Below are 288,358 nucleotides of genomic sequence, written 5' to 3'. Positions count from 1 at the left end.
GGGGCGCAGCAGGGAGACAGCTGTGAACAGGACGGCCTAGGAGGGCTGGTTGATCCTGGGGTCGCGGGAGGAGGGCGGCATGTCCATTTGCTGGCTGGCTGGCTTCCTGCCTTCCTTTCTTCCTTGGCAGATATTGGGGATGCATAGTTTTTCACAATCACGAACTATTTAGATATACTGATATTTCTATCGACCAGATATTTGTTGAAGAAATATCCATAAGTACAGGATTATCTCAAATGAGTATATGCTGTGCTGATTTGCACTGAAATTTCCAATGTGTGCCTACGTGCACCAGTGGCGAGATGTTACCGTTGATGGCTATCACGTGGTTGATCTTTTGTTCTCAGAAAAATCAGAAGACTGTGCTTGTGCTAACTCTTCTGTTTACTTAACTGAGAGTAGTTACTGAACCTACTGGAGTATCAGCTACTTGAGTACGGTGGATTAAGAGTGCTCGTATATAATCCTTAATTCCCAAAGCAAACGTATTCGTTCTAAGAGTCCGTTAGGAGAAATGAGTCCAGTAGGAGTCCATTCTGACAAATGAGAACAGTCAATATTTAAAAACAAAACAACACGCTGGTGGGACAGCAGCATTATCAGGGTCCACTGAACTTTATTCTGCATTAATTTATTTCAGAGGTCAGCAAACTATGACCTGTGGCCCAGATCTTGTCCAGGCCCCTATTTCTAAGAAAAATCCCACTAGACAGCTAAGAATACAAGAATGGTTTTACATTTTTTAACAGTTGCCAAAAAAAAAAAAAAAAACCAAAAAAAAAGGGACAAGACATTGTATGTATTTTAGGGAGAGTCTGAAATATTTACTCTCTGGCTCTTTACAGAAAAACGTTTGCCAGCCCTGGCTTATTTCATTAAGAAGTTAGGGTTCTAGGATGTTTCACGAATAACTGAATTTTCCCAGTGCCTACTACATAACATGCATTTAATAAATATTTGTTGAATTAACGTATGCCAGGAAACATGCCACAGACACTTGATATGTGTCTGTGTATGATGTAAACACTAGATTGGTAATTTCATTTCTTGACCAGTTAATATGATATTGCTGTGGGATCATAGACTCCATCGGCACTTTTTAAGTGTTTATGCAACTGCAGGCCATCTCTTTCCTTAAACCTCTGCACTGTCCTGCCTCCTGCACTCAGGATTCCCGGAACAGTGATCACCTGTCTGGGAATTAGTGAAGGTGCATAGTCATATATGTATTTGTGTACTTTTCAAAACTGAGGTCTGTGTTTTCTCCCAGATTAAAATCAGTTTTGATCAACTGCGTTTAGTTATCGGAGGACCCATTTGCTGTTGAATCTTTGGTGGGTATTCTTTATTCCTTACCTTGGGCCTCCGTACTTCCCTTCTTCTATCTAATAAATCTGCTGCATTTTTCACGTGCAGGAGGCGTTCCACGTCGCTAAAATGGCATTCAGACACTTCAAGATCCGTGTGAGGAAATCGCTGACACCATCTTACGCAGGGTGCAGTAACTTTGAGGATGCCGTCTCGGATTATATCATTTGTCATCTGGATCTCTATGATTCCCAAAGCAGTGTTAACGTAAGTGGTGGGTCTCTTAGTGGGACTGGTTTTCTGTTGCTGCTCTTTGCATGGAATACTAATAACTCAGCAATCCCTCCAGGGCTTAGTACTGCTTTTATGTGACAGAACAGCGTCCGATTTACTTTGTAGAACCCGGCATGCTTGGCGGTTTCTTAGACATTTTACGGGGGAAAAATAGTCTGACCTTTATAGTTCTCTTCTTTAGACGAGCCCTTAAGATTGGGAATAGAATACCATGGTGCTTAAGAGCCATGGCCTTGGGGAAGACAGGTGTAGATTTGCACTCCTCGTTCTGCCACTTGCTGGCTGTGTGACCTTGCACGTTTACTTAAAAACCTCTTTGTGCTTCAGTTTTCCAGTCTCTATAGCAACAATGGTCATCACCCTCATAGAGTCCTTGAGAGGATTAAATGAAAAAAAGCAAGTAATTTGCTTAGCACAAGACTTGACACAGGGTAAACACTCAATAAGGGCAAGCTATTGTTATTGCTGTTATTATAGATTATGAGCAAGTTGGCACATCTTCTACCTACCCAGAATAGAAACATGAGGAAATAATAAATAAAAGCCTCAAAGGGTGTTTTCTTTTCTTTTTTTTTTTTTTTGGGAGGGAGGGGATTCTCTTGGCCCTTTTGTAGGTCCTCTGCATCATCTTTCCTCCGTCTCTAGCAGTGAGCCTTTCTCCTTTAACACATGTACAGCTTTTGTAGTTTACGAGCTCTTTCCCACCCCCCACCAGTCATAACCTCTTTCGGATGATGGAGCTTCTTGTCACAGGTTGGTAACAAGGCAATGCCATCTCTTTGTTTTTCAGGACGTGATCCGAGCCATGAATGTCAATCCCAAGATTTCATTTCCTCCTGAAGTTGACTTTTGCCTCCTCAGTGACTTCATCCAGGAGATATGTTGCATTGCTTTTGCAATGCAGACTTTAGACCCACCCCTAGATATTGCATTTGGGGCTGATGGAGAAATTTTTAATGATTGCAAGTAAGAGACATAAGAAACAGAAGCTAAGGGATTTAAAAAAAAAAATCAATCTGTATTTCCTGGAAACAATTTAGGGCAAAGAACTCTGGGTGGGGAACTCAATAGATGTGACCTGACTTCCAGGTCCTGCCGTATACTTCTCCGTACTACAGGGCAGAGCCTTCTCCTGGGGTTTATTTTCTTTCTCAGTCAAACATGATTCAGAGGTGATATTATGATTTCCATTGAAGGTATTGGTCTTGGGCAGAACTAATGAGTACCCGAAGCCTGTCTGGAACACTTTTAAAAAGGGTGCTCTATAAATACAAGTGTGTATTACTTTTTATTTGTTTCTACTGAATTATTTAGGCCACGTTTCTCAAAGTATGGCCTATGGGTCACTCGTGTCAGAATTACTCAGATCTTGTTAAAAAGGCAGATTCCTGGATTATACTTCATGGTATTTTATGCAGTACGTCTGGGATGGGGCTCAGGAATCTGACATTTAACAAACACCTATATGTGTTCCTTATGCACACTAGCATTTGAGAATGACTACTGTAGACTTTCTGGGACCATTAGATTTCTTTTTTTTTTTAATGTTCATTTATTTTTGAGAGAGAGACAAAGTGTGAGTAGGGGAGAAGCAGAGAGAGAGGAAGACACAGAATCCAAAGCAGGCTCCGGGCTCTGAGCTGTCAGCAGAGAGCCTGACGTGGGGCTTGAACTCATGAACTGTGAGATCATGACCTGAGCCGAAGTCGGATGCTTAACCGACAGAGCCACCCAGGCGCCCCGGGACCATTAGATTTCTATCAACTTCCACATGATAAGTATTTTTTATAAATCAGAAGAAATTAAATGAACTTAAAACGTTTTACTGAAATTTTCTGGGATCCAGTGATATGGCTGGGGACTATTGGGAGGAGGCCAAGCTCCTGGTTAAGAACACTCTGAGGCTTGAGGTCTGAGGCTCTGACATCAAGCTGCCTGGGTTCAAATCCCAGTTCTACCACCAATTAGCTATATAATCCGGGGCATGGTACTTAATTTTTCTGTTCCTTAGTGCCCTCTCTGTCAAATGGGAGAAGTAATAATACCTGTTTCCTAGGGCTGGAGAAGGTTAGTTGAGCTCATTCAGATAAAGTACTTAGGACACTGCTTCGTCTGTAGTCAGCACACAGGAAATGTTAGCTCTTGGGTCTTTGTTCAGCCCGTAGAGTCATAGGGTGGTGGTGGCCCAATATCCCTACAAGCTTGTTAACGACAGAGACTGCATACCTTTCCTTTGCCTCTCCCAATCACAGTGATGGCGTTTCCAATCACCTTCTCGCTTGCCATATTTTCCTGCCATCGCCCTGTTTCTAGTTTCTTTCAGATCATTGCTCCCAACTCGTGTCCACTCTTGGAAGAGCTGGAATTAGGACGTCACACTGTAGTTGACCTTTTTGATTTCCTTAGGGAACATAGTATCGTCATCCCTCTTTCTTTCTTCTTTTCTCCTTTGGAGAATGCGTTGAACCACGCAGAAATATTCATCCACTTTACTTTGTGTAACCTGCACACTTCACAGACCTTGCGGGCCTCCGGCTTCTATGCTTTTCATCAGAGGGAACATGTTGCCCCTTGGGGCACGCTGATACCTCTGGAAAGCTCTGAAGCTAGAACTGGAGTTCCTAACAATGCCTGAGGATTTGGTTCTACTTCACGTACTTCAGAGAACAAGTGTAATCTTTTTTTTTTTTTTTTCTTTTTTAAACCCTGGCAACCTTTCACATATTCGAAAGCAATTGCTCAAGTCTTCCTTCTTCTGGCCTCATGGCTTTGGGCTTTTCCATATAAAGGGGGTTTGAGACTTCTTGACAAATAGATGGGTGTCTTTGGCCTATGCTCCATGCTCTTCTGAATATTCCTTGTCGAGTGTCCACACTGAAAGTAGTCCCCTGTTTTGAGCTCAGCAGCCTGGAGGGACCAGTACCCTTATTCTCTATTAATTCCGCTAATTTGTACTCATTTTTTTTTTCTTTTCTGTTTTTTTTTTTTAAGTTTATTTATTTTGAGAGAGACAGAGACAGTACGAGTGGGGGAAGGGCAGAGAGAGGGAGAGAGAGAAATCCCAAGAGACTTCATAGTGCCAGCGCAGAACATTGGTGTACATTTTTATTTTTTATTACGCTTAGTCAGGGTAAATTATGGATACCGACTCTGTTATTGAAGAGATGGTTGCGGGCTTTCAGAATAGGAACCGGTGATAACAAGCACCCGACCATGGACTCACATAGAACAAGTCATGTCCGACTGAACTTATTCCTTCCCTTCTCAGGATTGTAAGAGTTACAGTACAGGAAAATTCTAGAGATGGAGATCCTACAACATTGAGCTGAGCAGAGGTGGGGCTCGAACTCATGAAACTGCGAGATCGTGAGCTGAGCTGAAACCAAGAGCCAGACGCTTAACTGACTGAGCCACCCAGGCGCCCCCCCAGAAACATGTTATTTTTACTTGTACTGTGGTTAAGTCTTTCGTTTCTCCTATCTGTGCAATGATCCACTTCTTAGGCTCAATTCAGGACCTCATACGTATCCACATTACATGGTATCTTATTGAATTCAGCTTATTGTTCCTGCCTGTTGAGCTAATTTTTTATACTGTCATTTGTTTCTTCTTTCCTACCCGTCCTTAACCTTTGAGTGATTTTTCTATACTTCGTGCAATCATTGATGGAACATGTTATTTATCAAGGGATTGAGAGAGAGCACCTTCATTCAAGTTCTCATTGACTCATTAATTATCTTACTTTGGATATGGACCACTTTGTAATTCACCTCCTTAAGTCAATCATCCACCTATATTTCTCTTATGTTGCCCACGAAGACACCATGAGAAATGTTGTAGGATGCCTACCGGATCTCAGATGGTCTCCATCTCTAGCGTTTTCCTGTACTGTAGCTCTTACAATCCTGAGAAGGGAAGGAATAAGTTCAGTCGGACATGACTTGTTCTATGTGAGTCCATGGTTGGGTGCTTGTTATCACCGGTTCCTATTCTGAAAGCCCGCAACCATCTCTTCAATAACAGAATCGGTATCCATATTTACCTCGACTGAGCGTGATAACAAACAAAAATTTACACCAATGTTCATTTCTCCAGTGATGCTACATCATTGCTTAACTTCTCTTTCTTGTTCTTTTGTGTGTTTAAAACAGGTACCGTCGCAGCTATGACTCCGATTTCACTGCTCCCTTGGTCTTCTATCACGTGTGGCCTGCTCTCATGGAGAATGACTGTGTCATTATGAAGGGAGAAGCTGTCACCAAGAGAGGGGCCTTTGTACGGTGGCCTTGCATAGTGACAATTCATCCCAAGTGTTTGATTCACAAGTTCGAGAACATTTATAAACCCAGAGATTCTATAGAAGAAGTTCATAAAGAGTTGCTTGATAAGGTTTCATACAAAGGAGAGGAAAGGGACTGGCTAGGAAAGAAGAGATACTTTTCTTTGTTTCTTCCGTGATTCCTCATAATTTTCTGGCAGCAATTTCTTTGTTGCTTTCTTTATAAGATGGAACTCATCATATTTGCCGCCTCCTTAGAAATATTATGCTGTTATAGGGGCAAAGCTCTTTGAGCTCATCTTATTGGAGGCCCTCTCTCATTCTAAGCATTTGGAAGTGATCAATGAACTTTCAGGAAACAGTTGGCCAAAGTTTCACTGACAGAGATCCATTTTGGGAAATGACGAATGTACTCTGTTTTCTCTCCTTGGTATGATGTGTAGGGAAGGGGGAGGGATGGAAACAAGAAGGCAGAGGAGATGGGGAGAGAGCAGGCAATCGGTTTTGGAGGGTTGCTTCCTATATACATTGGTTGTAAGATGTCTTTAACATGGTAAAGAATTGGGCAGCCTTCAAAATGGAGTAGTAGGTGTGCAAGTGTGTGAGTGTGTGTTGTGGTGAGTGTTGGGTGGCCACAGGGGCTTGGGTATTCTGTATAGTTCCCATGTGGAGTTTTAACCCTGCCCTTCCTAGAGAGAGTTAAGTGGATTGTGAAGAGAAGCTCCTCAGTCCAGTGCAAAGCCACCGTCAGGGTGGTCTCAGTTCCTGTTCTCTTTGAACAAGAGAATAGGGAAGGGCTTCATAGCAGCTTTTCACACATACATTGGCGAACAAGAGTGGAATATTTTAAGAGAAAGGTGTTTGCAGCTTAAACATTCTACTATAGTGAATGGTATCTCAACAAAATATTTTGTGCTATGAAATGGGGGGGGGGGTGTTGATCTGACAACAACCACACAGGTCTGTGACGAACGACCTCACAGAATGTGCTCCTTGCTCCTACAACAATCACCGTTTGCTAATAAATTCCAACTGGAGATTCTCCCCAGTGATTCCAACTGGAGATTCCTCCTTAGAAAAGGAGGGAGAGGAAATAGCCGCTATTCGTGTATTCTACATCAAACAGGCATTTCAACTTCCTTCCCTTCCCAGCTTAAACTCCTAAAACAAAATATGAAGATCCTAAAAGGAAGGGCTTGGAATAAAGGAAAAGGATTTAGTTAATAGATGGGCAGCAGTGGTGGTTCATTCCTTCCATACCTTCCTCCCTCATTCGTGAATTCATCTCATTCAACAATATTCATTTTTTCAATAGTTATTTATGACCCAAGCACGGTGTTCAGGTGCTGGGGATTCAGCAGTGAACAAAAGAGGCCCAAATCCTTGCCCACGTGGGGTTTACATTCTCCCAACACTTGCAAGCTTGAATGCAGGTCTAACAATTTACTCATCAAAACAAAATTCTAGCACCAAGAATTTGAATATTGCGAAGTTCATTGTAATGGAATTTATCTGAGAAATACTCTCAAGTTATTGTCAAATATTGGGTAGCTGTAAGAAATGAAGAGTGTATCCCATGCTGATTGCTGCCCAGTAATGGGCAAGTGTAATCATAACAGCAGAACCTCTCATTCTGTGGGGTAGACATTCGTTTTAGGCCATGTAAGTTTTCACAAACTATTGACTATTTCTTTTTTTAGTGGAATTCAGTGCGACCTGTAAGTCGATGTCGAAGCAGGAGTTTAAGTCCCATCTGCCCCCGTAGCCATATTGGTTTAAGCACGGTGCGTATCTAACCATTTTTACACAAAGCATCTTAATGGTTGACACTTTTTTTTCCTCAAAAGTCACCGATGCCAGAGGTGATTGTATGCCTATAGGTAGAAAGAGAACTCGTTGCGATAATCCCAAACTAATTTTTATGCTACCTTGGGCTAAGGCGTTTATCGTTCTAGAAAGAAGGAAGTAGAGGCAGTTTTTTTCTTAATTACTTCAAAGAATAAGAGTCTTCACTTATTTCATAGTTTTTTTTTTGCTTTGGAATGAAAGTGAGCTAATAGATAAAGTCTTCTGAACAGAAGATGGGAGTGATCTGGGCACAGGTCCTTGATTTCTCTTAAACAGATTGCATGAGTTTGGAGAAATTGCTCAAATGGTCTAGATTTCAAAACTGTATGAAGGGCACTGCAGGTATTAATTTTCCACCAAACTTCAAAGTAGGAAGAATAACATTAGTCTCCTTGAGTATTAGTTCTTGGGGGGATTACTAGTACCTCTTTTTAAGAAAACAGGGGCGCCTGGGTGGCTCAGTCGGTTAAGCGTCCGACTTCGGCTGAGGTCACGATCTCGCGGTCCGCGAGTTCGAGCCCCGCATCAGGCTCTGGGCTGATGGCTCAGAGCCTGGAGCCTGCTTCCGATTCTGTGTCTCCCTCTCTCTCTGCCCCTCCGCCTTTCATGCTGTGTCTCTCTCTGTCTCAAAAATAAATAAATGTTAAAAAAAAAAAAAACAGCAGGGGTGCCTGGGTGGCTCAGTCGGTTGAGCGTCTGACTTGGGCTCAGGTCTGATCTCACTGTGAGTTCAATCCCCGCATCGAGCTCTGTACTGATAGCTTAGAGCTTGGAGCCCACTACAGATTCTGTGTCTCCCTCTCTCTCTGACCCTCTCCTGCTCACACTTTGTGTCTCTCTCTCTTAAAAATAAATAAACATTAAAAAAAATTAAAAAAAAATAACAGCAAAAACATTTCTGAAAACGAAAAACATTGTTGTGATGTATCACTGTTAACTTATTCAACAAATAATATTAAGTCAATGCCTTTTGACTATAGGGCTGGACCACGTCATGTGAACACCAGATAGGCTAACAATTTGCTGTTTCTTCAAATAGAAATTCTTTAAGTATTTGTTCAGTCTTGTTTTAGGGAGAGTGGTGGAGAAGGAGAACCAGCTCTGGCAGAACTCCACTTCTCTGAAATCTCTAGCAATGCATCTCTAGCTATAAGCTTCCACAACTCCCTCCGTAAAACAAAACCCAAAATAACTGCCATCCCACTCCATTAATAAGATCTACTTTTCTGAGTTTAGTGAGCATCTGTTACTTCAGCATGCTCTTTATCAAATACTCCTCTGTTTCTGATGGATGCTAGATTTGGAGGGGGACACAAAAATGATGAAAACACGGTCTCTTCCCTGAATGGGTTTCCATATAGGAAGATCGATATGATTTGAACAGAGTGACTGAGTGTGGTTTATGCCACAGGCCATGCAAGAGGCACGAAGGACTAGAGCCATGAGAGAAGGTAGGAAGGCTTTCTGTCCTTGATAGTGAGGAAGGGGATCATGGGGATCTGACTGGTTAAAATGGTTGGAATTTTAATGCGCTGGGACATTGAGGAGAGATATCCAGAAAAGGGAAATGGCCTGAGAATGGAAAAGGCATGTATCTGATACAGATCTTCTGCTTTTGGAGATTTCAATATCACTTACTTATCCATATTCATGAATAAGTATTTATAGTAGGTAAAAGCAAAAGGATAGTGCATTTAGTGGACTGATAAATGAAAAGGAAATCTTGAGAGTTTTATCCTGGAAGAATCACAATCCCCTTATTCTAAGAGGGCATGGCTTATCCAAGAAGGCAATATTAGACACCTATAGTGCTTATAGCCATGGCAGAGTTTTCCTCTGGATTCTCACTAGAAGACTTATTGGTGGGCAATGTCCCTCTAATAAAGCCCTTTTACATGTTTCATACACCTTCTTTCTCTTTCCTGCTTTGTGCCCAAGGAGAAGCAAGTAATTAAACTTTAGATGAGAATAAAATATATTCTTCTTCTTTTATTTTTTTAAATAGGCTCCATGCCCAATGTGGTGCTTGAACTCACGACCCTGAGATCAAGGGTTGCATGCTCTACTGACTACGCCAGCCAGGCATCCCTAAAAGATATTCTTTTCTTTTTTAATTTTTAAAAATGCTTTTATTATTTTTGAGAGAGAGAGAGAGAGACAGACAGAGCATGACCTGGGGAGGGCCAGAGAGAGAGGGAGACACAGAATCCGAAGCAGGCTCCAGGCTCTGAGCTGTCAGCCCAGAGCCCAACGCGGGGTTTGAACCCACAAACTGTGAGATCATGACCTGAGCTGAAGTCAGAGGCTTAACCGACTGAGCCACTCAGGAGCCCCTAAAATATATTCTTAACGGTGGAACTGCTGCCCCCTTTCTGTCTCTGCACCCTCCTCTCCTTACAATGACTGGATACACCTGCAAAATATAATACAAATGTTTAGAGTGGTCTAGTTTTTGGCTTATTCGAGGTCTTGATGCATCCAGAACAGCTGTCATCTTTGTTAGTGTTTATTTATCTAAAGTTTGTGAAAGTTCAGAACAAGAATGTTGCTTGTAGTCTGTTATCTCTGAGCCATAACAGGTTTGTAGGTAGAGGTGTTGGCTTTTGCTTAGTGAAAGCAAAGGTGAGTTTTGGAAAAATGATTCTTTTCTGGCTCCCCAGGGACCTTCCTTAATGGGGCAGGGTTTTGGACACATGACACGATTCATATAAAGATCTGTCAGAGAGTATTCTGTCATTTTAATTTTAATTAATTATAATGCCACTAACTATTATTTTCTGGAAAGCGCTGAATTCAGCATGGCCATTCCATGGCCACTGAGCATCCAATCTCCCAGTCTTCCACAGCCATTAATACAACAAACAAACAGACTAGGCAACTGAGCCCAGATTTCAATCAGTGACACAGTTTAAGCCAAATCGAGTGCCTGTTACTTCAGGAAATATAAGAGGAATCGCATTGCTCAACCTTAGGGGTGACATCATCGTTCTAAAGGACCTCAGAACAACTACCTAGCTGGTTTTAGGAAGAAAATTGTGAAAAAGATTCATTCTTTGAGCTCTGTCTACCGTGTAATTAACATTACTCTTTGTATTTTCCAGGTATCTCGAAGCCGGAGTCCTTCTCCAATAAGATGTGGATTGCCGAGTAAGTGGGATGGTTTAGACGGCACAAGTTTTGTGCTTTTCAGTGCTCTTTTTGGTACTCAGCGTTGTGCTGCAAAATGAATGTTTTGCCTCCTAGGGAACATCTTTGAACCCCCCCACTTCGTCCTTTTCATTTCTGGGCCCTCTTGTTGATGGTGCCCGAGCAGGTCCCATGGGTGACGCAGAAGGAACTCCCAATCGAGAGGTTTTATTGATGTAACCCCAGATTGACCACCCCAGTTTCATTTAGATCCTTCCAAGAGATATTCTGAGAAAGTGTCCATAATCACGAACTGTTTGTTTTTCTCCCTAGGGTTTTAAAACCACCAGACATGTTACCTTGCCACAGGACGTCTGCAACAGCCAACTTCCCCCGTGCCTCTGTCTCCTGTGTCTGCCTCAGAACTCACTTAAGATAATGTGAAAAGGCAATTCTGTGTATCACTCCACACAGAGAGTTAAATGTTTCGGCTTAGCGTGTTTGTAACTTTCCGATATATTGCATAATTATTTTATAGACACAAATTCCATTCATTTGATAAAAACCATTGCATAGGTGTTTAGGATCATATTCATTTGAAGCAAAGGCCATCGCAGAGGTTTAGGGATTGCCTCCTCAAATGCTAGGCTCTTTTGCAGCAACTAGACAAACGCTGAGCCTGACCTGAGCTGACAGAGTCAGTTTAGCTTATAAACAGATCGTAAATATTATAGTGGCTGGTATAGCTTTGAATCGAAAACACTACTGGGTGTTCTCATGACCTTTTGTTTGGAAGATAGCCCTCATCTCAGGCTGGGGAACTTGGAGTAGGTAGCAGCGGCTCCAGGCTACATGTAGATGGTGATGATTTCGGAGAATAGAGTTCCCCGGCTTGCTTCTCTATGCTTCTCCTGCTATTCTTGCTTCCTGCTATGAGGATACCCGGTTTGGGTTAGCTGGGTGCCAGCATCAAAGCTACTTACCTGAGAGAATGTTCTTGCTTCATAAATGTGGAGCAATGATTGGGCCAGAAGCCAGTTTTGAGATAAGTGGCAATGACCTCATGTTTATCTCGCGGGAATGCTTTATACAGTTTAACGTACATGTTCAGTACAGAAGCTCGCTGGGACGTGTGTTCTACCTACTCCACCTGGTTGGTGGCAAATTCAGACCCCCTAAGAACTGCATCTGACTAAACATGCCTAAACTCAAGGCTTAAAACTAGGGGTACCATTTATTGACTTTGAATGGAGCGAACATACCTCGCTTTCCTCCCTGTGAAGGACTGTTGAAAAATTCGAGTTCAATGTACTACTGGAATGTAGCTTTCCCAAGATAAGTGATGTTCTTTCTGCTTCTCCCTGCTGCCCCACTTGCCTGTGGCCTTAAACACGGGCTTCACAAATGACTGCTTTTACTGTGTGCCTTTTAGAGAGAAACTCTGAATTGGCCACAGCTCAGTCTCTGCATAAACCCAGTGCCTAAACCGGCACCTAATGCTTTTTAGGTGAAAACAAAACAAAACAAAACAAAACAAAAACCAAAAACCAAAACCAACAAAAACAAAGCAAAAAAACCTTCTCTGAAGCATCTTGTCCCTTTTGCTGGTAGCTAGAGATGATGGGAGAGACCTTCTCTACCTCTGTCTCTTGGGTCCAAAGATCACCCACTCATTCAGAACTGTGAGGTTAATTTTTCTCCCTCTGTGTATTTTTATGTAGTCATCACATTGAGGCAAGGAGAAGTTGGTATCCAGGTAGCTCCAGTTCTGACTTGGTTATCAGTTTGCCTTTGTGACCTTGAGCAAGTTACTTCACCTCTCTGAGCCTCAGTTTGATTGTAGAGTGAGGAGGTTGAAGAGATCAATGGTTCTCAACCCTCCTAGATTCAGTGCCCCTTTATGACAAATATTCTGATCATTCTGAGATAAAATTCAAAGTTGTTATGATCCAAATGCATACAGACTTTTAAACAATGAGTGTAGTGTCCTAACTAATACAAAGCAGAACAAAGGGAAAGCAGTTTTTAATGATAAGTATTTCAGTAAACAGGCATTGGCATTGCCATTCTAGAAGATAAGTCATCAGATGCCTACACCTGTGTAGAGTCATGAGCTACAAATTCTAGGTCAGTGTGTGCTCACACCACAGCAGTGTTGGATATGATATTCTAAAATGGTGGACAACTCTTGGTAAAGTTTTAGACGAGAAACTTAGTTATACCTTGATCCACATAGTAAGTGCATTCCTGGAAAAGTTGGTTACATTGAAACCATGCAACTATTACTTTGTGTTGTGTGTTAAAGATCATTTCTAAAATCTCACTAAGTAATGAGAATGCATTTTTAGGTGTTGAATGGGGGAACGCATACGCTGATTTGCAAAATGTTCACATGTAGCTTAGTTGATTTGCTCTGTACCCTGTCTGGCCACTTGTCATCTCTCAAGTCTCTGATGTGAACTGTAACCACACGGGGAGTAGTAGTGAAGAGTCAGGAATAACTTTTGGGAAGGATCTACAAAGCCAGAGGAGGCCGACCTATACTCATCTCATCTGGGCATTCACCTTAACCTTAGTAACTTTGAAATGTGAAAAGCTCTTACTTTGTAACTGGTAAATGTCCATGTCTATACTATTGGTTTAGCATCTAAATAATAAAATCAAGGAAAAGAGTGCTTCTGTATCTGTAAATGCTTTCTTTCCAGATCCCCATGTTCAGCGATATCCTTTGCCCATCTCCATTCCGTAAGGTCGGAACCAGGGTCACAGATTCATTTAGTAGATAATGGACTCCGCTCCTGCTCTGGGGTTGACCCTGTGAAAGCTGCAATTTTACGTTGTAGCTTAATTGCCAGTTTTAGTTAATACGATTCACAATCCCGTGTCATCATATTCAAGATTCTGTCTCTGAGTAGTGCTTGGCCATTTTAATGGAGCTTGCACTTACTTGATTTGCCCCTGCAGCAAATTCAGTCATGTGTTCAACTTACGGGTAAGGAAGCTGTGCCCCGATACGCCATGCTGCCTTCTTCCAATGCCTTTTCTTTCAGAATAACATTCTATCCTGTCTTGTTTTGTTCTGCCATGGCTATTACATCAGCTCTTTCGTTTATTGGTTCGGTCACTCACACTCATGAATATTCAGTACCTATTACTAGGGACAGAGTGGCGGACAGGGTTCTGGCCCTTGTGGAGTTCAATGTCGTGTGCAGTTGCACTCTTTGGTGATTTTCTTGTCACAGAGAGCGGATACTGATGGAAGACAGAGAAGAAAATGGGATCAGCACAGCGTATCCATTGAAGAATTCAAATACGTTAATTGGGAGGGCAAATGCCCATATATAAGAAAGTTATTGCAAGGAAGTAGGAGAAAAGTGGTGAACTGCATAAGAGGGTATCACTTGGTGTAACTTAGTTATGTCATTCACAGGTAAAGTACTCAAGCTTTCAACAAATATCTACGAAACCTATGATCCCCAGGATCATTAATAATAAAATGAGTATGGGGAGGGGAAATAACTCAAACTCATCTTATGAGTTACTCTAACACTTATGAGTTAATTCTAACACTTCCCATGACCACAGCCGTGTGTTCCACCTGCTATATTCCTAAGCAACAGGGCAATTTGCAGACCAGTCTAATTCATTTCTAGGCACCCCACGTCCTTCATGAGCTAGATTGCGGCCAACAGTGTTCTATAAAGTTTGAGTTGAGTAAGAGATTTCTTGGTGGTATGACTTTGGATAATATCATACCTATAATTAAGGGCAAAACATTATGGAGCTTTTAAGAAAACTAGTATTACAAACTGCATTAGGTCATTGAAATGTGAGCCCAGGAACCATATGGGTAAGTGACATTCGGGGTTTGCCATTGAAATACCAAAGCAGTGAAGTGTGTTGGTTTTAATACAGTGAGTGAACAGGGGCCTTGAAAATAAAGCAGGAACTAATTTTCTTACTTCAAAATGAAATGTAACGGGACATTTTATGCTTGAAACGTTGCCCACTGGGTGCCAGCATGAATATTATACTTTCCATAGTACCACTGGCAATTAGTATATCAAAATTGGGCAGCTAACTTAATTTTCTATTGGGTGGGAAACAAAAGAATATGACACATAGGTGTGTTATAGCTTTATTTCAGTAGAGTATAAGCCAAACTTGTAGTGACGCAAACAAACTAATGTATTGAAATGTGATGTGAAATATATTTTAGAAGAGATCTTTAGTAATTGGACAGTTATCAGAAGATCTTGAGTGTCATTTGATGAATCAGAACCTTTAGCAATTGATATCTGCCCTTGGAATACTGGGGCTGGAGCATTACATTTCCCTTCTACTGAGTTCCATCTTCTTAGACAAGGGAACAAGTTTTGGAGCTATGTCCTCAGAATAACACAGTTTAGGATTGGCTCAGCTGGGTGAGTCACAAGTTGAAGCAAGAATGGAAACATCATTCATTTAAGAAGACTTTGCTGATGTTGGTTAAATGATGTTCCAGGCACTGTGTTAGGCCCTGAGAATACAATGGTGAACCAGACGTTTGGTTGTGAAGAGAATGTGCTCAGCCCTCGTTGGCAGCATGTACCTATGGGATGGGTCTGTGGTCCCTCTCAAAGATGGGCAGTGACTGGTAATGATCTTTTGCTTGGGAGATAATCTTAAGTCCATGATGGTGATGGTGGGTTGCATCAGTTTTCTTTGGGAAATAATCTTAAGTCCATTGTGATGATAGTGGGTTGCATCAGTCTTCTTTGGGAGGTCATCTTGAGTCCACTGTGGTGATGGTGGGTTGCATCAGTCTTCTTTGGGAGGTCATCTTGAGTCCACTGTGGTGATGGTGGGTTGCATCAGTCTTTTGGGGAGGTCATCTTGAGTCCATTGTGGTGATGGTGGGTTGCATCAGTCTTCCATGGCACTGTCACCTAGAAGCCTAGACTTGGTACCCACTGATAGTTCATTAAGGGAGGTTTCCCCAGCATAATGTAACATATGAGGAGAATGCTCTGAGAAAATACATGTGCAGCTTACATCATGTGGCAAGTAGGGCATAAAGGACTTTGTACTCATGCTTAGAAAGGAAGCATGAATGAGAACCAGACAAGATACATTGTCAAGATTGAAGAATCTGTTTTCCACAGAAGTCATTTCCAGAACCCTCTCAGGAAGGCCTCTCTACTCACTTGCACTTTCTTGGCACATTCTTGACATTTACATTTTAGAGCTTTCCTCAGACTTAGGTCCTTGAAGGAGGCTAGAATGCCAGTGACTGGGAGCAGTAACCCAAGAGCACAAATGAGGTGTTTGATTCTTTCTTGACAGTCATGTGGATAGAGGGAGAGACAAGGGATGACGAGGGCACTGAGTCTGTGACTGGTATTGGCAGGTTATGGAATGAGAGGGGTTTTCCCTTTGTATGGGGTGGTCGAAGGCATGGAAACCAGGTTTCACCTACTCTACTGCTGTATTTGGTGTGAGTCTTACTGGCCAGTGAGGGTTCTGTCTTTCCAAAGGCAGCTTCATCTTAGAAATGGTTGCTACAGACTGGATATTTGTATCCCCCCCAAGATCATATGTTGAAACCTAATCCCCAAAATGATGGTATTTGGAGGTGGGGCCTTTGGGAGGTGATAGGTCATTTGGATGAAGCCGTCATGAATAGGATTGGTGCCCTTATAAAAGAGATCCCAGAGAGTTCCCTCACCCCTTCTGCCATGTAAGGACACAGCAAGAACATGGCTATCGATGAAGGATGAAGTGGGTCCTCACTGGGGACCAAATCTGCTGGCACTTTAATCATGGACTTGCCAGCCTCCAGAACTGCAAGAAATACGTGTTTGTTGTCTAAGGTACCCACCATGTGGTATTTTTGTTATTGCATCGTAAACGGACTAAGACAATGGTTACCTTTGATCTAAGACCCATTTGTATCCATACTATAGCCTTTTGCTACAAATCACTTGCCTTGATGTGATATCACTGACCTCTGACTTTTCTTGGTTTGATTTGAAATCGCCTGGCTGAAAATAAAAAGAGGGGAGGGGAGGAAAAATTAAAAAAAAAAACAACTTTCTGGTTTTCTTTGATTGGAAAAATAAATTTTTTCCAGATGTTTTAAGAGTGATGGCGTAATTTAATATTTATACTTTATATCAATAATTCAACAGAGAGCTAAAGGAGGCCTTTGTTTTCCCAGAAAATCCTCTGGAATACTAATAACAATACTTCATCTGACATTTACTATTAGCCAGAGGTTGTGCTAAGCACTTGGTGTTATTAAGCCTATTTACAGATGGAGAAGCTAAGGCCCTAGGTCATTAAGTAACCTAATCCCAGTAAATGTTGGAGAAGAGTTCAAACCCAGGTTTTGTCAAGTGGAACCCACCCTCTTTGCACTGAGTCTGTGGGATACTAATAAGATGTGGGGTGAAAAAAAATATCCTGTGGCCCTATCAGTTTGGAAAAATGAGTTAAAAGTGAGTTGAACAAATCTTTTCTGCCAGACCCTGAAGAGCCCTTCGTTCTCTGCTGCTTGTGGGACACTTCAGGGAGAATGTCACGTGCAGCACTCTCCACATTTATTTCACCATGGGACCTTTCTTTCATGGAGCTCTTATAATTTTTTCTTTTTAGTGTTTATTTATTATTGACAGAGAGAGACAGAGCATGAGTGGGGGAGGGTCAGAGAGAGGGAGACACAGAATCCGAAACTGGCTCCAGGCTCTGAGCTGTCAGCACAGAGCCCAACGCGGGGCTCAAACTCACGGACCGCGAGATCATGACCTTAGCCGAAGTCAGATACTCAACTGACTGAGCCACCCAGGCGCCCCTCATGGAGCTCTTATAAAGGTATTGTTCTACAAGACCCATTTCAGGAAATGCCTCCTTAGGACCTATTTATTCTTTTTGAATTACAGATGCCACTGACCATTGGGGGTTAGGCTTTATCAACTTTTACAGTAAGAGGAAGAATCTTGGTTTTATCACCTGTTATGACTTTCCCCCCAATAAATTAGTTCCCAAATAAGAGGCCTGAAATGAAAATCTCTGTCCATTATACCTCTGTTTCTCCTTTCCCTTAGTCTTATTTTCTTCACCCTTCTATGAATTGCATCCTAAAATAGAATTCCCTTGAACCCAACATCTATATCAGGGTGGTTTTTCTAGCATTTGTGGTTTTCCTTAAACCCTGACCACGTTAGACCTGCTTCTTCATTTTTGTTTTGTCTCTTATTCTCTCCTACCCTCACTCTTTTTCAGGGTTTCAGTTTTCCTAGCTAACATCCCTAATGCACATTCATTTACGCTTCTTAAAAACAGGCAGTTAAACTTTAATGCCATTATGAATCAGTGAAAGAGACAAATGAATATTCTTCAAAATTAAAACACTGAACAGCATTCCAAATAAAGATGCATATAATGCATTCATATAATTAATTCTATGAAAATGTCAAGTAATTATTTTCTCAAATTTTGAATATTTGGGATGACAGTTCTTAAAATTATACTTAAACATTCCAAATAAAGATGCATATAATGCATTCATATAATGCATTAATTCTATGAAAATGTCAAGTAATTATTTTCTAAAATTTTGAATATTTGGGATGACAGTTCTTAAAATTATACTTAAACTTCCCATAAGCCTGAGCTGTGGACATACTTGTGTCTTAGGTCGCTTCAATAAAAATGTTGACTAGTATTTACCAAATTTGTCCGATGAAGAAAACCACTGGGCATGTTCATCAGGAGACAGATTATTGGGCTCCACTCCAATCGTACTGAATCAGAATATCAGGGGCATCTGTATTTCTAATATCAGCAGACAAGTAGTCTATATCTGGCTTTAATGATCCATAAGCAAAATATTGCAGAAATAATTTATTGCATATATTATGCTGCCCTTAACTTTTTAGATGGAAAATAATGTATTAATTTAAAAGCCTCTGAGAATTTTACGTTATTTGTTATATTCTAGTAATAGGTAATTATGGAAATTTAGCACAGTCATTCTTTAAAAAAATTTTTTAATGTTTATTTTTGAGACACAGAGAGAGACAGAGTGGGAGCAGGGGAGGAGCAAGGGGTGGGGGGACACAGAATCTGAAACAGGCTCCAGGCTCTGAGCTGTCAGCACAGAGCCCTGATGCAGGGCTCGAACCCACGAACTGTGAGATCATGACCTGAGCCGAAGTCGGACACTTAAACGACTGAGCCAACCAGCCGCCCCTAGCACATTCATTCTTTATCTGCATATATACATATAAAATATGGTCAATTGTGGGCTATACAATTAGATTTTCAATAAAAGAAAAGGATGCAAAACAATAGCAATTTTATTTTTCTTCCCTACAGGTTAAATCGTCCTCCCTTGTGTTTCCTGTTTGGATAGCTTCTTTGCTGACCTGTCAGAATATGTATTTCTTCCTAAACTCATAAGTTACTCCCTTCAACCCCGTAGATCCATGTTCTCTGTGTTTAACTGAGAGAGTCATGGTTAGAATAATGAGTCCCCATCGGCCATAGTTTGCCTAGTCATGGTTGTCTGCCAAATGGAGCTAGTCACCTGGATGATTCAGACTTAGGAACATCTTTATGATTGTTCATATGAGTCTCTAGTGAAAAATCTAAAATGGAGTGAAACTGACATCTAAGTGTTAGACCTCACAGGTGGCCTACCTCCTCTGGGATTTTCCCAAACATTGACTAGAGGAGAGAAATTTGGCTCTTTCTGTTTACTTTGCAAGGTACCAAATGACCCCAAAAGAAGATTGGGAGTAAACCTGTTTCAGCTTGCATTCATGAAAACTAAAGCATGTTTTCTTCTTTTTCTTTTAGAGCCTGATGGAATCTCTCATCGAGGCAGGGTCTAAGTTGAAAAGCAAGGTCTAAATTAGCTCCAGAAAAGATATACGGATACAGAGGGGCCAAATGTAACCCCAGTTTGAATGTGCCAGGATTTGAAACGCATGGGCTAATAGTTCTAATAGAGATGCTTTGGTGGAAACGATAGATTTTTTTCTTAATGTTTTTATTGTCTGATTTCAGCTTTTCTTCGTTGAGTAGCCAAAGGTGGTAATGTAAGACAAAACAACATTGATTATTGGACACTAAAGTTGTAGAATTTCTTGAGATGATTTCTCCCTTCCTAACCAAGTTGATCCACTGTTGGAGGAAATTCTGGGGACATAAATCAATTCTAGGCTTTGGTGCTTTCTGGGTCTCTTTGGTTTATTTAGGCTTGGTGTTTTTCCCTGGGAAATGTTATGGATTTAGCCACGAGATGGCAATGTTGCTTAAGAAGTGAGATGAGACCTGACCTGGCAAATTCCTTAGATAAAATATATAACTTAATTACTAGTTTTACTGCTCTCCACAAATTTGGAGAATAACTTAAATTAATGGAGGATGGCCAGGCATTAAATACAGGGTGTGATAGAAAATGTGAGTGTTAAATAACTATATCATTATACTTAATAAAGGATTTTGCATTTAATACCCAAGTCTTGGGAAGCAATTCCTCTGACAGAACAAAATTTTTGTGTGTGTTAATTTTAAAATCCTCTTACGCAATCTAACACCATCATCTTGTCAACTTAGAGTTCTTACTGAGACATAATTCAGTTTATTAATAAATGTTTTGAACAAAGGTCTTTGCCCTTAAACTGGGAAGAGGAGAACTTGATGGCTTTTTTAATAATCTTCTAAGATTTCCAAGATTTTTCAAATTATTAGCATTTCCCATGGTTCCAAATCCCCAGGTCTTGGGTATGGAGCTCAGTTTCAGAAACCCTTAGGGTTATTCCAAGAAAATATTTTAGTTTTCACCCGGAAGATGGAATAATATGGCTAAGAAACACTTTTAAGAAATGTCAGGGATAATGTTGCCAGGATGTTTGAGAAAGCCACAATTCTGTACAAAAGCAAGAAAAATTTATAACATTAATAACTATTTTCTTTTCTTTAAAATCACCTCTCAGAAGCAGAAATGTTTCCTGTCAAAAATGAAGATTTCCAGGCACCAGGGTGGCTCAGTTGGTTAAGCGTCCCAACTTCGGCTCAGGTCGTGATCTCACGGTTCATGGGTTTGAGCCCCACATTGGGCTCTGTGCTGACAGCTCAAAGCCTGGAGCCTGCTTCCATTCTGTGCTTCCCTCTCTCTCTGCACCTCCCCTGCTCATGCTCTGTCTCCCTGTCTCTCAAAAATAAATAAACATTAAAATAAAAAGTTTTAAAAAAAGTGAAGATTTCCATTTTGGCTCCTCTAAGCCTGATTGAACTATATTTTTTCTATGTTACTTTTTAACAAGATAATTTTTCAGAAACATCGATCTTTAAATTTATGTCTTTACAGTCAGTGAATTGATAGTTAAATGTCCCTCCTGCCAATGACCACACACCTAAGTTTAAGTTAAAATATTAGTCTCCAAGCAAAAATTTACAAAACACTTCCTACTGCCCCCTTTGCACTGAGGCTTTAACCCACCTCTTAAGGGGATTGAGACTTTTGGGAAAGGGCCTCAGTCCCCGGTTTTTCTGGCATCCTCAGAGATACAACAGTCATAAGATAGTGTCACTGGGTGGCTGAGGGAGAAAGGAAACTCTTCCTGGGTGTGGTAGAGCATCCACGTTATTTGTATTTAATTTTAACAAATAGATATTGTGTGGGACTATCAGGATTGCAGAAGTCCTCCTGGGGAAGGTACCTTTCTCTTTAAAAAAAATTTTTTTTAATGTTTTTATTTATTTTTGAGACAGAGACAGAGCATGAGCAGAGAAGGGGCAGAGAGAGCGCAGGAGACACAGAATCTGAAGCAGGCTCCAGGCTCTGAGCAGTCAGCCCGATGCAGGGCTCGAACTCACACACTACGAGAACATGACCTGAGCCGAAGTCGGACGCTCAACCGACTGAGCCACCCAGGCACCCCAACTTTTCTCTCTTAACACGAACAGTGTCATAGAGCCTTTATCTCATGGCCAATCCAGAAAAGGGAAAGGAAATCTTTCAGGTGTTGAAGATGTAAGGAAAAGGGGGTGAGGATTAAAGGGGAGGTTGAAGAGATCTTTCTGCTAGTTTTGCTGGTGGAGACTCGTCTCTCAGGAAGGCAGGAGAGGTGAAGACAGACGGTCCATATTCGGTGCTACAGATTCTGCTTCTCACAATCCGAAGGAGCCCCTCATTCGGATCGCTGCTACTTCAAGTGTCCCTCTTCAAAGAACTTGGAGCAGAATGTAAATCAACACGCTGATTCCTTCATTGACAAAGTCTTGCAATTAAAAAAAAAATTGCCTTAACTAGTGTGCTTAGGGACACAGTTGATTAAATTCTGATGCAAGCTCTTTATTTCATGGTGGACCTATGATCAACAGCTTATGGACTGGCAGTCGCACTGAGGGGCCCTGTTAGACTATAGTGAGAACAGTGTTCCCTGGAATTGTGCATTAAATGAAAAAGATCATTTCTTTTGAGAGGGACAGAGCATGTGCGTGCACGGGAGGAGGGGCAGAGAGAGAAGATGAGAGAGAGAATCCCAAGCAGGCTCCTCACTGTCGGCGCAAAGCCCGAGGCGGGGCTCGAACTCCCAAACTGTGAGGTCATGACCTGAGCCCAAATCAAGAGCTGGATGCTTAACCCACTGAGCTACAGGCACCCCGAGACTCTTTTTTGATGGCTAAAATGGGATGCTTATATGAGAACTAAATTTGAAGCAACGTAGAGCAGGTGCTAAGTAAGTGTGTGGAGAACCCAAATTTCCATGGAACATCAGACATGCAGCTGTAAAAGTTAAGCTTTCTCTTGCTGAAGATGCTGGGCATCTCACCTCTCTGCATGTCTCCCTCCAGCCCTATTCCTTCCTCCCAGAGAGATGGGGCTCCTTTCCCTGGTTCCCAGGCTTTCAGTTTTCTGGCCTTCGGTCCCCAGGCATGTGTCATTGTGGACACTTCTAGGAATCCTGGGATTTTACTTGTGACAAGCCTCCAGTGAGGGTAGGACACTGTTAGCCAAGGAAAACCCGCTGTAGAGCATACGGGTTACCAGGTCAAACCTGGTTCTCCCCTGGGCTGTGGTGAAAACACATCACTGCTGTGTCTTTAGAAAGAATTAACATTTTTGAAAAGTAGTGGTTATAAATTATGCATAGGAAAGAGGACTGAATAGCACGTTGTTTTAACAGGAAAGGAAGCAGACATCTTAAAAACAGGAGTTCCCTGCTGCAATACTATCCTTCTAGTTTGAAATATTCTCCGCTATTATAATAAAAAAGCGAAACATTTATGATGCAGAGGAACTTTACCTGGAAATCTTTTCCCCTACCGCCTAAAGAGCTCCTCAGCATTAAGGACAAAACCCATGTACCTATTCCTTCTGTAATGAGATCTCTCTGCAAAAATTCACCCCATGCTATGTCTATAGAAGTGACCAGTGTGTGGGGCGCCTGGCTGGCTCAGTCGGTTAAGCGTCCCGCTTCGGCTCAGTCGGTTAAGTGTCCCACTTTGGCTCGGGTCATGATCTCGTGGTTCATGGATTCGAGTCCCGCGTCGGGCTCTGTGCTGACAGCTCAGAGCCTGGAGCCTGCTTCGGATTCTGTGTCTCCCTCAATCTCTGCCCCTCTCCCGCTCATGCTCTCTCTCTCTCTCAAAAATAAAGATTAAAAAAAAATAAAAAATAAATTAAAAAAAGAAGTGACCAGTGTAATTTCTGGTCTGGTCTGATCTGGCCTGGAGCTTTGATGATGGGAAGACAAACTCCATTTTCCTCTTTGTATAGCCGGTTCTTGCAGTAAATGGAAGTGTTTTGTCTGGTCCTAACAGAATTCAAAAGCTAAAGGCATTATCCCTTCCACTCTGCAGATGCAAAAGCTTAGTGAAATTCGAATGGTCTCAGCTCCACCCCTCCTTTCCTGTTAAAATATATGACAGCAAAGAGTCTCCAAACTTACTGTGTTAAGGGAACCTTGGAGAACATTTGCCTCAATGATGTGTTATTTTAATACCTGGTTCACGAAATCCCTTGCCTGGCTGGAATCACTTTTAATAATTAAGAACTCAATTAACTCAAATATATAAACACAGGGAATGTGCAAGCTCGTGTTTCATTGGAAGCCCAACCTCAGTGCACGGCGGACGGTTTATGGGCTCTTACCTTCTCCAGTATGAACCTGCAGGGGCTTATTACGCAGCCTCTGCATGTCTGACGGCCATATGCTTTCCTTGCTGCAACTTTAATCAAGACCAGACTTAGCTTGATGTGAAATAAGATCCGAAGGCCCTGAGAAGTCATCCTCATGAAACTTGAGCAGCTGGAACCCACAGAGTGAGAGAATGTGATTTAGAAACATCATTTCAATGCTAGATTTCCAGTGCCTCTTAAAGGAAACACAGCTCAAATCTTTGGGCCCTGGAAAAGTTGCATGGATCTTGGAGCTTCCTGTGAACCTGAACCTGGCTATATAACTAGTGTAGGAAGTGAGAGATGGATTTTTGGATGATCATATGGTTGAGTCTTCAATCAGTGGGTTCAATGGGGCTTATGGATGGTTTTCCAGTAAATTAGCATGAACGTTATTATAAGTCAAACCCGTTATAGAACAATGAACGCTATTATAAGTCAAGCCCTGTGTGTGAGCTTTTTCAAGATTTGATTTTAATTAGATCAGATCAACAGAGGTACAGTGAGGTCTCACGAGAGCTGGGGAAGCTGCAAATAAATTGTTCTTGGCACAACATGAAGTGAGGAACAGGGTCTGGAGCTTTAACAGAGTTTGTGGATGCCTGGGGAGAATAGAACACTGAGACAGAGGGCAGCTGGTTGTTTCTCCCAGGCCTTGGTGTGTGCGACCTTCTCTGTCCAAATTCGTACTCCTCATCTGGAGTGAGGAACTTCAGTATATCTAGAGAGCAGTGCCCATGATTTGTCCATTGTCCATTGTCCCTGAAAAAATGTTGTTGTTTTTTTTCCTGTCTTTGGTGGCAAAGCTGGAGCCTCACATTCATTTGCCCAGTGGAAAGAGAAGCAGCTGGAGACATTGGGTCCTTTCCTCCAGTCCTGCTACTTCCTATTTGATGACCCATATCCTTTGTCTTTCATTATTTGTCAATGGAGGTAACAATGTCTCCAGACCTACCTCAAGTGAGACTCACATGAGCCAACAGTTATGGAAGGAAGCAGAGCATGTTGACCCTCAGATTATGAAAGAATTTTAAAGTTATGGTGAAGTCATCCATGGCCTCTCCTTAATCTGACATGCAAAGAAAGTTTATGTAGTTGAATATAACTGGTAAGTTCTGCCTCAGGAACTCCTCTTATCTCTAATTCCTTTGGGGAATGGGAGTTGATCTGGCCCAATCCAATTTAAAACTTGGTCTGATTCCACGATTTAAAGTGATGCATGTTCAATCCGGTGTCTCAGGAAATAGCCTCCTGGTATTTCAGATCTCTCCCTTCTTTCCTCTACTGTTCTCCAAGATGGCACCCAAGTGTATGGGAGATAAGCTTCCACAAACATATGGTCTTGTAGGAAAGGAATCTTGTGATCTTGTGCTAGACTTTTGGCATGTGTGGCTTATGTCTAACCCTGAGGTATGGCCTAGCCCTGTCCTTTAATGTTCTGCTGGCATCTCTGCTGATGTTTGTGGGTTCTACATATGTAGCCTAGTCTTTCTCAGATAGGTCAGGGTCTAGAGGCTCTTCCCTGTCTTCCCTCATCCCTATCATCTTTTGGGGAGTCCTTCCCATGGGTCCCTCTCGTTCTTGGCCCAGGTTGTCTAGCCTGTAGTAGGGGCAGTGGGTGTATCTGTTTCCCCCAAGAAGGTGGGCATGATGGCAGACCAGCTGGTCAACCTAGCATTCATGAAACACAGAAAACAAGGGTAGCTCAGAATGGCAAAGCGAATCCCCCCTCTGCCTGAGCATTCTACATGTTGTCTCTGGGGCCATCAGAGGTGTAGGGTTGCCTTACAGAGCAGTCTCTAGTTAGGTCTAAATGGCCTGTAAAACAAGAGGTCCTCCTGACTTACCTACTATGCCTTCTCTCCCATTGGAAGGAGGGGGATGGGCACATTTCTGACCTTCTGTCTCCCCAACCACGGTCTCACCTGCCTCACCTTGTAATCCTTCTGGGCTGACGGAACACGCTTTTCTTTTACTCACTCTTCCTGTCTGCTTGGGCTTCCTTGTGTCAAACTCCTTCCGCGGGTCTCTCCTGCAGTCTTCTCTTCACTTTGCTCATGTTCTCTTTTACCAAATTAGTCTCTATTTTCTCCCAGATTAGCTAAGAAATAAATATCATATCCATTTAGCTTTTTGTGGAAGGATACACAAGAAATGTTTAATAGTGGTTACCTTTGAGGAAAATGATAGGGGTGAAAATTAAATAAAATTGAATAATTTTAGTAAAATGAATAATGGAAAAAAACAGAAGTTTTGAATTGCACAGAATAGAAAGTTAATCAAAAAATTAAACTGCTGTGGTTATATTAAATGTAGCCTTCCATACCTGTTTTCCCCACTTTCTCAGGGGAAGTCTGAGTGAGGTACTCTGCTGAAAAACTACATTTCCCAGTTTTCCTTGCTGCTAGTGTAGCCCTGTGTCTGTGATCTGCCCAATGATGTGTAAGCAGAGCTGGTGGGTGGGATTTCTGAAAAGACTCATTAAGAGGAGGTAACTAGACCTTCCTCTTCCTTTTTTCTTCCTGTCACTGTAGGATTTCCAGCAGCCTTCTCTGGAATGGGTCCTTAAAGATGGAAGTCACAGGCTGAGGACGGGGGAGTAGGACAGTGGGAGAGGCAGGGATCTTGATGACTTCATGGAGTCACAATATTGTGCTGGAGAACCTATCTCCAGACTTCTTTTACATGGGAGAATAAAGTCTCATGTGATCAATATACTTTTTTTTTCAGGTCTCAGTTTACTCACAACTGAATATAATTCCTAACTAATATGGTGGCTTAATTGTATTTGCTCTGAAAAATGATTTATGAAAATTCATCGATATTGCCATCATTCTAATTAAAATGTTTCTTGACATAGTGTCAAGAGCTGGAGATAAAAATTTCCACCAGGTCTGGGGCGCTTGGGTGGCTCAGTCAGTTAAGCATCTGAATTCGGCTCAGGTTATTATCTCACAGTTTGTGGGTTCGAACCCCACGTTGGGCTCTGTGCTAACAGCCCAGAGCTTGGAGCCTGCTTTGAATTCTGTGTCTCCCTCTCACTCAGCCTCTCCCCTGCTCACTGCCACACACACACACTCTCTCTCTCAAAAATAAATAAACATTAAAAATAAAAACAACTAAAAAAATTTCCACCAGGTCAAGATGACACAATGTCTTGTACTCCAAAGATATAATTTTAAAAGTAAAGCTCAGTAAAAGTTCAATGCAAGTTAAAGATTGTTGTTATTTATACCTCATTGGGAAACCTCAGACAGATTCCTTTTTCTGTCATAAAACTACTTATGCAAATCTTGAATCATGAAGTTCTCTAATTGCAGAGACTGCTGGGAAAATACACACACCATGGCTTACACATTCATGCTGTCTGGACACCCTGTCCCTCATTTAGGGTCAAATACCTGTGGTTTGCATTTGCCTGGGGCAGGCAAATGGAACCAGATGGGAGATTTCAGCGGGAAATTCTTGATTAAACACAAAGGTTTGGATATCATCTGGGGTCTCCTGGACCCTTATGATCTTGGTGACACTGGCCTAGGCCTCCAAAGAAAGACCTCAAATAAAGTTCAATATCTACCCAAGATTCTGCAATTCACTGTCATCTCTGGCTCTGATTTCCTGTACCTTCCCCATTATCAACATCAGTCACCAGAATGGTATATATATATATATATATATATACCAAGGATGAAGCTATAATGAAACACCACAATCACCTGAAGTCCATACTTTTCCTTAGGGTTCATTCTTGGTGTTGTACATTCTGTAGGTTTGGACAAATGTGTAATGACCTATATCCATCATTATAATGTCATACGGCGTATTTTCATTGCCCTAAAACTCTTCTGTGCTCTGCCCATTCATCTCTCCATCTCCTACCCTTGGCCAATATTGGTCTTTTTATTGTCTCCACTGTGTTGTCTTTTTCAGAATGTCATATGGTTCGAATCATACGGCAGGTGAAGCCTTTTCATATTGGCTTCTTTCACTTAGTAATATGCATTTATTTTAAAAGTAAAGCTCAGTAAAAGTCCGATGGCTTCCAAAAGGCCAATGGCTTCCATGGCTTTTCATGGCTTGATGGCTCATTTCTTTTTAGCACAGAATAATATTCCATGCCTGTATGTACTATAGTTTATCCATTCACCTTGAGGACTGGACTTTGGCTGATAGGTGGTATCCCATTGTTGTTTTAATTTGCGTTTTCTCTGACGATGTGATGAGGAACATCTTTTTGTGTGCTTATTTGCCACCTATATGTTTTCTTTGGTGAGGTGTCTGTTAAGACCTTTGCCCCATTTTAAAAATCAGGTGGCTTGTTTTCTTCTTGTTGAGTGGTAAGAGGTTAGTTGTATATTTTGGATAGTAGTCCTTTATCAGATGTGTCTTTTGCAAATGTTTTCTCTTAGTCTGTGGCTGGCTTGTCTTCTCATTCTCTTGATGGGTCTTTTGCAGAACAGAAGTTTTAAATTTTGTTTTTTATTTTTCTTAAGATTTTTTTTTTATTTTACAGAGAGAGAGTGTGAGCAGGGGAGAGGGGCAGAGGGGGAGAGAGAGAGAGAGAGAGAGAGAGAGAGAGAGAGAGAGAGAGAATCTCAAGTGGACTTCATGCTCAGGGTGGAGCCTCATGTGGGGCTCAATCACACGACCCTGGAATCATGACCTGAGGTGAAATCAAGTCAGACGGATGCTCAACCAACGGAACCATTCAGGCGCCCCTAGTTTTTTATATTAATGAAGTCCAACATATCTGCTTAAAATTCTTCATACTCTACCTCAGGACTTCCCAGGTGTTCAGCACTGTCCTGACGCAGCAAGATATCTTACTTACCATTTTATTCCAAGGCCCAAGACCCTGCAAGATTCCCAGCCAGGGTCAATAGTATCTCTTGGGGAGAGTAGAGTGAAAACTTAAATAGTAGTGGGATCCGACCGATAATGTAAATAAGCGAATACGACAAGGTCCAATACAATAGGGAGAGGTGAATACTCTAGAGAAGTACAATTTCATGCCCTAACGAAGCAGCTGCTATTTAGTTTTAGCCAATTATTGCTGTTATTGACTAACTGTGCCCCACCCTCCTCATTCATATGTTGAAGCTTTAACCTCCAATGTGATGATATTTGGAGTTGGGGCTTTTAGAAGGTGATGAGGATTAGGTAAGGACAGGACAGTGACGTCCCCACAGTGTGCTCAATGGTGTCCTTATAAGAGGTGGAAGGAGATCAAAGGTCCCTTGTTCTCCCATGTGAGGACACTGGGAGAAGGTGGCTGCCATCTGCAAGCCGGGAAGAGAGTTCTCACTAAGAACTAAGCCCGCTGGCACCTTGATCTCAGACTTCCAGCCTTTAGAATGTGAGAAGTAGTCTGTTGTTTAAACCACCCAGTCGATGGTATATCATTACAGCAGCCCAGTTGCTCTGTGACTAACACAACTGTCTAACACACTTGCTGTGCGAGAAGGCAGGCCTACAATTGCCACACCCTACAATTTTTAAAAGAAAAGCTAAAATTTTCTGGTACCCCAGTGGCTCAGCTGGTTAAGTATCTGGCTCTTGATTTCCACCCAAGGCCACGATCTCATAGTTCGTGAGATGGAGACCTGAGTGGCACTCAAGAACCCACTTGGGATTCTCTCTCCCTCTCTCTCTGCCTCTCCCCCTTGCTCTCTTTCCCTGTCTCAAAATAAATAAACATTAAAAAAAATAAAACAAAAATACAACAGTAGGTGAGCCCCCAATGAAGCAAAGCTGTAGACTGAATGCGTCCTCTGGGTCGCCACTTGCAACTTTTCCTGTGGTAGTTCAGCATTCTTACTCTTCACGCCTGAGTTTCTCAGACTCTAGCGCTTATTAGCTGTGTGTCCTTGGACCAATTAACTTAGTGTGTATGAGTGCGGTTCTTTCAGCTATACAATCAGCAAAAAAACAGCACCCTGCAGTGTTAAATGAGTTAATTTAGAAAAAGTAGCACGGTACGAGACACACAGAAAATGTTAAAATAAGCCAATTGGAAAAGGATGCATGCTTACGATTCCAACTACATGACATGCTGGAAAAGACAAAACTATGGAGATGGCAAAAAGGTGAGTGGTTTCCGGGGGTTCAGGAGGAGGGAAGGAGGGACAAATAGGTAGAGTCAAAGGGATTTTTAGGGCAGTGAAACCATTCAGTATGACACTGCGTTGGTAGATGCCTAACATCATACATTTGTCAAACAGGTAGAATGTGCACCACAGTGAACCGTCATGTGACAATGGACTTTAGCGGATGACAATCTACCTATATTAGCTCATTGACTGTAACAAGATAGCACACTAACGCAAAATGTTAATAATGGCAGAGACTGGGGGTAGGATGTGCGATCATGTGGAAGAAAATGTTAAGATGGTTTATGATTTCTGACGATGAAGAGACTATGCTAATTACGCTTGCACCGGTGAATTACTGCCGCATACCAAGTCACTCCAAACCTTAGTGGTTGAAGTCCGCGTAACTAACTCGACTGCTCACAAGTTGATGGGGTAGCCGGGAGGTTCTGATGATTTGGGCCAGGGCTGGCTGATCTCAGCGGGGCTCGCTCATGCATGTACAGTCAGCCCCAGATGAATAAGCTCCTCTTGGCTAGACTTGGTCACAAGGGGCCCTTGAACCAAGTACCACAGGTACCAGCTGGGTCACAGCCGGTACAACTGGGCTGACTGACCACAGGCCACGTGTTTTCTCATCCTCCAGCAGGCCAACTCAGGCTTGTACACATGGTGAAGTCAGGGTCAAAGTGAAGGGAAGTATGCAAGGACTTGCACACCGACGTTTCTTCTACGTGCTACTGGCCGGAGCAAGTTACAAGGCCAGCCCAGATCCAAGGCCTGGGGAAACGGACTGCACCCTTTGATGGCAGGTGCTGCAATATGGCAATGCAATCCCATCGCAAAGGGCATGGATACAGGGAGAAGAATAATTGGAACCATTTCCTGCCCCCCCCCCCCCCAAGACAATCTATCAAACTCAAGATAATGGATGTTTTCTTCTTACCCACCCCTTTGTGGTCACTCCTCATCCATGCCCCTTAGGATCTTTTCCCAGATTTCGTTGACCATATCACTGGCACATTTTCTTTCATTTCCTTGGAGGTTTGAATCGGAAAGTTAACTTGACCAGAGCCCATGCTTTTCATCCCGAGAGACCAAGGAATGCAAGAGGCACTCAGGTTGGCAACCAAATCTGCGCTGGAGAAACACGGACCCGAAAATATGGAAGATCTTGGGAAAGGGACCTATAAATCTGTCACATGCCCTGTGAGCGTGTCAACAGGCTCTAATTTTTTGTTATCAGGAGCAGTGATTTTTGTTGCTCAATTACATTGGAAAAATAAAATTTGACTCAATTTACCACAATTTACGAAGCCCCAAGACACCCACACATGACTCATAACCTTTGCAGGCGGAAATAAGAGTGGCGGCTGCCCTGGGAGTAAATACGGGACACACGGCGTGCTGCACTGGGCTGCAGACATGCAGGGACATTTGAGGAGAAATGTTCATACAAGTCATGCGCCGAGGACTTCGGGCTGCTGTTTACTTCTGCGGATAAGCAGTGCATAATTTACCGGGAAAGCATTTTTAACAATCCCAAACACCCACATCGTGGAGAAATAGGTTTGAAGAGTTTCCAGTTTTGTAGCTGAATTTACAGTCTTAGCCCTACGAAAATATTTAGAATCCTCTTCATTGACTCAGTATTTCAAATATTCCAAGGGAAGAACGCCCAAACACCATTAGCTGTTGAAGGCAAGTATGGAGTCCGCCCCTGCCCCAGGGTGTAACTGACATCCAAATGTCTGTCTTCTCTTGACCCCAGGTGTGGGAGACTCCTCTGGGTGAGGCGGACCTCTTTTTATCTTCCGGGGTTGGGGGTGCTGCATAATCCAGCCTTTCTCTCCTTATCCCACTTCTTAAGTTCTGCCAGGGAGGTGTGAACTCTCAACGAAGTTCCATTTCTCCAGTACTGCTTCAGGATGTTGCCGGAATAATACTGTCCAAAGTGTATTCCATGGAACACAAGCCCCATGACATGATTCTCAGCGAGGTGTTCCATGGTCAGATAATTATTGAGAAACGGTGTAAACCATATCCCTCTCTCAGAAAGCTGCAATGCATATTAGTGAGTAAAAGCTCTGAGGAGTTTCCCAGTAAAGAAATCTATTTATTTTTTTTAGTAATCCAGTGTTTCCCACTTGTTTAACCAGGGAATCATTTTAAGAATAATTATAATGTGGGGCGCCTGGCTGGCTCTGTTGGCTAAGCATCCGACCTCGACTCGGGTCGTGATCTCGTGGTTCGTGGGTTCGAGCCCCGCGTCGGGCTCTATGTGGACGGCTCAGAGCCTGGAGCCTGCTTCGGATTCTGTGTCTCCCTCTCTCTCTGCCCCTTCCCTGCTTGCACTCTGTCTGTCTGTCTCCCTCTCAAAAATAAATAAACATTAAAAAAAATTTTTTAAAGAATAATTATAATGATATAATAGGTGTTATCACTTAAATAACAAACATTCATTTCTCACAGATGTCCAAGATCAAGATGTCAGAAGATTCTGTGTTTGGTGGGGCCACTTTCCTGGTTCATGGATGGCCATGTTCTTCTCACTGTAGCCTCACATAGAGGGGTGAGGGAGCTCTCTGGGTCCCTTTTAACATACTTACTATTACTACTACTATTATTATTTTAATTTATTTTTTTTAATGTTCATTTTTGAGACAGAGAGAGAAAGTGTGAGCAGGGGAGGGGCAGAGAGAGAGAGAGAGAGAGAATCTGAAGCAGGCTCCAGGCTCTGCGCTGTCAGCACAGAGCCCAAAGTGGGGCTTGAACCCATAAACCGTGATGTCAAGACCTGAGCCGAAGTCGGGACACTTAACCAACTGAGCCACCCAGGTGCTCCTAACGTAATTTTTAAAGTTTTAATTTATGTGTTTTGAGAAAGACAGAAAGAGCACAAGTGGGGGAGGGGCAGAGAGAGAGAGAGAGAGAGAGAGACTCCTAAGCAGCCTCCACACTGTTCAGCTCGGATCCCAATGCGAGGCTCAAACTCATGAAACTGGGAGATCACCTCCCCAGTCAAAATCAAGAGTCCGATGCTTAAAGGACTGAGCCACCCAGGTGCCCCTGTGGTCTCTTTTTGTAAGGACACTAATTCCATTCATAGGATCCATTCATCTCCCAGAGGCCCTACCTCCTAATACCTTCCTATTTGGGGTTATGGTTTCAATATATGAATTTGGGCAGGACACAAGCATTCAGTCCATAACAACCACTTACGTCCTCGACTCATGGAGGTTTGGCCTTTCCCTTTCTTCACAAAAGTGCTTTCAGGGCGTGCCGTCCCTTCTCATTTCAGACAGGAGTCTCCAATGCCAATGTCTCTTTGCTGTGAGTAATGGTAACGTGCCTGGGTCAAAACGAAACAAAAACCCTGAATGACAACACATCCACAGCATTGAAATTGGTTCTCCTAAAGGCACATGTTTTCACTGAGCAATCAAATGGGGACAAGGAAACTCTTTTAGGCACCTGGACCTTCGTATCATTTATAGCACCTTAGCAGAAACAAACACACTGGCCGTAGCCTCTTACTAAATTTTGTGTACCTAGCCCCTGCACGCTGCCTTCAGAGAACGAGCGACTCTTCAGTGACTCTGATGATGGACCAAACTCGATCCGTGTTTTCCAAAACATGTCCCACGAGATGATTTGGCCCTGAAAATTGACAAAGCTTATTTATTTTAAGGTGTAATAGTAAAAAGGCACATTCTTTTTTTCATGATTTGATGGATATTATTGCTTAGGACATGGCTAACATTAAGACATGCACTGATTTAAAGAAAACTTTATGTCAGTGAAAGAGCAATGGAGATGTAGATGTAATGAAAATCATAAAAATGTTACATGAATGATTGGAGTTTAGGAAAACACTCAGTTTATCATATCCATTGTGAGTCGAGGCTCTGAAGCGGGGCGGAGCCTGGGAAAGAACAGAAGGGTGATGGCTGTTCCCTAAAGGAAGGAAGTGCCTACTTTTTCCCGATGACGGAAAATCATACGCTAAGCGAAACAAATGAACTGGAAACAACACTTTCTTAAATTCATTCAGTTTGTTAGAAGAACCCCTAGATGAGATAGTTTCTAAGGTTTCCTGTAAATGGAAAATTCTAGTTTTTAACTTCTTTGGTGTTGTGGGAATCAAGAATACCCACAGTGCATAAGGATAACCCAAATGAGTGTTTTTCTCCTATTTTTCATGGAAACATCTAGTAACATAAGAAAGAATTAACATGCAATCCTATCATATCATGCCTGCCAAGTCTGAAAAGGTAGCCGAAAGCATCTTTTATAAACGTGAAACTTACAGAGCTCCAAATTTATCTTCGGAGTCCCTAACCAATTCCTAATTGTCCTGCTGGTCAGTGGATGAGTGAGATATCATATTAAGTCTATAAATTCGCCGAACTGGATTGAAAGGATAAGAATCAACTCTGCACGTCAGGGCAGCATTTGGTGGTTTCTCTACACTCTTGATGTAAGATTTTGGTAATTTGGTTATATATATATATATATATATATATGAATATATTTATATATATGAATATATATATGAATATATTTATATATATGAATATATTTATATATATGAATATAAAAATGCCAAATGTAGTTTCCCTCCTAGATCTTTGAGTGAATTGATGCTTCAGGCAGATAGCTTCTTGAGGCTTCATGTGTTCACAGAACACCTTAAATTTCTCGGAAATATGAGTCTGCCTGGTAGTGAGTATCAAATATACAGTTGCTAAGGAGCAGTGTGTATATCTGGGGGGATGTTTGCTGACATTAGCCAGAAGTGATGCATGTTTTCACAAGGCAACATTGTTTTCAGCTTAGACTTTTAGTGAAAAGTGACTCTTGTCAACAAATGTGTTAACTACACCTTCCCATTTCTATAGGTGGCTGAATTGCTCCCTGCACAGTGAGCCCAGACACAATAACGTTCAGGTTAGAGGCACAATGAGGTCCGGCATCATAAAGCCATAGTAAAGATCTCCCAGAGCATATTGGAAAGAAACAAAGACTCCCTTCCTGAGAAGTGCCCAAGGGAAGAGTGAGCTCTCTCTGTCATTGGGAGTAAGGTCTCAGAAACCAGAATGGACATCCCAGTGCAGAGCACTGTGTGGTTGGAGCCAGGATTTAAAGCCAGGTCCTTGGGCTACAGAGCTCATAGCCGCCAGGCTAAACTCTTCTCACTGTCTTCCCTGGGTATACGTTGGCAATCCTTTCTATCATCTTCAGTCATGTTCCTTCCAGTGAGGTATTTATGCCACACTTTTTTTCCTTTGTTTAAAAATACTTCAGAATAAATCACCTATCGCACAGACATCTTGGTTGTGAATTATTGCCATGTCTCACAAAATGGGAATTCCTTTCTGCTTTCTTTGTTTTTATTCATAGATGCTGACTGCCAGATTTTATGACCTTCCCTGCCTGAAAAATATTAGTGTCCAGAAGCTGGTTTCCCCATTGCTGACAGAAGGCAAACTAATTAGAAGTCTGTTGAGGCAAGTTTAATGGGGCAAAATGCATTTTTAGTTCAGCCAAGGAACTGAGCCCATCTTAAGTAAAAAGTAAGAGTGTCTCCTGGGGTAACAAATACATGAATTAGGAAATCAACCTTAAACCTCCCAGATGCATTGAAGGATGCATCAATGCATCTGGATGCATCATGGATGCTCCCAGAAGAATTACAATGTGATCCTTTGGTGCAAGGCGATACCACAGACGGAATACTTCAAGGGTCAAAGAAATGGGGGCATCCTATAAATTCTGCTAAATAAAACGTCCACATTATACCCAGATAAAGTCTGAAACTGGTTGGGGAGCAAGGGTAATAGAAGCACAAAATAAGATTGGATTTACAAGTTTCTGGGGTAGAGGCTGTGTTATGGAAGCCAGGTGATTCTGAAATTTTCTTTAAGGACTCTCGCTCCTCTTCATATAGCAGACTCTGGAGTCAGGCTGTCTGGGGTCAGATTCTGGTCCCTCAATTAACTGAGTGAGTGACTAATTTCATTAACCTGTGTTTCAATTTCCCCATCTGCAAAATGAGGCAAATGATAATATTTACCTTGTGGTGGTTTTCTCAAGGCTCCAATGAGTTAATATCCATAAAGTTCTTGGAACAGCAGATAATCTTCAAATTATAGAAACTAGAATGTTTGAGGAAGAACCCGCACACAGATAATATTCTCTATTATTTTTTTAAGTTTATTTACTTATATTGAGAGACAGAGAGAGAGAGAGAGAGAGAGAATGCATGGGAAGAGCAGAAAGAGAGAGGGAGAGAGAATCCCAAGCAGGTTCTGTGCTGCCACTGCAGATCCCAATGTGGGGCTCGTTCTCATGAACAATGAGATCATGACCTGAGCCAAAATCAAGAGTTGGACACTTAACCAGATGTGCCACCCAGGCACCCCTCTATTATTATTATTATACTCTGTAACACCCATGTTACTTTTCCACTTGAATTGAGCAGGACCCTGTTACAGAATTTGGAGGTCCAGTACAAATTGAAAATGTGGGTTCCCTTGATCAGTAATTATTAAAAATTTCAAGATGCTAACAGTAGAGTATTAAGCCAAGCATTAGGCTCCTTAGAGTTGGGGGTAGGGCTGTGCCATTGCTGAGATCACATACCCATGAAGTATGTGATCTCTGGAACCAAATTATAGAAACTAGAATGTTTGAGGAAGAACCCACATACAAAACAAATTCATATAGTTTCTTACCTCTGGAAAAGTCAGTGAAATTTGTTTTCTTAAAAAGGGGATTATTTATGAAGAATAAATCCATTTGGGAACCTCAGAATTGTCCCTTCCCAAAGCTGTGTACGGGCATCTCAGCTGAAATGTTGCAGCCTCCACTAGATTCACAGAGAAAGTGAAACATAAGTGTCATAGGAGATGATGCTTCCAGGCTCCATTTTTAAATTTTTTGCCAATGAAATAAGACAAAGAAATGCTCTTTTCCCCAAATGCTCTTTAAGCATCAACAATCTTTGTTAGTGTTCACTTTTGGTTGTTGATTGCCACAAGATAATCCTGGCTTAAATTTCTCCACATCATACGTGTGTTTCCAATAAAACATTTTGAGCCACATGAAGAAAGAAACAAACAAATAGCAAATAATAACCTTGATGAGTGGATGAATAGCAAATCAAAGTTCTATTTATTTCTTGCCAAATTTGTTCAGTTTGGGGCTATGGTGAAGGTCACAAGTACTTAAAACTTATTAGACAAGGGGCGCCTGGGTGGCTCAGTTGGTTAAGCATCTGACTTTGGCTCAGGTCATGATCTTGCAGTTCATGAGGTTGAGCCCTGCATCAGACTCTGTGCTAATGGCTCAGAGCTGGAGCCTGCTTTGGATTCTGTGTCTCCCTCTTTCTCTCTGCCCCTCCCCCGCTCACACTCTGTCTCTCTCTCTCTCTCAAAATAAATAAACATTAAAAAAAATTTAAAACTTATTAGACAGATCGAGGCAATCAAGAGGAAATTGAATCCCAGATAAAAAATGGATCTGTCACTGGACCATTGTGTAACATATAAATATAAATATAAAGCAAATATATATACATATATATTATATTTAGAAAGCTCTTTACCCATTGTTTTTGAAAATTCTTTGAAGGCAACATCTGCTCACAATGAGGCAGCCATCCGTGGACAAATATTTTTCAGCTGGATTGTGTAGATTTCATCATATTATAAATGAGACTTAATCATTCCTTTATTTTTTTCAAATTTTTAATGTTTATTTATTTTTGACAGCGAGAGAGACAGAGCATGAACGAAGGAGGGGCAGAGAGAGAGAGTGAGACACAGAATCCGAAGCAGGCTCCGGGCTCTGAGCTGTCAGCACAGAGCCCGATAACGGGCTCAAACTCACGAACCGTGAGATCATGACCTGAGCTGAAGTCAGACGCTCAACCAACTGAGCCACCCAGGCGCCCCTTGAATAGTTGATTATTATCTGTTAAAAATATACCCATAAAAAATTTTAATACACATTATGAAATTATTAAGTTTTAATCCATATTATGAAGGTATTAGAAGACTAAACATTCACCAAGATACATTACAAAATTGGAACTGAAATAAGCTTTGTGAAATTCAGCAAGAGGTCTAAGAAACTAGGGAAAAAGTTCTTAAAAGAGAGTCTATATCTTTTTTTTTTTTTGAGAGAGAGAGAGCACAAGTGAGGGGGGGTGGAGGAGAGGAGAGGAGAAGGGGAGAGAGAGAAGCAGGGCTCACCCAGAGTGGGGATTGATCTCACCTGATGCCAGTCTTGAACTCAGGAACCCGGAGATCATGACCTGAATGAAGTCAGATGCTTACTCAGCCACGCAAGCACCCCGAGAGAGTCTATATCTTTGAAATTTAGTTATTTTACCTACTTTTTTGTTCTTGGTTGAGGAAGATGTGAAGTCCTTATTCTGGGTTCCTGAATAAATAAGCCTTCTCAGAGTTATGAGCAGAAATTCTCCTTTTCTTCAGCCTCCAGACAGATTTTTCAATTAAAGAATAGTAATAATGATTTTGATATAGACTTTCAAATTAATTTTTAAAAGGTCCCTGCTGTACTGGTTCCCTCATCTGTCCATTCTCTTCGACAGTTTTCTATGTTTCGTATCCCCCAGGCATGTCTTTATGCATACATGAGAACGTACGAATACAAATTCTAATCCTCACTATTTAAAACACACTTGCAAAAATAAAATTTTAATTTAATTGCAGGGGACAAAAGTCAGAATCCAAAATCAACTGACATTTCTAAAGAAACACTTGGATACAGCTCCCAGTATTCCAGAACCTCCAGACTTTTCCACTGGGCATTCACGGAAGGGAACATGAATGTCTACCCATGATGAAGGCTCTAGGAGAGTGCTGGTTCCCGCCCCCCCCCCCCATATCAGAGCATCTTGGAGATCTTTCCATATCAGTACACAGAGATATTTTCATTCTTTTTTTTTTTTACAACTGCATATATTCTATTATATGAATGTACCATGCTATATTTATTCCTAAATATTAATATTTAGTATTAATGGTATGGCTTGTTTCAATTTTCTGATATTAAAAATAATGCTATCAAAAAATTTAAAAATAAAACTAATGTTACAGTGAATAAATTGCACAGGCATTATTTTCCACACAAACATTTTTTTTTTCACTTGACTGGAATTTTTAAGAACATCTTTATTGAGATCCTGCATTTGCAACAACGTGGATAGACCGAGAAGGTATAATGCGAAGTGAAATAAGTCAACCCGAGGAAGACAAATACCGTATGATATCACTCATATGTGGAATTAAAAAAATAAAACAAACAAATAAGAAAGAGACAAACAAAAAATCAGGCTCTTCAATACAGAGACCAAACTGGTGGTTGCCACAGGGAAGTTGAGGGGGCAGATGGGTGAGTAAGGTAAAGGGGATTAAGAGGTACAAACTTCCACTTACAAAATAAACAAGCCACAGAGATGAGAATACAGCACGGAGATTACAGGTAATAATATTGGAAAAATGTTGTAAGGTGACAGATGGTGACTACACTTGATGAGCACTGAGTAATGTATAGAATTGCTGAATCATTATGTTGGACAATTGAAACTAACATAACATTGTCTGTTAATTATGCTCCACTTAAAAAAAAGGACATCTTCATTGAGATATAATTAACAATAAACTGCGACTATTTAAAGTGTATAATTTGATAAGTTTTTGCCTCTGTTTGACACTCCCATGAGATTATCATCACAATCAAGATAATGAACATATCCATTAACTCCCAAAGTGTCCTTGTGCCCTTTCATAATCTCTCTGTCCTACTCCTCCCCTGGTACCCGGCAGGTACAACACTTACCTGCTTTCTGTCATAAATTCATTTGCATTTCTAGAATTTTATATAAATGAAATCATGCAGTATATGCTTTTTTTTTTTTTGGTAGAGCTTCTTTTTTTTAATTTTTATTTATTTTTTTATTTAAAAAATTTTTAAATGTTTATTTGTTTTTGAGAGAGATAGAGACTGAGTGCAAGCGAGGGAGGGGCAGAGAAAGAGAGGAAGACACAGAATCCGAAGCAGGCTCCAGGCTCCGAGCTGTCAGCATACAGCCCGACGTGGGGCTGGAACTCACAAACCGTGAGATCATGACCTGAGCCAAAGTGGACGCTTAACGGACTGAGCCACCCAGGCGCCCCTTAGCTTCTTTTTTTTTTTTTTTTTTTTTTTTAATTTTTAAAGTTTATTTATTTTGAGACATTTATTTATTTGTGAAAGAGAGAGCAGGGGAGGGGCAGAGAGAGAGAGAAAGAGAGAGAGAGTGAGAGGAGACAGAGGATCCCAAACAGGCTCTGTGCTAACCATGGGTTCGAACTTATAAACTGAGAGATCATGACCTGAGCCGAAATCAAGAGTCGGACGCTTAGCCGACTGAGCCACCCAGGCACCCCTGTTGAGCTTCTTTTACTCAGTATAATTATTTTGAGATTCATCCATTGTGTGTATCAATAGTACATTGCTTTTTAGTGCTGATCAGTATTCCATTGTACGGGTATAACACAATTTGTTTATCTGCTCACTGCTGAACGTTTTGATTGTTTCCAGTTTGGGGTTATCACAAACAAAGCTGCTATGAACATTCGTGTACAAGTCTTTGTATGAACATATGGTTTCATTTTCTCTCGGGTAAATGCTTCGGAACAGAATGTCTGGGTCATATGGTAGGTGAATAGTAAAAATTTTAAGAAACTAGCAAACTAAGTTCAATAAGTCAGAGAAAGACAAATATTGTATGATTTCACTCACACGTGTAATTTAAGAAACACAACAGATGAACATAGGGGAAGGGAAAGAAAAATACGATAAAGACACAGAAGGAGGCAAACAACGAGAGGCTCTTACATATAGAGAACAGACTGAGGGCTGCTGGAAGGGGAGGGGCGGGTGGGTGGGTTAAATGGGTGATGGACACTGAGGAGGGCACTTGTTGAGATGAGTACTGGGTGTCATCTGTAAGAAATGAATCACTAGGTTCTACTGAAGCCAAGGCTACGCTGTACGTTAACTAACTTGAATTTAAATAATACTAAAAAAAAGAAACTGGCAAATGATTTTCTGAAGTGTTACATTATCGGACATTCCCCTGAGCAATTTGTGAGAGTTTCAGTCTCACCCTATTCTTTTTTTTTTTTTTTTTTTAATTTTTTTTTTCAACGTTTATTTATTTTTGGGACAGAGAGAGACAGAGCATGAACGGGGGAGGGGCAGAGAGAGAGGGAGACACAGAATCGGAAGCAGGCTCCGGGCTCTGAGCCGTCAGCCCAGAGCCCGAGGCGGGGCTCGAACTCACAGACCGTGAGATCATGACCTGAGCCAAAGTCGGCCGCTTAACCGACTGAGCCACCCAGGCGCCCCAGTCTCACCCTATTCTTGCCAACACTTGGTAGCGTCCGTCTCTTTTGTTCTTGCCTTTCTAGCGGGCGTTTAGTAGTAGTATCTCATTGTGATTTTAATTTGCATTTCACTAAGACCAATGATGCTGAGAATACGCTTTTCTTTCTTTCTTTTTTTTTTTTTTTTGTCATCCGCATATCTTTCTGGATGGCGTCTGAATTTTTTGCTCAGTTTCCATTTGTCTGTATTCTTACTGTTGAGTTTGAAGGATTCTTTATAAATTTTGGATACAGGTTCCTTATCAGATATATAATTTGAAAATATTTTCTCTCCATCTGTGAATTTTCTTTTCATTGTCTTTAAGAACGTGTTCCAAAGGACAGACTTTTCCAATTTTGACACAGATCAAGTTATAAATTTTTGCTCTTTCAAGGCTCATGCCTTCAATGTTTTCTAAGAAATCGTAGCCTGACCCATGGTCATAAATATTTTCTCCTGGAAAATGTACAGTTTCAGGTTTTACATTTAGGCTCTTTTAGCATCAAAAACCTCAGTTCGTGTTCACTTTTGGTTGCTGATTGCCAGAAGATGCTCCTGGCTTAAATTTCTATCCGTCATTCATGTCTTTCCTGGCTTCTCGGTCCACAGAAACCGTGCGAGATAATAATATTCTTTTTGTTTTGTTTTGTTTTGTTTTGTTTTGTTTTAAGCCACTACGTTTTGGGGTAATTTTTAATGCAGCAATAGAAACTAAAATGTTAATTAAGTTACTTGGTAAACAGTTTGATCCTCCTGGGTTTGCTTTTAAGCTTTTCTAGGCGATACCAAAGCAGCATTTAACGTAGGGCTAATTTTGTCCCACTATTGAGGCAAAGCCCTTCTGTGTACTCTACCTAATGCCCATGAATTATAAGGTTTTGCCACCCTGGCTGGTGGGAACAAGAGCTATGCTTGGCCTGGTGTGGTCTTGGGGTCTGTTCTCTAAGCCTCCCAAGTGGTTCTTTTCCTGGCTTTGGGCAGATTCCTCACATGTATGTGCTGATAGGTGTTCACCCAGAGGCTCTGGGGGACCCTCTGCAGACCCCCAGACTTCTCTGTGCTGCTCTTTTCTCTGTAGTACTTTCCCCTGAAACTCTAGACTCCTTGTCCTCCTCAGACTCACAACTCTGTCTTGTCAACACAGAGAGATTGCCAGGTTGTACCTGGGTTCCCCGTCCCTGCTCCGTGGTCTGGAAACTTCTTCCAGCTAGTAAGCTAGGGAAATTAAAAAAACTCGGTTCATTTGTTTCTCATCTCTTAGGGATACTTGTCCTTCGTTGCCTGATGTCCAATGTCTTGAAAAATTTTCTTCATAGGCTCTGTCTGGTTTTTAAATTGTCCAGGCAGGATGGTAAATCTGGTTCTGTTACTCCATGTTGGCTGGAAGTATCCCCCAGATAGACTTTGGAAGGCCAATGTTTATTGAGAATTATGTTCCGGATATGGTGCTTGATACTTTACATGATAAATCTTAGTTAATCCTCCAAAACGAAACAGAACAACACAAAAATATAAAAGGCAAACAAAGGAAAAAAAAACTATGAAATAGATCCTACTAGAATTCCTTTTCTGTAGATGAGGAAATCATGATGCAGAGACATTAAGTAGTTTCTTCAAGATCGTAAGGCGAATATATATGGTGGGATTGGGATTTGCATCCAGATCTTACTACCAAAAGCGAGCTCTTAACCAATCTCTTCCCATACCTCTTACATCTAACTCTTGCTTCTTAAAGGAAACTGAAAACTGACTTGCTTTGCCTTATGCCCACCCTCTGCACGTACTTACTCTTCTGGACTTTTCATTCTCCAATGAGTCCCACATGGAGAACTCTCCAGGCTCTATAATATTAGAGACTGACTTCAGATTTTCCTTTTGTACAGAAGAGCAGTTTATTTGGGGGCCTGACTTTTTTGTCCCTGCATGCAATGGGACAAATTTAGGCTGAGAATTTATAAAATAATACATTTCCATCATAAATGTATTAGTTTTGGTCAAATGATTACAAACTCTTTGAAATAAGAAGAGGAAGGAGAAAAAATTAGTTCTCTTTGACAGTAATGTGAGGATGTCCCTAAAGTTTGAATGGAAGGTGAAATGAGGTCTAAATTTCAAGTCTGCTCCCAGCCTTCATGCGAGAATGGGCACGAAGGCTTCTCTACTGGGAGATCTACTGATGAGTGTTCATAGTGGTTCCAGGAACCAACAAAATGCCACAGAATGGAAAGACACTCAAGCCAACACAACTGACACGGAAATAGAGAAAAATTTACTAAATACATTTTAAAGGGGAATATTAACACATAATTAAGGTGGTGATTCCAGGGAAACTTTGAGTCTGTTATATTTCTGAACTTCTCATCAAGTCGAAGAAGATTTTGACCGAGTTTTATCACTAGTGGAGACCCATGAGCCTTAATCTAGTATCTATGAATAAAACCGAAGCTCTCAGTTTTAGAATTTGAACCTTCTCCCTGCAGTTTTCCCTTTTCCCTTTCATGCTTGTTGGACTTTAATGACACAAATAAAATCTGTTTATTGTTGGGGTGCCTGGGTGGCGCAGTCGGTTGAGCGTCCGACTTCAGCCAGGTCACGATCTCGCGGTCCATGAGTTCGAGCCCCGTGTCAGGCTCTGGGCTGATGGCTCAGAGCCTGGAGCCTGTTTCCGTTTCTGTGTCTCCCTCTCTCTCTGCCCCTCCCCCGTTCATGCTCTGTCTCTCTCTGTCCCAAAAATAAATAAACGTTGAAAAAAAATTAAAAAAAAATCTGTTTATTGTTGAAAAAGTAGGAAATATAAATTAGCAAAAAGAAAAATATCACCTATAATCTTACCACTTGGTCAGCGATCACAATGAACATAGGGATGACTCTCCTACTGGCCTTTGCCTTCTTTCTGTGTAAGTAAAGTATAAATGTGCATTTGTGCGTGGATGATGATGATGATGATGATGTGTGTGTGTGTGTGTGAGATGTATAATTCTAGAATAGTTTATAATGCCATAAGTCAGAGATTCCTCCTACATCTGTAATCGTGGCACAAGTTGGGGAAACCCTATTAACTTTGTTGAATCTGGGTTGGAGGACTCCCTGCCAAGGCATGGTATGCTTTTATTAATTACCTTTTCTTCTGGAGCTAAGTCTCTCCAACTTTTTGCCTTTGCGACATCCCCAGAGACAAGATGCCTGGGCCTGTGGCTGGAGGGTCATCCTTTGCGTAACAGTCCCAAAGGTGACTCAGGCTTAAGGTCTGGGCTGGAAACAGTCAGAACAATATTTCCCAGACCCACAGCTGTGTGGGTTACAATCCCCAGAGGCCCTCTCACTGTGGCTGTGATTATGGAGCACAGTTCACTCTCCCTGGGACATGTGAGCGCTAGAAAGGCCAGATTTTTAATAAATTGAGAGTAAAGATCCTAGGGAGAGGCAGCTAGCAGAAGAGGAGGGTCTACTTTTTTTTTTTTTAACTGAAGTATAGTTAACATACAATGCTATATTAATTTCAGGTATGCAACATAGTGATCCAACAGCTCTACACATTACGCTGAGCTCTTCACAATAAGTATGGTCACCATACAGCACTATTACCATAGTATCAACTGTATTCCCATGCTGTACTTTTCATCACTGTGATTTATTTATTTTAAAAACCAGAAGCTTACTAAGAACAAACTGAGGGTTGATGGGGGGTGAGGGAGAGGGGAAAGTGGGTGATGGGCATTGAGGAGGGCACTTGTTGGGATGAGCACCGGGTATTGTATGGAACCCAATTTGACAATAAATTATATTTAAAAAAACTAGAAACTTGTAACTTTTAATCCCCTTTGCCCATTCATGCAACCCTATCCCCTTGGCAACCACCAGTTTGTTCTCTGTATTTATGATTCTGTTTGTTTGTTTGTTTGCTCATTGGTTTTGTTTTTTTATATTCCACATATAAGTGAAATCTTATGGAATTTGTCTGTCTCTGACTTCTTTCACTTTGTGTGATATTCTCTAGATCTTTCCATGTTGTCATGGATGCAAGGTCTAATTCTTTTTTTATAGTTGCATAATAGTCCATTATATATATAATATTCCATTGTATATTTATATATCGTTTTACATATATATACATATATATATATCACATCTTTTTTATCCATTCATCTATGGATAGACACTTAGTTGCTTCCATCACTTGGCTATTGTAAATAATGCTGCAATAAACATAGGGGTGCAGATATCTTTTCAAATTCGTGTTTTCATTTTCTTGGGTAAATATCCAGTAGTGGAATTATTCATCATACAGCATTTCTATTTTTAATATTTTGAGGCATTCCATACTGTTTTCCACGGTGGTTGCACCAATTTACATTCTCACCAACAGTGCATGGGGGTTCCCTTTTCTCCACATCTTCTCCAACCCTTACTATTTCTCATCTTTTTGGTTCTAACCAATCTGACAGATGTAAGGTGCTATCTCATTGTGGTTTTGATTTGAATTTCCCTGTTGACTAGTGATGTTGAGCATCTTTTCATGTGTTTGCTGGCCATCTCTATGTTGCCTTTGGAAAAATGACTATTTGGGTCCTCTGCTCATTTGTAAAGTCAGATTATTTTTTAGGAGGGTCTACTTTAGATGGTTCCACGCCATTCAGCTAATTTGCAAGCCATTGAAAAAAAAATTTTTTCTTCATTTGGTGTATTTACATGCATGAAACCGAAATTGACTGACTGATTTAAACCCCCCCCCCCGAAAAAAAAATGACTGACAAAAAAAGAACATTACTGAAAGACAACTGCCGGCAGGATGAGAGAAGGAGACTTAGAAGACAGGCAGCAAAGGAAGGTGGGTAGAGAATGATAGCCAAATCATGCCCTAGGAACAATCTGGTCCTTCTGACTTGCTTGCTATCCCACCTCTGATGTCAAAGACTAAGCCTTTTCTTAACAATTGAAGGACAAGTGCCAAGAGTATAGATGGAGGTTCAGTACCATATGTTTAAATATTTATAATTTTCAAATGAACAATCTGTTAATTTTTTTTAACGTTTATTCATTTTTGAGAGACAGAAAGAGACGAAGCATGAGTGGGGTAGGGGCAGAGAGAGGGAGACACAGAATCTGAAACAGGCTCCAGGCTCTGAGCTGTCAGCACAGAGCCCGACAAGGGGCTCGAACTCACAAACTGCGAGATCCTCACCTGAGCCGAAGTCGGATGCTCAATCCACTGAGCCACCCAGGTGCCCCAAGTGAACAATCTATTAAATAAAATATATTAAATCTTCCTTCCTTGACAAATTCATAGTCAGCTAAAAGAGCTCAAGCTTAGAATTCTTGACTCCTTAGAATTCCATGAGTGGAAATCCAGCCCTTGGCTCCTGTCCCCCACACCCTAGCACATCCTTCTTTTTTTTCCCTACTTCAGCCTGAATATCTACCAGCACCACCCACATCTCCCGCAAAAGTCTTCTCTTGATCATCCTTTGGATCTAGAAGTGTGAGTGGTCTCCTTTCAGGGGGATGGATAAGGGAAGAGGACCACAAAGGTTCTGGAAATTACCTTGGAGTCATTTGGGCATAGGATTCTGGGGAACCTGTTCATCTGGAATGCAGTCTAGAATAAGGGAGGGAGTTTAGGCTCTGAGTGGGTGTGTCCTGTTGGATAGATTCCTTGTTCCGTGGGAGAAACACAGCAAGAAGAGAGCCAGGATGGGGTCCCCTAAACTGGGGCCCAGGATAGAGCTCCATTTGCCTGAATCTAAGGGCAGTACTGCCCAGTGCCAGTGCCTGCTGCTCTGTGGACTTGATATGGCTACCCACCACCAAGGGCACAAAGTCACCTCTGTCCATGCTAGTGCTTCAGCAGAAATGTATTAAAGGCTGAATCAAGATTATACACCCCACCTTAGCCCCTGGGGATGAAGTGGAGGTGGGGAGCAATAGAAAACAGAATCTGGGGAAGCCTGGGTGACTGAGTCGGTGAAGCATCCAACTCTTGATTCCGGCTCAGGTCATGATCAAGCCCTGCATCAGGCTCAGTGCAAAGCACAAAGCCTGCACGGGATTCTCTCTCATTCTCTCTCTCTCTCTCTCTCTCTCTCAAAATAAATAAATAAACTTAAAAAAAATAAAAAACAAAAAACAAACCAGAATCAATCTACCCCTAGACTGAACGAGCCACTTTTAAACATGTTTTACTCCAAGCCCTCAATCCGGAATCTGCACAATTATTTGAGAAAAAAAATATACCTGGGTTTTGAGTGTAGAAGGTAGTCAAAAAAAAAAAAAAAAAAAAAGAAACATAATATTATCTTCTACTGGAAGTCAGTGAGGAAGCTTTTTGTTCCTGTTCATTTTATTTCTATTCCTAGGCCTGTGCTACCTTCCCACAGTCTGAGGAGTGAGATTCTATGTATCGTAGTCCCCCGTCAGTATGGTAGACACTTGTTGCTTTTGTCTTTCCAACACCCATTCCCTCTTCCTCTGTTCCATAACTTCTGTTCTTCTGGTAACAGCTTCTAGTTGGCTTGGGTGTTGTCGACCAACTCCTGGTTCCAAGGGTTGGTGTGGGACCCATTAGTCTGACCAAGCAGATCACACAGTCCTCATTCCCAGATGTTGGAATGCCTTCTGGAGCACAGCTACAGCCATTCCTAACCTGTAGATACTCAAGAAGCAGGTATTTAAGAAGGAGGAACTTTTGGATGGAAGCAGTGGGTTGTGAGAGGTGGGTCATTAGAAGATCCTCCCTGGAGCCCAGAACCTGCAGGGGCAGGCCACTCACCTTCATCACTACTTCAGAGCCAGAGCACCTGGGTTGCACCTTTGATGGCCAGAGTGCTGACGCTTCTGTGTGCTCAGATCTGTTTGGGTGGTGTTCTCAGCTCAAAGGGCATGACTCAGTGGCCCTCCTTCCTTGGTCCTCTGCTCTATGCTAGAGGCTCCCTAACGGTCAGTATCACCCTGGGATGCAACACGCTTCAGTTTGAATCCTGGTTCCATCATGTAGCTGCACACTTCAGTCACCTCCTTTGTCAAAGAGGATGCTCTTCTGCCTGGAAAGGGGAACAAGGATGACCGTTAGACCAAGGTGGTTGAGGAGGGTTCTTGATGTTCTTAGGCATTTTGTCTTCGGATGAGAGCCCCAACTCTCGCAACAAAATTGGGCTTGGCGTGGATTCGGCACGAAATGAGATTGTCAGGTAACTAGTCTGCTCCCGTTGACTGCATAAGGACGCCTCCCTCTTTGCTCTAGAGTCGCACCTTGTACACACCTTGCCAAGTTCATTGTGCGTGGTATGTGCTCAGACGATAGTTAGGGATTGACTTCTTTTTGTTCACCTGAGTTGTTTGATTCACACAAGGATGAAATTCACCCAACAAATGTGAACGGCTGTGCTTGGTGCTGCAAGGCGTGTGTGATGAGACACCCTCGCCCTGTAAAATGTGCTAGAATGAGTGAGACGTTCCTGAACGAACCAAGGCAGCACGGCTCCCCTCATCTTCATATTAGGGAAAATAGATCTGCTTACTTGTGTGGATTTATTTTAATGGAAGTCTATAATCCTCTCTGATTTTCCTTTGGCTGACATCCAGGTTGCTGCTGATGACATCCCTGCTGAGAATTTTCCTTTGATTTGTGAGTGAGCTGCACTCTGGGTTTGACATATTTTATTTCCTACTTAGTACCTGTCTGGGGTTCATGTTCTCTCTGCTCCTGCACCTCCCCTCCTGAAGTCTCAGGCTACTCTCCAGGGCCCAGGGTGGGGGTGAGGGGGGGTGCCCACACCACCTTTCTCAGCAGGGAGTGAGGCTTCTGGAAAACACCAAGTCTCAAAACCCCTGACTACATTTGGCTCAATTTTCCTCCTCCTTTGGTTTCTTTCCATATGGTAAAGTCAAGCCTTCCCCAAGGATACAGATTTTATGGGCCAAAGAAAGGAAAAGCAAATTCATTTTAAAGGAGTCTAGACTGGTACTGGTATCCTTCATTCTGGAAAAGAAAACCCCTGATTTATCCCCTCAACATGTTGTCCTTCAGGTACTTAGATAATGACAAAGCCAAGGTATATAAGCATCATTGGTTAAATATAAAAATGAATCTTTTAATTCATTTTGAGAGAGAGAGAGAGAGAGAGAGAACGAGTGGGGGAGGGTCAGAGAGAGAGGGGAACAGAGGCTCCAAAGCGGGCTCTGCACTAACAGCAGAGAGCCTGATGTGGGTCTCAAACTCACCAACCACGAGATCTTGACCTGAGCCTAAACCAAGAGCTGGGCACTTAACCGACTGAGCCACCCAGGTGCCCTAAAAATGAATCTTTCAACAAGACAATAAAATTTTAAAGGGCTGACCAAAATATATCACTGATACAGTGTTAGATACGTATTATGCTCACCCTATATTAAGTGAAACCATAAATAGCAAAATGGTATGTTCCGTACGATCCCATATTATTAAAATATGTCTGTTAATACAAAAGAATCTTTCTGTAACCATAGAGAGTTAATGGACGGTTTCGCATATTTATTTCTTCAACAAATCTGGAATTTAGGCAGAGCAGATAGTACTTTCATTTATAGTATGTATGCAAGGGGGAGGCGCACCAAGCTTATCCGTGAGGACGTATCTGACAAATAGCAGAGCTAGAACACAAGTTCAGGTCTCCTGACTACAAATCTCTTTTTATATTATCCTGGTCACACGCAATGAAAAATTACAGGGTTTCAGGTGAATCACATGTGCCATGATTTCCACATAAATATCCTACACATGTATTATAAAATAAGTGCTCAGTAAATATTTGTTGAAAGAATACACGAGCGAAAAATCAGGATGAAGCAGCTAGTGCTTTGATGTGGGACTCTGTTCTCAACCAGACCTCGACAGGGTCTATGAGGGACTGGGGCCAAAGGAAAGTGTACATAACAGTGTTTACAGAGGCGCCTCGGGGGCTTGGTCCGTTGAGCATCCGACTCTTGATTTTGGCTCAGATCATGATCCCAGGGTTGTGGGATTGAGCCCCACATTGGGTTCCATGCTCATGCTGAGCACAGAGCCCGCTTGGGCTTCTCTCTCTCTCCCTCTCTCTGCCCATCTCCTGCTGGCTCTCTCTCTCAAAATAAATAAATGAATTGAAAAAAAAAAAAAAGTTTTACAGGCTGTTCTTGGACCCTGCAGTGAACCAGGTAAGAAAGCAGCATCCTTTCTAACTCATGTGAAGGGAGATGAGCGGCTTTTACTCCCAGGGAGGCCTCTCTGGCTCTTTCCTTTCCTTCACATTGGCTGCAGGTTGAGGAGAGGGAACAGCGGCAGTGGGTAGAAAGCCTCTGTGACATTTACTTGAGTGTCGAGTAAGAGACCTGGCAGTGGTGCCTCTTCTGGCTTGGTGGGTTGCTTGCAGACAGAGGGTGTGGTCTCCATCCTGGATCCCCGAACCAAGCCCTGAGGCCAAGTCCAGGCCAAAGTCAATCCAAGCTGTTGCCTTGGGCATGGAGAGAGTTTTTAATTGCAATACCTGAGACTTTGAGGGCATCTGCCACTTATTTCTTTTGGCATTAACAGAAGAAAAGAAAACTCTTCCACTCTAGATATTGCCAAACCCAGTATCTTTCTTAAAGGAGAAAGGAAGAAAACTCTTGTGCTCTGATGGGGGCTGACAACAAAGGGATAAGGAAACACATTTCACTCTGTGTCAGGTATGTGTTCACCATTTTTTTTTTTTAATGTTTATTTATTTTTGAGAGAGACAGAGAGAGAAGATCTGAAGCAAGCTCTGCACTGACAGCGGAAAGCCTGACGAGGGCTCTAACTCATGAACCTTGAGATCCCGACCTGAGCTCAAGTTGGACGCTTAACGGACCGAGCCACCCAGGCACTCCTGTGTTTACTATTCTTGCCGCTGAAAAGTCCGAATGACTTTTCACAAACTGCAAATGAAAACATATTGTCCAAGAAGTGACCGAAGCATTCATTTATCTAAGTACAACCTTGCCATCCAATGTTATGACAAAATGGAAACTCAAGGTCAGCGCGCATCAAAGACTTGGTATTTACTGAGCTTGTATCCATCAGTGCTTACCTGGAGTGAACTGCGTAAGATGCTCTGCTCTGAGCATGTAACTTACTTGAAGGACTCTCAGAAACTTGGCCAATGTCATTCATGTTCTCTGGTTGCTATCACGTGTGGGGCAAAAGTAGAATCACCTTTTGAGCCTGGCAGGCTGAAAGCCAGGCTCCTTTGGGGTGCTGCCCTGAAGGGTCAGATCTGCTTTTAAGATTTTCTCTTTAGGGGCACCTGGGTGGCTCAGTCGGTTGAGCATCTGACTTAGGCTCAGGTCACAATCTCATGGCTTGTGAGCTCAAGCCCCGCGTCGGGCTCTGGGCTGATAGCTCGGAGCCTGGAGCCTGTTTCAGATTCTGTGTCTCCCTCTCTCTGCCCCTCCCCTGTTCACACTCTGTCTCTGTCTCTCTCAAAAATAAACATTAAAAATTTTTTTTTTAAGATTTTCTCTTTATCACGGGTTTAAAGTAATTTTATCATGATATGTCTTGGTGCAGTATTTCTTCTTGTGCGGGAGGCTCATTGAACTTCACAATGGTGGGTTTACAGTTTTTGCTTTGGATAGTGCTTTCATGCTTATTAACATTTTCTTCTGCAATGTCTAACCTACTATTAATCCCACCCAGTCTGTTTTCCATCTCAGACACATTAATTTTCACCTATAGAATTTTGATTTTCTAAAATTATCTTCCACATCTTCACTTAACATGTTCTGTCTTTCCTCTGACTTTTTGAACATATGGAATACAGGTACAATAATTGTTTAATGTCTTTGCTGATTCATTCATGCGTGTCAGTTCTGGGTCAGTTTTGATTGCTTTTCTTTTCTTCACTGTGGGTTATAGTTGCCAGCTTCTTTGTCTGCCCAATAACTTCATTAGATGCTAGACATTTTGTATTTCACCTCTTTGGGTGCTGAATACTTTTACGTTCTTAAGAACATTCTTGAGCTTTGTTTCGAGATGCAGTTCATTGGAAACAGGTTGACCTCACGGTCTTGCTTTGGGGATTTGCTAGGAGGGAACAGGGCACCATTGGTTCTAGGGCTCATTGGCTCCATGAATTATGAGTTTTCTCAATTTAGTTGGCAAGAATGGGCACAACTGCTTCCATGGGCTCTGAATACTATTCCCTGGAATTCTTTTGGCTCGTTCTTTCTTCAACCTCAGGTAGCTTCCTCAAAGACACCCACTGATCAGTACTCTGTAGAATACTTGTGGAAGCTTTTCTATATATCTCCAGACTTCTTTGTGTACCTCTATTTTCTCAGGTCCTTGGCCTTGTGTACTCCAGCTTCCTTGGTCTTTTCTGTTTCTCATCCCCGCCTCCTTACCTCAGGGATTTGCTGGGCTCCACTTGGTTTTCCCCTGACCCCGCTGCCGTCTGGAACCTCTACCAAGGGACTGATCTGGGGCAACTTTCAGGCTCACCTTATTTGTTTCTTGTCCTCAAAGGATCACTGTCTTTTGTTACGTGATCTCCGAATGCACAGTTGAAAACTGTTGTGTTAGGTATCTGTCCAGGTTTTTTGTTATTTCATGTAGGAGAATAAATCCTATCTCTTTTTTAAAAGTTTATTTATTTTGATGGGGGGGGGAAGGGCAGAGATAGAGAGTGAGGGAGACTGAGAATCCCACTGGGGGGGCTCAATCCCATGAACCGTGAGATCATGGCCTGAGCCCAAATCAAGAGTCAGACACTTAACCGACTGAGTCCCCCCAGGTGCTCTGATAAATCCAATTCTGTTACTCCATCCTAGCTAAAGGTGGGGGTCTGGCATCACTAAATTTAAAGAGCTTTTTAAATATTAGAAGTAGTAACCCTTCATCCTATATGTTGGATTTTCCCCCTCTGGATTTTGTTTTATTATTTTATTTTATTTTATTTTATTTTATTTTATTTTATTCTATGGTCTTTTTTTGGTACTGAAATCGTACATCGAATGTTATCAAATCAAATCTGGCAGGTCATATTTCATTGTTTCCGACATTGATGTTGCACTTGAAAGTCTTTCTTTAACCCCAAATTATAGTTTCAGCTGTCCCTTTTTATCATATACTAAATTCTTACATACCCTTGTGCTTTATATTTCGGTCTGTTTCTCTTATTTTATTCTATAGAAGGTATGAACATACTTTAATAATTGTAGCTGCTTCATATATAGCAGGCAAATGATGTGTTGGACAATTGCTAGAGGTCCTTCAAATCCCATTGCCACCCTCTTTTATGAGAATAAAGCTCTCAGTCTTTTTTTAAACTTTTTTTTAATGTTTATTTTTTGACAGGACAGGGAGACAGAGCATGAGTGGGGAAGGGGCAGAGAGAGAGAGGGAGACACAAAATCTGAAGCAGGCTCCAAGCTGTCGGCACAGAGCCCGACCCGGGGCTCGAACTCACGGACCGTGAGATCATGACCCTAGCCGAAGTCCGACGCGCAACCGACTAAGCCACCCAGGTGCCCCAAAGCTCTCACTCTTTAGGTGAGTGTTGTTGCCAAGAATAATGACTACGTTTCCAAGTGTCTCTGGAAGTTAAGTGTGGCTATGTGATCAATATCCGGCCAATTGAATACTAAGTGGCAGTGGTGTCAACTTCCGGGATGGGTTCTTTAAGGAAAGGAGCGTGTCCTTTTCCTCTCGCTTTCCTTTTTCCTCATGCAGACAACATTGTTGGAGCTTGAGTCGACAGTATGGATCAGAGGTGGAAGCCGTGTCTGGGGAGGGCCGAACAAGAAGATGAGAGGATCCAGGTTCTCCGACAAAAGAGGAGTTTTTGCAGCCCTATGGCACCCCCTCTGGACTCTACTTACTTGGAGAGAAATGGGCTTTTATTTTTTTTAATTTTGTTTTTGCCACTGTTGGTTTGGATTGCCTGCTGCTGAGAACTCAACTGAATCCTGAGTGATACAAAGTATAGAATTATTTTGACAAAAATAAATCATGCTGAGGTTTCAAAGGAAATTATACTATATTTGTGTATTAATTCAGGGAGCATTGACTTAACAGAATTGTCTTCCTATCCAGGAACATGCTCAGTGCTTTCATTTATGCATGCCTTCTTTTATGTTTTTAGAAGCATTAAAAAAAATCCCTCAAAGACTGTTTTTATCTTTGTTTTGCATATTGTGTGTTTCAAGTATGTTACCCTTTGAATTACAAAATGAAAAAAACACCAAGCACATTAAAGTATTACAGAACAATGCAGAAATGTAAACCCAGGGTGAGCCTAAATGAAGGAAAAGAATCTGCTTGTTAAGTTTAACTTTTTTGTTTATTTGAACATTTCATGAAAATTTCCTCTCTGCACATGATTTCCAGAAAGCATGTTGGTGGCTGCTGAAAACTCCAGCATTGCTCAAAGCAGCCTTTTAAAGTATAATTGCTTAAAAAAAAAATAATTGCTTACCAGAAATACCTAGAGATTCATTTGTACTACATGCTTCTATTTGGGTGTCTTATTTCTTAATAGGATGTCATCCTAGTTGTGTGTAATTTTTCTTGGCAGTACTGGCAGAAGATGGAATGCCCAAGGTTTCACTCGATCTTAGGCTTCATCGCTTAGAAGACACCATGGTATTTGTAATCAGAGGAACTGGGTTTGAGACTTGGAGTAAGTTCCTGATAGATGTAGGACTGTGGACGGGTCACCTACAATTTTGGAGTCCCAGTTTCCTCATGCGTAACTCGGGCTGGACAAAAATACTAGCTTATGTTTCTTTCGGTCTGAAAATGCTTCAGAAATCATAAAAGTCTATATAAATGTTAACAATAGGTCGGTTTTTTTCTAATCATAAAATAACATATTTCTCATTATCTTCAGCCATTTTAAAAAACTTTTTCAAGTACAAAGATCTCTCGTTAAGATAGAAAAAATTTCCATGCACCCTCTATGCTTGGTGGTATTTTTATTATCTTTTGATTGAAGAAATTAATGAGATAGTATGAATGCCTCAGTAACAGTTGTGAATGAATATTTTTAATCACACCAGCAGTGGAAATAGGAGTTTATGATTAATTCCTATTACCTGTTCTGTCTATGGATACTGTTGTTGAGATGCTTTTTTGCTGCAAGTAACAGGAACCTTGAAACACACTGGCCTAAACATAAAGAAATCCAATATCACATTAATTGCATGTACAGAAGTAAGACAGGATTCAAGTTTGGTTGATTCACATGCTCAAGGATGTCAGGACACAGGCTCCTTTTTTTTTTTTTTTTTTTTTTTTTTAATCCCAGTATAGTCAACATACAGTGTTATACTAGTTTTATGTATACAATTTAGTGATTAAAGAATTCTATACATTACTCAGTGCCCATCATGATAAATGCACTCTTAGTCCCCATTACCTATTTAACCCATCCCCCTACCAACCTCCTCTCTGGTAACCATCAGTTTATTCTCTACAGTTAAGAATATGTTTCTCGGTTTGTCTCTTTTTTCTTTGAATCACGTGCAAAACCTCCTCGGGTTTATATTTATTGATCTCCAGCTATGGTCTCCCCAAATGACCTCACAGCTAAGACTGAGTCTCAGTACTGCCAAGAATACGTACAAATCTGCAAACTTTCTCACAAAATGGAAAATTGTAGACCATCTGGAAACTTGATGGCTATAATTAGTAGATATAAATTCTTCTTTATGAGCTTCTGAGGCTTTATTTAGCCAAAATGCTTCAGATTGAAAAAAAGTTTTTTTTTAACATAAATAACATTTATTTCAAAATACTGTATTTATCAAAACAAAAATTTAGTGAGAATACTGCTTTGCATTTTTGTAAATCTATTTTTTTAATTGCTTAAAAACATTTTTTTTTAAATTTCTTCCTGCTCCCACCCCCTACCTCTGGAAACTATCAATCTGTTCTCTGTATCTATGAGCTTCTTTCTTTCTTTCTTTCTTTCTTTCTTTCTTGTCTGTCTTTCTCTTTCTCTCTCTTTCTTCTTTCTCTTTCTTTCTTTCTTTTCTTTCTTTCTTTCTTTCTTTCTTTCTTTCCTGTCTTTCTTTCATTCTTTCTTTCCTAATTCCACATATAAAAGAGATCATGCAATATTTGTCTTTGTCTAACTTATTTCACTTAGCATAATGCTCTCGAAGTCCATCTTATGTTTTTGCAAACGGCAAGATTTCATTCATGCACTGATAGACACTAAAATTGTTTTTTTTAATCTTGGCTGATGTAAACAATGCTGCAGTGAACATATATGAAAATTTTTTAATATAAATTTTTTTCTTGATACATCTGTCTTTCCCCATCTGGGAAAAAGGTGTTTATTTCTTGAGATTTGGTGTTATTTGAGGCTTGGATCATTTTACTAAATCTGCTTCATAGGGATTTGGGGGATTGTTATTATGTGTGGAATAATATTTTTAAAAGATGCTTTATTTTTTCAAATAAAGTCTTTGGCTGGTTGGTTTATAATATTCTTGGAGTTATTACTTTAAACTGTGAATTTCAAAAGGGATATGGCCAATGGATGGATAGGAAAAATTGAAAGCTTGATTTTCCTCAAATAAAATTGGAAAGCAGAACTCTATCGCTCATATTTTCACAAATGCCATGTGGCTGGAACCTTGGACATCTGGGATGTGGGCGGCTCAGGCTTTCTTCAGTCTCTTACTGGAAATTGAGGAGTTTTCTTGACAGCAGTAATAAATCAAACATCCCCAGGAAGCAAAGAGATAAGTGAAATGAAACATAATCTGTGAAATGTTCTCTCTGAGATTAGGATGGTTCTTGCCTTGGTGGTTTTTCTCTTTGGATCTGTTAGCGAAAGGAGTCTTCAGGAGGACGTAGGAATTGGAGATATCAAAATTACTTTTTTGTGGAGATTTAACCTGTACCTAGGTTAAGTTAACTTAGCACATTTTAAAAACTCTAGGTAGCCTAACTTGTCTTAGGCTATTATGAATCCATGGTATTTTTGACTTTATGAATTTAAATTTTTGAGCCGATTTAATGTAAATGTGCTTAGCAGGTATAATAAACATTCTAAGGGAATTTATAGTAGTTCATAGGAAATAAATATTCTGAAATATTTCATCTTGAAAAACTGAATGACGTAGTGAACTCAGATATAATCCCATAACTCTTGACACAGGAGGCCTCTAAGGTTACTATTGTTGGTACCATCAATTCATAGTCATTTTCTGTTCAGTTGGATGCCTCTAATGTATTTTAATCTGATTTTGCTGCTAATAGTAAGACACTGGCCTTGGCTAAATTTGGACTCAGTAATTTGAAAAAATATTTTAGACCAATTAAATCACATTTAAAACATAAAGTTAAATAAATAATATCTTATGACTTTCCCCCAAATTTTAGATGCAGCAATTATCTCATGAAGAGGAAAAATTGTCAGTATTCACATAAGATTATTTAGTTTCATTTGATTCCTCTAGGAAGATTTGTAAAAATAGTTGATCTTTATAAATCCAGGAGAATTTATAAAAATGATTAAGCCCAGAAACAAACTTTGCCTAATTTATCCATGGGATACAGGCGTGCTGTTTCGAAGGGACACATGCACCCCTGTGTTTATAGCAGCACTATCAACAATAGCCAAAGTACGGAAAGAGCCCAAATGTCCTTCAATGGATGAGTGGATAAAGAAGATGTGCTACATACATACAATGGAGTATTACTTGGCAATCAAAAAGAATGAAATCTTGCCATTTGCAACTACGTGGATGGAACTGGAGGGTATTATGCTAAGTTAAATTAGTTAGTCAGAGAAAGACAAAAATCATATGACTTCAGTTATATGAGGACTTTAAGAGGCAAAACAGATGAACATAAGGGAAGGGAAACAAAAATAATATAAAAACAGGGAGGGGGACAAAACAGAAGAGACTCATAAATATGGAGAACAAACTGAGGGTTTCTGGAGGGGTTGTGGGAGGGGGGGATGGGCTAAAAGGGTAAGGGGCACTAAGGAATCTACTCCTGAAATTATTGTTGCACTATATGCTAACTAATTTGGACATATATTTTAAAAAATAAAAAATAAAATAATAAAAAAAGAAACATCTAGAAAAGTAAAAAAAAAAAAAAAGAAAGAAAGAAACTTTGCCTATATGGTCGAATGATTTTCAGCAAAGGTGTGAAGGCTATTCAATGGGGGGAAAGACAGCCTTTTAACAAATGGTACTGGGAAAACTGGACACCCATATGCAAAAGAATGAAGGTGGACTCTTACCTAACCCAACAAAGGAACAGAAAATGGATCAGACCTAAACATAAGAGCTAATACTGTAAAATTTTTAGGAGAAAACATAGGGGAAAATCTTCATGATATTGAATCTGGCAATAATTTCTTGGGCATGACACCAAAAATACAGATGACAAAAGAAAAAATAGATAAGTTGGGCATCATCAAAATAAAAACCTTTCTTCATCAAATGACACTATCTAGAGTGAAAAGAGAGCCTACAGAATGGGAGAAAATGTTTGCAAGTCATATCATATATCCCACAAGGGGTTAATAGCCAGAATACATAAAAGCTCCTACAACACAACTAGAACCCAATTAAAAAGGGGGCAAAGGATTTGAGTAGATAGTTTTCCAAAGAAGTTATACAAATGGTCCATAAGTGTATGAACAGATGCTCAACATCACTATAATTAGGGACATTCAAGTAAAAAATCACAATGAGATAGCACTTCTCACACAACAAGATGGCTATTAGAAAAACAATAGAGGGGGTCCTGGGTGGCTCAATTGGTTAAGCATCCGACTTAGGCTCAGGTCATGATCTCACAGTTCATGGGTTCAAGCTCCGTGTGAGGCTCTGTGCTGATGGCTCGGAGCCTGGAGCCTGCTTCGAATGCTGTGTCTCCTTCTCTCTCTGCCCCTCCCCGATTTGTGCATGGGCGCTCTCTAGCTCTCTCTCAAAAGTAAATAAACATTAAAGAAAATATTTAAAAAATAAAAACAATGGAAAATAAGTGTTGGTGAGGATGTGGAGGAACCAGAACGCTTGCACATTGCTGGTGGAAATGTGAAATGTTGTAGCTGCTGTGGAAAACAGTATGGTGGTCCCTCAAAAAATTAACCAGAACTGCCGTGATGCAGCAATTCCACGTCTGGAGAGAATAGAAAAGCAGGGACTTGAACAGATGCTTATGTACCACACAGTTCAGAGCAGCATTATTCACAATCTCCAAAAGGTGGAAACAACCCAAACGTCCAATGATGGATGAGCGGGTAAACAAACTGTGCTGTAAACATACGCTGGAACGTTACTCGGCCTTAAAAAGAAACGAAATTCTGACACATGTTACAACGTGGATGAATCTTGAAGACATTATGCTCAGTGAATAAAACCAGACACAAAAGGACAAATATTGTAGAATTCCACTTACGTGCAGTAACTACCATGGTCAAATTCACAAAGACAGAAAACAGGATAGCGGTGTGCAGGGGAGGGGGATGGGAGCGAATGGGGAGTTATTATTTAAAGAGTACAGAGTTTCAGTTTGGAATAATGAAATGATTTGGAAACGGATAGTAGTCATGGTTGCCCAACGATGTGAATGTTCCTAATGCCACCCAACCATACAACTAAAGATGATTAAATGGTGAATTTTATGTTCCATATATTTTGCTGCCCCAAATCCCCCAAACAAAACAAAACAAAAACCAAAAAGGATATGACGGACTATGGTAATGAACTAGAAGTTTTTGTGAGGGTTTTCTGCTGCCAAAAGGTGGAGCTTTGGAGTAGGTGATCCTTTGTTTAGCAGAGCACATCGACGGGGGGTATCTGGATTGCAAAATCAGACCCAGAGAATAGTTGTGCATTTGTACGTGTGTGCGAACGCACACCATGGTAGGTAAGTAATGGCTCTATGTCAGAAAGTAAACACTGTTTAGGAGGTTAGGTTGGGAACTAGAGTTGAGAGAAGGGTCTCAGGTTGGTGGCGGAAGCCAAGAAATTGGTAGCAAGCTGTACTCCAAAGGAGAGAGCATGACCAGAGGGGGAAAAAATCTCTATCCCAGGGTATGACTAAGGAATGTCTAATACAGAGTTTTAATTGTTGCCTTTTACAATGCTGGGTTGTAAATCCCCTCTTTATGTCCCCAACTTTTAGCCAAAACATGTGATGCACAATACCCTTGGCCTAGTGATTCTTTAGGGGGAATGGGGATTGGGAAGTGTTCAGCAGGGCACAAACTAGGCCAATGAAATAAGGCGAGATCTGTACAGCTGCATGTGATGGTCAGAAAGAAGGATGCAGCCTAGACCGGTCAAGAGAATGAGAATCTCCCTCTGCTCTCCAATAACCCCTGGAGGAGACTGGAGGGAGATTTCCCACAACATCGGGAATGGGGGCTCCAGAGCCATTTCACTTAGATGTTAAAGGGTAATAGCCCCAGAAACCACGAGAATTTAGGGACACCAGCGTTACAAATGGAATCAAGCTCATTGTGTAAATTCAAACAGTTTTTGTGGCTTTGCTGGAGTAATTCTTTTTTTGTCTTAGTCCTTTGACATTTTCTTCCCTAGCCAATAAAGTTTTGTGGTAAAGATATTTAAATTGATAATTTACTACAGTCGCATGCTAAGGTTGCGGCCATATGCTGCTTATCATAGGAAGCACAAATGATCAAAGTCGAACAGAACAATTTGGTATTTAGCATGTTCCACAAAACTGTCTTGTTATAACTTTTTTTCATTAACAATGGTGAGGAAAATAAACTGACGTCAGCTGTGGCCATTGCCAAAGTAGACATTTGCTTTCTGTTAGCTTCAGCCCTCCTCTCCAGGGCTTACTGTATCTCACGATGGGCTCCCAGAGCTACGTCTGCTTTATGTAGGGCTTCCAGAGATAAGGATGGGAGAATCTCCCCCTCAGAGCTCAGTGTCCCATTAGAGCTCATTCTCTTCCTCTTCTTGTGGAACATCTGGAAGCCTCAATCAGAGGTCGTCGAGCTGGTCCCACCCTGAGGTACAGATTTTAAGAACGGCAGTGTGTGCAATACCAGCGGGCTTGGGCTTACAAGGTCTACACGTTGGAAAAAGCAATTGGTGCGTTCATCTCCAGACATGGCCCATCTGTGCTCCTGAGAGGAAACAATGGTCCTCAGTGAAGGCAAGTGGAGAAGGGATATATAGCTCATGTGCCTGTTCACCCTCATGGAGTGGTGATTGGTCCAATGAGATCTCTCGGGGTCCCAAATGGCCAACCAAAGTTGGCTTCTGGCAGTCACTTATATGCAGAAGAGGAGAGTGGAATTTAGTGTGGGTAAGGAGAAAAACAACATGAGATGATTGCAATGTTGCTAAGAATCTGAGAGATCAATAGGCCTCTGGTACAGAAAGAAGGCTTCACCTCTAGGAGGGCAGAACAGCCATCAGTTAAGAAAGCCCTACCTGCGTTACTAATGCATGTCCATGTATGTGTACCGTGACAATATGCATGGCTGTGCGTGCGTGGGAGAGGGGGTTGCAAGTTCTCAGGATCTATTCCTCTTTCCCAATTTTTTTTTTATTGAGGTAAAATTCACATAACATAAAATTAGCCCTTTAAAAGGACACAACTCAGGGGCGCTTGGGCAACTCAGTCAGTTAAGCGTCAGTTGGTTAAGTGCCTCTTGATTTTGGCTCAAGTCATGATCTCACAGTTCATGGGATCGAGCCCTGTGTTGAGCTCCATGTTGACAGCATGGAGCTGCTTGGGATTCTCCCTGTCTCTCTCTCTCTCTCTCTCTCTCTCTGTCAAAATAAATAAATAAACTTAAAAAAAACAAACCTTTAAAAGCATACAACTCATTAGCATTTAGTACATTCACAAGGTTGTGCAACTGCCACTCTATCTAGTTCCAAAACATTTCATCATCATAAAAGGACACCCTGTACTCATTAGGCAATCCTCCCATATCTCCCTTCTTCTAAGCTTCCGACAACCACAAATCTGCTTTCTGTCTCTATGGCTTTACCCATTTTGGATATAGCATATAAATGGAGTCCTACAGCATGTGAGATTTTTGTGTCTAGATTCTTTCACTTAGAATAGTATTTTTGAGGTTCTTTCATGTTGTAGTATTTATCAATATTTCGTTCCCTTTTGTGGCTGAATACTATTCCACTGTATGGCTATACCACATTTTGTTTACCTGTTCATCAGCTGGTAGACATTTCAATAGTTTTCACCCTTTGGCTGTTTTTATTTATTTTATTTAATTTTTTTAAATTAAGTTTTAATTTTAATTCCAGTATAGTTAACGTACAGGGTTATATTAGTTTTAGGTGTACAATACAGTGATTCAACACTTCCATACAGCACCCAGTGCTCATCACAAGTGTATTCCTTAACCCCCATCACCTATTTTGCCCATTCCCCACCCGCCTCCCCTCTGGTAATGACTGTTTGGCTATCTTTTAATAATGCTGCCATAAACATTTGCATACAAGTTTTTGTTTGAAGTTCCCTCCCCATTTTATACTGTGCCTTTCTCAGCGTGTTAGAGAGAAAAAAATTGCAAACATTAAATAAAACATGATCACACATGCAATCAGATATATAAGTTGTGGTGGTCATGTTTATTCTATAACCACTGATATGAGCATTACAAGCTCAAAATAAAGATACATTATAACTACACGTGCTGGATAACTATGAAGGCTGAAAAAAAGTAATAAAAATTGTATATTCCACCTGACAGGAAGTGTCCTTGAATTTCTGTTTATATTTTTAAAAAATATTTATTTATTTATTTTGAGAGAGAGAGAGAGAGAGGGAGAGAGAGAGAGAGCGCACATGAGCAGGGGAGGTGCCCCATGAATTTCTGTTTATCTTTAAAAATTGAAGTTGGGAATAGCAGACAATGCATTATGGGTATGGTTGATGTCAGGAAGATTTTATAGATCACCAAACAATAAACTTACATTGAAAGTAGAGGCCTTGGCCCTACATGTCAACAAACACATTGCACATTTATATATGTATTAATTTTTGTATTTATGTGTTATGCATTTATGTATTGGTACAAATACATACAATTGAAATAGTACAGTTATATGTATCAAGTTGAAATAAAGTGTTTAAGAGTTAGAAAAAAGATAACTCATGACATCTTTCAGGTTATGCCCACCCCCCTTCCTTCCTGGCTATAGACTGGCTGCTTGACAATGAGATTCTGTAATGGGAATAGGTTGAGGTGGAAGAGAGGTGAGAATGGGGAAGGAAGGGAAGGACTGGGGTGGGTAGGCTCCTTTGGCGTGTCTAGAAGCCAGAGGCCCGGAAGGTGGGACATCCAGCCCCACCTGGGGAGGGGGAATGGGGAATGGGGTCTCCCGTTCCCCTCACCCAAGCAGGGATATGTTGCCAGACATGCTCAGAGTTAGGATCCTTCTCGGGGAGGCATGGAGGTTCTTTCCCTCCAGAGCTGCTCTGATTAGGCAGGAGCTACAGCTGAAGGTCAAGTGCAGACCCGGTGGCTCTCTGTGCTGGCTGAGAGAGTTAGTGGAAGCAGGGATTTCCCCCATCATCTCAACCACGGGTGCACCGACCTTGACCTCCAAACTATGTAAAAAGGGAAAGCAAATGTAATATGCCTCCTATGGAGGCATTACTTCCACATCTCCTTTGTGGCAGGCGACCTTTTCTATCTGAGAAAGGCTCACCCGCAGAGAAGACCGTAGTGAGCTTGTAAGATCTGACTTTGTTGTTTTGTCTACAGCAGGTGCGGGTAATACAGGAGCACCCCTTATTCCCCAACAGCAGAACCCCTATTTTTTTTTCCTCAGGATCTAAGGAGGCTACTGGATTTCTAGTCCCTTGTAGGTGGGAGGCTCAGTCAACAGCCAGCCCTGAATACCAGCTACCCATGTATGGAGGGTAAGCCGAGCATCCCTGCCCAGGATGCTGTTCAGGAAATGGGGTTCTGTGTGCACTTGGACCTCTTCCAAGTAGTCCTATGTCTTACTCCAACAAGTTTATCACTTTGGTGACATTTGTAAGAAAATATGAGATCTGGCATGTACAAACTGGTAAGACATTCAATTCTAGAGCAGAATTAAGGGAAAACTCTTGCTTCCCAAGGCCAAACATAATATGAGCCAAATAAAACTTTTAAATCTAGCCTTTTAGCAAAAGTCCGTAATTTTTCTTTTCCCTAAATCTTTTTTTTTTTTTTTCTGGACAAGCCTCATCTGGAAGTCACCAAAGTCAAGAGACAAACAGCAAGAAGTGTTTATTAAACCATCTGTAATTCTTAAAACCTGGAAACGTCTCTGAGCAATAGTAACAGAGATATTGGTGAACGTAACTTCTTGGGATTGGTTGCAAGTTTTCACTGTCCCTAGACAAATGAATGTTTGATATCATATGGTTTGGTATTACAGAAAGCATCCTAATTACCAGATCTGGAGGGTTATGCACAACTTGTTAGAAGCCTAAAGGCTTCAGGGTCTCCTTCCTTCCTTCCTTTTTTCCTTCCTTTTTTCCTTCCTTCCTTCCTTCCTTCCTTCCTTCCTTCCTTCCCTCCTTCCTTCCTTCCTTTTAAAGACTTTATTTTTTTAAACTAATCTCTCCACCCAACATGGGGCTCAAACTTACTATCCTGAGATCAAGAGTCGCATGCTCTACTCACTGAACCAGTCAGGGTTTGCTTTTTGACTTGAGGATAGAAACTGCACTGTTCCTAAGATGTCTGTGTGTGTCTATCTGTGTGGCATTTCCCTTACTGAGTCTGGCTCAAGGAAGGGTACATCAGTCCTTTCCAGAATCCTACCCAAGGGACAACCAGTTGCTTATGGCTGCAAGTGTCCTTGGATTTGCAGTCATTTCAAATGTAGGTCATGGAAACAGCATAGGACCTCCAGTCAAAAGACCGGGCTCAGGATCCTGGCTCTGCCATTGGCAGCTGAATGACCCTGGACAAGACATCTAACCTCCTCCGGCCTCTTTGCCTCATCTATAAGAAGGGCATCTGTACTCGGGTGATAGTCTCCAGGGTCTCTGCTGTCTCTAACAGCCATGACCATTTGTTTTGGTCAAGGCTGTGGCATATCTACAGACAGCTGGCTTTAGAGACCCAGTTTATCAACAGCATCTGCACAATTTACCACTTCCTTAAGTTAGTATTTTTCAGATGCTTGCTGCTCTATGGAATCTACAGCACTTTCCAGCTGAATGGGTGGGCTTTTTACCCGTTCCCTTATGGAGCAGAAAGCCTGGCTAAAATATTGAAAGCGAGAACGAGTGGTATGAGACAACTATATTTATTTTAGAAAATTTCCTGCTTTCGGCCACAGAAGAGCCTACTCCACTGCCTTCCCTCTGGCCCACATTTTAGACACATTGACCCAGAATGAAGCAATAAAAAGCACACGCTGCTTTTTCTGGCTTCATGCTGGCTGAGGGAAGGGAAAGGCAGCTTCTTTCCACGAGGTATTTCCTTGCACCTTCTGACAATGTCTCTTTCAGCTACCACAACCCCAAAGGCCATCTCAGGAACTGGAATTGAGAGAGGCTGGAAAGGAATCCAAAGCTAAGTCAATCTGGAGGGATGGCAATGGGCCCGTAGGCCGGCGTCTGTCTGGGAACCAGGAGCATCTGTGACAACACCAGTCACGGAAAGAAAAGAAGCAATTGTTTGAGGTCTCTGAGGTCACAGGTTTGGGGCACTCTCGCTGAAAGTTTGACCTTTCTTCAAGGAGAGGCTAGGAAGAGAAGAGGGTGTGCTTGCTGAATGATGGCTGCCTTCCCAGGATAACAGTGGCGCTGGGTCAGAGGGGAGAGTGGTTGCTTTGCTTTTTTGAAGACCTGCTGGGTTTGTCTGTGGTCCATTCAGGTCTGTGGAACCCTCTTGCCCTTCCTGTTTTGCCTGGATTGCCTGTATCTCTCTTCCTGTATCTTTCCCTTGGTTTGGCCCTGGGACAGCACTTGGCTTTTACAACTGGACAACAGAATTACTCCATTTTCCTCCTGTCTCAGGGGACAAAAGTCACTGAGATGTCTTTGTGGGGTCAGAAATGCCGCACAATACCCAAACGCTCTGGTTTCTGGTGATGGTTTGTTCTTTGTTTCTCAGCAGAAGCTTCTCTGTCCAGCCTGTAAGAAGAGTGTCTCTAGGAGAGTATCGCTTTGTGAAATGTTTGAGACGAGTCCAGTGTTCACAGATATGAGCTTTTATGGTTTTGGGGGTTTCTTCCCATGAGTTTTTAGCATGCCTTGTAGCTTGTGGCTCTTCCATCATTATTATTTTATTTTCACTCTAATGAGAATTCTAATATTGCTAAATGAATACTTCTTTCTGATTCAGTCTTGAGCACAGATATCTTAACAAGATTGAAATTTGAAACAGAAAAGTCTAATTAGACGAATGTTCAATAAATTTTCTTTTTGTCTCAAGCTAGACCTTTCCTAATATTTCTCCAATACTTATTTATGGAATCCTTCAAGCTTTTTCTGGGATATACACACCTTTGGGGACATTTGTCCACCTATGATGTCAAGATTAGGTCAGATTCAAGCAACATTTGTTATATTGATACGGTTTCGTAAATTTTTAAAATGTAATTTATTGTCAAGTTAGCTAATGTACAATGTATACAGTGTGCTCTTAGATTCCCATGATTCACAGCTTACATACAACACCCAGGGCTCATCCCAACAAGTGCCCTCCTCAACTCCCATCACCCATTTTTCCTGTCTCCCCCGCCCCCCACCCCCGCCATCAACCCTCAGTTTCTTCTCTGTATTTAAGAGTCTCTTATGGTTTGCCTCCCTCTCTGAAACTATTTTTTCCACTTCCCTTCCCCCATGGTCTTCTGTTAAGTTTCTCAAATTCCACATATGAGTGAAAACATGATATCTGTCTTTCTCTGGCTAACTTATTTCACTTAGCATGGTACCCTCCAGTTCCATCCACGTTGTTGCAAATGGCAGGATTTCATTCTTTCTCATTGCCAAGTAGTATTCCATTGTGTGTGTGTATGTGTGTGTGTGTGTGTGTGTGTGTGTGTGTGTGTATATATATATATATATATATATAAGGAATAGTTTTATCCTGTGTGTATGTATACACACACACACACACACACACACACGTGTATATATACATATACACATACACACCACATCTTCTTTATCCATTCATCAGTTGATGGATATTTGGGCTCTTTCCATAGTTTGTCTATTGTTGATAGTGCTCCTCTAAACACTGGGGTACATGTACCCCTATGAATCAGCACTCCTATATCCTTTGGATAAATTCTTAGCAGTGCTATTGCTGGGTCATAGGGTAGTTCCATTTTTAATTTTTTGAGGAACCTCCACACTGTTTTCCAGAGTGGCTGCACCAGTCAGGTTTTCATGAATAAACTTTTGAGCCCTCAGAAAGCTTGGATAGATCAACACTTTTCAGGGGCAACATAGAATATAAAGACATATCTTGTTTGGAAAAAAAATCTGCCTGGCAAAACCACCACAAACAAAGTCAGAAGACCAAAGAAAAACTGTATTTACAATGCACAATCAACCTCCAGTAGAAAATTGGGCAAAGCATAGTAACAGATAATTCACAGAGAAAAAAATTTTATATCACTCTTAAAATATGAAAGGATCCAACCTTTACTTGTGACAGAAATGCCACTTACAACTAGAATGAGATATAGCTTTCACCGACCAGATTGGGGAAGATATGAATTTTGATAACACACTGCTGTTAGCATAGCAAGAGAACTGGATAGTGGGAGTGTAAATTGATATAATCTCTAACAAAATTAGATTAGCAATATTTATAAATAGCATACAAATCCTTCGACTCAACAATTTCCTTTTCTGGGAATTTATTCTAAGATATAGTTGCACATGTGTGAAATTATGTGTGCACAAATATGTTCATGCAGCCTTGTTTTAATAGTAAGAGACTGGCAATGGTGTAACCATACAGGCCAAAAGGGACTGTAACTAGGGCACCTGTGTGGCTCAGTTGGTTAAGCATCTGACTTGGGCTCAGGTCATGATCTCACCGTTTGTGAGTTGGAGTCCCATGTCGGGCTCTGTGCTGACAGCTCAGAGCCTGGAGCCTGCTTAGGATTCTGTGTCTCCCTCTCTTTCTCTGCCCCTCCCCTGCTCGCACTCTGTGCGTGTGTCTCTGTCTCAAAAATAAAAACATGAAAAAAATTTTTTTAAAAAAGGACTGTAATTTTTGTACACCTATACAACTGTTATGCAGCCAGTAAATAAAATGAGGCAGGCATGTTTGTATTGAAATGGAGAAATTTCAGGATACATTGTGAAGCATAAAAAGCCAAGTAGAGATCAACATGTAGAGCAAACCACATTAAAATAAAAAAATATAAAATACATATTAAAGAACTATATATAAACATATATATCTACTTGACCTATATTCTATCGATGGATGTACATGTAAATGTGTGCAGGTGTGTGTATTTGTACAAGTATAGACTATCCCTGAATAGACACACAAGAGGTGGGTGATAGAGGAAAGAGAAAATGGGGGAAGACGGATGGCTTCCCATTATTTGTTTATCTTAAATTTTGTACCATAAACAGGTGTTCCCATTTAAAACTATCGACCAAATTAATTTTTAAAGGGATAAAATATTACTTTCTCTTTCAATAATCTGAAGTTCTTACATTTCTCTTGTGGCCTCTAGAAGCAGGCACCCCTGTCTCTCAAGCACAATTACTTGACAAGCTGAGGAAGTTTCCAACTGATTTGTGGGTCACTGTCCCTCCATTTTTCCTTCCTAGAGTAAAGGGCCTTTCAAAGTTTATTTACCCGAAACCCTAGAGTGAATCTGGAAAAATTCCTAAGCTCTTTCTCTGCATCTGCACCTAATCTTTTGTGCCAGGTTCTCTTCTAGATAGCTAAGTTTCTCTTGCCTTCAGCAAAAATCAAGACCGCCTTGGCTTTCTCTCCTCTTTTCAGCTGAATAATTATCCTAGGCCAGATATTGTACACATCTCTTTACTTCCATTATTTTTCATCATTACAACAATCCTATTACACCTCCATTTTATAGATGAAGAAACGGAGCCCAAAGAGTTGAAGTTATTCGCCCCAAATCACACAGTCGACAAGTGGCTTTTCACTCTATGGAGAGATGAAACAAACAAGCGAACAAACAAACTTTGACAGTATGAGAATAATTAACTTCCTCCACTTGGAATGAAGCAGTAGAATGTGTAATACAGGTTGTCAGGTTGCAGATGTTTGAGGAATTGCTTAGAAATGGCTGGGCTCTAGTGTTTTTACTTCTCCTAGAAGGGAAACATAAAATGGTTTGCTGAGAACAATCAGGTGGAAAATTAATGTGACCTAAAAACACTGAGCTGCATGTGCTGGGGAAGATCTGGAACTCTTCTCTAGAGTGTTGACTCAGCCAGGGTTCAATCAGAGAAGCAGACATATATGTGTGTATATGACTATGCGTATGTGTATATATACTTTCTGTGTCTCATATTTATGTGTGAGATATATCTTTGTGTTTGATTGTGAGCTTGAAGTTCACAGGGCAGGTAGTTGGAACGGGGGAAGTGGATGTCAAGTGGGAAGAATAGGGACAGACTGCAGTCCATGAAGACTGACTGGAACCTGTTAGTTCTCATTGGTTCCACCTTAATGAGGTGGTGTCTCATAGGAGAAATTAGTGCCCTTCATCAAATGGCTAAACACACGGGCCCAGGAGCAGATAAGGCTGCAGGAGGACCCAGGGGAAGAGGGTGTTGCTGTAGGTCCAGGTGCTGCCTGGTCAGTGCGGGCGACAGCGCACGGCATCATGAGTGATACAACAGCGCCTGTGCTTCCCAGCACAGGAACCAAGATGGCCACCACTTTGCTTTTGCTTTCCAAGTCTCACCCAAAAATATCTCTTAAGGCTCGTTCTAACCAGAAACATATAGGAAAGGCAGTTCTGTGCAATGTAATTCAGGCAAGCTGACATACCACAGAGACCCTACGAGTATGCTGCAGGAAGGCAGGCAGCAGTCTCTGGGCTCAGGTCTCTCAGACATGCATCTTGAGAGACCACTTCCATTCCTGGCCTCCTTTAGCCTCTGGGTTTCTTCTCATCTTCTCTCCTTGCTTCTAGGGCAGAGAAGAAAGAAAGAGAAAGCTCAGAAGCCTTCACTTTCGAACCCCATCTCCCCCGTCATCATTTTTTGAAAGTAGGACACAAAAACAAAATGGTATTTTCTTAAAATGAAAAAACTAAAAACAAAAAATGAATTTCTGGTGCTTTTTGCCCCCTCAGGAGGAATGGAAGTATGGGGGAAGTTGTTTTTCTCCTGTGATAATCTCTAAAGCTTTGAGTAGCTCTGCACCATGCCCTTTGTCACAAAAGAGACTGGCAGTGCCCTCTTGTAACACAATGGCCTTCCTGCTAGTGATCAAGCCCACACCCACAGTCTTGAGAATGTTCAATTAATTCTTTACTTCAGGTTCATGAATTATCATCCTGTTCACAGCCAGATGGGAACTGGGCCTGGTTTTGGTTGTCTGTCAGCCTCCCCCATGTTCTATCAGATCCTAGATTTTTCTTATATGCTGTGTGACCATCCCCCCGGGCAGCAGAGAACACCTCTTCTGGAATCTCTCCCTTCCCTTCTTTTCCCTTCCTCTACTATAACTTCTCTATTTTATTCCACTGTTTCTTCCTTCACTACATATAGCCCCTACCCAAAGTTATCAGTTATTCTTTCCCTCTTGTTGGGAAGAAGGTTCAAATCTTCAGCTGGGAGACAGGAAAGGCAGAGGCCATCAGGGTGGGCTGGGCTCTGAGTAGAGAATTTAGACCCTTTGGATTCGAAGATTAAACTCCTGCTTACCTACCTCATATACCTCTTTTTGCAACTTAGACTTCATTTCAACACCCCCTCCCCACCTTCTATGTCTTTAGCTCCTTTCTGACTCTGAGCTGGGGTGTAGGTACTTATCAGGAGTGCCCTGCTAACAGCTCAGGGTCTATTACTAGGCTCTGCCCCAACCCTTCTCTCTAAACCTGTGGAATCCTAAGTTTCTGTGATTAATTTCATGTGTCCCCTTGATGTGCCAAGGGATGCCGAGGTAGCTGGTTGAACACTGGTCCTGCGTAGTGAGGGTGTTTCCAAAACAGATTAGCATTTGAGTTTGTGGGCTGGCCCTGTACGATATGGGTGGATTTCATCCAACCCACTGAGGACCGGAATAGAATAAAAAGGTGAAGGAAGGTTGGGTTGTCTCTCTGTCTGATTTTTCAATCTGGGACATTGGTCTCCTTCTGCCCTCAGAACTGCCTGTTCTCAAGCCTTCAGACTTGGACTGGAATCTATACCATTGGGACTTCTCAGCCTCCATAATAGTGTGAGCCAACACATTATAATAAATCTCTTTACATGTATGTCTCTACATCCTATTTATTTTGGTTCTCTGGAGAACTGTGACTAATATAGTGTCTGTCCCATTGCCTGATGGTGGATCTGGGCTCTTGGCCTAGTCTTTTTGGACTGTCCCTTCACTTAGATGGTTTGGCTATTTCATTCCCCCTGAACTTAGGTCATCCTCAGTCTTGTACTCTAGGTTCATAGATCAGTCCTGTCCCATCTTGTGCTCAGACCAATAAACAAACTGTAACCCCAGGTGGGGCTCAACCATCAAATTTACTTTCTGGGAAGACAGTTCAGATATTAGGCTGGGTCTGGAGCTTTTGAAGGACTACTGCAGATTCAGCTTTGGGGCAAAAAGGGAGGTGGGTATGGGGCAGAAGGAAGGTTGTTTTGTTTTGTTTTGTTTTGTTTTGTTTTGTTTTTAAAGAGAGAGAGAGAGAGAGAGAGAGAGAGAGAGAGAGAAGGAGAGGGGCAGAGAGAGAGAATCCCAAGCAGGCTTTGCATTGTCAGTACAGAGCTGGATGTGGGGCTTGAACTCATGAACCATGAGATCATGACCCGAGCCAAAGTCAGACGCTTAACTGACTGAGCTACTTAGGCACCCCAGGAGGGTTTCTTTTTTCTTTTTTCTTAATGCCAAGAAGGCTCTAACATAGGTGTCCTTGATGGAATCTTCCAACTTCGAGTCAATAATTATGTAGCGAAGCTAGGAAGGATGACTGGGTGGCCCAAGTGGGCAGATAGCTGCGATTATGAGAATATGCATTGACCTGATGGCAAAAAGATAAAGGGACAATTTTTTTTTTTCTAGAAAAGGAGGCTAGGTTTTGTTCTCTTCCCTGGGCTACAATAATTGGGAAGGACTTTAGTTATGTAACTCAAATCCAGGAAGGAGCTAGGACTCCAGTCATGTCCTGGCGTGTAAAGTCTTTCTATGTTTTTGTTGATAGGTGGTTAAGAAGTCATTTTGCTTGTGCTAAAGAACTTCATATTTGACTTTTGAAGGGCTCTACTTCTGAGCAAATGAGCAACTTCTTTTATGTGTTAGGTCAAAACCATCCTTCCAGTTTTTGTTAATTTTCTTAGGTATGGATAACTGTAGTGTGGTTATGTACACACGTGTCCTTATTATTGGAGATGCATTTTAAAAATAGGAGTGAAGTATGATATCTGCAGCTTACTTTAAAGCATTTCAGAAAAAATATGTTTATATATAGCAGATAAAACAAATAGACAAAGTGTTAATTGTTGATTCTACGAAGTAGGTATAGAGGTGTTCATTTTACTATTCTCTCAACTTTTCACTATATTTGAAATACTAAAGGATTTGGGAGGGAAAATCAGACTTCTAGTAATTTCTTTTTTTAATTTTGTTTTTAATGTCTGTTTTTGAGAGAGACAGATAGAGCATGAGTGGGGAAGGGCAGAGAGAGAGAGGGAGACACAGAATCTGAAGCAGGCTCCAGGCTCTGAGCTGTCACTACAGATCCCAACGTGAGGCTTGAACTCACTAACCATAAGATCATGACCTAAGCCCAAGTCAGAAGCTCAACTGACTGAGCCACCCAGGTGCCCCTAGTAATTTCTACCCTTAGTCTTTATTGTCTTGTCTGGACCAACATGAAATTGGTTTAATCCTCTCTTCTTGTGACACCCTTCTATATGTTTGAGGACATCTTGTACAAAGAGGCACTCACCAACTGGGGAAAACACCGATGAGTGGAAACCTCATTCCCTCTGACCATCTGGTTCCATATTTGTAACTTCTATAGTGAGGATCTGTGTCACCTGACCATCCTGAAACCTCAGGCATCCCCCAGAACTTTTCTGTTGAAATGTGGGGCAATGAACTTAGGGTGGAATGTGGTGGGGAAAGAGCCACAAAATCTGGGCAACGATTAACAGCAGAAGTTAATAAAGCTCACGGACTCTGTAGAAACATGGCAATTAGTAGCTGTAATGGTTAGATGCATAGATTCTGGAATCAGACTGTCTGGGGAGGGGTGTGTGGTTTCCAGATCCATCACTCTTCGGCTTTATGACCTGAGCAAATTACTAATTTGTATGTGCCTCATTTCCCTCATCTGAAAACTAGGGGTTAGAAGTAGAATCTATCTCCTTTGGTGATTGTATAAAATTAACAAGTTGGTCCATGTACTGAAAATAATGCCTGGCACTATCAGCTCTCAATAAATGCTATTATTATTATTATCATTATTATTATTACTATTACTTCTTTGTTCTCAAGTTATTTGGAGATTTTTATGTTCTTTTTGCCTGGCAAAAAGGCTGCCTGGCACTAGCAGCTCTCAATAAATGTTAGTTGTTTTATTATTCTCATTCTCGTTCTCATTCTCATTCTCATTCTTATTCTTCTTGTTTTGCTCTCAACTTATTTAGAGATTTTTGTGTTCTTTTTGCCATTAAATTAATTCAGCAAATCATGATTGAACATCTGCTACTATATATATCTGATGATGGAGGTCCAGAGAGAAGTGAGATTCTGTTATGCCCTGAAGTAGGTTACAGGTAATAAATACGACACAAAGCCAGTGGCCTCCAGGCCAGATGGGAGGGAGGCATCAGATCTCCATTGAGGACAAGTTCAGCCCATTGTCTTGATCGCAGCTTTTTGAGAATCAAAGAACTTCTAGGTCTAGGAGACTGCACTTCCCTTGGAAAAGAATAAAGGGCTCCCTTAGACTAAAGACGATGGTGCAGGAAGATAATATTTTTGAAAATTTTTTTAAGAAAAAGAAAATTAACTTCAGCCTGATCTGCTGTAAAACCCAAAGAATAAGAACATGATTCATGTCATCATTTTTAAGGTCTCATATTTTACCGATTAATTTTCAAGGTAAATTAAAATCGTGACTATTCAGGAGAGGCAAATGAAAGCAAAATTAATGTGAACCAAGGCGTAGCTAGTTAAGTATGGTACAGATAAGGGAATGTTTAAGAGAAAAATGTTTAGTTTTGCAAAACATTGTCTTTTTGACAAGTGTTCATGGTTTGTATATGAAATAGTTTAAATCACATATCACACCAGCAACAAAACGTTCTTGAACTCATTTCATCTATTTCTAATGGTCCCTATTTCTTTCTTCTTTTCCTTTCTTCTCTTCTCTTCTCTTCTCTTCCTTTTCTTTTCTCTTCTTTTCTTTTCTTTTCTTTTCTTTTCTTTTCTTTTCTTTTTTTTGTCCCTCTAGGGGAGCTAAGTGAGTCATATCAAATAATTCTAATAAGAAAAGAATTGGAGAGTCTCTCAAGACACACGAGGTTGCATTATGACTGCTGGCATAATGGATTCCCATCTTCAGCAATGAGAAAGCAAACAGTTTTTGGAGTGGGTGCCAAGAGCAGGGAAGGGGCTACAAGATCACGTGACAAGACATTTTCCACATTTGGCTTTTTGTTAAGTGTCCAAACTAATTTTTCTGTACTAATTTGTGGTTGTTTCCATTTCTTTATGCCTCAGTGGTTGGTGAGTGCCTCATTGGTGCAATATGCCTTCCAGCCTTTAAAGGAGTGTCACAAGAATTCCTGTTGAGTTCTCCAGGGTGTTTTCCTAAAGAAAAATAGTTGAGCTGAGTCTAGAAGCATTTGCATAAACGTGTTTGGAATATGGGCCTACATTACCTTATTTGTTATGGTTTTATTCTGAAAGGAAAATAGATGGTGTACATTTTTCAGCTCTCTTTCTCTCAAGATGCTAACAGTTTCTTACACCTGAATTTCCTGACAATATATTAATTCTAAACAAAAGATCAGATGAAGTCTGGAAGTTCCAGAGAGGTTTGTACACAGGTCAGTTCTGTCGCAGTTTAACTAGTTCAGGAAGAGCTGTTGACTACCGACTGTTTTTTAGTCTTTTTTCACTGCCTGATGCCTTTGACCCTTAAAGGTACCAGCTTTAGGAACAACTTGTAAAAACACTTTAGATCATGAGAGGTCATCATCTGTAGATTTTGTGTTCTAGGGTTTGAACGTTCAGGAACAGGGGATCACTTGATGTTGCCATAAATCTCCTTCTTAGCAAATTAGAAGGAACATTTCCTTCGCATAGAAATGCGGTATTTTAAGGTCTCTTACAATAAGCTGAAAGCTTTATCTTATCCCTAACTTCCTGTTTGTGTACTGTGAATATTTTCAGCATTTGTGTGAAATTTATGAAGCAACAAAAGTTTAAGAGGTGGTATAGGGTAGGGAATCTATTCTGCACCCAAGGAGTTGAAAGCTGTGACCCATTGTAATGGTGGACATTACTCAGATTTCATTTAGGAGTAAGACTGTTGACTCACAGTTATTTATTTGTTTGGTTTTTAAAAATTTATTTATTTATTTATTTTGAGAGACAGAGGGAGAGAGAGAGAGGAAATGAGCAGGGGAAGGGCAGAGAGAGAGAGAAATCCAAGCAGGATCCACATTCCCTGCTCCACACTAAGCCCAATGCAGTGCTCAATCTTATGACCGTGAGACCGTGACCTGAGCCAAAATCACGAGTTGGATGCTTAACTGACTGAGCCACCCAGGCACCCTGACTCACATCTATTTAGCAACATCTGGCAAATAATGTTCCTTGAAGGAATGGACTAGGATGTAGTTTAGTTCTTGTTGTTCTTGTCCTATTTTATTCATTCAGCTAATAATTATTGGCTGTTCTCTGAGTCCCAAGCACTTGCAAGGCAATTTCATTCTTTTATGCTTTGTTGGCATGGACTGCTGTTGTTGTTGTTTTTTTTTAATGTTTATTTATTTTTGATAGAGAGAGAGCATGAGCGGGGGAAGGGCAGGGAGAGAGAGAGAGACACACACACACAGAATCTGAAGCAGCCTCCAGGCTCTGAGCTGTTAGCACAGAGCCCAACGAGGGGCTCGAACTCACAGACCACGAGATCATGACCTGAGCCCAAGTTGGATGCTCAACCGAATGAGACACCCAGGCGCCCCTGCTGTTTCTCTTCTTTGCCTTTCTAACCCCTGCTCATTCTGCAAATTCAGTTTAAGCAACACCGCCTCAAGGGACCCTCTCCTGACTTCCTATGTGAGTTACACCGTGCTCCCCAGGCTTCCCTTGAGCTCCTTGCATCCTTCTAACATCGCCTTATATCATAGTTGCTGATTTCTTTGTAGCTGCACCCCTGGCTTCCAAAAGGCTGTAAGATCTTGGAGGAAAGGTCTGTTTTGGTTTAGGTTTGTGCCCCCAGCCCTTGGCAGAGTGTCTGGCACATGGTAGAAGCCCAAAGAATGGTTGGGGAAGGAATGAAAGCATGCGTCCTGCCTTCCCTACCCTTGGGTGAGTCTGAAGAAAGATGAACTAGATTTGAGATCTTTTTGCATAATTAAATTACACTGTCAAAATAATTTTTAAAGCTGAAAGGAAATTCGGAGATCAGCTACAGGAAATTGAGGCCTAGAGAGGTGAAGAGAGTTGGCCAAGGTCGTGCAGCTGTGTAGGTCTCCTGCTGGCCAGTCCTAGCCCAAATATGGAGAAGCTTAGTCGTTATTTCCTCTTAAAAATTACCCTGGAATCCAGGCAAAAAGGATTTAGCAATCTAAAAATGCTAATGAGGGGATGGCAAATTAAAACTACTTAGAGAAATAAATCTAACAGCAATTATAGCAATTACAGTCACCTGTCCCTTCCCCCCCCCCCCCCCCCCCCCCCCCGCCCAGCCCCTTATTTGCTGGGAATACGTCCCAAGGCCTCCAGTGGATGACTGGAACCTTATATATGCTATGGGTTCCCCCCTCTCCCCATATCTTATATGTTTTTTTATATGTTTTCTTATATGTTTTTTTTTTATTGTACTGTACTCGCTCTTCTTCCCGTGATAATGGGAGATGATACAATATGTTACAATGCGTATCTGATGAGATGAAATGAGTGATGTAGGCATTATGATGTAGTGTTGGGCTACTATTGACCTTCTGACGATATGTCAGAAGGACGTCTGCTCTTAGATGGCAGTTGACCACAGGTAACAGAAACCATGGAAAGTGATACCATGGGGAGGGTGGTGCTGCTATATCCAGACCCTCTGGGAACGCCAAGAGCCGGCAGCTGAGAGGGCTCCCAACTGATTTCCATTGACAGGGCCACTGGCCTTCAACTCAGTGTTTCCTGGTCAAACTAACGAGGTTGGCTGTGTGAACAGGACAAATTTAGCAACCATCTCTGCAACCCAGATTGGGTTGAAAAGACAATTGCCAAGTTCAAAAACAGTAAGAGTGTTCATATTCCTAAGTTTAGGTCAAACAGAAGATTTGAAGCGTTTCTTGCTTTTAATGTTAAGCAACGATGGATGTAAAGAGGAAGATTTTTACTTGTAATTTCAGAAAGCAATTTAGCCTATTTCTAGAAGAAGCCCATGAAGAATAAAAGTCAGATTTTTGGATGTGCGTTGAAGTTCAACTTCAAGTTGACTAATGAATGGTTAAGCATTAGGAGAGCTTTGTGAATATTTAGCAGAAAGATGACAAACTGGTACCAGTGATCCAGAATTGACCTGCGGATGTGTTTTGTTTGGATGGCCCAGTGTTTTACCATTTCAAAAATTGTCAACATTTAAAAATGAGATTTCAGGGGTGCCCAGTGGCTCAGTTGGTTGTGTCCGGCTTCAGCTCAGGTCATGATCTCACAGTCCGTGAGTTCGAGCCCTGTGTCGGGCTCTATGCTGACAGCTCAGAGCCTGGATCCTGCTTCGATTCCTCTGTCTCCCTCTCTCTCTCTCTCTTTCTGACCCTCCCCCACTCATGCTCTGTTTCTTTCTCTCTCACAAGTAAATAAACATTAAAAAAAATGAGATTTCACATAGAAAAAATTCTGGATTTCTGCCTTCTTTTAGAAAGTGGGAAAACTCAGTAAATTTAGATATACTTCTGTATTAGGTTCCTATGGTTGTCGTAACAAATCACCGCAAACTTGGTGGCTTAATGCGTCAGAAATGTACTCTCTCACAGTTCTGGAGGCCAGAAATCCCAAATCAAGGTGTTGGCAGGTCCACACTCTCTCCAAAGGCTGAAGAGGAGAATCCATCCTTGCCTCTTCCAGCTTCTGGTGCAGCCAGGCTGTTCTTGACTTCTGGTGACACACACATTCTGTCTGTATCTTCCTACCATCTCCTGTTTGTGTCAAATTTCCCTCGGCCTTGCTGTAATGAGAACACCTGTCATTGGATTTAGGCCCACCCAGGTAATCCAGTATGCTCTTATTTCAAGACCTTTCATTTCATTACAAGAGCAAAGACTCTTTTTCCAAATAAAGTCATATGCAGAAGTTCTGGGGATTAAGACATGGTCATATTATTTGGGGGGCAAACATTCAACCCAATACAACTTTCCACATGGGCATTCCCTGAAGCCGAGCGGTGGCTGGGCACTGGTGTTCAGTTTGCCTCAGTCCCTACTTGTCCCCATTGCCTGAGAAGTTTGAATTTGTAAATCTTAGTTTGGGGTTTGGTGAGAGAATTAAGAATCATCATGTGAGTTCACATGGGATACAACTCTGACAAGATGGCCATGGTTCCTAAACAGTGACCGTGCACTAGAGTCACTTCAGGAACGTTAAAAGGTAGGTGTCTGATTTTGCTTCTGGAGAGTCTGGTCCGGTAGGTTTAGAGTGTGGCACTGGAATTTTCCATCTCCTTCTTTGCACTCCTAGGGCAAAGCTGCTCTTGGAAGCCATGGCGGAGCATCATAGCCTGGTTGTGTTCCTGGGACACATGAACTTGTGGATTTTGCCAAACTCCAAGGAAAAACAAGCTAAAGACATTTGACAGACTCTCTTGATCTAGCTCTGCTTCCTCTGCCACTTTAGCTGTTGTCCTTGTTCCTTTTCATCTTTCATGGTATACAGCTCTATAATTAACAATTAATTTTGAACAAAGTGAAGAAATAATGATGCAAATTGTATAGGATCAATATAGACCATATCATTGCGTGCTACTCAGCTTATTTATTTTCTTTTTAATTATACTCTATATCATTGCAGAAAAATTTTAAGTTGCCTTGCCTTCATTTTTCCAGGGAGACAAGTGGTAACCTTGAGGGGGGATGAAGTTGCGGTGGTTTAGGACATTAAAGAAAGAACAGTCTGTGAATGGACAGGCATGAGAAAACAGTGCTTATAAAGGAAAATGCAACTGGCTCAGAATTACTGAGTATAAAGTGAGAGAGGACAGTGGTGGTGAGAGAAGATGAGCAGACACGGGGACCGTGTTATGAAGGGCCTTGAATGCCAATCTGGTGAGTAGACTTTATCCTTGAGGCATACTGAGTGCTCCATGCCCCTTTTGGTATCGTGAGCAAAGAGATCACATGATCCTGCTGGGACAGCTATTTGTGGGCAAGGCGATGGCTGTGTTGAGGGAGGTTCCAATTCTGAGAACAGGGAGGCGAGTTGGGGGGCTATCATAAGAACACAGGAGAGAAATGTTAAAGATATAAATTAGAGCTAAAGCAGGGTTGTGAAGGAGGAGTAGGGGATCCAATCTATAAGGTTAGTGATTGACTAGTTTTGGGGAACAAGATTTCAACCCAGGATGTGGAAGATAAAGAATTTAGTGGAAGAATAGAGGCCATGGGAAGAAAACTCAGTGTGAAAGAGAGATAATGCCTTTAGTTTTAGATGCACTGAAAGACGTTGGTGGGATATTCGTATAGTTATGGTTGGCCTTGGGGTTTTTAGATATTGAACAAATAAGATCCTTCTCTTTCCCGTCCAAGTTCAGAACCATCTGAGAGCTAGAAATAAAATAAAGTCAAGCAAATAAGAACCAACATATCCGTTTTATTACTGAATTGGAGGACATGAAATGACATGACTTTAGATCTGTGGTCACAATGACTTCATGACCAGGTCACAGCCCTTCTCAAGGGAGGGAGGTTTTCCTATAAAACTTATAACATGAAGGGCCTTTAGTTCCTCCTGCAGTAAAGAGGTTTCCAAAAAGGAGGAAGGTGCTGACCTGAGGCTGCAAAGATCATTCTCCCAAACTTTCTGTGACAGGCAGAGAAATGGCCGCCAAGGATGTCCGTACCCTAAGCTCAGAATCTGTGAGGAGGATACCTTTACAAAAAGGACTTTGCAAATGTGATATTAAGGTTAAGGAGGTTTTGAGATTATCCTAGGTGATCTGGGTGCACCCATTCTAATCACCTAAGTCCTTAAAAGCAGAGAACCTTTCCTGGGGCTGTGGTCAGAGAGTGATGTGAGGACACTAAAGGGTCAGAGAGGTGCAGCGCTGCCGGCTTTGAAGATGGAGGAAGGGGGCTGTGACACAGTGAGAGCAGGTGGCCTCTGGAAGATGAAAAGGCAAGGAAATGGTATCCCGAGAGCCTCCAGAGGGAACACGGTCCTGCTGCCATTTTGAGGTTAGCTCAGTGAAACTCCTATCAGACTTCTGACCTCGAGAACTGCAAATAATACATTGGTATTGTTCAAGCCACTAGGTTTGTGATAGTTTGCTACATCAGCAAGAGCAAACAAATACACTCTTGGGGCAGATTGTTTCGCGTCTTCTCTTACTGGAGGGTTGTGTCGCGGACAGGTCCTTGCCCTCCTCGTGCTGTATTCCTGCTGTTCCCCTAGAGAGATACGTAGTTTGCTTCCTGCTTCAGACTCAGGTCTCTGCCCAAATGTCGCCTTATCAGATAATCCCCCAGTAAACCCCTTAACCTTAAAACAAAACAAACCAGAAACAAAGCAAAAACAAATCCCATCATTCTCTTTACCTTTATTTTCCTTCATAGTACTTGTCACCTAACTGACACATTACACATTTAGTTGTGTGCTGTCTTCCTACTAAAATTTAAGCTTTTTTTTTTTAAAGTATATTTATTTATTTTGAGAGAGAGAGAGAGAAAGAGCAGGGGAGGGGCAGGGAGAGAGAGAGAGAGAGAGAGAGAGAGGATCCCAAGCAGGCTCAGCACTGTCAGCACAGAGCCTGATGTAGGGCTTGAACTCATGAACTCTGAGATCATGACCTGAGCCAAAACAAGAGTGCTTCACCAACTGAGCCACCCAGAAGCCCCTAGAATTTAAGCTTTGTGGGCACAGGGTCTTTTCTTTTTTGTTCCCAGCTATATCTCCAATGCCTAGAACAATGCTTGACATGCAGTAGGTCATCAAGAGCTATTTATTGGGTGAATGAATGAAGGGGTGGATAAGTGAAAACTTACCATGTCCCCTGGGGCCTCTTGTGTTCACGTACTTCTCTTTGATGAGATTTCCTGGAATTCTTCCCATCAATTCTCTTCTAACCTGTTGAATGAAGGGGCCCTGCCTAAGCCACCATCCAGGTAGAGGGTGTCCAGTTGGAATCTTGTGCTCAACTATTTTCCTGCTGTCCTTCCTTCCAGTCCTTCACATGGACTTCGGGTGAGGGTGTGTCCGTGGTTTCTGCATTTCACACTCATATATCCTGGGTGCCGTCTGTGACTCAGCTCATTCCCTATTGGTGCCTTTGTTTTTTCACTTTGTATCCATTCTAGATTTCTCTCCCTCTGGGCCAGCATATCAGGCCTAGGCTGCTTTCCTGGTGGAACGATCTAGACTTTCACCCCTGAGGGATCTGAGTGCTGGTTACCTTGCCCTTGCAGGCTGTGATTGCTATAATTTGATGTTCATAGTTATCACTGGACAGGAAAGGACCAAGACCTACCCCCTGCACTGCCACCTCCCCCACAGTGGGTTCCCCCAAGGTCTTGTCCTCTCCTGCCTCCACTATGAAAAAATAACCTTAGCTTCTCCCAGGTTGTCTCCCTCCGACAATAAAGTAGCTCCTTTTTTTTTTCTTTTTTGCCTGGGGCTTAATATCAGAATCACAAAAGAACCAGGTGGCAGTTGTAAATTCAAGTTGAGTGAAACATTTATTATATCTTTTGGTGGAAGGCATCCCCTACCTCTTCCTGGAGATCATGATCCTATGGAACCTAAGTGGAAACACAAATCTTCAGAGCAGTTGACTGGGAATACTGATGCCCCTGCCACCCACGGTTCCCAGCATGCGGCTTCCAGCTGTTGGGGACACAGCATCATGGATGGCCTTTCTTTTCCAATAATGGATTACATTTGGGAAGACAGTGTCCTAACTCCACAAGGTGTTGTCCTCTCGCTGGGACCCTAGCTGAGCCTTTGGCAGACCATTTCAAAGTTCTCTTAGGGCAACCAAGAGATGCCGCATGATGTGCTGTATGGTGGGAGCCATGAATTCCATGGTTATGAGCCCATTAAAAATAACTTTTTGGGGGCGGGGGGGCGCGCCTGGGTGGCTCGGTTGGTTGAGTGTCCAACTCTTGATTTCAGCTCAGGTCATGATCTCATGGTTCATGAGATCAAGCCCCACATAGGACTCTGTGCACACACATGGTGTGCACTGTGCTTGGGATTCTCTCTCTCTCTTTCTCTCTCAAAATAAAAAAACTTAAAAAAGAAAAAAACTACTTTTTTGTTAAATCACAAAGTGGGCCCCTTGGTCTGAAGGATATTACATGAAACCTGTGCTGGTAATTTGGACATTCTGTGAGCGCCTGGGGAGAGGCACTGGAGTTAAGATGGGAAAACCCATACCCAGAATAAGCATAAATTCCAGTAATTTTGAATCACCGCCCCCTCCATCCTCGTCTGCTGTAGTCAACTTGACATTGGATGTGTGGCTGCTTTCCTCAAACAGAGCTCCACATCCGTCTGCTACTGGTAGGTTGGATGGCCAGTGGTGGCAGGAGCTAGGTCAGCTTCAGTGAGAAGGAAGCCATGCCATTGACACATGAGTGGCCTTCAGCCCTGACCCCATTGCTCCTTCGTGGTGCTGGAGAGAGCCTGCAGACAGAAAAGCGGAGAGAGGTGGTGCTTGAGGTAGGCAGCTCTCAGTGTGCCAGGAATTAGTCCACTGGAGCTGAAGGGGATCTCCAAGGCGGGCCAGGGGGCTATGGGGTCAGCCATCAGGAGCCGCTGCTACCCTGGCAGCTTAGGAGGAATGACTGCGGGCTGGCCTTCCCAGGATCCTTCGTGTGCTCAGGGCTCCTCCTTCTTTGTGTTGTTCCTTTTCATGGAATCCCGATGGACACTTACATGTTAGAGAGTTTCTCTCTAGTCTTCTCTCAGGGAAGTCTGGGCGTGCGTGCGTGTGTGTAGAAAATAAAGACCCCATAATATTAAAAAGAGCTATATCTGCATGATCAGATTATAGGTGACTTTTTTATTTTTGATTTTGAATACATTTATAATTTTTAATAAGATATATTATTTTTATAATCAGAAGTAAACAATTACTTTAAAAATGAGGCAAAATCCACCTTTATGTTTCCAATATAAATTTTGATCCATTTGTCCTCAGCTTGCCCGATATTTTCAGTCGCTTGACACAGGGGAATTAATTGTAAAATAAAGCTTTTCAAGCAAACATGAGACATGAATGGAGGATTACTGAACCTGCTGCCATGCCAGAAGACAGCCACTAGGTCACATTATTAACCACAGTCTGTTTTTTTAGAGTGGGTTTCAGAGTGAAGAGAGACATAGTGGAGTTGTATGTATTGGAGTATTTATTGTGAAGAAATCTGGGAGGTCCTGTGAGTTTGAAATGTAATTACTCAAAAATTTCTGCAGGAGAAGACTGCTGTTCCAAGTGAACTGAAGGAGGCTCAGCGTTTTTGTGTCACTCCATTTGAGTACGTGTGTGTGTGTGCGCACGCACATGAACTTCATCTTTGATGGAATCTAAATGTGCTTTTAGTTCTTGAGTGAAAAATATATTTATCATATCTATACACATATTATATTTATTTTTAATGTTTAAAAAAGTTTAATGTTTATTTGTTTTTGAGAGAGAGAGACACAGAGTGCGGGCAGGGGACCGGCAGAGAGAGAGGGAGACACAGACTCCGAAGCAGGCTCCAAGCTCTGAGCTGGCAGCACAGAGCCTGATGCGGGGCTCGAACTCACAAACCATGAGATCAAGACCTGAGCCAAAGTTGGACGCCTAACCGACTGAGTCACCCAGGGGCCCCTAAATTTTTTTTTAATGTTGACTTATTTTTGAGAGAGAGAGAGAGAGAGAGTGCGTGTATGCCTGAGTAGGGGAGGGGCAGAGAGAGAGGGAGACAGAAGATCGGAAGCAGACTCTGGGCTGACAGCAGAGTCCGATGTGGGGCTTGAACTCACAAACTGAGAGATCATGAACTGAGCCAAGGTGGGACACTTAACGGACTAAGTCACCCAGGCGCCTCTACATACACTATACTTATTATGTATATTAAATATATTTTATCTCTTGAGATAACTACCCGTATTTTATTTCAAATTCAAAATTTGATTATCCTGTACTTTTGAACATTTTTGTAGCATGCCTTACAAATTTAGAAAAAATATAAAGAGACAGTCAGTTCAAATTCATAAGAATCAGGACTAATATTTGAAACTGTGAACACTGTAGGATTTAATAGCACAGAAGTTAATAATACTTTGCTTAAAAGAATGCCTGATTTAATAAAATGATAAAATAATTGGTAAATGATGTGTGTTGTGCAGGTAAACGGGTAGTGCTATTTGACCTTGAGAATGTTTAGAGACAGCGTTTAGAGTAAATTAAAAAAAAAATTCTGGCTTGTGTGCTTTATTAATTTGCGTAGCAGAAAAAGAAAGTACGAAGGTTCTCATAGAAACAGAATGCTGGAGTACACCTGAGAAGAAAGCACTGCCTCCATTTTATAGCTGAAGTAGATGTCTAGAGGTGAAGTGACCTGTCCAGACTCACAGAGAGGGGACAGCAGATCTGTTGATAAATCTGTTACTAGAGTGGCGTGCTAGCATCGTTTCATTTCAGGCAAAGTAAAAAGGAAAAGAAACGTTTACTGAGCATCTACTGCGGGCTTTTACACATGCTTTCCAAGATAACCCTCGCAGAAGTCTTCTGCAGTAGAAACCAAGATTTAGGAAGGCAGAGTGTCTTGCCCAAGGTCACATGGCTGACAAGTATTGGAGCTGTGATCCCTAACCAGGACTATCTCAATCAATGATACTTAAGAGGTTATTAAGTGGAAGAGAGACGTATATTCACGATGGCAGAGTAAACTCCTCCCAAAGTCCACGCCTTAATAAAAGCAACACAATCAATGGCAAAAATTTTCAAAATGACCTTTTTGAAAACTCTGGAAATTAATCAAAAGTATGCACACGTTTCGGGGTGCCTGGCTGGCTCAGTTGACTGAGCGTCTGACTCTTGATTTCAGCTCAGGTCGTGATCCCAGGGTCTTAGGATTGAGCCCTGTGTCAGGGTCGGTGCTGAGCTGAGTGTGGAGCCTGCTTGAGATTGTCTCTCTCTCCCTCTGCCCCTCTCTCCCACTCTCATTCTCTCTTTCTCTATAATAAAAAATAAAAAAAATAAAAATTAAAAAATAAATGTTCGCACACATCTAAGGAGTGTTTACTTGAGAGGAAAGGCTGCCTCTTGATAAGGATGCAAGTTTTGTGGCATTTTAACTATTCCTAGTCTTATCCTCCTCTCCACAGCTCCATGGTAGCCTTGAAAACCAGCAGCCTTACAACCACAGTAGCTGTGAAAAGAAGCAACTTAGTACCTTTTGAAGAGGGTAGATGAGTTTGGAGCTCCCCCTAAAATCCCATATCCAGAGCTTTATCATGATTTGACCTATCTGGTACCTGCCTGAAAACCTTATTTACAGAGCTTGTCTTCATTGAAATTCACTAAGACCTTGCTCAGTGGGAAATTCCTTTCCCCAGGACGTTTGTTGAAAATAATTATTGGCGACCATCCAGCATCACAACCACTGGAGGCAGTGATAGTAGGTGGGACTTTCCAAAAGGAAATCTCAAGAATGAGAGGTCAATAGAGGACTTTGGAAAGCTCCAACATACAGTTGGGAGTCTAGAAGGTAGTCACCTTCTAAACCAGACCAGACCATGTCCAGGAAATGGAAGGCTCTAATCTCTAGTCTTTGGCTAGTTTTGAGGTTCTGTATACAGGAGTAGTAAAGACTAAGGCAGAATTGTAAACTGTCACAACACACACACACAGAACCCTTCAGAAAAGTGTGGGAAAACTCATGGGTTCAAGGCATTTAAGGAAACCTCCATTCACTCATTAGCTGACCACTAAGCTGAACAAGAAGGTGCATCAGTAGCTGCAAATAGAGGAATACAGATTTAACAGAATTAGTTAGGACAGTGACTAAGCAAACAAACAGCAACAACAACAATGAAAAGCAACAACAGATCCTAAGGAGGAGAGCAATCTTTTGGGGGCAGACCTTCACATTTTATTATTTAAGATATCCAGTTTCCAACAAAAAATTATAAAACATGCAAAGAAACAAGAAAGTACGGTTCATACCTGGAAGACAAAAGGAGAGAGATCTGGAAAGCAGCAAGAGAAAAATGGTTCACCACACACAAGGACTCCTCAGCAAGTTAACAGATGTAATGTCATCAAAAGCCATGGAGGCCAGGAGGCAGTGGATGACATCTTCAACGTGCTGGAAGAATGAAGAATGTAACCAAGAATCCTACATCCAACAACACTATCCTATGAAAGCAAAGATGGGATGCAGCCATTTTGCAAGAGAGCTTGGTGATTTCATACAAAGCGAAACAAAGTCTTAACATACATTTAAGCGATTGTGCTCCTTGATATTTATTCAACTGGTCTGAAAAATTACGCCTTACAAAAACTTACGAAACCCTGCATGCAAATATTTACAATAAACAACTTTATTCGTAATTGCCCAAACTGCAAGCAGCTAAGGTGTCCTTCAATAGGTGAGGGGATGAACCATCTATGATATATCCATATAATGGGATATGATTCAGTTATTAAAAAAAAAAAAAAAGAGAGGCCACAAAAAAGACATGGATGAACTTAAGGGAATATTGCTGAGAGAAATTAGTCTGAAAAGGCTGTCTACTGTATGATCCCAATTATGTTACATTTTGGAAAAAAATAAACTATAGAGACAGTAAAAAGATCCATGGTTGCCACATGTCTGGGGAGATGGGAAGGGATGAACAGAGGAAGTGCAGGTGATTTTGAGGGCATTGAACCTATTCTTTGTGATACTATAATTGGGTGACATATGACATTATCAAAACCCACAGGACTTTATAACACAAAGAGCAGACTTTGATGTATGTAAATTAAAAAAAAAATGATTCAGGGGGTCAGGAGATCCAATAAAGAATGTAGACTCTGATAAGAGAATATAACTATATTACAAATGTATGAAAAAACTATGGGAAGAGCTTGGAGGAGAAAGCTGAATAACTTTGGAAATGAGTAGAATTTGTAAGACCAAAGGCAAAAGAAACTGTCCATGAGCGCTGTACTCTAATTGATAAAGTCTTTCCCAGGGAGGTACAGGTTAACAATTCTAAAACCACTGTACGTGTATACTGGAATTGAACAATTAAATGAATATATGGTGGATAGTGTGAGTCAGGCTTCTCACTGTAGAGGTGGGAATTTCCAGATAAGCAAGTGGAGGTGGCTAGAATGGCCCATACGGGAATGGATTAGACGTGTATTTGTATGGATTCAGGTTAACTTAATATAGATACATGTATACGCACAGGTTAGAATCCACCACATATTCTCTTGCTCCCTCAGCTGAGAGGACCAGAAGCAACAACACCCCAGTAGCAATGAGCATCCTTAGCAATTAGCACCCAGATCTTGGTTTCTAATATCATTCTCCAATAAAAGTCAGGGCTCCCTGGAGAAATGGCTAATTCCAGGACTTAGCAGGAAAGATACAAGAAGAGCATCTTGTAATGCCAGAAAAAGGAAGTGCTGAAAACAAAAAAACAAAAACCCACCCCCTACGTTGATTATGGCAAGTCAAAGGGACACAGGGGCCAGTTATAAGCCCTCGAATAGCCAAAGCAGGAACAATTTGGACAATAAAATAAATAAAGTAGGATTGGATTATAACTCAAAGTATAAAATAAATATTCATGTCCATTTTGATATAAGTGAATAATTGAATAAATAAATAAATGGGAGAGAATAGACAGACTTCCTTTGCAGAGGAATTCCAAATAATTTATGTGGATATTCTGCCCTCAGTGAAACAGCATAAATCCCTATTTCTTTAAGTGTGGATTGCACATAGGGCTTCTTTCTGAAGAATATAGAAGAAAAGGGTGGGAAAAGAGTAATTTTACAATGGAGAAACCTGAAAAACACTACCTCAGCCAGATGATTAAGGCCAATATTAACTGTGGTAAGCCATGTTGATAAGTATCTACCCTTGTTATGTGATGAGAATGGAATTCTACCTCTGTGGTCTTCCTCCCGCAAACCCACAACCCCGGTCTAATCATCAGAAACACATCAGGCAAACCCCAATAGAGGGAAAATGCAAAATCTTTCACCAGTACTTTTCAAAATTGTTGAGGTCATCCAGCACAAGGAGAACTGAGCCAAACCTGACTTCTAACTAAGTCAAAGTCACAGCCAACAGAAGCCTAAAGAGACATGACAATGAAATGTAATGTGTTATCTTGGATGGGGCCCTGGAACATAAAAAGGAGCCTAAATGTCCATCAACTGATGAATGGGTAAAGAAAATGTGGTTTATATATACAATGGAATACTACTTGGCAATGAGAAAGAATGAAATCTGGCCATTTGCAGCAACATGGATGGAACTGGAGGGTATTATGCTAAGTGAAATAAGTCAGGCAGAGAAAAGACAGATACCATATGTTTTCACTCATATGTGGATCCTGAGAAACTTAACAGAAGACCATGAGAGAGAGGAAGGGAAAAAAAAAGTTACAGACAGGGAGGGAGGCAAACCATAAGAGACTATTAAATACTGAGAACAAACTGAGGGTTGATGGAGGGTGGGGGAGAGGGGAAAGTGGGTGATGGGCATTGAGGAGGGCACTTGTTGGGATGAGCATTGGTTGTTGTATGGAAACCAATGTGACAGTAAACTGTATTTTTTTAAAGGACATTATGTAAAAACTAAGGAAATCTTAATAAATTATGCACTTTGATTAATAATGTGTCAATACTGGTTTGTTCACTGTAATCAAGATACCATATTAAACACATTAGTAATAGAGGAAACTGCATCTGGGGTATATGAGAACTCTGTACTACCTTCTCAAATTTTCTATAAATGTGAAACTGTTCTTAAAAAAAATACACAAAACTGAAAGAATTCATAGATATGAGATCTATAAGAGATACTAAAGGGAATCTTTGGGGCTAAAATGAAAGGGCACTACACAGTAACTTGAAGCCACCTGAGGAAATAAAGAACACTGGAAAAGTAACTACATTGGTGAGTATAAAAGACAGTATATATGCATTTTTGTTCAAATCCTTTTCTTATCTGATTTAAAAGATAATTGCATAAGGCAACAACTATCGATCTGTGTTGATGGGCTTGTAATGTATAAAGATGTTTTGTACGGCAAATATCACAAAGGACGGCAAATATCACAAAGGACGAGGTGGGTGTTGCAGCTATATTGGAGCAAAGTTTTTGTGTATCAGGGAAATTATTGGTTCTAATCCAAAGTAGGCTATTTTAAAGCTAAAATATTAATTTTAATCTTCAGGACAACCAATGAGGAAAAAAACTAAACACACACACACACACACACACACACATATGAAAATAAACAACAAGGGAATTAAAACAGTATAATAGAAAATATTTATTTAACCACCAAGAAGTCAGCTTTAAAAAAAAATAAAGGAGCAATGACAACAAAAAGACAATATATAGACAACATATAGCAAAATCAGAGACATAAATCCTACCTTATCAGTAATTACATTACATGTAAATTTATTGAGTACTCCAATCCAATGGCAAAAGTTTCAGAATGGGTAAAGAAACTGGACACAAAAGAATGAAGCTGGACCCATATTTAACATTATAGTCTAAAATTAACTCAAAAGAGACCATTAACATAAATGTAAGAGTGAAAACTAAAACTCTTAGAAGAAAATAGAGGAGTAGCATATTCATGACTTATGGTTAGCCCTTGGTTTCTTAGAGATGACACTAAAAGCACAAAACAACAAAAGGAAAAATAAGTAAATAAATTGAACTTAATCAAAATTTGAAAAACTTTTGTATTTTAAAGAACACCATTAAGAAAGTAAAGAAGGAACCCACAGAATGGAAGAAAACAGTTGCAAACCACAATCTAATAAGGGACTTGTCAACTCAACAATAACAAAACAAAACAAAATTTTGGAATAGGCTAAAGATATGAATAGACATTTATCCAAAGAAGATATATGGATGGCTAATTAATACATGAAAAAAATGCTCAACAGCATTAGTTATTAGGGAAACACAAATCAAAACCACAATGAAGTAGTTCTTCTTACCCAGGAGGATAGCTAAAATAAAAAACAATAGGGGCACATGGCAAGATTTCATTCTTTTTGATTGAAAAAGAACAATCTCCATTGTATATATATACCACATCTTCTTTATCCATTCATCTCTCGATGGACATTTGGGCTCTTTTCATACTTTGGCTATTGTTGATAGTGCTGCTGTAACTGGAAGGTATTATGCTAAGTGAAATTAGTCAGTCAGTGAAAGACAAAAATCATATGACTTCACTCATATGAGGACTTTAAGAGACAAAACAGATGAACATAAGGTGAGGGAAACAAAAATCATATAAAAACAGGGAGGGGGACAAAACAGAAAGTCTCATAAATATGGAGAACAAGCTGAGGGTTACGGGAGGGGACGTGGGAGGGGCGATGGGCTAAATGGGTAAGGGGCATGAAGGAATCTACTCCTGAAATCATTGTTGCACTATATGCTAACTAATTTGGATGTAAATTTAAAAAAAATAAAAAATTAAAAAAAAAACACAGTAGGGGCATCTGGGTGGCTCAGTCAGTTGAATGCCTGACTCTTGATTTTAGCTCAGGTCATGATCTCACAGTCCTGAGATTGAGCCCTGCAGCAGACTCTACACTGAGTGTGGAGCCTACTTAAAATATTTTTTAAGCTTGTTTATTTTTTGAGAGACACAGAGACAGCATGCAGGGTGGGACAGAGAGAGAGAGAGAGAGAGAGAGAATCACAAGCAGGCTTCTCACTGTCAGCATGGAGCCTGATGTGGGGCTCGAACTCACAAACCATGAGATCATGACCTGAACTGAAACCAAGAGTTGGATGCTTAACCGACTGAGCCACCTGGAAGCCCCATGGAGCCTACTTAAGATTCTCTCTCTTTCTCTCCCTCTGCCCCTCTCTCCCTTTTGCGTGCATGCTCTCTCTCTCTCTCTCTCTCTCTCTCTCAAAACAAAAACAAAACAAAAACAAGAAAAGCAAGTGTTAGTGAGGATATGGAGAAATTGAAACCCTCATTCATTGCTGGTGGGATTGTAAAATGGTGCAACCACTTTGAAAAACAATTTGGCAGTTCCTTCCTCAAAATGTTAAACACAGAGTTACTATATTATTGGGCAATTCTGTTCCTATGCATACACTCAAGAGAAATAAAACTGAGTCTAAACAAAACCAGTACATGAATGTTCCTAGCAGCATTATTCACATTAGCCTCAAGTGGAAACAACCCAAATGTCCATCGATTGAACATAAAGATGGAAAGTAGATTAGTTCTTGGTAGGGCTTAGGGAAAGGGGGGAAAGAGTTCATTAGTGACTGCTAATGGATCTGGGTTTCTTTTGGGGGTCGATGAAAATGTTCTTATAGTAAGGTAATGATGATGATTGTAGAATTCTGCGAATATACAAAAATCACTGACTTGTATACTTTAAAAGGATAATTTTTATCTGGGGGCGGTTTTATATGCCAAAACAATGTGATTTGCTCTCTAATTGTTAAGCTGCCAAGTTGAACATATAAAATCATTGAAGCATATGAGATAAATGTTATCAAGGAATTAGAGCATTCCAATGTATGTTTGAAAAAATGTGTCAATGCCTTTCTGACTTTCCCTCAGCCTATCTTGCTTTATAGCTGACCTCTTCCCTTTCTAAACACATTTGCTTATATTTTTGAAATTTATGAGGATTCTGTTCTGCTTCCTATCTACATCCCATGTAGTCATGTCTTTTCAGGAAAATTCTTCGGGCAAAGTGACCTTTTCCGCATTCCCCCTTCCTCACGCTCACAATTCTATTGCCCCTTAGAAATCAACACCATCCCAATTCGGCATTTCCCAGCAGTGTCTGAGTTCATCAGTTGACATTTGGGCCTAGAGTAAGCTTGAAGAGATGCCAAAGGTCCAATTAAAATCATGGCATTAACAAGGATGGGTTTTCCTAAGGACTTCAGACTTGATTGACAAAGTTTTGCTCTAGGAAATGATTGTGTGGTGATGAGCCAGCATAATACTTGCATGATTAAGGGAATTTAAAGAAAAGCTGAGGTTGAAAAAAACCTATGGGTTTTTCTCTCCCTACTCCCGATCCTAGAAAATTACATAGAAATAAATAAGGTCTAGTACACTTTAAACACTTTATAAAGAAAATAGATTTTCCAAGCAGAACATAATACCATCTATAGTTTTATAAAAACATATTGTTGGAATTCGACTATTTGTTAGAGTCCAAAGAAAGATTCAAATGTCTCACTAGATTTAAATTGAATTATACTTGTAAAGCATGGAATACCAACTTTGTGGGCTGAATTCTTATAAATATCTACCGGGGTTTTCAGTAAGGAAAAGGAATGTAATCTCCTATGATCACATACATTGAGGGGTGAATAAACAATGGAAGGGATCCAGCAGACGTGAGGATTCTGAAATGCTAAGAACCCCAGATAATGATCAACATGTGGAATGCACACCTGCTGGAGAATGGAGTTATGCTGAGGTCACGTCCACCCATCCTGGGCACAGTTGGACTTTCTGACATGACACAGCTTGGGATTGAACTCATCTGTGGCCCAATGACCGTGGAAACTCACCATCAGGGCATGTCTTTTTACAAGCTCGTCAAATTTTGGAGAAAAAAGTTTTCCTCTACTTGGAGCTATCAGTCTTATTGCAGAATACGATGTGTTTTGTTTAACTCAAGGGATAATGGTTTATGGACTTATAGTAATATCTCAAGAAAGTCTTCAGTATCAAACAGACTTTGTGGGACCTCAAACTATGACCTGAGGAAAAATATTCAACAGTAGGAGCAGGTTTATGAGTTACTAATGTTTATATGTTAACATATGTCATGTTACATGTTCATGATGATGGTGATATCTACACAGAGTGCTTTAGAATTTACAAGAGTTCTTATAGACATAATTTTACTTTTCCATACAGCTAGCCTGTGAGGTATTCAGGGCAGATATTTTTTTATCTTCATTTTATACATGGGACAACTGAGGCTCAGAGGAGTTGAATTCTCTGCTTGTCATTTACAGATCGAGGGCTGGACCCAGGTTTCTTGACTCCAGTTTCAGAACATTTTTCACAACCACATACTCAATCTGGGCTGCACATCAGAATCATCTGGATAGAACTTAAAAAAAAATCCTAATGCCCTGGCTGAACCCCAAACCAGTGAAGTCAGAATAGCTTGGCATGAGACTCAGGCCACGGTATTTGATGCAGCTCCTCAGATAATACCAACGTACAGCCAAATTTGACAACCATGTTCCCTAACATCATGTCTCCTCCTTAAGGGAAATGTGGCATTTAGAAGCTTGAATGTATAAAGGCCAAAATGTGATACAACAAAGATTTTAAGAAATTCATTTGTTTTATTCAACAATTATTTACTGAGAATCTTCTAAGTGCCTGGAGGCACTATTCTAGGAAATACCACAGTGAACAGGACAAAATTCCTGGCAGTCTGGTTACCTCACTGGCATTATTATCACCTTGGTGAGACAGAGTAACCTTCTCTCATGGTGCTGAATCTTTTTCACTCTTGGACCACTAATTTGACCCTGATGCTCATCACGTTCTTCCTGTGTGAGGTTGTAAAGCTCTCTGACAGCAGAGGGCTATGTGAACACTAAGAAGTCTTCCACTGTGTGGAGATGCATGTGAAAAATTCCCTCAGAGCTCAGTGTGAAGAAAAATGTCTTCTGCTCTGGGAATGCAAGCTGGTGCAGCCACTCTGGAAAACAGCATGGAGGTTCCTCAAAAAACTAAAAGTAGAACTACCCTACGACCCAGCAATTGCACTACTAGGCATTTATCCATGGGATACAGGTGTGCTGTTTCAAAGGGACACATGCACCCCCATGTTTATAGCCGTACTATCAACAATAGCCAAAGTATGGAAAGAGCCCAATGTCCATCGATGGGTGAATGGATAAAGAAGATGTGGTATATATATAAACAATGGAATATTACTTGGCAATCAAAAAGAATGAACTTTTGCCATTTGCAACTATGTGGATGGAACTGGAGGGTATGATGCTAAGTGAAATTAGTCAGAGAAAGACAAAAATCATATGACTTCACTCATATGAGGACTTTAAGAGACAAAACAGATGAACATAAGGGAAGGGAAACAAAAATACTATAAAAACGGGGAAGGACAAAACAGAAAAGACTCACAAATATGGAGGACAAACTGAGGGTTACTGGAGGGGTTGTGGGAGGAGGGAGGGGCTAAATGGGTAAGAGGCACTAAGGAATCTACTCCTGAAGTCATTGTTGCACTATATGCTAACTAATTTGGATGTAAATTTAAAAAACTAAAATAAAATTAAAAAAATTTTTTTTTCAACGTTTATTTATTTTTGGGACAGAGAGAGACAGAGCATGAACGGGGGAGGGGCAGAGAGAGAGGGAGACACAGAATCGGAAGCAGGCTCCAGGCTCTGAGCCATCAGCCCAGAGCCTGACGCGGGGCTCGAACTCACGGACTGCGAGATCCTGACCTGGCTGAAGTCGGACGCCCAACCGACTGCGCCACCCAGGCGCCCCTAAAATAAAATTTTAAAAAAATGTCTTCTGCTCCCCAATAGGTTGCCTTCTGTCATAATCAGGGGAGCCATGTAATGCATCATGTCTACTTTTTGACTCAGCTCCTAAGAGGCTCAGAACTATGTTTTATGGGTGTCTGGTTAGTTTCCTTCACTGCATCTCTTCTGGTATGTTTCTCTCTGTATCAGTCAGACCTCCTGGCCCTTACGTAAGGTCACTGTGGAGAAACGAAAGAAGATCTGGGGAGAGCTAAGGGAAACCAACAAGTTATGGTGGAATGTTCTGAGGCCAGCTGTCTTGTCCGGGGGCTGGCAAACCCTTCCAGCCCGGGCCTGGAGAAGAAATGAGAGGCAGCCGTTGCTGGAACATGGAAGGATCTTGCCACTGGAAGAGAGGGCTGGCAGCCGGAGCTCTGGCTCTTGGTGGAGGGCATGTAGCCACTGGCAATCCAAGGCCCTTCAGAGAAGGATGCTGGAGCAAATATACCAACACCTTTCTCTTTTTGCCCTACAATCCCTTGCCAGGCATGGTCATTGGCAAAAACATCCAGAAATCAGTAGGCACAGGAGCCCGCCTGATAAACTCCATGGAGGTCAGTGTCCCAGGACACAGAGCAGCGTAAAGGGGGGAATCTGGAAGGGCGAGCAGAGACTATCAGTGGCCCATCTTTACTAGAAATGAGCTTTACACTTTCAGTGGCTTTTATTAAAGCTGTGCCTTTTGTCATTTGCTACTTATTACCTCATGTTATTTTTCTAATTTAAAACTAGGCTGAGTATAAAAAAGATAAATGGGTGCAACAAGTTTAGAAATGGCTGTAAAACCCTAAAATAACACCATTTGTTGTGGTCAAAGACACATAAGGGAAATATAAGGCCATAGTCAGATTTCAGGAATTCTTGAGGGAAATAAACCAACGCTGTCATCTTTATGATTGAATCATCTTCCCTTGTATCTCACGGTTGTAGGCTCCATCCACATATCTTAGGATAAACCAGAGGGCTGATTGTTTCCTGACAGATCTATATATTGCTTCTTTAGGGATTTGACTGGAGTAAATTCTCTTGTCATGTTTTTTTTTTTTTTTTAATTCAGTTACAAAAGTCCAGGATCCCATATGCCATTTCTTTTCCTTCCTTTCTTTTTTGTTTTCACATGTTTTTTTGGTTTAAGGTTTTTGAAAATGACAGAAAGCGTACGAAGAAAGTAAGTCCGCAACCCCTCCACCTAGAGATAATCACTATAAACACTTGGGTTTATTTTCTCTATGTCTCTACGTTGACTGATGGGTTTCTATTACTACCCCCACCATGACAGCCCTTACTGAGGGCTTGGCGCTGTTCTGAGCACTGTACCAGATGAAGTAGAAAGCCTTAGGATCTTTATTTCACAGATGAGGAAACTGAGGCAGACAAAGGTTATAGCATTTGCCCAGGGTCACATGACAAGTAAGTTGCAAGACTGGGATTTGAGCCAGGACACTCACACGCCAAGTCACGAAATGCAGTGATGGAACATCTGTTACAAACAGGAGCTGCAGAAGGAAAAAACCAGGGTAGGACCATAAAATAAAATCAGAAACGGACTGAAAATTCCAAGCCATAAAAACCTTTATGCTGGCCTCTGGCACTCTACAAAGTTTTCTCTAAGTTTGTATGCTACCACGACCAAAATCGGAGTCTGATCAATTACAAACTTCTCAGGGTGTGTGAGATTAAAAGCAGATCAACTCATCAACAGAAATACTGCTATTGTTGATATTATGACCAGGCAAAAGTAATCTTATAAATACTAGGCCATTGTATAATGTGACAAATGATGCTATTTGTTCATTTATCACTTCCTTATCATTAAGCACCTACTCTGGGTCAGACATTGTTCTGGGTGCTAGCAAGATACTAGTTAATACGTTTTTGTGTTAGCGATCTTATATTGTAGGGGAAGAAACTGACGATAAGCAAGTGAGTACATGAAAAATATATCATTTTAAGTAGAGGGAGAGGATTGGGGGTGGCAGACATCCCAACTGGGGAAAATGTTGAAGTTTGTGGTCCATGTCTTGTAGCAATCCCTCAATAAAGACCAAGTGGAATTCAGGAAAGGCGGTCACGTGGGAGACCAGATCAATCTATGGAGGCAGATTCTAGATTTTAAGGAAAAAATATATGAACTTCTTATCTGTAATTAATTACCTGTAAATATAGTTTTGAAATGTTGTTCATCCAGGGACTGGTGAGTATCGGGTACTGGTGAGGTTTTTCACTAAGGAGCATTGGGAGTTAAATACGGACCAGTGGTTCTCAAACGTGAACTTACATCAGAATCTCAGGAAGGCTTATTAAAACCTAGATTATCAGCCCACCCTGAGAATCTTAGGTTTGGAGGGTCTGGGGTGGGACCCAATAATTTGCATCTGAGTTCCCAGGCATTACTGCTTCGGGCACTACTTTTTGAGAACCACGAAACGGACCCTTGGGTTTTAAGAGACAATTTGGGTGGTAACCATGGTGGAGATTGTGTGTTGAAATACGGAGGGTAGGGTTAAATCCTCTTTGAAGGACTGAGTAGTCTAATCTAACTCACCGTTTCAGAAAGCCATTCCATTATTTATATAGAAGTGAGCTGAAGAAGTGGCTTGTCCCCAAGTAAGGCCGGGCTTTCGCTTGGGGAAATTGTTTTCAAAGGACTACAAATCACAGACAAATGGGCACTTGAAGCTTCAAATTCTATTCCATTAGCCTGGCCAAATCTGTTTCAGCTAGGAAAACGGTCAGGAAGGTGCAAACAGAACCCCTGTCTCCTACCTAAACTTTATCCTGGTAAAAATACATCCCAATCATTTTATATTTTATATTAGAAAGTTATATTTTGTAGTGTCAAAAAAAAACCCTTAAAATATACGTGAGACTTTTCTAAACTGATAAAATGCTCTTGTAAACATCATCTTAATAAAGAACATTCCATTATGTGATTGTATGTAATTTATTGGACCATTTACCTTTTGGAGATTCCTACTGTGTTTTGTTCCTACAAATAATGGCATAATGAATACCTGTGCGCAGAGATCTTTGTCCACGTTCTAATTATCCTAGATCACTCGAAGTGGCATTGCTGAGTCAAAATGAACACTTCTAATACACTTGAGGCATATTTCCATTTGTCATTTCTCATTAAGAGGTATTTAAATGTGAGCGGTGTTGTAAGGACAGCGTGACTGGCTTTCTTCTTTGCCATTTAAATAGTCTTCTTGTTCTAAAAACAACAAAACAAAAGCATGTGATTCATCTCGAAGGAAAAGAAATTTCACATCAAAGTCTTGAAAGAAAATTTATGAAAGTCTCTTTGAAGAGCCAGCAAATGGGAAACTGCTACACAACACACAGCATAATTTCCTAAACACTGTCTTTAAACATTTCTCTCGCCTCCGAGTTGCAGAGGCAATAATCATAAGATTATCATAGTGGCTGCTTCCCCCTCAAAATCCCTTGTCTCTCTTTTCTCTCCAACCCCAGCTGATCTCTCTCACCCTGTGCTTCCACTTTCCAGACCCAGATCCAGGCCAGGCTCATGTAAATAAACGTCAGCTCTGGTTTTTCTAGAGTCAATTTCTAACCGTAGCCCTGGTGAGTGAAATGAAGGCCCAGAAATGGATTGAACAAGGAACTCTCTTCAGGAGCTTTGGTTGGGGTCACGGGAGCCTTGTGAACATCGCAGGAGTGCACTGCTGGTTGGCTTTGGCCAAAAGTCCCCACTTAATTGAAGTATTGGCCGCCGCCTTTGGAAGGCTGAACAGCCAAAGTTTGCTTCTTTCGTATTGTTTCTGGCCTTTCTGCACTTGGTTGGCCTCAATAATTGTGTCAGCAGTTAAGTTCCAGTCACATCTATCATATCTAATCATTGTAACAAAAGTCAAGGATAGGAACAAAGCATGTCAGTCATATCTATTAGCATTTGAATACTCACTTTTAAATATAGGAAAGCATTGTGGGGGTAAAAATCGCTTCCTGTGTTTTATCTGTTGAAATTCTATTATTTCTTTGAAGCATGTATACACTTACTAATTTCAAGAGTGTAATATTGCAATAATTACTAATTATTGTAAAATCTGTTAACTTTATGCACGAGAACAATAAGAATTTTCAAACAGCTAAATAGGTAAATTGATTCACTGTCAGTATGAACATTGAGAGAATCTATTAGCTAAATAACTTGAGGAAGAACTTTACATCCTTTTCTAGCCAACAAGTGTCTAAAAAAGTTAATAATATAAGGCCAAATAATAGAACTCAGTTTTATTCCTAATTAGAATTTTTGTGGAATCATTTGGTATACTAGCTTTCGTAACGTTAAGCAAACTCTTAAATAAATTATTTAATTTTGAGTGATTTAACCTCGCCATCTTTCAAAAAAAAAATACCTTTTCTGGGTGGGGGGAGGACGCCTGGGTGGTTCAGTCGATGGAGTATCCAACTTCGGCTCAGGTCACCATCTTGCAGTTTGAGTGTTCGAGCCCCACATCGGGCTCTGCTGTGGGTGCAGAGCCCGCTTGAGATCCTCTGTCTCCCTCTCTCTCTCTGTCCCTCCCCCGCTCACTCTGTCTCTCTCAAAATAAACAAACTTTAAAAAAATTCATTTTTAAGAGTTTCCGTGAATGAATTAAAAGCAGAATGCCAACCTGTCCATCTCAAAGTTTTCTAAAGAGGAAAACCTTCATAATCAAGTAGAGCAGCATCCATAGTAAATTCTAGCTGATCTGGCTATCAGAAATGTAGACTACAATGAAAACAAGAAAGCACTGGAGAAAAATGAGGTATCTAATAAACCCTTCCTTTCTCTCCCACCATCAGTTTAGAGTGAATGACTAGCACAGCAAACGTGAAGTCAAGTCCCGGGAGCAATCAAGCAAGTGACAAAGCTAAAAAATCAGTGCTCTGAATCTCGATGGTAACTTTGTGAAATTTAGCTAATAAAGGTTAAATAATAATAGTGATAATAGTAATAATAATAATAATAATTTTGACTTATTGTGGTTAGCCCAGAAGCATGTTCTCTGATTAGGATATTTGGCTTTGGATGAATATTGGTTTGTTTGTTTTTTTTTAAATCCAGACATTTGCAATTCAGTCAAAATGTGCATTTGGCATATCTCTAATTTACTTCAATATCTCTAATCCTGTCAAAGCGCATGAGCAAAAACTGCTGTGGACTGCAGCAGCGGGAGCCGGGGCCAGACCTGCCTCGTTAAAACATTCCTGTCTGGATGTGAGTTTTTCAGCTTTCCTCGATGAGGCATTCAACTGGCAAAAGCAGAGATTCTCTACTATCAGGGAAGTTTTCTCTTCTTGAACATACTGCTCTTCCAAATCTTCAAATACTTAACTTCTTGTTTCTAATTTAGACGTGGGTTTTGCTTACTGGACACCAAGAGGATTCATGTCCTTATTTTCTGCCGAGAAATGCCTGTTGACGTTCAGAATGGCAAGGAAGTTTAGAAGACATCGAATGGAGAATCCTCAGTTTGCAGAGGAAGAGACAGGCCTGAGGAGATGAAGGAACTCGCCCAAGGAAGGAACTGGGTGCAGGGTCCAATCTCCCAATATGCCATCCCGCAATCGGTCCAGAGAAGCAACCTGTCTCTTTCTCCTTCCTAGTGCCATACTCATGACTGCAGTTAACAAACATCTTTTTCCTTCCCAAATCTATTTACATTTCAACTTTCAAGCACGGATGAGACAGAACCTCTTTGATCTCTTTCTAAGTATTTCAACCTGCTGCCTCGTGGGTTTAATGAGCATCGCAGATGATCCATTGATGTTTCCGGCTCAGTGAACCATTCATTATTACGGTGATTATTACAAAATGCCTATTGGCAAGCTCTCCTTCCCCTTAATTTTGAAACCCATGTGTATTTGGCAGGAAATCTAGTCCATGTGTTTTTGACTCATTTGCACCTAGGTCATTAGGATGTGGTTGGTCAGAGCTAACTGGACTCTAAGTGGTGCTCTGAGTCTTTCCATAGCACATCGATGACCTTTGCTTCTGCAAGACGTCACCAACCAGATTGTGTGTAGCTCGTGTTCCAAGTCCAGCTATTCTAAGCTGACTCTATGGTACACTTCCATGCACCTTTTCTCAATTAACTCCAAATTTGTGATGTTTTCCTTGGATGCCTATGTGAGACTGAGGCAGGTTTGAGCACATTATTCTCTCTAGAACGGATGTGGAAATAGTAATATAAATAATAAAACCTTACATTTATTGAGCATTTTCTGTGTGCCAGCCACTGCTCCATGGCCTTTCTCTGTATCCGTTTCTCATAATAACCCAGCGAGATGGGTAGGATTATTATTTCCATTTTAAAGGTGGGAAAACAGAAGCCTGAGTTTGCAGCTAGTAGACATTGAAGCCACAGATCGAACCTAATCAGTCTGGCTCCGGAACCAGTGCTTATGACTACTAAGTAATTGTTGTATGCTACTATGACTCGTGTCCATGATAAACTGCATTTTCTTATCCTGGACGTGAGAAACATCAGTGAATAGCCCTGCCAACGTTAGCTTCCTTAGACAAGTAGCTCAGTGACTCACGTGTGTTAAGATTTGCGATCATTCAATATATGGCAATTGTAAAAATGCCCATACAGATTCCTGTGGCCAAGAAGGGAGCAGCTGAAGTTGGATCTATATGCTCAGGGTGGATATCTTTCTGTGTAATCTGATCCCAGAGGGTATCTCAAGACTATACACAATTCACGGTAAGAAATTCTACTCTTGTCCCAGAGACTTGCCTATATGCTATTTACATGGCCAAATGGCCGAGGCAGAACTAACGCCACGCACCTAGGGAACTCGGGCTGTGGACACATTGAACTGAATGTTGAAAAACAGAGGCCTCATTGGAAGATATCAGGATAAACAAGACTGCATCTTTATAGGAAGTTTGGGAGAAGGATCAGCTTGCCTTCAAGTTAGGACAAAGTTCTGTCTTCACGGCACCTGCCCACACTCACTTGCACCTTAAATGAAGGCGCAATGAGAATCTGGGTCAGAGAGACCCTTATGTTTGTCATGCATCCGTTCACCTGCACCTCTAGCCTTTTTCTGAATGACAGTTAAATCAAAACTCATTTGGTGAAGAAGGACCCAGAGAACCAGGGGACAGTCACTATCTTTGAACCCTACAGAATCAGTGGATTCTTGAAGCTGTGGTTAGGGAGGGTCCTGTTTCTGAGCTTGCAGATTACTCTCTGCCCACATTTTAGCCACACAACCTTAGGTCCCAAAGACATATTCAACTTTATAATGAAAAACCATAAGGAAATCATTTATTAGGTTTCCCGATCAAAGGCAGAGTTAATCTACATATCCTTCTTAGATAATCTCGTCAAGATCATTTACTGTCTATATTGTGACTCCCAGCTTTGGCCCACATTTCTTTACTGTGGGTAAGGATGGCACATCCATTTTTGCCCACTAGACATCTCTATTTGGAGGGTCCACAGGATCACAAACTCAATGTCTAAAATTGAACTTAACATCCCTTCTTTCCAGTTTCCACAACAGACGCTTTACCTTGTATTCCTATCTCAGGAAAAGACATTGTTTCCTTTCCTCCCTCACCTTTAAAAACAAAAAAGTTTGTTTATTTTTGAGAGAGGGAAGGGGGATGAGGCAGAAAGAAAGAGAATCCCAAGCAGACTCCACACTGTCAGTGCAGAGCCCAGTGCGACGCTCAAACTCACAAACCGTGAGATCATGACCTGAGCCAAACTCAAGAGTCAGTCACTTAACAGACTAAGCCATCCAGGCGCCCCTTTTCTCATCTTTTTTATGCCCAGTCTATCAAGTTTTGTCAGCTCTATCTCTTTAAAGTGTCTTCAATCAGCACACTTGATCTAACTGCTCTTTTGCAAGTTCTCCACTGCAACCCCTTCCATCAGGTACAAAATCTCACCTGCATTGCTGCCACATCTCTCTGCCGCTGGTCCATTCTCTACACTGTATGCCTGTATGATCATCTTTTCGATGGCTTTCTTTTGCTCTTAGGACAAAATCTTAACTCCTTACTGATCTTTCTCTCTGGAGTGTGAGTTCTTTGGGAGAAAGGACTGTAGTCCAGCTCATAATTAAATATTCATCGAATGAATGAAAGCATCTACACTGGTTCTATTCAATGGCAAATAAAAACTAAGTCTTCTTTTCCTTCCAGAGTTGGTGGGAGAAGGGTGGCGTGGGAGAGAAATCAGGGATGATGGTCTCTGCCTCTCTTGACCCAAATCTTTCGAATAAGAAAGGAGATAAATACACAGCTTGCTATGTTCCAGTTAGGTACCAGGAGATATTTTAAAGAGATGAGTTCATTGCATCACAATGGGTACCCTGTGAATGTTAGATCTTCATTTTACAGATGACAAAACTGAGGTTCATCGGAATATGCCCAAGCTCACAAGCTTAATAATTAATTAAGCTTAGTAACTGACAACCCCATCATTTGAAGCTTAATCAAGCTAACTCCAAAGCTGGGACTCCTTATGTCCAGCAACCGTATGAAATTTGATCCAAAAACTTAGTCCAATAACTTTGTGCATGAACCACATCTGACCCAGGCCTCCCGCACACCCTCCCTCAAATGTCACTTGCCAACACCTTCATCCAGTCCTCCACTCCACCCACAAACAGCTCCCCAACCACAGTCCATGGGCTCCAGCAGAGCTAAGAGTTTGCCAAACTAATTTAGAGATAAGAAGTATCTTACAGAACTTTTCTGATCCAATGATAGCCACTTCGTTTTCTTGGACCAGTTAGGGAGTTTTAATTAAAATTTGTATCTCTAACTGCTGAGTTAAAAGATATATTTGCCTCTTTTCCAGGTTCTGATACTGAGAAGCTAAGTAAAAATAACCAGCGTGCAAAGAGAAAATGGATTTCCTGGAAACGGAGTGTGAAGCTTTTGAAATTTCGGACCCAGTTGCTCAGGCAAATGAGGCAACTTGAACATTGTGAGGTTTTACACAATTCCTTACAGAGCAAAAGCATCTGAGTGAGGAAAATAATAACATGGGGTCGTAAGTCCAGGGAAAACCAGTATAAGATGGGAGCTATTATCCAACTCAGTTCATTTTATTTAAAAAAATTTTTTTAAATATGAAATTTATTGTCACATTGGTTTCCATACAACACCCAGTGCTCTTCCCAAAAGGTGCCCTCCTCAATACCCATCACCCACCCTCCCCTCCCTCCCACCCCCCATCAACCCTCAGTTTGTTCTCAGTTTCTAAGAGTCTCTTATGCTTTGTTCATTTTAGAGTTTGAGCACATTTATAAGCTTCCTATGTGCCCAGTACTGAATACAGAAGTAAATAGGTCACGGTTCCTGCTGGTGAGCTTACACTCTAGTCAGGGAGACAGATGTGAAAACAAATGAATAGCATTTTATTATGATAATTATGGTAAGTACCTGCATGGGACAGGAGAAAGGGGAATGGATTTATTTTGGGAACCTTAGGGAATTTAGAATGTAGGGTTATCAGAGGAGGTGACATCTAAGTGGAGTTTTGAAGGACAAATTGGAGTCCGTGAGACTGAAAAGTGGAGAAAAGTGCTTTGGGCAGAGGGGGAAAGAATGTGCAAAGGCATGGAAGCATAAATGAACAAACAAACAACCAAACAAACAGCCCCCTGGGTGTGTGGGGGCCAGCCAAGGCTGCTTAAAGACCAACTGAATGTGTATATAGGGTGTGTGTGTGTGCATCTGCGAAGAATCAGCATCTTCGTCCATCTTATAAAGACAGAGAGATGTTTAGGGCTGACTACCAGCAATGCTCTCACCCTTGCATTTTTTTATGTAATTCTTAAAGATTAAGTCCAGTCTATGCTGTGTACGTATGAATATATATTGAGGAAAGAATAACACAGGAGAGAAAGGGTCTTAAAATGTCACCTAACCGTCCAGTTTTGTTTGATATATGCAATAACATCACTTCACTGCTCTCATAAATTTAGAGAGAAGTCTGACTTCAGGGCCTGTTTACAAGGGCTATTTGACTTGGTGAACAAAGCATTCTCATTTGCTCTGGGGACCTTTTGATAACTGCATGATTAGGTTCTTTATGGAATGGATTTGGTGGTCTCAGTCCTTGGTGGGTTGCAATGTGCAGCAGAACTTGAACGCCAGCCTGTGTGATTTGCCTGAAATGTCAGTCAGGGTTTTCTCTGGTGGCCCCTGGAGAAAGCTGGCGTCACGTTTCACTTCTAACAAGCTAGTTCTCTTGCATTCGGCTTTCCACGAGCCTCAAGATAACATGGAGAGGCCAGTGGATTCTGCTAAATTTTGCCAGCTTTCCTGAGGTTATAAGGACGCCAAATTCAACATTTACACGCTGCTTTTAGGAGGTGAGTGCTTTGTGTGATGATACATTTCCTGGGCTGGAGTCCAGAAGACTGAGGTCTTTTCTCCATTCTGCAACTATGAGCTAGTGAGTTGGACACGTGGAAGCTTGCTCATTAATGTCCTGTTAGCGCATATCTGCATTTGTGGCAGGGCCTGGGAGCTGCTATCTAATCTTCCCTCCTTCCTTAGGAATGCCCCTTGAAGGCTGTATTCCTAGTTCCCTTCATCCAGAGTGGCCAGTGAGACATAAGCAAAAGCTGTAGGGTGGGGCTTCAAGAGTTGGTGCTATTAATACGACTACCGTCTCCCCCCCCTTTCCCAAATCTTCCCATTTCCTGCCTGGAATCATAACCTGATGGTTGGCACTCCAGCAGCCATTTTGGATGATGCAACCTTGATGGTGGAAACCAGGCACTAAGGGTGGAGAAGACAGATAGAAACAGCCAGAATCCCTGATGACATTGAAAGTCTACATTCCAGCCGTGAACCACCTACTTCTGTACTTCACATTCTGCAAGAGAAAAATAAACCCCTAAATCTCGTTGAAGCCTGTGTTATTTGGGTTTTCTATGATATGCAGCTGAAAACAGTTCCTAATGGGAAAGTTTATTTTCTTCTGCCATATATCAGCTTTCCCCAAGCAGCAGGGAAAGCAGCTGTCAGCAATTCCAGAGAAAATAGACAATAATGATTCAGAGCTGGGCTTCAGGGGTCAGACTGCCTCAGGCAGCAGCGTCCTGGCTCTACCACCCAGAGGTCATCATGACCTTGAGCAAATTTTTAATTGTCCTGTGCCTCGGTTTCCTTTTTTTTTTTATAATAGGAATAATAATAGTACTTCCCTTACAGGAGGACCAGAATTGTTCCAGCGTGGTGGCTCCATGCACCTGGGTCACACACCCACCTTCGCGGGGGTGTCGGTGGGAGAGATTGTCCAAAGATCAGTGGTGGGAGAGGGAGTCGGCTGGGTGTGGTACCAGAGAGGGGCAAGGATGTAAGTGCTGGAAAATAGACGCTAAAGATCCCATATGCCTCTTATTCGGCTCTTGAACATATTGAGAAAATCTATGTCTGCCAAACTCCTTGAAACTTTCTGTACCTATGATATAAGGAATTGCTATCATCAGCATTCCCGTCTGTCTTTGGGGCCTTTTTTTTCTTTCCTATCAGACTTACACCCAATTTAGATCTCACTTTTCTTTTAGTGCTGAGGCAGCTTCTGGAAGGCCCTGTGAGCTCAAACCCCAGTCCGCCTCCCCTCCTACCACAATGCTGGTGATAGAAACAATGTGTGGTCCTGAGACAAGGCAGCCACGCCCACTACTTTCAGGGGGGACAAAAGACACCTACAGCTAAGCCACCAACAAAGGGTCTGTAGACAAAACCCCGAAACTAAACAGCTGTCTGATATGTGGTGTTGTGTCGTAAAATTTCCAGCTGTGTGTGTGTGTGTGTGTGTGTGTGTGTATCGATCGTGTCTTTTTATTTCCTTCATTCTGATGATTCGACATGTTGGGGCCTTGCTGACCCTAATGCGACTGCCCATCCCAGTCCAAAGGTTATCTTCCTAATGAATCACATATTGGCTTCTCATTTTCTTTTAGGAGATTAAACTCTCCCAGGAATATATTTTGTGTTCAAGGGAGATAATATAAAAAAAATATTCAAGAAGCCAATTTTGTTATTATATCTTAACAACGAAAAAGTTTCTCAGAGTGTGGCTCTTCCTGGTGATTTTAGCATCTTGAAACTGATCTATCAGGTGTATCAGAAAACGCGAGAAGAGGGTCATGATTGGTGGTTAATGCCGCCTTGGAGACCAGGAGGTTGGCAGGGCAATGGGACTTCTCCTGGGGAAAATGATGCCAACCTTTCACCAGATCCAAAGGGTGCTGTGCTGATTTTGTTTCAGGTACATGAGTGAAAGAGGAACATTTGAAATGAAGCAAGGCTTCCCCTTTAAAGAAGAAAGGTAATGATCCAATCATCGAAGTGTTCATTTTTCTAAGCCCTTGGTCGGTTTTTGCAGCCACAGAGGGCTCTCTCTCCCCATCACTGTTACCAGGAGAAGTTCCAGGAGGATAGAGCTGTTGGCCTTAGCATGATTCTGCTAAGATGAAACTGTTATCCAGGTTTCTGGGAGGCCTGAACCCATGATCATATCGTAAGGCAATTCTGTGGTGGAGTTTTTGCAAGCCACTGACTTGTTAATTGTGTGATTGTTGAGGGCAAAGGTCAAAGTGCAGCGTAGCTGATAGGCTGAAAGAACAAGGAAGCGGTCGTTTCTGTAGCCAGAGCTCAGAGTTCTAGATCTAACTAGTTAGGAGATATCCTGACTCAGGCCTGGGAACTCAGAGCCCTCGGCAGCCCTCCAGATAACATTGATCCTGAGCTTCCTCCAATGTCCAGTGTGGAGATTGGTGGGGAAAAGAAACCCAAGTTTACTCGTGGTCTGCCTTTTGCTTCATGATTTGCATGAATTATCTCACCTAAATCCTTCACTACAACAAAGAGGGTAGGGTTCGTTGTCATTATCCAGATGTGAAATTAAAGGGGCTAGGGATTTGCTCAAGGTTGCACAGCTGGTAAGTGACACGGCCAGATTCAAAGCCAGGTCTGATTCCAACACACGTGCTGATCGCCCTGTGCCAATGAGTCTCAAAGCAGGACCCGCATCACCTGGAACGTGTTAGGAATGCAAATTCTGGGGCCTCACCCTAGACCCACCGAATCAGAAACATCTGGATTGTAACAAGCCCTCCAGGTGATTCTGATGCACGCTGAAGTGTGAGATGCTCCGCACTGTGCCATACTTTGTCTTCTTGCCTCTTCCCAAGCACCAGGTTTGAAGGTAGGCAGGCAGAAGATGCCACTTTCCACTTAGGTGACCACGGTCAAGGTGATGTCTTGGAGTTTCTATGTATTTGTTAGTAAAGTGGGAATAATAATCATATCTCGGGATTGTTGCTGGGATTAACTGAGTTAATGTATGTAGACCACTTAGAACTGTTAGATAAACACTCGATAAACAGTTAAAAAGAAAACATTCAAACGGTTGCTATTACTACAACTGCTACTATTATTTTCTCCTGCCTTTTTGCCACACAAATGTCAAATCCAGCCACCTGAAGGAGGAAGAGTGAGAGTATTTTCTAGTTCTGTGAATTTAGGCAACTTATATAAAGTCTGGGCCTCAGTTTCCTTCCTTACTGAACGGAGATAATAGTACTTGCCTCATTGAATTGCTACGAGGGTTAATAAATGGGTTAATAATAGAAGTACAGCATCTTAGGTCTATACCTGGGACACAGTAAGTGCTCAGTTAACATTAGCAATGATGAGGATTTGTCCACCTTTTGTGAAGCTCGGATATGATTGTCCGAGAAGTGGTGGCAACAAGTGAGATGCTTGGATAGACAACATCTTCAGCATGAGGACCTGTCTGTCCCACCCAGGCCGTGAGCTGTTCCCCTTTGCAAAGACTTCCCTCACGTTACTTATCACACTGCCCTCTCTACTCATGTCCATTGTTTATGTCCCTGGTGCAAATTAGTGTTCAGTAAATGTTTGTTAATAAAGGGCAGCTTGAACTCTAATTGTGATTTATACGTGCCATCTGCAGTAGGCAGATAATGGCTTCCCAAAGAGATATACCCCTTAATTCCCGGGACTTACGAATACGTTAGGTTACATGCTAAGCAGAGGAGTTAGGGTTACAGATGGAATTAAGGTTGCTAAGCATCTGATTTTAAAATAGAAAGATTAGCCTCAGTTATCTGGGAAGTCCAATATAATCGAAAAGGTCCTTAAATGCAGACGAGTGAATCAGAAAACAGAATCAAGGAGATACTGTGTGAGAAGGACTCACATCATCATTGCTGGCTTTGAAGATAGAGGAAGGGTGCCAGAAGGAAAGGAATGTGGGAAGTTTCTAGAAACCGAGAAAGGCAAGGAAAGATTCTCCCCTAGAGTCACTGAAGAACACAACCCTGCTAACACCTTGATTTTAGCCCAGTCAGACCTCCAGAACTGTGAGATAATAAATCTGTGTTGCTTTAAGCCTCTAAGTTTGTGGTAATTCATTCCAGCAGCAATAGAAAATGAATATACTACCCTCAGCGCCATGATAACAACCAGTTTAGAACTGGCTATTTTTCCTTGTTTAGCCTAACCACCTCCACTCTTCCTTTCCTGTCATCCATGACACCTCTGCCCAGGGAGCTGGGGCATTGAAAAGAATTTTCCACTGTGCAATTGTCGTCTGAGAAGGAACCTGTAGACACATGTTTAAAAGTCTTCAACTCAAGGTCTAGGGCATGTTGGGATATGGTCCTTGAGTGCTCACCAGTGGGACCGGGGCCCTTCATGTGTATCCCTTGAACTCAGCCTCTGGCTGCTCACCAGGGAAGGTGTCAAGCAGCAGCCCACGCCAGAGTTATTCCAGTAGTCCTCTCGGCTGGGGGCACCGCCCCCCACCGTAGGCCATCTGTCTGCATTCTGTTGTGCGGGAGCCACTCGAAGGGGATCTCCTTTCTGTCAGCTCAAGGGAGAGCCAAATGCGGTTCTGTCAGCAAGTGGGAGATCAAAGAACTACCACTCCCATCCCCAGCCCGGCCACTTCAGACGAGAGAGGCCACATTGAGGACCTCTCTCCCTCTGTGCGAGTTCTGCTGAGCATCTCCTCCCATACGCCCTGACACCATGGCCTCTCAGAATGTTAGAGTTTGGGTTCGTTAAAAAAACGAACATATCAAAATGTGTTTTTAAAAATTGAAGCGTATTTTACACGTTCACGTTTCCTATATTAACACTTTCAACCCTTGAGGAAACAATGCCATGTAATGATGTTATTCACAAGGTACTCAGGATTTATAAAAACACTGATTCGTAGTGGAATGGAGTCACCGTAAACTGCGAATGGAGCGTTTGTTAAACTTAATAATGAACATCTTCTTTGAATCCTGCTCATTCTTCTTCATGACCCTACAAATTCTATGGTTTGGATATAAATGAAGAGCGTGTCTATGAAGCCTGTGGTGGATGGAAGGTCTCAGTGGAGTAGAACACCTGCCCCACACCTATTCCATGTCTGCCCTGCCCTCTGAGTGTCCTCACTGCTTGAAATGGCATTAAACATTCCTGTGTCCATTGGGAACGACGGCAAGTAATTTAGCAATTTTGTGATGAGATATCAGAGGCTGAGAAGCACACCTCTCCCAGGAAAAAGGATATCTAGGCCTGAGATCGATACACGATGTGCATGTACGCAGACTCCAAACATACATTCTTTCCGGCTCGTTGTTCATTTCAGGAGGCAGTTTGTACTCGGAACCTAGGATTTAAAAAACATTACCCTCGGGCAGAATTTATAAAGTTTTTCAGGGTAGTTTTAGTTCCTGCAGAGAAGCTAATTGCACCAGAGAGGAAGGCAGCTTATCATATCTCTTTGCGTTCCGTTGTTAGGAAAATCTACTCTTAGGGGAGTGGATGGCATCTCGTGGCTCTAACGACCCGAGGGAGGCCAAGGATCCATAAAAGAACTGAGGCCTGCTTTTCAGGCCACCACACATGTATACAGAAGTCATCAATGCTTTCCTAGATTGACTAACATGAAAGTTCATATAGTCTTAGGGTAGCTGGGTGGCTTAGTCGGTTAAGTGTCCAACTCTTGATCTCAGCTCAGGTCTTGATCTCAGAGTCATGAGTACAAGCCCCACATTGGGCTCTGGGCTAGATGTGAAGCTTACTTAAAAAAAAAAAAAAAAGGTCAGAAGTGTCTCCCCTGCCACCCTCCAGTTGCCTATTACTGAATATTTTTATTAACATGGGCAAACGGGTAATACTAGCAGAAAATGATCTATCTCAGCATTGGCCACATTCTCTGGTCTGAAATGTCTATGATTTTCTTTTCCAATTGCATAAATTATAGGAAAACACTTTTATATTGCAGAGTCCCGAAGTCATCTGTGACAGCCAGGTCATAAAGTGCAAAGAAGACATACACAGGCAGGAGCACTTTAGAATCAGGGGAGCTTTAAAAACTACTGATTCTGGGGGCGCCTGGGTGGCTCAGTCAGTTAAGCGTCCGACTTTGGCTGGGGTCATAATCTCACGGTCCGTGAGTTCGAGCCCCGCGTCAGGCTCTGGGCTGATGGCTCGGAGCCTGGAGCCTGCTTCCGATTCTGTGTCTCCCTCTCTCTCTGCCCCTCCCCCGTTCATGCTCTGTCTCTCTCTGTCCCAAAAATAAATAAACGTTAAAACAACAACAACAACAACAACAACTACTGATTCCGAAACTCCACCTCTGGAGATTTTTACATAATTCATCGAGGAGCTAGCCTGGGCACCAGAACTTGTAAAAGCTCTATAAATGGTTCTAATGGTAAGTCAAGATGGAGAACTATTGATTTAAGTAAAATCAATGCTGATTTAGCCCATCGTTTTGCCTTGTTGCCCTACTGACAAAATGGAACAAGTAAAATGATTGTGTTGGGGTTTTGAATAGACATGGTCTACAGGTGATATTGTCAATTTGTTTATTAAAGCGGGTTTATACAAATTCAAAGCGAGGTAGAACTATTGGTTTGAAATAGTACCGTTTCAACCATGGTCTTTCGTGTTCTATCCTTCAGTCAGCCTGTCTGCTTCAAACTTACTAAAATGGGAAGAGTTTCACTGTAGGCTAATGAAGCTTCTGGACTGTGAGGTCTGGCTGTGCAGCACAAATTCAATAATAATCCTAACACGACCACTGGCTGACTCCAGCCCACTGTGAAGAGTGTGAAGTCAATTCCTTGGAGGGCTTCCAGAGAATATTTTTGGCACCATTCCCGGATCATCAACAGGGTTCTGTCCTTGACATCTGGAACACCCATCTGAGATGCAAGCAAATAGTTTTGAAATGAAGTTAGGTCTCTTGACCAATTAAAGATGTGTGTTTGACACAAACCCTGTGCGATTCATTAGCTATGCCGCTCGTTTCCAGCAGGTATGAATTCCTAGGGATTCTGGGTCCCTGGTTGTTGGGTGATCTGCCTGGGAGCTGGAAGGTAATGTGGTATGAGTTCCAGCTGGGGATGGTTTAGTTAGAATGAGGGTGTGGGTGACCAACCACCTGCAAGTAATTACTAGTTGTGCTTCAGATAAAATAGGACCCGGGCCTGGTAGTCTACCCTTTGTTCCTACCATGAATGTGGCACGTAGCTCCGTTTTTAGCACTCTACTCAAGTGCTATAGTACTCCAGAGTTTCACCTGTAGCTGAGGGGCTTCTAGACATTGCAAATGCATGTTTTTGTGCTTTCCACTAGAGCAAGTTTTCTCATGCCGACGCCGTTGATATTTGGTCTGGATAATTCTTTACTCTGAGGGGTTGTCCTGTGTATTGTTACGATATTTAGCAACACCCTGGCCTCTACCCACCAGATGCCAGGATCATTCCTCTGGTTGTGACAACCAAAGAGATCTCCAGATCTCTTGTTAAATGTCCCCTGGTGGGGGTGGGAGTGGGAGGTGGCTGGGGATTGGGGAACAAAATTGCCTGGTAAAGAACCAGTAACTGTTCCCCAGATTTCATAATATAAGAAAATGTTTTCTATACAAACGCTGAATGATGATTATAAGCTACTTCCTAAGTGCCACTCAGTACAAATAAACCTTCCTTCTCTTTGTCATACACAACAGCTTTAATATTTTTTTTAGTCATCTTTGTATGTTCTTCAGTGCTTAATACAATGCTTTATTCACACAGTAAGTCCTCGGTCATATTCATTGAATGACTCAAAAGTCTTCTCCCACTTCTGTCCATGTGGTCTGGATGGGGCTTCTGGGAATTTAACATGTGACCTGGCTCAAGCCAATCAGATCGTTCTATTTCTCTAGTCATAATAGTAATTTCTAGGTACACGCACAGAATTGAAGCCAGTTTTATCAGAGAGAATCACAGGACTCATCGGAAATGTTGGGACAAATACACTCAGCTCAGATTTTTTTTTTTCCTGTTGGGTTTGAAGCTGTTAAAGTGTAATCCTCCTGAAATTCTGGCAGCCATCTTAATATTAAAAAATAGTAAGAGAGAGCCTGTGTTAGAATCACTCAAGAGAAATGGAGCAGAGCAGAGAGATGAAAAGAAGGGGCTCTCGTGTGTGACTCTAGATCCAAAGTCATTTCTAGTCACGTCCACATCCACATGACTCTTCAGTTGTTTGAGCCAATATGTGCCCACTGGTTTATTTATTTCCATTTTTATGATGTTTTGCTTAGGCAAGTTTGAGTTGGGATTTCTATCTTTTGAGATCAGAAGAGCCCTCTTTTAGACAATGCAGTACAAAAGAGCTGGCCATTTTGTGTGTGTCGGTGACCTGATAAGACAGTGAAAGTGGTAATTTAGGACGGCATATTCCTGGCATCGAAGGGACCTTAGAAGTGATGGTCTGGCCATCACCCGATGCAGAGTTACCTCTCCTAGGTCTGCCCATTTCTCTGAAAGTCTGCTCTGGCTGTTAAAGAACTCCTACTACAATTAAGTCAAATATGCTTCCAGGTAATTTCCATCCTAGAAATAAGGTCTATGACTAAACAGAACAGAAATGTTTTTCTTACACTGAAGATAAATTCCATGTTCTGTCTTTATCAGTTTCTCTCCATTTCAACCATTCTTAAGGGCCTCCAACTCCTTCTGAAAAGTCATGGTCCAAATCTCCGTCATTGTAAAGAGGAGAGATTTTGGAGTGAAAAAGACCTGAGGATATAACCCATGTTTATAGATTTTTAGCTGTGACTTTAGAAAAGTTATGTATGGTTCCCTACTATTTGCATTTTCATCTGTAATGTGAAGACCACATTCGCTCTCTTATAGGGTTGTAGTGAACATTCCATGGGATGATGCTTATAAAAAGTGTTTTAGCTCTTTATTCAGTACCTGACACATCGATGTGCTGTGTTCCCTAAATTGTCATTATCATTTTCATCATGCTGCTCTCCTTGGAACACAGCTTTAGGGTATTCATTGAAAATATGGTCTCCAAAATTCATCATAGTATTCCAGATGGGATCTGATCATCCTAATATTTTGACATCTCTGCTTGGTTTATTTAAGGCTTCTTCTCATTTGCTTTGGTCATCCAAATTGGCACGGGTGTTCCTAACAATCATGTTGTCAGGGTCATAAAGAGTGCAAATTACATGCGGTCCTTTTTCTTGCCATATTGTGGCTAGAGATCCACATCATTGGAAATGTGATCTTTGCCCAGGGACCATCAACACAGAGCCCAGCCTCGTAACTCCTAGATGTCCCAAATCAAGGTTGCATCTCAGCGCAGGTCAGGAGTACTGTTTTCTTTTCTATAGCATAGCTTGCTGGCCTGAGGGAAGAAGATACTGGTGTTTCCGTTGGCAGGTTGTAACTATCAAAGAATGAAGCAAACCTGATTGTATGATAGGAGGACATCCAGGAAAACAAGCAAGGAAAGTCTTTGGGCCACATGGAGACTTCAAGGCTACAGTGAGCTTTTAATGTCCAGCCAATATTTGTGGTACGTGAAAGAAGTTGTTTAAAGTCTGTGCTGATTGGTTGTGCTTTGTTCTATGAGAAAAATCTATCCTGATTACTCATATATAGCACATATATCCCCTCCACAATCAACAAGAACAAAAAAAATATAGTGCCTACTATCTGCTAGACACTATTATAATAGTAATGTTGGAAGAAATAAAAAGAGCTGCCATTTGCTGGATAATACAACTGTAGGTCAGTGTCATTCTCTCCATTTTACAGGTTAAGCAACAAGGCTTAGAGAACGTAAATCACTTGTCCAAGGTCATATAGCTTAAGAAGCAGAGTCAGGATTCAGATTTGGGTCATCTGAGTCCAGAGCTCTACAGTTAATCCCCACACGCTATCATCACTTGGCTATGGTAGTGATGTGACCTGACGGAGGTGGAACCTAACGCTACGGTGGGTAATCATTTTGCAACATGTAAGCGTATCAAATCAACATGTTGTGTGCCTTAAACTTACACAATGTTGTGTGTCAGTTATATCTCAATAAAGCTGGGGGAAAAACAATGTCTGGACAGGTCATGGTCCTCAATATCAATTCCTTCCTTCTAGATTCAGCCTGAGAGTCCGCTCTCTCCCTTTCGTCCTCGGCTCTGGGAATTTCTCTAAATTCTGTCTCCTAAGTCAGCCTCCCTAACTTGGCCTTGCCCATTCCCCACTGAGGGCCCTTTTTTTGGATTCCGGTCTTGCTCTCTGCCCACTTCTATTGGTTTTGTTCTATCTATCTTCCCTGCTCTTTGTTCCTCCCCATGTAGGACAGGGATACCAGTTCTCTGTTGTCCTGCCAGGCCTTCTTTCCTCATCTATACTGTAAGCGGCCCCAACAGACATGTAGGTGCCCTCCAAGGCCAGCCCCACATCCTGCAACTCCAGGCAGGAAAAGCCCTCACGCAGGGGGTAGAAAGACTTGAGGTGGGGGTGTGGTGAAGTCATCAAACACAGAATCACTGACCTCCAGAGGCTTTGAGTCATTATGCAACATCTGACCATCAGGTTTTATTGTTTTTACATTTTGAGAAGGGGAGCCAGTAGAGAGAGAGAGGGAGAGAGAGGAGTGTAAGGGTTACAGGAAAGAAAAGAGGAGGATGAGAAGGAAGATGAGAAGGAGAACAAAAAGGAGAGATAGGAAGAGAAGAATCAAGGCTGATTCAGGTGACCTCAATGGTGTGTTAAAACAATTTGGTGGTATTTGTGAATAATTAAAAATTTGTTATGGCAGGAACAAGAGAACAGGTCTGCAGGTGCTGTGTGCTTCCTCGCTGCAGAGGGAATATTGAAGTATCAGTTACCACGAGCAGGAGAAAAACAGCATGTGAAGAGAAATTCCCAGTTTGTTACAAAGCATGGGTTTTTCTAGCTCTCCAGCTTAAATTTCTCTCCAGGGGATCTCCAGTCCCCCCTCAAAATTGTAATAATAATAAAGTGCCTGGAAGATGTATTTGAATTTCCTGTCAATTAAAACATTTGTTAGTTGAGAATACTAAGAACTAAGGCTAAAGGGAGCTATATTTTCTTGCTGAGCTTTTTTGGTGGTGGTGTTAAGCCATATTCTATTCTCCTTCAACGACAGTTGACCTATTTGAGGATTCTTGAGTACTTCAGTGTCCCTAGCATGGTTGAGGCAGGAGGGGGATACAGAAGGAGGAATTATGATTTATGCCTAGAGGAGCCCAGTGTCCACAAGGAAAATTGGGAAAAGCCCAGATTCCCTCCTCCTGAAACAATAGAAAAAATATAGCACCATGTAGTATTCAGTGAGATAGTACTTACTCCTTTCATAGCTTTATTCATTTTCCCCTTATTCTTTATTCATTTCCTCAGGGAAGCCTTCTCTGACCTCTTAGGGTAGGTCAAAAAACCATCTGTGTTCATAGTATCTCATCGTTTTTCTTTATAGCACTGATCATAGTTTAGAATATATTTATATATTGTATTAGAGATACAATATAATTTTATATATGTTTATGTATGTGGTTTCTGAAAAATTTATATCTCTCTGGCTCACCAGACTATAAACTCTGTAATGGCAGGATTAAGTTCTGCTCACCATTGTTACTTCCCAACATCTGACACAAATGCCAGGTACTCAATAAATATTTTGGAGTGAAAGACGTATTAACATGTGAAGCGTTTAGAGATAGGAACGAGTCCGTGTACTTGACTGTTGAGGAAGATTCTATGAGTAAAACTGAATTTGACCAGGCTTCCTTTATGAGGAATTATAGAAGAAATTCCTTTCAAGTCTTCACACCAAGAGAAACTGGGTTTCCACTGAAAACCTGGTCTGTTTTTATGTTTATAGATTCTGCGACTCTCATAAATCAAGATACTTTTCTCTTTGCTTTGGCCGTGAGGAGCCAAACTTGGAGCCAATTTTGTTACCTATTTCCAGCAAGAGTACATTACAGTTTAATGTACTAACCTTGCCCCTGACTTTCAATATGTTCCTACTCTGAATTTTCTCTTGCTAATGTTCTACATTTATTTGTATTTCCATATTATAAATTACACCCCTTTTAAAATGAGATTTGGTATACATTAAGGCTTGGGTAAATAATAGTCATTCATGTCCAAATTAATGTATGGAAAGCTTTATAGAGTATTGATGTTTTAAAATGGGTTTTGGCATCCTTAACTAATCTCTTGTTGAAGATTCCCTCCAGGAATTATTGAATACAGATACCTGTGATGGGGTGGACCATATGTGACTGGTAGAATTAAGATTCCAGCCAAAGGCAGGACTTTGTAAAAGACTATAAACTCTCCGTCACCTTGTTCTGAATCCTGAGACACTATCTTAAGAATTATTTAAAGTTTGCAGAAATTTTGGCCAAGAGAACTGGACTCTGAGTACCTTCTGCCTCTTCATGCTTTGATCTCATGCCACCAGCTCATATGTGCCCAGTGACCCTGTCATTTGTCATGTTGGATCCAACTAGATTAGCTATATTGGTATTACATCTTAGTTATAAGGAAATGAAATTGTTGCTGTGCTCCCCCAAGGGAAAACTTTAAAGGAATTAGCATCCAACTATTCTCTGTCATCTCCTTTTGGGCTCCAAATGAAAGCAATAATTTAAAAACTTGTGTTTGCCCCCAACTGAATAACCACAATCTGCTCCCACTCTATGGCTCTATAATTGAGTTAGTTTGAAGAACTACAGTAAGATGTGTTCTATATATTTTTTGTTTTTCTATTTTACTATATTAAGCCATTCCAGATGGTGACTGAACACCATTTTTGAAGGGTTTCATTTATTTTCTTCAGTTTAATAGTTCACATTGTGAAACTTCTGGGACATGTGACAGCGTTGTCTATTTTTACCACTCCATCCAGCGATCGTTTATGGAAACCACCCCTAGTAATTCTATTTTGGTTAAATAATTAAGCAAATATTAATGCATTCTTAAGGAAGATATAAATGATCATTTAAGCAATTACTCTGAAAATTAATTGGGAAGGAATTATGGCAAGGATTCACAAATTACTAAAGATCTACCACCATAGCCATGAAGAGAAATAAAACGTTGACAGTCCTTCTGAATATGAAATATACATCAGTGTTGTTATGATGGAAGAGTTACTTATAATTCACCAAATCTTTAAAGCTAAAAAAATATATATTCAAGTGTAATGGGGCCATAGTCCTAATGTACACATTGATTGTGGGACTTTGGGACATTAGGCAGGCCATCAGGGTCCTATTTGCTTGAGGACCCCTTAGCCATCCTGAGAAAATACTGACGAGGTGGCAGGGGAAATTTGGAATTAATACTTTCTAGCAAAGGAAAAAAATCATGCTCCAACCATTCAGGGAGGGTCTTGGAGGTATAGGGAACTCATGAGTACAAGAGTTACATTAGACTCTGTCTGAGGTTGGTTCCTGGTCCATGAGGCAAAGGACTTAGTAGAGCCATAAAATACCTCTGGCCAAGTTCCCTAAGAACTTATCTCAAAGTGGGAGGCTGTAAAACCTGAGGTTATTAACATTTTGAGAGCCAGTTATAAATATATCCACTGGTTTGGGCATTTGCGAACAGATCAGCCTTTACAACAAGATGGCTTACCCCCACCCCAGTGTGATTTCCTATTATTTCCCTGTTTAGATCTCCCAGATGAGCTATCTTCTTACCACTCACAGGATGTTTCTTGCTTTATTTTGCCTACAGAATGACACAAACTCAGAAATGGGTGTAACTTGGGAGTCGGGGTTTGGGAGAAGATAGTGGTAAAGGTTGATGATGGTGATGGCCAACACTGATTAAGAGGCAGTGTTGGTTTTGCGGTGTTGGTAAGAAGTGCCTGACAGTGAGTGTACCGACCCCAGAGCCAGACTGCATGGCTTTGAGTCCTGGATCTGACATTTACTAGCTTTATAACCCCAGACAATTTATTTATCTCTCAGTTCCCTCATCTATAAAACTGGGGCAATAATAGCGCCTACCTCAGAGGGTTGTTCCTACTTGTAAAGCACTTGGAACAGTCCCGGGCACACAGTCAGCACTGTATATTTGCATGTTAAGTTATGTGAGCAGGTTACACATGCTCTTTGGCTATGGAGAGAATTCACGAGCTGTTGGAGTATTCTACCAGCTCTACTGAAAATGACTTTAAGACAGAAGAAATAAGAAGGTATTGAACAAGTCAGCAGTGGGAATCCCTGAACGTGACATTACCAGGGTTTATATTAATTACAGTTACAGCTTCAGAAAGGGAAAGATCTGCTGGGCCTCGTGAAAAAACAATAAGCAAAACATGATGATAGATTGGTTTGGGGGATAAAGTTGGAAATAAACTATCCTAAGCTTCTAATCTTGAGGGATTAGAAAGATGACGATGCTGTTGACAACAATGGAGAAAGAGACGCCTATTTCTGCAGAAAGACAGGAAGCTTAGGTCGTGTCAATATGGAAGAAACAAATGGGCCACGGGAGTTAAGCTTACCATGGCCTGTTCATTTGACAGATGGGCTGCAGCTGAACCAATTGCGATGCTTCATTAGGATGTCTGAGGTGTCAGAGATGTCCCATGCCACGGTCTGGTGGGTTTTCCACCTATATACAAACACATCCCTATTCTTATGCTTAGGTCAGGCTTGTTATATGGGGGTCCTACTTGATCCTGGAGACAGGTCATGTAGTCATGTGTGATTCTTGGAGAACAAGAAGATATACTATTGAGCTGACATATCTATATATCTATATAGATATATAGATATATAGATATATAGATATATCTTCAAATTTTAAATCAATATGTGCTTCCACTAGAAAACAGAACTTGGCTTAAAGATGTGATGGTTTCATTATTATTTGCATCCTCTTATCATGAGAGAATGATTTTGGCCGAGACTTACTTATATGGTAATTGCTGGAGATTGTTCTAAGAAGCTCTTTATGCATGCTAACTCATGGGATCATCATCAACACCCTATGCAGAAGGGAATATTACTGTCCTCATATTAAGGAAGAGGAAATTAAGGCCCAGTGGAGACTGGTGGCCTCAGGTTAGATTCAACATAATTTTGAGATGAGGATTTGTGTGCAAGTGATTGATTAAGGAAGTGCTTGTTTCCAGGGAGCTTTAGTAGGGACTAAAGAGATGGAAGGAGAAAGAGGAAGAAGCCAAACAAAGGTCCGATGGAGACAAAGTCTGGCAAAAGGGAGCATCAGCCTAATCTTGCAGGGGATCTCTGGAGTGTAAGTTATAGCTCAAAGTCACCCCAATCCAAGGCAGGAGAACTGGACTTTCATGCTCCCATTGCCTAAAAGTCAACAGTTAAAGGCTGCCTGCCCTGGAGAGATGTACTTCTGGCCCTCTGTACCTGTCAGCAAAGTGGTTCCAGTCGGTCTAAGGTAGTCTTGTATAGTAAAGCTGCAAACACTCTCTGTTGGACACAAAAGTACAGCCAAGGTGGCAGATGGGGTGTGGGGGTAGGTTGTGTTCATGAAGAATAAGGAAGCGAGGGGGTCTGATGGAGGGTGACCCTTTTGGCCTCACCAGTGCTGTAGGGGCCTGACAATGTCTATCACATAGCTTAAAGGGATCAGTGAACCCAACTGACTTTTTTTTTTGGCTGTTATTTTAATTTGCCAATTTGACTCATGCTGGGATATGTAACTAGGAGGTCTAAGGTATGCAAATCTGTGTCTGTAGACACACATACACATAAACACACACATTCATACACACTGAGAAAATGCAAAGTTGATGCAGCCCAGATGGTGTATGTTAGATATCAATAAACTGATGACTCATGAGTTGAATGAAATCTACAGACCTTCTTGGTTTGGCCCCCACTGAGATTTTAGGTGGACTTAACAGGCAACATCTTAGATATTGGAAGATTTCAATTAACACTCCAGATTCCTGACCTCTCCCCACATTCTTATCTTGTGTAATGGACTGGAGATGGGTTGTAGATGGTGCGTCTGGGGACAGGGTGTGTGCAAGTCCACTTCCTCGCATTTGTTACGACCTCTGGTTATCACCACAGCCATCACTACCGCTCTGTGTCATCTGTCTGGTTCCTAATGATATTTGCATTCGCAACTCTTGTTGTAGGTAACGTCACGACCATATCAGCTTTTGTTTGTTTCTGGAGACCGACAGCTCCTGCCAGGTTTTCCTAACTTCTTTCCTGTTTGTATTTCTACGTTTTTTGACTATTGTATGCCCTGTCAGAGGACGTATAGCATTAGGTTAATTCAGTCAGTGTAGGGGGCTGTGTAAGCTAGAATGACCTGAGTTGGCTCCGACGTTGTTGAAATTAACACAGCAGTTGTCAAACCATTCCTTTGCTTATTGTACTAGAACTGCTATGGGCACAAAACAAATTCTAAAGATACACAAAATTGGTTTTTTGCTTGGATAAAGATGGACTAATAAATCTCTCAGAGGCTTCCAATATGTTCATTTTCTATGTCGAAGGAAACATATGACAATGAAACCCTGAGCTGTATGGGAGTTTAAGAAATTATAGTAATTTTCTGGTTGAGCAAACAATTATATTGTTTCAGGAAATAACCTGAATTAAAACCTTTCTTGCTTTTAGGATTGCAATGAAAATATATCTTAACAAAGCCTAAAACTGAATGCCTGGGAAAATCCTTAAATTCTAACTACTCCCGCATCTCATTTAAAATTTTCCAGAGTGTTCTTTGGACATTTTTTCCTAACTAACTCAAAATAAAATAATCAGATTGCATAATGAGTTATTAAAAAATCTTTAATTTTTCGTGGAAAGTTTAATGCTGATTATAGGTCAGATGAAGAAAAAAATGTCTGCTTTCTTTGCTTGCTCTTTAAGTTAGACTTTGAGGAATTAAGGTTACGGTTTTTAAAATATATGAAGACATAGGTAATGATTTTTTCAACAATAAAAACCCTTCTATAAAATTCATTAAACAAATCATTATTTCCCTAGGTGAATAATGAAAGTTATATTTTCCCCCAAATAATTTGACTGTTCATATAAATTCCCTTTTTAGTGCATAGTCCTTATCGAATTTTATTCAAAATAAGTTGACTTCATAGCATTTTAATAAGAGGCCTTAAAATTTTAAAAAGCTTTTGGAAAGACTGAGGTCAGATCAGAAATCTGAATTGGGCCTGTAGTTATCCCCAAGTAAATCATTTGGGCCCAAATGAAGGCAGATGCTGTCTCACATAAAGTTACCTTTACTCCTTAGATGGGAAGATGGCTATCTCCCTGCATCTCTTCTTGTCATTTCTCTGCTATTTATTTCTAGTCATTTGGCCACCCGGGTTTTTGCATGTTTTTTGTTTTTGCTGTTAATGGACAAACTTAAAATTAGGTGCTTGGTATCTGCCACCGGTGTAAAATGTGGTAGGAGAGAGATAGCCCAAAACTTATATGTGGGTACACACGCGTGCGGGCGTGTGTGCGTGTGTGCGTGTGTGTCTTCTTTTCATTTGAAAAGGGGGAAAAGACATTTGGTACTTTCTAATTCCTCCCTAGTTTGGGGCATTTCCCTTAAGGAGTTGGATATTTCTAACTTGTAGTTTCAGACGCCAGGGTGGCTGGCATAAATCCAGAGGGAATATTCAACCCTAATTTTTATGGGGTTTGAGATAAAACTGTGCTTCTATTTCCCCTGCTTCTCTCAAATGAAGAATGGCCTTCTCACCTACCTTTGCAGGACGTCTTTCAGTGTCCTCTGAAGCTGGGAAGGCAGAACTGTTGATGCAGAGAGATTTGCAGAAGGGAGAGGTCTAAGAGGAAAGAAGGCTTTTGGTGTTGTCCTGGTTCTGTCCCTCAGTAGGCATGTCATGTTGGACAAATCACTACACGTCTCTTTCTCCAAGCCTCAGTTTCCTCATCTGTGAAATGAGATTGGTAATAATTTCTCTGCTTTGCTTGCAGGCTTATAGTAGAAGGAATCAAATGAGATGTTATGTAAGAAAGGCTTTCATTGACGGGCTTTGATTGCTATAGTTTCCCTTGACCTATTTAATACATAAATATTTTACTTGGTAGTATGTAGAACCATGGAGAATATTTCATTTCCTAGAAGATAATTATGTGTTTGTGCACTAGATGTCAGTAGAGCTCTATGGTTCAACTGGTACCACTACCTGGCCAGGACGATCTGTTCTTGGCTTATTTTGCATTTCTTACCAAATGGCCCTGAATTCAGGTATCGCGCCCCACACCCACCTTCATGTCCATTGACTAGAATTCAGGTTTCGGCACAATTTTCTGCCTCGTTGGAGCCTCCCTCTTTTCATTTGCTGGAAGCATTCCTACAAAATCATTCTTTTTTAAAAATGTTTATTTATTTTGAGAGAGAGAGAGTGAGAGTGTGTGTGCATGCGAGTGAGCAGGGGGAGGGGCAGAGAGAGAGAGAGAGAGAGAGAATCCCAAACAGGGCTCCATCCACACTGACAGCCCTGATGCAGGGCTCGATCTCATGTCCCGAGAGACCGTGACCTGAGCCGAAACCAAGAGTTGGAAACTTAACCAACTGAGCCACTCAGCTGCCCCCCAAATCATTCTTTCAGAAGTTTCTTTAGTAAAACATGTGAAAATGAAGAGAAAACATTATATAAACTCCCAAAATGATTTAGAATATTTATTGCACACAGACTTAGCACTTGTAAAATTAAATATCACTTCAAAACATCCTGTTTACATTCATTTTTCTCACTATCCTATTATCATTGCCTCATTTTCATTTTTTTTTTTAGCTTTCCTTCTAATTGAGATATAAAGCAGCAATTGCAGAGACAAGCTCTGTGTTACCAGAAATGCTTAGTAGGCGAACCCTCTGTTTTTCCAAACTGCTGACTGTCTCTACCGAAAAGAAAAACAAATCTCTTGAAACTGTAGCTATTTTTGCTCCCTGGAAATAGCTAAAAAGCTCAAGCTAAAGCATATGGGCTTTAGAGCCCATGTCCAGTCTTTCAGGAGAGGGATGTTCCTTCCAAAAGTAAGGTCCACGTTTTCCCTGGCTTATTTGGTCACAGCAGAATTCACTAATTAATTGCTTTTTTTGACTTTCAACCTGAAAAATCATTTACCAGCATAAAAATTAAGAACGTGCAGGATGTTTTCATGATTTGTTTTTCCTCTAAGAACAAAGGGAACTTAAAGGATTAAATACCTGAAATTTCCCGAGAAAACTCTGCTACATTCAAACATCGGGATTTAGAAAACTGAATTGTTTTGAAGTGAGACATGCATGAATACATAAAGTATTCATTTTCAAATACTTCTTAAGAATTATTGGTATCTACTCACGTAAAATAATCCAACCGTGTTGCATTCCACTCTGTACAAATGGCTGTTAGTTGGAATGAAAATTAGTCATTTTTCCTGGGTGTCTATGATAAGATAGGCACTATCTCGCGTGTATGTGCTATTGCTGAGCATAAATAGTGAGAAAACTTAGCCCTGGAGCTTATAATCTAGTGGAAGCTACAAATACTGACCAAATAATCACACCAACATATGGAAAACTACAAATCTGATCCCCCCTTCCCTGTGTCTGTTCCCATTTCCCTGCTTTATTTGTTTTTAGAGTACTTACTCTGTGACATTTATATCGATTTGTTTGTTGTCTGTTTCCCATCCTAGAATGGCAGCTCTATAAAAGACACTTAGTTCTGTCCAGTGACGTATCCCAACTTGACGTGCGGTAGGTGCTCAATAAATATTTGTTGAGTGAACTTAATTAATAAAATACTATCAAGAGAAGTACTTGATGTCATGAGATTCTTTACTAGAGGAAGTCAACCACATCAGGGAGATCAAGGAAGATCCGTAACAATGATGCTTGAGTTGAGATGAAAAGTAGGCATTAACCACAATGAGATACCATGTCAGAATGGCTGAAATTCACAACTCGAGACAACCGATGTTGGTGAGGATGCGGAGAAAGGAAAACACTTTTGCACTGTTGGTGGGAAGGCAAACTGGTTTGGCCACTTCTGGAAAACAGTATGGAAGCTCCTCAAAAAATTAAAAATAGCACAACCCTATAACCCAGCAACTGCACTACCAAGTATTTATCCAAAAGATACAAAAATGCTGATTGAAGGGGCACATGCACCCCACTGTTTATAGCAGCACTATCAAAAATAGCCAAATTATGAAAAGAGCCCAAATTTCCATCAACTGATGAGAGGATAAAGAAGGTGTGGTATATACATACAATGGAATACTACTCGGTGATGAAAAAGAATGAAATCTTGTCATTTGCAACAATGTGGATGGAACTAGAACGTATTATACTAAGAGAAATAAGTCAGTCAGAGGAAGATAAATACCATATGATTTCACTCATATGTGGATTTTAAGAAACAAAACAAATGAGCAAAGTGGGGGAAAAAAGAGAGAGAGAGGCAAACCAAGAAACAGACTCTTAACTATAGAAAACAAACTGAGGGCTGCTAGAGGGGAGGTGGGTGGGAGGATGGGCTAAATGGGTGATGGGCATTAAGGAGGGCCCTTGTTGGGATGAACATTGGTTGTTATATGTAAGAGATGAATCACTGGGTTCATACCATCCCACATTGTAGGTTAACTAACTTCAATTTAAGTAAGTAAGTAAGTAAGTAAATAAATAAATAAATAAATAATGGAAATGAAGGCAAGTAGATTATATATTTTAATAAAAGAAAAGAAAAGTAGGCATTGTTTAGGTTGAGAAGGTATAGAAGATCATTCAAGGCAATGTGTGCAAAGACCCTGGGGCAAGAGGGATCATGAAGAATATAAAAAACAGAAAGAAGGCTTGAAGGACAGAAGAGGAAAGACTAAGTGAATTAGGAGGGCAAGATGAAACAGGCAAGGGAGGGTAGAGTCAGGCCGTGCAGGATCTTGCACGCTGAACTATGAAGTCAAGAAGTTAACTTTATTCTAGGGGCGCCTGGGTGGCTCCGTCGGTTTAGCGTTGGACTTTGGCCCAGGACATAAGCACGTGGTTTGTGAGTTTGAGCCCCACATCAGGCTCCGTGCTGGCTGTGTGGAGCCTGCTTGGTATTCTCTCTCTCTCCTCTTTCTCTGCCCCTTTTCGGCTTGCACTGCCTCTCAGATAAATAAACTTAAAAAAGAAAAAGAGAGAGAAGTTAACTTTATTCTAAGAATAATAACAGTGAAAAGTCATTTGGATATTTTAAGCAGGGAGGTGACTTAGATTTGAAAAGAGTACTCTGGCTTCAGTTTGGAGAATGGATTTTTGGAGGGACCAGAATGGATGCAGGACATCTGGCTAAAAGGCAGTGGCCCAGATGAGCAATGTGGGTAGTTTGAACTTGAGTGCTGGTCGTGAGGACTGAAGTACTCGCATATAGAAGAAGTAGCTGCTTCAGTAGCAATTTAAGAGGTAAAACTAATAAGACTTGGTGCAGATTTGCATAAAAGGTGAAGAAGGAGGTAGAAAGATTGAGCCTGAAGCTTATGGTTTGGATGATGGGATTTTAAGGCAGCTACTCTGTCCTCACATGAGAGATAAGGAAACCAGCATAGCGAAGGTCAACTAACTGGCTCAAGGTCGCACAGATATTAAATAGTGGAGCCAAGATCTGAACCCAGGAATTCTCCTTCAGAGGTAATACTCATAATCTCTGCGCCAGACTGTGTTACAAACCCACCATGCAATTTTATAATGTTTTGCATTTTGGATTAGACTGAAATTTCTCAGTAACACTTTTATGAACTACTTAGTGGTTTGCAGATTCTGGGGAGTATTAAAAACGTATTTGGGCCTGCGGCCCTGTACCTAACTCAAATTCCCTTTGGCGTCTCCGGGATAAAACAGCCCCAAAAGGCCATTCTGGCCCCTGGCCCCATTCTGGCTTGTGGAATAATGCGTGATACACTGATCAAATTTTAAATATAATGTTTTGGGACCTCTTAGTCATAGTAGAGAGATCATTTTCCTGACTCAAAACAGAGGTGTGTCCAGACATGAGGGCACAGGAAAAACATTTAGCAAAGTTCCCCATAAAAACAAAGGTGGAAGATTTGGTGGTTTATGTCACCCTGCAAAACTTTGGGGTTGGTGTTGCAGCCGGTGTTGAAATAATACCTCAAATCCTGAGACCCCAAAGGGCATCTGCAACTCCCATAATACCCCTCCTCTCGGGTGTTCATCTGCGTCCTGCCTCTGGGCACAAAGAAGACCATAAGGAGCTCTTGGGAGGTACAGGATGCCCATGGCTCTCCTCTCCCCTCCCCTCCCTCATGCTTCACTGGGTGCAGTGATTATGTCTTATAATCACAATAACCCTAGGATGTAGATAATATTATTTCCCCTCCTTTTTAGATGAGGAAACTGAGGCACAAAGAGGTGAAATAATTTGTTCAAGTTCACACAGTGAATTATTATCAAAGCCACCGTTTGTACCCACGTGGATTCATACGGTTCACGTCTCAGAGCCTGCCCTCTTGACTACCTCTTGGGCACCCACTTAATAAATGTGTGACTGGAAAGACAGGTCACAAAGGTTCCTCTCACAAAGGCTGGGGAGGAGGAGTTTAGTAAGTGGGCCTGAGGCGCACAATTGGAAGCAAGGTGGGAGGCAGGTTGGAGAGAACAAAGAAAAGGAACGAACACTTCTCTTGGAGAAACAATGAGCAGTATTGACTCCTTGCAGGTGAGGCAGAATGGGTGCATTCTGGCACATTCTGGGAGCACAAGGCAGAGAACACATGCATAGGAGCAACTACTGGACAGACTCTTAGGAGGGTCTTGAGGTAAGCCCTCCTCTCTCTGGGGGGCAGTTAAGACGGGTACAGACTTTGCCCGTGAAGTCTGTACTTTATCAGTCAAAGGGATCTCCCCAAGGGCTCTTTCATCGTGGGAACATCTAACCCTGACCTCATAAACTCTCAGGATGGAGTCACAGTGCACCTCTTCTACGAACACACCGCCCACTGTTTGGTTCAGTCCAGTCTTGATTCTTTGTGCAGTGGTCTTCGGGTAACCGGACCAAGCTTGGCCAGGGACCATGTTCTCTGTTTGTTCCATGAATAAGGCAGATTTGAAAGCCCCTTCTTTGTTATTAGAGGGATTTTGCTGTGTTGCTGGCACATAGTAATCGACTCGGTAAATTGGTGTGTGTGTGTGTGTGTGTGAGAGAGAGAGAGAGAGAGAGAGAGAGAGAGTATGAGAGAGAATAAGCAGGATGAATAATAAAACCATGGGCAGGTTGTTGCCACCTCCAACCTGGACACAGGCCACTTATTTTCAAGATGCTAATAGTCTCCATTTGTGGACATGAGCAGGTCCAAAAATTCATCGCGTTATCGTCATGCACTTTGGCCCACCGACGTTTCTTCTCTGAGACACCGTCACAGCGACAAACACTCTGACTCAGCCTCGGACACCCTGAATCAGCCTCACATTCATGCTGGGCCCTTGGACACGTATTCCGTTTCAGAGAAAAACAACCACCAGTCCGTGCACCTTTACCCTTGGTTAGTCCGTTTTCAAACGGAATGTTAAGCTTCTCACCGGGCCGCACCCTGAGCACGCCCGCCCATCTAGATTATAAACATTCCGAAAATTGCAGGCCTTTTCCATCCAGTTGGCAGCTCTTTCCCCAGTAAAAATATACCCGCCCACATGCCACGTTTGCTCCAGTTGGCACTGAGTCAGAAGGCAAGGACGCTCCCCACGGTGACCACAGTGCTGCTTCACCAAGTAGAGAATGTTTTTCTTAATGACCTTGTGTTTCCCCGAATACCTCAGTGGCACTCAGGCTGGTTGTGTAGATCAGGGCGTTAATCAGATGGTGAGATGGCATGCTTTGGTGTGTTTTTGAAGAGCAGCCAGCATTGGCTGATGCCAAGGAAGATATGGTCACGTTGGGACTGAGTCCTCAGCAGGAGCTCCCTGGCCGTCACCGAGAGCGTGGCTTCGCCTGCGTCGCCCGCGCTTTCTCCTAGACCTTTGTGCTCAAAGATCCTGCAGCTCAGATTTAGGTATTTCCCTCCCTGTCCCTGTTCAGTAAAAATGTGCCCATGTGCCCACGTGCCCTGGTGCCTGGGTGGCGCACTGGGTAAGTGTGCCCGGCTCTTGGTTTTAGCTCAGGTCATGATCTCTTGGTTGGCGAGTTTGAGCCCCAAGTCGGGCTCTGTGCTAACAATGCAGAGCCTGCTTGGGATTCTTTCTCTCTCTCTCTGCCCCTCCTCTGCTCGTGCTCTCTCTCTCTCTCTCTCTCTTTCTGCCCCTTCCCTGCTCGTGCTCTCTCTTTCTCTCAAAATAAATAAACTTAAAAAAAAAAAAAAGGGCCCAAGTGTTCAAGCGTTCACTGACAAGCAGACACAGGGAGAGGTTTGTGATAAACTGTTGAGTGGGAAAGCAGGTTACGAGTGTTGTATAGTGTGTGATTCCAGTTTCGTAAAACAACATAATAGACACATAAATAGGCGCAGATAAAAGGATGCTAATAGTGAGTATCTCTACGTAGTGATATTAGGTTTTCATTTGATCCTTTTCACTCATCAATACTATCTACATATATTTATGTATGATAAATAAAATAAATTAATAAGCAAAAGAAAAGAAAACCTGCCGTCTTTAATGGCCAGTTTCTTTTTTTTTTTTTTTTTTTTTTTTTTTATTTATTTATTTATTTATTTATTTTAATTTTTTTTTTTTTCTGAAATTTATTGACAAATTGGTTTCCATACAACACCCAGTGCTCATCCCAAAAGGTGCCCTCCTCAATACCCATCCCCCACCCTCTCCTCCCTCCCACCCCCCATCAACCCTCAGTTTGTTCTCAGTTTTTAACAGTCTCTTATGCTTTGGCTCTCTCCCATTCTAACCTCTTTTTTTTTTTTTTTCCTTCCCCTCCCCCATGGGTTCCTGTTAAGTTTCTCAGGATCCACATAAGAGTGAGACCATATGGTATCTGTCTTTCTCTGTATGGCTTATTTCACTTAGCATCACACTCTCCAGTTCCATCCACGTTGCTACAAAAGGCCATATTTCATTTTTTCTCATTGCCATGTAATATTCCATTGTGTATATAAACCACAATTTCTTTATCCATTCATCAGTTGATGGACATTTAGGCTCTTTCCATAATTTGGCTATTGTTGAGAGTGCTGCTATGAACATTGGGGTACAAGTGGCCCTATGCATCAGTGCTCCTGTATCCCTTGGATAAATTCCTAGCAGTGCTATTGCTGGGTCATAGGGTAGGTCTATTTTTAATTTTCTGAGGAACCTCCACACTGCTTTCCAGAGCGGCTGCACCAATTTGCATTCCCACCAACAGTGCAAGAGGGTTCCCGTTTCTCCACATCCTCTCCAGCATCTATAGTCTCCTGATTTGTTCATTTTGGCCACTCTGACTGGCGTGAGGTGATACCTTAGTGTGGTTTTGATTTGTATTTCCCTGATAAGGAGCGACGCTGAACATCTTTTCATGTGCCTGTTGGCCATCCGGATGTCTTCTTTAGAGAAGTGTCTATTCATGTTTTCTGCCCATTTCTTCACTGGGTTATTTGTTTTTCGGGTGTGGAGTTTGGTGAGCTCTTTATAGATTTTGGATACTAGCCCTTTGTCCGATATGTCATTTGCGAATATCTTTTCCCATTCCGTTGGTTGCCTTTTAGTTTTGTTGGTTGTTTCCTTTGCTGTGCAGAAGCTTTTTATCTTCATCAGGTCCCAGTAATTCACTTTTGCTTTTAATTCCCTTGCCTTTGGGGATGTGTCGAGTAAGAGATTGCTACGGCTGAGGTCAGAGAGGTCTTTTCCTGCTTTCTCCTCTAAGGTTTTGATGGTTTCCTGTCTCACATTCAGGTCCTTTATCTTTAATGGCCAGTTTCAAATCTTACCTTCTTTCAGAATCTTTCAAGACAGCGAGCACTATCTAGGAGGAAGCCTTCCTGTATCTAAACATACGTAAAAAACACGTAAAACATGTAGGGTACACAGAATTGCATACATGTCTCTATAACAACACTTAACACTTTCTTCCTTGAACTGTAGTTTTTTGTTTGTTTATTTGTTTTTATTATTTTGATACATAGAGGGAGGGAGTGCAAGTAGGGGAGGGGCAGAGAGAGAGGGAGAGAGAGAATCCCAAGCAAGCTCCACAGTCAGCACAAAGCCTGATGTGGGGCTCTGTGCGGGGCTCCATGCGGGGCTTGAACTCAGGAACTAAGAGACCATGAGCTGAGCCAAAGTCGGGCGCTTACCCTAGCCACCCAAGTGCACTAAACAATAAAAGTGTCAAGTTTTCTTGCCTCCCAGAGTACATTGTAAGTGTTTTGAGAGCAGGGACTGTGTTTGAGTCTTTTTTCTGTCTCTTAATGCCCATCTCCCCTCCCCTGCCTGTTGTAGGCAGTTGTCAGTAAATCCTTTTTGAGTGAAAGATGATGCGTATCTTTGGGCAAACTCTGTGTTCCTGCAAGATTCCACCAAAATTTACTTTCTCAGAATTAAAAAGCCTACATCTTTTTTTTTTTTAATTTTTTTTTCAACGTTTTTTATTTATTTTTGGGACAGAGAGAGACAGAGCATGAACGGGGGAGGGGCAGAGAGAGAGGGAGACACAGAATCGGAAACAGGCTCCAGGGCTCCGAGCCATCAGCCCAGAGCCTGACTCGGGGCTCGAACTCACGGACCGCGAGATCATGACCTGGCTGAAGTCGGACGCCCAACCGACTACGCCACCCAGGCGCCCCAAAAAGCCTACATCTTTTTAATGAAATAAATAACCCTGAGATTTAAAAACTTCACGTAGGTACTTTGCTATGGTTAATGTATGCAGAAAAAAAAAATAATGAAATAGACGTTACCGAATATAAGAAAGATGCGGTGGTGTTAGCTCTGGGACTCCAAATGAACGGTCAAGTCGAGAATTGTAGGGATGCTCAGTTTCATATGGGTTATTTTTGGATGTCTCAAACCAGAGATGCTGCCTTTCATTTCCCAAAGCTCTTAATTTATCCTGAAATGCTAAGAAATATGTCAAAATTCCAAAGAGAAGCCAAGGAAAGGTGAGGGGAAATTCAATGTGTAGTTATTTTTAAAAGGAATCATGACTTGTGACTTGCTTAGTGTGTTGGCCTCAACCTAGCAGAATCGCTAGAAGATAATCACAGATTTATCTAACTCTGTGCAAAAAAAAAAAAAAAAAAAAGGACACAAATAGGGCCAGGGATTTATGCGAGGGCTTAGCAGGTGGAGAAAATCAGATAGGTCTTTGTTTTCCCCAACTGAGAAAAAGCCCCAACTGGGCTACTCTCCTCAACGTTCATGTGCATCCTCATTAAACTCACATTCCAATCAGCTCCTTCAGCCTGTTTTAAGTATTTCTTCACCACAACACCCAGGACTCAGCCCTCCTCTTTAGTCCAGCTCTAGCAACGCCCTTACACATCGTTCTAAACTCAAGGGTCTTATTGGGATACCAGACAGCAGGGTCTGATTCTTTCACAATCTGTATGAATTCCTATGCTCGACAAACATGTATGGAGCCCCTCCTATGCGCCAGGTTAGTTGCTTTGAATAAAGTGGCGAACGAGAGAGGTGCCGCGCCCGCCTCGGGAGAGATTCCCGTGCAGCGAGGGAAAGCAGACGTTATGCAAACGAATGCTCAAAACGCCGTTGCACGTCAGGTGTCCTAAAACCTATGAAGGAAAAGCACGGTGAGGAGAGACAATGGACAATCAGGATTTCTGAACTAATCTGAGGAGTCAGGACAGGTCTGTCTGATGACGCTGAGCCCTTCAGGGTAGGTTCAGAGTATCCCAGGCAGAGAGGAAGCACATGAAAAGGCACTGGGGCCAGGAGTGTGGAGTGTCCCAGGAACTGAGAAAGGCTGCTGAGGTCACGCAGGGCCTTGCAGTCCACACAAAAGGATAGGAATATATCCACAGAGCAATAGGAAGCCATGGAAGGTTATGGAGCATGGGAATCACACATCCAGATTGCAGCTTTTAAACGTCTCTGTGGCTGCTGTGCAGAGAACACGGAGAGGGTAGAAGGCAGCAGGGCCACCATGTAGGAGGTCCCTTGCTGTCATCCAGGTGACAGGCGATAGGGCTGCAAGCAGCATGTGGCACAGTGGGAGAGGTGAAGGAATATGTTTTAGAGACTATGTGTAAGGAAAAAACCAATAAGACACAGGCTCTTTGTCACCACCTGTAAGATGTACCAAAGTTAGCACTATATATAAAAGATTCCAATCCAATTCTTGACTATTTTAATTTCATAAGTTTAAGAGACTATGGACTTCATTGGACAATATAATTATATATATTCCATAAATAGTTGATTTTTTTTCCCTTAAAATACTCCTCTAAACTCTCTAGGGGGACACTACAGACCTCCACAGCCAGAAGCCCTGTGTTGTCACGTTAAATCAGTGATGCGTGTTGAGCTCTGAGCATGTGCAGAGCTTTCTGTTGTATTAAAAAAAGTAGATGGTCCTTGTCCTCAAGGCGCTTATAGTCACCTTGAAGTCAGTAAATGCGCTCTCCTTGAGATAGAGGGACACGGAATGCCAGGAACCGAATCTCCAAGTGATGCCATAATTAGTGAACGGGATTAGAAAGAGAAACCAGGAGAGGGTCCCCAAACCAGCAGACGAAGAGATAAGGGGAGAACCAGGTATGAAAACCCACTGGAAGAAGAGAAGGTGGCGACCAGAGCCATGGGCTGAGCTGGCAAAGAGAGGAAGAATGATAAAAGCCATAAGGAAAACTGCAGTGGCTCATGACAGAGCCGTGACAAGGGAACAGAGGAGGTGGAAGCCAGTACAGTGAATAGAGAGGAGAAGATGGAAAAATATGACCGTGATTGTAGACTATTCTTTGCTCTATTGATTAATTTCTATTTTGCCTTGTTCCTGAAAGGATTTAAGGAGGCTTATAGGGAATCAAGTATACAGCAGGAAAGCGTAAATTAAAAGGATGAAAGGAGAAAGAAAAACAAGGGTGGTGCTCCACGACGAAGCAGGAATGTGGCTAAATGTGTGCACAGCTTTGGCCTCACCCAAACTGGGGAATTAGATCAAACAAAATGAACTAAACAGCTGCAGAGGACGATACAATCCCTTTTTGTAATTTTTATTCTCCTTACTCTGCTGTTATCTTGTGGGTTTTTTTCCCCATTTGGAAGTCCAGATTGTGCTCCAAGCTGGGTTGATGTGTCATTATTTATGGAGTTTCTGCTATTTATTATTATTATTTTTTTTTTAAATTTTTTTTTCAACATTTATTTATTTTTGGGACAGAGAGAGACAGAGCATGAACGGGGGAGGGGGCAGAGAGAGAGGGAGACACAGAATCGGAAACAGGCTCCAGGCTCTGAGCCATCAGCCCAGAGCCCGACGCGGGGCTCGAACTCACGGACCGTGAGATCGTGACCTGGCTGAAGTCGGACGCTTAACCGACTGCGCCACCCAGGCGCCCCAAGTTTCTGCTATTTAAAAGCCATCTTCAGTAGGGGTGCCCGGGTGGCTCAGTCGGTTAAGCGTGCGACTTCCACTCGGGTCATGATCATGCGGTTCACGAGTTCAGACCCCGCGTTGGGGTGTGTGTGCTGACAGCTCGGAGCCTGGAGTCTGCTTCAGATTCTGTGTCTCCCCCTCTCTCTCTGTCCCCACCCCTCGCACTCACACTCTGTGTGTGTCTCTCTCCCTCTCTCTCAAAAACAAACACTAAAAATTAAATAAAATAAATAAAAGGACTCTTTAGTCAAAAGATGGACAGAATCAATGTTGTCATGAACTCATCACCGGCACTAGAAAGTCAACTCAAAGCTATGTCTCTCAAATGGTCACCCTTGTCTTCTGTGAAATAAAAGGTGGCACATTTTGGGGTAATGGTCCCTTGGTAACCAGATAGGATGGAAAGATGGAGTTGGTCCAAGTCTAAGTTAACAATCTCAACTTGGACCAAAGAAGAAGGCCGTCGTAAGAGAAGCAGCAACAGTGGGACATGGCAATGCTTATTATCACCTGGCCCCCAGCCGTCCACCCCACCGGACTGCAAAACCTTTCAAAAGCTGGGACTCTGTTCACCTCTTGGTGGCACCTGATGTGCTTGGTTCATGAAGGGCACTCAGTTACTGCTTGTGGAACCATCACATGTTGATCGGTGGAAAGGAAAGCGTGCCTTTTGGCTCCAATTGGTGTTTAAATATTTTGGCCGTTGGAACTAAGCACCTAACCTCTCTGGGCCTCAGTTTTCTTACTTGTGAGAGTAGTGTATATGCAGCACAGATTGCTAACTACCACTGACGTTCATTCTCATGTTGGTTATGATGCTTCTTAGATAAATACTCCTCCCCTCCTCTCACAGCTGCCCTCTGAGGATTTGCGGTCTGACATGTTGGAGAATTCTGACTTCTACTCTAAAAGCCCCATTTAATCCTAGACTTGGGAAGGAGATAACCCTGGTGACATCTCACCAGTCCTGAAGGTCAGGCGTGGGGCAGCAGATTAACCACAGGGTGACTCAGAACTGGCTTGGGGTGGGCAACCTAAGTTTGGAACCTTTGCTTTAAATGACTTGCTAACCGGAAATACCTACAGAAGGGCGAAGATGGTCAACTTGTAGTCCCCAGGATGTGTCAGGGACTTCACAATGTCATGAAGATACTTTGAGAAACAAATGAGAAAACATTGCCATTACTTATTACCTCGATGCTTTGAGAGCTGTCCTCTGCTACCTTTGTTTTTTAAAAATGTTACCACCTAGAGTGTATCTTTAATAGGTGATAAGAAAAATATGTTATTTTTTTAAATTGAAGGACTTCATATATAACATTGATGAGTTCTGATTTGTATGAATAATACGATTACTATTATAATAGAAGATTTCTTTCATCTGAGGAATGTATTTATTCCCCCAGGCCCACCAAACAAAAGGATTCACAAAGAATCCTTTATTTTTATTTTTTTTTAAACGTTTATTTATTTTTGAGACAGAGAGAGACAGAGCATGAATGGGGAAGGGGCAGAGAGAGAGGGAGACACAGAATCGGAAGCAGGCTCCAGGCTCCAAGCCATCAGCCCAGAGCCCGACGCGGGGCTCAAACCCACAGACCGTGAGATCGTGACCTGAGCCGAAGTCAGACGCTCAACCGACTGAGCCACCCAGGCGCCCCCAAAGCATCCTTTAAATAACGGATGGCCCTAGTGTTTATGAAATATGATTCAATACAAAGAATTAGAATTCAAATACATATGTACCTAGCATAATGCCCCAAAATGAGTAACTCAATGTATTGTCCTAAATAATACGGAAAGCTATTTACATGAGCTATAGAAAACCACGTGACCATATGAGGAGACCGTGACCTTAAATGCCTAGCTATTCAAAGTCAACAACACCACAGCCAATACCATTTGCAGAACGAGCCCTCAGCACAGATTATTATATGCCCCTACTGAAATAGTTGCCATTCAACACATACACACACACCCCGTCAACATTAGGGAAAGACCAAAACCAACTTAAAGCTAGGATAAATGCCCTATTATATGGAGCTTGGCCAGCCATTTAGAAGTCAGATGAGGAATCCTGGGCATCTGTTAAAGGAAACCTGGGTCGGGTGCCTGCACACTTGTCAGTCCCCCACCATGCTTAGTCAAGATATTGTTAACTTACAGCAAAATTACTCCATTCTTGGTAGGGTGCAGTGTTTAATGCATGCAAACAGACTCTTCAGTCCTTTCCAGTCTGTCCTGTTCCCCCTGATTTACCACCAGTGGGTGGCTCCTGGTCTGTGTAATAGTCAGCTCGCAGGCCAGAGATGAAGTCATGGCCCTGGCTTTATGAGCTCCTGCAGCTGCACACTGTCCTAAGAGACTCTCACTGCCTTCTGGAGCAAGAAAGTGTGCCTGCAGAGCCTCAAGCTATAGTTCTTAGGGTGCCAGGGAGCAGCCTTCTTTCTCAGAGGGGGCCTTCACCTTCTAAAAGGTTAGTCTCCAGGCCTCCAGGCCAGCGGGGTGGAGAGCTTTCCTTGAGGCCCTGCCCTGCCTGGTGGTGGAGGCAAGGTTAGAGTTTGCTCCGCCTACGTCCTATTATTTCCTCCAAGTTGAGCCGGATGGGGTCCGGTTCCCATGGGATTACCATTCCGATGAGTGTTCACGTAGTTTTAAAGATTTTGATTTCTCCTGGTCTATTCTGCACCCTCTGTTGGAAGGCAAATAAAAAAAGCCCATTTTCTTCTGTCTTTGAAATTCATCAATTTCTATAAAGCACTGAACAAAATGATTCCATTTAGCAAAAGAATGGGGAAAAGAATTCATTTGGCAGAAGAATTCACTGAGCAAAAAGGATATGAGAAGTGAGGTGGGATGACGATAACGGAAGAGAATGACAAAAGTCATCTTCATAATACGGCATAGAATTGTATGATGTCTGATGGAGAGCTATTTCCTTAAGCAGTCATCAGTATCAGGCATCTATTTATTATGGACGTACGAGAATACAGCTACCAACACTTAGTTGATTATAATATACTAATGTAATTAGAAGTTAATAAAACAGAAATGGAATTTTAAAGTATGCTTATAGAGTATTGATTTTATTTTATTTTTTTTTAATCTTTTTTTCAACGTTTATTTATTTTTAAGACAGAGACAGCATGAACGGGGGAGGGGCAGAGAGAGAGGGAGACACAGAATCGGAAGCAGGCTCCAGGCTCTGAGCCATCAGCCCAGAGCCTGACGCGGGGCTCGAACTCACGCACCGCGAGATCGTGACCTGGCGGAGGTCGGAGGCTTAACCGACTGCGCCACCCAGGCGCCCCTAGAGTATTGATTTTAAATAGGCTTATAGACTATTATAGAAATATGCTTATAGAATATCGATTTTAAAAACAATTACTTATATACTTTATTGCCCTGTATACTAAAAGGACTGTATATTTAAAGGAACCCTGGGGCGCCTCGGTGGCTCCGTCGGTTGAGTGTCCGACTTCGGCTCAGGTCACGATCTCACAGTTTGTGGGCTCGAGCCCCGTGTCAGGCTCCGCGCCGACAGCTCAGAGCCTGGAGCCTGCGTCGGATTCTGTGTCTCCCTCTCTCTCTGCCCCTCCCCTGCTTGTTCTCTGTCTCTCAAAAATAAACAAACATTAAAAAAAATTTTTTGGGGGGGCGCCTGGGTGGCGCAGTCGGTTAAGCATCCGACTTCAGCCAGGTCACGATCTCGCGGTCCGTGAGTTCGAGCCCCGTGTCGGGCTCTGGGCTGATGGCTCAGAGCCTGGAGCCTGTTTCCGATTCTGTGGCTCCCTCTCTCTCTGCCCCTCCCCCGTTCATGCTCTGTCTCTCTCTGTCCCAAAAATAAATAAACGTTGAAAAAAAAATTAAAAAAAATTTTTTTTTAAATAAAGGAATCTTTAGATGTTTTTCTTAGGTCAGTATGCTCCCTCCCCTCACATCTCTCTAGGGTCTAATTGTCGGGGGACAAATCTCTTTGTCTACAACCCTGCAAGGCTGAGTGGAGAAGGAGGAGGTGGGGTGTCCAGCATGCCCTGGTTTGGGAAACTGACAGGTTAAGCTAACTCCCCATTGCTTCCCACTTCTCTTGAGTCTGGGGTGCAGAGACAGTAGAAGAAGGGACCAACCAAGATTTATCTGAGAACTTGGATGACCATTCTATCTCATTCTCTAAACGATGAGTAGGGCATGAAGAAGTGCTTTGGGGAGTATTTCTTTCCATTAAAAAGAGCACAGACAAGGATATGGGTAATGGATTTATGGTAAAACAGAGGACTGGTATCTGTGGTGGGTAAGCAGGAAGGGGTTTTATTGGGAACATTCAGGTCCTAGATGGAACTGTTTCCTGAGAAGGGAAACCTGGCTCTGCTACTTACTGGCTGTGCGATCTTGGGCAAATGATTCAACCTCTCTGAGCTTTATCTTGCTCAACTGTACACATGGGAAGTTTTACTTTACAAACTTTTCGTGAGGATCACATTACATGGTAATGGTAACATGGCTGTTTTATCATTCCATGGGGATTCCATTAAATAGATTAAACGATAAATGCAATAAGGATTATGTGAAATGGTATAGGACACATTGTGCTACATAGTGGACACTCAGTCTTAATCTCCTTTTCCTCATGATCTCTATCCTGAGTATACAGTTCCAAAGTGCATGCCCAAATATTTAGTGTTGCATAACTAGCCATTGACCCACTGTACGATTACATTACTGCTTCATACAATCTAAGAAAAACACACGGAAGAAAGTAAATAAAAATGGGGGAAAATATTATGGCATTTCCTACTTCCTCATAAACTAGAAATAAAAAGTTGGCTGAATTTTCATTTATCCATAAAATCAGCATTAAAAACCAGACGAAGAAAATAAATGTCAGTTGTATCTTTGTCAGATGAGACGCTTTAAGTATTAGAGGAAATCTAGTGCCAGAACAACAAAGAAGATTTTGCCCAGTTAAGACCGGGCATTGCGTGGTGGCAAGGACAATTCTGAAATATACGTTATGAATGCCTTGGTAATGAGCTCTTGGCCAGATGTGTTTCAAATTCACAATGTCTCAGATTTGAGAAAGGCAGCATGGTGAAAACACTATATATTACATAACACCCCTGGTCTGGGGTTATTATTAGGTCTGCAGTGAAATGTAAGAATATTTATACTAAGTGGGATAAATAGAAACCCATAAAGGGCTTCAGCTTAGTTTAGATGTGTCCAACTTGGAAAAAACTTTTTTTTTTTTTGCTCAGATTTTGGGGATTTTTTCACTGTTTTGAAGAAATTGGGAATTCAGTGCATTTCCCCTGGATTTTGTGTACCCCTTAGCCCATCCCCCTCCTTTGCGGGACCCACTGTGGCTTGGGAGAGAATGGATGGTAGTCAGTTCAGACCTGGTCTCCTACTGCACCCGGACCCCTTCTCCGTCTGACCCCCAGGCCCTGCTGCTGAGCTCAGTCCAAGCACTGGGGCCTTCTTTACTTCTGATGCCCTGGAGTCTCTCCCTCAAATCAAATGTCAACTCTGATCCTGTCCCCACCCTGTCTACCCACTATGTCTGCACTTCACTTCTACGTAGCTCAAGGGCCCTCTCCTGGGACTCCCAACGTCCAGGTAAGTATTCTGTGGCTGCTAAGTGATTTTTGGTCTGCACAGCAAAGCTCCGGGGTGGGGGTGGGAAGCAGCTGACATCATCAGCTTCCATCTTCCAATCCTAGCTCCGGCGTTTCCAAGACAACATTATATGTAAGTTTTGGTGTGTAAAATTTATTCGCTCAGACCACACTCAGATGTGCAGGAAAAGAAATAGTAGTTTCTTTTTTAACTCACGACTTGATCTGGATTTTCTCATAAGCTCTCTACTCTGCTGCGTAGAAATGGGGGTTGAATGAATTTCATCCAATTTGATCAGCTCTTCTGTTCTGTGGGCCATCTGTCCAGGTAGTCCTTTATGGGTCTATATACTCAGTTTTTCAGGACTTCATCATCTACTTCTTGTCCCTCAGATGGCAATCAGAGTATGAAGGATGCTTACTGTGGATTTAAGGCACTGGAGTGATGGGTCTTCAGAGCTATGACATGGCCTCCAGCCCCTCTGGATTTTGGGGTGTTCTTTGTCAGTCTTGTTGCTGCCCATCTGGCTGGGCTTTGCAGTTGACGTTGGCCTCTGGTATAAACTATGGTCTAGTTTCTCTCAGCCTGGCCAGGAATAATGGTGTGGCCTTTTGGGGCTAGCCTCATTTCATCTCTCACTGATTCTGTAGACCTCTGTGCGTGTAGGTGATTCAGCCTTAGCCTCAGCTGTGAAGGCTCTTCATGGTGCCTGATGGTAAACCGTGGCTCTCAAATTGTTGCCTTCAAAGTGCACACGGGAACTTCAGGGCCCTATATATAATACAAGGTATGGAAAAGACTCGCTAGCAGCAACCAAAAGCTGTCTTCCCTCTGTTCTGTGATAATAGAATTGTACCTGGGCAAACATGGCTGCTTTGCTACACTAATTTCCCAGCATTCCTTGTGGTTAGATTCGGTCGGGTGACCCAAGTTCTGGCCAATGAAATATGAGTAGAGGTGATGTCTGTCGCTTTTGGGCCAGAGTCTTATGACCTGGGGTGTATCTCCTCTATGCTCTCTTTTCCCTTCCTAGCAAATGAAACCTAGACATGGCAGTCCCCCAGTGGCAGTCACGTACAGTTGATGACAGCGTGCTAGGCTTGGTGGCAGGACAACTACTCTGAGTCCCTGAATGAAGAGCTGACCACCAGCCTGGAAACTCACCTTAGATTATTCTAGGAAAGAACTTTTTTCCTTCTAATGACCCTAGAGTTGAGTTGAGCCGCTGGATGAAAGCAGCAGTGTTCCAACAGCAGCTGAGAGGAACTGATCACAGTCAGGGAAGGCCACATCCGGTCTTACACTAAGTGACTAGAATATATTACTTAAGCTAAAGTCCTCTATTCTGGGAGTTCCTCTCATCCTACTTGACATATCCCTCTGTCTTGGAGCAGGGAGACTGAGTTCCACAAGTCCAACCTCTTTCTCCCTGACTCTCTCCATAATTTATAAGCACATGTATGTGGACTTCAGATTCCCCCTCCCCCATTCCAGTGATAAAATAAATAAGTCCTGGGGGCATAATGCACAGCATGGTGACTATACCTAATACTACTGTATTGCATATTTGAAAGTTGGTAAGAGAGTAGCTCTTAAGAGTTCTCCTCACAAGAAAAAAACATTTGTAACTATGGAGGTGACAGACGTTAACTAGACTTACTGTGATGGTCATTTGCCAATATATGCAAATATTGAATAATTATGTTGTACGCCTGGAACTAGTATAACATTATGTATCAATTATATCTTAATTAAAAAAAAAAAAACTCTCCCTCTCTGAACCAAACCTGGCTTTCAGGCTGTCTGCAAAATCCTATTTTGACTCGTGAACATGAAAATGCAAGAAGAATGCTCATTAATAGTTTTTGAAATATTACCTTTCATTACAGATGCCAAAAAAGGAAAAGGATTTATAAGATATTTATAGTGTTTATCACTGTACGACAAAATGATTTGGTTTTTAAATCTTGTTTCGATTTTTATTTTCTGACTTCTACGATGAACATATACTACTTGGCTACAGTCTTTTAAAACAATAAGAGTTATTTTAAAATATGCCTGTAGCACTATCAGTTGGGAAAAGGCAAATTACAGTCTCTGTGGGAACTAAGTTAAACTTGTCAGAGCAGTTAAATTAATTAGGTCTTAACTGACATTTAACAGCCAGGGTGGCAGGTCTGATATAACTTAGCAAGGACTTAGAAAATTAGGGATAATGGTGTGCAGATTGCATTCCTGCAAAGCATGCTCAATTCAGGGGAAACAGTGCATTGAACAGAGTTCCTAACAATGCCTCTGCATTTTAGTTTGTTCTTTTTTCCTGGAGCTGCATGCGTGAAATATCTAAGATGAAACACAAACGCCTTCTTGTTGGCTTTCCTCCTTGACGTATTACAACAGGGGAATTATTCCAGGATTTGTTGCAATATTTCACGTATGGATCAGTATAAAGAAGTCCCATGGCACTTTTCCCCCATAACAAAGAGAGACATAGGGCTCTGTTTTTGGTAAGTAAATTTCCTTGAAAAAGTAAAATATGAGTTAGATGTATAATGTCCAGGAGGAAAGACGAACTTCAGAGTTTTCCAGCAGTGGGAAGAAACCTCCCAAACTGGAGGGAAGAGAGGGCCCTCCTTGCCCTGACAGTGGCCCTGCTTGGCCTGGACCGGGGACAAAGGTAGGTGAGGGAGGAAGTCAGGAGACAAAGCAAAGGGACCAAGCACACCTTGAAGAGTCATCTGAAGGAAAGTGCAGCTGAAATGTCCCAAGCAAGAAACTTAAAGACTTCAGGGAATTAAGAGAGTCCACAGGAAATTCTAAACTCTGTTATTTTTTTTTTTTTTTTTTTTTTTTTTTTTTTTTTAAATTTTTTTTTTCAACGTTTATTTATTTTTGGGACAGAGAGAGACAGAGCATGAACAGGGGAGGGGCAGAGAGAGAGGGAGACAAGATCGGAAACAGGCTCCAGGCTCTGAGCCATCAGCCCAGAGCCCGACGCGGGGCTCGAACTCACGGACCGTGAGATCGTGACCTGGCTGAAGTCGGACGCTTAACCGACTGCGCCACCCAGGCGCCCCTAAACTCTGTTATTTTTAATTCAGGGAGGTCTGGAGGGAGCATCTTGCTCTTTGCATAAGGGAATTGGACAGAAATGGCCGCCACTGCTAGAATGCCAAAGAACTCGCTAGACAGTTTTCATTTTTCACTGTGGAAACCTCCACAGCATAGCAGACGGGGAGTCAAGATGGTGGAGGAGGGGGAGGGCTTGCCAAACACTTCTAGGGCAAAGGTTTCTTTCTGGGGCTCTACCAGTTCCAGACTATTACCTGTCTGCTGCCTTCTGGGCTGGGCTTAATCTCTTCCAGCTGCGCTGGCTCCTACAGCCCCTCTCGCTCCTCCCCGTCTGGCCTTCTTGCCCTCCGTCTCTCTCGTGGAGGAAAAATTAAGTATCGCACTTAAATCCCCCCTTAGGACTTGGGGATCCCGAGCAGGAGCCTTGCCACAGTATCCATCTCCAGCAACAGATGACAGGCTGGCTTGCCTCACAAGGGGTGTCTCCTTTCTGCCCTGTGGCTAAGCTCTTCTCCCTGCCCCTAATCAGTTCCAGCTAAGCACACAAAGAAAAAGGTATAGCGCAGCTCCCGTGCAGAGATCCCCTCCTCTCAAAATCCCACCTTGGTCCCCCCAATTCCTTGTTAGGGATCGATTCTTTAGGACTAAATTAACCCTATTTTTTTTTTTAACGTTTATTTGCTTATTTTGAGAGAGAGAGAGAGAGAGAGAGGGCACAAGCAGGGAGGGGCAGACGGACTCCAAAGCGGGCTGCACACTGGCACAGAGCCCGATGTAGGGCTTGATCCCACTGCCATGAGATCCCAACTTTGAGCTGAAATCAAGAGTCCGATGCTCAACCAACTGAGCCCCCCAGGTGCCCCTAGGGTGTCATCTTTTGAAATACCCATCTTTCTGCCAGAATGGCTGGAATCTCCACCAAATGGTTCCACACCAAGCCTTGATGACATGTGGGAGTTGAAAGCCTGTGGCTAGAGCGGGAACTGGGGAGTGCCTGACATGTGCCTGCCTACCCCATCCCTCACACATGTAGACGTCACTCATCAACCATGGAGTAGGTCTCCTGCCTGAGAAGCTGAGACTGAGGCTTCATCATCTTCCAACAGCATGCCAGGTGGCCACTATAGACTTGGAGAGACTTGACAGACTTGGTGGAATCTCTTTGCCATCTCTGGACGAAAACACAGGATACATAGTGAATGGTAAGCAACGAGTCTGCGTCTGTGGGTTCTCAAACTTGGCATTACAGCAGAACTGCCCGGAGAGCTTAACACAAAGATTTCCAGACCCCAAGGCCAGACCCCTATTTCAGTAGGGCTGGGATGGAGGCCCAGGTGATGCTGCTCCTGATCAGGGGCCACACTTAATAACCACTGGTCTACATCAATCCAAGGCACTTGAACTTTATTCATAGGCAGTGTAAGATCCTTGAAGGATGTGAATCCAGGTGGGAGGGGGTTACAGGCTCACAATGACGTTTTCCAAAGTTCAGACTGCCATAGCGTGGAGGAGTCCCTTGAGTGGACCGCAGCTGGGCACAGGAAGGCTAAACAGAGGCTGTCGGCATGCTCCCAGTCATGTCCACGATGAGGTATTTTGTGCAGGCTTACAAGAATGAGATCTTGACAGCAAAATTGCACTGGGCCACTTCCAAGAGCCCGAGAAAGGTAGAAGGTTGGGGAAGATGGTTTAGAAGAAACCACTAACCGGAGACAGGAGGCCTCAAAGACAAATGTTGGCCTTTTCCCAGTTTTGCCAAGCTCCAGTCCAGTTTCCAAAACAGAGACTGTGTCCTTGCAGAGAGGTCTCCCAAAGCGACTCTCACTGGGCAGAACTGCTGAATACATAGGTCCGGCTCTCTCCCTCCCTCCCTCCTTCTCTGCCCTCTGGGGAGACTATTCTATTTGGGGAGAGCCACTTGGAGAACAGGTGGTGATAATTACCAGGAGACCAGCCATTTCCCTGCCTCATCTTTCAATGTGTCAAAAAGGCTGACTTAGGGAATTATGGAGTGTGGGAGCTTCCCTGATTTGTTCAGTTCAGTAATACTGGGCAGAGCCTGGTCACTCTGACTTAGTGTCTGATGTATAATTTTGGAAAGACACTAAAAATGATCTCAACTCTACTGAGTACTTTCCTAAGGAGGGTTACTAGCATACATGTAGTAAAAGAGAATTCAGAATGTTGCTACACATTCCAGATGCGTAAACAAAGCTGCATCAGAATCTGGCCAAGTAATAATAATACTATCCACAAATGGCATCATGCCAGACCCCTGTTTATCAACTGTCAGGGGATTCACACGACTTTGGATGTCTCCTGACTCACCTACAGGCCACAGAATTGGTCAGACTGGCCGACTCTCAATCTGCTTTGTGCATTTTTACCTCTGACTCTGCTCAGACAGCCATAGACAACATGTAAATGAATGGCAGTGTGGCTGTGTTCCAATAAAACTTTATTTATGGACATGAAAATTTGAATTTCATGTTCTTTTTACATGTCATGAAATATTATTCTTCTTTTGCTTTTTTTTTTTTTTTAAATGTGGAATACTTCACAGATTTGTGTGTCATCCTTGCTCAGGGCCCATGCCAGTATCCTCTGGATTGTTCCAATTTTAGTATATATGCTGCCAAAGTGAACTGATTTTTTTTTTTTAACTAGGTAAAAAACATTCTGACCCCTGGTCTAAGCTAATCATTACCATGATATGGCTGTTTTAGACCAGAACATGTGATACAACTTGGACGACAGGATGTGAGATGAAATCTGCTGGGAATCTTCTGGGAGAGATTTCCCTACACTTAAAAAGAAGCATGGAAGACATGATCTTTTTGTTTCCGGATCGTGTCTTGTATGGATATGGCTGCTAGAAATCTGGAGGCCATCTTGTCACCAGGTGGGGAGCCAGGCTGAGGTCAAAGCCTTCATGCTGATGCTGGCCAAGCTGAAGGATGGAAAGAGCCTGGGTCCTTGATGAAGTCTTTTAGCCATTGAATTAATCACCCTGGAATGGCCCTACCAACAGTCTTATTATTCTGAGAGTTTATAAATATTTCTATTGTTTCCACAGTGGAAGGTAGAATTTCCTCCTAAGCTGCAGCTGAAAGCAGCCTCATCTGAGAACACTTTGAACACCACAGGCCACCATGATTGGGAGCTCCCATAGATCCTCATGACTGGAGTGAGTGGGAAAGCAGAATACCCAGTGAACAGTCGAGAATCTCATTTTATATTTCCTCTTACCTTGCTTGCCTACACCCTCAATCCACACTTGATTGATTGCTCTTCTAACACCCTTAAGCCCCAACTCCTAAATGTTCTTCTCATTGTCCAGCTGCTGCAACATTTATGTTCCTGCTATCGTTGAAATAGTCCCTGAGATTGCTCCCAATGTGCATCTGAAGGAACGTCAGTAAAGGGCTCAGCTCACTCACCAAAGTACAGCACAGAGTATTCCCTCTTGTGATCTGTGGCTTGAATCATCTTTCCCTCTCCTCTTCCAGCCTCACAGCCATGATTCATCCACCTTTTGAGTGAAACTTACCTTCCCAGGGTTCCAGCCACCCTCCACCACATCCTTCCACTCAAGGCCACTCTCCTTTCCTTCTCCCCATGCACCTGGGTGCTTAACAGTAAAGGCAGAGAGTTGTTGTCTAAGTCTGACCACAAGACGTGGCACAAATTCACAGCCCAAGGAAACACCCTTGATTCGACCTCAGATGCAGAGGCCGATCTGGTTAGCGGGGGGTCTTCTCCATCTGCATTTGAGGCAGCTCTTCAGCCAGATGCCCACATTTTCCCACCAGCAGCTGCAAATCCCCATTCCTCTTCTTGCTGCTTTTGTCTCTTTCTCCTCTGTATTTATTTTCTTTGCCTACACATTTTGTTTTTCTTTCAGGGGACCCTTACCTAGACCTGCCATATGGTTCTGCTTTGAACAAAGTGTGGAGTGTGCAGATGCAGCTGGTGGGGTCCCTGGACATGATCGTCTACACATGGGCCCCTTGGAGCTCAGGCTGCTGCCTGGCAGAGAGGGGCTAAGATCCAGCTGTGGCAGGGAGAGGGGGATTCCAGAAACAGTCCAAGGCAGGCCACACACCTCATTAGTTCATTTTGATTAGTTTCTTTTATCCAGTTGTTAGGAAGGTGAACAGTGATAGACGAGGCAGTCCTGAGATTTTTATCCCCTGAATTATATACAGTTTGGCAAGATGAGATAAACCACGGAGAGAGCACACAGAACCTGACATGTATATAGCCAGATTGACTTGTAAGATTGTGTGAGGTTGCCTGAAATCCTAACTCCACAGCCCTTCTTCATTTTTCTTGCAAAGCTTTGAGGGCTTATGCTTTGAGAGCCTTTTTTGACTTTTGGCTCCTTGTCCATTTGTGCCATCTCTTCTTCTATCAACCTGGGCTGAGAATCAGGACAGCTGTTCACCAGGATGCAGAACCAGGTTGGACCCTGCACACCGGTGCCCTGCCCAGGGGCAGGGTGGCAACTAAAGCTAGCTTCAGTTCAGATTTCCAAAGAAAGACCAGAGGGAAGGGTCTGAGGTAATTCTTCCACCCCGAGGGTACACCGTTTTGTAATTTGTTTTACCCTAAGGGCCTCCTTTTCTAATTTGTACAAAAGTAGCCAGGTAGATTAGCGGAGGGTCCTACACTGACCTTTGACCTTCATTGCTTCTTTGGAGGAACGCCAGACCTAACTGAGCTTCTAGGCAATGAAGAATTTGAAGGGCTGGGGTGGGAGGTCACTTTGTACAGTATACAACCTCTCACTCTTTCCTTTTGTCTCCTTTGTCCCCATCTCCTTTCCTTGTCCAGGAGCTTAGAGTCACCCTTGCTGTTTGAATATGCTCCAATGAGTTATCCAAGTATTCCTGCCAAATGAATGCAAAGCTCTCCCTACAGTAATATCTGGGAGGAACATTTTCTCGATCTCAATTTGTTGGCGGTAACCAAAGCAAAGCAGTGTATCTTTGCTAAGCTGGAATACACTGCATGTAACACGTCGCTGAACGGTGCTGGTTGTGGCAGCAGAACTGGTGAGTTCAGGAGAATACCATCCAATTATTATCCCTTCCCACTATTCAAACTTGTTCTGTGGAATTATGTTTTTCTTAGAGCTCACGATGTATCTGTTTATTTTCATTGTAAGAATGGTAGCACTTTTGTGGTTAAACTGTTTAGTCACAGGTCATAGTGGAAACTCTCTTTCCTTTGAAGTGAAGGCTCCCCAACCCCTACCACCTCCCCAGCTCCCACACACCTGCTTGATGAGGTTCACCTGTCAATGCTCGGCACCCCGTGCGCAAATTGCCTGGGTCTTCTAGGATTGAAGAAGAGGAGATGGGAAAGTCAAAGACAGGGGAGCTGTGTTTGCCTGGCACCCATGAATCTGGTGTTGGTTTCCTCCAGCCCTGGCAGAAGTATAAAGCTGAGTCTCTTTTTCGTGTGTTTTGGTTTTTGTTTTGATGATAGTTTCCTCTCCTATGAGATCATGAGCACTTCAAGGATATACAGTAAAACCTTCGATTGTTAGTAACTTGTTCTATGAGTGTTCCAAAGACAAGCAAACATTTCTAATACATTTTAACTTGAGAAACGAGCAGTGTCTTGCAATACAAGTCGTACGTGATGCCGAATGTCACATGATCACAACTGAGCCAATGGTTCTTGAAATTCGCTTTGATATATGAATGCTTTGGATTACAAGCGTGTTTCCAAAATGAATTATGCTCACGAACCAAGGTTTTACTTTTTTTGGTCATAGATCAATTTCCATAACTGGCCCTTTACCTTCACATAGTGCAGCAGTTTGAGTAATACATCCACACTGAACATGAATACTTGAAGAAACGTGTGCTAGAGATGTTATGTGTGTGCTATGATAGCCTATTAACATATAAAGAAACAAAATATAAAGTGGGTGCAGGGTGGGGAGGGGGGTCAGTGGTTGAAAAAAAAAAAGAAGAAGAATTGCTGTAGTGCTCCAGCCATCTGCTTTACAGCATTTCAGCTGAGCACCTGCTGTGGGCAGGCACTGCCCTGGGCATTCAACATCATTTCAACATATGAGCTATTTGACAAGCGATTGGAGGTTTTGACTCAAGGAAACATGAAGGCATCTTGCTTTGTGCTACACACAAAGTGAAGATGCCAGTCAGAAGCGGCACCTAAACAAGGATAAGAGAGTATAAACCTGAGTTCCTTTGAGTCTGATGGGTGTTCAAATCTTCCTTATTTGTTTTTGAAATGCATCTGGGACTCTGATTTCCCTTGCTGAGGCCTCCAAGTGCAATTTCAGCTGGCTGCTGCCGATGCCCTGTCAGCTCTGCATCAGATGGTACCTCTCCCACCTCCTTTTGGTTGTGCCTTCCTTCCTTTGGCAGATGTCCATTCTAAGGTGACCACAGGTCTGCTGACTCTCCCCGGTGGCCCAAATCTGGGTAATACACCATCTCTGCTCTCTTAGCCTGAGCGCAATCCTCATCCCTGCTGCCTGCTGTGCCTCAGTCAACGTTTCCTGAGCATTTTCCCCAGTCTTGGTCCACTGTGTGTTCCAGGATCTCTTGATGCTGTTTGATAACTTGATCTAAAACATACTGGCTTTGGCAGTTTTCACCTTGCTGTTACAGAAATTTCAAAATTCACAAAAGTAGAGAGATTAGTTTAAGAAGCCTATACTAGACCCATGAACCAATCACCCAGCTTAACAATGATTAATTCAGAGCCAATCTCATTTCATCTGTACACAGATGTATTCCCTTCTCTGCTTTTCCATGAACACAAGACTAAATTTCAAAGCAATTATAATTTTTACATGAAGTTCTTTTGTAAGCAGTATCTCTAAATTTTAAGAACCTTATTTACAAGCTAAAACATATACAACCACTCAGCCAAGTTAACAATAATTCCTTAATATCATCAAATAGACAATTTTCTTTTATCATCATTTTTTGTTTTTTTTTAAAGATTTGTATGAGAAGTTTTTTTTTTAATTTTATTTATTTATTTTTTTTAACCTTTATTTATTTTTGAGACAGGGAGAGACAAAGCATGAATGGGGGAGGGTCAGAGAGAGGGAGACACAGAATCTGAAACAGGCTCCAGGGTCTGAGCTGTCAGCACAGAGCCCGACACGGGGCTCGAACTCACGGACCGCGAGATCATGACCTGACCTGAAGTCGGCCGCTTAACCGACTGAGCCACCCAGGCGCCCCTGTAAGAGAAGTTTTAAATTCATATCAAAATTAAGAGAAAGATACAGAGATTTCCTATATATCCCCTGCCCCTGCACACACACAGCCTCTCCCATTATCAACATCCCCCACCAGAGTGCTATATTTGTTACAACTGATGAATCTATATTGATTCACAATAATCACCTCAAATCCATAGTTTACATTAGAGTTCACTCTTGGTGTGTATATTCTATAGGTTTGGCCAAATGTGTAATGACATGTATCTACCATGATAGTATCATACTGAGTATTTTTACTGCCCTAAAAATCCCCTGTGCTCTGCCTAGTCATAACCCTTAGCAACTATGGATCCTTTTTACTATTTCCATAGTTTTTCCTTTTCATCATAATTTTTTTTAAACAGTTGGTTTGCTCAAATCAGGATCAAAAAGTCCCTACGATACATTTGGCTGATGTCTCTTTTAATCTGTAGGTCTTCTCTCCTTCCTTTTGTTAACCCTTAAGATTTATTTCTTAAAGGAACAGGGTCATTTTTCCTGTATAACTTCCTACAATGAATTATCGTTGATTGTATCTCTTTTTAATCAGTAGTTTTTATTAACATTTATTATATTCCTCTGGGTTGGTCATCATTTCTGTACCATTTCTTTGGTCAAGGAAATGTGTATTTAACAAAATTCTTAAGATGGGAAGGGAATGCTGTTAGAGGCTGGAAGATGGCAGATTAGGAGGAGCCTAAGCTCAAATCGTCCCAGAAATACAACTAGGTAACACTGATGTCAGCATAAATAATCCAGAAAGCAATCCCAAGACTGTCAGAACAAATTCCACAACTAAAAGTAGAGAAGAGGCCACATAGAAGAGATAGGAAGGGTGAAGATGTGGTTTGCGAGCAAAATGGACGATGGACACGCACAGTTAGGAGAGAGCCAGAGGTGAGGAGAAGGATGAGAAATAGACTATCACATTGGGAAGCCCACACAGGTGAAATGAATCCCCATAACATTTGGCTTTGAAAGCGAGAAGGGCTGAATTTCATGAGTTCTTACAACCAGCGGGACTTAAAGCCTGGAATTGTAAAAATCAGAGATCTTGGTTTTGGGAGAGCCCAAAAAGCATTAGGAAGCTGAGTTCCTGCCCTTCAAGAGACAGCACAACAAACAACCCTCAGAGATACAGCATAGAAGCAGCAGTTTGAAAAACCTCTGGGGCATAGCCAAGAGAGAGTTATTAACTTATCTCAGAGCATGCCCTGGAGAAACAGTTATTGCTGAGAAACCTCTCCAGGAACAAAGGAACTGGAAGGCACCATTTCCCTCCCCAACCCTAGCATAAACACATGACCACCTTCGGGAATCAGCACAGTGCAGGCACTCACTACCTAACTTGCTTACACAAAGCCCCACCCCCTTATAGTTCAGTGGATCTGCCCTTTCCAGTCAATCTTGCCTAAGTCCCAGTATTGCAGGTCCCCTCCCCAAGAAGACTGGCACAAACCCTGCCAAGATCACATCTCTGACCCACATGGATTTTGTGGGGCCTTGCTTCTGGAGGCAGCTGTGATAGCAGGACTTATTTCACAAGCAGAGCAGTGTGCATCTTGTAAAATTCTCCCCACCCCACAAAACATTGCTCATAGCAGGAAAAGAGAGCCTTTGAAGCTGACTGGACTAAAGGAAAAAGTGGCCAGGACCCAACAGTAGGGGGTAGCGACATAATTAGGAGACACTCACCGAAGCACCAGGTCCTGGGGAACAGGGGACATTGCACTCCAGGGCATTACAGGACCTCTCCTTCATAAGGCCATTACCTTCAAGAGCAGAGATGTAGCTGACTTTCCAAACACACAGAAATGGACACAGACAAAATGAGGAGATAGGGAAATATGTCCCAAACGAAAGAACAGGACAAAACCAAAGCAAGACACCTAAGCAAAACAGATATATTATGCCTGATAGAGAATTTAAAGTAATGATCATAAAGATACTCACTGGACTTGAGAAGAATGAAGGACATCAATGGGACCCTTAACAAAGAGATAAAAAAGAACCAATCAGAGATGAAGAACCCAACAAATAAAATTAAAACACGCACTTGAAGGAACAAATAGCAGGCTAAAGGAAGCAGAGCAATGAATTAGCAACCTGGAAAATAGAATAATGGAAAGCAATAAAGCAGAGCAAGTGAGAGAAAAACAAATTATTCAAATTGAGAATAGATTTAGGGAATTCAGTGACTACATCAAGTGTAATAACATTTGCTATAGGAATTCCAGAAGATGAAGAGAGAGAAAAAAGGAAGAAAATTGATTTGAAGAAATAATAGCTGAAAACTTCCCTAATCTGGGTAAAGAAACAGATATCCAGATCCAGGAAACAGAAAGATCCCACAACAAAATCAACCGAAGGAGGTTTACACCAAGACACACAGTAATTAAAGTGGCAAAAAGTAGTGATAAAGGAAAAATATTTTTATTTCTTTAATTAATTAATTTTTTTTAACATATTGATGCATAATTTATTTAATCATTTTCTGAGTGAATGAATGAATGAATGTTTAGGTTGTTTACAATGTTTTGCTGCTACAAATAATGCCATATCCACCATTTCATTTTGAAATGTAAAGTGATTCTGAAAGTCCAGAGGTAGGGAGGCTTTGGGATTTGTTTTCACCACTCAAATATGTCACCAAAGACTCAGTTTCTTTCTATCTCCTTGCTCTGCTTTCCAAGATATAGCCTTCATCTTATGTCTGTCTCACTTCATGATTGAAACATAACTGCCAACAGGGCCACATGCTTCACCAGAGGGGAAAAATATTTTTTCAAAAATTTAAGTTTATTTTTGAGAGAGAGAGGGAGAGAGAGAGAGAGAGAGAGAGCACATGCAAGTGGGGGAGGGGCAGAGAGAGAGGAAGAGAGAATCCAAAGCAGGCTCCATGCCATCAGTACAGAGCCCGAAGCAGCTCGATCTCACAAACCTTGAGATCATGACCTGAGCCAAAATCAAGAGTCAGATGCTCAACCGACTGAGCCACCAGGCACCCCAATAAGGAAAAAAAAAATTAAAAGCAGCAAGAGAAAAGAAGACAGTTACATACATGTGAAATCCCATAAGGCCATCAGGGAATTTTTCAGCAGAAACTTTGCAGTCCACAAGGGAGTGGCATGACATATTCAAAGTGCTGAAGGAAATAATCTGCAGCTAAGTATGGTCTATACAGCAAGGCTATCATTCAGAGTAGAACGAGAGATAAAGAGTTTCTAACAAAAACTAAAGGAATTCATGACCACTAAACCAGCCCTACAAGAAATATTAAAGGAACTCTTTGAGTAGAAAGGAAAGACCATAAATGAGTATAAAATGTAGAAATCACAAAAGCAGTAAAAATAAGTATATTTGTAAAGGTATTCACAAAATAAAAGGACATAAAATATGACACCATATACCTAAAATGTGTGCATGTGTGGGGGGGAAGGAATAAATAATGGATTCAAACTTAAGCAACCATCAACTTCATATAGACTGCTATACCCACAATATGTTATATGCAAATCTAATGATAATCACAAATCAAAAGCCAGTCATACGTATGCAACTAATAAAGAGAAAGAAATACAAGCATATCACTAAAGAAAGCGAGAAAACCATGAAAGAAAGCAAGAGAAAAAAGGATGAGAGAAAAATTACAAAACAAGTAACAAAATGTCAATCAATACATATCTATCAATAATTACTTTTAACATAAGTCGACTAAACACTCTAGTCAAAAGACGTAGGGTGACAGAGTGGATACAAAAACAAGACCCATCTATATGCTGCCTACAAGAAACCCATTTTAGACCTAAAGTCACCTGCAGATTGAAAGTGAGAGGGTGGAGAAACATCTTTCATGCAAAAGGATGCCAAAAGAAAGGGGAGTAGCAATACATACATTGGGCAAAATAGACTTTAAAATAAAGACTGTAACAAGAGACAAAGGAGGACACTGCATAATAATAAAGGAAACAATCCAACAAGAGGATATAAAAATTGTAAATATTTATGCACCCAATATGGAGGAACCCAGATACATCAGTTAATAATAATACAGTTGATAACAAACAAAGGGATTAATCAATAGTAACACAATAATAGTAGAGGACATTAACACCCCCACTTACTTCAATGGACAGATCATCCAAATAGAAAGTCAACAAGGAAGCAATGGCTTTGAATTACACACTGGACCAGATGGATTTAACTGATATATTCAGAACATTCCATCCTAAAGCAGCCGAATACACATTCTTTTCAAGTGCACGTGGAACATTCTCCAGAATAGATCACATCTTAGCCTAGACAACAAATCTCAACAAATTCAAAAAGATTGGAGTTATGCCACAAATCATTTCTAATCATAATGCTACGAAACTAGAAATCAGCTACAAGAAAAAATCTGGAAAGACAACAAATACTTGCAGGTTAAATATCATGCTACAAAACGATGGATGAGTCAACCAAGAAATCAAAGGAGAAATTAAAAAGTACATGGAAACAAATGAAAATGAAAACACAATAATCCAAAATCTTTGGGCTGCAGCAAAACCAGTTCTGAAAGCTGATAGTGGTACAGGCTTACCTCAAGAAGCAAGAAAAATCTCAAATAAGCAACCTAACCTTACACCTAAAACACCTAGGGAAGGAAGAAAAAACAAAACACAAACCCAACAGAGGGAAGAAAATAATAAAGATTAGACCTGAAATAAATGATATAGGAACTGAAAAAATAATAGAACAGATCAATGAAACCAGGAGTTGGTTCTTTGAAAAGATCACCAAAATTGATAAACATCTAGCAAGACTTAGCAGGAAAAAAGAGAAAGGACTCAAATAAACAAAATTACAAATGAAAGAGGAGAAATAATAACCAACACCATAGAAATAGAAACAATTCTAAGAGAATGTTATGAAAAGCTATATTCCAACAAACTGGACAATCTAGAAGAAGTGGATAAATTCCTAGAAGCATAAAACCTACCAAAACTGAAGCAGGAAGAATAGAAAATTTGCACAGAAAAATTGCCAGCAATGAAATTGAATCAATAATCAAAAAGCTCCCAACAAACAAATGTCCAGGACCAGATGCCTTCACAGATGAATTCTACCAAATATTTAAGGAAAAATCAATACTTATTCTTCCTAAATTATTCCAGAAAAAAATAGAAATAGAAGGAAAACTTCTAAATTTGTTCTTTTAGGCCATCGTTACTTTGATACCAAAACTAGAGAAAAACACCACAAAGAGAGAGAGAGAGAGAGAGAGAGAGAATTACAGGCCAATATCTCTGATGAACATAGATACAAAAATCCTCAACAAAATACTAACAAACCAAATCCAACAATACATTAAAAAAATAATTCACCATGATCAAGCGGGATTTATTCTTGGGATGCAAGGGTGGTTTAGTATCTGCAAATCAATCAACATGATACATTACATCAATAAGAGAAAGGATAAAAACCATATGATCATTTCAGTACACGCAGAAAAAGCATTTGACAAAGTACAGCATCCATTTATGATAAAAACCCTCAACAAAGCAGGTTTAGAGGGAACATACCTCAAGTTAATAAAGGCCTTATATGAAATCCCACAGCAAACATCATACTCAATGGGGAAAAACTGAGAGCTTTCCCCCTAAGGTGAGGAACAAGACAAGAATGTCCACTCTCATCACTGTTATTAAACAGAGTACTGGATATTCTAGCCACAGCAATCAGACAACAAAAAGAAATAAAAGGCATCCGAATTGGTAAGAAAGAAATAAAACTTTCACTATTTGCAGATGACATGATACTACATGTAGAAAACTGTTGAGTCCACCAAAAAACTATTAGAACTGAAAAACAAATTCAGTAAAGTTGTAGGATACAAAATCAAAATGCAGAACTATGTTGCATTTCTATACACAAATAATGAAGCAGCAGAAAGTAAAATTAAGAAAACAATCCTGGGGCGCCTGGGTGGTGCAGTCGGTTAAGCGTCCGACTTCAGCCAGGTCACGATCTCACGGTCCGCGAGTTCGAGCCCCGCGTTGGGCTCTGGGCTGATGGCTCAGAGCCTGGAGCCTGTTTCCGATTCTGTGTCTCCCTCTCTCTCTGCCCCTCCCCCGTTCATGCTCTGTCTCTCTCTGTCCCAAAAATAAATAAACGTTGAAAAAAAAAATTTTTTTTTTAAAAAAAGAAAACAATCCTATTTACAACTGCACCAAAATGAATAAAATGTCTAGGAATAAACTTAACCAAAAGGTGAAAGACCTGTACTCTGAAAACTATAAACCATTGATGAAGAAATGGAAGATGACCCAAAGAAATGGAAAGACAATCCAATTCCATGGATTGAAAGAAGAAATATTGTTAAAATGTCTATACTACCCAAAGCCATCTACACATTTAATACAATCCCTATCAAAATACCAACATTTTTCACAGAACTGGAACAATCTTAAAAAATTTGTATAGAACCACAAAAGACCCTAAGTATCCAAAGCAATCTTGAAAAGGAAAAACAAAACTAGAAGTGTGACAGTTCCAGACTTCAAGTTATATTATTAAGCTGTAGTAATCAAAACAGTATAATACTGGCACAAAAATTGACACATAGATCAATGGAACAGAATAGAAAACTCAGAAATAAACCCACAATTAATGGTCAATTTATTTTTGACAAAGGAGGAAAGAATATGCAATGGGAAAAAGAATCTTTTCTACAAATGGTGCTGGGAAAACTGGACACTTACATGCAAAAGAAGGAAACTGGACCACTTTCTTAAACCATACACAAAAATAAACACAGAATGGATTAGAGACCTAAATGTGATGCCCGAAACCATAAAAATCCTAGAAGAGAGCACAAGCAGTAATATCTCTGGCATTGATTATAGCAACAGTTTTCTAGAAATGTCTCCCGAGGCAAGTGAAATAAAAGCAAAAGTAAGGTATCAGGACTACATCAAAATAAAAAGCCTCTGCACACTGAAGGAAACAATCAGCAAAACTAAGAGGCAACCTACTGAATGGGAGAAGATATTTGCTAATGACATACCTGATAAAAGGTTAGTATCCAAAATATATAAGGAACTGATACAACCCAACACCCCCAAAACCAAATAATCGAATTTAAAAAGTCAGAAGACATGAGCAGATACTTCTCCAAAAGAGACATATACATAGCAAACAAACACACGAAAAGATGGTCATCATCACTCATCATCAGGGAAATGTAAATCAAGACTACAATGAGATATCACCTCACACTTGTCAGAATGGCTAAAATAAAAACGTAAGTGTTAGGATATGGAGAAAAAGGCACCCTCTTGCACTGTTGGTGGGAAGGCAAACTGATGCAGCCACTGTGGAAAACCGTATGGAGGTTCCTCAAAAGATTAAAAATAGAACTACCCCACAATCCAGTATTCACATTTGGGTATTTACCCCCCCCAAATAGGAAGAAGGGTATATGCATTCTTTATAGCAGCATTATTTACAATAGCCAAATTATGAAGCAGCCCAAGTGTCCATTGATACATGAATGGATAAAGAAGATGTGGTATATATACATAATGGAATATTATTCAGCCATAAAAAAAGCATGAAATATTACCATTTGCAACAACATGGATGGACCTAGAGAGCACAATGCTAAGCGAGATAAGCCAGTCAGAAAGATAAATACCATATGATTTCACTCATATGTGGAATTTAAGAAACAAAACACAGAAGCAAAGGAAAAAGAGAAACCAAGAAACAAACTCTTAACTGCAGAGAACAAACTGATGGTTACCAAAGGGGAAGTGGGTGGAGGGATGGTGGGAAATAAAGGGGATTAAGAGAACGCGTATCATGATGAGTAGTGAGTAACGTATAGAATTGTTGAATCACTATATTGGACACCTGAAACTAACATAACGCCGTATGTTAACTATAACTAGTATAATACAGTATAACCATGCTGGAATTAACATTAAAAACCTAATCTTAAAAAGATGGGAAGGGAAGTAGAATGAATTTTTTTAAGTAAAAGAATAGAATGGGAGGCTTCAATGTTTAGCACATGTGGGAAGAATAAGTATTCTTTCGAGAAACTTTTTGTTTTCTTTTATGAGAGAGAGGGAGAAAACGTGTTCCGTACCTGAAATATTATTTTCAAAATCATGATCACATTCCAAGAAAATATTTGAAAACACTGGAGTAGATCAATTGTTTGAGGCACAATAAAGACTAGCATACATTGGAAGACGGCTCGTCACCTTCAATCAAAAGATCAATTAGGTCATGAGATATAAAGGGCAAGAAGCCTTGTCTATATTTTATGTTGTTTATTGTGTTACCATGAATCATATTTGTGATAAGAAAATTAAATAAATGATAAAAAGGAAAACTTCACAGGAATAAAAGAGTGAGTTTAATTTTTTTTAATGCGTATTTATTTTTGAGAGAGAGACAGACAGACTGAGAGCGCTCCAATGGGGGAGGGACAGAAAGAGAGGGAGACACAGAATCCGAAGCCGATTCCAGCCTCTGAGCTATCAGCACAGAGCCCGATGCAGGGCTCAGACTCAGGAACCGTGGGGACCATGACCTGAGCTGAAGTCGGCCGCTTAACCGACTGAGCCACCCAGGCGCCCCCAAAGAGTAAGTTCAGAGTCACATCAACGCACTCTGAACGGGTGCAGGAGTTGAATGTGGCCGTAAAGCGAATTTATCCAATTTCCTTCTTGAAACCTTAAGAACCAACATTTCAAATGTTCATAAAGGATATGAGTAATTATGCTCTTTAGTCAGCGAGGGAAGAAGTGGTGGAGAGGGAGAGGTAGCAAGCCTCCCCAGTAGGTCAACAACCAGTAACTCTGCTGTCCCGGCCACTTTACTGTGCCCCTTAGCCGCTTTTAGCTTCACTGAAGTTTTTTTACAAAGGGAATTCCACAAAGTCCTGCGACCAGTACCAGTACCAGTGCTCTTTGCTACTACAAGCAGATGGAAGACGGGAGGGTGGAGTCAGTTTTAAATACGAAAGTCATTCAGTCAGGCTCACGGTTTTCGTTCGCCATAAATGTAGACATCAAGCATGGAAACAGAGCTGTTTCCTTTTCATCCTGATGCAGACTGCAGGTGCACGTATCAAAAGAGAATGAAATCCTAAAAGCCCCGTGAGAGCCGAAAGCCCCTCTGGATTGGCTGCCTAACACAATTCAGATCTGAAATAGGGGACGGGAGAGCTATAAAGCGGACAGGATTCATTGTTAGATATGAAGTTTAAAAGGAACCTGTTCTCGAAACTCAAAGTTTGCGAGCCGTGCAGTTTTAGACATTTGAGAGGTAGCGTGTGAGAAGTCACAGACGTTTTCTTCCAGGAAGGCACGTCAGGAAATGTGCAATAAAACTGAGACGTGCACAAGCGCTTGCCCGTAGGCAATCCACACCGCGGCCACTTACTCTACACCAGGGGTTCAAACCACCTGCGCTGTAAAACAGCCCTGGGAGTTCGGCTCACCAGACAGAGGGGAGTGTCTTTCAGGAGAGGGATCTCTCTCACTCTTTCACTCATATGCCTGTTGCTTCACTCTCCCACTCCTGTGTACCCACTTGCTGTCCTCCTGTACCCCCTGCGTGGCCATCGATGAGGGACTCAGCCCTTCTGCGAGTTCCCCCACCAAAGCATCTACCCACACAGAAGTTTTAGTAAGTAAGGCACCCTTTGCAAAGCACTTTGAAAAAGAGACGGAGACGGTCTGTCTTGCCATCTTACGGCAAGCAACTTAAATTAAAAAAACCAAAAAATGAAGATGTTCAGGTTCTCCAAAGTCCTGTCTCAACGTCAGTCTCCACCCAGAATGGTCTTCTCCCCGCCTCTGTTTTCTTTCTTTTTTTTTTTTTAATGTTTATTTATTTATTTTGAGATAGGGAGAGAGGACAAAAGCACAAGCTGGGGAGGGGCAGAGAGAGAGGGAGATAAGATCCCAAGCAGGCTCTGACGCGGGGCTCGATCGCACGAATCATGAGATCATGACCTGAGCTGAAATCAAGAGTTGGCAGCTTGACTGACTGAGCCACCCAGATGCCCCCTCATTCCTCTTCTCCATGAAGATCTTCTCCTGATTCCCTCAGTCGAAGATTGCCCTGGGAAGTTCAAATTCTTCTGCCTCTGTTTGCCAGATCCATTTAGCTGCCTCCGTTCCTGTCCCTAAACTGGGAAACGCTTTGCAAGGACTCAGCAAAATAAAGGATTCTCCAGTTAATAGAACCTATACTCCTTAGAAAGCACTTTCTATAATTAGTACATTCAACAAAGATATACTGAGTGTCTGCCACTTAAAAAAAGAGGGGCGCCTGGGTGGGTCAGTGGTTAAGTGACCAACTTTTGACCTCAGCTCAGGTCATGATTGCATGGTTTAGGAGTTCAAGACCCGCATCCCACTCTGTGCTGACAGCATGGGATGGAGCCTGCTTGGGATTCTGTCTCTTCCTCTCTCTGCCCCCTCCCCACTTGCATTCTCTCTTTCCCTCTCTCTCAAAATAAATAAATGTATTTAAAAAAAAGAAAATCCTTGGGTCGCCTGGGTGGCGCAGTCGGTTAAGCGTCCGACTTCAGCCAGGTCACGATCTCGTGGTCCGTGAGTTCGAGCCCCGCGTCCGGCTCTGGGCTGATGGCTCGGAGCCTGGAGGCTGTTTCCGATTCTGTGTCTCCCTCTCTCTCTGCCCCTCCCCCGTTCATGCTCTGTCTCTCTCTGTCCCAAAAATAAATTAAAAATGTTAAAAAAAAAAAAAAAGAAAAGAAAATCCTTACTGATTAAAAGAAAAAAATTATATAAATACACATACACATATAAGTACGTATGTATGTGGGCAGGGCAGGAGTGTTTCTTTACTTTTCTGTATTTAAAATGTATTTTCCAGGGTGCCTGGGTGGCTCCGTTGGCTGAGCGGCCGACTTCAGCTCAGGTCACAATCTCACGGTCTGTGGGTTCGAGCCCCGCGTCGGGCTCTGTGCTGACGGCTCAGAGCCTGGAGCCTGTTTCGGATTCTGTGTCTCCCTTTCTCTCTCCCCCTCCCACACTTGTGTTCTGTGTCTCAAAAATAAATAAATGTAAAACATAAAAAAATTAAAAAAAACATTTTTTTCCTAAATAAACAACATTATTTTCATAAGAAAAAGTTTGGAATCTTGGTTTGTGAGAGAAATTGTCTCCAAAGCCTACTTCTTCCATAAAACCTTCCATGATTAATTTTATCTATTTCCCTTCATGGTTTTCTGCTGACTGCACACCTGTCTCCACACTGTCACACGGATTTTCATTTGTTTGTGCATATTCCCTGTGTGTGTTTCAGGACTCTCCTTCCTATTAGATTGAAAGTTCTTCAAGAGGAAGAATCTGTCTTCACTTTCCTCTGTATTTCATGGCTTATCTATAAAAGTACTATCTATTTGTTGAGTAAACACTCTGATCAGATTTTCCTACACGAGCATTTCTCAAATTGTGTGCCATGGGTCTGTAGTTCCTGGAGATGCCCCACAATGAAGAGTTTCCTGAACGAATAACTTTCAGAACACTGCACGTTTTATGTCCCTGTTGAGGTTTCACAACGCAGATTAGTATATTAAAGGCTCTGAAAAGTCCCCCAGTAAACAAAGCTGCTTAAGTCAATTTAACTCAGCACTGCCCAAACATATTTGATGTGAACACTTCTTTTTTTAACTAATCTCTATTGATATTGGGTCTTTTCTGGGATGCTTTATGAGAAATAATGATTAACTCCTAGAAGGTAGGGATAGAGATGATACCTTATTGATCTTGGTACTTGACATTGTAATGCTGTCTGACACACAGACACATAATAGTGTTGAACAAAAATAAATGTGTGAGTGAAGAAGTACACGAAGGTGAGTTTTTATGAACCAGTATGATGTGCGGTGGAATAGCTGTGGGCTAAGGGCAGATTGATCAGGTTTAAAAAAATTAAAAATAGAACTACCCTACAACCCAGCAATTGCACTATTTGGTATTTATCCAAAGGATACAAAAATGCTGATTTGAAGGGGCACGTGTACTATTGACAATAGCAAATTATGGAAAGAGTCCAAATGTCCATCATCTGATAAATGGATAAAGAAGACATGGGGTATACACACACACACACACACACACACACACACACACACACAGTGGAATACTAGTCAGTACTGAAAAAGAAATCTTGCCATTTGCAACAACGTAGTTGGAATTAGAGTGTATTATAGTAAGTGAAGTAAATCAGAGAAAGACAGATACCTGATTTCACTCATACGTGGAATTAACGAAACACAACAGATGAACACAGGGGAAGGGAAGGAAAAATAAGATAAAAACAGAGAAGGAGGCAAACCACAAGAGACTCTTAAAGACAGAGAACAAACTCAGGGTTGCTGGAGGCGGGCAGTGGGGGATGGGTTAAATGGGTGATGGGTATTAAGAAGGGCACTTTTCAGGATGAGCACTGGGTGCCATACATAAGAGATGAACCATCGGGTTCTACTCCTGAGGCCAAGATCACACTGTTTGTTAGCTAACTTGAATTTAAATAAATAAATAAATAAATAAATAAATAAATAAAATACATTCCGGAATTTTTTTAAACCTGAATTTACATTAAGCTGATCGATAGAAAAATGGGTGAAAATATCCCAATCCCGGGATGAAGACTAAATTATACACCTGGAAGATGTCCTAAAGATATTTTAGCTTATATGCCAGGGACTCTCTATGCACAGAATAGCCAGGCTGTAAGCAATATGCAAGATCACCCGGTCCAATTCTTCTCAGACTTTTTCATTGACATGCCCTTACTGGCCAAGGATAGTGAGCACAAACTTGAGGGAGGTCTGGGGGAGAAATGTAACTGGCTAAATACAAGGAGGAAGTTCTGTATTTTATCTTAATTTTTTAAATGTTTATTTAGTTTTTTGAGAGAGAGAGAGAGAGAAAGAGAGAGAGTGCGAGTGAGCGGGGGAGGGGCAGAGAGGGAAGAGACACAGAATCTGTAGCAGGCTCCAGGCTCTGCACTGTCAGCACAGAGCCCCATGCGAGGCTCGAACTCACAAGTCGTGAGATCATGACCTGAACCAAAGTCAGATGCTTAACCAACTGAGCCACCCGCTCAAATATTCTTCTATTCTACTATAGGAGATGTGAAACTCACTAGGTGTGTTAAGCGTAGATAATTAAGCAAATAGAGCTTGAGGCATAGTCAGAATTCATGATAGGTGAAGTAAACCTAAGTTAGTAAGTAGAGCCCATCAGTGTTGAACATAGACTAAGACCCAGGAGCCCCGGTATTTTATCTTTAAAAAAAAACCTCAGTTTTTCAATTGCTCTATAATATATATGAGTTTATTTTAATATAAAAGTAATGCTTTGTATTTTTTAGCTCAGGGGCACAATACTTCTGTTTGAGATGCAAGAACCTATGCCCTCTCATTTAACAATGAGAAAACTTACATTCAGAGAGAAAAAGTGACTTGTTCTAGACCTCACAGCAAATCTCTGGCAAACCTGAAGGTGGAGTCTAGCTCTCCTAAAAGCAGTTATTTATTTTTCTATCTATCTCAAAAGCAATCCCCCAAAATCTTGGGGGATCCTCCCAAAGCAATGCCCCAAAATATTAAGAGTGGTCCTTTTCGGCCAGTGGGTACTGGATGATTTAAACTTTCTTTTTATCCTTTTCTATGTTTTTCCAGCTTTCTGCAATGAACATATCACTTTTACAATTAGAATTAAGCAGAGGGGTTGCCTGGGTGGCTCAGTCAGTTAAGTGTTCAACTTATGATTTCGGCTCGGGTCATGATCTCATGGTTCCTGGGATCAGGCCCCATGTCAGGCTGACAGTGCAGAGTCTGCTTTGGATTCTCTCTCTCCCTCTCTCTCTGCACCTCCCCCCTCTCAAAGATAAGTAAATAAACTTAAAAAAAAGAATTAAGCAGAGTATTATTTACAAGTATATTTGTGGGGCTCTTGGGTGACTCAGTCGGTTAAGCGTCCGACTTCGCTCAGGTCATGATCTGGTGGTTTGTGAGTCCGAGCCCGTGTCGGGCTCTGTGCTGACAGCTCAGAACCTGGAGCTTGCTTCTGATTCTGTGTCTCCCTCTCTCTATGCCCCTCCCCCGCTCACACTCTGTCCGTCCCTCAAAAATAATAAATAAATGTTAAAAAAATAAAAAAAAATGAAAGTGTATTTGTAACTCCAAAAAATAAAATTCATGGAAAGGTAAACACGAAGTTTGGCTGTTTTAGGCACGTGACGCTGAATTACTTTCCAGGCCCTTCTTTCTCTGTTTGAAAGGGTTACCACAAATTAGATCCCAAGTGCATCTGCTGGTGGAGACTGGAGAGCTGAAAACAGCGTGCTCTTTACAAAGGGTGTGCATGCCTGAGCTTCCCAGGCAAGCCTTAGAGACAGATCCCCTCACGTAGCTGGCTTTTTCTGCTATTTCCCTCTTCCACCTTTCCTTCTGCCCTGTTTCCCTGGTTAGATTTTCACTCTAGAAAGAGCTGGCATGGAAGTCGTGTCCGGCCTGTGGGGGTCCATGCAGGTCTTGCTTATATAGCATCTGCCAGCAAGGAAGCATCATCATCCTGGGTGGCTGCAAACACATGTGTGGCTTCATTTATAAACAAATGAAACTGGACCCCTGTTTTCAGAGGGCAGAAACACAGCCTCCTGGAAGGAAAATGTCTTGAAATAGAACCCTACGACACCACCATACCCTAGCACCGTGACTCTAACTTAAGCATGCCTGATGGAGCCTGGAAGGTATGTGAAGATACAGACTGCCGGGCCCAACTTCAGAGTTTCTGACTCAGTAGATGGGGAGCGGTCTGGGGAGCTGAACATTTGCATTTCTACTGCTGCTGTTCTGGGGCCACACTTTTGAGAGCTGCTGCTCTAGCAGAAGCACAAGACCTGATTAACATAAAGAAAAGGAGGGGCGCCTGGGGGGCTCAGTTGTTGAAGCGGCCAATTCTTGGTTTCGGCTCAGGTCATGATCTCACAGTTTGTGGGTTCGAGCCCCGTATTGGGCTCTGCACTGACAGCGAAGGGCCTGCTTGGGATCCAATCTCTCCCTCTCCCTCTGCCCCTCCCCTGCTTGCACTGTTTCTCTTTCAAAAGAAATAAACATAAAAAAAAAAAAAGAAAGAAAAGGAGGGGACCACTGGCCTTGGGACCCATGGCTTTTTAGCAGAGGGAGATTTTGATTCATGAGATCCTCCCTTTCTTTAGCCTAATTATTCTCTCTGTATTTCCCCATTTCTAAGACGTTCGTTCACTCATTCAGCAATTTACGGAGCACTCTTAAGAAATGAAATGTTAAAGATGCTGCAATAAACAAGAGAGGCAAGGACTAACAAGAGAGGACTTCATCACAACAGGAATGATCTACAGTAATTAATTGTGATGAGCATTTCCAGTATTATTTGAGGATTCTCAAATATTCTTCTTCTACCATAGGAGATGTGAAACTCACGAGGTGTGTTAAGCATACTGAGAAAGCAAACAGAGCGTGAGGCATAGTCAGAATTCATGACGTGTGAAGTAAACCTAAGTTAGTAAGTAGAGCCCATCAGTGTTGACCATAGAAAGGAATGGAAGGACCAAGAGAAACTTGATATTCATGAGGCACCAAGTACAGTGAAACCTTGGATTGTCAGTCACTTGTTCCCCAAGACGAACAAACATTTCTAATAAATTTCATATTGATAAACAAGCGATGTCTTGCAATATGAGTCGTACATGTCGCCGAATGTCACATGATCACAACTGAGCCACTGGGTCGTGAAATTCACTTTGATACACGAGTGCTTTGGATTACAAGCACGTTTCCGGAATGAATCCAGTTCGCAAGCCAAGGTTTTCCTGTATTCGTGAAACACTAAATATGCACGAGGCATATGAGGCCCTTCAATATTCACAGAGTTTTAATTTGGCCTCCTGTTGGTGATGCCCATTCTGTTCCCATGTGCCCTCTGCTCACAAAACACAAGAACAACCCAAACTTGCTCTTCAGGCTGACTGGCAAGTAATCGCTGTGGCCCAGGGTACTTATTCCCACATCTGTTCCATGAAGCCAGTGTGTATTTTGGCCCCAGGTATTTTCCACCTTCGGGGCTTCCTTGCTCGGACCTCGACTCTGGTCTCAGCAGCCGCACGTCAGTGAGAAAGGCTGACGTGGCAGAGGGGGAAGCAGCATGTAAACATTGCCTAATCGGGAACGTAGCAGCGTGGTCCTGCCATGCTTCGTTCACCCCATCCCCCGGGTGCTATCCTCTCTCATCCCTTTTCTCTGGCTGCTTGCTACGTGTTCTAAATGCATTCAAGTATCCTAATTTTGGCTGTGAGGACTTCTGTTCCGTGACCTCTGGGCTAGCTTGTCTCACAGGATTCTCTGTGGCATCAGTGTAATTTCCTACGAGACCCTAACATTCATGCAAAAAACTACAAATGTGATGCCTTTTTACATTTCTTTTCTCTCTATATGGCCTCACCCCTTGCCATTAACACAGCTTAGCCACAGAGCCTGTCTTTGGAAAGAGAACTGACATGAAACGGACGTAGATAACACCTACCCGGTGGGCCTGATGCGAAAATCAGAATGAGAACGTGAGAGTGTCTGGAGGCAGGTAGAGCGTGTTCCCACAAAGGTAGCTATTATGGGGTGCCTGGGTGGCTTAGTCGGTTAGGCATCTGACTCTGGCTCAGGTCAAGATCTTGCGGTCTGTGGGTTCGAGCCCCGCATCGGGCTCTCTGCTGACAGCTCAGAGTCTCAGATTCTGTGTCTCCCTCTCTCTCTACTCCTCCCCTGCTTGTGCTCTGTCTCTCTTGCTCTCAAAAATAAATGAACATAAAAAAAAAATTTTTTTAAAGGGTAGCTATTATTATTACTTTTCTACTCCCTATAAGACATTACTACGTTCTAACAAACAACGCAAACCTTAACAGCCTCCTTTAATTCTTCTCAAAGGATTTTCTTTTCTACCCACCAGCACTAAATTATCTTGCCAAGTTATGTCACCTGATAGGCCTTGTTGTGGCTCTATTTCTGTTTGTTTCCTGAGCGCACAGGGTCTCCCTCACTCCCTAATTATTTTACAGGAGAGCTTATCACATTGCTTGGGTATATTTCATATCCAACCCACAAAATAAAGACCATGTCTGTGGTTCACCCACCGATGCCAGTATTTTGTCCCTTACTCCCAACTACCATCACGTAATGAAAAACATCATATATTGTCTTCCATACAGTCAATACTTTGTAATTCACCAAACCCCAAACGCTGAGCGCCCTTCTTCAGTAGGGAATGATATGAACTCCCTTCCTATTTGAAATATTCTATGGTAGCAACCTTCATGAGCTCCACAAAGCAGCTGTCTGTGTTAGGACAGGAAAAGCTGGAACACATTTAGCAAGGTTTTGTTTTGGTTTTTAAATTGCAGCCTTCAGGGATCTCCCCCCTTCTTGGGCTCAGAAACCAAGCTGTTGAAGCCGGCTGAGAGCGGCAGTTCGGAGGAGCAGCTGAAAGCTATTTCACCATGAAGCAGACCTTGGCAGGCCTCAAAAGCTCCATATGGTCTGCAGCTCTGGTCTCCAGGAAGCGCCCAGCTCATTCTCCCCCCTTGGTTTGCCTTGTATATAATCCCAGAATGTGTGTTTGAAAGGCAGTTGTATAGAAAAGATGCCTTGCTCTGTGTTTAATTTTTCCTGTTAAACTTGATGTGAACAATTTACTGAGACGCAATTTAATATATATTCCATCTATGTATTCTCTGTCAAATTGCGTGGTGAGACAACTAAGCTGTCCTGAACCAAGGACTCAAGGAGGCAAATGGAGTTGTTGTCTTCAAGGGACCAAGGCATGGGAAATACGTCTATCTTCCCCAGCACTGTGGAGGCCTTCGGAACCCCAAGACCTCCTTCCTTCTCCAGCATTCCTGCCCTGCTCCCCAGAAGCTGCAAACAGACTCCTCCCTCAGCCCCAAGTTCAAAGCCCTCATGCACATAGAGACCAGCCCTGCCACTTTATTGACCCACAGAGACAAGCCCAAACTCTGTCTGGCTCAGTCCCCATGGAAGGCACCTTGCTTGGATTCCAACTTGATCTCAAGGGAATGGCTGACCATGCTGTCCAATAGAAATGTCACATAAGCCACAAATGCTTGCTTTCTTCTGGCAAATATAATTTATGATCTCTAGAAGCCATATTTAAAAAAATAAAAAGGTAAAAATAAATTGTAATAATGCATTTGATCTAACCCAATGTATACCAAATATTGTCACTTCTTTCTTCATGAACCATGAAATCATGATCTGAGCCAAAGTCAAGAGTCCAATGCTTCACTGATTGAGCCACCCTGGTGACCCCGAATATTATCATTTCAACATGCAATTAATATAAACAATTATCTATAAAAATATTTATTTTCTTTCAGAATAAGTCTTCAAAATCTCATGTGCATTTTACACTTCCATCACATATCAATTTGGATTAGCCACATTTCAAGGGCTCGGTTGATGCATGTGCTACCGTATTGGACAATGCAGGTTTAGAAGTTCAAAACAAGGTCGGTGGGAAAAACAGAACCTCTGAGAATTTCAGTGGGAATAGTATCCCTTTTCACATTTTTGGGAATTCCCTCTCCTGGATGAGTGAGGGGCCTAGCTATTAGAGAAGAACGTTTTCACTAAATCCTAAGCCCCTGGGGATGAGGGTGGCCCATATCTGTACCAAGGAAACTTCTTCTTCACCTGCCCCCCTTCTCCGGTGCAGGGCTCCTCTCACTCCACTGTGCACACTGATCCCCCATGACCTTCTTAAAAAGCACATTCTGATTCAATAGATCTAGATTTTGTACTTGTAACAAACCCCCCGATGAATCCCTGCTGCTGTCCCCACACCCACTTTGAATAGTGAGGTTCTGGATGCTGATGCCCCCCCGCCCCCAGCATTGTGTATGCGATTGATTGGAGGTGGTGTGTATTGCAGTGGGGAGAACATGAACTTGGAGTCAGACTGCCCAGGTCTAGGAATTCAGTCTACACCCAGCTGTGTGAGTCAGGCAGGCTGCTTAACCTCTCCAGGTCTCTCCTTATCTGTGAAAATGGAGGCAATAAGGTATCATCACACACCCGTGAGAATGGCTAAAATAAAGAACACAAGAAGCAGCAAGGTTGGCAAGGATGTGGAGAAGAGAGAACCCTTGTGCCCTGCTGGCGGGAATGCAAACTGGTGTAGTCCCCGTGGAAGACAGTATGGAGTTTCCTCAGAAAGTTAAAAATAAAACTACCCTATGATTCGGGAATCTCACTACTGGGTATTTACCCCCAAAATACAAAAACACTAATCCAAAGGGATACATATACCCCTTTGTTTATTGCAGCATTATTTAAAATAGCCAAATTATGGAAGCAGCCTAAGTGTCTATAGATAGGTAAATGGATAAAGAAGAAGTTATATATATATTATATTATATATTATATTTTATATATTATATATATTTATATAAATATATATATAATATTTTTATATAATATATATTATATATATTATATATATTTTTATATATTTTATAAATATTATATAGATATTTATAAATATTTTATAAATATATTTATATATTTATATAAATATATGTATATATATACACACACATGATAATATACACATATATGATAGTATACACATATGTATTATTCAGCCATAAAAACAGAATGAAATCTTGACCTTTGCAATGACATGAATGGATCTAGAGAGCATAATGCCAAGGAGATCAGTCAGAGAAAGACAAATACCATATGATTTCACTCATACGTGGAATTTAAGAAACAAATGAGCAAAAAGAAAAAGAAAGACAGAGAGACAAGCCAAGAAACAGACATTTAATTATGGAGAACAAACTATTGGTTGCCAGAGGGGAGGCGGGTGGGGGAAAATAGGCGATGGGGATTAGGAGTACGTTTTTGATAATCACTGAGTAATGTATAGAATTGTCGAATCACTATATTGTACATCTGAAACTAATATAACACTGTAGGTTAATTGTACTGGAATTAAAATTAAAAACTTAATAACCAACAACATAAACAAAGTCAATAAAGACAAAAACCATAAAGCAATAATAGGCCTCCGTCATTGGCTGGTGCTGGTACACCAGGAAGCAGTCGATGAAGGTCAGCCATTTTCATTGTAGGATGTGGAAGTACAAGCTTGTAGTAAGAAAAAAAGGGGAATTGAATTTCTTTGATTTAACCTGAAATAAGAAAAAAAGGGGAATTGAATTTCTTTGATTTAACCTGAAATGGGTCCAATGTAATACTTAAACATCACCTCATCAAGGAAGATTTCCCTAACCTGCTGGTCTGATATACACGTAAATGAAGTCCCTGTTCTTCAAACCTCTGTAGCTCTGATATAGTCTTTGTCATGAAATCCATAACTATAGGCTTCATTCTCAGTTTCTCCCACTGGAATTTAAATCATTTGAAGGCGGCAAGGACACTGTCTCACTCCAGTTCTTTCTGATTACTTGGAGGAGCAATCCTGCTTTGGCTGCGTAAAAATCACTTAAGGAAATTTGTTTAAAATATAGATTCATAGGCTCCATCTCAATAGTTAGATTCAGTGGGTCTCATTTGGACCCAGAAATCTCTGTCTTTATATATATATATATTTGAAAAATTTATTTATTTATTTTGAGAGACTTAGTAGGAAAGAGAGAGAGAGAGAGGTGGGGGGGGGGGGCAGAGAGAGAAAATCCCAAGTAGACTCTGAGCTGTCAGTGCAGAGTCCGACATGAGGCTTGAACTCAAGAACTGTGAGATCATGACCTGAGCTGAGATTAAGAGTCTGACGCTTAACCAACTGAGCCACCCAGGTGCCCCATGTTCCCAGAAATCTATATATTTTTTTTAATTTTTTTTTTCAACGTTTATTTATTTTTGGGACAGAGAGAGACAGAGCATGAATGGGGGAGGGGCAGAGAGAGAGGGAGACACAGAATCGGAAACAGGCTCCAGGCTCTGAGCCATCAGCCCAGAGCCTGACGCGGGGCTCGAACTTACGGACCGCGAGATCGTGACCTGGCTGAAGTCGGACGCTTAACCGACTGCGCCACCCAGGCGCCCCTGAAATCTATATATTTTAAGAGTTCTGCTCCCTGGCTGGGTTTGGGAACCACTGGATTTTTCCACTTTGGATCCTCAGTGTCTATGCAGGAGAAAGTCAGCTCCCAGTTTGCTGGATGAATTATCATTCTTTCCATGGGCACAACAAGTCACAGTTTCCAAAAGGCCATCCCATATATAATTTTATCTGTAGGGTCGGCTCAGTTCTTGTGGACCTGATCCTTACTCAATTTGAGGCGCCTTCTTTAAGAAAGGAACAAAATCAGATGTGAACATGAATATTTATTTAGAATGGGAAAAATCACAACGAATTCAAGTTACGAAAAGCTGACCAATACTACACTACAGTCATTATTTTTTATGTTAGTTTATTTATTTTATTAATTAATTGCTTGAGATCCCTCTACCTTATTTTCTATCTAACGTTTTGGGGGCTGCGTATTTTTTATCACCTCTTCCTATAACAAGTTTTATAATATTACTTATAATTTTCAATAAAGAAATAGCAATATAATTTAGTCATTCCTCCAACATGGGTGATTAAAATTTACTTTTTTTTTTAAATTATAGATGGCTTGGGATGCATAAAACCTGTGGTTTTCCTATACTGGAATGTCTAGCAATAACTTTACTACATCTGAAAATCTAATAAGTATTCCATTAAACCCCAACTGAAAGTATTGCTAACTTGACTTTGCCTTAGCTGAGTTCTTACAATGACTGTGGTCACCCCATTATCATCCAAGACAAAGGGCAATGTGATTAAAAGGAAGCCAGATGGGAAAGAAGCCGTGGTCTTAACCAGTTGCTATTGAAACTCACTTTTGTAATGCAATGAAAACCTTTGATGAAGTCAAGCCCTTGCTAGGGTTCATCTGAGTGCCTTGGAAGGAGCTTAGGCAAGCAAGGGGTCTGATGCCTAAGCTCAGAGAGCTTCATAGTGAATCGACCTTCGCTCGCTTGGTCTCACCGTCCCTGTATTAGTTAGAATTCTCTGGATGTGAGCAACAGAAACAACTCTGGACAGCAAGAGGACATTTATTGGCAGTGTATTGGGTCCTCCCAGAACTGAAGAAAAGTTGAACCATCAGTCTCAGAAAGCAGCTCTGGGATTCAGAAACAGAAGCAGATAGGCAGTCTTCTCGTACCTTCCCCAGGAGCAAAAATAGGATTCACATGTTTTTCAGCCTTTGCTTAATTGGCTCAAAAATACAATTCCAGGGACATAGTGACTGAATTAGCAGGGCTCCAGGGCCTAACCAACCAGGGGAGAGCCATGCTGCTTGATGGACACGATAACCAAGACTGGGTCTGTGAGAGAGGCTGGGTTAGGTGCTGATATCAGAGCAAGTGGGATGAAGCTGGGTGGATGTCTTCTGCTTTCCTTGTCTGGGCCTCATATTATAAACAATTGTGTGTGTGTGTGTGTGTGTGTGTCCAACTGGTTTTATGTCATGCGTCATTAATTCCCAGTTCCAAATTTCCATACTGCATGGTCCATGGTAGGTATGCAATACATGTTTATTAAGTGAATGAATATTCTGATGGAGTAGTGGAAAGGTATTACTACTCCAAAGTCACTTATGAAGTATTTGTGGTCTAGAGAAGGTTAACTAACCTTTCCCAGGGCCACATGGTCAGAGAATGTGTCTGCTATAGGACGAGATACCCGCCAGTATACAGAAGGAACTTAGTGTATTCTCTTCCCATTGGGGTTGGAATCTGGTCATATCAGTAAATGTCTGGAAACTGAGGAGCCTCTCATGAAAGGAAAGTCACAGGTTCTGGAAAGTTCTATACCTATCCATCCCCATTTCTGCCTCAACTGCATCCCTCAGGGACCTTCCAGCTAGAGAGAGGGACATCGTCACACCTGCCACAGTACTTAGCCCACCAGGGAAACTGGAGCCAGCCCCCGGCCCAGGGAGGGTCAAGCCCAATGCTCAGCTCTGCTGTGAGAAGCCCATCATCCAAAACGCCTAATAAAAACTGAATGTGTGCCATCTGGCAGCATTGCACTCCACCGACCACACCCCCCCCCCCCCCCCCGCCCCATTGATTCTCCACCAGGCATCATGTAACAGGAGGTCTAAGTCAGAATGACATTTTGCTTTCTGCAGCCTGAGTTCCTTGAAGCACAGAATTGCTAATGGGGAGATTCCTGGGCTGAAAATAAGCCAGGAGTCCCCACGGCTGGGTCCAAGCTACCAAGCTAATGCTCTTTCCAACGGCAGCGTGGCAAAATCTGAGTTGTGACTATTGTTTGATCAGTGGTTCTCAAGCTGCAGCATGGAGGTGAATCACCAGGAGGGCTTGTTAAAACACAGATTGCTGGGCCCCACCAATTCAGCAGGCCTGGAGTGGGGCCCCGGGCTTTGCATTTCTAACAGGCTCCCCGGGGGATGCTAATGCTGCCGGTCTGAGAACCACACGTTGAAAACTACTGATTTGGATACTTCAGGGACTCTTTCTTCCCCCTCCCCAGGATTACTGCAAGGAATTTCATTAGCCCTGGCTCAGTGATGGAGATGATTTCAAGGTGTGCACCAGAGGACCCTGCAGCATATCAAGGCATACAACTGCGTTCTGGCCTTAAGGCACAGAATAGAAGCATGTGAACACACGAGGGGTTCTCAATTTCCCAACTACTTACATTTTGGATCAGATAATTCTTCATTGTGAGGGGTTACTCCGTGCAGTGTTGGACGTTTAGAAGCATGCCCGGCCTCTGCCCTGTAGGTACCAATACATGGAATCTCCCCTCCCCCTCTAATGTCTGTGACGATCAAAACTGTCTCCAGACATTGCCAAATGTCCCTCAGATGGCAAAATCACCTCCAGTTGAGAACCACTAACATACACTCTAACATGCTTCCAGCAGCATGCATGGGGTGAGGGGGAGAATTTAAGATTTCTCCAGCTGGGGCCCATGCAGCTGCCTAAAGCAAACTGGAAGCTGACATGAAACACAGTGATGCCTTTCTTTTGGAACACACATTTTTTAGGGCTGTTTTGCATATTCAAGTTCCTATGATCCCGACCTATGTGTTTGGAGGAGCAGATATTACTATTGTCTTCATTTTAAAGGTGGGGAAACCGAGCCTCCAGGAGGTTTGGGATTTGCCCGAGCTTTCGTAGCAGAGGACTGGAATACACGCCCTCTGATTCCTAGGCCAGTGAACTGTCCATCACATAATGCAACTTTTACTCAGTCTGCAAACATGCCGTAATCAGTGCCAGGTAGTGGCGTTTTCATAATTTGTGGCGGCTGAGAGGCCAGAAAAGACATGGAAACATTTATTTGTACAGCTGTGGGCTTTGAGAATCCCAACTGGGGCTAATGAAATCTATGTATCCTGGGAACAAATTGGTCACTGTGGAAGCTTCTTGGTCTATGGGATCAAGTGAGGCTAAAGTTCCCTAGGGAATATGCTTGAGCAAGCTGATGAGGTTCTTCTGATGGTTGGTCTGGGCCTTGTACTCATGAGCAGAGCAGGGGCGTCCTGCCTCGGATATCTCTCAATTACCCCCATCCTTTCCAATATGTTAAGTCATTTTTCAGGGGGTACTTACTGTCAGGGCCTAGAAACGTGTCTGAAGTAAATTCTCAGGTTCTCTCTTTCTCCTTCTCTCTCTCTCTCTCTCTCTCTCACGTACAACACACACACACACACAGACACACACACACACACACACACCACTTTCTTTTTATTCCAGAGAGGATCTGATGCCAAAACCCATGTTAAAATAATGCTCCAGACAGAGAGTCCAGTAGGTATTAGAAATTGAGCATCGGGCATCTCCATGTGTAGATAGATATATACTACATCACCACCGCCCACCATATCGGCCAACCTGCACTGTAGTTTGCTGCTCTGGTTTGTTGGGGTTGAGCATGTAGGCAGAGACCAAGCCTTGGGGACTATGTGTATCTATAGGAAGTATTTTCGCTATCACCTCCATTTAGCCTTCTTGCCCTTCTAACACCCTCGTTGACTCTCCTGGAAAGAGAGCAATGTCCATTCAAGTTTGAGTACATAACAGGCAAAGAAATTTAAAATAAGAACACATTCAGGAAATGAAAAAGGTAGCCTAGCAAGGTACAAGTGTGTTTCTACACCAGTTTGAAAATGTCAGTATTAAAGGGGTGGGGTGTGTGTGTGTCTGTGTGTTCTGAGGAATTATTCTGGGGGTGGAGTGAGACTCACTGGTGAGAAGCCTGATGAATGAGACACAATTTGTCCACGGTTTTCAAAGCCAGGTGCTATTTGTGTCTCTTGCCTCTTTGGCTCAAGAAAAATGTTCAATGTGTAGCTTAAAGAGTTGAGGGTTATTGAGTGAGCCAATAGGGCCATCTCAGAGAGAGTAATGGATTCACCCCTAGTGAGATCAAAACAGAACTCTCAGCTGGAAAACACCCCAGAAGCCCTGGAGTAACCCAATAATGAAAGAGCTTGGATTCCTCCCCCAGGTGAGATGGTCTCAACTTCCAGCATGCTCTCGGAGGCTCTGGCGATGCCGGGCAGATGGAGTTACAAAAATAATCACTCAGCCAGAACACTCGCTGCCAAGTGCCAACGGATTCGGGTCACGACTGCACTTGCCAGAGTGATTTTACTGCCCATACAAGACCAAGTGACTCTAATGGCTTCCACGCGGCTCCATATGGCCCCTCAATGTTCATATTCCCCGCGGTGGGCTTTTCTTTGGTCATATTTCTTTCTGTAAAATTTATTCAGAGGAAGAAAGGGAGAAATGATGAAATACCAACCCTTACTTACCTGAGTCTGGCAGAAGAAAGGAAGTTTGTATGGAAAATATATAGAAAGGAAAGACCAAATGAAATTGTAACACTTTTTCGCACCTCAACCACATCTTCAATAAAATAAGAGCTTCTTGAACTAACATTTTATGATGCCATTTTGTTCTGCGTGTATTGAAGGTTTCTGTTACTACGTTTTAAAAAGGTAGTGTCGATGTGTATAACTAACATCAATTTCATTGGAAATGTTCAAATAATTGAGGTGAGAGGCTAAGAGGATGGGTTACCAGTTTCATCATTTTCTAGCTGTGGGATCTAGTCCCAGTTACCTAAACTAGGCATCCGTTCACCTATCCATTTGTTCATTCCAAAAACATTTGTTGGGTCCCTGATACATGATGGTCACTGTTTTAGGTACTGAGGATACAATGCAAACAAGAAAAGTGGGTCTTTCATGGGGTTGACATTTCTGATGTAATATGAAGGCAATTAAAACGTAAGCAAATCAATAAACTAAAAGTAATATCAGCTATTGAATGACACTAATAGCTCTTCTTGTCATTCAGATCACAGCTGAAATGTCACCTCCTTAAAGAAATTTTGCCTCCCCATTCAATCCTTCCCTTTGTATTTCATCTGAATACATTTGATCTCCATACAAATGGAAGCGTTGAATGACAACCAAGAGCCAGCCGTGAACATATGGAGGAAAAGCATTTGAAATTGAGGGAATGGAAAATACAAAGTCACTTAGATGGAAGAAAGCCTGGTGTGTTCAAGAATGAAAGCAGGGGCGCCTGTGTGGCTCAAAAGGTTGAGCATCTGACATCAGCTCAGGTCATGATCTCTGTTTGTGAATTCAAGTGCACACCGCAGGCTCTACGCTGTTAGCACTGAGACCACTTCAGCTCCTCAGTTCCCCACTCTCTCTCTGCCCCTCCCCCTCCCTGCCTCCCCCCCCCCTTTCTGCCCCTTCCAAGTTCTCTCTCTCTCTCTCAAAAATAAATAAACATTAAAAGAAAAAGAATGAAAGGGAAATTCAGCTTTGCTGGAGCCCAGTGAGGTGGGAGGAGAGCAGTACAGGAGTTACTCTTCTAGATAGGTAAATAAAGGGGAATTTTAAAGGCCATAGTAAAGAATTGGAGATTTTATTCTGAACGTGATGGAAAGCATATAATTTATCTATTGCTGTGTAACAAATTGTGGATGGCTGCAATAGGTTTGATGTTTGCCTCAAAGCTATTTCTTTATCTGATTCTTTGTCATTAGAAGAAGCTGAAATTTTTCAAAACTTGTGAGTCCAGGCTTCTTTTGTTTTAACAATCCTTCCTTGATTTCATCTTTTTCTTCTTGCATTTCCATTTAAGTAGGAAGAAGAAACCAGGAGGTGCCTTCAGCACTTTGCCCGGAAATCTCCTTACCTGGGTCACCCCGTTCATTGGGCACATTTTCTATTTTCCACAGTTTACTGCTGTTGAACTTTCTTTCATTGTGTGGTAAGGGTCCTCTTTCTTCCAGCTTCCAGTGACGTTTCTTGCTTTCCTTTATATCCTTTCTGGTAGCATCTACTAAGGCCATTGGGCTTCTGCTAACACTTGGTGAAAACACCTTACACTTTCACTAACATGCTTTTGTAAAAGTTCTTTCAGCTTCCACACACTTCCCAATTCCAAAGGGACCCCCACATTTTGCTTTTGTTGTGGTAGCACCTGACTTCCATACATATATATATATATATATGTATATATATATATATATGTTACCAATTGCCCTGTAACAAATTCTCCCCAAACATAGTGGTGTAAAGGAACAGATATTTTTCACTTCACCCATTTTCTGAGAGGTGGGAACCCCGGAGCAACTTAGTTGGGTAGTCTCACTCACAGTCTCTCATTAGGTTACAATCAGGGTGTTGGCGAGGGGTGCAGCCATTTGACTGGAGCTGGAATACCCACTTCTAAGATGGTGCCCACTCTAAGTGAGGACCCACTCACTCAAATCACTGTCAAGTTGATGTTGGTTGTTGGCCAGAAGCCATAGTACCTTGTCATGCAGTCCTGTCCATGGGCTGCTTGAGTGTCCTCATGACATGGCAGCTGGCTTTCTCCAGAGCACCTGATACAAGAGAAAGCAAGATGAAAGCCATAGTGATTTATGTTTCAGCACAGGAATTTTCAAAGCATCAGCTCTATAATATTCTAGGGGTTGCATCGGTCAGCCCTATACAACGTGGGAAGAGAATACACAGGGCATGAATAGAAGAAGGCAGATATCACGGGGGCCATCTTAAAGGCTGGTGACCACAGAAAGCCCCTAGATTTTTAAGCAAACGAATGATATAATCTGGTTTATATACTTAAAAGTTTACCTGCTGCTGTGGAGAGGAGAATGGATTTTAGAGTAGAAGGCGGGAGATTAGACCAGAGGCCAGCAGAGTAGTCCAGGTGAAATATGTTGGTGGCTTGGAGTAGGTTGGGAGCAGGAAGGGAATTTAGGTAATTGGATAGGTTTTGGAGTTGTATACCTAAGGCGTGCTTAGTGATGTTGGAAGAATGATTATAACTGAGATGACACTTGGGTTTTTTATGGGCAAATATCAGATGAATGGTGATTCCAATTACCAAGCCAGAAAAAAAGTAGAGAAGAAGCAGGTTTGGTGAGCATCCAGAACTCAACTCAGGATGTGTATAGTTTGAGATGCCTATTGCAAATCCACAGACAAGAATCAGGAGGAAATCATTCAATCTTTCACCCTTAAGTATGATGTTAGGTGTTCATGCTTTGTAGATGCCTTATAAATTTGAGGACATTCCCTCCTATCCCTAGTTTGATGCATGTTTTTTATCATGAAAGGACATTGGATTTTGTCAAATACTTTCTCTTCATCTATTGAGATAATTGTAGGGTTTTGTCTTTATTAACATGGTATACTACAGAATTAATTTTTAGATGTTAACCCAAACTAGCATTTTTATGATAAATTCCATTCGGTCATGTGTATAATCCTTTTTTTATATGTTGCTGGTTTCACTTTGTGAGTTTTTGGTTGAGAATTATTGCATCTATATTCACAAAGGTATTGGGCCATAGTTTTCTTTCCTGTGATGTCCTCCTCTGGTTTTGGTAACAGCATTATATTGGCCTCCAAGAATGAGGTGGAGGCTGTTTCCTCCTTTTCTACTTTTTTTGGAAGAACTTGTGAAGAACTGGCATTAATTCTTCTTTACATGATTAGTAGAATTCAGTGGTAAATCATCTAGGCCTGGGCTTTTCTTTGTAGCAAGTTTTAAAACTACTAAGTCAATTTCTTTACTTGTTATAGGTTTATTTACCTTTTCTATTTCTTCCTCAGTTAGTTTTGGTATCTTGTGTTCTTTAAGAATTTCTGAATTTCATCCAGATAATGTGGTTATTCATAATATTTCCTTAGAATTCTTTTTATTTCTGTAAGGTCAGCACCAGTATCCCCTTTTTCATTCCTGATTTTAGTCATTTGAGTCTTCACTCTTTGGTCTTGTTAGTCTAGCTACAGTTTTGTCAATTTTGTTGATCTTTTCTAAAAACCAACTTTTGGTTTTGTTAATTTCTTTCTATTGTTTTCATATTCTAATCTACTAGGAGAGGTTCAAGCACTCCAAGTTTTGTACTCCGGGAGAGGTCCAAATATATAGCATCTTATTATATATAGCACTATAGAGTTAACAATCAATCTTTTATGGGTTCTTTCTCCCAATTTGCATATGAGGTCAAATCCAAAGAATTTAATATGATCTGCTGCAGAGATCAAAAAGATCACTAAGTCAATGGGGAGAAATAGATACCCTGTCCTTGTGCTGACTTCATTCCCTGTGTCTTGAATGCTCCTAGTTTGTAACAGTGAAACATTTCCATGGGGAATCCTTGTTCACTTCAAGGCATTTACCCATCACTCCAGACAATGGCTATAAAATCTCCCCTAATAAAAATGGAGTTCCGTCCAACACTTAAGAGGAGTTTGACAAGAGACAAGTTTTACTTAAGATTGCCAGGTGCATAGTTTAGGGGCAAGAGCCAGTAGAAAAATCTGTAGTGTTGGGAAAATAACTGAAATTGTGATTATCCTCACAAAAATATCGGCACAGCCACTGCTGTCTGCACACCAGGTGTTTCTGCTTACCTCATGAATTTGCAGACTCTGCCTCTCCACATAATTCCCTATCCTTTTCCCAACAAAGATCTTCAAGACAGTATGTTACAACACCTATACCTAGTGCTTTGTGTTTGCTGCTCTCTCCTACCAATCACTGAGTTGCTTATCAAAACCTTGAAATCTCGACAAGAGCCTGGAACATTTATTGGGTATTTACTGCATGCATGCTGGGCATTGGGTTAAGAAAAATAGAAGGAAATCTCAAAGAAATCAAATACTTCCACAATAAACTAAGTGTCTGGGGGAGGTGGTATACTGGAGGACGGGTTGGACAGGTCCATTTCTCCAAATACAGAAAGGAAAAAATATCATGCTTAGAAACATCATAGAACTGTCAAAGTACACTAACTCTCCTATATATGCTGCGATAAATAAAGACTGGTTTTATCTGTTTCTTCAACAGTGTAAAAGTACAGATTATTCTTGGAGATAGAAAAAGAAAGCAAGGAAAACTTAACTTGTACTTCTGACGGTGACAACTTCTACTGAGACATGTTGTTCAAATACCTGTCAATGCAATGTTCGAGAAGACTGTGTCCCCCAGTCCCCTTTGCCTCCTTCCCCTGTCCCCAAGCATTTTAGTCATTCTTGCCTGGGACAGATCCTAGTGTAAATACACCTGACTGGAAGAACTTCCTTACAATGCAGATCCTTGCTTCAAGTCCGTTAATACAGCAGGAACACCAAATTTTGAATTGTAAATGGTTTTCATGTAACTTTGACGCTGGTGGTCCCAGGACCACACTTTTGAGTAACTTGGACCGAGTTCCTGCTCTGTGCAAGACATAATATCTACCCTAGAGAAGCTTAAGTTTTAGTTGGAAAGTCGAAACACATTAACAAAACAAACTGTGAAGAAAGAGATGGCAATATTCATCCATTCAGCAAAATTTATCAAGTGCCTGCCAGGCTGACAATTTACCAGAAGAACAAAAGGGTATCAAAACTGGACGCTTCTTTTTTTTTTTTAATTTTTCTAATTTTTTTTTTTTTTTTTTTTTTTTTTTTGAGAAAGATGGAGTGTGAGTGGGGCAGGAGCAGAGAGCGGGGGAGACACAGAATCCGAAGCAGGCTCCAGGCTCTGAGCTGTCAGCACAGAGCCCAACTTGGGGCTCGAACTCACGGACCACGAGGTCATGACCTGAGCCAAAGTTGGACACTTAACCGATGGAGCCACCCAGGCGTCTCTCACAACTGGACACTTCTTATCTCAGTTTGGCTGAGGTCGCAGATGTAGATGCCACATTTGGGTTGCTGAAGGATCCAAAGGGAGGGTGGGAAAGGCTGGTTGGCCAGAGGGCTTCTTGTGCCACACTGCTCTTGCTTTTCTGCCAAGGGGGGTTTCTCTTTCCTGCCCATGTTTTGTGGCACTCTTCAGCCAAAGGCCTCCAAGTGATAGTTGTTGAACTCCTGAACACCCTGGTGAGGTGGTTAGGTATCATTATCCCTAATGTCCAGCTGGAAAAACAGAGAAAATTGGCTGCATTGATCTAGATCTCACAGGGGGCAGGTTTGGGAAGAGAAATGGGCCATAGCCTCCTACAGCCACAGTGGGAACTTTGGTCAGGTCTCCCAGGGAAGATTCCCAGTTACCAGGCCAGAACTTTGAGTATGCCTCCTTCAAGTGCACGAGTTCATGAGGCATTTTGTGATCGTCAGGGTGGGTGAGCTGAGAGCAGCTGTGTGATGAAATCTGAGGGAAGGAAAAATTTTCACAAAATATCCTGTTTCCAATTTGCACCTGATTGACAGTCAGAGATAAAGAAAATTGTGTTGGTTTAATTGGCAAGAGAAATGTGCACCCAAGAGACCGGCGTTTCCTGGCTTTATTTTAATTTTTTCAATTAAAAAGATATATCTAATAATGTATGTATGTATGTGTGTGTGTGTGTGTGTGTTACAATGACTGCTTACACACCTTCGCTAACAAGCCTTTGGCAGCAACAGACCGTTCCCGGAGCTCTCCTGAAATGTTGCCCTGTGCAACGAGATGCTTAATGACTACGAAAGAACTCCATTAAACAACACTGAACTAGCCTGAGAGTGCAGTGGGGGTGGGTAGACACAGAGAGATAAATATAATATAGACCTTCCCCTCCGGGAGCTTACAACTTAAATAATTATTGATAATAGAGTTCCACTTCAACTGGAGTTAGGTTCTAAAATCGATGCGTACATAAAAATCTCATTTAAGCAAAATTACCCTTGCAAATTTTTTATCCTGTCTGTAAAGTATGGCATACAAGAGTTATCTGTACAAACATGTATAATAATTTTTATGCCATTTAAATTTTATGAAACATAATTTTAATGAAGGCAATGTTTTTGTGTCTCTCTTATCACTTATCTGCTCACTCTTAGGTGTAATGTTGCTAAGTCAAATCTGCAAACAGGGGCCCAGCATCAATTCTTTTTGTACATTTCGTTTTTGTTGCTAGCATAATATGAAAATCCTGTTTCACACAGGTGCATTGTAGCCCAAAGAAGGAATACACGAACTGCCCGCCTTGCAATGCTTGGGTACTCTTGAATTAGGCTACTCCAAAAATCATTTAGTGAAAGCTCGCTGCAATTTTGCTTCACTTGAAAATCAGATGTTAAATCAATCAGACTCTCCTCGTCCCGGGCTGCTAATGAGGCCTGTGTAACAGTTACTGTAAGTGGGTTTCCAACCCAAGTGTTATTGTCATCTGTTACAGGAAAATATTTTAACAGAGTAGAGCACGAACACAAAAGACAGGCCGTGCAGTTTATCTGAACATTGAAACTTGCTTACCTGTTAAGATAATTATCAAAAACCTGTAAATAGGGGATGGGGTATAAGGTCACACAGTTACAACATAATATAGTTATCTGCTTAGATTTGCTGCATACCGAACAACCCCAAACTCAGTGGCTTAAAATAACCATCATTTATTCTCACGGAGCTGCTGGTTAGTTGTGCGTCAGCCATCTTGCTCAGGCTTGGATGGGACCATTCAGCGTTGCTCCACAGTTTCTTCATCTTTCCCCTGACACTAGTCAGCTGACTGGATGTGTTTTTTCCATGGCAATGGCAGACACTCAAAATCGCAAGACTGTAGAACCACAGGAATAGTGAGGACAGTAGAAGCAGAAAGAGCCTTGAGTCATAATGACAATAGGTAAACTTACCTCTAGTCTGCAATTGTCTGGAAGTCACGGAGTGTATCTTACCTGGCAGCGCTGGATCCCTACCCTTGCATCATCTTGCTCTTGGTACATGTTCAATCAATAGCTGTTGGCTGATGAATATTAATCACGTTGGGCCTTTTAAGGACACAAATCATGTTGAAGTGGAATAACATGCTGGTGCCATCTGGTCAAGCTGGGGTAGCACAGGCCTGACCGGCAGGAAGCTTAGTCCTCAAAGGAACTTGTAGTTCTTGTGACATTTTTTGAGAAACTTGATCTTGTGAGCTCATTGAGGCCAGAGACATCTCTTAATTATCATAATGTCTTTCCAGGGACTAGCACAATCTCACAAGGGAGTCAAATCTTTACTCCTATAATTAACCATAACTCTGTGTGATTAATGCCATAGCTGCATGAAGAATGGAACCCTGAGGGAGCAGGAGCATTCAGGTAAATCCTATCTGGGGACAGGGATGTACAGGGGAGTTATTTGGGAAGGTTTCAGAGAAAAGGTGGGGGGCTTCCTCTTTTTTTCTTGTTGGAAGTAAGCCCTTTGTTTTCCACAAAAATACCTGTGGAAACCGGAAGTGGCTAGGAGCACTCCTGTGGAAAAAGGAAGTGGCTGGGGGGTACCCCTGGGACAGGAGGTCGGAGAGAGACTTTTATAGAGAAAAGGCAGAAGCAAAATAAGAAAACCGTTGATTGGTTATAACTTAAATCCTAGTTGTCTGCTATTGGTTGTTATTAGGTTTTACTTTTGTAGCCTCGAGGCATTTACGGGTTTAGGTTTTGGTTTGCTTATGGGCAGCCATGGCACCTCAGAGCCTCCTTGTTTAATTAATTTAACAAAGGGAACAGAAGGGTTAAGGTGTGCCTGTGTATGAAGTATCCCGACTCGTGCAAATATGGTGGAACTCAGCTCCATCAAGGCTTCCTCTCAAAACAGCACACAGCAGATATCAAGTAGCCTCTCATCTCAGGATGGAAGGAGGATGTTAGAGGTGGTTTCACAGCACCTACCTCATGCAGTTGGGAAAAACAGTTCTGGCTTTCAGAGTCTGTTTCCTTGTCTATTAAACATGTTGTAAGTAACCACGTGCTTGACAATATTAACAAAGCAGGGACATTGGTTCCCAGGGAGAAACTTGACATCCACCTTCACATGGGGTTGGGACTTAAAGTTTGGGAGTCACTCATCAGTTCACAATACTTTTTAAATATATATTTTTTTAATGTTTATTTTTGAGAGACAGAGAGAGACAGAGTATGAGCGGGGGAAGGGTAGAGAGAGAGGGAGACACAGAATCCAAAGCAGGCTCCAGGCTCTGAGCTGTCGGCACAGAGCCCGATGCGGGGCTCGAACTCACGGACCATGAGATCATGACCTGAGCTGAAGTCAGATGCTTAACTGACCGAGCCACCCAGGAGCCCTTGGTTCACAATACTTTTCAAAGAAACTAAGAGTTGAGCTAAACCTTGAAGTCTAGAATTTAGATGGAAGCAAGAAGAGAGGAGAATGGCTCTGGGAGATGACATGGTAGGAAAAAATGACTCAAATGGATAGGTGGAGGAAACAAATGGGTAAGGCAGGGCATGCTAAGGAGCAAGGGCTTAATCAATAGTGGGAATTCATTAAAGGTTTCTGAGAAGGGATGACTGTAAATTCTATGAAGACCCAAACTGTGTCTTGGGTCATTGTTGAGGTCATTGTTGTTTCCCTAGTATCTGGCACATTTCAATATATGAATGAAGATAGAGAGATAGGTAGCTGGGGATATACAGACATACACATACACACACACACACACACACACACACACATGCATATATATGTAATAGTTCAACACTGTTAATTATATAATTGTACATGAATCAGTTCTTATGAAAAAGTCAAACAATGAAGGAGTATATAAAGCACAAGTGAGAGCTCTTCCTCGCTAATCTGCTAATTCCATTTTCTTCCCCCAGAAGTAATCGCAGCTATGAATTTGGTATGTGACCTTCCAGATGGTTTTCTCTGTATTTACAAAAATGTATTTCTACATACAAACATTTTTTTTTAAATAATGGGGTTATACTCTACTTATTGTATAGTAAACATCCATTTACCACTTACTATGTCTTGGGTGTCTTTCAACATTAGCATATATGTAAAGCTTCTTGATTCTTTTCTTTCTAATGTTTATTTATTTTTGAGAAAGAGAGAGAGCATGCAAGCAGGGAAGGGACAGAGAGAGGGAGAGAGAAAATCTGAAGCAGACTCTGCACTGACAGCAGAGAGCCTGATGCGGGGCTCGAATTCACAAACCGTGAGATCATGACCTGAGCCAAAGTCAGAGGCTTAACTGACTGAGCCACCCAGATGCCCTTTGATTCTTTTCAATTCTTGCATAGTATTTTATCATATGGAAGCATGATGATTTACAATAATTTTCTAATTATCTGTTATCAACGCAACATCACTTTTAGCTCTCTCTGGAGACCACATTTCCCAGAATCATCCTGGCAAATGGTTCTAGGCTGGGATTTGCTGATAAAAGACACTCATGCCAGTTTGCAAGTCAGACTAGAGGAAGAGGCCATTATGTCCAGAAGCAGCTACCACCAGATGAGAGGGCAGGCACTATACTTTGTAGTGGTTTCGGAGGAATGAACCTTAGAAAACCATGCTACAGACTAGGAGAGCTGGGACTGGCATTCAGGAGCCAAATCCGGGCTGAAAATGAGGTTTTCAGAGTCTAGAAAGTGGCAAGCTTGGAGTTCATGTCAATCAATAAAATATCTACTGTAAGGATTACAGAGAAACAAGATCGATGGAATGAACAAATAAGAATAAGATAAATTGGTGAAGGGTGTGATGGTGGGGGGTACAGATCTAGAATCACACCTATTTGCCAGCGGAAGTAAAATGCATTTACTTCAGTAAAACAGTACTCTTCAAGTCCTATTGTGGTCTCTCATCTACTATTCCAATTTGGAATGCTTAAACTCCATTACTTGACAACTTAAATTAGTCAAAGGACCAACTAGATTGCATAGAAATGTAACTCACTTCCCACTTGATTGATTGGGAATTGATTATTGCTTAAATCATGTTGAAAGCCATAAGTTTGCTTGTAACCTACATTCATCCTTCATTCATTCATGATTTCTACTCACTTCATTTCATTCTATTCACTTCATTCTATTCACTATTCATTTTTATTCACTTCTATTCAAACTTCACTATTTCTATTTTTTAAATGCTTATTCATTTTTTTAAAGTTTATGTATTTATTTTGAGAGAGACAGAGACAGAGAGATCGTGCAAGCAGGGGAGGGACAGAGAGAGGGAGAGAGAGAATCCCAAGCAGGCTTTCCATTGTCAGTGGAGAGCCTGATGAGGAGCTCAAATCCATGAACTGTGAGATCATGATATGAGCCAAAACCAAGAGTCACATTCTTAACTGACTGAGCCACCCAGGTGCCCCAATGTTTATTCATTTTTGAAAGAGAGAGTGCAAGTGGGGGAGAGGCAAAAAGAGAGGGGAACAGAAGATCCAAAGTGGGCTCCGCGGTGATGGCAATGAGCCCAATGTGGGGCTCCAACTCATGAACTTAACTGTGAAATCATGACCTCAGCTGAAGTCAGATACTCAACCAACTGAACCACCTAGGTGTCTTGAAACTTCACTATTTCTAAGTAGAGACTACTACACCAGAGCTTCCAAGGAGGTTGTCCATCCTTAAAATGTTTGGTCTTCACTTAAAAGGTCACACCAGATGGGAATGCAAACTGATGCAGCCACTCTGGGAAACAGTATGGAAGTTCCTCAAAAAAATTAAAAATAGAGCTACCCTACGACCCAGAAATTGCACTACTAGGTATTTATCCAAAGGATACAGGTATGCTGTTTCATAGGGGCACATACACCCCAATGTTTATAGCAGCACTTTCAACAATAGCCAAAGTATGGAAAGAGCCCAAATGTCCATCAATGGATGAATGGATAAAGAAGATATGGTATATATATACAATGGAGTATTACTTGGCAATCAGAAAGAGTGAAATCTTGCCATTTGCAACTACGTGGATGGAACTGGAGGGTATTATGCTAAGCGAATTAGTCAGTCAGAGAAAGACAAATGTCATATGACTTCACTTATATGAGGACTTTAAGATACAAAACAGATGAACATAAGGGAAGGGAAGCAAAAATAATCTAAAAACAGGGAGGGGAACAAAACATAAGAGACTCTTAAATATGGAGAACAGAGGGTTACTGGAGGGGTTGTGGGAGTGGGGATGGGCTAAATGGGTAAGGGGCTTTAAGAAATCTACTCCTGAAATCATTGTTGCACTATATGCTAACTAACTTGGATGTAAATTAAAAAAATAAATTAAATTAAAAAAAAGAAAGAAACAACAGAACTAAAAGCATAAAAAAAGTCACACCAGAACTATTTAGCTCTTTAACCATGAGTAATTGTGTGTGCGTGTACATGTGTATGTGTGTATGTGTGTGTATTCCAAAATTCTTAAATTTTCTTAAATTTAAAAACAGATGCTCTTGAGGTGTATCCTCAGCGCCAGATGTTGGTCGGACTATGCTAACAAAGTATCACAAACTGGGAAGCTTAAACAACAAAGCTATTGTTTTACAGCTCTGGAGGCTAGAAGTCCAAATTCAGGGCCGGTTGCTTCTGGAAGCTGAGAGAGAAAAGTCTGTTCCAATCCTCTCTCCTTAGCTTGTTAATTCTTATCTCATCCCTGTGTCTCTTCCCATTATGTTTTCTCTGTATGTCTGTCTCAGTGCCCAAGTTTCCCCATTTTATAAGGACATCAGTCATATTAGATTAAGGTTCATCCAAATTACTTCATTCTAAACATAAAAAAAAATTATTTACCTATTTTGAGATGGTGGGGAGGGGCAGAGAGAGAGGGAGAGAATCCCAAGCAGGCTCTGACAGAGCCCCATGCCGGGCTCAGTCCCATGAACCATGAGATCATGATCTGCACCTAATTCAAGAGTCAGATATGTCACCGACCGAGCCCCCCGGGCGTCCCCAAATAACGTCATTGTAATGTAATTACCTGTGTAAAGACCATATCTCCAAACAAGGTCATATTCTGAAGTACTGGGGATTAGGGTTTCTTTTTTAGAAGGACATACACAATTCAATCAATAACACTGAATTCCTTTGATAATATGTAAAGCACTGAGAAATCATTATTTTAATCGCTTTGAATTATTTTGTTGGGAGGAAGTCAGATCATTAAAAGGCCCAATTTGGTCACTTGGAATTTGGCTTTTATAAACACCTCTCACACATTATTAGGCATTTTTTAAAATCAGATTTATTTATAAAAGATGCAAATCCAGTTCCGCTAATGAAGGAAATAAGACGGATAGGAAGGCTACTGTCTTGATTCCCTTCCCCGCTTTAATAGATAGTTCTGGCTATACACCAGAGATGAACTCCATTACATTCTGTTTACTGCTACTTACCCCAAAGCCTCATTCAGTTCAAACCAGGGTGGTTTGAACTTTGTTACTTGTGAACCAAGTTTTGTAGTAAGCTGTTAAACCTTACCACTTCCCAGAAAAAAAACTACACTTCCAGGTTAGCCACTTGCTTCAAGTGGGTCATTCCAAAGTGATTAGTAGAGGTGACCTCTCTTCTACAGATTGACTTGGTGGAACACATCCTTGAGGACGTGGAAGCTAGTGGAACCATCGAAATAAAAGTGGGATTCAATGTGGAACTCATAGGAATGTCCTGAAATTTGTGAATGATTGCAACCACTTTGAAGAAGATAGTTTCTCTATGTCAAATCCCGGAGGTAATAAATTTCCTTGATTAATTTATTCTGGTTCCAAATTTTATCTCGATGTCCATCTACTATCTCTCTCCTAAGACATCTTTTTTTTTTAAACCTCTTTGCTGGGAAAGTTGTAGTGAGGAAGAGAGCATAGAGGGTGGAGTGACCATTCTTGGGCACCTTGACTAAGAAAAGGAGGACCTCTCAGCTCAGTACTAGCTCCCCACCTAATGTTCACCAAATTTTGACGAACTCCTTAAAAAGGGAAACCACCAAATAAGATTTAAAGTTTATGGGGCACCTGGCTGGCTCAGCGACTCTTGGTCTTGGGGTTGTGAGTTCAAGCCCCATATTGGGGGGGTAGAATTTACTTCAAAAAAAAAAAGTTTATTTACATCAATGCAGTCAGAGGTAGTTCAGAGACTGTTTCAATGGGTAAGGGAAGTGGAAGAGGACATTTTGGACCAAAGATCTGAAAGGGAGGGAGGTGTTTTACCCAGTCATAGAGAGTGAGCTCCCCGTCCAGGTATATTAGTTACCTGAAGCTTCCATAACAAATAAACACAAACTTGGTGGCTTATAACAGCAGGAATTTGTTCTCTCAGAGTTCTGGAGGGCAGAAGTCTGATAGCAAAGTGTCGGCATGGTTGGTTCCTTCTGGAGGCTCTGAAGGGAAACAAGTCAGACAGAGAAAGACAAATATTACATGATCTCATTATACATGAAATGTTAAAAAAAAGAAAAAAGGAAAAAAGAAAAGTAAAAAAAAAAAACAACCCCGCAAGCTCATAGAGAGAATGATTACAGGTGGTTGCCAGAGTTGGGGCAGGAGGGTAGTGGCAAAATGAATGAAGAGGGTCAAAACGTACAAACTCCCAGTTATATAATAAATAACCATGGGGACATAATGTCAGCATGGCAACTACAGTTAATAATGTTATATTGCATATTTGAAAGTTGCTAAGAGAGTAAATCTTGAAAGTTCTCATCACAAGGAAAAGAATTCTGTAACTATGTGTGGTGACAGATGTTAACTAGACTATTTTGCTGAATATTTCACAATATATACAAATATTGAATCATCATGTTGTACAGCTGAAATTAATATAATAGTGTGTGCCATTAAGCCTCAACTTAAAAAAGAAATATAGTAAATAGAAGAAAAATAAAGCAATTTTTTTCTGTCTCACTTACGGAAAAAAATTCTAATTATAAAAATAACATAGTAACCCTTTAAAAACACCAGAACCAGATGATTTTACAGGTGATATTAAAAATAATGTTCCAAGAATGTGTAATTCCCATGTCACAAAACTTGTTCCAGAATCTGAAAAACGTTGAGACTCCATCAATTTTAAGGCTAACGTCACACTGATTCTAAAACCAGACACAGTTGGCATAGAGAAAGAAAACGGCAGGCTAATTTTGCTTTCAAACACTGATGCAAAAATTCTAGATAAAATGTTATCAAGTCAAATGTTAAATAAGATGTTGGCATGCCAAATCCAGTAGTGGGTTGAAAGAATGTTACATCATAACAAAGTAGCATTTAACCTAAAAATGCAAAAATACAGTTCAAAATTTTAAAGATCATTTAATGTTACTCATTGTGGTAACAGATCAAAGGATACAAGCTATATGAACATCTTGATAGATAATAAAAGGTATTTGCTAAAGTTCAGCAGCCATCCCTTATTAACTACACACACACACAGATACACACACACACACACACACACACACACGGAGCAACTACCAGAAAATAGCAGAAAGTATCATACTGATGCATGAAATTTACAGAGCAATGATTTTCCTAACCTATTAGAAGGAAAATGATCATAATAGCAACGATAAAATATTCAAAATGCACCAGAAGAAAACTATGAAACTTCACTGAAAAGACATTAAACAAAACCTGGGTAAGTAGAAAGTAATATACAATGTTTCTAAAAGGGAGCACACATGATTATAAGTATGCTAATTCTCCCCAGATTAATTTACAAATTTAATACATTTCTACTGCAAATATTAAGATTTTTCATGGAAATGTCAAGCTGATTATAATTTCTTCTGAAAAAAAAATAGGTAATAGGCTTTTGGAAAACAGTAATCTAAAAGAACTTGAAGTACCAGATGTCAAAATATACTGTAAAGTCAGTCATTAAAATCAAGACAAGAATTAAGACACAAATACCCAGATCAATTGTCAGACAGAAAGTATGAAAAACAGATTCACAGACATACATATGAAAATATAATAACTGATGAGGGTGACATCTAATCACTGACTAAATATTGGACTATGCAACAAATAGTTTTTTGACTATCCTCTTGAAGGAAAAAGAAAAAAAAAGATTCTTAACTTTCTCCACACAGAAAAGTAAATTGCAGATAGATTGAGCAATCAAGTTGTTAACTGTGGCTGCAGGCCTCTCAGAGATTGACTGGCAACGATCCACATCCAAGATGGCTCACGGTTGTTGGCAGGATTTAGCTTCTTGCTGGCTGGTAGATGGGGTCCTCAATACCTCACCGGCTATCTTTGCCACTTGGGCAGCTCACAAGATGGCAGCAGGCTTTATCAAAGTGAGCAAATGAGAAAGAACCGGAGCCAGTGCCATTGAGACAGTAATCACAGTTTTTGTAACCTAATTTCTCAAGTGACATCTCAACACTTTGGCTGTATTTTGTTTGTTAGAAGTGAGTCATAAGGTGCAGCCAGCCCACAGTCAAAGGGAGGTGATCACACAGGGTGTGACTACTAGGAGGAGGGGATCATTGGGTTCCATCTTCTTCTGTGCCCAATGCTTACCACAGTAAGAAATGGTTACAAATGGGAGATTCATAGAAGAAAATGAAAGGCCGGCAAACAGAAAAAGAAATGGACAAGGTAATTCAAATAGACACAACATTCCATTTTCCTCCCATTTGAGTGGCAGAACACAAGCTCTAGGGTCTTGTTGTCTGAGTTCACTGCTTGTTAACTGTGTGAGTTGGCACATTTACCTGATTTTCCTGGGGGCACCTGGATGGCTCAGTCAGTTAAGCGTCCAACTTCGGCTCAGGTCATGATCTTGCGGTCCATGAGTTCAAGCCTTGCATTGGGCTCTGTGCTGACAGCTCAGAGCCCAGAGCCTCCTTCAGATTCTGTGTCTCCCACCTCTCTTCCCCTCCCCCGCTCACACCCTGTCTCTCTCCTTCAAAAATAAATAAACACTAAAAAAATTTATTTGATTTTCCTGGCCTCTATTTTCTTATCATAGGACAATAATAGCAACTACCACATTGTTTTGAAGAATATTAAATTGATATATGCAGAGCACTTAGTGCCTGAGATATAATGTTCAATAGACATTTAAAAAAAATCCTTGTTACTCAAGGTGTAAGAAAATGACAAATAATACTAGTAATATAAATTGGTAAATATTTCTGGCTATCATTTTAGAACATGCCTTTTCACTAGTTAATTGTATATCCCCTTCCACCACAACAGTATTTCTTGTCTAGAGTTAAACTCCCACAGTTGCTTGAAAACACAAGTTCACAAATGTTTACTGCAATGTTGTTTATAACAGAAAAATGGCCACCAAAAGGTCCATTAATAGGGAAAAGGTAAATATGCTGTAATATAGTCATACTTTGTAATTTATCTAGTTAGAAAAATACTTTAAGATGTAGGAACCCAAACCCAAGTTACAAAATGACAGCAAACATTGGAGCCTGTTTATTATCAAGGTGCTTAATAAACATTGGTTGAGTGAATGAATCACTAAAGTAAAAAGAAGCAATTCTGTATACACTGAAACAAAATACTGGTATGAAATTAGGCTTCTAAGAAATATCATTATGGAAAAAAAGAAAATGCAGATATAGAATGTTCGGTGTGGTACTATATATATATATATATATATATATATATACACAAATGACCCCAATTTACGTATATGTATATAAATGCTTTTAAAAAAGAACCGTATGGACTTTGGGTGATAATGCTGGGCCAATGCAAGCTCATAGATTGTATATAACAAATACACCAGTCTGCTACTGGATTTTGATAGTAGGGGACGCTGGTCTTTTGTGTAGGCGGGGAGTATATGGAAATGTCTGTACTTTCCACTCTATTTTGGCATAAATCCAAAAATTCTCTCAAACTTAAGTGTATTAAAACAAAGGGATCTGGAAAGATTCATGCCAACCTGATAGGGAATATTAGTTCTAAGGAAAAGACTAGGGTCACAGTTTTTGGTCAAGGGAGAGTCTCCATTAATTTGTATTGCTTGAGTTTTTCACAAATGTTTATGTGCTATATATCACTTGTGTAATTTTTTAATAAATAAAAATAAACGTTTATTATATAGAATTTAGAAAACACAGGAGGCCCTCAAGAAAGACGTAAAGTATCCATAGTCTCACTGCACAGAGGTAGTTACTATTGACATTTAATGATATATTTCTATAAATGTAAGTGTGTTTGTACCTATTTTTACATACATGTAAGGTGAATCTTGTAATTTCAGGGGCGGGGGCATGTATAAAAGCTCCGTTGCCTAATATGCCTTGCATCTTCTCACTGATGTCTGTTCCTCCCACAATCACTAATGTCAGAGGAATCACCAACTAAAACGAACTCTATAACCAGCTTTCATTTTCAAATTTGGGGTTTTCAGTATTGCTACCAAAGACATAGGAGGGGAGCTAGTTTATTTCTTCTCACCCACTTAGCTCAGAGCATAGAGCTGGCTTCTTCAATCCCCACATTCTCATTACTCTTCCGATTCATGTTTCCACCATCATCTAAAAACTCCTTTGTGGGGCACCCGGGGTGGCTCAGCTGGTTGAGCGACCGACTCCTGATTTTGGCTCAGGTCATGACCTCATGGTTGTGAGACTGAGTCCCTCGGTGGGCTCTGCCCTGAGTGTGGAGCCTCCTTGAGATTCTCTCCCTTCCTTTCCCTCTGCCCCCCTCACCTGCTGCTCACTCTGCCCCTTCCCTGCTTGCTTGCCCAAGCACCCACTCTTTCTCTCAAAAACACTAATTAATTAAAATCAACAGAAAAAATTTAAAAACCCTTTCTTTGTGTATGATCCCAACTCTACCATTCTCCACTCTTCATCCTTGCTGTTCTGTTGACCTGGCGATCAATGTCGTATTTAGAATAATTAACGCATTTTGGAATACAGTCTTTTTGACACTCTTCTGATAGACACATGGACCGCTTTCCGTGTTCTACTTTTTATACTCGGCCTTAGTCACATGACCCGCATAGCTTCTTTTATACATATCTTTCAAAGGTAGGCTCAGAGAGATTCTTGTGGAGTCAGGGTTTCCTTACATAGCTCTGTTTGTCTTCCTCATCAAGATCCTGGATCATTGTTCTGCCAGAATTCAACTTTAGAGGCTCTGATCCCTTTTTAGTTGAACTTTTAAGAGTATATGACCCTGGTATCATAGCTATCATTTTTTCCAACTTTCTAGAGTCCATACATACCTGTCTATAACTACTATGCTTTTTCTTCTTCTTCTTCTTCTTCTTCTTCTTATTATTATTATTATTATGCTAAGATACATGATTACTTGCTCCCCAGACTCATTTTCACTTCCCCAGGTCTTCTTTCATTTTTGGTTGACAGTGAGTCCGTAGTAATCATTTCCTTAATTATTTCTTCCGATTTCTGAGGGAGTTCACATCATCCACATGGTAATCAAAGATTTGCCTACCACTCTTCTTTGAACAATCTGAGACTTTCTGCAGAGGTCTACATATCACTCCTTGTTGCTGTGCTGTGTATGTGTGTGTGTGCGTGTATGTGTGTGTGCGTGTGTGTGTGTATGTGATTTGTATTATGATAGCTCATTCATCCTGCTGTCTAGCTGGTTATCTGTAGTAAAGTTCTCCAATTAAACCATTGGGTTTGCTCTTTCAGTTTTATGAGATATAAGTGATATGCAGCCCACAGTAGAAGTTCAGGTGTACAGCATAATGATTTGACTTATATATATTGTGAAATGATTACCACAATAAATTTAGCTATCATCCATCGCCTCATATAAATACAAGAAAAAGAAAGAAAGAAAGAAAGAAAGAAAGAAAGAAAGAAAGAAAAGTTCTTTTCCTTGTGATGAGCAATTTTAGGATCTACTCTCTTAGCAACTTTCAAAGGTACCATATGGCAAGCAGTGTTATCTACAGTCATCATGTTGTACATTATATCCCCAGTGTTCATTAATATTATAACTGGAAACTTGTACCTTTTGACCACTTTTATCCAATTTCCTCATCCTCGCCTCATAGTTTTCCTTCCCAAAAGGATGGGGTTCTGAGAGCTTTGGGGTTGGTGAACATGTGGAGATTTGGAGAGAAGGCAGCACTGGGGAAGCATAGGAGCTCTGCACTCCTTCCTCATACATCCGCCCTATCATCTCTTCCATCTGGCTGTTCCTGAGTTATATTCTTTTATAATAAACTGGTCATCTAGAAAAGAAAAAGTTTCTCTGAGTTCTGTGAGCTGCCCTAGCAAATTGGTCGAATTGAAGATGGAGATCGTTGGAATCTCTGATCTACCGCAGGTCCGTCAGAAGCACAGGTGACAAGCTGGACTTGTGATCAGTGTCTTAAGTGGGGGTGAGGGGCAGTTTTGTAGGACTGAGCCCTTAACCTGTGGGATCTGAAGCTATCCCAGAGGGGGAGAGGAGAAAATGGGTGATGGGCATTGAGGAAGGCACTTGTTGGGATGAGCACTGAGTGTTGTATGTAAGTGATGAATCACGGGAATCTACCCCTGAAACCAAGAGCATTATGTATACAATGTATGTTACCTAACTTGACAATAAATTATATGGAAAAATAATTTTAGGGCACCTGGGTGGCTCAGTCAGTTAAGCTTCCGACTTCACCTCAGGTCATGATCTCATGGTTTGTGGGTTCAAGCCCCACATCAGGCTCTGTGCTGACAACTTGGAGACTGGAGCCTGCTTCAGATTCTATGTCTCCCCCTCTCTCTGCCCCTCCCCTGCTCATGCTCTCTCTCTCTCTCTCTCTCTCTCTCTCTCTCTCTCTGTCAAAAAGAAATAAACATTAAAAAAATTTTTTTTAATAAAAAAAAAGAATACACTTACCATGATGGGCACTGAGTGATGTACAGAATTGTTGAATTACTATATTATACACCTGAAACTAATATAAAACTGTGTTAACTATACTGGAATGAAAATTTAAAACCTCATTTAAAATTTTTTCATAAGGAAAAAGAACATAAAATGTAGGGTTCAAAACCTTTGGCCTCTGCCCATGAGCTACGCTTTCCTGGCTGTGTGCCTTTGAGCAAGTAACTGAAATCCTCTAACCCTCTGGGTTTTCTACGCCCGTGTGGTGGTGGTGATAAGGCCTGTGGTTTAGGATGTGATGAATATGAGGGAGAAAATGTATGCAGAGCACCCAGCATTCGTCTGAGATGGGTCACCCTGAGAATACGGTGGCCATGTGGCTACTTCGTGGTTTCCCAAAATGTGTCTATGGGACACTAATATCATAAGTGGGCTGAGAGTGAGGGGTACCAAGGTCAACAAAGTTTGGGAGACTATACATTATACACGTCCCTTCTTGGGCACTGAGTGACCTCAGGATATTAACGGTAGTGAGAAGTTCTATGGTAAAGAAATCTGTTTTGATTTCTCTTTGTTTGTTTGTTTTTTCCATTTAAATTGGTATTTTCAGATTTGGGGCATGAAACACTGACCTACAGTGTCCTTGCCTAAAAGCGCTGAATGAGGTCACCATGATAGTGGCTGACCTTAGTGAGGAAGGCTACTCTTCCTTGAAGAGCGTGGTGCAGAGGCTGGGGTGCTAATGATGCGCTTTCCCACCACTGTGACATGTGACTGACCGGCGGGCAGTTGACACAAAGGTGCACCTGACGTGTGGGCCACCCAGAAAATCTCTGAAGTGTGCTCGTGGATGCCCATTAACTGGTTGAAAACATTCCTCCAAACTGGCATCCTTCCCAGTGGGAAAATTATGGACAATTTTGAAGATCTCACAAAACAAACAAAAAAAGAAAACAGACAGAGCCCCCACATTGGAGATGACTATGTATTTCCAGCTACTAATAATTCGCCACCAGCCAAGAATCAACTCCAAGTGAAGGCACATGTTTTGTGTCCTGATTTGCAGGGAAGAGGCTGTGATAATGGCCCCACCACTCATCCTCCTGACAGATTGTCGCTCGGCATGCAAAGACCAAATATAGATGGGTGTCTTGCCTGGAGCTCATTTTTATGATCTGTTTGAGCACTTAAGAGTTTGACTCTGAAGAAGATACGCCCTCCCTGCTCTGGGTTGCATATGTGAGGACCAGAGAGCCTGAGTGGGGGGTGAAAGGAGCCTGCATTACTACTGGCAGCCAGTCCCAGCTGGGTGTGACCTCAGAGGATGCAGACAGACTTTCAACATTGATGACAGCATGTCTCCAAAAAGGATGAGCCGCCAAAGAGAAAAGCAACGCGTCCAGCAGCCCAGGCAGGGACAGAGAGTAACACGGACAATATCTCCTTTCCAGAGAGGAGGGCTTCCCTATCCCTATGTTCCCTTCCATGCGTTAGAATTTTCTAAACAAGGCAAGACTGAAAGTGGGGAAGGGGTGAAGGAGACCCTCACTAGGAGTGGAACCTGTGGTCAGGTAATCACCCTCTGTAAGGCTTCATCTCTTAACCTGTAGGACAGGGGTAGTAACAGTATCTCCCTTGTGTGGTTGTTGTGTAGATGAGGTGAGATTAAATCCAGAGTCCTACCGTGGTACCTGGCACCTAGGAGGAGCTCTGTCGGTGTCGCATAGAATTTAGATTGTGACAGTAGAGAGTTTAACTTGTTGGTCGCATGTCATATGCTGGCCACATTTACACTGCTTTTCCCAAGAGGACCTGTGTCCCAGCAGGCGTTTGGCTGAAGCATGCTCATTGTAATTGAATCTAGGGTCTGGTCGTGCTGTGTAAAGAATAATTGATATGCAGAGACTCTGAAACAAGCTTTGGGAATCAAACATCTGGTTTGGAAGGCAGCCTTGTAGGCCAACCCCCTGTAGACCGGGGAGGAGAGGAAAACAGGAAGTTTTATTCATCTTACTTTCTTGGTTTTTCAAGTTACAGTCTCCAGCTGTTTACATCAACTTTGTTTTTCCTAAAGAAAAGAGAGAGAGAGAGGGAGTCACTGTAAAGCAGTAAGTCACAATCTTTCCATGAAGTAGCCCTTTGTGGAAAATCGGAGTTATTCTTTCACGTGGCTAACGCATCTTTTATTTTTCTCTTCTCCTCCCAAAGCAAATATCTGTTCTCTGGCTTCCATTCAGGCCTAAATAAGTTGTGGAGAAGGAAGAGAGGAAAGAAGGGTAGGGAGAAGGAGGGGAAGAGGAGGAAGAAAGAAAAAGAGTTCACGCCCCTGAAACTTGAGATGTTTCCAGAGTTGGCAGTTTTGCCACATGGATGAATACGAATTCAGTGGGACACCACAGATGTGAGTAATTGTCCTCAGAGCCGAGGAGGGACGAGGGGGAAGAGACCTTCCAAACAAAGGCCGAGGAAGGTCTGTTGTCAAGTTTCTCGAAAACAACTGATATTTAAGGTACTGTCCCCACGTCGGCCAAACATCGGTGCAGACACTTAATGTGGCACTTCCTGATCTGTCTGCTGCTCTCCTAGCTTCGCCTTCTAGAGCAGGGGTGAGGCCAATGGTGTCTGGCCCTGGACTCTGAGGGTTCAAACCCCCGCTGGGGTACTTGCGAACTAAGTGACCTTCGACAAGCCATGTGACTCTCTGGGCCTCAGCTTCCTCGTTTGTAAAGTGGAGATGATGATAATGATGAAGACAATGGTTTGCCCATAACCTAGGCTGTTACGAGGATTAAACAAGTCAGCTCACGTAAAGTGCCCGGCCTCGAGGTAAGGGCTGTGTGAGTGACAACTATCACCGTCCCAGCTCACTCTGAGTATGAAACCCCACCCCATGAAGCGGCATGCATTGGTCCCTAACAGCATGTGCTATTTGCAGGCCTTGTTCAGAATACTTCACACATGAGAGATCATTTTATGTCATACCAACCCTAGGGGGCAGGTGTACAATTATCGCCTGTATGAAACGGAGGCACAAAGAGATTAAGGAAGTGGCTTAATTTTACGCGTCTGATAAGCGGCATAGTAGCCTTTAAGCCTGAGTAGTTTAGCTCAACAACAGGGATCTGTAAAACTAGGGCCTGCCACCTGCTTTGCAAATAAAGTTTTATTGGGCCATGGTTTCACTCATTCATTTACGGTATCGCCTATGGCTGCTTTTGTGCTACGATGGCGAACCTGAAAATGTTTGTTATTTGGCCTTTTTATAGTAAATGTTTGCTGACCCCTGGTCTAGAGTCTATCTACATTCTATTAATGTGGTGTTGCCAAATAGAGCAAATAAAAACATGAGATGCCTGGGGAGCCTGGGTGGCTCAGTCGGTTAAGCGTCTGACTTCAGCTCAAGTCACGATCTCATGGTTCGTAAGTTTAAGCCCCACGTCGGGCTCTGTGCAGACAGCTCAGAGCCTGGGGCCTGTTTCAGATTCTGTGTCTCTCTCTTTCTGCCCCTCCCCACTCATGCTCGCTCTCTCTCTCTCTCTCAAAAATAAACATTAACAACAACAAAAAAAAAAATTAAAAAAAAAAAAAGGGGGCGCCTGGGTGGCGCAGTCGGTTAAGCGTCCGACTTCAGCCAGGTCACGATCTCGCGGTCCGTGAGTTCGAGCCCCGCGTCAGGCTCTGGGCTGATGGCTCAGAGCCTGGAGCCTGTTTCCGATTCTGTGTCTCCCTCTCTCTCTGCCCCTCCCCCGTTCATGCTCTGTCTCTCTCTGTCCCAAAAATAAATAAATGTTGAAAAAAAAAATTTTTTTTTAAATAAAAAAAATAAATAAAAATAAATAAACATTAACATTTGTTTTTTTTTTTAATTTTTTTTCAACATTTATTTATTTTTGGGACAGAGAGAGACAGAGCATGAACGGGGGAGGGGCAGAGAGAGAGGGAGACACAGAAACGGAAACAGGCTCCAGGGTCTGAGCCATCAGCCCAGAGCCTGACGCGGGGCTCGAACTCCCGGACCTCGAGATCGTGACCTGGCTGAAGTCGGACGCTCAACCGACTGCGCCACCCAGGCGCCCCTAACATTTGTTTTTAAAAAAATATGAGATGCTCAGTTAAAATCTAACAAAAATTAAAAATTAAATCTAAATTTTAGATAAACAATGAGTAACTTCTCAGTATAATGTATCTTATACAATATTTAGTACCTGTACATTAAGGTTACCTTCCTCTCTGATCTAACTATGAATCCATGGTCAAGATTTTCCAGAAACCAACCTGTCCTGAATCATAGTAGGTTTGAGCTGCAAAGGGCTTAAGATGGCATGTGACTTGTCCAGCACCAACTCCAGAGTTAGTGATAGTACCGGGCTAGAACCGCCTGTTTGTATAACAGGTGGCCTTTTAACTTACAAATTGTTAGTTTTAGTAGTGATGAGGTATTATGACATCTGGGAAGGAGAATTAGACCAGGAGCATGGCTGAGCCTGGGAAAAATAATGACTTAGAAAATCATCTTTGTGACTTCCTGTCCACCTGTTACCTTGCCATCAGCAGACCTGATTCTCTTTACCTTGTTTACAACAGACTTTCCCTGAACCTTCTTACCTGCCTCCTTTCATCCTCTATAAAATAAAAACAGTAGTGTTGTGCCCAGGTAAACTGAGGCTTCTTTACTCTCTCCTATGACGTAGGCGAGGATCTTAGAAATTGGAGACAAGTGATTCCAAAACAGACCCATTCTTGTTAGGTCATGCAAGGAGATTTTATAATGTGGGCTGGAAGAAGGATTTCTCTCAGCCCCACCTAAGGCCCAGGCCATACCCTGATGTGGTGATTAATGTCCCTTGTGGGTTCAGGGTAAGAAGTAGATCAGGGCGTCATGCCTGATTCCCTCTCTCCCACCCCTGGTTCTGTATGGTTTCCAAATCCATCAACATGCAGATATTCATACCAGGGTCCCATACACATTCTGTTCTTGGTAGCAGGTGAGGAGGTACTTTTAAAGTTCATTCCCTTCATGTTCCCTCCTTTGAAGGCAGTTAGAGACCTCCATCCTGGGGTCCTGGAAAACATGGGGAATGCCCTGTGGATTATATTACCAACCTATCTTCTATATCCTAAGAATAAACCGATCGGTGTCCAAGGAGTTTTGAAATCTTAGAAATGCATACAAATTAAATGGCGATTTAGTAAAGGTCGATGGGTTTTAAAATACAAAATTCTTCGATACTCCTCCTATCAGGAGGTGGGGTCTATAGCCGTTCCTCTTTACCTGGGTGGGGTTGTGTCTGCTTCGGCCAATGAAGTGTGGTGAACATAATGATATGTGATTTTCAAAGCTAGGTCATGAAAGGTCATGGAACTTTCTAGTACCCAAGGTTGTTCCATAGAACCCTTGTTCTTAGACCAGGTAAGAAATCCTGAGGTGTCCTGGAGTGAGGAAATACAGCCACATGACATACTATATGTAGATACTCTGGTCAACAGTCTCTGCTGGGTCAGACTTTGAGTTACAGGTATAAGACATTTGAGTGCAGAAGTTTCCATATATACCAGCCCTGAGAGGTCCAGGGAATTTGAATCTTCCAAGCTGTGACCCCAGATATTAGAGGGTAGAGACAAGCTATCCCGCCACTGTCCAAATTCCTGATCAACACACCTATTAACATAACAAAAGAATTATTGTTTTGTACCACCACATTAGAGTGGTTTGTCCTGCAGCAATAAATAATTGGAACAATCATCAGGATTTATTGAGATAGATAAGTAGATAGATAGATGGTTAAATAGATATGCGTATGTACATATTGTGATATTGTGGTATAATAAGAAATGTACATTTGGTCTTTATCCCAGGTTCCTGGCACAGAGTTCCTAAAACCCTTGTAATTTCCTGAGTGATAAGGATGAGAAGAGCATCTTTTTTTTTTTTCATAATAAGCCCCTTTCAACCATAACTGAATTTCTGTTAATGAGGTGACTCTTGGAAGATATGGGCAGGTTGCCAGGAACCAACCATATGATTAGAGAGTTGGAACTTTCCACACCACCCCCCGACCTCCTGGAAGAAAGGCTGAAGGTTGAGTTCATCACTAATGGCCAACGAATTAATCATACCTATGTGATTCATGCCTGTATAATGAAGCCTCCATTAAAAAACCAAACCAAACCAAAACAAAAACCTGACAGAAGGGACTTGGGGAGCTTCCAGGTTGATGAACACATTGAGGGGCTGGGAGGGTGACGCAGGCAGAGAAAGCAAGGAAGCTCTGTGCCCCTTCCCACATACCTTGTCCTATCCATCTCTTCCATTTGGCTGATCCTGAACTATGATCTTTATAATAAACAGGTAATAGTAAGTAAAGTAAAGCACTTTGCTGAGTTCTATGAGCCATCCTAACAAATGATCAAGTCCAAGAAGGGGGTTGTGGGAAAGCATAATATACAGTCAGCCGGTCAGAAGTACAGGTGACACCTAGGGACTTTCAGTTGGCATCTGAAGTGGGAAGTAATCTCGTAGGACTGAGTTTTTGACCTAACTCTTGGTGCCCCAGTTCCTGCTGCACTAACTCCTGGTGCACTGTCTCCTGGTGGCTGGTGTCATAATTGAATTGTGATGCCCAGTCGGTGTCCAGAGAGTTGGAGAATTGGCTGGTGTGGGGGAAACCCGCATATCTGGTGTCAGGAATGTTGAGAGGCCTGAAAAGAGGCTTTTCTTTTACACGTACATAGTATTGTATAATAAGCTTTGGGGTCTGCATTAAAATGCGCCTTTTGAAGTCTTAAAGCACCGTGAGCAAGATGAGATAAATAGATGTGTAACTGATGAAAATATGGAAATGATTTGTACACCCTAGAATTTGGCCAGTTGTCTTTACAAGGTCTTCTAAAGGATGACTCCAGAGCTTGAAGAGCTCATTCTTGAAAAGGTGGCATCCCGGGGTTTGAAAGAGCAGGAGTTTATTTTCTAGGGAGATGTTTACTTTTACTTCCCCATAGGGCCTGGCTCAATATTATTCTTTTATTCCTCCCTCCTTGTATATAATCTTTCAGTAAATGGTCAGACTCTGACTCCGATCCCCCTGACGCCAATGAAGGAAAGAACAAGGGAAACACTTGGACCTGAAGAAGTCCGGGGAGACCTGGTGTAACTAGGAGATATACCATTTGCATTTATTTATTTTATATATGGTTTCAAATTCTTGGAGATCCTCAAGATCTCCAAGATCTTGGTTTGGCAGACTTCGGTGCACACACAAAGTTTATATGGTCTAGCACTTGGCTACCTCTCCTGATCTCTGCTTTGCTCTCCTCCTTCTCCTTTGTAGACAAACACAAGTGGACACTTTGGAATTTGGCATTAGGATGGATTCCAGAAATTAGGTAAAAGTTAAGTTGGACAAAGGTTAAAACAATGAGCTCTTAGGCTTGATAGCCAGCTTAAACTTCACTAAAAATGAAAATATCTTACATATGAAACCCACCCTATAGTAAGGAATATTCAATACGTGAAGGCTAAATTAAATCAAAACACAATGGCACCTTAAAATGGTTTTTAAAAAAAGGAAGGAGGAGGTGCTGAGAGTGTTCATTACATGAAAGATACTATGTTGTATTTACCATAAACCACGTAGCCAACACGATGTTGGTATCCTCCCAGATATCAAAGATTTTTCCTCTTCCCAGACTATTTTGCACACTGGAATTGTAATAATTTTCCTAAAAGTTTACTTCCATCTTGAAGTGCTAGAAAATATTTGCTCCAACCATCTCATTTTAGATTTGAGAAACTGAAACCCAGAAACGTGATTTGTCCAAGGCACTCAACTGCTTCCTGAATCGGAGCCCAGATGACCCCGTTTCCCAGCAAAGCAACATACTTCCTGGAGACAGGGACATTGAGAGGCAGTGCAGGAGAGTGGAGCAGAGATGGAAAGCAACCAAGAGACCTGACTTATCACCCAGGTGCAGCCATTCCTTAGCTGCATTTGGAGTAAGGTCTAAAGTCCTTAGCCACGGATTCCCACCACAGCTTGAACTCAACCTCCTTTTCCTACCCATCTCCAAATAAACTCTCAATTTGAGCACTACTTAGCTACTTATTGTTCTAAAAATCATTTCCCTTGTTCCCCACCATGCTTTTGCTCATTCGGTTCTTCCAGCATTTTCTCTCCTCCATCCTTCAAATTCCCCCATCCCTCGAGACCCAGCTTAAGTGTTCCATATTTAGCATGTCCTCTCCAAGCCTACCAAAGCCTCTACCTTCTACAGCATTGTTATGGAAGACATAACCAGAGACCTGATCTACATTAGTCTTACGGCCTTCAGAGATGCCCTAGGAAGCTTACTGTTGCTCAGTGTCTATAGCTGTGCAGGCCATTCTCATTCTCTATATACCCTAATGTAGAGGATCAAGCAGGAAATGACCATGAGGCTCCTTTGGGACCCCTTGCCAATGGATTATCTGGAACAGCGCTGGTTTTCACCCAAGCGGTGCCCAAACTAAACTTTCCATAGAACTGGGAGCTTCCTCTTCCCAGGAAGGAGGCATGTTAACACCACCCACCACATGGCTCCCCAAGGAACCCAGGTGATGAGCATCTTGTATTCTGCAGCCTCCCCTAAACATCTGGTATCTATTTCAGACTGGCAATATCCACTCCTACTCAAAGATTTAGGGTTCAACTATCAAGTTCAGTTCCAAAAACGGAGCGCAGGGGCACCTGGGTGCCTCAGTGGGTTAAGCGTCTGACTTCCGCTCACGTTATGATCTTGCGGTTTGTGAGTTTGAGCCCCATATCAGGCTCTGTGCTGACAGGTCAGAGCCTGGAGCCTTCTTTGGATTCTGTGTCTCCCTCTCTCTGCCCCTCCCCTTCTCACGCTCTCTCTCTCTCTCTCAAAAATATATAAACATTAAAAAAATTTTTTTTTTTAACGGAGAGCAAATGGAGGTCAGGACACCTCTCCTGGTGTTCAGCAGTCTGACCTGACACCTCTCTGTAGAATGAAGAGAGATCATGGGACCCCACGCGTTGTCCTGCTAACCCTTAACTTACAACCTCCCTCTCATGAAATGTGTTCTGTAATTCACACTGGGCGGCTTTGTGAGATGCACCGTCCCCCACCTTGCCACAGCAACTCAGCGCACGTGGGTCCACGACTAACCTGGGAACCGCCAGAGCTTCTGCCCTGTGTGTTCTGGGTTAAGCTCTCAGTTCTCTGTGCACAAATCAAGACAATAGCTGTTCTGCTATGAAACGTAGCATGCAGTGCTCATAACCTTGGAACCCGTCATCTTAGTAGTAGCCACTTTGCACTGAATACATACTGTGTGCCTGACCCTGACTTCTTTCACTTAATCCTCATAACAATCCGTGGAGCAAGGTACTATGATTATCTTCTTTTTTTTTAATGACACCGAGACTTGGTATATTCAAGACACCTGCTCAAGGCCTCTCAGCTAGTAAGTGGCAGAGACAAAAACCTGGATCTATTTGACTGTCAAGCCCATTTTTAAAATAAACAAACAAACAAATAAACAAATAATTAATATTTTTCCTATCACCTAAAACTAATAACTTTTTTCAATTTGTGTTTCTTAATGAAAAAAAACACAACAGTAGAAAAGTCCCCTTTAACAAGCATTCTAAATTCCGTTCCCACCATTACCATGAGTCTGTTGTATATTCTTATAATTGTATTTCATAGTTTTACATAAATATGTGTGGCTATTTACCATAGAGTTTGCCAGGTGTATATTTAAAGGTTACATAAATGTCGTCAAAGCAGATATGTCTTTCTTAAAGCCTGTCTTTCTCACTTTCTGGGTCACCTTGTGCCTCAGTGGCCAGCAGCTTAGTTATGGGATAGTGTGGACAAACGGAGTTGGCTCTTAAATGGCCACGACAATAGAGTGGGTGAGCTCATGCTCCTGCTGGAACACAGCCAGCCTGGGTCAGCAGGGCCCGTGTGTGTGTGTGTGTGTGTGGTGTTTGAATATCCTCTCTTCAGTAGGAAGATACCATTGTTTAGGTCAGAAAAGCCTCATTATTTATTCCAGGGTCACGTTGCCCTAAAATGTTTGCAGATTCAACCCTGCTTCCATGAGGTCACTGTGGGTCCACTTGCAACTTTTATCAGTAAGGCTGGTGCTGTGACGAATGAAACAGCCAGATGTGAGTCTGTGTTCTAGTAAACAAATAAACACAACTTCCAGAAGTATAAAAGCTACCTTTTGTTGATTCATAAGTTTGAGTTAGGTTTCTTAGGGTGATTTTTTTGCTTATTGCCAACTCATCCTTCCATAAGACATTTTTTCCCCGAGAAATAGCATCCTTTACTTTCAAAAGTCTACAGAAAGCTGTGGGAAGGTTCTAGCCTGCCTCAGGTGAGCTGACCCAACCATCCTAGCATCCTGGTTTCTATGGCATATGTCGATTCACTCCATGAGCCAGAGTACAGTCAGTTATGAATTGCTTTTGGAGGATTTTATTTGTTTGATTCTAAAGCCCATTTTTTAAAAATGTAATATCAACTTTTCCCCTATCATCCAGAGCTTAACACTTGATGTATATCCATCAGCAGTGTAGAGTTTACTATGCTTATGTTTAAAGATTACATAAAATGTAAAGATTGCATAAAAAATTACCTACAATGCAATCTACATGGGGCTGGGTTTTTAAATCAGCATGTAAAGAAAATCACATATAGCTGTGTTTTCCCTGGATCCTCCTTAAATAGTCCATAAAGTGAAGCATGGAAATGTGACACTCAAAATTTTAACAATAGGTATGGCACAGCCATATGACCAATGAAGTGGATGTCCTGGTTGTACAGACCTAGGGGATACATACAGTCATATCTATGCATGCAGGTGCATCTCTGCATGGCACCGGTTATGGTGCACATCAGTGGTTCCCAGTTGGGAAGGTGCCCTCCTCCCCCAGAGGACATTGGGCAACATCTGGATACATTACCTTATTATCATGCCTAGGGGTGGGGCTGTTATGGCATCTAGTGAGTAGAACCCATAGATGTGGTTAAACATCCTACAAGGCACAGGAGAGCCCGCCAACAAAGAATTACCTGGCCCAAAATGTCATAGTGCTGAGGTTAAGACCTCTTGGTACACAAGACTTGTACACGCATAAGACTTGTACACGCAGTGTGTTTATGTGTTTTCATAAATGTACCATATTCACAATAATGTATAGTATCTCTTTAATAAAGAAAAGTATCTCTTTAAACACACAGTGAGTTACACAAGCAATGATCTTTACTGTTCAAACTCAATGTTTCCATCTCTGCTCTCTGTGCTCATGGAGCCAGTTCCTGGTGGGTGGAGCTGTCTACACACCCAGATTTTTCCATGTGTGTGTGTATGTGGGTGCTTGTTACAGGCTCTTTCTTCAGCTATGGACTGAAAATTTCTAAAATCATGTAAAAGTAAGCCCTACCTATGGAAATCTTTAATGACCTGACAACTGTAAAATGGTTTATACTTGGACTTTTCCCAAAGAAGTTTTAATGATCAAAGTAGTATATCATAATTATGAAAAAATTGGCTAATATAGAAAAATAGAGGGTTGCCTGGGTGGCTCAGTCTGTTGAGCGTCCGATTTCAGCTCAGGTCACGATCTTGCAGTCCGTGAGTTCGAGCCCCGCGTCAGGCTCTGGGCTGATGGCTCAGAGCCTGGAGCCTGTTTCCGATTCTGTGTCTCCCTCTCTCTCTGCCCCTCCCCCGTTCATGCTCTGTCTCTCTCTGTCTCAAAAATAAATAAATGTTAAAAAAAAATTTTTAAAAAAAGAAAAAAAGAAAAATAGAAAAAAACAAAACAAAACAAGAAACTGGCCATAATACCAACATCCAGAAAACATGACTATTAAAATTTTAGTGGGGTTCCTTTTTGTATCATTTGTTTGTTCTGTTTCCAGCTTTATTGAGATATAATTGACAAATAACATTGTGTAGGTTTAAGTATTCAACACAATGAATTGATATACATATACATTGTGAAATGACTATCACAATAAAACTGGTATACACATCCATCACCTCACAGTTACTTTTTGTGGTAAGAACATTTAAGATCTACTCTCTTAGCAAATTTCAAGTATACGATATAGTCTCATTAACCAAAATCATCATGCTGTGCACCCTTTGGTATTCTTTTAGTACACGTGTATTTTCCTCTGCTTGAGATCATACTATGGTTTTACTTTTGCCCCTTAACTTTATGAATAGTTCATGGCCATGTAATTAAATCATGTGGATCACAACATACTTCTCAATTTTCTTTTCCTGAAAAATTTAGATTGTTTACATTTTTTAACCAATGTAAGTTGCACGGCACTCGATATTTTTCTGCATGACCCTTTTCCTACATTTCTGACTTTTTACACATTTCCGGAAATTTATTGATTGGAACAAAGACTATGCATTTATTTAAAACTGTTCATGGGCAATGCTTTTGTGAAAAGCTGCATCCAGTTTGTACTCCTGAAAGTAGCACAAAAGAGTAACAGTCTCTTCATTCTATCCAGTGTTGAATACTATTCATTGTTATTGTTGTTTTTAAGTTTGTTTATTTATTTTGAGAGGGAGAGGGAGAGAACAGGGGAGGGGCAGAGAGAGGGAAATAGAGATTGCCAAGCGTGGAGCCTGATGCAGGGCTCGATCACATGAACCATGAGATCGTGACCTGAGCTGAAATCCAGAGTCGGATACTTAGCCAATTGAGCCAGCTAGGCACTCCCTGTTCATTGTTGTTTTAAAGCGTTGGCATTGGATAGGTGAAAAATGATATTTTATTGTTGTCTTAATTTACATTCTGCTCATTTCCAGTCAGGCTAACATTTTCAACTATATTTATTACCCATTGTTTTTGCTCTTCATGTTCTCTTGATGGTTTTCCCAGGGTTTTTAGGACTGGTTTTAATAGGCTGTTTCTCTGATATCGGTACCTCATGATTCTGAAAAACTAAATATTCCTTTTTTTTTAATTAAAAATTTTTTTAACGTTTATTCATTTTTGAGAGACAGAGACAGAGTGTGGGTGAGGGAGGGGAAGAGAGAGGGAGACACAGAAGCAGGTTTCAGGTTCTGAGCTGTCGGCACAGAGTCCAACGCAGGGCTCGAATTCACAGATGGCGAGATCGTGACCTGAGCTGATGTCGGAAGCTTAACCAACTGAGCCGCCCAGGCACCCCAGAAGAGCTAAATATTTGTATAAATTTGCAAGGTATTAACCCACCAGCCTTTTAGAAGTAAGCTTACTCATCTTTAAGTTTGACTTGCGGGAAGGATGGCAGCTTCCTTTTTGTCTGTACACGAATTGAGAATATGATTAGGAGTTCTCCAGCTTTTCCTTGGAGATGAAGTACCTGAAGGTCATGTGATCATTATGCAACAAGCTAAAACATTAGTATATTCATAAAATAACAAAATACGTTGGCTTTTGATCAGTTTCCATCTTTTCTTAGAGTCTAGTACTGAAGCTTTAACAGAAATGTGGGTAAAATCTTCAACATTGAGAACGTGAATCTTATTAACCAACTTTATCCTCGAACTGAGGCAAAACATCTCTTATGCACTTGTTTTGTTTTTGAAGAGTAAGAGAGTGTACATGAGTCGGGGAGAGGAGCAGAGGGAAGGAGGGAGAGAGAGAGAGAAAGAGAGAGGGAGAGAATCTCAAGCAGGCTCCATGCTCAGTAAGAAGTCCATAGTGAGGCTCAACCCCATGACCTGATCCCACGACCCTGGGATTTCACCACCTGAACTGAAATCAAGAGTCAGGTGCTCAACCAACTGAGCCACCCAGGTGCCCCAGGCACTTGTTTTTAATAGGAAAACTTGAAACTAACACAAAAGCATCACAGAAAAGTCTAATTTGGGGTGTATTGAAACATTCATCACCAAATCCTACCCCTTCCACTAGAGTGTGAATTCCCTAAAGGCAGGGATTTTTGTTTGTTTTAATTATTACCGGCTTCTCAACGTTCAGAACGAGCTGGGCACATAATATTTGCCCAAGAAATATTTACGGAATACATAAATTCTGCCTCCTTCTGGAGACAGTGTGGTGTCTTGCAAAGAGCCGGGTCTTTGGGATTAGACAAACCTCCATGAAAGTCAGATGCTAGTAATTAATTTTTATCGGAAATAGCTGCCAAGTACCTGGGGTGCCAAAGCTTCTTCCCTTCTCTCTCTGAGCTAAGAAGGGCCACCCTAAGCTGTCTCACCCTAAATTTCTCAAGGATTTCTTTTTTTTTTTTAATTCTTTTTTTTTTAACGTTTATTTATTTTTGAGACAGAGAGAGACAGAGCATGAACGGGGGAGGGTCAGAGAGAGGGAGACACAGAATCTGAAACAGGCTCCAGGCTCTGAGCTGTCAGCACAGAACCCGACGCGGGGCTCGAACTCACAGACAGCGAGATCATGACCTGAGCCGAAGTCGGCCGCTTAACCGACTGAGCCACCCAGGCGCCCCCTCAAGGATTTCTGAAGCAGCAGCTCTTTCAGAAAAGGAGAAAATGGCCATATAAAACTTAGGGTATGAGGCAGTTTGAGTTCTTTGTAAGTTCTCAAACTATTTGTAATGAAGGACTAGATTTTTTGTTTTTTATTCTTTATCATCACAGATCAACACTTTTATAAATACAATAAAAATTAATTACTAGCAAAATTAAATGAGAAAATACAAAATGTATAATCAATCTTTTATTATTACTAGTAGGTTCAACAGACGTAAGATTAAAATTCAATAAAAGTAGTCATAACAAACATAATATAGAGAAAAAGAAAAAATCACAAAAACTGTAAATGTTGCTCATTAAGAGTATGTATAAATGATTAAAACAGAATTGCACTTACACTTGTAAATTTCTGTTTTCTGCACTCACGATAAAAGAATTAGTGAGTGAATAACCCATTTTAAATATTTGTACACACATTAGAATGAATCCCATATACGTTAATTGTTTTTTAATTTTTTTTTAACTTTATTTATTTTTTAGAGAGAGAGAGAGAGAGAGAGAGAGACAGAGCGTGAGCAGGGGAGGAGCAGAGAGTGAAGGAGACCAGAATTCGAAGCAGGCTCCAGGCTCTGAGCTGTCAGCACAGAGCCTGACACGGGGCTTGAACCCATGAACTGCAAGATCATGACCTGAGCCGAAGTCGGATGCTTAACCGACTGAGCCACCCAGGCGTCCATGTTAATTTTTTAATGTTACCAAATGAGCTTGCTTCTTGCTGCGTCATTTATATCACTTATGCAGTCACTTTGCCATCAAGTGATCCTCACAGAGGATAATATATATCTTAATTATTTGTATATTTGGCCTGCAGAGTAGAAAAGCTAATCTCACAAAAGCTTGTTAATAGGAGCGGAAGAGGAGATTCTAAAGCAAAGTCAAGATACTTATTTTTAAATTTTATCCACAATTAAGCAAGTAGAGCTGATTAATTTCAAAACTTTCGTCAGTAACCAGTCGGTACACAGACACATCTTGGCTCTGCTTAGGACTCTCTCCCAGCCCTGAGTCTAGCAAAAAGAAAGCATGGAGTCAGAAATGAATCTGAGTTATGGAAAATGTACAGAGTTTTATTTCTTCATGCTGGCGCTTGTGAAAACAGATTCTCATTAAAGGTTTCATAGATCAAAAAAAAAACACAAAAGACTTCTAATGGTATCTTAAGAAACTCCTAATATCTACCAAAGACTACCGTTTAGTTTGATTTAATTGGGGAGCACAACCTCTCTGAAATGGAGCATCTTCAAACACAATTAGCTTTGGTCAAATGTCTTCCTTTAATTGGACCTCTTTCTTGTGTATTTAATGTAAAGGAGAAACATATGGTCCAGAAAAAGATATATTTTATAAGGTGTTAGATTGGGGTCGCAGCCAAATGGAACATGGCAAGATATAAAGTGCGCAGCAGCAAATGCAGACGGGCAGGTGGCTGTGACCAGTTGCTTTGGGCACCTTCCTCGAGGTCTGATTAAAGCCCAAATGAACCCCAAGTGCCAAGCACTGAAATAAGGAGGGAAACAGCATACCGCTTCTCCACCAACTCTTTGGGTTACAACTGAACTCACTTAGCAAACAATAAAAAAGAGAATTGAATGATTTTTGCTCTTTTTAATGGCTGCCATTGCTATGTTGATCTTTTCCCATACAATAACAGAGGCAATTGTGCCAATAATAGCTTTTATTCTGTTCAGTGACATTTTCTTGAAGGAGTCCCAAGTTTAATAAAGTAGAGAGACTTTTTTTTTTTTCAAATCGACATAAAGCTTTGTGTCTGTAAGTAATAAAATCTAGAATAAAACACCTCTAATATTTAGTCCAATGTTTCTGTTTCCCCCCAGGGTGTTTGATTACCAAACTCATGAAGCCGGCCAAAAAATTCGATGATGTGTCCACCAGCAAGAGAGAAATTGTTGCTGACTCCGCTGTAAGAAGTAATTAATATAAGGCAAATAATGACACTGTGGGATTAGAAGGAGGCAGAAAACCATTAAAATGCTCTGGGTTTACTTAAATTACTCTTGGTTTACTTACTTAAGGAGTTTGCATGTTTAAGCCAATTACACTGGAGAACATTGACGGCCCTTAGCATCTGTTTTCTTAGCCACTAGGAACCCATGCACACACCTTGGCTAACCCTTTCCTTGTCCACTGAGGTAAACAAGCCAGAAAAGGGATTGGATTTGGCCAAGAATGAAACATTCTCTATTCCACCAAGCATTTTTCCCTTTGTCATAAGGGAGTGCTCAACTGGTATTCCAAAGGCACACGTGCAAAATGGAATTAGCTCTGCCTGGTTGTGGTGGCTCTTCCTGTCTCAGTACACTTTTATAAAGGCTGTGTCTCTCCCCAGTGGGACGTGTATGACTTATAACTCTGGAGGGAAGCTTACACTCCATCTAATTGGGTGGTCGACATTTGGACTCAATTTTAAAATTCTTTTTCTCCTGCTGTCCTTATAAACCAAACAGAATAAACCAAGTGTAGTTAATTTGGTTGTGTCTGGGCTTTAATTTTCATCCATGTGTACCTTACAGCTTAAATTCAAAAACAATGAGACCAGATGACTCTTGCCGTTGGAAAAGCATTCGCTTTACTGTGTGTGCGTGTGTGTGCGTGTGTGTGTGATTCCAATAAAGAAACATAAGGAGTCACTAGATTATAAGCTCCTTGAGGGCAGATCTCTTGTTATTAAACTTTGCATTTCTTGTGTCTCCATTTAGCACCCAGTATACGGCAGGTACTCACAAAATGTTTCGTTCAGTTATTTTCTTATTTAATTCTCACAACAGCCCTATCAGGTAGGCTCCATTATCCCCACTTCCTAGCTGTGGAACTGAGATGCAGAGAGGTTAAGTAACTTCCCCGGGGTTGCACAGCTAGTAACCCCAGTCTGGCCCCAGCATCCATGCTCCTGATCGTGCCACTCTCCCTCCCCTCTCTGCCGTCCTGCCAGTCCATACACAGCAAAGAGGCAGGCCCACTACCAAGCGCTCTATCTCCTTAGGGCAAACTTTCTTCTCACCTCACAATCATAACTTCAGTAAGGAAACAGATGATCTGGTTGAGCTGTACTGACCAGCAAACAAGAAAGAGCTGCAGGAACCAACATGAGTGTAAGGATTCCATTTGTCCAACATTGCATGTGCCTGTGTGTGTGTGTGTGTGTGTGTGTGTGCATAAACAGATGTAAGAAAGAGTACTTACCAAAATATGATGTTTGTAATCTCAGGGTGCTGGGACTTCAGGTGAATTTGACCCTTTCCCTTATATTTTCAAGTGTTCCTTGAATTTCCACAATATTTACAAATATGCAAATATACATATACAATATGTATATTTGAAATATTATATACAATATACAAATATAATCAGAAAAAACATGCTAAATTATTTTTATTATGATATAAACAGTCATGGCTCTGGAGTCAGCTAGGGTTTGAACCACTTTGCTCCTGAACTTGGGCAAGTTGCTTATCCTTTCCACTTTGGGCTTGTTTGGAGGCAAACAGGGGCTGATGGAAGGTGTCTGCTCTGACAGGACTGGGCATAGTGCAGAGCCCTAGTCACCAGAGTTGGCACTCTCATCAGGCCTGAGGAGGAATGACAAAGGACAAATGCCCTGTGTTCAAGGAGCTCATGCAGGTGGCTTCTGGGGAACAAATGAAATTTGCCCATAGGCTCTTATTTCCAAGGATGGCCCAGCCGCCCCATGGCCACCACTCAAGCAGTTAGATATGTTCCGACTCCATTTGGGTTGTCAAAACCCCTTTTCTGGTTTGTATCAGGAGTTCAGAAGAGTCCCAGGCAATAGCACTCCTAATGACTCTGCCCTTGGCTTTCCTTGCATGGGAATCTGCGTGTGAACAACATTCCAGAATGTTTAGTCCATTCATCTCCTTTTATCTGGCCAAAGAGGAGGCATTTCACATAAGACAGGGACAATAGTTCTTTTCTTTAACGCTGTCACTACGTGTTTGCTCTTTAAAAAGAGCAGTGATGGGCAAGAAAATCCATCCTCGCCAAGGACGGAGGATGATCACTGGGACAACTGGTTTCACCACTGCTTGTGGGGTGGAGGGCACTCCTGGAGAAGGTGGTGGCAGCTCAGAAAAGAAAAATGGGCCTCAGCAATAATAACCACACCTTGTCACCTTCCCTGGCTGTGGAAGAACTTGGTGAGGTTTGGAGGAATTCCCTGACTTCCATGGCCAAGTTCAGTAAGAACCTGCATCCCTAGGTTTCCGTAACAGCCAGAGCAGGGCTTGTGACGGGGGCTCCTTTAATGACGCTCACTCAGGTGAGACTTGTATTTCAGGGGACCTGTTCTATTGGTAAGGGCTGCATGGAGGCATCTGGCTTCCAGAGGTGTCAAAGGTCAACAACGTCAAGTTCCTGGTGGGGCCATGGCCCCAGTGGTTCTGCCCACGTCTGATGGGGAAGCAGTGGCAGTTTCCTGATCAGGCCATCCTGGGCTTGGTTTTGTGCACCGCTCCTGGAAGCTTAGCCTCAAATCACTCCATAACTTTTTACCAAACTCTTTCTGCCTAGTTAGCAACAAGCTTCTTTAAGTACTAAGAACCCAGAGAAGAGTTTTCAGCCTTCCAAGGAGGCTGAGCTGAAGGAGCCAATCACCACTTCACATGCACTGGGATTCTAACGCCCTCATCATTCTTCACATATGAGTTTTTGTTCCCGTGTCAGTGGTTCTCAAATTTTGCCGCACATTGCAATCATCTCGGGAGCTTTGAAAACCTCTAGTTTAATCGCAGTCAAATTCAATGAGTCACTGGGGCTGGGGGTGGGGGGCCATGGGCATCATTCATTTTTACATAGCTGAGTCTCAGAACCAGTGGGTCTAAAAGTGCCTCCCCAGACCAGCATCACCTGAGAGATTGTTAGAAATGCAGCTTCTCGAGCCATACCCAGACTTACTGAATGAGAAACTCTAGGGAATGTTTACCACCCCAGAAAGCAGCCTTCTAGATGGTTTAGGGGCACAATCAAGTTTGAGAACCACTGGGCTAAATCACTGTCAGACCATCGTTTAGGTATTTTTTAAACCTTACTCTTTCGGTGCAGTGGTTAAGAAAATTTTCATTCTTGCAATAAATATGTCATGATACAAATTTCTGCATGGAGAGAATTTTCTGTGTCCCAAAGTACAGATTCCAAACCAACTCAATTCCTCCCATTCAAGTTTAGAGTGGATCCATTTTTTTTTTAATGTCTATTCATTTATTTTGAAAGAAAGAGAGAGAGAGAGCACACAAGATGAGTGGGTCAGAGAGAGAGAGAGCGAGAGCGAGAGCGAGAGAGAGAGAGAGAGAATCCTAAGGCTCTACGCCACCAGCATGGAGCCCAATGCGGGGCTCAATCCAATGAACTGCATGCAAGAACATGACCTGAGCTGAAATCAAGAGTCAGATGCTTAACTGACTAAGCCACACAGTGGATGCCCCAACCGGATCGGGTTTTGAAAGCCTAAAATATCTATTTCACTGTATGTATTTAACCAGAACTACATTTATTTAATTTTGAAAGATTGAACTAGAAATAAAATAAGGGGATCAAGCATCAACCTGAGGCTTGAACCATAGCAGATGCACATGTACATGCGTGCATGGGCACAAATGCACATATTCACACACGTGCACAGACTGTCACACACAATTCCATGAAGCGACTATTGCCTGTCCCTAGCAGCGCTCCTGGACCTACGGGACAGGAAGAAATTGCTGGTTGACCGGGAGAGGCCTGTAGGAGATACTGCATTACTTAATACAAACTCATACTGGGTGAGGAAAGGTTATCCTGTGATCTTTTCTGTGCAACAGAAGATCGGGCTTGCTTTCAAAGCCAGCTTCTGCCACTTACCAGCAATGACATGAGAATAGTAATTATGATCCTTTAGTAGCAAGTTCCATCAATAAATGGGTTTATGGTTGTTAATTTTATTATTGCTATTACCGTCATCATGGCAGTGGGCACCTGGAGGGCTTCCAGATACAACCACCCACTTGAGACTTGCAAGCACAGAGAAGAATTTCCTCATCAAACTTATTTTTTCCGTCCAATCTTGAAAAAAGGGACCCTCCAAAAAGCCTGAAAGGAGAGGCTGAATAAACTTTAATCACAATGCCTCTTCCCCAACCTTCAAAATAAAATGGAGGATCTGAGCTTCAGAAAATCATATAAGAGGGTGGGTAATTAAGAATGTTATAAGGGGCACCTGGGTGACTCAGTCAGTTAAGTGTCTAACTTCGGCTCAGGTCTTGATCTGTGGTTCACGAGTTCGAGCCCTGCGTCGGGCTTCCTGCTGACAGCTCAGAGCCTGGAGTCTGCTTCAGATTCTGTTTCCGTCTCTCTCTGCCCCTCCCTTGCTCGCACTCTGTCTCTCTCTGTCAAAAATAAAGTTTAAAAAAATTACAAAAAAATTTTTTTAATAAAAAAAAGGAGTGTCATAAGATGTCTATTCTGTATGTAATACGCTCCTATTCATTATTTTAAAGCTAGCATTGTGATTCGCAGTCATCACCTTCCCCTGAAGGGCCTATTAAGGGACTTATTCCTTATTTTTCCTTATTAAGGAAAAAGGAAGAGCGATGTTTACACCTCATCTTATGTGGGGGAGGCCCTTGGAGGAGATTATAGCAACTTAAAAATGAAGAAAGCAGAAAGCCAGGGGTCTCAGAAGTAATGGTAAAATCACAACCAATATTAATTCAGCACTTAATAAATGCAAATTAAGCACTAATGGCCAGGCCCTGAGATAAGGACCCCAACTCATTTCATCCAGGTCCAATCATGAGCCCTGTTACAGATGGTAGCTGAGGCACAAGCATATTACCTAAAGTGTCCCAACTGGCGGATGTCTAAATTGGAACCTATTTGCCACTCTTGACCAACCAAAGAGTAAGAGGTGACTACCCTTCTTCCCATGACTGAAACCTTCTAGAGTCTTGTTTACCTCTGTTATAAAGACATCATTATATTTATTGCCTGCCAATTATGTGGTAAGTACTGCCTTAGTTTGGAGTGGATGTAACGGCAGATAAGGGAGGCACAGACCGTCTTCCAGTGGGCATACAGAATAATAATTGCAGTAGGACCCTGGGGTCTTTTCAGAGTGAGTTACAGCTGAGCTGAGACCTGATAGTGTTATCACTGGCCAAGGAGGGTGAAGAGAATCCCAGACCAAGGCAACAGGCTAGTGAAGTCCTGGAGGCTGGAAAACATGGCCCTTCAGCAAGATGTGAGTTCAGCATGGCTGGAATACAGGTCAAGACTCTTATTAGGTTCCTTAAGGACTTTTGACTTGACCTTGATAACTGAGGAGTCATGGAAGGGCCTTAAATAGGAAAGGTCTTGATCAGATTTGAATTTTACAAAGATTGTTCAGATTGCAGCATGGAAAATGTGTTGGGTTTGGATAGCTGCTAACCAGAAGCAGGGAGCCCATCAACAAATATTTACCGAGCACTTACTATGTGCTGATCACCATTTGAACATTGGCTTCTGTAGTAAACAAGACATCAAGATCCATATTCTCCTAGGACTCACAATCTAATCAGAGAAGGAAAAAGATTAGTCTCCACATACCCAGAGGCCATGGTAACCTCCCTTTAGGTGACAGACACCCCCACCCAAGCTTCTCAAACTATTGGTAGTGAAAGATTGGATTTTCCCCCCTTCATCCCAGACTGATACGTGATTCTAATGGACGTGATTAGCACACCCTCGTGCCACATGTGACTACCACCCCGATATGACAATACCTCAGGTGGCTGCTACTCCATTCCAAGGGACAAGTCCATTGATTTGCACGTAGATGCTGCAGCAAGGGGAAATTACAATAAAAAATGTTGACCTTTATCCTCGCTTGCTAACCACTAGGGAGGTTATGAGATAGAAGAAGGTCTGGAGGAAGGCTCAGTGTTGGAAGTACTAGGTTATACCTGGTAGGATACAAGAGATGTCAGGGCAAATGGATATGTAGGTTTGAATTTTAATCCACAAACTCAGGTAGGAAAGGAAGTATGCATTGTTATTTCCATTAGTTCCTCCAAATCAGCTTACGTCTGCTTCTCATTCATTGTCCCAGCGTCTTGGACCAACTAATTTAAGTGATAAAGCTCCTTGCAAAAGACTTGAAAAAGAAATGAATGATATTGTTAACCAAATTATCTTTGAGGGACTTGAATGCCAGTGTGGTGGGGGAGGGAAAAGGGGTGGAAGAGACTCTAGAAGCAGTGTGATTCCTAGTATACACAGCAAGTGCATGCCCTGGCCCCTGCTGGTAGGAAACTGCATTTTCCCAAAAGGATTTGACTCCCCAGGGGGAGGTCTGCGGTCTGAAACCTGAAGAGAAATCCTTGTTCCATCATCTGTTGGAAGCAGAGGGAGACCCCAACTTTCTCCTGTTGGGCAGCCAACAGCGGAGATGTACTTTCAGTGGCCTTGCTTCTACTCTTGCAGTCGAGTTCTGGGATCAGGGCCTGGCTCCAGGCACTTCTGATGTCCTTCAGCCCCGGGGCAGTGCCTGGTGGTAACCAACCATCCCAGAGAAGCTCTACACAGAAACACTCCTTCCTACCCCTAAGAGAACCCTTCTAACAAACATGGCATCCAAGGGAAAGTACACAACATTTCACCTTGCATGTGGGGGTACTGGGAAGACTGGGGTGGGGGACAACTCTGTACTCCCCACCTCCCCCTTCCTTTGCTCTGCCCCCCTCACTAGAACCTCCCTGAGAGTCAGTCTCCTCAGCACTATCATTGGGAGGGTGGGAAGGCCTCTCTGCCTCACCTCACTATGGAAAAGGGCCTCGCCATCATCCCAGATGCAGTGCCAGATGCAGTCACAGACCAAGATGTACTAATAGAATGAGAGAAGACTACACTATGTCGCATCACTAGGCCAGCTACCACCATATTTTAAATTGATACTTTTACAAATCTAATTATCTTGTGGAAACACAATTATAGTATATTGTAGTTGTGTGTGTTTGAAAATACTAAGCAGTTAGGGGCATCTGGGTGGCTCAGTTGTTTAAGCGGCCAACTTCAGCTCAGGTCCTGATCTCACTGTTCATGAGTTCAGGCCCCACATCGGGCTTCCTGCTGACGGGTCGGAGCCTGGAGCCTGCTTCAGATTCTGTGTCTCCCTCTCTCTCTGTCCCTCCCCCGCTCACACTCTGTCTCTGTCTCAAAAATAAATAAACATTAAAAAATTTAAAAACATACTAAACAGTAAAATACAAACATGTTTCAAATATCACAATTACCATCTCTTGTTTTTGAAAAAGTAAACTAAGAATTTCAAATAATGGAAACTGTCTGGCCCTCTCCCTCCTTCTAAGACACTTTGCGTCTCCCTCACTCATCCACCCTTAGGAACCTGTTCAGTGCATTTCCTTAGTTAAAAGAAAGAAAGGAAGGAAGGAAGGAAGGAAGGAAGGAAGAAAGAAAGAACAGAAAAGAATGCTTTGCCCAGCAGGGGGCAGCAAGAGACAAAGAATATAATACAGCTTTTAGCTTCCGGCTCCCCCACCCCAACCTTGTCTGAAATCCTAGATTAGAAAGGTTTAAATTGGGAAGAGGGCGGTAGGGGAGCAGGGACTGGATCCAAACCACAGAACCCAAATTCATAAAGTTAAGTGGATACAGAACTTGCTGGAACAAGATCTACTGAAAACAATAGCTAGACGGCCATTTTTTTGGGAGCTCTATGCAAGAAGGCAGCCCAGTGGACTTTTTAAAGAAAATCTGGCTCTCTGTGGTGACGTCCACAAACTTGGTAATATGAATGTGATTTAGGAAATATCCCATAGATAAGAGGAAAGAATATGGTTCTCTTTGAATAAAATCTCACAACCTATATTCATGCCACTATGATTTGGAAACACGGCTCTCACAGGCTGGGAGTACCTGGGCACTAGGTTTGTATGGTAGCCAAAACTGGGCATCTTAGGTAGGACTCACCTGACTGGGTGAGAAGGGATGTGGGATGCTGGAAAGAGGGGGGAGGAGGGGCATGTGGTCCAGGACAGAATCTCTCATGAATCCTTGAGTTGTGTGAAAAATGCAAACCCTGATATAAAAGACCTTGGACCTGAAGGGAGAGTATGAGGAGAAACAGGAAAGAAAAGGATTGTAGTGGGGAGTTCTGGCTGGGACATGTTTATTTGGGGTCCTAAGCTGTAACCAGCGTGATTAAAAATCCTGGCAACAAACGTATGGAAGACACGGGCTTGTGTCCATTTTGAGAAATCTATATTGGTTTCCCAGGGCTACCATAGCAAAGTACCACCAACGGTGTGTCTTAGAACAACAGAAATTTATTCTCCCACCGTTATGGAGACTAGAAGTCCTAAATAAGGTGTTGGTGGGGCCATGTTCTGAGGTTTCTAGGGAAGAATCCTTCTTTGTTTCTTCCTAGCTTCTGGTGGCTCCCAGCAATCCTTGGGGTTGCTTGGTTGGTAGCTACACTACTTGATCCCTGCCTCCATCATCACATCCTTCTTCTCTGTATGTATGTGTCTGTGTGTCCAAATCTCCTGTCTTTTCTCTTGTACAGACACCAGTCACCAGACTTAGGGCCCACCCTGATCCAGTATGACCTCATTTTAGTGTAATGCATCACATCTATTGGATTTGGGGGAACACACTATTCAATCCAGTACATACCCCAAATAGTAGTCATGCTATGACAATAAAGCTAGACGATGCTACTCTCGGATCCTGGCTCACCTTCCTCTGTCCCTTAGTTTCCATAAACCTTGTGAAAATGGTAGCCAGAATCCCTAATGGAACCGTGAGACAGGTCAGAAATCATGCTCTTACTTCAGCTGGTGCACCACAGTGGTGCAGCCAAGAGGTTGGGAGTGATGCAGTGGACGCACCTCTCTTTCCTGTGCAGGCTGCCCCAGGGACTCATCCAGAGCTCCCGGAACGTTGCAGGCATTTTCCCAACTGCTTTGCCCCAGACTCTACTCTCAGGAGTTTTGTTTGCCAGGTTTCTGCTTGGGATCTGATTTATTAATCTTTCCCTATGAGTTGGTACGTGCCTCCTCCCGGGAGAGATAACCTTTAAAGGGGAGATGGCCCGCTTAGGTTCTGTTTCAACTTCAGGGGGTGGTGGCAGGGGTCTCTGAGACCGTTGAGAACCAATGAGGGGAAAGGTTGGGGGCCCTTTGAGCAGGGCCATGATTCCTCAACCTTCAAGTGACTCCGAGTGGTCAACGTCTAACCTTGCTACTGGCGGGGCCAACCTGGGTGCAGCAGGGCTTTGCTTTGGGAATCTGGTGCAATCAACAGTCACAACTCCTGGTTGGGGGGAAGACAGCAGGAACATTCAGAGTTGTGCTGCAAGCTTTTTACAGGAACATTTCTTGCTTCCAGCGGCTCCTACTTTGAGGCTGGTCTAGGCCTGGTTTCTGCATTTAGCCTCCATACCAGATTCACTGAGATAGATAATGGCAAGTTATTTGATATTTGATGTTGATACTCATTTATTAGTCTGAAGTCTTTTTTTAAAGATTTTTTTTTATTAAGTTTATTTATTTAGAGAGAGAATGAGTGCAGGAGAGGGGCAGAGAGAAAAGGAGAGGGAGAGAATCTCAAGCAGGCGCCACACCGTGGGTACAGAGCTCAGTGTGGGGCTGGAACTCAACAACCATGGGATCATGACCTGAGCCAAAATTGAGAGTCAGACGCCTAACCGACTGAGCCACCCCGGCACCCCTGGTCTGAAGTCTTTATTGTATCTCTGTTGGAAAAATTTATTAATTCCAAAAGTGGATGGGGAGGGGGGGTGCTGATAATCATCTTTTTCTGTTTGATCAAGGAAATATTTTCTTTTATAAGCCCAAGATATTTTTAAGGCTGAATCTTTCTGAGTGGGTCAATAATAGCTCACGGGAAATGCTTAATTTCCACAGTCAGATTGGTAAAACCCAACCAGACGCAAATCAATATTTTATGGAAGTGCCTTCTCCATGCCCTACTGATTCAACTTTTTATTTTTTTATTTTTTATTTTATTTTTTTTATTTTTGGGACAGAGAGAGACAGAGCATGAACGGGGGAGGGGCAGAGAGAGAGGGAGACACAGAATCGGAAACAGCCTCCAGGCTCCGAGCCATCAGCCCAGAGCCTGACGCGGGGCTCGAACTCACGGACCGCGAGATCGTGACCTGGCTGAAGTCGGACGCTTAACCGACTACGCCACCCAGGCGCCCCTGCCCTACTGATTCAACAAAGCTGTAAGAACATCTAACTTTCTAACAATTAGACCCTTCCACAAATGGACCTTCGTGGAAAGGTGCTTTGACCGAGAAGTCTCAACCAAATGGACTGAGTTTGTCAAGGGTATCATTTGGTTTGTTCTCTCATAATAATTGGCATCAGACTATATAATCTCATTCATCCAGTTATTCATTCATTCAACAAATATCCAGCATTCTATGGCAGTCTGCTTGTAAAATGTCTCCCCTGTCTACCTCTTGGTACTATGCACTTATACATCCCCTTTCACATAAGTGTGGGCTGGGCCAAGTGACTTGCTTCTGACAAAAAGGACAGTGAAAAGTGATAGAATGTCACTTACAAAATTGGATTACAAAAGACTGACTTCTGTCTTGCTCTCATTCTCTGTCCCTTTCTGTCTCTCTGTCCCCCTCTGGTGTCTTCTCACGTGCTCAGTCTGGTGACGTAAGTGGCCATGTTGTGAGCTGGCTGTCCGATGGAGAGATTCATGAAGTGAGAAAATAAATCCTGTGAACTCTGTGTGTGAACTCAGGAGAATAGTCTACCCCAGTCCAGCCTTGTGTTACCTGCGTTCCAGGTTGACATTTCCATTTCACCTTTTGAGAGACCTTGATTCACAAGACCCAGCTAAGCCATGCCCAGATTTCTGTCCCACAGAAACCACAAGACAACGCGAGACAATGAATACCGTTGTTTTAAGCCACCACGTTTTGGAGTAATTTGTTACACAGAAGTAGATACAAAATACATACTTTACTGCCCCTGAAGATACAAATTGGAAAAAAAAAATCCATGATCTTTTTTCTCAAGACATGAAACAATTTCTGTAGAAAACAATAAATGCTCTCTTTTCAAAATACAGAGGTTATACAAATGAAGATGAGATCTTGGTTTTTAGTCTGAATACATAGAATTCACAAAACTGACCAAATGTTAAAGTGATTTGGAAGTATTTTAATCATGTGAGATATCTTTGACTGCTTGGAAATGGCTCACTGCGGACTGGGGAATATGCATACATCTCAGAATAAAACGTATCTGGAGCTTGGAATAGGAATCATTTCAGGAGATGATATCTGCCTCTGCAAAATCCATTTTTTGTAAAAGAGCCTCTGAAACAAAACTAGAAAAGGAGGTAATAAGGTCGTCCCACCCATTTCTGTTACTTCATTTTCTGGTACTGTATTATATATATTTTTTGCTCTGGACCAGCTGTAAAACATAGACTAAAAATAAAGTATACAGACAATATTTATGCCAATGGGAAAAGAAAGACTTTGAAGGAAGCCTAAAGGAAAACCTGTTGATAAAATTTGGGGCCATGATGCTCTGACTCAAGATACTGGACTTGAGGATCTGTTCGAAATTTCCTGCATTTCTGCTCTATCCATCCCCAGGTTGCCAAATTTAATTTCAGAAAATTAGGTTGCCACCCAAATGGAGTGAAGATAGGTAGTGGAATAGAAGAACCTGTAGCTCAGGAGAAGGGTTGAGGTTAGATGAGATTTCGAAGGGTGTGGTGGAGATAGCGAAGAAAAGCGATCCAAGGGCTGAAGGCTGATAAACTCCAGACTTAGGAGGGCTGGAGGAAAAGGAGTCACAGAGAAAACCGAGAAGGTCCAGCTCAGCCCGGTTTAAAGCGAGGTTCACCAAAAGGGAGAGAAGGCTCATGTCGACTCGTGAAGATGGGGTGCTTGGTTCTTTCTGTCCTCTCTATGCCCTCACTGTTAGTTATCTCATTTATTTGCATCACTACTACATATTCATCCCCATGAAAATGATTCCAAAATCTATGTGTCTATTCCCATCTCTGGACATCTCTACCTGGATTGGTATACCCAGTGGCATCCCAGAGCAACATGTCCCAAATCAAACTGTCTTAAATCTCCACACCGATGCCATCTTCTCCTGAGACACCTGCCTGGATCACCTTCCATAAATAAGCCTCTTATCCTTTCCCCAACCACAACTTCCTGAAATTGTTTTATTTTCAGTAATAATACTTGCCAAATGCTGAACGTGATGAGTTTTTTTTTTCTTGTTGTTGTTCTCCTTTCCCTTCTATATTTAGACTATAAGCCCCATGAGAGCAGGGACTTGGACTCTTTGATTCTCGATGTATCCTTAGCGCCTAAAATGGTGCCTGGTCATAGTAAGTGTTCAATAAATATTTTCTGATTTGATATTTTTGAAACCTCTCATAATGGGACTCTCAAAATTAAACCTATTATTTTAGTAGGTTTAGATTAAAATCATAGTTTTAACGTTGAGACAATTTTAGATTTGCATGCAGTTGTTAAGAAATAATATGGAAGGGATCCAATGCACCTGTTGCCCGATTTCTCTCATCTTACAAAACTGCTGTGCAATATCACAACCACAATAATGACATTGATACAGTCAAGACAGAACACTTCCATGACCACATGACCATGCTCCTGTTACCCTTTTATAACCACATTCACTTCCTCCTTGCCCCTCCTCCCTCCTTAACCCCCCAAACCACTAATCTGTTCTCCATTCCTAGAATTCGGCCATTTCAAGAATTTGATATCAATGGAACCATATAGTATGTAAACCTTTTGGATTCAGTTTTTCCACTTAGCATAATTCTATGGAGACTGATCTGGGTTGTTACATGTGTTAACATTTCCTTGCTTCTTGTTCCTGAGCAATCCTACACAGTATGCATGTGTCAGTTTGGTTAGCCATTGAACCCTTGAAGGACATCCAAGTTGTTTCCAGTTTGGGGCCATTACAAATGAAGCTGCTATAAATATGTGCGTACAGGTTTCCCTGTAAACGTGTCTTCATTTCTCTAGAATTAATTGCTGCAAAGTACAATTTCTGGGTTGAATGGTAGCTGCATATGAATATTTGTTTATTTATTTATTTTGAGAGAGAGAGAGAGAGAGAGAGAGAGAGAGAAAGGGAGAGGGGGAGAGAGAGAGAGAGAGAGAGAGAGAACGAGCAGGGGAGGGACACAGAGAAAGAGAGAATACCAAGCAGTCCCCACATGGCGCTGAGCCCAACCATGCAGCATAGATCCCCATGCAGGGCTTGATCCCATGAACTATGAGATCATGAGCTGAGCCAAACCAAGAGTTATATGCTCAACTGACCAAGCCATCCAGGTGCCCCAGCTGCATTTTAAGATTTTAAAGAACTTGTCAAACTGTTTTTTTAGAGTGGCTGTATCATTGTGCATTCCTTCCAGCAATGTATGAATGATCCAGTTTCTCCACACACTTACTAGCATTTTGTGTTTTCTCTATTTTTGACTTTAGTCATTCTGATAGGTGTGAGGTGATATCTTGTGGACTTAGCTTCCATTTCCAAAGGCCAGTGGTGTTGAGCACCTTTTCATGTATTTATTTACATAATAAATTAAATAATAAATAATTAAATAATAAATAATTTATTTATTTAGTATTTATTATTAAATATATTATATTTATATATAATTTATATATATTTATATATATTAAATATTATATATTATAAAAATATTATATATTTATTATATATAATATATTAATATTATATATATTATTATATATAATATGTATTAATATTTATTATTAATATTATTAATTATTATTAGTAATAAAATTATTATTATATAATTTATGTATTTATTTACATAATAAATTAAATAATAAATAATTAAATAATAAATAAATTTACAAAATAAATTAAATAAATACATTTATGTATTACATCTATACATCCACTTAGTGAAATGTCTGTTTAGGTCTTTTGTCTATGATTTCATTGGGTTGTTTGGGATTTTTTTTTTTCACTATTTTTAGAGTTCTTTATGTTTTTAAATACTAGTCTTTTGTTGGCTATATAGTTTGAAAATATTTTTCTCCCAGGCTGTAGTTTGTTTTTCCCACCTCTTTCTTTTTTATTAAAAAAAATTTTTTTTAATGTTTATTTAGTTTTGAAGGAAAGAGAGACAGAGCACGATTGGGGGCTGTGGGCAGTGCAGACAGAGAGAGAGACACAGAATCTGAAGCAGTCTCCAGGCTCTGGGCTGTCAGCACAGAGCCCGACACAGGGCTTAAACTCACAAACCGTGAAATCATGACCTGAGCCAAAGTCAGTCACTTAACTGACTGAGCCACCCAGGCACCCCTGTTTTTTGTGGTTTGGTTTTTTTGTTGTTGTTTGGTTGGTTGGTTGGTTGGTTGGTTGTTCTTTTACCTCTTAACAGGATCTTTCACTGAGAAGATATTTTAATTGGAATGAAGTTCAATTTATCAGTTTTCCTTTGATGGATCATGCTTTTGGTGTTATATGTAAGAGCTCTGTGTATAGCTCTAGATCCTGGAGGTTTCTCCTTGCTTAATTTTTCTAAAATTTTTATAGTTTTGCATTTAAACTCACAATCTATTTTGAGTCAATTTCTGTATAAGGTATGAGACTTAGGTCAAGGTTCACTTTTTTTGCCTATGGATATCCATTCACTCCAGCATCATTTTCTGACAAGGTTATATTTCTTTCATTGAATTACTTTTGTACCTTCATAAAAAAAAAAATTAGTAGGGCATATTTTGGGAGATCTAATTCTGGGTTTTCTATTCTGTTCCCTTGATCTGTGTGTTGATTCCCCTGGCAATACCACAGTCTTGATAACTGCAACTGTCTAATAAGTCTTCTTGAAATGAAGTAAACTGATTCCCCTCCATTTATTTTTATTTTTCAAAAACGGTTCTAGCTATTGTACCTCTTTTGTCTTTCCATATGAGTTTGGGAATAATATTGCTATATCCAAAAAATCTTGCTGGAATTTTGATAGGAATACCACTAACTATATGAATTTGGGGACAATGGACATCTCTGCTATTGAGCCTCACAATCCATGAATAAGTTATAGCTCTTCCTTTATTTAGGCCTTCTTTGATTTCTTTTACCAGCATTCTGTAGTTTTCAGCATTCAAGTCCTGTACGTGTTTTGTTAAGTTTTTACCTAAGTATTTCTACCCAACCCCCGCAATTATAAATGGCATTGTAATTTTAATTTCAGCAACCATTTGTTTTATGTTTTATGAATTCTACTTGCTAATACTTTTTTAAGCATTTTTTGTATCTATATATCTATATCTATATTGCCTATTTTTAACTTATTTCTTTTCAGACCACCTCCTTGCAGTTTCCAGAGAGAAAACACAAAGCAAGAAACTGACTTAATTTCAAATACATAAACAATGTGTGGAGTTTAAAGCATTACTTATAACCTTATTATAGAAGAATGTCAGCTTACCCCAGGGCACTTCAGTATTCCTGAGGAATAAACATGATTTCTCTTTTCCTCCCACTGGGATGTTCTCAGGGGTAAATCACTGGTCCTGCTCTTTGACATATTTTCCATGTAGAAGGTATGGAGCCCGAAAATCATGTGACAATTGCAGTGGGCCATTCCCAATCCCATGCCAGAACCAAAGGCTAATGGCCACATTCTTCTTTTATTTTTTATTTTTTATTTTTTTAATTTTTTTTTCAACGTTTATTTATTTTTTGGGGGGACAGAGAGAGACAGAGCATGAGCGGGGGAGGGGCAGAGAGAGAGGGAGACACAGAATCGGAAACAGGCTCCAGGCTCTGAGCCATCAGCCCAGAGCCTGACGCGGGGCTCGAACTCACGGACCGCGAGATCGTGACCTGGCTGAAGTCGAACGCTTAACCGACTGCGCCACCCAGGCGCCCCCACATTCATCTTTTAAAGAAGGTAAGTGAGAAAACAAGTCATAATTCAAATCCAGTACCTACCTTCACGACTGCCTCTGCCGCGTTCCGGTCCCATGTCCTACCCAGCTCAGAATCCGACATGTTCCCCACCCACAGCTCCTGCTTTCCTTCTGCATGTATGTATTAGTGGAGAATATTGATCAGTAGCTTTCTTTTTATGTAGTGTATTCATTTGATTTTAGTATCCGGGTAATGCTACCTTTATAAAACGAGTTCATAAGTATCCCTTCCCTTCTGTTTGGTGAAAGAGATTGCGCAGAATTGGTTTAATTTTCCCTTGTATGTTTGGTAGCTTTCTCCAGTGGAACCATTTGTGCCTGGAGATTTCTTTTGGGGGAATTTCAAAATTACAAAATTCAATTTCCTTAATAGTTTTAGAACTATCCAAATTATTTCATATTGGCTGAGTTATGGCAGTTTGTGTTTTTTCTGAGGAATAAGTTTATCAACTTAATGTCAACACGATGTCAAATTTGTCATCAACAAACGTTGAATTTATGTGTGTAGAGATTATTCAGAGTATTCCCCTTTTATCCTTTTGGGGTTTGCAGGGTCTGTAGTGATATTCTCTGTGTCATTCCTGATGCTGATAACTTGTGTTTTCTCTCTTTGTCAGGTTTGCTAAAGGTTTGTTTATTGATCTTTTCCAAGACTCAGCTCTTTCTTTCATTGATTTTCACTACTGTTTTTCTGTTTCAGTTTTGTTGATTTTCGCTCTTATCTTTATTATTCCCTTCCTTCTACTTTCTTTAGGTTTAATTGACTCTTCTTTTCAAAGGTTTTTGAAATGGTAGCTTATATTATTTATTTGAGAGTGTTTTCTTTTTTAATTTCTTTTTTTTTCTTTTTTTTTTTAATTTTTTTTTCAACGTTTATTTTTATTTTTGGGACAGAGAGAGACAGAGCATGAACGGGGGAGGGACAGACAGAGAAGGAGACATAGAATCGGAAGCAGGCTCCAGGCTCTGAGCCATCAGCCCAGGGCCCGACGCGGGGCTCGAACTCACGGACCGCGGGATCCTGACCTGGCTGAAGTCGGACGCTTAACCGACTGCGCCACCCAGGCGCCCCGAATTTATTTTTTTTTAAATTTACATCCTAGAGTGTTTTCTTTTCTAATGTATGCATTCATTGCTGTGCATTTCCCTCTCAGTACCGCTTAACCGTGTCCCACATTTTCTTCAGTTTTATTGACATATAATTGACAAATAAAAATTGTATTTACTTAAGGTGTATGACTTGATATTCTGAGATGCACACACACACACACACACACACACACACACTGTGAAATAATATCCAAAATTAAGCCAATTAACATCTATCGCTTCACTTGGTTACCATTTTCATTGTGTGTGTATGTATGTGGAGGGGAGGACACTTAAGGCCTACCTTCGCGGCAAATTTTATCTATACAACACAGTATTGTTAACTATAGTCATATTACTGCACATTAGGTCTCTGGTACTTACTCATCTCGCAGAACTGAAACAGTCTTACACAGTTTTATATGCTGTATTATTTTCATCCAATGTGTTTTTTAAATTTCCCTTGACACTTTCTCTTTGATCCCTCAATTCTTTAGAAGTGTGCCGTTTCCAAGAGTTTGGAGATTTTCCACTTATCTCTTTTATCGATTTCTAGTTTCATTCCTGTGTGGTCGGAGAACACATTCTCAACACTGTATGAATTCCATTCTTTTCAATTTGTCGAGGTTCGTTTTATGGCCCAGGATGTGGTCTGTCCCGGTATGTATTTCATGGGCGCTTGAAAATAATAGGTGTCCTGCTATTTGGGGTAGAGGATTCTATAAATATCAATTCTACCTTGGGTGGGTGGCGGTGAGTTCTTCCATCCCTTCGCTGATTTGGTTCCAATTATTTCAGTTGGGCAAAGGGGGCACGGAAGGCACCAACTGGAACTGTCGATTTGTCTATTTCTCCTTTCAGTTCTATCAGTTTTGCTTCACATGTTTTGTACCTCTGTCGAATACACATTTCGAATTACTACGTTTTCTTGGTGGACTGGCCTTTTTTATCATTACGTATGTTCTTCTTTGTCTCTGGTAATTTTCTTTGCTCTGAGGTCAACTTTATTTGATATGAAAACAGCCACCCATTCTTTCCTTTGATTAATGCTTACCTTAACTTTTCCCATCCTTTTGGTTTCAAGTGGCCTATCCCATTATATTTGAAGTGAATTTCTTATGGACAGCATATAGTGGAGTCCTGTTTTTTAATTCACTCTGCCAATCTCTATCTTTTAATTGGTGTATTTGGACAATTTCCATTTAATATAATTATTGATGTTAGTGCATAAGTGTGCCATTAAAATTTCTATTTTATTAGTTATGCTGTTTTCCATCTCTCTGTTTTTCCTTTTTCCTTCCTTTCTATGGATGCCTTGAACATTTTTTATTTATCTACGGTAGTTTTGACTGTATATTAATAAAGATTTTTTTAGTGGTTGCTGTCTATATTACTTTACATAGACAGAAGTCAACACAATCTACTGGGGTAGTGTTACCAGCTCTACCAGGATGTGTAGAAAACTTACTTTCCTTTATGTCCCTTTATTTATTTTTACATTTATAATGTAAGTATTGTAGATATCTTCTAGACATGTATTTAGAACCATAGAGACAGTTTTATCCCTTATGCTTTCACCATCAAAAATAATTTAGAAAACACAAGAGGAGAAAAAAAGTCTATTGTATTTATTAGTATGTTTGCTGTGTTCTTTCTTTCTTCCTGATGATCCAAGGTATATTCCATTACTGTTTGTTTGGTTTCGTTGCTTTGGTTTTTTTTTCCTGTTTAGAGAACTTTAGTTAGCCATTCTTTTAGGATTGGTATGCTGGTGACATATTCTCTTAGTCCTTCACCTGAGAAAGCTTTGATTTCTCCTACATTCCCAAAGCACATTTTCACTGGGAATAGGATTCTGAATTCATAGCTCCATCTTTCAGCGCTTGAAAAATGTTGTGCACTGACCTCCGTGGTTTCTTTCTTTCTTTTTTTTTTAACGTTTTTTATTTATTTTTGGGACAGAGAGAGACAGAGCATGAACGGGGGAGGGGCAGAGAGAGAGGGAGACACAGAATCGGAAGCAGGCTCCAGGCTCCGAGCCATCAGCCCAGAGCCCGACGCGGGGCTCGAACTCACGGACCGTGAGATCGTGACCTGAGCTGAAGTCGGCCGCTTAACCGACTGAGCCACCCAGGCGCCCCTGACCTCCGTGGTTTCTGATGAGAAACCCAATGGCATTAGTTTTCCCCCTTCGTTTTGGGTGTTGTTTCCCTCTTACTGATTTTAAGATATTTTTCTTTGCTTTTATTTTCCAGAAGTTTGACTGGAATGTATTTTGGTCTTAATTCCTTAAGGTCTTAATTCCTTAATTCCTTTAGGTTGATCCTGTTTGGGATTCACTCAGCTTCTTACATCTATGGTCTTCGGTCTTTCGCCACATTGGGAATTTTTCAGCCATTATTACTTCAAGTACTTTTTCAGCCCCTCTCTTTTGGGGACGCTGGTGACATGAACATTAGAACTTTGGTTATAGTCTATCTTTAGTATAAGAAACGTCATCCTGATGAATTGCAGGGATGGCTTGCCATTTTTCACACAGTCCCGACCAGGCATGGTATCCAGCAGGTACGCAAAAAGAAAGCCACGCCCACTACCAATCCACTTCTCTCACAATGCAGTGACCTTCTGTTAGGGCTCCCACATTTCTTTCTTTATTAAAGCCAGGTTGGAGCTTCACAGCGTTTAATGTGCTCTTTCTCTCTTACCGACAATTTCATACAGGGTATATAGAAAAGGCAAAATGAAACTTGGAATAATGAAAATAATTTTTAGAGAAAAAGATCAAAGTGGTAAAAAGATTACATATAATGCTTTGTAAAAAGGCTGGCTCTGAACATAATACTCCCTCAAAGAGGCTTGAAGAGAAATAAAATCGTGCTCTAAAATTCCTCATGCAGCCTTCACAACAGAGTAATTTCCACTTGATAAATGATTGGAAAGCCCTGTTCTGGGAGCAGTTGTGCCTCCCTTATTGAAGACAGGTGCTGCCACGAAACAGTTTACCAGTGTTTGTAAAGATGACAAGTCCATTTGTATCAGCTCTGGTCTCCTCATCTGTGGGCTCACGCCTTTGCTACTCAGGAAACTAAATCCAGCTTGACTGACAGGTGCAGAGTCCAATGAGATCAGAACATCGTTATTTGTCCCCAAACCTCGAAGTGCTTCCAACCCCCCCTGAACCTCCCCTGTTGACACGTTTCACACTTTACTGATACTCCTTTTTGAACGTCTGCCTCTTGAGAGGAGACTTGGCTCTGTGAGGTTTGACGAAAATCCCATCTTGTTAGTCAGCAAGTGGGGGGCACTGAATAAATGTCTAATAACTGCCTAAATGCACAAGATGTCTCTGTAAGTGTAGAAAATATACCCCCCATCTCAAGCTGTATACCTCATTCATTCAGTCATTTATTCCAAAAACGTTTTAGGGAATGTTTACTATATGCCAGGTGGGATGCGAGATGCTGAGAGTCCAAGAGAAAACAGGATGTTATTTATATTCTGGCCAGACGCTCCTGTGGACATATCATGTCTGACCTGTGCTCATACATGGTGGCTTGGGCTCCCACGTGTGTCCCCAGATCAGGCACCGGCAAATTATGGTCAGCGGGCCAAATCTGGCCATCGCTTTTTTTTGGGGGGGGGAATAAATTTTGTTGGAACACAACCACACTCATTTATTTACCTATCATCTACAGCTGGTTTCACACTACAATGGTGTGCAAATGCCTAGGGTATTTGCTAACTGAACATTGATGGAAAAAATGCTGCCGCCCCCTACCGTAAGTCATGAATTGGGGAGTGTCTGATATACCCTCCCTTACCTAAAAGTTCCTGCAGTGTCACACAGGCAAAGTCATGGTTGTATCCTTTAGGCAACTCATCCTTTGGTCAAGACTATTGGCGGGGGGCGGGGGGGGGTATATTTAATACACAAAATAGATATTGTCCCCCAAACTCTCCAGATCACATATCAGTGTCACCCACAGTCCTTGATTCCATTAGAATGTCTTTTATATTCATTAAAACTCACAGGATGGAAACAAGAAAGGTGGTGTGCGATCTGAGTCCAGGACAATTGTTTGGTTCCCATCACTTAGCAGCAGGAACCCTGAGGGTTCAGGAATATACAATGTACAACTCATGTCCCGTTGGTGTGCTTGGCATGTTGGAGATGTTCGCTGAACAATGAGGGGTTCAGTGAGACTGGAGGGGAGTGGGGGAGAGGCTGCAGTGAGAGATAAGAGCAGATCACTATGGGGGGTGGGGAGAGAGAGAGAGAGAGAGAGTCTCTGAAAGGATGAGCCATCGGTTGGTTTTGGCAGAAAGGTGATCTGATCTGACTTGTGTTTGGGGAAGATCACCCTGGTTGATGTGTGGGGATTAGACTGTAGGGGTGCAAGGATGGAAGCAGGGCCATCAGTGAGGAGGCCATGGGAATGACCTAGATGAGACATGACAGTGGCTAAGTCCAGGGAGCATGGTGGAGGTATAAGAAGTGTTTAGATTCTGCGTTTTGGTGATGGAGCCAATAACATTTTCTGATGGGTGGAATGTAAGAAGAGGAGAGTCAAGGAAGGCTCTGAGGTTCTCAACCTGAACTACTGGAAGGATAGAACTGCCTTTGAGATTGGAAAGACTGGGGAGAATCAGGGTTGGGGGGTGACATCAAGACGTGGTGTGTTTGACATGTCTTATTTTGTCCCAAATGTCATCCTTCTCCCTTGGGTTACCCTCGTTCTGAATCCAGGGCCTCTCCATTCGTTTCTAGGTCTGCCCTACTCCCTTCCCTTCATTAGCCCCCCACCCAGAAGTGGCCTGTAGAACAGTGGTGAGAAAAGTGGACTCCAGAGACAAAATTCTGCATTCAAATCCAGGTCTGCCGTTTTCCAGCTGTGTGATTTTCCTGAGGAAAATTGACTGTAATTTAGTTCTTCTCTTTATAAACTAGAAAAAAAAAATCATTGTCTCTCTCTCAGAGTTGATGTGATGATTACAAGGGATAACATATGCGAAACGGGCAAGCACCCGGTCAATATTGGCTCTCTGCCTATATCCCAGGCTTTGGTCTCCAAAACGTCCAGTTTCCTGTGACATATTTCAGGACTGGGGTGTGGGGATGAGGTTCCTGTGGGGAGGGAGACAACGTGGGGCGGGTGGGAGCGGAAGGAGCCAGGGTCCAGTGCAAGAAGCCCCGCCCACTTTAGAATGGGTTGGAGGCGGGGCACAGGTATGATTCACAGAAGAGAGCTTGAGCAGACAGGTAAGTAACGTTAGCATCCTTCTGGTTCTCGGAAGTAGCACCTCTCAGCTGTAGAAGTGGCAGACGGGGGGTAGGGGCAGGAGGAAGCCAGGACCTGACATGAGGCAGGGCCAGGAGAAGAGGGTAGTGGAATAGTAGCTGTGCAAGTAATGCCCGGTGTTCAAGGATGAGGCAAGACCGCATTAAGATGAAGGCAGTGGCCTGTTGTGGGCTTGCAAGAGGAAATGGAGGGATTCCCACAAAGGCAGAGCCATAGGGATGGAGATGAGACATCATCTGGAAGGCTTGTGCATGGCTGGGGACCACCAGCGGAGCTCAGGCCCTTGGTGGGGAGCAGGTGAGAATGGCAAAGTTACTCCTCCAGACCCACGACCCAGCTACCCCTGCCTGAATCTGGGCACAGATTCAACTAAGTTGAATGACTTAGTTGAATCACACAGTACGTGCTCCTGAGATGGCAGCCATGACTGTGATTATACAGGTAACTTGCCTGCTATTCACTGCTTGGTCATCAAGCGGGGTGACTATCTCTTGCGGTATGGAAAAAGGTAAAATGAGTCTAAATTTCCTTTTGTAATGCTGGGTACGAGTGCAATTCTTTTTTTATTTTTTAATGTTTATTTCATTTATTTTTGAGAGACGGCGTGAGCAGGAGAGGGCAGAGAGAGAGGGAGACCCAGAATCCGAAGCAGGCTCCAGGCTCCGAGCCGTCAGCCCAGAGCCCGACGCGGGGCTTGAACTCACGAGCCGTGAGATCGTGACCTGAGCTGAAGCCGGACGCTCAACCCGACTGAGCCACCCAGGCGCCCCACGAGTGCGATTCTTTAAGAAGTGTTTCACGTGTGCAGCAATGACATGAGAGGTTCCTATGGAAGATCTTTGGAAGATGGCCCTCGTTTATATATAAGAACTCTAGTGTGTTTATTAAAAGCCAGTCACACCTTCATGAATGAGACATGAGCCTCAGGAAGGCGGGGAAGGAGAACGTTTTATTATCAGGAGAGTTCACACATCCAGAGCAAGAACAGTTTTGCTTCAGAAAATTCCAGTCAAGGCGGCCTTGGTGTTAGTTTTTCCTACACGTGCAGCCGACACGGCTGTCTCATCAGATGCCTTTTCATTCTTTTTAAGGAGATGCTTCATCCATCAGTTGTCCAGACTCTCACCCTAAGGAGACACCTGCCTAGGGTTCATAGCAAGACACCCCCTCAAGCTCTAACCTGGTTCTCTAAGTTAGCAGAAGCACCTCAGCAAAGCCACGTGGTATGATGTAGCAGAAGCCACAAAGATGTCAGAAATTCTCTTCCTAAGAATGTGTTCTAGGGAGAGGTTCACGGGAAGGCAAAAATTATACGCGAGAAGATGCCTCCTGCAAATGTTACCTAAAAAACGCCGAAAAGGAGGGAGGGAACTAATTGTACAACAATGTAGGAATAATTTAGTAAGCTCTGGACTGTTGTGCAAACACTGAAACGTTTAAATATGAAGGCTATGGAAACAGAGAAACTGTTTTGGATGTGCTGCTAAGTGACATTGCAGAATGCAAAGCAGGCCTTGCTTTGTGGTTGCAAGTGTATAAAATGCTCACGCGCGGATGAGCCGGGGTAGATAATGGGCAAAGATGAAACACGACCCGAGGGGGCTGGAAATAGAATTTGTCCCTTCGAAACGTTTCTTGATGCGGTCGCTATGACAACTTTCCAACAAAAATGTTTAAAATAATTAAGTAAACCCGAGGCACCAGAGATGTGGACTCCCTGAGGCTGGGTGAAATGATACGCTCTCATATACAGCGATTACATGACAAAATTCCTTCTCTGTTGCTTAGGCACAGGTTATAGATCACCTGCTGAACATTTGTCTTCTCACCGAGGTGGGAAGCCTCTGCTGCCTGGTAAATCTTCGATACGTGACTCACAGACATCAAAGCCCCCAAACCTACGTAGCCAGAACTAGAAACACTGGCAGCCTCTACCTGGAATTTTCTGATGATTGATTTCCTGTCCAGAAAAACTGGGTTTGGGGAAGAGAGAGAAGTTTGACTTATATCCCTTTACCTATAGGAACCACATGGTCCACGCCTTTGAATAATTAGTCCTCTAAGCCAGACTAGGCTTGTCAACAAATTCATTTTTCCTGGCCTGTAGTCACTCACTCACTCACTCACTCACCAAGCCTGTATGAAACATCTTTCATGAATCCAGCATTTGCTCTGTGTGAAGAGTGAAAATGCATAAGAAATAATCTTATCAAGGAGCTCAAAATCTGATTAGAAAAAACAGACACCACTGTAATTTTGTATGCTGACTTAAGGTCTTGCTTTCATCATCTGTGAAGTGGGGGGAGGAATTCTTCGCCAAGTCAAGAGAAGGTTTGGTGCAATGACACATGCACTAAATACCCAGAAAAGAGACAACGCTCGGGAAATATTGGTTTCTCTCCCAATATCTGAGCGTCAGACTGCTGTGTCATCCTAACTTGGAGGAAGAGCAGAATTCCTAGGATTTTGCTAATGATAGAGAAGCCTCTGCAGAAGCAGGGACTCGTGCTGAGCCCAGGGAAACGAGTGGGATTTCTCCAGGGGGAAGAGAAGAGACAGGACCATCCAGACAGAAAACACTGGGTGCACAGACACAGAAGGGGCAGGGGCAGGCTACACGCATGCCTCTCCACGACCTGACTAGCTTGGGGTTCAAAATTAGGCTACATGACTTCCAACACTCGATGGAAATAAATGAAGACCAGCTAAATGAGAACAAACGAAAGCTATTTATTCAGCGCTTACTATGGTCAAGCTGCCATCAGTTATGTCTTGGCCAAGACCCACAGGCGGGTAGAGCCGCAGGAAAGCTCTGAGCGGAACAAGGGGACGCTTCAGTTGTGTCCTGACTGCAGGCTGTTGGCCTGGGGAGGCGGTGCGGAGAGGGGGGCCGGAGGGAGGGTCCTAACTAGAAGCAGGCTTCCTATGTGATTGAGAAAGAGTGCATGTTTGGCTTTCTCTGACTGGTCCTAAGTTGGAAGTGGTGATAAAAATTAGGGAAGCTGACGGTTATTAATCAAGTCCTAGCCCTTTGGGACTGATGGTTATGGGAGTTAGTATTTGGCTTCCTGGATTGTTGCTAGAAGTGGCAGTCTGACCTCCTACAGGTCTCACAGCAGGCTGGCTTCCTGAGCTGGTTATTCTAAATAACGGATTGGTTTCCTGAACCGTTTGCTGCAGGTGTGGGGCAGAGTTCTATTCCAAAGGGTCTGGCCACCGTCCATTGGTATACTCGGACTTATTTGAAACTCAATGTCCCAGGTCTCCCATCTCACTTAGAGCGAAAATGTCTTTTTTTTCCTTCCCTAGGTTTCACCTGAGGGCTTGCTTGTGTCCAAAGGACCAACTGTGAAGGCTTAGAAGATGCCCAGCCCAGCCCAGCCCCCACGTTTGCTGTGTTACTCCAGAGCCGGCTTCTTTCCTTCACACGCACTCACCACGGTCATTTCTTCTGGCCCTTCCTGGTCCCGGCCTTTGAAACTGCCCATGTTCTGTCCAAAGGCACCTTCTGGCTTTTCTTATCTCACTGCTGGAACCGGAACTCAGCTCACTCTCAGGAAGCAGGCATTGGATTATAACTGACAACAACTCTGTGATTTCTCAAAAGACAGATTTTCTTGTAGATGAGTATTTCGTATATTTCCCTTTACCAAAAAAAAAAAAAAAGGCAAAATTACAAGTAGGCAAAGGCACTTCTGTGAAAAGCTTGAATAACAGAGCCCCAGACCTGTTGTTCTTCTGACGAGCTGACTCTGGGCCGGGGTAGAATGAGAGAACTGAGAAGAACAGGGAGTTAATATGCCATTTAGACGGGCTCCTTGAAAATCAGATGTCTCGGTCCCGCTCTTGGCAAATGCTGAACTGCAATCAGTTCTTTGGTAAATTCTCTGACAGGTGTTCAAAGTGATGATATTCTGGGCTGTTGATTAAAGGGTGACCCATATGTTTCAGGTACCAGATGTGCAGTCAGCAAAGTCAACAGTTAGTTGAGAAACGTAGGAGCCTGACTGATATTTTCCCCAGACGGACCGCGGGAACACTGGCAAGTGAGCAAAGTATTATTTTTTTACGGGTTAGGTCATAAAGCATGAAAGAGATCATTCTGGCCTGGAAAAAAAAAAAAAAGAAAAAAAAATCATTTTGAATCTACTCAGATCTTAATCAGTTTATTTTTAAGTGACCTGACCTTCCATTTAAGAAAATAAATGTAAACTGAGGACCTATGAGATTAGCTTTCAATTTAATGCAAAAGAGGCATTTTAAAGGTAACCGTAATATAAAGTAAGGGGTAACTATTCTATATTGGGTGATTCTCAGAACACTGTTTTGAGCCAGCACAGGGCTACTGGCTGATGGAACAAGGCATTTTGTCTCAAAGGGGATCTGTCCTCAAGTTATGTAGACCTACTAGATGGAAACACTGTATTTAATTCTATGGTGGGTGATCGAAGCTAGGTGACCTCTGTCTAAAGCCGTGATTCTCAGCCGAACCATTCTGTCTCCCAGGAGACATTTGGCAATGTCGAGGCAGGCATTTTCAGTTGTCACAATTTGGGAGGTGCTATAGACATCTAGCAGGCAGAGGCCAGGGGTGCTGCTAAATGTCCTACAATATACAGGAGAGCCTCCCACAGCAAAGATTTATCTGGCCTCAAATGTCAATAGTGCAGAGGTGAAGAAACCCTGGTCTTGAGGGAGCCATATGCTCACCTCCCCTTTCTAGCCTCACCTTCCTGGCACGCCCCATGTTATCAGCCAGTCACCCCCCGGGAAACCCATGAATCTTGACCAATATCTATTAGTCTCTCTGCTCGCACGTCCCTCTCCTCCTTTCTTTCTGGCAATTTCTTGCCTATCCTTCAAGACCCTCTTTAAATGCTAGATGCTTTCTTTCTGACATCTCTGATCCCCTCCTCCCGGCCCACCCTGCCTCTCTAGGCAGAGAAAATTCTCTCTTTCCCCTGCCTCTCACTATGGCATGCATCACATTGTACTGCGATTGTTTGTTTGCATTTTAGAGAAAGCTGACCTCCTGAAAATTAGAGATGAAGCCTTTTCCATCTCTGCTCCTAAGACCTGGCACGGACATTCTAACACCTTGTGGGGGAGCAATGATTTTATGCCAAATTATTCCTTTAAAAGGATCCCCGAGTACTATGCCTTTCCCACAGGGAGCCCAAATTTCACAGAGAGAAACAGCTTTTGTTGTGACTCAGGGAGAACATGTGTTGTCTGGGTTGTATGTAAATCACCTAGCGTAGTGCCTGACACATAAATTTTATTAAACGAGCATCGTTTTCCTTCAGTTTCCCTTCAGAGCAGCCAGGGTAGCTCAGGGAGATGCGTGGTTGTTTTGGGGAGCATGCAGGCATGAAGGTATCATACCCCACTGCTGTTATAGACTAGTAATTGTCATTGAGCAGATGGTAATCCTGCCCAGTTCTTATCATTGCCGCTCACCTGCATTCTAGGCCCGTACACGTGCAGCAGGAGACCAGGTGGACAACCACATCCAACTTTCTCATCATCACATAGGGATGCAGCTGAGCGGTAGGGACTACCTTGTCCAGCCTCCTTGAATTTTGCTGTGGGCATAGGATCGGTTCTTACCAACAGAACGCAAGCAGATAAGATGTGCGTGCTGCTGGCCCAAAGCTTTTGAGAAACCTATGTGCCTCTTCCACAACTTTCTTCTCTCCTGCTGGCCAGGCATGCTAGGGATGGCAAAGGCACAAAGGTCGCTGAATCTCTGCATTAAGGACAGCAGCTGCCAGAAACATTGGGCTATTATCGTAATGTGAAATAATCTATCAAATGCATCCTAGGATCAATTTGTTACAGCAATTTAGCCTCCCTTAATCAACACAATAAGCCCTGTTTTTATAATTAAAACAAATGGAACAGTGCTTAAGGTGACAAACTAAGCATAATGCTGATCTCCACTCTTTCCCATGATCATGGGAAAGTGACACTAAAGAGTAACAGCCAGGACAGGAGGGACCCCAACAGATTATGAGAGATCTTAGCAAGTTCCCAGGAGACTGGAAGTAGATGGAAGAATATTGGCGGATGAAGCAGATTGGACAGTGCGACACTTAGTCCTGGCGGGCCCCGTAAGGACAAAGGCTTCAGTGTATCCGGGATCTTGTTTGCTAGCATCCCGAGGACATACCACCCTTGCAAACTGCATATGGTACAATGGAGGGCAGGAATGAGAAATGAGATAGAAAACACAGGCGTTATTTAAGAGTCAGATGGGACAAATGACCCTCCCATGACACCCCTCCCCCAATGTGTGCTCAGAACAACCAGCAGTCGGGCATCTAGCTCCTCTACCCCCACAAATACATAGAAGGTTGTTCTCTAAAGAGACCACAGACGGAGAAAAAGGAACCCCTGTGCACCATTGGTAGAAATGAAAATTGGTGCAACCACTGTGGAAAACAGTACGAAGATTCCTCAAAAGACTAAAAGTAGAATTGCCATATGATCCAGTAATTCCACTACTGGGTATCTACACAAAGAAAACAAAACACTAATTTGATAAGATATATAGCGCCCCTGTGTTTATTGCAGCCTTATTTACAGTAGTTAAGACATGAAAGCAACACGTATTTATCCATAGATGAATAGATAAAAAAGAGGTGGTACACACACACACACACACACACACACAGTGGAGTATGACTGAGCCATAAAATAGAATGAGGTCTTGCCATTTGCAATGACCTGGATGGACCTAGAGAATATAATGCTAAGTGAAGTAAGTCAGTCAGAGAAAAACACCATATGATTTCACTCATATCTGGAAGTTAAGAAACAAAACAAATGAACAAAGAAAAAAAGACAAACAAACAAATAAAAAAAAATAGACTCTCAAATACAAAGAACAAACTAATGGTTTCCAGAGGGGAGGGGGGAGGCAGGGGTGGGTGAAATAGATAAAGGGTATCAAGAATACCCTTATCTTGATGAGCACTGAGAAATGTATAGAATTATTTAATCATTATATTGTACACCTGAAGCTAACATAACACTGTATGTCAACTATACTTCAATAAAAAAAATTTTTTAATTTTTTTTTAATCTTTATTTATTTTTGAGAGAGAGACAGAGTGTGAGCAGGGGAGGAGCAGAGAGAGAGGGAGACACAGAATCTGAAGCAGGCTCCAGGCTCTTAGCTATCAGCACAGAGCCTGACGCGGGACTCGAACTCATGAGCTGTGAGATCGTGACCTAAGCCAAAGTCGGACGCTCAACTGACTGAGCCACCCAGGCGCCCCCAATAAAAAATTTTTAATAAAATATGTATATTTTATTACTTAGCTTAAATTAAAAAAAAATAAAGAAACCACATAAGCTAAGAATTACCAGGATAGCTACTGTGAGTGTTGGTGTGTCAGATAAATCTCTCTGTATTCTGAAGGGCCCCCAGCACAAGGAACAGCTCTCTTCTTACCCTAAAGTGACACCTGTAAACTAACAAGTTCCAACTCCCACAGACAAAGGTCTGAGTCCTCCTGTTTATTGATTTCCATCTGAATATAAATAACTAACCAAGGATCTACAGAAATTTGAAACAAAAAGGCCTGAAAAGTTTGAGAAAGACTAAGATAAGCCAACTCCTAAAGAAACAGAGAAATTCAGAGAACGAGAGCTTTCCTTCCTTCTAATGACATCGTCAAAAAAAAGTGGAGAAGATATAGCATATGTGGGTGGGACGCTATGAGAAAAGGACAATCAGAGAACAAGTTTAAAATTTTGGAAATTAAAAACCTGATTACTGAGCAGAGGAGATAAATCTCCCATGCAGAACAATTCCAAATAATTTATATAGGTACTTCACCTTCAAAGAGGGAGAACTCTTCACTCCTCAGGGCGTGGACTGTGCATAGTGACTTCCTTTCGAAGACCAGGATATGGAAAAGGAAGAAGGGAAAGGGCAGCGGTGGAGAAACATGGCAAGCACAACCCCAGCCAGGTGATCAAGGCCAGGGTCAGCAGCCATAAATCATGCTGGTGGAATGTGCCCTTGATAGTGATGTGGTGAGTATGTCTTCCTCCCAATAATCCCTACCCCTACTGATCATGAGGAAGATATCAGACAAATTCCAATAGTGGACAGGAGCCAAAAGAGACATGACAATTCAGAGTAATGTGGTCTCCTGGATGGGATCAAGGAAAAGAGAAAGGACTTAGGTAAAAGCTAAAGAAATCCAGATAAACTACGAACTTGAGTTAATAATGCAGCAGTATTGGTTCCTTAACTGCAACCGATGCCTCGTACTAATAAGATATTAATAATAGAGGAAGCTGGGTGCAAGGTGTATGGGAACTCTCTGTACTATCTTTCTAATATTTTCTGTAAATCTGAAACTGTTGTAAATAAAAAAAAATGTAGTTACTGAATTTAAGAAGTCAGTAGACTAGTTGAATAAGAAAACTGGAGAAGTTTTCCAAAATGAAACAAACAAAAACCAAGAAAATGGCAAGTAATAATATTAAGAGATATTAATGATTTATTTGGTAGATCCAGCTTACTACTAATATGGACTCTAGAAAGAGAAAATAAGGAAAAACGAAGGTGGGGGGAAGATTATCAAAGAGTACAAGAATATTTATGAAATAAGACATTAGTCTTCAAAATAAAAGTATCGAATGCCAAGAAGGATAAATGAGGGAAAAAAAAGATTATTAACTGTAATGTTCAGTTGTTGTATTGTTTGAAAGTATGCATTCCTGCTATAGGAGAAAAGAAAATAAATAGGATGGATGAAACTCATAACATGTCTTAAGCACAGATAAGTAGTAAGCAGAGCACGTATGTGTTAAGCATAAATAGAAGGGATGGAAGAACCAAAAGATAACTAATATTCATGAGCAACTAAATATACAAAAGGTGCCCAGATGCTAAATATTCGTGATATATTGAATATACAGCAGGCACTAAATACTCAAAATTCACTGAATATACATGAGGCATGAAGCATTCAGTCTATATTCGGAGGCCTATCAACCAGCCATTAGTGATGTCCGTTCTGGCTCTATGTGTCCTCTGCTCATGAAACAATAATAAAATCTGTGGCTACTAAGCAGGCTAATTGGCTAGCTCTAGCGGTGGCCCGGCATCCTTGTCTTGCATCCTTCCAACAAGACAAGTCTGTACTATTGGCCAAGGACACCTTCCATCTGTGAGCCCTCTTCTTCAACACTCTGGTCCTAATAACCTACCATCACTGGGGAAGGTTGGAGTGGCAGAAGGAGAGAGAGAGAGAGAGCGCTGACACAGGAACATCGCATACCCCAGGATCAGTAGCATTCTTTTACCCTGCTCGCACCTTATCCGAAGGGCCAACTTACCCAATAACTTGTCTTACCTTCTTGCTGTATGCTTTCAACTGATTTAATAAACTATGTGGTCTGAACGTTTTAATTTGTTCTGCAAGCCTTTCTCTTCTGCGACTTGTGGAGCAAGCAGGTATATTTGGAAGCTCTACCGCAGCGAGGCAATTTCCCACGTGACAATACCTGGTATATCATTGTGAAATTTCAAAACTTTAAGGATGAAGAGGACATTTTTAATGCGCTCATAAAGACAAAAGAGTTCACTTACAGAGAAATGAGAATTAGACAAAGCCTTCTCACCGACATCAGAGACTAAAGGACAAATGAGCAATGCCTCCAAACAAATCCAAAGTTATTTTCAAACCATGATTCTATACACTGCCAAAATACCAGTAAAGTGTGCTTTCGTATTAAAGTTCTTGTCCGGTATGCAAGGATTCTAAAAAACTACCTCCCTCATATCCTTTGTCAGAAGCTGCTTGAAGATGTGATCTAGCAAAATGAAGGAGTCCAAAATCAGGAAGACAGGCATATAGAAACCTGGAAAACAAAAGATTTGTGGATGTTTCTAGATATGTAGTACTGTGCATGAGGCTTAAAAATGCAAGTAAGAGGGGCACCCGGGTGGCTCAGTCGGTTGAGCGTCGGACTTTGGCTCAGGTCATGATCTCGCGGTCCGTGGGTTCGAGCCCCGTGTTGGGCTCTGTGCTGACAGCTCGGAGCCTGGAGCCTGCTTCGGATTCTGTGTCTCCTTCTCTCTCTGTTTCTCTCCTGCTCACGCTCTGTCTCTCTCTCTCTCTCTCTCTCTCAAAAATAAAGATTAAAAAAAAATTTTTAATGCGATTAAGAAAAAATAAAGGCAATTAGAAACAACAGAAAAGACTAAACCTACAAACAGCAGAGCAACAGGACCAAGGCAAACCATTTGGCCCTGAAATGAACAATCTTTATGGAGGTATAACGACGTAAGCACTATTTGCCAACTTTGTACAGTTAGAGCTAACCTACAGACATGGCTTAGTTATGGTCACAGAAAGGAAGCCAAATGTTTCAACCACGAGGATGTAAAGGTTAAACTACCTACGGCAAAAATTGGGGCAAGGAGACTACTATTTTCATCTTATAAAGAGGAGAGTCGAAAGATCGAGATGATCTTTGTATTTGTATTTGATAACTCAAGAAATAATGATGTAAGTCTTTTGCTTAAATTTTCAGAGGTAACCAAGGCAAGCACTAGAAAGAGTGTTGAAACTATTTGGGGGAACTGTTTTATGTGGACTAATCCCTCTTCTCTCAGGGAGAAATTAATACATAATTTCTTTTTTTTTTTTTTTTTTTTAATTTTTTTTTTTTCAACGTTTATTTATTTTTGGGACAGAGAGAGACAGAGCATGAACGGGCGAGGGGCAGAGAGAGAGGGAGACACAGAATCGGAAACAGGCTCCAGGCTCTGAGCCATCAGCCCAGAGCCCGACGCGGGGCTCGAACTCACAGACCGCGAGATCGTGACCTGGCTGAAGTCGGACGCTTAACCGACTGCGCCACCCAGGCGCCAATACATAATTTCTTAAATTGGTAAGTTATATAGTCATATACTTAGCAACATGGAGGACCCATCAGAAGAATCCAAAACAGAAACTATTTTTTTTCAACGTTTATTTATTTTTGGGACAGAGAGAGACAGAACATGAACGGGGGAGGGGCAGAGAGAGAGGGAGACACAGAATCGGAAACAGGCTCCAGGCTCTGAGCCATCAGCCCAGAGCCCGACGCGGGGCTCGAACTCATGGACCGCGAGATCGTGACCTGGCTGAAGTCGGACGCTTAACCGACTGCGCCACCCAAGCGCCCCCAAAACAGAAACTATTAAATAAATTAACATAACCACCCCTGAGAACTGATCTTGGGAGGATATTGACCAGGGGGCTGTTGCTTTAAGTTTTAAGTCTTTGTTTATAATTTTTATAACACCACATACGTTGCTTTGATAAGTATTTGTTACGCTCCTCACTCTAGGCCGGCACCAGGCACCTGGCTTGGTATCTCCCCTTTGCAAGTAGCCACGAGGACTGGAGCTGAGATGTTGGACATCACCTTTCTCATTAAACAAGCCTTGGTCAAGCTTAAAGGCACAGCACAAAATAATTTTTTAGAATCAGGGTCATTCAGTTACAAGTTCAGCCCATACATCCTGCAACACATTGGCTCTTACAAAGGGAAAATGCCAAAAAAAAAAAAAAGAATTAAAAAAGCAAAAACTGATCTTTCTCTCCTCTCCTGAATGTCCCCTTGTACCTACCCCCACCACCTCCACTACTGTTCACACACACACACAACCACATACATTCAGACACATACACACTCACACAACCACACACACATTCTCATATACACATGATATACACATGCGCACACACACACACACACACACGAACTCATACGAACAAATTCTTGCTCAATCTGTTCACCTGTCTGAGACTTTTCATATAGTTTCCCCTCCTGAATGGCTTCTTTATCCACCTCCACCACCATGATACACACACACACACACACACACACACACGCACGCACACACACTTGCACATATGTTTTACCCACTGGAAATCTCCTAGCCGTCTATCAACGGTACCTGGTTCATGGTAGGGCCTCAAATAGTATTTCTTGAGTAAATGTGTCAGGGCACGTCCTGGGTGAGAGTGTCTACTCTCCACCCTGTGACTGAGCTCTGCAAAGCAGGGACCATGTCTCTTCTGCCATGACTCCATAGCAGAGTGATTTAAGGCTTAAAAGCAGTAAGTGGAATTTTGAAAATACGTTTGCTAAGTTGAAAAGTAGTGAATTATTAAGTGCAATATTGCAAATCGAAGAGGTTTTTAATTCAACAGAAATTCTGTGTCAATGTTTTAATTTACTATTAATTCACACATTTGGGCCAAGTTGTTATGTCTTAAGTCAAACTCAACACTTTTGAACTCAAAACAGTTTTTTTTTTCCCAAAATTACCTTCACCATTCTCACACTTTGAGAGAAGCTTATTTTCTCCACAGTTTAAGCAGGGTGTGTTTGTTTTTGGATGGTGATAGGGCCAAGCAAAAACATGGGGCCACTAAGAACTTGAATTCTAGAGTTCGATTGCCTGGATGCAAATTCTTATCTCCACCACATAATAACTGAGTATTTGAGAGCAGACTACTTGTCTCTTACATGCCTCACTTTCCTCATCTTTTAAATGGGAATAATAAGACTTAATATGACTATTGAGCAGATGAAATGAAATCGTGCATATATCAGTCTCCTTGGGCTGTCATAGAAAGTATCAGAGAATGGGTAGCTTTAACAACAGAAATTTATTTTCTCATATTTCTGGAGACTGGAGGCCCAGAATCAAGGTGCCAGAGTTCGATAAGAACTCTCTTCTCGGGTCACAGATGGCTGCCTTCTTGCTGTGTGCTCATTAGGACTTGCCTCTATGCGCGTGCTTGGAGGGAGAGAGAGTAAGCGTGCTCAAGTTCCCTGGTGCCTCTTCTAACAGGGACACTGGTCCTATTGGATCAGGACCCTACCACTGCAACCCCGTTTAACTTTAATTACATCTTTAAAAGCCCCATCTCCAAATATAGCCACACAGGAGGGGGTTAGAGCTTCCCTACATGAATTCTGGGTTGACGCAAACGTTGAGCCCATAGCTGCGTGTGAAGAAGTTAAGAACACCTGGTGTACGTGGGCAATAATGTTAACTGGTTTTGTATGCCTCTTTCTGTTTGCAAGAAGAATCATGCTAGACCTCTCATATTCCATCTGTAAATATTTATTTCATGCCTGAACCTGTCCCTGGCTTAAGTATGACTCAGTTTGGATGAAAAGATTGGGAACTGAAGCAATGAAGTAAGTGTAAACCAGGCAAGGTATTAATGGCGAGGGAAAGCCAGGAGCCACGAAAAAGAAACAGATCAGAGCATAGCAGAGAATTCAAAAGAGAGGGGAGGGGGGAAGAAAAGAAAGGAAAAGCAGGGCAGGGGGTCGACAGTGAGAGACTGATGGACAGGGAGGAGGACAAGCTATCTGTGGACCCAGCAGGGACCCAAGAACACCTGTCTTGGTGCTTTTGCATCATTCCAGGGCTTGGCTCATCTTCACAGACTCAGAGTCTGGATTTTTGTCTTCTCATCAATAATGAGTCACCTTTGGGAGAGAAACTCCTGAGAAACAAGTTGGTGAAAATACAAAGAATTAATCATATAATCAGTGTATCTATTCTTAATAATAGACTTATCTCTCCAAAGTCATGAAGGCTAGATGCGTACTCCCCTGGTACCTACTACTGATGCACTTAAGGAATAAAATCAGCAGAAGATGCTCTTGGTAAGCAAAGTATCAGGTCAAAAAAACGGTCCTGAAGTATAGTTCACAAGAAAGGGATCCATTATAGAATAGCCTTCATTTGCTTCTTGCATGTCCAGAATGTTCATATGGGATTTTTCTCTTACTTTATTTGCTCACTTAGGACTAATGCTTAAAAACGAATCTCACTGAAAATCGGTCTCAGTCCCCCAGGGGTAGGACTGAGTAGGCACTTGGTGCTAGTGGTTTGTGAAAGGGTGGAAGGAGAAGTCTTTGCACACATACCGCATAATCGACATTCTGCTGGTTGTTCAAAGATATTTTATGACATGTAATCCTCACACCGTTTTATTACCCTCTAATTTTCAGTTAAGGAAATTAAGCTCAGAAGCATTGTTAATGACCTAAGCAAGAGCACACATCTGACCAGACTTTGAAGTAGGTCTAATGGCAAGCATCGTTGTTGGGGACTTCTGAACACAAAGACACACAGATACAAAGAGTCCACCGCCATCATGAGAGCTCAGTGGCTGAACGCGTAGATGGCACAGAATTATCCATCTGCTAACAAATACCTGTAATCAGCAGATCGTGTTAACGTATGTAATACTGACGTTCTGTTATTTGAACTCAGAGAGGGAAGGAAAGCCTCAGTGATTTGTCACAAGGCAAAGGTAGTTACGGTTTAAAGCTTACTAATAATGTAGGCTGTGTCTCTGAGTTGAAGCAAAGAGAACCCAGGGAATCCAAATAGATGTCTTCTAATTAAAAGCAAATGCAACCCTTCGACACACATGATTAGGGCGAGTTACGTTGGCTAGAAGGAAAGATAGTCTGAGACTGCGTGATGGCAACCATCTGGGTTTGGGAGAATGGATGACTGGCTGAATTGAATTGTACATATTTGGACAGCTGGATTATATCATATTTAGGGCACTGTCTTCTCACCACCCTTGCCCCGGCTCCCCATCAAACAAAAATAAGTTACTTCTCTAAAGCAGTGCCGCTCATGTTTCCAATCTCCACTGGTGCGCAGATAGTTGGGGCTAGAGGCCATCATTTCCTCACGCGACTGACCTGTGGCCTGAGGCTACCAGGCTAAGGCAGGAGGCTGAAAGCCTTCCAATCATAATCTTAGCTTTTGGGAGACATTGGCAATAAACATCTCTCTTGGTTTCTGAAAGAGCAAAGTCACATCATCTCACTGCTGCTGGGTCTCTCTTTGCTCTCTGCTTAGAAAAGGAAACAAGGTCATCATCAGATCCAAAAGTACTTTTTTTTTCAGCTCTTCAAGGTCCTGTGTAAAGTGACAATTTGGAATGCTTCTGTTCTCCCTTAGGTTTCACTTGAGCAGTGGTCACTTTTTTAGCCGAGGAAGCAAAAAAGAGGTAAAAGGTGTGATCCCTGTTCATACACAAGAGTTTTCACTGTAGCTGTGTTCATTACAATAAAAAAATGGAGACAGCAAAGATATCTAATAATAAGGGGCTGGTTAAATAAATAGATAATGGAACACTTGTAACTTATACTGTGGCACTATTAAAAATTGTGCATTTAATTTTTTTAGTGTTTATTTATTTTTGAGAGAGAGAGAGGAGAGGAGGGGCAGAGAGAAAGAGAGAGCGAGACACAGAATCCGAAGCAGGCTCCAGGCTCTGAGCTGTTAGCAGAGAGTCGGAGGTGGGCTTGAACTCACAGACCATGAGATCATCATCTAAGTGAAAGTCAGATGCCCAACGAACCGAGCCATCCAGGTGCCCCCAAATTTAAAGAAAAGTTTAATGACACACAAAAATATTCAAAATAAAACATATTAACTGTTAAAGAAAACAGGTCATCCCCAGTTTTGTTGAAGAAACACAATTAGCTATAATAAGGAAAGGACTGATCCCCAAAACGTTAACAGTGGCTATATCTCATAATGGGAGTATGGGTAGTGTCCATACAATTTAATATCCAAACTGAAACATTAAAAAAATTTTTTTAAGTTTATTTATTTTTGAGAGACAGAGACAGAGTGTGAACAGGGGAGGGGCAGAGAGAGAGGGAGACACAGAATCTAAAGGAGGCTCCAGCTCCCAACTGTCAGCACAGAGCCCAATGTGGGGCTTAAATTCACAAACTGTGATATCATGACCTGAGCTGAAGTCAGACATTTAACCAACTGAGCCACCCAGATGCCCCTAAATGGAAACATCTTTGAAAATAAAAAGGGATACAAAAAATAATTTAAATGATATAATCATTGAAATCGTTATTTATTAACTGACCAGTGGTTTCATTATCCTGGTAAACCCACAAAATGGGCCTAAAAATCATCTTCAAAATATAAAAAATATTCCTTAAAAACTAAAAATATGTTTATATGTCTTAAAGCAACATAAGAAACTATTTTCTGTTGATCATTAAAAAATATCATAATGATTATTTTGACACATATTGACATACTTTGGTTCTTTTTAATGTACTTGACTCTTGGCTTATCTTGCTTTGTCACTGGTATTTTTAAAGAATGTGTTTGTTCCAACATGCTTTAAATTTTCCAGAAGAATTGTCTAAAATCTTTGTCAAAAGTGCACTTGAAGGTTGTGGTAGATTGCAAAATGGCCCCAGTTCACCATCCCTCCCTGTATCCCAGCCCTTTGTCAGGGTCCTTCGTCAGACCATCGCCCTCCATGCCTCTAGGCCCAGCCATGTGACTTTTTTAGACCAGTGGGATGGTAACAGATGTGATGGGAGTGCGGTCTTGAACAACCACCACAGGAACCCACCCAGTCTACTGCTAGTGAACAGTGACAGGCAGTAGAGTGAAGGTCATCCTAGCCAAGGCCAGCTGAGGGCAGTGAACAGCCAGCCAACACCCCAACAATGAAGCCCAGCCAGGATCAGCAGAGCCCCTCTCTGACCACCCACATATGTGAACCATAAACACCTATCGTTACTTGTCGCCGAGCTGTTGTGTGCTTGTGGGTTAGCTACGCAGCATCGTTGTGGCAATAGATGGTTGATGCCGTAATTACTACGTTTAAAAATACCGACCTTTTCAATGGACTCCTCTCTGGGGTCATAATATTTTAAATTAAGAATATTTTCTCCCTGTAGATGCTGAGTTTTGGTGCCCACTGTGGCAAGTGGAGGATATTCTCTATTCCTTATGGGGTTCTTTTTTTCATATCGAAATATAGAACGATTCTAATTGAAATGTTTTCTTTTTCTTCATTGAGGTTGCCATTTTCTAGACAGAAAATGGAAAAGAAGAGAGCTGGAAGGGAGACGAGGGAGTTGTGGAAGAAAGGCAGAAGAATTTAAACTTGACAAGGGAGTGAAGTGGGCAACATGGCCAGTTCACAGTCCTTACTGGTGGAAGGAAAGTGGGCTTCGTGTATATGTGCAGGATGAACTGGACTGAAGAAAGACTGGAAGCATGGACCCCACGTCGGGGGCATTTGCAGTAATAGAGGCCTGGAGTAGAAAGCACCTGGGCTATGTATTGGGCTGGGGGTGACGGTGAGAAGGGTGGTGAGGTGCTGCTGTGCATTAACGATGGCGATGAGTCATGGAGGCGATGATGGAGGGGCGGTGATGATTATGGTGGTGATGGTGCTGGTGGGCATCGGTGGAAGAAGAAGAGGAGGAAATGGCTTATATGTTTCTTTAGAGAGAATCCGTGTGTTCTAAGCATCACCTACTCCGCCCACTCTAAGCGTTTAGCTTCTCTTGACGGCCCTGGGCAAATGGTCCAACTGAAGCCATAACAAGGGCCACCCTCACAGTTTTGACACAGTCACGTCTTATCTGAACTACCGTTTGCTTCTTTAAATCACTCACTTTTAAAATCCAAGGAATATTATTTTTTTTAAAGATTTTTATTTATCGTGATGAAAGGGAAATGTATTTTTAAAAGGAACCCCGATGGTTTATTCTCACAGATAAAAACAATGTATCATTTGGCATAAATTCAAAACGCCAGTGGAATTAAAAACTGCAACCCAAAAAAAAAAAACCCTCTGTAATTAAATTCTCAGTGTGCCCAAGACTCTGAACATGTGATCTGTTCTTCCTTTGTCACAAAGGAAGACTAAAACGTTAGAGAAATGTTCAAGCATAATCGTCCTACCCGGAGACTTTCCCCTTCATGGAATCGAAAGGACTAAAAGAGAATTGAGATGAAAATGGTTTTCTCAGAACCTGATAAGATGTAACTTAATGACACATCTGCGTGTCACCTAAAATCACCTAAAATCACAACCCACAGTTTAGAAACCCTGTTCCAGGAAAGAGTTGTTTCTGCCCACCTGGAACACTGGGGACTTCTCTTTCTTGGGACTAATGGGCTCATGAGGGAAGAGGCAGCGAAACAAGAGAAGAAGGAGGGAGAGAGACAAATAGGCAGGGTCTGTTCACACAGCAAAGCCTGAGGGATGGCTACAGGCTGTTCCTAAAAATACCTTTGCTTGTGCTTTAAAAAAAAAAAAGGTATCATTAGCAAGAAAGAAACCATAGATGATCATGTAAGTACTTCATGGTCAAGAAGTCAAAAATCAAAAAGACAAAAAAAGCACTTTGTTACAGACGAGCTTTGGAAAATGCCCATATGAGCAAACACATGGTGGCTGGCAGGCTCATGGGACGCCATCTGCGAAGCCGTGGAAAGACTGGGGTGTCATCGTCTGTGGAAATTTAAAAGTGTGTATTTCTTTTATATTTGGGGAAAAAAAAACACAGAACCTTGACATATGCCTCCCGACTTATGTAGCTGATTTCTTACACCCTTAGGAATCGAACCATGTCTTCAACAGGAAGAACACTGTTTTCCCTCTGGGAAGTGGTTGGAAGGGGTGACAGGCCTCTCAGCATCTCCCCCCAGCACTCCACGGGTGTTTCCATAAACATTCTCATTTTTATCCTCACAACTGCCCTATTAAATAGGTGATTCTAGCCGTGCCCTAGAGCTGAGGCTCAAGGAGGCTGGTGAAAGGCTAGTCGGAGGTTCATCACAAGTCCCTGCCTTTCCCACCATCCCCAGTGCCCCCAGATAAAGGGAATGATCTTTGGTGTTCCAGAATTGTGTGTGTGTGTGTGTGTGTGTGCGTGTGTGTGTCTTCTCCTCTGTGCTCATAAGGACTTCCACGCTTTGCTCAGCAACGCCATCAGGTGATAACGAGCAGTCCTCAGCAATTTCATGGTTTTTCTGCATCTGGTTATTAAGCTGCCCGAGAGTCTGGTTGGCCCACAGACATCACAAATAGGTGGACAGAAAGCAAATGCCCGGCACTGGTTCCAAATAATATCCAGAAAACCCAGTGAGTCATTTGATTTTAAGGCTAGGGTTTTCACATCCAGTATATACTTTTCTTTAAAAGGGGTTGTTATTCAGGAACAGGAAAACGCCTTTTGGTTTGATGAATAGATATTAGCCTCTCCAAGTAACATTTATCCAGTGCTCACAAGCATGTGAAAACTGCAGTATTGTTTGGTGTGCATGCAAATTAATCGGTGGCTTAAATGTTAATAACAAATATCTTAGAAGCACCTCAAAAGAAATTGCCGAAGGAGTATCCGAAGCTGACTTGAAGGGAAGTCCTGCAGTTATAATCAACACAGAGGTACTCAGCTGCTTCCTGGGTTCCAGGAGAATTTTTACTCTCCCACGGGTGCCATTTAAAATACCCAAGAAGCGAATGTAATGCCGTAGAGTGAAGTGCCTTCTGTTTATCCTCACGCCTCTACTAGAAACCTTTTCTTCCTGCTTCTGAAAGTACCGCACAGCTGGAGGGTGAGTCAGTGACATTACAGTCGGTCAGTGATTCAATGTTCAGGGACTGCCCATGTGCCCGGATCTGTTTTCCTAGAGGATCCAGAATTCCTAGTTTTGCTGAGTGAGCAGATGATCACAGGAGATTGATTATTCAGGGTGGTGTGAGCTGGGGATCACGATGACAGATTTCTATTTCTACTTTTGCTAACTTGCTGGGTCTTGTGAAATGTGTTACATTTTACCTCGGTAAGATGAGGAAATGAGTTAGAGAATCTCCAGTTTAAAAAAAAAAAAAAAAAAAAAAAAAGAAGAAGCCGCAAACCTCTGGAGCTTGAATTCAGCAGGAAATCTATAAAACGCATTGTTTCTCAGTGTGAACTACCATAGTGAGGCTGAAATGTTAAGGGGCTCTGTGATGTATCAGGTCTACAATAAGCCAGGGTGATGTCATCCCCAAGCCATTCCCTGCACATGGTCATGGCCTTTTCCTCTGTAGGATCCGTAAAAGTAAGAGACAGCAAGTTGCAGGTGCTCACTGGAACGTGGTCCCTCCGAATGCCCCTTAGGCCAACCTTGGCTTCATTTCATGGGCTGCGTTGTGCAATCAGTTTACAAACGAACCTTGGGAACCCAGGCTCTTCTGTGAATTGATGCCATCCGCTGTGGAGCCGAATTTGGAGTTATGAAAACATGTGCTCTTAAATGCGCATATCCCAATTGGCCTGCGGGACCCACCTCCACCGTTAAATCGGACACTGAGCTTTAGTTCCACCTAGGTCTCAAGTACACGAAGAAGGAAGGGTATTAGAATTAGGCCGGGCTACAGGCGATAGAAAGCCCGGAGAAACATTGGCTCAAACCGGTGGAAAGTTGATTTCTTTTTCAGGCAAATGTAGATCATCCATGCGCAGAAACGTTAAAGCAGCAACTGTGAGACTGCTCTCCTTGGAGAGGTCTGTCTGCAAGGTCAGCCCTTAGCTGGCAGCTGGAAATTCAGCTCCTGGGTGTCCTGAGTCAACAATGAGCTGATATTGGGGAATAATGCGAACAAATGCTGGGGGATATATTTTTAATTGAGATCAGGGATCTTATACCACTAAACACTGTGCATCGACTCTCTGTCTCCTTCCCTTGTGAAGGTTTGGAATTTTGGTGTGTGCTGGGCAGGGGGTACCTACTGTGACCAGTTCCCAACTGGGCACTGAGTCTCTAATGAGCTTCCCGGAGCAGAGACATCACACATGTGTTGTTGCATTTTCACTGCTGGGGGAAGAGTGAGTTCTGTGTGACCCTCACTAACGAGGAGAGCACAAGGAGGCCTATATATGGATTCCTCCGGACTCTGCCTGCGTGTGTGTGCTTGTGTGTGTGTGTGTGTGTGATTTTTTTTTCCCTTATGATCGAGCTGTGTATCCTTACCACATGGCCGTAATAAATCTTAGCCACGAGCACAATTAGGTGATGACTCCCGAGAGTCCTTCTAGCAAATCTCCAAATGTGGGGGTGGGATTGAAGAACCTAAAACAATTCAGGACCAGTGGGGCAGCTCCACAACGCAGGCTCTTCACTGTGGGGGGTCCAAGATGGCTCTTCCTTATGTTTACATTCCAACCAGCACCAAGGAAGAAAGGAACAAGAGAAGAGATACCCTCCCCCACCAGTATTTAATACAACATCAATCACAACCCCTCCGCCAGAATTTCGTCAGATAGCCACACCCAGCTGCACGTGGTGGGGAAATGGCATCTTTACTATGAGCAGTCATGTATCCAGCCAGGACCCTTGATTCTCTACTAATGTACATATGATATACAAAATCGTATGGAAATGTCCTTTTTTGTTGTTCATTTCATCCGCTGATCAAAGAAGTGCATAACTCCCAACGATTATGATGCATTCCTTACACAGTTTAATTTCTGACTGTCTAGCGGTGACAGATGTGCTGTGATCCGTTCATGCTGACCTCCTGGAGACTAGCAGGGAGGGGCAATTGACCAGCCAGCCTGTCAGTCGGGGCCAGAGGTGTGGTCTGGATAAGAAGCAGAGCAAAGCAGCAGGCCCCGGACAATTGGGACTCACAAGCTAGATTTGAAGTACAGAGTGTCTCTACCAAGCAACAGCTTTTCTTAGAACAAGTCACTCTTAAGCAACTTGTGTGACTTCCATAGGATGGCTTGTAGTCTTCTAGATCGGAAGTTAGTGCCAATCCAGGGGCCCCCGTTTTCCCTATAAATCCTGAGCTCCTTCCACTGAGCCTCCTGCCGCAGTCCCATTGGTGCCATACCATGAGTGTGACTTCTGCTGTGCCCTGATGAGGGCTACAAGGGAGCATTAGGGCTGGAGAGCACAGCCCTGGTTCAGACAGGTAGTGATCAAACAGATCACATCTGCTCTGGTATCCTTCAGAAGCCAAGGTCCATGAGATACGATAACATACAAGACAATCAGTGTGTTGTCAAGGAATACGGGGGACGAAACTGATCACTTTCGTTTGGCACATTTCCTTCTCTAGACATTTGACAAGAAGGCTGCAGAGAAATGTAATGATCTGAGCCATTCTGCTCAGTGATGGGAAAGCAGACATCTTCTGAGATTAGAGCGATTGCAGTCTCCAACCATTTGTCGTTACGTATGGGCACGACGTGGTCTGACATCTGAAGGTTGTGGTAGACCTCTAAAGCAACAGGGACATCCAGGATCACACTGTTTAGGGACGAAGGTTGGTAATACCAGAAGGCAAATAAGCTTTTGCCAAGGGGTCTTAAGTGGCAACCCATCACCACTGGCCCTTTTTGTATATCTGGAATGGCACAGCTCTGACACCTTTGGAAACTTTGAATAGTGCTCTTACATCATGGACATTATATTAGTTAGGGAATAATTTAGGAGACAAAAACATTACGGTGGCTCAAATAGAAGAAGTTTCTCTCTCACCAAGTGCCCAGAAGTCCAAGCGCCGCTCCACCAAATCGTCCAGGGACCCATGTTCAGAAACTTGCTGATCCACCATAGCAGGGAAGACCACCGGCACCATAGCAGGGAAGACCACCGGCACCATGCCAGGTTCTGGCCACAAAGGGCAAAAAGAAAGTGGAGAGCAGGTAGCCTCCCCCTCAGGATGTGATGCCCAGGTAGCTTACAGGCACCTTCGCTCAAATTCTATTGGGGAGAACTAAATCAGAAGGTCACATTTAGCTACAAGGCAACCTTGGAGATGAAAGCCACAGCTGGGAGGCCATGTGCTCTGCTGAAACTGATGAGGGTGGGAAGGAGGCAGTTCTATCTCCAGAAAGAAAAAAAGGAGAACAGATTCTGTGGAACAGCGATCCGTCTCTGCCACAGTGTGAATTCCCTTTAACAGAACTAGTCAGAGGCAGCAGGGTAGAGTAGAGAGAGCTTGGGGTTTTGAGCAAAACAGACACCTCTCCACCCTGTGTCTCTCACTTAACATCCGTGTGATTTTGAGCACATCACTCTGCTTCACTGAACCTCAGTTTCCGTAACGATACAATAGCAATAATAACACCACCTAACTCACAGATCTGTGAGGATTAATGATGTGCTCCCGGTGCCTGGTACATAAGACAAAAAGATATGGACGCGTACGTACACACATAGCTCTATATCATGTCTCTCTAGCTGTCTATACCCATGTCTATCTATATATGCTTTCACCAAGTTGTGCAAGGAGAAGATACAGGGAAGGCGATGACCGAGGTTGCAGTGACCTTGTAAATGGAAATAAGGAATGAGATAACTTGCCCTTGCAAAAGTTCCATTTGGTCTGTGCCCTTAGCGAAAAGGCACATTCATTTCTGAGAAGGGAAAGGGACAGAATGCTTCCGTTGTTGTTAATAAGTCAGCAGATTTACAGTCTAAGGCCCTGTCCCATAACGAATTGGGAGCCGACGTTAAGCTTCCAACTTCGGCTGTTAAAAGTCGGAAGTGAATATTCTTTCTTTCTCTGTAGTATGCCCTATCTTCTCTCATCTTGAGGATCTTGCTTTTTCAAGGCCCAGCCTACGAGCTAGGTCTTCTTCCTCGAAGCCTTGCCTGTTCGCTCACGGGCAGAATGAACGTCTCCTTCCACCCTGGTTCCAAAACGGTGGCTTCGGCCCCTTCTGCCCACGTGACTGCTGGAGGTCTACCTGCCTGCCTGCTGTGGAAGACACTAAGCCCTTGAGGGCAAAAACCACATTTTATATCACATGTGTCATTGTCTCCCTCCCTCTCCAGCCCCCGGGGGCAAAACGTCACACATAACACATGCAAAATAATCAGTGGGGGCTAAATGGATAAATGAAGGATAAATACGTAAACTCCTACTCAGCCATTCCGGGTCAACATACCAGTGACTATGTATTCTGAGTAAAAAATTAGGACCTGTTGTCTGATAAAGGAACATACTGGGAGAAAGTCCAGATTCCCTTAAATCTTAACCGTCCCGGGGCGCCTGGGGTGGCTCAGTCGGTTGGGCGTCCGACTTCAGCTCAGGTCACGATCTTGCGATCTCGAGGTCTGTGAGTTCGAGCCCCGCGTCGGGCTCTGGGCTGATGGCTCAGAGCCTGGAGCCCGCTTCCGATTCTGTGTCTCCCTCTCTCTCTGCTCCTCCCCCGTTCATGCTCTGTCTCTCTCTCTGTCTCAAAAATAAATAAACATTAAAAAAAATTTTTTTTTAAATAAATAAATAAATAAATAAATAAAAATCTTAACCGTCCCAGGGAAGATCTGAAACATTTGGTTACGTTCAACAGTCACGCATCTCTCAGTGAGTCGATGTGGTTTTAAGTTTGTTTTTTCTTAAGTAAGACACGTAACCGTTATAGCTTCTCGTTTCTTCTCTTGGCCCAGTGTGGGTAATAATACTTGACATGCCTACCACAAGGGGTCGCTGTGATGAAAAGCGATGGAAATCGCCGTGTGGGCGAAATCTCTTTGGGAAATTCTAAATCACTGTAAGATCTGAGGTCATAGCTACAGAAGTAGCTCCTCATTTTATGGAACGCAAAAATTAAGCCCCCACTTTGGATCTTCTGGCCCCACAGCCCCATCATCTTTCAAGGCACAGGCTGGAGTTTCTTCTTGTTTGGGGGCAGTAACTTCTCATCTTTCATAGCTAAGAAGTTTCAAGACTTGGAGGTCACTTCATAAATTTGGAGGTTTGAGTTAATCCAAAGAATGTAATGACCTGACTCGAACTTTCATTTTACCGCATAGAGATTAGACCCGTTGGTTCCTTTTTCTATCAGTGGTGGACTTTCCTCTCTCGCCTTTTGCCCCAGAATGTACAATAATCCACGCTCTTGAAAGGAAATTCGACAAAAATAAAGTTTCACCGAAATGATGGATGAAGGCCACCCTCGCTGTTAAGATGTTAGGTTTCTGCAAAAGCAGAGCAGACTGTAAATTTAAACCTTAACAGGCTCAGCATCAATCTAAGATATGGCCTCGTTTCCTAAGGCTACAGTCTACTAACATTACAAAGAGAGTTTGACTGAGGACAGGCTTCTCTGGTTTTAGAATTATTTCCGAGAGGAGGAAGAAGTGTGCAAAATTCTCCAGGAAACAGGAAATGATCCAAGGATCAAAAGCTCTTGTCCCCGAAGTAAGCTTTCATTATTCATACAGTCCTTTTTTAAAAACCAGAAGGGTCCAGAGGAAGCAGATAAGTAACATCCGAGTGCTGAAAGCTGCTTCTCGTGTCTGAACAACACAGAATATAAAGGAGAAATTCAGCAGAAAGGTGTGGGGGAGCTGCTGGTAGACGAGGAAGGTGGCGATGCCACAAAGCTAAGAAAGCCTTGGAACGTGATGCCTTTTTAAAATTTCCACGTTCTTTTAGAGCAGAGTTTCTCAACCTCAGCACGATTGCTGTTTTAGACCAGATGATTGTCTGTTGGGGTTGTGGATGCGGATCTTTGCATTGCGGGATGTTTAGCCACCTCCCTTGTCTCTACCCATTAGATGCAGTCAGCATTCCCCAGTTGCAACGACCAACATGTCTCTGGAATTGCCGAATGTCCCCTCACTGCGTCCCCCAGGTGAGAACCATTGTTCTAAAGCCTATGAGTACTGGGAGTGTGGGGGTCAGTTCTTAGCTCCTCATTCTCATGCTTCGTTTAGAAAGAAGTTCCAAGTGTGGTTCAGGAATGTGATGCTGTCCTTTGGTCTTGCTCAGACATAAATAGAGCCGGCAAAGCTGGTGCAGAGGATAGGGACTTGGGAGGAGGACAGGACTGCTCTGGAAGGAACTCTACAGGAAGGGGTAGAATTCTGGGCCAGGGTGGGCCAGGGGATGGGGAGGAGGTCCCTCGGGGGAGTATGCAGGCAGGGAAGATTGTTGAGGTAAAGTCAGCTCAGGTGGGAAGAATCCAGTCAGCACCACAGGCCAAGGCAAGCAAGGTCAAGACTGCATCTCCTATCTCTAAGTCTGATGCACTTTCACGGGCTGTGCTTTATAATTACATAGTTACTATGCCCTAAATGCTTTACTGAATGGTGTCCCCTTGGAATGATTTCAGCTGCAATTATATACAGAACACAAGTTAAAATGGCTTAACCAACAGGACTAGTATCTCAGATTACAAAAAGCCCCGAAGGAAAATGTCTTCAGGTTTGGATGATTCAGCAGCTAAACAATGTGGTTGGACACGCAGGTTCTTCACTCCTTTCTACTCTGCCATTCTCAGTGGGTTAGTTTGACCTCAGCTAATTCCCTTCACAGCTCCAGAATGGCTGCCACAGCTCCAAACATCACAACATGGAGGCAACAACATAAGGAATCACTTCCTATGCATCTCTGACTAAAGGAGAGAAATTATTTTAATTTGCCTCCTGGGCCTGGAGATAGAGCTTAGCTACCTTGAGCCTGTGGCTCTGTGGTTCTGTACATCCCCAAATTAAACCATGATCCATCAGCAAGGAAGAGGTGGAGAACTGCTACAGAGCAGGCATTCAAGGATATCTACCCTATATGGATGATTTGATGCAAACTCACTACAATTCTGTAAGGGAGGCACTATTGTTAACTTCATTTTACAGATAAGGAGTTTTGGCAAATTATGTCACCCAAGATCATTCAGCAGGCAAATGGTGGGGTAAGGTTCCAAATATGTGGTCTGACTTTAGACCTCAAGTTCCTAAAGAGTCATTCTGTGACCCCTACACCCAAGCTACCTTATTTGTACTGAACTAGGCTACTGCAATTATCCTGCCCCATTATGTTCCAGAAATAAGTCACACTTTCAAGGTCATTTTTGAAGAACTCATAAGTTGTGAGGAGTGTGTGTGTGTGTGTGTGTGTGTGTGTGTGTGTAAACACAAAAACTAATAGGTGAGTTTTTTCCTTTCTTTCCTCTTTCTTTCTTCCCTTTCTCCCTGCATCTCTCCCGACTCAATCTTTCACTTTTTCTTTAAACACCTAAGTCAATAAACAGATACTTGTTTTAACCCCGCACCCAGAAATCTGTGGAAATCTCTCCTGGACCACCCAGGAAACTGACACCATTTCTGACATTTACAGATAGCATTTACAGATTTCTCCATGATGTGTTAAAGGTAGTTTAATGAAGCAAAAAGAAAAACCAAGAAACATCCTTTCTATGACACCATCTTCAACAGTAAGTGGAAATGGTCAGAGCTCATTCCTGAATGGAAGTCTAGGAATGAAAATTGGATTTCTGCGAAATTCATTGGATGTTAAATCTACTGAGGAAATTCTGTGTGTGCAGTTAGGTCAGACACTGGAATTAGCAAAACTGACATCAAGATGATGTGCCTCTTAGCATTCTCAAAGCTTATTAAACATTTTTGCCTAAATGCAGAATGGTCCTGATGTGCTTAGGATCCAGAGAGGCCAAATCAATGAATCCCTTGTTACATGGCCACTTCTCCATTACATTTGGGTAGTGCAAGTGTTAAGAGTGCTACCTTCCCTGGCATTTGGAGTTTTAGAAATTCCTAGAACTAGCTGGGAGCAGCCTCTCACTTCTAGGGAGTTCATTGGCTGGTTAGTAGATTATCCAGAATGCTGAGACAATGGCCACATCAGTTAATGATTTTCTGCCTTTTCGGGTAGAAGGTAGAAACCTCTTTTTCATTTCTCCTGGTTTTGTCAGGATTTGGCCACATTTAACAGGGGGAGAGAGAGAGAGAGAGAGAGAGAGAGAGAGAGAGAGAGAGAGAGACTCTGCTGTTGTATCAGAGCAGGGAAAAATGCCTGTCACGGGGGATGAACAACTTTGGAAGCCATCTTCCTATTAGTGAAAGTTTAGGAGTTTAGAAGACTTTTTTTTTTTTAATCATAAACTGTGTCATCAGTTTGTCTTTATTTTTCTGAGCCTTAGCTATAAAACGCTGAAATTCATCCAAGTGTCCAAATGGTAATTTATCTTTTTTTTTTTTCAAGGATCCAAGGACATCATTTCTCTCTCCAGACAATATGATCTTTAAGACTCTTGCTATTAAAAGATTTTCACAGCTCTAGTGAATGTTACGCATTCTAAATGAAGGGAAGTATACTGATGTCTGCACCTTCCTTGAAATGCACCAAAAAATAAAATGGATTGACAGATGGATAGGGGATCGGCTGAATGGACAGAAGTGTGATAAATCCAGTATAGGAAGGTGTTAATTGTGGAATCCAAGTGGCGGCTATGTGGGGAATCACTGGAAAATTCTTTCACGTTTTCTGGATTTAAAAAAATGTTCATAATGGAGCACGTGGGTGACTGACTTCGGCTCAGGTCACGATCTCATGCTTCATGAGTTCAAGCCCCAGTTCATGTCGGGCTCTGTGCTGACAGCTCAGAGCCTGGAGCCCGCCTCAGAATCTGTGTCTCTCTCTCTGCCCCTCCCCACTCATGTTCTGTCTCTCTCTCTTTCTCAAAAATAAACATTAAAATTTTTTTAAAATACATTTGTAATCCCTTATAATTTCCTTTGTTCAAATTTAGACATACCTGTCCTTGAAATGAAAGACAAAAATTTTATAGACAATCAATCTAACCACCATATTTTTTAATCTCATTAGCATTATCTTATCACCTCTCTCAACCTTAACTGCTCATGAAAATCTCATTTCCACTGAGACCTATAAAAGGGAAATTACTTTCAATTACCCACACACTTTCCAAGTAAAACATAGACACACAAAAAAACTAGGGATACCATGCCCCCAAAATGAATTTCTATTTGTTAAATGTATACTTACTCAATAAGTTTTCCTTTGAAGATAGCCTTACACTAATTTAACTGCCTATTTAAAAGTTCAATTAAATAAAAAAACCAGACTTTTACAAAGGATAAAAGAATACATTTTCCTTGGCTTAAGATTGTCAAGATACAACTGATATATTTCTAAACTAGCAAGGGCCGTTTCCTCCTTTTCTCAAAAAGTTTCCTTTACTTACTGAAAGACATTAGCTTCAGATTTGCTCCTTTTGTCTGGCGAAGAGAAAATTACATCTATTTAAACATCTAATTCCATTAATTTAGCTAAGAAGAGCTAGTCAACTAAACCCACATGCTCCTGCTCGTGGTAGTTACATCTTTCATTAAGTGAGCAGGTGTATAATATTGAGGAGTTTGAGTTTTATTTCCCGTGAGAATGGAAGAAAATGCAACACAAATACACAAAGGCAGTCATGTGCGTATCCCAGAATTGCCAAATGCACCTGAGAAATGAAGGTGTCTGCACACACAGGGGATGGAACCAACGGCATTCATATATTGTGCAGCTGTAGCCTCTGATTCCATAAAATTTTAATTAAAATTATACAGCAAGAAAAAAGATGCGCTGTATAACGCTCATTCCATTTTTATAGCAAGAAAGCAACTCAGTTAACCAGGTTGTAATAATTCTTATCAATGATTTAGAATTTGTATGGGGGCCATAAAAATGTCCCACATTTATACTCATCATTCAACTGGTTCTAACACATACTACGCATGAAATTCAGCTTCTCTTTGACATTCACTACTCAGGGCAGATCTCTTCCTTTTCACATTGACTAACGCTTTCAGAGGAAATGTTACCTGAAAGAGGAGGTGAAAAGCCTAAAACGAGGGGCGCCTGGGTGGCTCAGTCGGTTAAGCGTCCAACTTCGGCTCAGGTCTTGATCTCACGGCTTGTGAGTTCGAGGCCCGCGTCGGGCTCTGCGCTGACAGCTGGGAGCCTGGAGCCTGCTTCAGATTCTGTGCCTCCCTCTCTCTGCCCCTCTGCCCCCGCTCTCAAAAATAAGTAAACATTAAAGAAAAGAAAAAAAGCACAACATGAGCTACCACGAGGACCATCAGAGCACCTGCCACCGTCCAGACATGATTGCAACCATGTCTTCAAGTGGAAGCAGCACCAGGAGATGGAATGGTCTGTGAGCATCAGGCCACCAAGCTGAGACGAGGGTAGTTTCTGTCCCCCCCCCCCCCTCCCAAGCAAAAGACCAAGGACTGTGGACCTTGTGGGCTCAGGCACTCTGCAAGTGGCCACTCTGTATCAGCTGAGGCTAAAACCACCCCGGCCACTTCTGTGAAGCCTCAGGAAAGCACATGGCATTTATCTTTAAATGAGCAGAATCTTCCCCACGACATTTAGCATCATTTCTCAGGTAAAGTAGATAATGTAGCAGAAGAACTGGGTTGTAGCTGGAAGCTGTTGCTTATCGCTACAGGGGCTGAAATAATGTCCCTGCTGGTGGGAGCAACTCCGCTTGTGACAAAGGGTCAAGTTTGGCTGCCAGGGCAGAAACAATTACGGCGCCTATTCCCTTCCAGGGAAGTGCTATTCGCTATTGCAAAATTTATCCTCTTACGAGAAGACAGCTTTTCAACGTTGAATATGTTCCCAAGTCATTTTGCTTCATATGTCGTCCTCTGAGAGTGGAAGCCAATGTCATGGTTGCCAGCAACTGCGCCGAGCTTCCCATGAAGGGGATGGCTCCACACCCGTCAACATCTTCGCACATCATCCGTCGGCCTGGAAGGAGCTCTGAGCATGCCTGAGTAAAGATGATTTCAGGTTACAGCAACCATGGGTGATCTGGAAGTTTCTCTCCATTGGCTATTGTCTTCATAATCCCTCTATCTGGTGACTTCTTGTTTTCCCAAGATGATCAGTGCTCGCACAAGTTCCAGAACCCTGGTTCTCTACGAAAGCTGGCATGTTCACCTCAGGCCAACGATATTGAAAGATCACTAAGTCATAGATTAAAAATTCATAAAATGGAAGACCTGCAAAGAGAACAGCCACAAGCATCAACTGCAAATAGCTCTCCCTCTTTAATGGAAGAAAAGATTCCGCCTTCCAAATCCTAAACTGATTGAAGACTTTTCTTCTGCATAAATTCGGTGCCAATGGTGACGTGTTAAATCCAGTAAAAAATTGCCATGAGAAAACCTGGAAATGCCAAGCCAGATGAGGATGTCCAGATCTCAGCTTAATACCTGGCATAAAGACTTCAAGTTGGCACACACTCACCAGGAAGAAAGTGTGCTTGTATCTAGTTTATATTCCTCTAATCCCAGGTGTTTCTCTATTTATTTACTTGTTTTTTTTATTTATTTACTTACTTACTTTTCTATTTTCTTCGGTCCTTAACATTGCCACTTATGGAACACGTAGACAGTTCCTTGTGCTTCTAGTCCTTGAACTAGAAGGTTAAAGATGAAGAATTGGGGGGTGTGGCCTAAATTTCCCATCAATACGGAGGTTGGCTTAGGGATTTTTTAGGCGTTCGATTTGTCACAAACTAATCTCAAAGACCCTCTGGAGACAGTGTTCCCTCAAAATTTCATAGGCTTCTGCTCGATTTGTTCCTATCAAAGTGTTCCAGGACTCGCAGCCAATGCTCTGGTCTTCTAGGAAGTATACTTAAAGGAGACTACTTAAAGAATTTACAAGAATAGCTTTGGGGAGTAATTTTTAACCTAAATACAATAAAATTAACTTTTTTTTATGCACGGTTCTGTAAGTTTTGAAAAATGCATAGAAGTTATGAAACTACCTTCACAATCGGGATGCAGATTAGTTCCCTCCCTCCAAGGAGATTTACTCCTGCTGCGGCTGCTGCTCTGTGGTCAAATCTCCCCCACCTCTAACCCATGGATCTGTTTTCCATCCCTCAAGTATTGTCTTTTCTAGAACATCAGGTAAATGGAATCAGACTGTATATAATGTTCTAAGTCTGACTTCTCTCACTTAGAAAATGCCTCTGAGAGTCACCCATGTCATCGCAAGTATCAACAGCGCATTCCTTTTTATTGTTAAGTAATACGCCATTGTACGGATGAACTGTCTCCTGTGTATTCGTCTACCAGTTAAAGAATGATGGGTCGTTTCTAGTTTTTGGTGATTATGAATAATGCAGAGACGAACATTTGCCTCCAGGTTTTTGTGTGAACATAACTTTTCACTTCTCATTGCTGGGTCATATGGTAGGTATATATTTAAATTTATAAGGAACTGCCAACCGATTTTCTAAAGTGGCTGTACCATTTTGCATTCCCACCAGCAATGTATGAGAGTTCCAATTGCTCTACCCTTGCCAGCAACTGCTGTTCTCCATTTGTTCTTACTTTACCCATTTTAATAGGTATGCCACGGTATCTCATTTGCACTTCTGTAACGACTAATGATGTTGAGCATCTTTTCGCATGTTTATTTGCCATCCATGTATCTTCTTTGGTGAAGCGAAGGTTCTTTTGCTCGTTTTTTAATTGGGTTGTTTGTTTTCATTTTTGAGAGTTATTTTCAGATACAAGTCCTTTGTTAGATATTTGATTTGCAAATGTTTCTCCCAGTCTTGTTTTGTCATTTTCCAACAATTTCTTTCGCAGAGCTGAAGTTTGGAATATTGACTAGGTCCCATTTATCGTCCTTTTCATTTATAGATTGTGCTTTTCATGTCATATCTCAAAATTACGTGCCTAAACCAGGGTCATGAACATTTCCTCTTATGCTTTCTTCTAAAAGTTGTATTGTATCACATTTTAACACTTAGGCCTATAATTCATTTTGATAATTTTGGTATAAACTGTGAAGTATATGTCAAGATTCATTGTTTTAGTTTTTATTTTTTTTTAATTTTTTTTTAACGTTTATTTATTTTTGAGACAGAGACAGAGCATGAATGGGGGAGGGTCAGAGAGAGAGGGAGACACAGACTCTGAAACAGGCTCCAGGCTCTGAGCGGTCAGCACAGAGCCCGACGCAGGGCTAGAACTCACGGACCGCGAGATCGTGACCTGAGCCGAAGTCGGCCGCTTAACCGACTGAGCCACCCAGGCGCCCCAAGATTCATTGTTTTAAATATGGCTGTCAAATTGTTCAAGTGTCTTTTATAGAAAAAGGCAATTCTCATTGAATTGACTTCACAACTTGGTCAAAAATCAATTCCATTGACCGTATATTAGTGTGCATCTGTTTCTTGACTCTAGTCTGTTCCCGTGATGTGTGTCTATACTTTCACCAATATCCCATTCTCTTGATTACTGTAACTTTACAGTAAGTCTTAAAATCAGGTAGTCTGAGTCCTCCAACTTCTTTCTTCTTTCTTAAAATTATTTTAGCTATTGTAATTAGTTTGTGTTCTGTATAAATTTCAGAATCAGCTTTTGATATTATAAGAAAATCTGAAGTAGTTTTGATCAAGATTGCAGTAAGTCTATAGATCAATTTAGCGAGACTTGGCATTTAACAATATTGAGTCTTCTAATCCATGAACACAATATATCTCTCCATTTATTTAGGTCTTTGATTTCTTTCATCAGCATTTTGTAATTTTCAGCATACACAGCCTGTCTATATTTCATTGGATTTACAACTAAGCATTTCATTTGGGGGGAACTATTGAAAATAATACTTTTGTAAAATTTTTGTTTCCAATTGTTCCAGGTGTAAATATACTTGTTTTATATATTGATTATGTATCTTGCAACCATGCTAAACTCACTTATTCCTTCTAGGAGCTTTTTTGTAGAATTCTTGGGATTTTCTATGTAAGTAATCATGTCATCTATGAATAAAGGCAGTTTTTTTCTTTCTTTTCAGTCAGTATGTCTTTATGTCTTTTTCTTGCTTTATTTCCCTGACTAGAGTGACAAGTATGATGTTGAATATGAATTCTCAATGCATACCGCCTTATTTTGGTCCCAACCTTAGAGGGAAAGCATTCAATCTTTCATCATTAAGTAGGTTTTTGTTTTTTTTGGGGGGGGGGTTGTTGATAATTTTTATCAGTTGGGTTTTGTCGTGAATGCACATTGAATTTTGTCCATTTGTTTTTTGCATCTGTTGAAATGATCTTATACTTTTTGTTCCTTAGTCTATTAATATAATATGGTGAGCCATATTGATAGATTTTAGAATGCTGAACCAACCTTGCATTCCCAGGATAAACCACTCCCCCCACCCTGCTTTGGTAGTGTTATGTTATGTTTTTATTTATAGCTGGATTTGAATCATTAATAGTTTGTTAGGAATTTGTGTCCCTGTGTTAATGAGGGATATTAAGCCATAGGCTCCTCCTCCTCCTCCTTTCTCTTCTTCTTGTTAACTTCTCTAGTTTTGCAAGCAAGTTATGCTGGCCTCATAGAATGAGGAGAGATCATGTGGAACTGATACTATTTCTTACTTAAAGATTGGAATAATTCACCGGTAAAGTCATCTAGGCTTGAAGTTTTCCTTGTTAGGAGGTTTTTGACTATGAATTCCATTTTTAAAATATGTATAACTACTCGGGTTACCTACTTCGTATACATTTTCATAATGGGTATCTTTCATCAAAGTTGCTGAATTTATCAGCATATAACTGTTTATTGTATTCTCTTGCTGCATTTTCAATCTCAGTGTCACTGGGGTCTATCATGATATTCCCTCTTTTGTTCTTGATATTGGTAATTCATGTCCTCTCTTTCTCTCAGCTCAGCATAGATTCTCTTAGTCTTTTCAAAAAATCAACTTTGGCCTCATTGATTTCCTCTATTGTTTTTCCGTTTTCAATGTCACTGATTTCTGCTATTTATTGTGTCCTTCCTTCCGCTTGCTTTGGGTTTAATTTATTTTTCTTTTCTTAGCTTCTTAAGGTATAATATCAGATTTTTATCTGGGACCTTTCTTATTAATATGCCTTAATATTTTAAATTTCATATTTTTAAAAAATTTTTGTAATGTTTATTTATTTTTGAGAGAGAGAGAGAGAGAGACAGAGTGTGAGTAGGGGAGGAACAGAGAGAGGAGACACAGAATCTGAAGCAGACTCCAGGCTCTGAGCTGTCAGCAGGGATCCCGACACAGGGCTCGAACCCATGCACAGTGAGATGATGACCTGAGCCGAAGTTGAACACTTAACTGACTGAACCACCCAGGTGCCCCTAAATTTCACATTTGTACTCAATGTTTTAAGTTTTCCTCTGAGCACTGCCTTAGTTGCATCGCACAGATTTTGATATGTTCAGAATATTTTTAAATTTTCCATGGCTAATTTCTATGTATCCATTTTCAAGTTCCCTGATTCCTGAGTTATCTGCATTCTGCTAGTGAACCATTCTGCAGGTTTTTTTTTTTTATTTCAGTTATTGTAAGATTTGAGGTCTAAACTATTCATTTAATTTTCTTATTTCTTTCTTTTACTTGCTTGCCGAAAATTTTAATCTTTACCTTCATTTCAAGAGTGTTTGCCCTTCATAAAGTATATCTATATAATAATTGCTTTAAAGTCTTTGTCTGATATGTCCAACATCTGGGTCATCCTGGCATTGGAATCTGTTGATTATATTTCCATGAAAATGGTTGAGATTTTCCTGCTTCTGTGTATGTTGAGTAATATCAGATAATATCCTGGGCATTTTGAATATTTTGTTTGGAGTCTCTGGGTCCTATTTAAGTCCTCTGGAAAATGTTGATGTTTTGATTTAGCGAGCAAGCAATCTGATTAGATTTAGAGTACAGTTCCTGATGCCCCTTTGTGCACTGTGGTTTCCGTCTCAGTTTAGTTGTCAAAGCCTTTGCTGTACTACTTGAGTCTGTCCCCATGTGAGCACTTCCTAGGTTTGGGACCTGAGAGTTGATTCATATTGTGGTTTGGTTTCCCAAACATTTGCTGGGCCGCTTCAGGTCAGTTTCATGCATGTGCAGCTCCACAATGGGTCCAGGATCTGACACACAGATTTAGAGGATCTCTTTGTTCAGTCCCCTTCTCCCTGTGGTATCACCATACTCTCCATCAACAAGGGGTACCTTTTCTGGTCCTATAGGTAGGAACCTGGATGTTTATCATCCCTGAACGGTGTCACCGTCTCTGTGTCTGTGTGCCTCAAGGACATAGCAGTACAAGACCACAGGGCCTGAAAGTCAGAGAGAAAGGTTTTCTTTCAGAGACTTAGAAGTCTGTGTTCTAGATCTGAGGTTAACTGTCTTGGTGATTTCACGTACAGCCTTTTCTGCCACTATGGAAGTACAGCTTCACAACAGGGGCTTGCCTCAGAGTAGGATTGGGAGAGTGAAAAGGAGAGAAAATGAAGGGCCATTTCTTCCCCATGTTCTGCTCTGTAAAGGTCCTACTTCCTGGTGAGTAGAAAAAGCGAAGGTTTTTCTTGGAGGTTTCTCTGTCCTGACCTCCTGTATAATTTCAGGATGCAGTCTGCTCTCAAGTATAAATCAGAGGTTATGGTGGATTCAGAGAAAGAAAGAAAGAAAGAAAGAAAGAAAAAGAAAGAAAGAAAGAAAAGAGAGAAGGAAAAGAAAGAAGAAAAAGAAAGAAAGAAAGAAAGAAAGAATGCATGAGAAAGAAAGAAAGAAAGAAAGAGAAGAAAGAAGGAAAGAAAGAGAAGAAAGAAGGAAAGAAAGAAAGAAAGAAAGAAAGAAAGAAAAAAAGAAAGAAACGCCTGTATCAGTCATGCCTCAAGATTGTACTTTTTTGCCCAAGATGCCTACTATTATTTACTCCTCAGAGTTCTCAGACAGTTGCGTATGTATTTAGGGTAGAGTGTGCTTAATCCACCGCCGCCACTCAAAATTTATTTGGTCTACGAGCTGCGTATTTTCATTTTATCCACTGACTGTAGACTCTAACCACTGATTTGGAATTCAACCCCACTCTTTTTGTTTTCTCTCTTATCACAGCTGCTGTTTTCAAAATGTCATCAGATGTTGCTCGTTGTCATTTCTCACGTGAAAGCACTTACCCCTGCAAAAGGTCTCACAAATAACAACATTGGGTCAGGATGAGAGCACGTGGGTTGGTGACGAAGAACTCGGGTCGAGTCCAGTTCTGCCACTTATGGGCCGTGAGATGTTGAGGAAGTTCCTGAATCTCTCTGACCTGTGGTTTCTGACCTGGGTGAGGCCAGTCAGAAGCTTTTTTTTTAATTTTTTTTAATGTTTATTTATCTTAGAAACAGAGCACAAGCAGGGGAGGGGCAGAGAGAGAGGGAGACACAGAATCCAAAGCAGGCTCCGGGCTCCGAGCTGTCAGCACAGAGCCTGACGCGGGGCTCGAACCCATGAACCGGGAGATCATGACCTGAGCCGAAGCCGGCTGTTCAACTGACTGAGCCACCCAGGTGCCCCAGTCAGAAGCATTTTTAAAATAAAGATCCATAAGAGATCTGTTTGTTCGTGTGTTTTTTGAGGTTGTGATTATGACAGATGACAGTGACCCAACAATCGCTGAAACACAAGTGTCTTCTGGAGAAACATTGATGAGAGATTTGGTAAACCTGAATGAAAGAATCAAAATAGCTGTGGAAACACAAAGGAGGGTATGAGAATACGGTGACATATTCTACCTTTGGCAGAATTTTCTCAGCCTCCTAGCTTTTTTTTTTTTTTTTAATTGTATCTTGGACTCCTTTCTTTGTTCCCTGAAATATCCTGATAGCAATTCTTTTCTATTCATCAATCCTCATTGTAAGTTTAAAAGCTTGTCGCTGCCTGGAATTTCTTTGTTGAAACTGAAGCAGCATTTTTCATAATTCAGCCTTTTGGGGGGGGGGGCTAATTATCTTTTTCTATTTGCTAATTAGTGGCCATAACTGTTCCTTTCTTTCCTTTCTGAATTTCTATTGCCTTTCTCATATCTGGCAGGTTATAACTTGCTTCAGCGTTTGCTTCTTGAATTTTTCTTCTTGCTAGCTCTCTTGTTTATGAGCTTTATGCTTGCCTGGGACTTTTTAATTGCACTCTATTTGAACACAAATGGCTTCTGAACTTTTTATTCTTCACATTTTTGCAATGATAATAAGTGGTAGAGTCAAATTTAACTAAAGAAGAAGAATATCAAAAGTTCTCCAGAGCAGAACACCGAATAATACAGCATTTCATTAGTTTTCAACACCCACACTAGAAATCTCACTTGCTGATAATTCTTTTCCATTCCGTTGCTATTGCTTCTGCATTCACAATGTCTGCCATTATTTCAAAAGTGCCAAAATAAAGCAATGATTCCTTCCACGGGGAGACGTAGGGCTGAAATGAGCTGACTGCTAAGAAAGGAAAATTACCAGTTATACTGAATATTGAAATTCCGTACCCACCAATAACCAAGTGTCTGTTTTCTACACGAACACCTACTGTATACGTAGCAATGTACAAAAATAAAAATGAAATATGCCCAAAGTTCCTCCCTTCTCTATACCATTCCTTGCTTCCTTTTTATTCTGGCCAACCAATCTTCATCACAAGTACTCTTTCTTGAAAAGCATGAACCTTAAAAGCTTCACGGGTTTAACTTTTCAGCCCACCAGCAATTGTAGGTACAAAGAATCCCAAGAGCCTGAAGGAGCAGACCACCAGAGCTCCACTATGGAGTGTGCTATTTTTTTTTTAACGTTTTATTTATTTTTGAGACAGAGAGAGACAGAGCATGAACAGGGGAGGGTCAGCGAGAGGGAGACACAGAATCTGAAACAGGCCCCAGGCTCCGAGCTGTCAGCACAGAGCCCGACATGGGGCTTGAACTCACTGACTGTGCGATCATGACCTGAGCCGAAGTCGGCTGCTTAACCGACTGAGCCACCCAGGCGCCCCAACCACTCAGGTTTGTGAGGGTTCTTGCTCACAAGAAATGGCCCAGGAGTAGAGCTCAACCGTGAAGGAAGCTATAATAGATCTCTTCTGTTTGGGCTGACGAGTCTGGAAATCTGCCCTAATACATGTTTATAGGATTCATTTGATCTTTTTTAAGGATATTATCATGATGGTAGGAGAAGTGAACACCTGAAGATAGATCTACATTAGCGCAATCTTCCAACCTGTGATCTGGGTTTATTGCTGTCTTTTGTATTTCCAAGATTTTTTTTTTTTTGTATTTCCAAGATTTTTAAACGTTTTTAAGCAGCTAAGGAGCAATAGACCTTAGAATGATAATACTGTGTCAAAAATAAATTTCTAAAAATGATAATGAAAATAAATGTTATGTAACTGACTATCAAAAGCCTAACTAGAGATGTTTTCTTCCCAATGTGATGGAGTAATGGGTCTTCAACCAACCTCCCTGTTGAAAACAAGTATAAAACTGACAATGATATATGGAACAACTAATTTCTTTGCCTACAGAAAGTGCAGAACTGTGATCCTCGAGTGAAGGGAAGTGAACAAGGGGAGCCCCCCAGATGGTCTGGCACCTCTGGACCACAGCACAGGAAGCAGAACACTGTTGGATGCTGGCCATCTCTGAGACCTGAGTGACACAGATTAGAACTCAGATTCTGGGGGTGCCTGGGTGGTTGCGTCGGTTAAGCATCTGACTCTTGATTTTGGCTCCCATCTTGATCTCATGGTTCGTGGGATCGAGCCCCACACTGGGCTCTGTGCTGACAATACGGAGCCTGCTTGAGATTCTCTCTCTACCTTTCTCTCTGCCCCTCTCCACCCTCTCAAAATAAATAAATAAACTTAAAAAAAAAAAAAGACTTCAGATTCTGATTTGGCTAAGATGGGTGGGGGTCAACTTGGCTGCTGAGTATTGTCCCGTCTACTGTCAGGGCCTTCTTGAAACAACCTGCAAGTCAAGGTATAAAGGCTAAGCCCGAAGCTCTCAGGAACAAGACTGGCCCCAAAGCTCCCTGCCTGCAAGGTTGACCAAGGCTTGCTAGGCCTTTACTAAAGTTTCATTTCTACCTTAAACCCATACTTCACCCTCTCCCAGTATAGGTGTTGATCACTAAGAGACATCTTTCACCCTCAAACCTTATCTCAGTATTCACATATAGAGAATTCAATTTGCCACACTGGTAAATTCTAACATTTGAGGATATAATAATGATATTGCACACACTCTGAAAATAGAGAAGGAGAGAGTACATCTACTTTATATGGCCAGTGTAACCCGATATCCAAAGTCTGACAAGGACATTGTAAGAAAACTAAGATCGATATCTTCCAAAACATAGGTGTAATTTTTTTTAATTCTAAAACAAATCCAATAAGTTACAAAAAAAGAAAAAATGTCATGACAAATGGGGTTTGTACTAGAAATGCAAGATAGAATTACCATCTGAAAATCCATAATCTCCTGCATAACGAAATAAAAGAGTTAAATCATGTGATCATTTCAATAGATGCAGAAAGAGCTTTTGACAAATTTCTACATGGCTTCATGATAAAAACCCTTAGCAAAATAGAAAAGAATACCCTTCATCTGATAAAGAGCATCTGTGAAAAATCTACAAATAGCATGATTTTTTTTATTAAAAAAATTTTTTAACATTTATTCACTTTATTTTGAGAGACAGAGACAGAGTGTGAGCAGGGGAGGGGCAGAGAGAGAGGGAGGCACAGAATCTGAAGCAGGCTCCAGGCTCCGAGCTGTCAGCACAGAGCCCCACACGGGGCTCGAACCCACGAGCTGTGAGATCATGACCTGAGCCGAAGTTGGACACTCAACCAACTGAGCCGCCCAGGCGCCCCCAAACCGCATGATATTAATGGTGAAAGAATGAGTTTCTTTCTCCTAAGATCAGGAATGAAATGAGGATGCCTAAAATCACCACTCCATCCAACATCATCCTGAAAGTTCTAGCTAGATCAATACAACAACAGAAGGAAATAAAAGGCAAACATCTTGAAAGATAGGAAGAAGTATGACTCTTTTTTGTCCACAGACGACATGAATGAAATCCTAATAAATATATAGAAAATGTTAAAACAATCAAAGGAATTCAGTAAGATTGTAAAATACAAGGTCAATATACTAAAATCAAATATTGCTTATTTATACCAGTGACCAAAAAAACCTGGAAAATACATTTTAAAACAATACAATTTACAATAACAAAAAGTACTAAAACCTTTACGAATAAATGTAATGAAAAACACACATTACCCCTACTTTGAAAACTGAGCCAATAAAGACTGAAATAACTGGGGAGTTATCCTATATTCACGGGCTGGAAGACTTGATTTTGTTAGGATCTAATTTCTCCTCACATCAGTTCATAGATTGAAAGCAATCTCAGTCAGAATCCCAAGAGGCTTTTTGTAATAATTAATAAGCTGATTCCAAGATTTATATAGGAATGCTAAGACGTAGAATAACCAGAGCAATCTTGCAAACAAGATCAAAGTTTAAGAACTTACTCTACTTGATTTCATGACTTACTATAAGGCTATAGAAACCAAGACCATATGGTATAAATGAAAGGCTAGACAAATAGATCAATACAGATCAGAATAGAGCGTCCAGAGATAGAACTTAATGGTGATTGATTTGATCAAGTAGTCAAGGTAATTCAGTAAGGAAATGGCTACAAGAAGTGCTGGGACAATTGGATACCATATTGGGGGAATCTCAACTTTTAACTCATACCACATAGAAAAATTAACTTGACGTGCATTATTAGCCTAGGCATAGACGCTACAAGTCCAAAACTTCTGAAAGAAAACACGTAAGAAAGTTTTCACAACCTTGAAATACAAAAAGAGTTCATAGACAGGACACTAAAAACAGAAAACACAACAGGAAAAAAAAAATTGATAAATTGCCCTGGAATCAAAATTAAAATTTCTCCCCTTCGCAAGACATTAAGAAAATATAAAAAGCAAGTTACACACTGAAAGGACGTACGTGAAATACAAGTATCTAACAAAGAACTTATTTAAAAAACTCAGTGTTAACTCCAGAAAACAATTCAGTAATTCCCCAAGATATATGACCCAACAATTATACTACTAGGTATATACTGAAGAGAACTAAAACCACAAAACTTATAGCCCAAAAGTAGAAACAACCTAAATGTCTGCCAACTGATTAATGGATAAATAAAATGTGGTATATTCATAGCATGGAATATTACTTAGCCATAAAAAGGAATGAAATTCTGATACATGTTATAATGTAAATGAGCCTTGAAAACATTACATGCTAAGTGAAAGAAGCCAGACACAAAAAGCCACATATTATAAGATTCCTTCTATTTGAAACGTCCAGAATAGGCAAACCCCAATGGACAGAAAGTACATTGGCGGTTGCCAGCAACTGGGGAGAGGAGGAAATAGGGAGTCACTGCCAATAGATAAGGGGTCTCTTTTTGGGGCGAGGAAGGTGTTCTGGAATTAGACAGTGTTGATGGCTACACAACATTGTGAATATACTAAACTCCACGGAAGTTTAGTTTTTAGTGAACTTTATGCTGTGTGAATCATATCTCCAAAAAAAGGTGGGCTTCTTAGTAATATAGAAATAGAATAATTGGCACAAATTCCCAGAACACTTCAGTCATTATCAAACTAGAGTTTCTATTAACTCCTTGCTAAAAGCCATTGCTGACATGACTTAATTTTTGGAATGGAAAAGATTGTCTCTGCATCCATAGAAATTATGATTGTTCCCAACATCTCCCCCAGACAGACCAACAGTTGTCCTCTCCCACCCACACACGAGGGAGAATGGGGCATGGTGTTACTTATACAAACTCTGCCACAGCAAGAGGTTAATTTATTTTTGAGCTTTGAAAAATAAAATCTGGATTTTAGTCTGCTTAATGCAAAATGCTTACAGTGTTTCTTTGTTCTAACACTTGAGTTTTTACTTTAGTGATGTTGGCGTTTGCTTGTGGAATTCAATCACCAATTCAGCTACCAGACAGGTTTTAAACGCTGTTCTGTTCCAGGGCTGACCATTAAAATAGCTCAGTATGTTTGTTTTCCACATCTTCCCATCATTTTAGCTCAGGGAAAAACTTCATATGAAAAGTGAATTTTTATTTTACAGTTCCTATGGAGATTGCTCAAATAATGTGAAGCTTAAGATCAACTTTGCTTGAGAAGCAGTATATGAATATGCCTTTTAGTGAAACCCAGTGTGTTTTCATCTGTGATGTGACCTGAAAGACAAGAAAGCATTCTATGGAGAGAACATTAGACTATTAGAAAAGTAGGTCTAGGGGCGCCTGGGTGGCGCAGTCGGTTAAGCGTCCGACTTCAGCCAGGTCACGATCTCGCGGTCCGTGAGTTCGAGCCCCGCATCAGGCTCTGGGCTGATGGCTCAGAGCCTGGAGCCTGTTTCCGATTCTGTGTCTCCCTCTCTCTCTGCCCCTCCCCCATTCATGCTCTGTCTCTCTCTGTCCCAAAAATAAATAAACATTGAAAAAAAAATTAAAAAAAAAAAAAAGAAAAGTAAGTCTAGTCCTACTTTTGTGGCTACCTGATTTGTGGGGGCCACAATGATCCTGGGCCCCAGTTCTCTCATCTGTTACATAGAGGGACTCACCTGTGGCTCAGTCACCAAATTAACAACACAAGTGGGTAACTCTTTGTTCAAACTGTATCTAATGCAGAAGTCAAATATGGAAAACAAATGGAAGGAGATGCTGCACCTGTTGGAAGATTTATGGCAGGGTCACCCTGTCTCCTCATCCTGTGATGATCCCAATGGTGAATGTGGACTAAGAGGCAAGACAGCCACATGCCCAAGAGCCTATCTCGAAGGGAGCACTAAAAACCTAAAACATCATAGGAAAAGGAAATCGTTGCCAGGTTTATATCAGTACCCATCTTATCACCAATGGTGGTTTTTAGCTGAGCATAATGCTCCTCTGAAGAAAGGCTATATAAACTAGGCACCCTTGTGACTGGGTGCTGGGCAAAAGGATGAGAATGAAGTAATGTGTGCCACTCTAGGCCCTGGCCTTAAGAGAAAAGGATGCACATCCTCCTTCCTCTTTCCTCATTCTAACTGGCCAGAATACAAACATGGCGGTGAGTCATTTTGCACCATATGGATGAAAGTACCATCACCCAGTTGGTGGGTCAAGAAGAGAGAAGGAGTCAAGGTTCCCAGTGATCTTGCGGTGCAAAGCTGCTACGTCGGCACAGATTTTTCTGTGTGAGAGAAAGAAACTTCTATTTAATTTACACCATTGCTATTTGGTTTCTGTTACGTGGAATTGAAATTATAGCCTAACAGAAAAATGAATCTATTGGAATTTCTCTAAGGGAGAACAATATGTATGTTTAGAAGGAATATTTGGAAAAGTGAGATCCTTAATAAAGAGCATGCTTAATGGAGACATTTTACATCTGTGAGGTAGGCGCATTGGGTCAGTGCTAGACCACTGGCTTCCAAAGAGACTGATAATGACCATCAGTGACTTTGTGACTTGATCCACAAAGGACAAAGCTCACTTTCTTCTCCAAATAAATTTAAACAAAGGTTTTAAAAATATCACTATGAAGAGAAACTAAAGTACTAGCAGGTATAAGTGACTATGTGCCCCCATCCAATCTTGAGGGGCAGCTCTACAGATTGGTTAGAACTCTTCTTTTTTTAAAAAAGTTTATTTATTTATATTGAAAGAGAGAAAAAGAAAGAAGCGCAGAGAGAAACGGGAAGAGAGAATTCCAAACAGCCTCTGTGCTGTCAGCATAGAGCCAGACACAAGGCTCAATCCCATGAACTATGAGATCATGACCTGAGCTGAAACCAAGAGTCAGACGCTTAACTGAGCAAGCCACCCAGGCACCCCCTGGTTAGAACTCCTCTTAACAATCATTTGAAGATACCAGACTTCAAGCTGTATTACAAAGCTGTAATCATCAAGACAGTATGGTACTGGCACAAAAACAGACGCTCAGATCAATGGAACAGAATAGAGAACCCAGAAATGGACCCACAAACGTATGGCCAACTAATCTTTGACAAAGCAGGAAAGAATATCCAATGGAATAAAGACAGTCTCTTCAGCAAGTGGTGCTGGGAAAACTGGACAGCGACATGCAGAAGAATGAACCTGGACCACTTTCTTACACCATACACAAAAATAAATTCAAAATGGATGAAAGACCTAAATTGAACACAGGAAGCCATCAAAATCCTTGGCAAGAAAGCAGGCTAAAGCCTCTTTGACCTTGGCTGCAGCAATCTCTTACTCAACACATCTCCGGAGGCAAGGGAAACAAAAGTAAAAATGAACTATTGGGACCTCATCAAAATAAAAAGCTTCTGCACAGTGAAGGAAACAATCAGCAAAACTAAAAGGCAACCTACAGAATAGGAGAAGATATTTGCAAATGACATATCAGATAAAGGGTTAGTATCCAAAATCTATAAAAAAACTTATCAAACTCAACACCCAACAAAACAAATAATCCAGTGAAGAAATGGGCAAAAGACATGAATAGACACTTCTCCAAAGAAGACATCCAGATGGCCAACCGACACATGAGAAAATGCTCCACATCACTCATCATCAGGGAAATACAAATCACAACCACAATGAGATACCACCTGACACCTGTCAGTATGGCTAACATTAACAACTCAGGCAACAACAGATGTTGGTGAGGATGCGGGAAAAGAGATCTCTTTCGCACTGCTGGTGGGAATGCAAACTTGTGCAGCCACGCTGGAAAACAGTATGGAGGTTCCACAAAAAATTAAAAATAGAACTACCTTATGACCCAGCAATTGCACTACTAGGTATTTATCCAACAGATACAGGTGCGCTGTTTCGAAGGGAAACATGCGCCACAATGTTTATAGCAACACTTTCAACAATAGCCAAAGTATGAAAAGAGCCCAAATGTCCATCGATGGATGAATGGTTAAGGAAGATGTGGCATATATATATATATATATACACACAATCGAGTATTACTCGGCAATCAAAAAGAGTGAAATCTTGTCATTTGCAACTACATGGATAGAACTAGAGGGTATTATGCTAAGCGAAATTAGTCAGAGAAAGACAAATGTAATATGACTTAACTCATATGAAGACTTTAATATAAAAAACAGATGAACATAAAGGGAAGCAAAAATAATATAAAAACAGGGAGGGGGACAAAACATAAGAGACAAATATAGAGAACAAAAAGAGGGCTACTAGAGGGGTTGTGGGAGGGGGGATGGGCTAAATGGGTAAGGGGTATTAAAGAATATACTCCAGAAGTCATTGTTGCACTATATGCTAACTAACTTGGATGTAAATTAAAGAAATAAATGAAAAATAAAGTGTTAGTGTAAAAAGTGTTGGTGGTTTTCATTTTGAGTAATGAATGAAGGGAAAAGCTGTAACATTTTGTCTTGATTTTGTAGAAAGTAATACCTAGTAATTGTCGTGAATTGTTTATCAGTTATAAATTATTATGCAGCATGCAGATTGTATGTGTATATATAATTTTGTGCTACATGAATATACGTATGCATATATTAGGGGAAAAAATAACAATCATTGGAGGATAGGGGCACCTGAGTGGCTCAGTCGGTTAAGTGTCTGACTCTTGGTTTCAGCTCAGGTCACGATCTCATGGTTCATGAGTTCAAGCCCCATATCAGGCTCTTCACTAACAGCAAGGAGCCTGTTTGGGATCTTTCTCTCTCTCTCTCTCCCTCTCTCTCTCTCTCTCTCTCTCTCTCAAAATAAATAAATAAACATTAAAAAAAAACAATCACTGGAGGATATGGTTCTTAAGCCCCCATCCAGCATCATCATTCTCTAGTATATTCTTTCCAGAAAACAGTATGCAAGACCCATCAGTATTGTTCAAATATGAAGAGCATTATGTCATCTCATCTGATCAACACAGAAGACACCACCTGGAAAGTGTTCTGCACTTTACTGTCCCTTCATTTATTCTCTTTAACCCACCTCAATCAGGCTCACATTCCACCACTCATTTTTAAAGTTTTTGTTTTAATTTTTATTTTTAATTGAAGTATAGTTGATACATAACATTGTGTATGTTTCAGGCATACAAACACAGTGATTCATCAGTTATAGTCGTTACGATATGCTCACCACAATAGTATAGTTAACATCCGTCAGCACACAAATTTATTAAAATACTACTGACTTTCATCCCCATGACCTACTTATTTTATAGCTGGAAGCTTGTACCTCATAATCTCCCTCACCTATTTCACCCATCTTCCCACCCTCCTCCCCTCTGGAAACCACTAGTTTGTTCGCTGTAGTTACCAGTCTGTTTCTCTTTCTGTTGTTTTCATTTGTCTGTTCATTCTGTTTTGTTTTTCAGATTCCACATATAAGTGAAATCATATGGTGTTTGTCTTTCCCTGCCTGACTTACCTCACTTAGCACAACACCCTCTGGGTCCATCCGTGTTGTTGCAGATGGCACAATCTCATTCTTGGCAGTGTGACATTCTTGTATGTTTCTTCTTTTAAAGTTACCAATGGCTTCCATCTTGGAAAAAATGGATGAGCGGTTATTAGCGCCCATCTTGCTGTATCTCTAAACAGAATATGACATGATCATTCTGTGCTCTTTGAAACACTTCCTTAATTTGACGTCTTCATCCTCCTGGTTTTCTTGTATCTCACTAGTTGATAACTCTCCGTGTTCTTTGCTGGCTTTCCTTTACTACCCCAACTTCTAAGCGTCAGCGTGCCCCTGAAAGCCTTGGTCCTCTGTCTTCTGTACTTTTAGTATCTGAGTGATCTCATTCAGTCCTGTGGATTTAAACACCATGTCTACATAATGACTCAAATGCGTAACTCCAGCACCAACCTGCACTTCAGACTCACATACCCAATTTACGTGTCACTTTAACATCCCCACCTTGGTATCAAATAAGAATCTGAGCCATAACATCTCTACAACTAAATTTTATAAATTGATGCTCAATTTAAATACTGAGTATATTTTACCTAGAGGAAAATACGTTGATTTTTAAATATAAACTTTGAGAAGTTTTCATAGATGTATATACCTGTCTATAAAAGATATCAAGATGTAGAACGCTTTTATCATTCCAGAAAATTCCCTCATAATCTTTTTTAGTCAACCTCCCTCCCCTCTGCCCCTGAAGAAGCAACCACTGCTCAGATGACTATTAGCAAGGACTGATGTTGCTTGTTCTGGCAACTATTGAGAAACACATGTTAATACATGCAATTGTGGGGTGTTTATTTCTTCCTTTACTCTGTCAGTTTTGCTTCGTGTCGCTAATAAGTGCATACATGTCTCGGATTTACTTGACTTCTTCACGGATTGGCCTTTTTATCATTATGAAAAGTCTTTCTTTATCTCTGCTAATACTCCTCATCTCGAAGTCTATTTTATTTGACACTAATGTAGCCAAATCTGTTTTCTTATTATTAGTGTTTATATGATATTTTTCTATCCTTTTACTTTCAAACTATCTTAGTCTTTGTATTCAAAATCTAGGTCTTTATATTCAAAGCAAATCCTTGCAATGTTTCTTTCTTTTTTAAAAAAAAAATGAGTCTGACAATCTCTGCCTTAAACTGGGGTATATAGACCATTGGCATTTACTGTCAATTTACTGCAATTATATGGTTGTGCTGATGTCTAATATTTTAGTATGTTTTCTATTGGTCCCATTGATTGCCCTAGGGAGTTGAGCATGTATCCTTAACTTTCATCACTTACCTTGAGTTACTATAATACCATGTAACATGTAATGTCAGAATCTTACAAGAGTAAAATTCCATTTGTAATCTCTATTATCCTTTATGCTATTATAGTATTATACTTACATTTGTTATCTAGCTCAAAATACATGTTTTTGCTTTAATTTTTTTTTCAACGTTTATTTATTTTTTTGGGACAGAGAGAGACAGAGCATGAACGGGGGAGGGGCAGAGAGAGGGAGACACAGAATCGGAAACAGGCTCCAGGCTCTGAGCCATCAGCCCAGAGCCTGACGCGGGGCTCGAACTCATGGACCGCGAGATCGTGACCTGGCTGAAGTCGGACGCTTAACCGACTGCGCCACCCAGGCGCCCCTGCATGCACTCTTTAGTACAAATGTCCCCTCTTCGAGGAGGTCTTCCTTGACAGCTCTGTTGGTCTTTAATGTCTTATCCCGCATTGTGTTTTCATAAGATTTTTCACCACTAACCATTACAGTGTATATATATTTGTTTGTTTTCTATTGTCATCATTGACCGTCCCTGGTGGTCTAATGGTTAGGATTCAGCCCTCTCTATTGTCTTCATCATTGAACTCCATAAGGGAAATGGCTTTATCTTATTCATCATAGTATCATCTATAACAATGCCTGGCAGTAAGTAGTCGGTAAATCTCTATTATCTGTTGATAAGTGCCTCAAAGCAAACCAGTTCTCTCAATGACCTAGTATATAATGGCTTCTTCCTAAATTAGGCTCCTGGAAAGATACATTCCTTTGTGCTGCAGAATTCTGAGAAGCTCTTCATGGTGAAAGATGGGAATATCTTTCTAAAGAATGAGGGCTTCTTTGTGGCCTTTTAAAACGTTTCTGTCATCTTGTAAAGGAAAATTTGCAATGATAGGAAATCAAGGGATGTGTACTCAAAAACTTGTAGACGAGATGCTCATATCTGCCTCCACTAATGCACTCATGAGACTGTGAGTCTGCAGCCCATCAAATAGAGAGAGAGAGAAAAAAAAAATCTTTCCAGGAGCTCCCATACCCATGTCCAGTGGCTGGCTTGCATGAGACTACTATTCTAATGCAGAGAGATGGCCATGATAAAATGGATTTCAAGAATGACTATGTCACGGGGTGAGAAAGACTGCCACAGCTCCCCTATTCTGTTCTCTTATGAAAAAAGAACATTTGGATAACTGAAACTAGCTCAACTGAGTACAATTTAAGAAACATTTCTCAAACAGACACTATGGAATGTGTGCCACGGAAGAACAGAGGAAAAAATGAATACCCTCCATCATGGTCTTTGACTAGGTTAGAGTTCCAGGAGTCTAGACTAGTCTAGGCAAGCCCAGTTTAAATGCATAATGCACTTCTTTTTTAACTCTCTTGCACTTATTATTTTGGATGGGGAATAGTCTTTCCCCAATATGGTGATGTTTTGCTACATTTCAAAACAAGCCTAAATGAAATGCATCCCCTTTCACATTGGCACAATATATTACAATAGCTTCTCTGGGGTTATAATAGTCTATTGTCTTCTTTTGCTTTCTCTGTGAAAACATGCTACACTTTCATTGGGAACATGTGGGAAGAACCTGCAGAAATTCAGCTGCATGGATCTAATGTGGCTGTCAACTTCAATAGAGTTTGTTTGTTGCCTTAGTCACAGTAATTATGGAACAATAGCTTTTAACAATCCCAGCGGAGGAGGTCTCTTTGCTTTGACCTGGTTTCTGCCTGTTTCTTCACTGATAAGAAAGACAAATTGGGTTTACAGTTACGCCAGAGCTCTGCTTCATTTGGAAAGATCACATATCCCAGTCAAACTAAGAACCTGATGTTTAATTGGGCAGCTAAGAAGCCAAAGGGCTTGCCATTCTAGTTGGCATTGCTGCATTTTACAGCTAATGTTGGTACCGTGCCAAAGGGAATCTAACTCCAGAAATGTGGTTACTGGGGAGATAAATTCTTTCGTGCTGCAGAATCCTGAAAGGCCCTTCATGGTAAAAGACGAAAGTCTAACAAAGAAATATGCTGTCTCCTGTTGGGACATTAACACCCATCTTCATATTCTCCATTAAGGTGGATAGGCCGAGTGTGCTTAAAATGTAAATGCAGAGTGCATTTAGTTATTTTCCTGAAATTAAATTTCCATGCTGGAAGTGGCTCAGCTTATGATCTGATTGGTCCCAGCACCTTTCTTTTTTCTCACCCCGCTGCCACCCTCCACCCGCACAGTAAGCACGTATCATCAAAACCCCGAATACTTGGCTTCTTCTGGGCTTCATCAGTTCACACAACACGAGCACAGATTTTACAGTTGCTTATCAACCCTCTCTGCACAAAAGCTCTAATGTTTGTTCGTCAAAATGAGAAAGGCTTCAATATTTATTCCAAGTTAATAAAGAGCAAAATAGGGGGAGGAGGAAAGAAAGAGTGAGAAGGAAGAGGAAAAGAAAGATAATAAGGAAGAATAGGAGGGGAAGGAAGAAGACCAAAAGAGTAGCGAGTCAGTCTCTGAAAGGCCAAATGGAGTAATGAAGATAATTCCTGTTTCTTCCCACCTTAACCAAGTTAACACATGTCTCTCTCTCAGCTCTCAGTGTAATTGTCACTTTTACAGGGAAGTCTTCCCTGACCCTCCAGCCCAGGTCAAACCTCCATTACAGGTTCCCTTGACACTGTATACCCTCTCTTTCCTACTCTCTAGGATAGATGGTACGTTAGGTGACAAAACAAGTTTCGGTCAATTTAAAAGACTGATACCATACAAAATATCTTCGCCAGCCATGACGGAATAAAGTTAGAAATCAATGGCAGAAGGAAATCTGGACTATCCGCTAATATGTGGAAATTGAACAACACACTTTTTTTTAAATGAGTATGTTGTCTACATACAGCAGGTCCCATGGGGATCAGCCAAGTGTCAGGTCACAGTGAGGTCAACCCCTGCTGGAGAATGCATGGGAAGTATGCTGGTAGACATCATTGGAAGGTCCACAACCCAAAGGAGCAGGCAAAGAGCTCTGCAGCTTTTCTTCTAGAACAGCGTGCACTCTTCCCTCTGAAGGCAATGTCATGGTCCGTGGATGTTGGCTAAGCTCTCCCTCGGTGTGAGCCAACAAGTGAGGGCCTGTGTCGGGAGCATTCTGTCCCCTTCCTCCCACCAGGTCAGATCTCCTTCGATGCCCCCACCCAACTCCTCTAAGATTCATCTGCTCCATGCCAAACCCAAACCCAGGTGAAGGTGCATAATGATCTCTTTCTTCCT

The 288,358-nt window shown here is 41.7% G+C and overlaps 1 protein-coding gene and 1 non-coding gene across 7 annotated transcripts in view; one reads left to right on the top strand and one right to left on the bottom strand.

Moving 5' to 3' along the window:
• The window catches only part of SPATA18 (spermatogenesis associated 18), a 35,885-nt gene extending 24,531 nt beyond the window's left edge, over positions 1-11,354 (top strand). For 4 of the 6 annotated variants that reach the window (XM_043572676.1, XM_043572677.1, XM_043572678.1 and 1 more), the window contains 6 exons: positions 1,420-1,578; positions 2,396-2,571; positions 5,757-5,880; positions 7,585-7,668; positions 10,834-10,879; positions 11,192-11,354. In XM_043572676.1, coding sequence (XP_043428611.1) covers positions 1,420-1,578; positions 2,396-2,571; positions 5,757-5,880; positions 7,585-7,668; positions 10,834-10,879; positions 11,192-11,199 — 597 coding nt within the window. In that variant the 3' untranslated portion in view covers positions 11,200-11,354. Of the gene's footprint in view, positions 1-1,419; positions 1,579-2,395; positions 2,572-5,756; positions 5,931-7,584; positions 7,669-10,833; positions 10,884-11,191 lie in introns of those variants that run through there. The other 2 variants (XR_006296188.1, XR_006296187.1) reach the window with 2 other exon arrangements.
• Positions 11,355-146,985: 135,631 nt separating this feature from the next.
• Positions 146,986-147,090, bottom strand: LOC122479237. Its single transcript, XR_006296301.1, has one exon. It is a non-coding gene; the product is annotated as a U6 spliceosomal RNA (small nuclear RNA).
• Positions 147,091-288,358: the final 141,268 nt, after the last annotated feature.

This window comes from Prionailurus bengalensis, chromosome B1 (genome assembly GCF_016509475.1).
Source record: "Prionailurus bengalensis isolate Pbe53 chromosome B1, Fcat_Pben_1.1_paternal_pri, whole genome shotgun sequence".
Classification (NCBI taxonomy): Eukaryota; Metazoa; Chordata; class Mammalia; order Carnivora; family Felidae; genus Prionailurus; species Prionailurus bengalensis.
Note: the sequence above shows the minus strand (reverse complement) of the source record. Positions and strands in the feature narration are given on the sequence as shown.